Below are 269,750 nucleotides of genomic sequence, written 5' to 3'. Positions count from 1 at the left end.
CACCCCCCAGGAAGGTTTAATCCCACAGACGCGCCGTGTGTCCTTACGTACCATGGCCTTTGGAGGCCACCAGCCATTGTGAGACCTGAGCCTGAGATTTCTCACTCACCCTCCAAGGGCCAACTTCATCTCCTTTGAGCAGCCATGTCTTCAGGTTTCTTCAAGAGACAAGTTTTTAATGACTGCAGGACACTGCCCTATGGCAGCGCTATTATTGAACAGCACTCTCTCTCTCTCTCTCTCTTAGGAGTTGGAGGGACAAGGCTGAGAGAAGGGAGGTGTGAGCAACGGACAGCTTGCAGCTGAGGCTGCAGACAAGCAGGCGCTCAGCCCAGCGCCCGGCCGACGTGGTGTGGCCTCTTCAAGGCTCTGGGCCCTGCCGCTCACCTGGGGGGTGCGAGCACGGATGGAGGTGGCTTCCCGCCTGCTCCTGCCTCTGTCCCTCAGCCATGGGTCCAACAAGACCCGAAAGGGCCTGAGCAGCCGCTCGGAGGCTCCGCAGAGGCTGAGCCAGCCCCTCTGTGGCCGAGCGCGTGAGCTGTGTTCTCAGGCCCCGTCTTCCCGGGGTTGCTGGCCCAGAAGGCTTCTTAGCTGAGAGTTGTGTATTCAGGGCCTGCAGTGTGTATGTAGTGGACTCTGGGCTTAGCAAAGCTTGCTGTTGGGGGGGAGCCGGGGAGAGAGAGGGCAAGCAGGTGGGGGAAGGTGACACATGTAATACTTTCAACAATAAAGATTTTTTTTAAAATATATTTTATTGATTTTACATAGAGGAAGGGAGAGGGATAGAGAGTTAGAAACATCGATCAGCTGCCTTCTGCACACTCCCTACTGGGGATGTGCCTGCAACCAAAGTACATGCCCTTGACCGGAATCGAACCTGGGACTCTTCAGTCCGCAGGCCAGAGCTCTATCCACCTAGCCAAACCGGTTAGGGCAACAATAAAGATTTTTTAAAAAAGAAAAGCTTGCTATAGGAGAGGAGAGTTGCCTTGAGCAAGAGTTTTGGAAAATATTAACTCCATTCCCGTTTAAAATGTCAATAAGTTATTAGGTATTTAGTGAATTACAGCACATTGCTTCCTACCAAAATGGAAGCTATCCCCCCCGCTTTTTTTTCTAGTGTCTCCACTAGGACACAGCAGGACACAAGTATTAAAAATGAAATGTGGGTCTGTCCATTATTCATCGTCCTCCAAAATAACTGGAAAGGCTAAATGTGAACTCTGACCCCGTAGTTCAGTTGGTTAGAGCATTGTCTCGATGTGCCAAGGTTGTGGGTTCCATCCCCGGTCAGGGAGTCAACCAGTGAATGCCAACATATAAGTGGAACAACAAATCTAAGTTTCTCTCTCTTCCTTCTCTCTCTCAAATCAACTTTAAAATATTCTCGAAGATAGACCACATGTTAGGACACAAAACAAGTCTCTACAAGTTCAAGAAGATTGAAATCATATCAAGCATCTTCTTGGATCACAGCGGCCTGAAATTAGAAATCTACTACAGTAAAAACAAAAACGTTCAAACACACGGAGGCTAAAGATCATGTTATTGAACAACGAATGGGTTACCAATGAGATCAAGAAATAAATTTTAAAAAAACCTCCTGGGAACAAATGAAAATGAGCACACAACATCCCAAAATCTCTGAGACACAGTGAAAGCAGTTCTGAGGGTAGTTCATAGCAAGACAGGCCTTCTTCAAGAAGCAAGAAAAAATTTTAATAAACTAGCCCTACAACTTACAGAATTAGAAAGAGAACAACCAGAAAAGACCAGAGTAAGTAGGAGGACGGACATAACAAAGATCAGAGCAGAAATAAATGGCATAGAGGCTAAAAAAATAAATAAAATACAAAAGATCAATGAAACCAAGAGCTGGTTCTTTTTTTTTTTTTTTAAATATATTTTATTGATTTTTTACAGAGAGGAAGGGAGAGGGATAGAGAGTTAGAAACATCGATGAGAGAGAAACATCGATCAGCTGCCTCCTGCACATCTCCCACTGGGGATATGCCCGCAACCCAGGTACATGCCCTTGACCGGAATCGAACCTGGGACCCTTCAGTCCGCAGGCCGGCGCTCTATCCACTGAGCCAAACCGGTTTCAGCCAAGAGCTGGTTCTTTGAAGAGTTCGAGATTGATGGCCCTTTAGCCAGACTCATCAAGCAACAAAGAGAGACCTAGCTGGTTAGCCCAGTGGATAGAGCGTCAGCCTGGGGACTGAAGGGTCCTGGGTTCCACTCTGGTCAGGGCACATGCCTGGGGTTGTGGGCTCCATCCCCAGTAGGGGGCGTGCAGGAGGCAGCTGCTCCATGATTCTCTCATCATTGATGTTTCTCTCCCTCTCTGAAGTCAATTAAAATGTATTTTTTCAAAAAAATAAACAAGCTTTCCTATTTAAAAAGAGAGAGAAATAGGACCCAAATAAATAAACATTTTTTTTAAAGGCTAAGGATGAAACCATAGTAGCTTTGAACTGACGATCCTTTGCACTAACCACACTCCTCGTTCTCCAGTTGACTTGGGTCATTTTTAGGAAACGCCACCCCCAGAGTGTTTTATATCCCAGAGGGCCCACACCTGTCCCAGCTGCCGGCTCCGCTCCCCAATGGGAATGGCGACTATTTCGGGAACACGTAGGCACTTGAGAAAAAGGAACCATTCTGTTCTGGCCTGTGCCCCATCGCTGATGTATCCCCCAAAAGCACGCCACTGAGTTCATCCCCGAAGATTGCTTCTGCACCCACAGCGGGGTTAGGACTGTCCTTGTCCTGCGGGGGAGGGGGTGGTGAGGGGGGAGAGAATGTGAGGCAGGCTGCGCCCGCCTGACCTCCCGTGACCCCCACTCCACCTTCCCAAACCCCAGGCAGATCCAAACCCCAGGAAGTTTGGAAGCATCTCCCTGAGGCGGTATAAATAGAAGCGCTCCAGCCTCTGCTGATGGTGACTCCAAGGTGGACTGGCCTTGGCCAGCCTCCTTCTCTAAATATAAAGACGCGTGTGCCGCCTGCGGGGAAGGAAGCGCTGCCGCCTGTCCCACACTCGGCGCCATGCCCTTGTCCGTGTCCTCTATGGACAGGGCCTCAGGGCTTCGGCCTGTCAGAGCGCCCACCGCCCGAGTGTCCCAGGAGGAGGCTCCGTGAGCCCCCCAAGAATGAGGGGTAGGCACTCAGCTGGGCCCATCACCACCTGGGGCCCCTCACCCCGCAAGGAAGAGGCCCTCCCATACAAGTCACTTTTCCAGGCACCTCTGAGCGCGCTGCCCTGCCCGCAGCCCTGGGTGCCCGGCTTGGTGCCCCGACCTGCTGGCTGGACCCGTCCCCGGGAGCCCGCGCCTCCACCCCACCCCGCCCCACCCTCCTCAACCTCAGTGCCCGATGCCAGCTGTCTGCCCAGGGCAGCTGCCGGCGGCCCTCTCAGCGGTGGGGGCGGGGGTGGGGGCCAGCTTAGATCTCTTAGATCTGCCCCCTGAATTGGGGCACTCAGGGGTGGAGATGCAGCATGAAGATCCCCGTGGAGGGGTCGCCTCCCTTCCCTGCCTGGGATGGGGACACACCGGGTGTCACTCCTTCTCCCATCTTCTCAGCACCCCCAGCCCCGACCCCCTGGGACACGGCTCCCTGCTCCCTGTAGACGCTGGGGAGGTTTGGGGGCTGAGGAAGGAACGCAAAGGGGAGAAATGTAGGAGCCGCCGTCCGGAGGGCCCAGTGCGCAGCCCAGTGCGCGCAGAGTGGACGGGGCGGGAGGCCTTGGGCAGGACAGGTGCAGCCACAGGCAGGCGGTGACCCTCGCTCCACCCTGGCCCCTCCCGCGGGCCACTGGGCCTGGTCGGGAGGGGCCGCCGGGCCTGGGAGACACTCCATATACGGCCGGCCCGCGGGACCTGGGCGTGGGCCAGGCCGCTCCTTCTATGGGCAGCGCAGGGGACCCGGGCGGGGGCCCAGGCCGCGAACTGGCCGAGGGAGGGTCTCAGTGCCCAACACCCAAATATGGCTCGAGAAGGGGAGAGACATTCCTGCGGGCGGCGCCGGGGAGGGAGGGGAGCGCCCACGGGCTATATAAGCCCTGAGTGGGGGCGCCCTCGGCCACCGCAGCGGACAGCGCCCCGAGAAGCCTCGCTTCCCTCCGTGGCAACCAGGGCCCCAGCCGGAGAGCGACAGGTGTAGCCACCAGGTAGGGCAGGAGCAGGAAGGGGACCGAGGGACAGGCCCCACCCACTCATGGATCAGCCCCACGCCGCGCGCCCTGCGCCTCGGCCCCGGAGCCACGCGCTCCTGGTCTAAAGAGGAGACGCGAGACAATCAATCGGCCTTTGCATAATGTCTCCAAAGTCTGCAGATCCATCCCCCTGCCGGCCGCTCCGCCCGGCTTTAGCGTGCGCCCGGGCGCATGAAAAGTTTTGTCTCAACGTCCCCAAAGCAACTTCCTCCCAACCGAGCGCCAGAGCCAGGGGGCAGCCAGGCCTGGACTCCCCGGCTCGGCTCCCAGGAGGCGAAGTGCGCTCGGTGCTGAGTCTGGAACGTGCGGGGCCGTTCCTCCCGGGACCGGGCAACGCGGCCCTTCCCACCAGCTCCCTCCGCCCTCACCCGCGCCCGGCGAGTGGGTATCGGGCCTCATGCTCGCGGGGTGCGGCCCGGCCTGGAGCGGGTGGGCGCTGGCGCCCGGCTCCGGCCCCGCAGCGAAGGCACAGGGTCTCCGGGGACGCTGTGCGCCTCGGGGCTCGGGCTGGAGAGATTCCCAGTGTGGGCTCCACCTGAGTCCCTCTCCCAGGCTCAGCGCAGCCCGGGCCGGGGGAGCGCAGCCGGAGGCCGTCCCTGCCCGGTTCCCCTGGTTTGAAGCGCGCGGGGGGGGGGGGGGGGGGGGAGGGGGGGCTGGGCTTGTCCATCGGTCCCTCCGGCCGCAGGGCGCTCGGGCGGGCGGGCAGGCGGCGGGGCCTCCTGAATCCACGGGCCCTGCATCTCCGCGGCCCTTCTGTCCTCGCAGAAACCAAACACCATGTGCGACGAAGACGAGACCACCGCCCTCGTGTGCGACAACGGCTCCGGCCTGGTGAAAGCTGGCTTCGCCGGCGACGACGCGCCCAGGGCCGTGTTCCCCTCCATCGTGGGCCGCCCGCGCCACCAGGTCAGGCTGCGCCTCGTCGGAGGGGGCTGGGCCGGGGTCCCCGCGGGGGCCCAGCCGCGCGCGCGCACCGCCCGGGGGCCCAGGCGACGGGGCGCTGAGCGCTCGTGTCTCCACTCCGCAGGGCGTCATGGTGGGCATGGGGCAGAAGGACAGCTACGTGGGCGACGAGGCGCAGAGCAAGAGGGGTATCCTGACCCTCAAGTACCCCATCGAGCACGGCATCATCACCAACTGGGACGACATGGAGAAGATCTGGCACCACACCTTCTACAATGAGCTGCGCGTGGCCCCCGAGGAGCACCCCACGCTGCTCACCGAGGCGCCCCTGAACCCCAAGGCCAACCGGGAGAAGATGACCCAGATCATGTTTGAGACCTTCAACGTGCCCGCCATGTACGTGGCCATCCAGGCCGTGCTGTCCCTCTACGCCTCCGGCCGTACGACCGGTGAGTGCCCGCCCCCCGCCCCCCAGTGCGCGCCCTCCCCGCAGCCGCAGCCGGAGCGCACGGGGCCGCCGGCCTCACTCCCTCCCACGGGCCGCCCCGCTCACCCTGCCCCGCCCCCGCAGGCATCGTCCTGGACTCCGGCGACGGCGTCACCCACAACGTGCCCATCTATGAGGGTTACGCGCTCCCGCACGCCATCATGCGCCTGGACCTGGCGGGCCGCGACCTCACCGACTACCTGATGAAGATTCTCACCGAGCGTGGCTACTCCTTCGTGACCACCGGTGCGCGGCGGCCGGGCATCCTGGGCGGACGGGGCGGGCGGGCGCGCAGGGCGGGCGGCGCGCGGGTCCCGGGCTCCCGCGCTGACGGCTCCCCTCCGGCCCTGGTCCCCCGCAGCCGAGCGTGAGATCGTGCGCGACATCAAGGAGAAGCTGTGCTACGTGGCCCTGGACTTCGAGAACGAGATGGCCACGGCCGCCTCCTCCTCCTCCCTGGAGAAGAGCTACGAGCTGCCCGACGGGCAGGTGATCACCATCGGCAACGAGCGCTTCCGCTGCCCGGAGACGCTCTTCCAGCCGTCCTTCATCGGTGAGCCCCCCTCCTGGGCCCGGCCCGGCCCAATCCTGCCCGGCCCAACCCGGCCGGCCCGTCCCCGCCCGTCCCCGGGGCGCGCGCGCGGGTCCCACCACCTCCCCGCCCCCGCTCACGCTCCCCCGCGCGCCCCCCAGGCATGGAGTCGGCGGGCATCCACGAGACCACCTACAATAGCATCATGAAGTGCGACATCGACATCCGCAAGGACCTGTACGCCAACAACGTCATGTCGGGGGGCACCACCATGTACCCGGGTATCGCTGACCGCATGCAGAAGGAGATCACGGCGCTGGCCCCCAGCACCATGAAGATCAAGGTGAGCGGCCGCGGCCGCCCGCGCCCCTGCCTCCCGCCCGCGGGTCCCGGGCCGCCCCCAGACCTGACGCGCCCCTGTCTTTGCAGATCATCGCCCCGCCCGAGCGCAAGTACTCCGTGTGGATCGGCGGCTCCATCCTGGCCTCGCTGTCCACCTTCCAGCAGATGTGGATCACCAAGCAGGAGTACGACGAGGCGGGCCCGTCCATCGTGCACCGCAAATGCTTCTAGGCCCCGCGCGCCCCCGGCGCGCCCCTTCTCCTCAGGACGACACCGCTGCGCAGCGGCCACCGCGGCGGCAACTTTGTCTCCAGCCGCTGCCGTCGCGGCCGCCGCAAACCGACACAGTGTTTATACCGTGTACAGACATTAACTTATTTACCTCATTTTGTTATTTTTCAAACAAAGCCCTGTGGAAGGAAAAGCAACACTTGAAGCATTAAACACAGCCACTCTGTTATGCTGCGTCGAGTTCTTTGTCGTGTTGATGGGCCGGGGTGGGGGGCGGCTGGGGGGCGCCAAGAGGGACCCCCTTTTCTTGCGTCACGTTCCACAATTACTAAGTGCGCCCCTTACCAGACCTTAGTTAAGTCTCCCCGGGGTCACGATTTCCCCTCTGGATCCCATCCATGCTCCAAACTGGCGGGCGCGTCGGGCCCCACTGACCCGGGCGAGCGCTGCGCGCCGAGCGCCCTCCCCAACGCAGCGCGCGGCTCGCCCAGGCCCGGGCGCTGGCCGTGGTGCTGAGCCCGAGAGGCGTCCCGTCCGCAGGGCTCGCTGCTCCACGCCCCGCAGGCGTCTCCGCGTTCCCCAGACCCAAAGGGTTGTGTTTTGCGTTTAACGAACCCGTTTTCGCCTGTGAGTGCAGACGACCCCTTCCCTTCTCCATTGGAAAGCCTCTGGCTTCGTGCCCGTGATGGTGGCGCAAAGAAGCGCTCTTCGGTGCCGGGCTGGGATAGAGGGGCGCCCAGACTGGGGGTGGGGGAGCCGGGGGGGGGGGGGGGGAAGGGAAGGCCATGGGAGCGCTTCAGAAAGGATGGCGCGTGTGCTGGGAGCCCCCAGCAAGGCAGTGTCTGGAGGGAGGAGAGTAGCTCGGCCGGCGTGGCTCAGTGGTTGAGCATCAACCTATGAACCAGGAGGTCAGGGCACATGCCCGGGTTGTGGGCTCAATCCCCAGTGTGGGGCGTGCAGGAGGCAGCCGATCCATGATTCTCTCTCTTCATTGATGTTTCTCTCTCTCTCCCTCTCCCTTCCTCTCTGACATCAATAAAAATACATTTAAAATAAACTAAAATAGCTGCAGGCTTTTCCCTGGGTCTGCAAAGTACCAGGCTGCCAGGGCACCAGCTGGGAAGCAGAGGGGCCTGGAGCTTTGCAGCCGATGCCAATGTGTCACATGTCACCAGGGTCAGCTGAGCCAGGGAAAATGAAAACACGAAGGGCGAAAGGACAAGCTAAGGAGGTTAGAGTGATAAGTCCCCAGGACGGCTTCGGTGGGAGGGATGACAAGTGATTCTTTTTTGCCTTTTTTAAAAAATATATATATTTTTTTATTGAACCCGGGCATGTGCCCTTGACGGGAATTGAACCCGGGACCCTTCAGTCCGCAGGTTGACGCTCTATCCACTGAGCCACACCGGCCGGGGCTTTTTTTGCCTTTTGATATTTTAATATTTCTTACAACCTCTCCCACCAAGAAATATGTTGTGTTTTAATATTAAACATATTAAAGTAAACCATAAAAATAAGGAAACAGAAATCAAAGTTTACGTCCACTATCCCAGCAGCCGTGGTTGGTATTTCAGTGACTGGCTTGGGCTGACCATTCATTGGTGACCCTGCGGTGACCCCAGGCCTGGCTCCTGAGGCAGGTGGAGGGGCCTTGGGGTCTGGGCAGTGGGTCAGAGGTCAGCTGGCTGCATCACACGTGATCACACGTGATCCCAAGGTGGCACTGGCTGAAAGGAGCTAAACTTTCTTTATTCTTTTAAATACGTTTTTATTGATTTCAGAGAGGAAGGGGGAGAGGGAGATAGAAACATCAAGGAGAGAGGGACATCCTCAATGGGCTGCCTCCTGCACACCCCCTACTGGGGATCGAGCCTGCAACCCGGGCATGTGCCCTGACGGGGAACTGAATTGTGACCTCCTGGTTCACAGGTTGATGCTTAGCCACTGAGCCGCACCGGCCGGGCTGGTCTTGGTTCTTCTTGAGTCATTTTCACTCCACTAGGGCCCTGCTAATTGGCACAGCTGCCAGTCATCAACTAACCGGCTGCCTTCTTCTCACTGCGCATGCTCTGGGCCCGGCCTGTGCTGGCAGGTGAAACGGGGAGCCCGGAACGTGGGGGTCCCCGCCCCCCCGCAGGCTGACCACGCTGTGGGGCAGACAGTTAATCAAGTGACAGCGCCTCGCAGTGTGAGTCTGTGCACTGGGCAGGTGCTGGGAGCCAGGGGCGCCTGGGGGCCAGGTCCGAGCAAGGGCAGGCGGGGGAACCCTGAAGGGAAGGGTCGGCAGGGTTAACAGGTGGAGGAGGAGCAGCTCCTGCGAGTTCAGGGGGGGCCAAGCCCTGAGGGAGGGGGTGCGGCGGAGGATGCAGAGAGAGGCACTGAGCAGACCCTTCATGGCTGAGCATCGATATTTTCTTCCTCTCTTGTTTGTTTTCTTTCTTTCTTCTTCTTTGTTGTTGTTGACTCTATTACAGATGTCTCCTATTCCCTCTCCTTCGCCCCCCTCCACCCTGCCCCGTGCTCCCCGCCCAGGCCTTCACATTAGTGTCTGTGTCCGTGGGCTGGGCGCCTGTGCATATATATTCTTTGGTGGGTCTCTTTCCCTCTGAGGTCTTTCCGTCTGTTTCCTTTATCTTTATTCCAAGAGCAATGGAGAGAGAGAGAGAAACAGAGAGAGAGAGAGAGAGAGTCATTGTGTGGGCAGGGGGGAGAACTCTGTGGCAGCTCTGGGTTCTCTGACTCACATCAGATACTCACTGCGCTGTGGGGCAGGCGGAGCTTGTGAGCAGGTGGGTGTGGGAGCTGCCGGGGGGATGGAGCAGCCTGGCCCTGAGGTGGGGTACAGCCTGGGCCCTGAGATGGGGTGCAGCCTGGGCCATAGATGGGGTGCAGCCTGGGCCCTGAGATGGGATGCAGCCAGGCCCTGAGATGGGGTACAGCCTGGGCCATAGATGGGGTGCAGCCTGGGTCCTGAGATGGGATGCAGCCTGGGCCATAGATGGGGTGCAGCCTGGGCCATAGATGGGGTGCAGCCTGGGCCCTGAGATGGGATGCAGCCAGGCCCTGAGATGGGGTACAGCCTGGGCCATAGATGGGGTGCAGCCTGGGCCCTGAGATGGGGTGCAGCCTGGGCCATAGATGGGGTGCAGCCTGGGCCATAGATGGGGTGCAGCCTGGGCCCTGAGATGGGGTGCAGCCTGGGCCATAGATGGGGTGCAGCCTGGGCCATAGATGGGGTGCAGCCAGGCCCTGAGATGGGGTGCAGCCAGGCCCTGAGGTGGGGTGCAGCCAGGCCCTGAGGTGGGGTGCAGCCAGGCCCTGAGATGGGGTGCAGCCTGGGCCATAGATGGGGTGCAGCCTGGGCCCTGAGATGGGGTGCAGCCTGGGCCATAGATGGGGTGCAGCCAGGCCCTGAGGTGGGGTGCAGCCAGGCCCTGAGGTGGGGAGCAGCCAGGCCCTGAGGTGGGGTGCAGCCTGGGCCCTGAGGTGGGGTGCAGCCTGGGCCATAGATGGGGTGCAGCCAGGCCCTGAGGTGGGGTGCAGCCGGGCCCTGAGGTGGGGTGCAGCCAGGCCCTGAGGTGGGGTGCAGCCGGGCCCTGAGGTGGGGAGCAGCCGGGCCCTGAGGTGGGGTGCAGCCGGGCCCTGAGGTGGGTGCAGCCGGGCCCTCCTCTCAGTGGGCTGCAGGCGGGGGGCGGACGGGGCCCCTGGGAGCTGGGGTGTTCGCTGCGGGAGGCCCGCCGGCGGGCAGGAGGGCTGGTGCTGTTTGCTTTCCCTCCCACCCCAGGCCGCGCCGCGGGGGCTCTTAATCGTCAGGGGGCTTGGGGGACCCCCCACACAGCGCGGCTCCACCCTCTCTACCCCTCTGCTCTGTGCACTGGGAAGGGGGGAGGGGAGGAGGGGGCAGAGGAGGGGCGTCTAGGAGGGAAAAGGCAGTGGGAGACGGGAGGAGAGAGAGGGGAGGGGGGAGAAGCAGGAGGGGGAGGGGAGGCCGCAGCTGTCTGCCAGCCCTGCTGCCTGCCACCGCCTGCCACCCGGTGAGCCCGGTGCCAGCTCCCCGCCCGCCTCTATTTTTATCCCAGCGCCTGCTCAGATCTGCCTGGCATGGTAAGCGCCCCTGTGGCAGAGAATCCGATGGCAGAGCGGGCGGGCAGAGGGAGTCATGCAGCGGCCTAACTAGGAATTATAAAGCCAGGAGCGCCGTCTTTTTAATAACCAGGAGGCTAAGCTGCCGCGGGGGTGTGTGGAGCTGCCAGGCCCCGCAGTAAGGACTGGGGAGCGAGCGGGAGTCACCAGATCAGCAGCCTGGGCTTGGCACCCCATGGGGGGCCGGGGGGCGGGGTGGCAGCCGCAGGAGGGGCTCAGGGAAGCTGTGCTAATGGGCACTTATGTGTGACCCCAGGGCAGAGAGCAGGGGTTGGGGGGCCCACTGGTGCTGAGTGGAGGGAACAATAGATGATCAGAAATCAATGGAAGCCAGGCAGGTGTGGCTCAGTGGTTGAGTGTCCACCTATGAACAGGAGGTCACAGTTCGATTCCCGGTCAGGGCACAGGCCCGGGTTGCAGGCTCCATCCCCAGCAGGGGGCGTGCAGGAGGCAGCCGATCCCTGATTCTCTCTCATCATCGATGTGTCTCTCTCTCTCTCCCTCTCCCTTCTTCCCTGAAATCAATAAAAATATTTTTTTTTTTAAAAGAAAGACATGTAAGGGCCAGGCCACCACCCCAGGAGCGGTGTTCCCTCGGGCACGCCGTTTGTGTCTTTGTGCCTCAGTTTCCCCTCTGTGAGGGTGGAGGTGCCCGGCCCTGCAGCGTTGGGGGATTGGGACAAGTGTCTCCGTGAACGCTGTGGGGGGAAGGCTGCACCCCCAATGCCTCCCTCACCCCACTCTGCAGTTAGGGCTGCTCTCTCCTTGGCCTGTGTAGGGAACACCGTGCACAGCCTTTCCGAGGTCACAAGGTCACAGGCAGGGCCAGGAGGGGTGCTGCCAGGTGCCTTTGCACCCCCCAGGGCTCAGCACCACCTGGAGGGAGCTGACGCCTTGAATAATCTCCATGGTGATGGTCCCCCTTGTGTGTGTGTGTGTGTGTGTGTGTGTGTGTATGTGTTTTAAGTATTTTTTATTATTATTATTGATTTCTGAGAGGAAGGGAAAGGGAGAGAGAGATCGATCAGCTGCCTCCTGCACGCCCCACACCAGGGCCTGAGCCCGCAACCTGGGCACGTGCCCTAGACTGGGAATCGAACCCGGGACCCTTCAGTCTGCAGGTCCACGCTCTGTCCACGGAGCCGACCCAGCCAGGGCCAACCTGGCGTGGGGAGCATCTGGGTAGGAGCCTGCGGTCTGGGCTCTGGCTCCGGAGAGAACTTGTTTGCATCACATTAAAGGCGGATGCGGAGGGTGTCCATCCAGGTGCCTTAGAGGGACTGGGCGAGGAACTGGTGCTCGCTCTCGCTGGGGATCTGGGGTGCTTTCTGAGGGGTGCACAGCCAGAGCCATTGTGTCCCCTGGGTCCCTAGGATGGTGCCCCCCCGCCCCCCTGTGCTGCTCTCTCCCCGCTCCTGGGCCGGCTGGACAGGAGAATGAGCAGCTCTGGTCTTTCCTGGGAAGAATCCCCATGTGCAGAGCAAGATCGGGGTGACCAGGCCCGGGGGGTGGGGGGTGGGGGGGAGGGCTGCCTGTGCCCGAGGTGGGGGCCCGGTGGCTGAGCTGCTGAGCCCGGCACAGCCCGAGTGCCCGAGCTGCACCCACAGGAGCAGGCGCCCGCCCTGGCCCTGGCTCGGGTTCAGCTTTCCTGGGGACTCCCAGGACAGACAGCTGTCCACTCCCTCACGCGCTCGGCCTGACCCTAGAAGGAAGCAGAGGGACACTGACAAGTGGCCTGATGTCCCCCCGTTCTGCTTGGACAAGCGAGCCCAGCTCTAGACTCCAACTTAAAGCCGGGAGCTGCTGGGGTGGGGGCGGGGGGGGGACGGGGAGGGGGCTGCGGGAGGGAGGACAGGGCCCCCAGACTCAGTGTGCATGCCACGCCGCCCCCTCTGAGCACAGTGCTGGGAGTCCAAGGCCCCACTCCCCCAGACATCGCCTCTCAGCCCCTCAGGCGCCCGCTCCCACACATGGGGGCTCGCCCCTCACTGTGCGCCTCCATTTATCCCATGAGGTGTCCTGAGCTGTTTGTCTTTCCTGAGCAGAGCCTGTGTGTGCCCGTCTGTCCTTGGCCCCAGGGGCAATGTGCCAGCCCCAGGGGCACGGGCAGCCTGACCCTGAACTGCTGGGACATGCTCTCAGGCCCCAACTGCCTGCGGTGGGTCCCTGAGAGCCGTGGCCAAGCCCCCCGGTCATGTGGCTCCCCGAGCCAGCTCCTTCCTTCCCTGGGGGGCCCGGTGACGGGCTGCTGGCCGAGCAGCCAGTGTCACGACCTGGGCTGAGGGGCTGGCCCCGGGGTGGGCTGGGAGCAGTCAGCTCCTGAGGAAAGCCGGAAGGATTCCCATTTTACAGATTTGGAAAACGAGGCTGAGAGTTGATGAGAGAATCCCAAGCTAAAGTTGCATCTTGAAGCCCATGGTGTTTGGCCAGCGTGGCTCAGTGGTGAGCGTCGACCTAGGAACCAGGAGGTCACGGTTCGATTCCCAGTCAAGGGCAGAGGCCCAGGTTTCGGGCTCCATCCCCAGTGTGGGGCATGCAGGAGGCAGCCGACCCATGATTCTCTCTCCTCGTTGATGTTTCTATCTCTCCTTCCCTCTCTCTTCCTCTCTCAAATCAATAAAGATATATTAAAAAAAAAACATTAAAAAAACATGAACCCCTGCCTCCGGCCTGTTACTCTCTCCGGAGTGGTGGATGCTCAGAAGGAATGTGGGGTGCTGGGCACAAGCTGGAGGGAGGCATTTTCTTCCTGGAGCACCCCCCCCCCCAAGTCAGAGTCAGCATGGACGACAGAGGCCGCACCGCCCCCCCCCCCCCCCCGCCCCACCTTCCTTAACGGGGTTTCTGACTTCTCTCTCTTCCAGCGGCCTCCGCCTTCTCAGGGCTGGTTGTCCATTTCCTGGGCTCATTCTCATGTAACCGAGAGCTTGGGAGGGGCCGCCCCGCGCTGGCCCTGGAGCCGGAGCCAGGGAAGATGTGGGGACGGGGCCAGGGCAGCCGTTCTGGGCTGGGCTCGCGGCGACAGCTGGGCCACATGCCTGCCATTCCCCCCAGCACGCTCATCCTCTCGTTATAGGGCGCCTGGCACGCCCGGCGGGGGGCTCTGGCCTGGGGGGCCCTGGCCTGGGGTGGACGCCCTGCCGCTTTAGGGCAAGGCCATGGGGACAGGCGGCCGGTGTCAGCTTTCGGCTCCTTGCATGGCCAGGGCTCGCAGCCCGCCTTCTGATTTGTGCGTATTCTTAGGTCCCAGGGACGCTGCCCGGCAGCCATGGGCGAGCCTCAGAGGGGGGGGTCGGTCCAGGTCCAGTCTGTGCAGGGAACTTGTCCCTGAACCTGAACTTGGAGCGGGGGGGGGGGGGCATCGGAAAGCAGGCCCACGGCTCCTCCAGGCACAAGGACAAAGGCACCTCTGGTGCATTTGGTGCCTTCTCTCGCCGCCCCTGAGCTCCCACCTGGGCCCCTCGTGCACCCCCGCCCAGTGGCTCCTTTCTTCTCTATAAATGAACCTCATTCAGCCTGGCCGGCGGGGTTCAGGGCTTGAGGGTCGACCTAGGAACCAGGAGGTCACGGGTTCAATTCCTGGTCAGGGCACAGGCCGGGGTTGCGTGCTCCATCCCCAGTGTGGGGCGTGCAGGAGGCAGCCGACCCATGATTCTCTCTCATCATGGATGTTTCTCTCTCTCTCTCTTCCTCTCTGAAATCAACACAAATATATTTTAGACAAATTACCCCAGCGCATGGCTGACAGGGCCTGCCTTGCTCTCTCTCCCTGGGAACATATGGGCATGTTTACTGGGGCAGTTACTGGACCAGGAGAGCTAATTTTGGAAACTGGAGCCACTGCTCCCTGGAGGCCTGCCTGGGGCCAGGTGGGCTCTGTGCAGCTGAGCCGGTGGGAGTCGTGCACCCGGCCCAATGGCGGTTGACAGGTTGACAGTGACTGGGGGGGAGGTGATGGAGTGACAGGCAGGCATCTGGGGCAGCTGGAGAGGTGAGCCCCCTGCTCTCTGCGGGCAGCCAGGGAGCGAGCCTGCCCCCTGCCTCCCGGAGGACTCGGGGCCAAGGCCAGGCCTGCTGAGCAGGTCTGGTGTGATTTTATTATTCTTACTTATTTTCATTATTATTATTATCATCATTTTACGAGGCAAAGAACTTGGTGAACCTTAGCTTATTCAGCTACATGAGCTGCAAAGAATGAATTGTGTCTGTGCAAAATCTAAAAAGAGCTCGGGCCCTTGCTGGTTTGGCTCAGTGGATCGAGCGTTGGCTTGTGGACTGAAGGGTCCTGTGTTCGATTCCGGACAAGGGCACCCCCCCCCCCAAAAAAAGAGCTGGGCCGGTGTGGTTCAGTGGTTGAACGTCAGCCTATGAAGCAGGAGGTCAGGGTTCGATTCCTGGTCAGGGCACATGCCTGGGTTTCGGACTCAATCCCCAGTAGGGGGCGTGCAGGAGGCAGCCGATCCATGATTCTCTCTCATCATAGTTGTTTCTATCCCTCTCTCTCCAGTCCTCTCTGAAATCAATAAAAATAAAATTTAAAATGTTTGGGGTGTAGACAGGAGTGAAAATGGGTTAAAGCCGGAGTAACAGGTGGAGAGGAAGGGAGAGCCGCCGGTGGACGTGGGTGCTTCTGGGAAACGCGTCCAGCGCAGGTGCGCGGTGCGGCCAGGTGGTCCCCGGACAGGGGGCAGCTCGGACCCTCAGGGGCGCCGGGGCAGCGCCTAATCGGGGGGTACAGCGACCTGGGCCTGGTCCCCAGGGCGGCCCACCCGCCGGCGCCCTCGCGCGCCGCGCTCTGCGCTGCAGCAGCCGCCCCCACGGAGCCGGGCGGGGAGCGCGCGGGGGAGGCGCCTGCTCCGGGGACGGGGACGGAGGCGGCGTCTCCAACGGCGGGGCTGCCGCGGCAACCGGGCCGCCATCGGCGACATCCTGCGCGGGAGGAGCGCGCGGACAGCGGGCCGCTCCGGTTGCTGCGCCACCGCGGAGGACGGGCCGGCGCGGCTGGCGGAGGTAAGCCCGCCCCGGAGGGCGCTCAGGGGCCGCGGGACCCCCCCTCCCCCCGCTCCCGGGAACCCCCCTCCCGGCCCCGCGCTCGCGTCCACGGCTCCTCGGCCTCCTCCTCCCCCACCCTCCCCGCTCCCGCCGCCCTCGGGCCCCGCCCCGCCCTCAGTCCTGGCTCCCACGCTGCCCAGTCGCCTTCCCGGGTGACCCCCCTCCCGCAGCCCGGGCCGCTCCGCCCTCTCCCCACCGAGGCTCCCAGGACCTGGGGGCGGGGGAGACGCCTCGCCAGCAGGTGCCCCCAGGACCCCGCCCCCCCGAAGCTGGCCGCCCACTCCCGCGCCGCGCCCCGCCTCTCCTCTCCCCCCGCCCCGCCTCTCCTGTACCCCGCGCCCCTCCGCGCCTCCCCCGCCCCGCATCCCCGCGCCCCTGTCTGCTCCGCGCCCTAGCCCCGCCCCTCCTTAGCCCGCGCCCCGCCCCTAGCCCCGCCCCACCCAGCCCCGCCCCTAGTCCAGCCTCCAGTCACGCCCCTATCCCCGCCCTACCACGCCCCCAGGCCTAGCCCCGCCCCTCTTTGCACCGCGCCCCCTCCCGCCCCGAGCCCCGCCCCTAGTCCCGCCTCCCGCGCCCCACCCCGTCGGCCCGTCTGCCCGTCCGGGCGGGGCTCGGATTTAAATGTCGCGGCGGGCCCGGCGGCCGGAGCGGCAGGACGCGCCTCTGTGTCGTGTCCCGGCTTTCGCAGGCGGCGGCGGCGGCGGGTTCGGCGGGCCCCGAGGCGGGCGGGCGGCGGCGCCATGTCCCCGGGCCGCGGCGTGAAGAGCGAGTACATGAAGCGCTACCGGGACCCGCGCTGGGCCGAGTACGCGCCCTGCTACCGGGAGCTGCTGCACTACCGCCGCGGCCGCCGGCTGCTGGAGCAGGCGCACGCGCCCTGGCTCTGGGACGCCTGGCGCCCCGCGGGCTCCTCGGACGACTCGGGGTCCTCGGCGTCGTCGGGCGCCGGGAGCCCCGCGCCCCGGTGCGCCTCGGCCTCGCCGCCGCCGCCCGCGGAGGGGCCGGCCCAGCGGGCGCGCGGGTCCCAGGAGGAGCCGGCCGCGAAGGCCGCGGAAGCCGGGGACGCGGAGGCCGGGGACGCGGAGGCCGGGGACGCGGAGGACACGTCTGTGCCAGGTACCGGGGGGGGCGGAGGGGGGGTGGGATGGTGCTCAGAGGATGGAGGTGCCCCCTCGGCCCGTTGCTCGCGGCGTGAGGGGCAGGGGGAGGGAGGGACCGAGGGAAACACCGATGGGGGGGTCTCCTGCATGCGCCCCGACCAGGGCCCGGGCCCGGGGAGGATCCTGCACCCGAGGTACCTGCCCTGGACCGGATTCGAACCCGGGACCCTAATGGTCCACAGGCCGACGCTCTACCCACTGAGCCACACCGGCCGGGGCTGCTTTATCCCCTTAACGAACGGGGCGTCCGCCCCCCTAGACAATATAAGGCAGATGTCAACCCGCCTCCGTCCCCCCTCCGCTCCCTTCCCCCCCTTACTTCCCTAATCGGGGCTCCAGCCAGCAGCGAGGGCCAGGGGCCCTTAGGGAGCCCGCGAACCCCCACCCGTGTATTCCTAAGCCCCCATTTTTTTAAAAACGAGAAGAGCCCAGCTTTGGTCGGAGGCTCAAAGGCGACTCCAGGAGGCTGAGACCCACCGGGCCCTTGAGAATGGAGCTGCTGTGTTGGGGAGTGAACCCCGGGACCTGGGCCCAGGAGGAGTTTGCATTTGTTTACGCAGAGTGTGACGTCACGCGGGCGGGGGGGGCGGGGCGAGGGCCTGGCGGGCGCGGGGTCCCCTCCGCTTCCCTCGCTCACAGCAGTAGCTGGGACATGGCCCCTGGGGGGCAGCTGCGCCTCTGCTGTCTCAGCCCTGGCCCTTCCTCTTCTTTCCTGCCCAGAGGCTGCAGAGTTGGGGACTCAGCCCAGGAGGCGGGATTTGGGGGGGCGGGGGCCGGGGGATGCTCGCCGGTGGTAAGGGCCAGGTTGAACCCCTGGGATACAGTAGCCAGCGGTGCCTCCTGCCGCCCTCTAAGGTGGTGCCTGGGTTTAAAGAGGCTCGTCTAGCGAGAAAAAGAACTGCAGTTGACAGAGCGCAGCACCCTTCCGGCCACTGGCCTCAGAATATGTATTTTTCTCCTTCAAGGTGCAAAACAGTCAGGTAGCACCATCATTTTAAAAAATAGGTTTTTATTGATTTCAGACCAGAAGGGAGAGGGAGAGAGAGAGAGAGAGAAACATCAATGATGAGAATCATCGATCAGCTGCCTCCTGCACACCCCACACTGGGGATGGGGCCTGCAACCCGGGGCCTGTGCCCTTGACCGGGAATCCAACCCTGACCTCCTGGTTCATAGGTCGATGCTCAACCACTGAGTTATGTCAGCTGGGCAGTGGGCGGTTTTATATACTAGAATGATGAGCACTCTTGGGTTTCTGTAAAACATAAACATGTAATTCTTGTTTTCACTCAAGCCACATATACACACAGAATCATATAGTTCTACTAGAGGCCCGGTGTGGGGTCCACCGGCCCTGTCAGATGTGGGCCCATTCGGGGTGGGGCTGGGGGGAGGGAACTCAGGAGGTTGGCTGCCAGCCGCCCCTGATCAGGGTGCGGGCGCTGATGGGGCCGCATCAGCTGGTTGGCCTCAGCAAGTGTGCATCCTAGTGGCTGGTGGTTCTGCCCGTTCAGTTGCTGGGCTTTTATATATATAGATATATAGATACGCCTTATTACAAAGACAGAGCCGCTCCCGCCACACACATACCAACTGCCTGTTCCTTCCGGACCACTCCTGACTCCTCTGGATTTTCCTTTGGTGTTGATTTCTGTGACTTCAAGTAGCGTTGCTTTCACTGACACAGCCTGAGTTTATTTATTTATTTGTGTGTGTGTGTGTGTGTGTGTGTGTCCTGAGTTCTTTAAGTTTTTAACATTATTTATTGGCTCTCTTCTTACCTCTGTCCTAACCCATACACACGGCCCGTTGCTACACCCTCTACATACAGGCATCATGGCGTTTATTCGCTTCATGATGAGTATCTACACTTTTGTGCCTGTGCAAGTGTGGCTCAGAGCTGCCCTACATTGCCCTGGCTGGTGTGGCTCAGTGAATAGAGCGTCGGCCTGTGGACCAAAGAGTCCCAGGTTCGATTCTAGTCAACGGCACGTACCCTGGTGGCAGGCCCCTCCCCGGCCCGGGCCCTGGTCGGGGCGCGTGCAGGAGGCAACCCATCGATGTTTCTCTCAGTCTTTCCCTCTCTCTTTTACTCTCTCTAAAAACCAATGGAAAAATATCCTCGGGTGAGGATTAAAAAAAAAAAAAGCTGCCCTACATTGTTTGCCATGATCCCTCTTGTTTCTTTCACAATCCAGCCAGCGCGTCAGGTTCACTATCGCTCAGGCCATCGCCGGCCGTCCCTCCCAGGGCCTCTGACCCACTTCCATCTGGCCCGGTGGCTGCTCTTGGCGGCGGCTGCCGGGTGGTGCCTGGGGAGGGCCCGTGGCCACCGCCCCGGGACTCCTGGCCTTCTGGCCGGGTGGGAGCCACGTTGTGTGGCTTCCCCGGCATCTTCTTTCCTGGCTGAGCCCCTCCTGGTAGCTCCCTGAGAAAGGCGGTGTGAGAGGTTAGTGTTCCGAGACCTTGCATGTGGAAGGATGGCCCTCTTCTGCCCTCACAGTTCAGCAAGGTGGTGGCCGGGCAGGGAACTCTGGGTTGGAAGGAGTTGTCTCAGTATCTGGAGGCATCTCCGGGCGGGGGTGGAACTTGTGATGTTGCCGGCACAGTTTCGGCTCAGTCTGATCCTTGTTCTGTTGTAGACAGCACCTCCCCAGCTTGGGAAACTTTTGGCGTCTTCTCTCTTCTAGTGGAACTAGTGTTTTGTAATTCTGGGGAGGTTTCTTGCGTTGTTCTCTCTCTCTCTCTCTCTCTCTCTCTCTCTCTCTCTCTCTATTTCTGAATTACTTAGTTGGATGTTCACTTTGGTAGAGTCAAGGTCATTGTCGATAGGCATGACAGGTGATCTATCAAGGCCCCTGAGTTGGACTGCCCATGCAGGGCTCACTGTACTTTAGAGGGAACACGGAGCCCGGCTGGTGTGGTTCAGTGGGTTGAGCGTCCACCTGTGAACCAGGAGGTCAGGGTTCGATTCCCGGTGAGGGCACATGCCCGGGTTGTGGGCTCTATCCCGTGTGGGGCGTGTGCAGGAGGCAGCTGATCCATGATTCTCTCTCATCGTGGATGTTTCTATCTCTCTCTCCCTTCCTCTCTGAAATCAATTAAAAAAATATATAAATATTATAAAAGGGAATGTGGACAGAAGCAAGTGAAAGTGGTAAGGAAGAAGAGTATGTCTTTAAAAGGCAAAGAGATTTGGGAAGAGCAATCCAGCAAATCCTCACCAGCACCCAATTCTGGAGCCTCCAGAGCAGGGGGTACCCTTCAGACCAGGGGTCCTCAAACTTTTTAAACAGGGGGCCAGTTCACTGTCCCTCAGACCGCTGGAGGGCCGGACTATAGTTTAAAAAAAAACTATGAACTAATTCCTATGCACACTGCACATATCTTATTTTGAAGTAAAAAAACAAAACGGGAACAAATACAGTATTTGTATTTGCATGAGGACCCCTGCTTCAGACCCACGACTGGGAGGCGTGGTCTGGATGCAGAGGAGCCTTTATTTGGAGGGAAGTGTAGGCTGCCAGGGAACGAAGGCTCACAAAGGGTTTACACAAAACAGGACAACACAGCCTTTACCCAAAACAGGGGGTTTATAAACAGCGATGACGGCAGAACCACGAAAGGCCATGAGGGGAGATGGTCGTGCTTTGGAGTGTTCACCGGGGGGCGGGCAGGCCGTCCCACCGGTCCCGGCTCTGCCGACAGCATGGGGGACGGACGTGTGGCCTGTGGTCACGGGGGCATTTCTGATGCAAGTGGAGGGCCAGCCCCTTAACACACGGCTCCCACGTCTGTAGCTCTTCACCCTGGGGCAGTGGGGCTGTGCACCAGGTGGGTAACCATGGAAACCACAGCCTATTGTGATGGGCCTGTCGGGTTGAGGTCACCAGCTACCTCTTCCTGGGAGCGTGTAGAGCCACACGCAGCCTTGTCCAGAGCGTGGAACATCTGGAGTGATGGGAGCCGGGAGCTCGAGTTGAGTGACTTAAAAACGAACCCCTGCAGCTGCTGGGTGACCCTCACAAATCCGGGTTCTCCCGGGAGCCGGGCATCGAGGCCGGGGATTTGTCTTGGGAGTTTGGAGAAAGCCCTTCGGCTGAAGAGATCCTTGACTTAAAAAAATTGAAATTGATTTCAGAGAGGAAGGGAGAGAGGGTGTGAGAGAGAGAGAAATATCAATGAAGAGAGCATCATGGATCGGCTGCCTCCTGCACGCCCCCTGCTGGGGATGGAGCCCGCAACAGGGGCACATACCCTAACTGGGAATCAAACCGTGACCTCCTGGTTCACAGGTCAACGCTCATCCTCTGAGCCATGCCACCCCGGGAAGAGATGTCTTACTTTTAATATTTCGTCTCAGAATCTGAGTGACAGTAGCTGCCTTTGAATAGGCTTGGCTCAGCCTTGCTTCGTTCGTTGTTGATTTAAAAATGGGGTCGGCCCTGGTCGGTGTGGCTCAGCTGGTTGGGCATCGTCTCAGGCACGGCAAGGTTGCCGGTTCGATTCCCGGTCAGGGCACGTGCCAGGGTGGCTGGCTCGGTCCCCAGTCGGGGGCGTGCAGGAGGCAGCCAATGGATGGTTCACTCTCATCAATGTTTCTCTCTTCTCCCTCTCTCTCTCTCAAAATCAATAAACTATTCTTTAAAAGAAAAACAAAGTAAAATAAGGTAAAAATGGGGCCGCTGGTTTGAAAGGAGTCACACTTGCTTGTTTGTGCATTTCTGCTTTAAGCGGAACATGCGAATGGAGGGATCGGTGAACACGCTCCTGACTCAGTGAAGCATAATGTATCCTGAAGCCCAACTAGTTAAAGCGGCGGTTCTCAACCTTACTAAGGCCGCGACCCTCTAATACAGTTCCTCATGCTGTGGTGACCCCCAATTTCATTGTGACAAATGGAACATCATTAAAGCATAGCGATTCATCGCAAAAACAATATGTCATTATAGATGTGTTTTCTGATGGTCTTAGGCGACCCCTGTGAAAGGGTCGTTCGACCCCTAAAGGGGTCGCGACGCACAGGTTGAGAACCGCTGAGTTAAAGGAACTGTTCGCAACCCTGATTTTAAAGCGTCTTCCTCTTGTGTTGTCTTCTCGTAGAAAAAGCGTCGCCAGGAAAAGGCGTGAAGGAGAAGCCTGAAGAGGAGATCGGAGCGGCAGGGACGGGCACGGGCCGCCTGCCCGGCGGCACCAAACCGCGCCAGCACCCCAGCGCCTTGTTCGCCAGAGGAAGCAGGAAAGCGCTCCGAAGTCCTCAGAGATCGTCAAGTAAAACGAGAGAAAACAAGCATCCCTTTGCCCTGTACGGGTGGGGGGAGCGCCGGACGGACACAGGGAGCCAAAGAACACACAACGTCTGTGCTTCCGCGCCCGTGCACGAGGTGCGTGCGTGTGTGTTCTCTCTCTCTCTCTCTCTCTCTCTCTCTCTCTCTCTCTCTCTCTCTCGACTTCCCCTTGGAGGGAGGGGGAGGGGGAAGGGAAGGCACAGATGTGCTCCTTGGAGCGACAGTGCGCTGGGTCCTCCATCCTAAGTGTTTTACTATTTATTTTTATTTTTTAAATATATCTTTATTGATGTCAGAGAGGAAGGGAGAGGGAGAGAGAGATGGAAACATCCATGATGAGAGAGAATCACTGATCGGCTGCCTCCTGCACGCCCCACACCGGGGATCGAGCCCAAAACCCGGGCGTGTGTCCTGATCGGGAATCCAACCGTGACCTTCTGGTTCATAGGTCAACGCTCAACCACTGAGCCACACTGGCCGGGCCATCCTAATAGGCCGGGGGTGCCTACAAGGGTTTACAGCAGGAGCCTGGGACAAGTGGGTGGAGTCCAGGGGGTGTGGAGAGGGGCACACAGGGCTGGCGGCTGCCCGTCGGATTGGCCGCGGGCGCCTGGGGAGGTCGCCAGGCCCTTCGGCTGTGCTGCCTGGTGTCCCCTCGGCTCCTTTGTCACTGGTTTGTCCTTGAGGTTGCTCTTTGCTCCTGGGAATGGATGCGAATGGTGGGTGGTGTTTCCGCTGCTCAGACACGGGGTGCCTCTTGCTCCCCCACCTGAGGCCTTGCTCCTGTTCCATGTCCTGAGAGCGTGTCAGAGGGGAGGGCCCGCGCGTGCAGAGCCACAAAGCAGTGACCCAGGTTCACATTATGACTGCAGCCTGAAGCAAGGAATGAGTGGAAGGGAGCAGAAGGAGCCCTGGCCGGTGTGGCTCAGTGGATAGAGCATCGGCCTGCGGACTGAAGGGTCCCGGGTTCGGTTCCAGTCAAGGGCACAGGCCCGGGTTGTGGGCTCGATCCCCAGTAGGAGGCGTGCAGGAGGCAGCCGATCCATGATTCTCTCTCATCATTGATATTTCTCTCCCTCCCTCTCCTTTTGAAATAAATAAAAAAATATATTAAAAAAAAAGAAGCAGAAGGAGAAAGCGCAGAAGGTTTGAATTCTGATTAAATGCCCTAATCACACTTTTACCGAACAGCCTTCTAAACCCTGGCAGATGGCGTGAGCTAGAGGGATATTTGAGACAACGGAGCTGGGGTTTAACAAAGACCGGCCGGTCCCTGGGGTGAGGTTTAACCAGGTTTATCTGTGGCATCAAATGTCCGAGGTGGCAAAATCCCCGGAGGATTTTTTTTTTCTTTTTTACTGTTTTGCTGTAAAACATTTCAAGTCCTTTAATGGAATATGTGCCCATGCTGAATGCTAAGCGGATCCAGTAATTTTCCAGAGCCCATTTCTAGAGACTCATGCCAGTGGGCGGCTCACCATTTATGTGTGGAGGTCAGTCCAGTGGACATTTTCAGGTGCGTGGACACGTCACGGAGGCCAGGGGGACTGACTTCTGTGCTGAGACTGGGGCGGGGGGGGGGTGCCTCTGCCCGCTTCTGGCGACCTCATTGTAAATATTATTTAAAAAAAAATATGTTGTTGATTTTTAGAGAGGAAGGGAGAGGGATAGATAAAAATATCGATGAGAGAGAAACATAGATTGGCTGCCTCCTGCACGCCCCCCAGTGGGGATCGAGCCTATAGCCCAGGCATGTGCCCTGACTGGGAACCGAATTGGGGACCTCTTGGTTGGTGGGTCCAATGATGCTCAACCACTGAGCCACACCGGCAGAGCACAAATCAGTTCCAAAGCCACTTAAGTTATCCTTGCAAATATTAAATATTTAAAATTTAAATATTAAACATTCAGATATCCTTGCAAATCCGTTCAAAAAGCCGCTGACGTTATTTCTCCTTTTCCTTTATGAACTCTCCTTAGATTCACGAGTCGGCGCTACGGGCCAAGAACAGAAGGCAGGTGGAAAAGAGGCGGCTGGTGGCTCAGAGGCAGCGGGCGCACTCGGTGGACGTGGAGAAGAGCAGGAGGGCCAAGCCGGCCGCCTCGGAGAGCCCGTGGGTCACGGAGTACATGCGATGCTACTCGGCCCGCGCGTGAGCGGGGAGGCCGCCGTCACCGCCTCCCTGAGAAGCACCAATAAAAGAGAACAAACTATCCAAACCGCCAACATCAGAAGGACCAGGATGTGGGTGTGAGAAACCAGCCCCTGGTGCCAGGTTCCTTAGGGGGTTCCCTAAAGATGCTGCCCTCTGGGGGCGCCCCGGGCCCCGGCCTGGGCAGCAGGCGACCGCGAAGCCATCGACGTTTGCTTCTTGACGAAGATAACGCCTTCCGTCTTTGCTCTCCCTGTGCGGGCTTCGTCTCAAAGCATCTTAACCTTTTCAGACATCGACACCCAATGCCTTTAAAATGGCTAGAGATGCTTCAGACTCGGTATTTTTTCCCGGGAGTTCGTCCCGGCCTGAACAGCTTTTCCGGATTCCACGGTAGATCCTCCCGTCGTCAGCATCAGACTCACGGTCCAGGCGCGCCGCTGCGTGAGCCAGTGTCACGTCCCCGGGAGTCTCGGCAGGAACGTGGATCCGCGTGTCACGCAGCGGGAACCTGCGTCGTGTTTCGGTTCAGCACCTCAGGCGGCTGTGATCGCGATGAGTTTCCTGGGCTCGGGGAGCGTCCTCTGTCCTCAAGCCACCGCGTGGGCACCTGTCATTTCGCAGGTCAGATGCGTGCCAGGGTGCGGAGCGGACGCTGGCGTGTCCTGGGAGTCAGACCGTCGTGTCGATTTGCTTTTTTATTGTGAGATTTTCCTAGAGGCGGACCCCTCTCTCCCGTGACCGTGGGCGTGGCATTCAGGATGGCCTGGAATCCCAGGGAGTAAACGGAGCCGGTCTTGCTTGCTAGTGGGGGGTGAGGGGCCGTCAGGTGCCCTTTGGGATGCCCGCCACCCCGAACTCCTAGACTTTTCCCTCCACGGACCTCACCGATGGCGAAGCGTGACCATGGCACATTCAGGCTCCGGTTGGAATCCATTCCTAGCCAGCAGGCCTCATGCAGAACGGTGTGTGGGTGCCCGTGGGAGGCTGTGCGGGAATGAAGGGCTCCGTCTCTCAGTCCACTTGCTTTTGGGGAAGAAAGAGTGGTTTTAGGAAACCCTGGTTCCCACCCGGCGGAGGGTCTACGGGAAGGATGGGTGCTGAATCCCGTGGGCGAGGGGAGACGGGTGCCTGGCCAGCCGGGCGCCGGGAGGGTGTGGAGGCGAAGCTGGTGTTGGGTGCGAGGTGGAGCGTTTCCCTGGTACTTCTCTCCTCTGGGCCTTTATAGGATGATGCTCGCTCGTTAGAACACACGTGTGTCTTATTCCACAAAAAACTTCACATGATGTCGACTGACAACGGTGTTAAGCTTTGGAAACTCCTACGGAAGGGCCAGGAGCTTTTATTTATTTTTTTAAAAAGACTTTGAAGCTGGTGTGGGGCGTTTTGAGGGGAGTCACCGGGCGGAGCGCGCTCCTGCTCGGTGAGGGGTGAATTGAACAGGAGGAGGCTCGCTGGGGTCCGGCGCGGCCCTGCGAGGGGTGCTGGTCGCTCTTGCTGTGGCCGCTAAAGCCCTGAGACCCTGCAAGGACTGGGAAGGGAATCAGTGTGGTCGGTGCAGTGTCGCTGATGGTCAAGCCACCCCCTGCTGTCCGGGTTCGGGGTTAGCCATTCCGCCCAAGTGCTTACGTTGCAACTGACAATCTTAGGGAAGAGATCCCTCCCACCCCCCCCCAACTCCCCACCCGCACCCCGACAGACTGCCTTAGAAACCCAGCTTCCCGTCCGGCCAGTGTGGCTCAGTGGGTGAGCATCGACCTATGAACCAGAAGGTCACAGTTTGATTCCCAGTTGCAGGCTCCATCCCCTGTGTGGGGCGTGCAGGAGGCAGCCGATCCATGGTTCTCTCTCATCATGGATGTCTGTCTCTCTCTCTCCCTCTCCCTTCCTCTCTGAAATTAATAAAAACTTTTATTTTTTTTAAGAGACCCAGCTTCTTCCAGGCTTTCAATAAGCCACACCCCTTCCTTTAGGAAACACTCGTATTTAATGTGCTTACTCCTGACAGCCCAGGGGTCGATCTGGGAAAACCCAGAGGGCGATACTGGCCATTTCCCGCCTTCTCCTCACCCCAGGATATTTTCCCACTGATTTTTAGGGAGAGTGGAAGGGACAGGGAAGGACAGAGAGAAACATCGATGTGAGAGAGACATCAATTGGTTGCTTCCTGCACATGCCCTGACCAGGGCCCTGGCCGGAGAGGAGCCTGCAACCGAGGTACATGCCCTTGACCGGAATTAAACCCCCGTACCCTTCAGTCCACAGGCCGACGCTCTATCCACTGAGACAAACCAGCTAGGGCTCCCCCCCCCCCTTTTTTAAATAAAGGACAAATGACCAAGATTTTTAAAGTAATTTTAATGTGCATGAACAATGAGTAGATTCACACAAATGAATTGTGAGACCCCCTCCTGTGTCCAAGTCATTAAGGTTTCAAATTAACTTTTGAGCCTATGAAATGTTTTAAGTTGTAACGATTTGATGGTCTAGAAACGAATATGTAATCACGTTCTTTAAGTCTTGGGCGGACTTGCAAAACAAGCAGGTAGTGAAAAATCCCCTTTCATGGTGCAAAGTTTGAAACTGCTCGAGAATCCAGGGATATTTAAACGATGGAATAAAATCATTGCTACATAGACTTTCAAAATGTTGGCTTTAAGCTCGGAATTAAAACAATTTGCCAAGTTTCTGTGTTACTGTTATTAAGAGAAGTCAAAGGCTTCACAAGACCTAGGTGAATGAGAAGTAAAATGGAATTCATTCTTTTTATTTGTTTTAAAAAACCTGAAAGACGACTCAGTACCTCTGGGTATGTGGGTGCCACCCTCCCCGTAAAATTCCTAAGCACATAGAAACATTTTTAAAAGTTTATAAAGGAATTCTCTTAATGGCTCATCTTATAGTGGGCGCTTATTTATGCCACTTTATATGTAACTAGAAGCCCAGCGCGCGAAATCACGCAGCCCCGCCCACCCGGCCAGTCTTTGGTCGTTACAGCGTTATGGTGTTTCGGCCTCAGGCCTTTTATTAATATTAGATAGCTTTGTTACTTTTATGCTGGGGAAACTCAGGTAACTCAGTCCCCTGGGAGAATGGTGGCTGTTTGGGTTATTGGAAACCATAACATCCAAAACAGAATACTGGCCCGGCCAGTGTGGCTCAATGGTTGAGCGTTGACCTGTGAACCAGGAGGTCACTGTTCCATTCCCGGTTGCAGGCTCGATCCCCAGTAGGGGGTGTGCAGGAGGCAGCCGATCCATGATTCTCTCTCATCATGGATGTTTCTCTCTCTCTCCCTCTCCCTTCCTCTCTGAAATCAATAAAAATAATATATTAAAACAAAACCACAAAACCAGAATACTGCACAATTTGTAGGTTTAAAAAAAAAACCAAACAACCTCTAGGGTATTTCTCTCCTTTAAATTGATAATGCTCTCCTGGGCAGAGATTTTATATGTGGAGGGTTACAGTGCCTGATCCTTAAAACATTCCGAAGTATTACTGGTGAAGAGGGAGCGAGGTGAAGGCTTTGTTAGAAATAAAGACTTTTCTTGTTGACGGCTTTGGTCAAAAAATGGTTGAGTGGATCATTTTACACGTCACTGGACTCGATTTAAAATGGTGCTACGGTTGCTAAAGCCTGGTTCTGCGTTGGTTGGGGACCAAACCGCTAACGCCTGACGCAGAAGGCCCCTGGGATTGTGTTGCGATCGTTCGATATTTTAAAAGTGGTCCCGGGAAGTGTGAGCCGGCCACTTCAGGAAGTTAGCATGAGAAGTGGGTGTTTGTGCAATCGGAGGAAGTGGGGGTTCTTGGGGGTCAGGGTGTGTGTGCTTCATAGCGAATTCTGTGCCAGGAGCTGCGTGGAGGTTTCCGGCCCAATCTGTCCCCGCCAGCCCGCTAGTATGAGGTGGGAACACCCGGATGAAGGTGTTCGTTCAGGCAGGACACCTGAAGGAAGACAGTAGAAGCTTCTTTTTGGAGTAAAAGAATAATAATAATTAGCAAAACTCCCCGTGTGGTAAGTTCAGTGTGAGCACTGCGTTCAGTACCATTCCGCGGGAACAGCGCCCGGGCGCTTCCGGTCTCACCGCTCAGGCCCTGGGCGTGGGGGCTGCCTTTTCTAAGATCCATGTATTGCTTTTTGCTTCTATTTAATATCGCAGTGACTTGGAAAAAAATGTGAATAAAGTGAGTGACTGTGACCCGCTGGGAATTCTGCTTTGTGGGGACGGGTTCTGGTGAGCACGTCCGCGGCTGAACACGTGCGGTCACATCGACTCCTCGATGGGTGTGTCATCAGAGAAAGGTTTAGCAAGATGCGTTCGATACTTTCTACGGGTGTTGAGTCGAACAATCCGTGGCTCAGTGGTTGAGCGTTGATCTATGAACCAGGAGGTCACGGTTCGATTCCCGGACATGTTGCGGGCTCGATCCCTCCTGTGGGGCGTGCAGGAGGCAGCCAATCCATGATTCTCTCTCATCATGGATATTTCTATCTCTCTCCCTCTCCCTTCCTCTCTGAAACCAATAAACATATTTTAAAAAGTATTAATAATTAAAAAAATCTTCTTAAAAAATGGCTTGGTATCTCCCAGCCTGAATTCAGTGCAGAAGTGGGCACAGAGGTGCCGGGTTGTGGCGAAGTCTGATTGAGGGACAGAAAGGAGCTGTGAACACTCAGCGAGAGGAGGGGGGGCGCCCCTTTCTCTCTCCTTTTCCTCTGTGTTTCGTGCGGGAGCCCCCAGCTCACCCCGCGGCTGCCAAGGGGAGCCTGCAGGAGCCCAGGTCCGAGGCAGGAACTTCCTTCACTGAAGAGGGTGAGGCTGAGACATGTGATTTTTTATTCTCTGAAGGCCATGGCTCAGTGACAAAAGTGGGCATTTGGGGGCTGAAGGCCCAGTAACGGGGAGTCTCAAGGAACCAGCAGGTAGTGCAGAGAGGGAAGAGCTCAGGAAAGTAACTCCACCAAGTTTATCTGTGGACCCAGGTTCGCCCCTGCCCCGCTCACCTGCTCACACCTTTCACCCGTGGAGCTGGTCCTGATTAGCATAGCAAACCCAGGAGGCCTGAGCTGGCCTCTGGGCTGACCCCCTGGGGGACACCTGGGACTGATCTCCACAGCACTGGGCTCTGAAAGCTGAACTGACATGGGAACCGACACCCACAGAACCTGCGGCCCAAACCTGATGGCGGAAACCGCCGAGCAAGCGGAGTGAATGGGAGACATCCCAGCCCCCCAGGACCATCGCAAACGGTTGAAAACCAAAGGGCATGTGAACGCAACTAGAGAAAAGGAAAGATTACCTACAGTGAAAGGACGTTTCAAATGACAGTGAGTTTGTTCATCTAAGGAGGCCAGGAGGACATGGCACATGCAAAGTGCTGAAAGCAAGTAACTGTCAACTCAGAATTCTATACCCAGTGAAACGTCCCTCAGGAACCCGACCAGGTAAAGGAAACGTGGAGAACTGACGGCCAGATGAGCTGCTTTAAAGGAATAGGTGAGGGTGTTCTTTTAAAGAGTTTTTATTTTATTGGTTTCAGAGAGGAAGGGAGAGGGAGAGATGGAAACATCAATGATGAGAATCATTGATTGGCTGGGGATCAAGCTGGCAACCCTGGCAGGTGCCCTGACCGGGAATCGAACCCTGACCGCCTGGTTCATTGGTCAACACTCAACCACTGAGCCACGCCGGCCGGGGAAGGATGCAATTTAGACAAAAGAGAGAGAATACCAGGAGGAAGTCTGGAACGCTGGGAATGAAGAAAGAGCAACAGACACAGTGTTTGGTGGCTTGCTCTCCATTCCTGCAACAGCCCGTTCCAACACACCTGTGTATGCTAATGCGGTGCTGATGCGTGGATACACCTGAGGATGGGGCTGGCTGCCTGGGAGCCCGGCCTGTGATTGGAGGATGGGCTTTCCTCCTGCCCTCCCACTTCCGGGGCGGGAACAGGGGCTGGAGGTTGGTGTTGGGCACGGAGCTGGGTGGTGGACGCAGAGGTTGGGGAGCGGGGTGCCCTGGAGAGGGGCGCGGAGGCTCTGTGCTCGCCCACACCTTGCCCTGCGCATCTCCTCGCCGGACGATTCCTGAGCTCCTGCCTCTTAGAATAAACCATCAATCCGGTAAGCGACCCGTTTTCCTGATTTCCCGGAGGCATGGGCTGTATTAATTGTCTTTTAAAATCTAGAGAAAACACGGAACAAACATAAACGACGTTCCCACTCTCCCTATGCCCTCCCCCACCCGCCTGGAGATTCCAAACTGGTGATTCTTAAGCCAGACTGGGGTCCGGGGGTGGGGGTGGGGGCAGGCTGCACCTGGCCAGGTCTTGAACCTGGCTCGGAGGGCGCTGTGAATATTACCGTATTTCAAGTGCTGAGCTTTTGGGGTAGAAGGGTATAAAAACCCTGGAATTTCACTAAAAAGACTGACCCTTTCCTCCTGGCCGGGTGCCTCCGTGGGTGGGGGTGTTGTACCTTAGGCCAGAAGGTTGCGGGTTCGTCTCAGGTGGGGGCATGTACGGAAGGCAACTGGTCGATGTTTCTCTCGCATTGCTCTCCCACCTTCTCTCTCTCTCTCCTTTCCTCTCTCTAAAATCGATAAGAAAATCCTTGAATGAGGAGTAAATAAATAAAATAGCCGAATTTGCATATATTAAAAAAGACTCAGGTTTTCGAAGGAATAACATGTTAACAAGCCTGTTAAGCCAGCAGTGAAAGCAGCTGAAGCTCGTCAGGCCTTTTCCGCGGACCTGGGCCCTGGCTAAGTAGGCCAGGCTGCTGCTCCCCACGCCTTCCGAGGGCACCCCCCGCCCCACTTTCCTGATGTCCCAGGGGTTCCCGTGCGGCTGCCCCATAACCACGGTGCTCCAAGCCCGTGCAGCTGCTGCTTACAGAATAAATGGCTTCCTTTTTAAAAATATATGTTTATTGATTTCAGAGAGGGAGAGAGAGACACATCCATGATGAGAGAGAACCATGGATCGGCTGCCTCCTGCACGCCCCGCACTGGGGATGGAGCCTGCAACCTGGGCCTGTGTCCTGACTGGGAATCGAACCGTGACCTCCTGGTTCATAGATTGATGCTCAACCACTGATCCACACTGCTCTAGCTCAGTGGTTCTCAACCTTCTGGCCCTTTAAATACAGTTCCTCATGTTGTGACCCAACCATAAAATTATTTTCGTTGCTACTTCATAACTGTCATGTTGCTACTGTTATGAATCGTCATGAAAATATCTGATCTGCAGGATGGTCTTAGGCGACCCCTGTGAAAGGGTCGTTCGACCGCCAAAGGGGTCACAACCCACAGGTTGAGAACCGCTGGGAGCTGCACCCAAGGAGGGGGTGTGGGAACGCGGATTATGGCCAGGTGGGCAGCACAGGGAACTACCTGGACGCTTGTGGTTGGCCCCTGAGGTGTGTGCCTGTGGGGCAGACTAAGCCCTCAACCTGTGGGGTCCAATACTGCCCCCAGGTGGACAGCGTGGGAACTGAACCATTGCAGGAGGGGCCCCTGGTGTCGGGAGCCAGGATCGGCTGGCGGAGCCAGGGAGCCCTGCACGGGCCAATCCCCTCAGCTCCCCTCCCTCCCCTGAATGCTTTCCCTGAGAACCACCGGGGGGCTGGAATCCAGCAACTTTTATTGGTCAAAGGCTGTGGAAGGCGTCTGCGGTACCTGTGGTTTCGCTAACAGACTCGCTTACAAACCAGCCTCCCACTTCTCTTTAAAAACTCCTGCTGGTGAACGGACGAGGCCAGAGGCACTGGCCGGACCGCTTCCAGGGAGGCCAGCCCGGGAGCCCCGTCCGAGAATCGGCTTCCTGCTCCATCTTTCCAGAGGAAAATCCTCAGGCTTTTTAAACGCCAAAGGGAAAGAGCTAAGACGGATGTGTAGGGATGTTTTATGGCAGGTGCCTCCCAGGGCGGTACTGCCGCTTGCTATCAAACAAAGCCAGACCGCAAAGCAGCCGCAGCCGCGGCGTGAGGTGGGCTCAGCGGGAACTAGAGGCCAGTGGAAGAGCACATCCGAGCGAAGATGCCTTTCCCTTTCCAGCTTCAGCGGGAAAGAACGGTTCTATTTGTGTTTTTCATTGACGTTTTAAAATATTAGGACAAGTCCTTGCAATACCACATACATCGTCAGCCTCACGTGAGTTAGCGCGTGTGGACCTGATGACTAAGGCGTGAAGTGTTCAGCAACACCGTGCGGAGCCTCAGTGGCATCCCTTTAATGTCAACGCCACGGAGCGGCTTCCTTAGAAGGAACACGGGGCAGAAACAGGCTTGGAAAGCGGCAGTGAGGCCCGAGCCCCGAATCCCCGCAGCACAGCAGCCAAGAGCGGTTTCCGGCGGGACCAGGGGCCCGCTGTCCCTCACCCTCGCTGAGCAGCAGCAGCTGCCGGGTTTGGTGGGGCCCGGGGCCTGGGGGGCCACAGCCCAGAACAGCAGGGACTGGGCCTCCCTCCTGAGTGGACCCGGATGGAGATGCTTTAAAACCAACAGAGTGCGGGACAGTCAGGTTCGGAGGAAAACTCCACTTGGGCTTTATTTCGAACGTGAGTAACTACTGGCAGCGCTCCCGGCGAGGCCCCGTGGACTGCGGCAAACGGAATGAACCGCACTGCCTTGGCCACCGCCGCCGAGTGGAGCAGGTCACGAACATCACCCACGTGCGACACAGCCAGCGCGAGGGGCCAGGCGCACTCACACCTGCAGGCTTTCGTTCATATGATTACAAAAAATAAAATATTGGACCGCCGTTAGTGTAACATTCTATTATATCATACATGAGATACCATGCTGCAGGGACACGGGGGCTCGAGTATATACAGTACACAGCCAGGATTAACCCCAGGGGAAGGGAACATGGGACAGGACAGTTTACATACATGTACACATCATGGCATTGTCCATGGAATTCGAGTTACCACATGGGTTGCTGTGCACATTTACAGGCTTACACACACCCAATCACTTTTTTTTCCTGCACAAAGATCTACTTCTGCATAAAGTAGAAAAGGATGGTGGTAAAAAAACTTCTTCTTCAGCTCCAACAATTGCTTCCCAAATACCACTGTTCGAACACCTACAAAATATGAAGAACGATTTAGAAACGTGAGTAACTGTCAATGTACAGACAAGCAGTTTAAAACCCCAAAGGGAGTAGTGAGAATACTTCCAGCTTTTATTTCAATGGCTGCCTATTAGATAATGTTGACTATCTGTAAAAAGTCCACTGTGATAAATGGGGAAAAAGTTAAAATCTTGCTGGCTAGTGTGGCTCAGTGCTTGAGCATCGACTTATGAACCAGGAGGTCAAGTTCAATTCCCGGTCAGGACACATGCCCGGGTTGTGGGCTCTATCCCCAGTGGGGGGCGTGCGGGAGGCAGCCGATCAGTGATTCTCTCTCACCATGGATGTTTCTCACTATCCCCCCCCACCCCCTTCTTTTCTCTCTGAAATCCATAAAACATATTTTACAAAGTTAAAGTCTCCACTTGCGAATTTGACAAATGAGCCTCCTCTTTTAGCAACAGGCACATTCATTTAGACTTCAATTCACCCCAGAAAGCCGCCTCGCCGACCTGGTGGCAGAAGACTGATACTCCCAGCAACTCCCGCCCCTCCTTCGCTCCTGAGCGAGCGCCTCAGGATGGCCCAGCCTGTGGGATGCCGACAGCTGGCACCAGGGATAAACCCCGCGGAGAGGGTATGTGGTTCTTTTGTGCACTGTTGGGTTTCATTCGCTAATATTTTTTTGAGGATTTGTGCATCTGTGTTCGAGATATTGGTCTGTCGTTTTCTTGTAATGTCTTTGGTTTAGGAATGAGGGCAATGCTGGCCGCATAGAACGAGTTAAGGAGCATTTCCTCTGCATGTGCCCTAAGAAAGAGACTGCAGAAAATCCGTGTAATTTCTCCCTTAAATGTTCTGCAGAATTCACCAGTTACCCCATCTGGGCCGATGCTTTCTGTTTTGGAAGGTTTTAATCATTGGCTCAATTTTTTTAAATAGATATACTAGTAGGCCTATTCTAACGGTCTGTTTCTTCTTGTGTGAGTTTTGACAAATTGAGTCTTTCAAGGAATTGGTCTATTTCATCTAGGTCTGTGGTCGGCAAACCGCAGCTCGCGAGCCACATGCGGCTCTTTGGCCCCTTCAGTGTGGCTCTTCCACAAAATACCAGGTGTGGGCGCACATACAGTGCAATTGAAACTTCGTGGCCCATGCGCAGAAGTCGGTGTTTTGTGGAAGAGCCACACTGAAGGGGCCAAAGAGCCGCATGTGGCTCGCGAGCCGTGGTTTGCTGAGCCGCAGTTTGCCGACCACCTTTTAGGTCATCAAATTTGTGGATGTAGAGCTGTTCAGAGTTTTCCTTTTAATGTCCATAGGATCTGCTTAGTGATGTTTTTTTCCCCTTTTGATATTTGCAATTTGCAATCTTTTTTTCTTAGCTTGGTTAGAAGCTTACTGATTTTATTAATCTTTTAGCTTTGGTTTTGTTGATTTTTCTCTACTGATTTTAGTTTTAATTTCATCAATTTCTGTTCTAATTCTTATTTCTTCTGCCAGCTTTGGATTTAATTTGCTCTTTTTTCCTCCTTTTCTCTGTGTGTACACATAGGGACTGTATTTAGGTTTTCTTTTCTAATATATGCATTCAATGCTATATATTTCCCTCTAAGCACTGCTTTTGCTGCATCCCCCCAATTTTAATGTTATGTTTTTTAAAAAATATATTTTATTGATTTTTCACAGAGAGGAAGGGAGAGGGATAGAGAGCCAGAAACATCCATGAGAGAGAAACATCGATCAGCTGCCTCCTGCACACTCCCCACTGGGGATGTGCCCACAACCGAGGCACATGCCCCCGACCGGAATCAAACCTGGGACCCTTGCGTCCGCAGGCCGATGCTCTATCCACTGAGCCAAACCGGCTAGGGCTATGTTATGTTTTGATTTTCATTTGGGTTAAAAAAATTTTTTGCTTAAAATATTTTAAAAATTCTCGAGATTTCTTTTTTAACACAAGTTATTCAGAAGTATATTAATTTCCATGTATTTTGGATTTCCCAGTTATCCTTCTGTTTATTCCCTGTGGTCTGAGAACAGACACTGTAGGGTTTGTTTTCTTTTAAATATGTTAATGTGAGTTTTATAGCCCAGAATGTAGTCTATTTGGTGAATGTCCCATGTGAGTCTGAGAAGAGAGAGTATTCCATTCCTGAGAATACCTAACACTTAACGATGTGCCCGCCTCTCCTTTCCAGATGTAGCTGCAAAGGCCTGTAATAGTCCCTGCGTGAGGCGCGTGTGGAAGGCCAGGCAGTGAACAGTGTGTGTGTGTGTGTCGGGGGAGGGACCAGCAGGGACCCTGACGGGGGCACCTACCTCTGCCCTCCAGCTGCGTCTAGCAGCCGCACTCCTGAGCGCCCGGGCCCTGCGAGCGGCGCGGCGAGCGCAGCTGCCTCAAGGCCGCGTCTCCGTACTGGATGCCTGAGCCCATCCTTTCTGGGTCCAGCTCACCTGAGGAACAAGCGAGTCTTTTAAAAAAGGTTTTTGTTTCTGTGACCCCCAAATACATTCAGGAACAAATATCCATCATGCACACACACCCCCGTTTCTCCTAGGAAAATATAGATACACGCAAGTTTATTTGCACAGGCACAGAGGTCTGAAAGGCACAGAGAACTGGTAATAATGGCTGACTTCAGATGGGATGGGCGGGCAGCCGTGGAGGGGCTTGTCACTGTACCCTTTCTTGGTACTTGTTGACTTAGGAATTCATGATGCACACAAAGGTAAGTAATGTAAAATTAAACTACAAAGACATCCCTTTTCACCCACCAGGCTGGTAAAATGACACGGCAGGGCTCAGTGGAAGGAGCCTCTCATTCCTGGCCCGTGGTGGGGAGGGAGGGCCGGCTGCTGCAGCCCCGACAGGAGGTGGCGGCCTTGACCTCCATTCCAGAAGCTGGGGGTCCCTGACCAGCAAGGCCCCCCGGGAACTGATCCTACACGGACATTCACACGCGTGAAGTGACTGACGAAAGGTTATTCACGCGTTACCTGTGGCAGCGACCCACATGCCCACGGAGCCCGGCGCGGTGAAGGTTACCTGATTCGATTTTGTTAAGGATTTTCCTTGCGCACTGAACGAAGGCCTCTTCCACATTCTCCCCCGTCAGGGCGCTCGTTTCCAAAAACATCAGTTCTAAAAGGGACAGGAGACAAAACGCACAGCCGCGTTTAGGAGACGATCAGAACTGCCCAATTCCTAAGAGCCTGTTTAGTATTGCCCTCGAGTAGCAGGTGGACTGTCATTTATTACTTAAAACCATGTAGCTCTGTAAATATAAAACCAGTAAGCGTCAATATCTATTTTTAAACGTTAGAAGCGGCCCACCCTTTTCTGAGAAGCCCTGGCATCTGGTACCAGCACCTCCATCTGCGGGCGAGAAGGAGCGAGCCAATGCGAGGTGAGGGCCCAGGCTGGCTGCGCAGACAGACACGTCACAATGAGCTTCACGTCACCCCAGATATAACGTGCAAGTGTTTACGTTGGGGGGCTACGCTGCAGCTTGTCATTCTGACCATGAGGAGGGCTTCCGTGAGTTTCCACTTCTGTACAGAGCAGCCCCAGCCCAGCAGGCAGCGGCCCGAACTCCTGCAGCACCTCAGCCTCTGGGGCCACAGTTCCCCACGTGGGAAAGGAGGTGCCTTTAGATGACACCTAAACCCCCCGAGCCTCCACGTCTGAGCCTCTGTATTCCTAACCAGCTTCTTTATGAGCTCATGGTGGCTCATGTTCGTGTTCTCTCTCTCTCTCTCTCTCATCTATCTATCTATCTATCTATCTATCTATCTATCTATCTGTCTGTCTGTCTGTCTGTCTGTCTGTCTGTCTGTCTGTCTATCTACCTATCTATCTATTTATCTTTTTAAAATCCTCACATGAGTATGTTTTTTCCAGGGAGAGAGAGAAACATGGATGTGATCTGATACACCATCTTCATGTCAAACTACATCAAAAACATGACATCATCTGACTAGAGCCTTTAAGAATTTTGTTATCCATTTTACTTTAAACCAAAACCTGTAACATGTAAAGATCCTAGCCTGAAAGTCATCACGGAACATTAACACCTTTGCTTTTATCATCACAGTAACTGTATGGGCAGATGACATACTGTGAAAATAGGCCAAATGTCTCAATCTGCAGTCAACAACTGGAAGGTCTGCTTTTCCTAAATATAGTTCAACCTTAAAACCCCAGGAGCCATTTTATGCTGAAAGCAATGCTATGAGACCCCCACGCCTGCCATCAGAGCAGCAGCCATAGGTCAAAGGTCACTTGCCATTTTCTTGAGCGAATCTGGAGGCTTCTAAGAAAGTCACTTCCCGGTCCGCGTCCAGGTCCTTCTTGTTCCCGCAGAGGATGATGACGATGTTCTGGCTGGCGAGCATTCTGGCATCTGTTAACCAATTAGTAAGCGCATTGTAGGTTTCTCGGCTGCGTAACATAAGATTGTGAGAATAATACATGTATTTTATACAACCGGCAACTCTTCCCGCTCGTTCACACACTCACACTGCACCAGCCACGCCAGGGGCATGCCAGCACCTCTAGGCAACCAGACAGCCCGACGCCCGTGCACACCACACCCACAGGGTTCGCTCTGCTGTCTCCGGGGAAATGGCCTCGGCTGCTTTCTGTTGCCCCGTGAAGGTGCAAAAGGAGAAAGTCCCTGCGTCCATCCTTCATTCTGCAAATACTGACTGAACTCCTGGGACACGGAGCTCCCTCGCTGCCAGGTCACAGCGGGGCTTTGCTGAATGGTGGCCACTGACTCTGTACAGGGACGCCTCTCCTGGCACCCGTGATGGCCTCAGCCTTCACGCTTTGGCCGCCAGCTGCGCCTGTCGCCACTGGTGCGTGGGGTGGGTCAGGCCGGAGCCGCGCACCTCTGTCAGAGCGCCTCATTCCCACACACAGGCAGGCATGTGCCCTCAGAGCAGCGCCCTCTAGTGGGCAAGTTCCTCCCCAGAAAGACCCAGCGGGGAGCGTGGTGCCGGGGCTGCCTCAGCCCCATTGGGTTTCTGCAGGAGGCGAGTTCCAGCACCTGCACCACGTGGCTCCTGAGCACTTGACATGGGGCGAGTGAGACCTAGGAGCCGACCTGTGAATGTCCTTTCATTGTGACATGGGTGACAGGGACACACAGGACGGTGCAGGCTGGGACCCCTATGCTGTGCCGGGGCTTTGCAGTAACTCACTGAGCTGCCCGGTAACCCCACCAGGACCACACCATCACCATCACCCACGTGACAGACAGGGAAGCGGGAGAACCTCGCCTGAGGAGCCACACGGGGCCAGAACGGGACCAGCTGCCAGGCGATGGGAGCCACAGCCTGTGCCCTCAACCTCGGTCAATGTCAAGTGTTGCTAATAGCCCTGGCCGGTCTGGCTCAGTAGATAGAGCGTCAGCCTGCCTACTGAAGGGTCCCAGGTTCAATTCCGGTCAAGACCTGGGGTTGTGGGCTTGATCCCCAGTAGGGGGCATGCAGGAGGCAGTGATCAATGATTCTCTCATCATGGATGTTTCTCTCTCCCTTCCTCTCTGAAATCAATAAAAATATGAAAAAAAGTATTGTGAACAATTTACCCAGGTGAGGCTGCCCTTGGAGAACCTTCAGGGACGTGTCAAAGCATCGTCTGACCTGACGCACATGCTCCTTTACGGGTGCCGTCCTGGCAGGGCTGCTCCGAGGCCCCAAGGGAAAGGGCGAGGGCTCCCCGACTCCCACCCCACAGCCGCGGGGCACCCCTGGGCGCAGGTGCGCCTGGACCGGGTGGGGCTGCGTTACCTGGTGATGTCGTAGACGAGCAGGGCCCCGGCGGCGCCTCTGTAGTAGCTCCTGGTCACGGACCTGAAAGAGGCACGCGCTCACTTTGACCACCGAGAGCCGGGCCACTGGGCACCATGTCCCTGCTCAGAAGCACCCGCTGGGCCTGGCAAACAGCCAGGTGCCGCCTTAAGACACGATTCAGAATCTAAACATATGAGCAGCTGTTCTTGTCTCATCAGGTCACAAGGACGACGGGGGTGGGGACACCGGCTGGGACCAGTCGTGCTCTAAGAGGGGCACTGCCTCCAGACAGACTTCCATGGACCCTTTAGGTAGTGGACGCTGTGCCCGGCCGGCGTGGCTCAGTGGCTGAGCATCAACCTAGGAACCGAGAGGTCACGGTTCGGTTCCCGGTCAGGGCACAGGCCCGGGTTGCGGGCTCCATCCCCAGTGCGGGGTGTGCAGGAAGCAGCCCAGAAACTGACTTTCTACTTGTTTCTTAAAGCTTCTGAGGGGAAGTCCCTAACATCTGAGCACAGGGCTGGGGGGCCGCACAGGTTAGGAGAACATAGTCATTGACCATTTCTAATGCAATCTTCAAATAGTTTCATCACGTTAGAGAGAGCTACCTGAATCGCTCCTGGCCGGCTGTATCCCATATCTGCAACTTCACGTATTTACCACCAACATTTATTATCTTTGAACCAAATTCCACTCCTATGGTATGATTGGAGTCATCTTTGACTGGAAAAGAAAAAGAACAAGACATTTCATTCTAGAACATCAGGAGCAGGCTTACAGATGTAAACAAGCGACACGGAGGTCAAGGGTTAACCAATGGAGAATGCCATTCACGCAGCCATTCATTTCAAGGGTCGGCTGGTAAGCGCGCACTGTTTGAAACACCACGCACAGTCCCTGTTCTCAGAGACAACACAGCACTTTCTCAAACCCCTACGACAAACCAGACACTCACAGCCTAAGCGCGAGCCGAATGCGGGCCGGGCGCCCGGTCCCTGCTGAGCTCACACCGGAGCTGCACTACATCCCCGGGGCCGCCTTCAAGGACCCACTGCCCAGGGCAGACCTGCGACTCGGCCAATAATGAGGGAGGGAGGGTTTCAGCTATCTGACTGGTAAACATTCTAAAGAAATAAGAGGCAATAAAAAGCCCCCAAAAGAAACTTGATGGAGACCAAAGATTAAGGGGGAAAAAAGATAAGAGTAAACAAAACAAATCAAAAAGCAACCCCCAAAACAGAACTCTCTGCACAGTGTAGCTGTGAGCTCCCAGGAGCGTGTGCCGTGCGGCAGTGTTTGGGATGGACTGTAGGCGCAGCCCACACCATGGGCCTGGATGGCAGGGAGCAGGCAGACAAGCAGTTTGCGAACCCCAACCGCAACGAGCTGCTGGCAGAACGTGTGGTGCTGAAGGAAGGCTAAACGCGCCCCTGGCTACCAGGCCACCGACCAGCTTCTATTCACACTGCAAGACAAAGGTCACTGCACAGAAGCCCGGGCCCAGGTGACAGCTGAGCTTGGTCTCCTGCAGGCGGGGGTCAAGGTCAACACGGACTCCCTTCCGGCCTCCCGCCCAGGCGGTGCAGAGCTAGCGTGGACCTCCGCTAGAAGCACGCTACCAGCACACCTCGGAGTCAGAGCCTTTAAGGGGTGCTGACTGAAGGCCAGGGGCGTCCTGCTTCACCGTGGCCACAGGAGGAAGGCAGTGGAAGCTGACCATCATTCCCACGGACCCTGCTGACAGCCATCGTCAGGAGGTAGGGGGCGACCATCGGGAGGGAGAGAGGCGGGCAGGCTGGCACCTGCCCCAAGGTCCTCTGGGTATTTGTTCTGAGACGTACGATGCTGTCTCAGCAACTGGTAAGGAAACACGGACCAAGCGCCCAGTGCACATCAGTCACCTGGTCCGTGCCTCACCCCCGGGCCACGCCACTCAACAGAGGTCCCGCCCCACTCTCGGTGGATGGCAACGAAGGAGCAGAAGCCATTTCCAGAGTTTCATCCGTCCTCAAAGTTCCTGGCCAAGACACCCATGCTGTCTCTTTCCCTCCATTTTACCCCTCACCCGAGGGATCTCGTGCAAGGTGGGCAAAGGCAGGGTGACAGCTGTTCGTATGTAAATAATACATTAATAAGCGATAATGCAAGAATAAAACTGCTTCCCACATTCACAACTGTAAATGAATAAAACTGAAATGCTAACATGATAAAAATTCAGTCATATTATAGAAAGCTCAATAACAAACTTTTAACATTCTTTTCAAGTATTTTAAACTATGACTGCTTTCCTGAACATACATTCAGAAGTTGGGCTCTGGACTAGCGGAGCAGGAGATGCTCCTGGAAGACATGTGTGCAAGGTGAGGCTCAAAGTCACTTACATTTTTTTTCAATAAACTGATGAAGCAGGCACGACTTGCCAGTTCCTGCATTTCCGATAACCAGGAATTTAAACAAGAAATCTGAAAAACAAAGACCGTGAAAAATAACCTTAAAACAGGTGCTATAAATTTAAAAATATAAATATATTTTTTATTGATTTCAGAGAGGAAGGGAGAGGGAGAGAGAGAGAAACATCCATGATGAGAGAGAATCATGGATCGGCTGCCTCCTGCACGCCCCACACTGGGGATCGAGCCTGCATGTGCCCTGACCGGGAATCGAACTGTGACCTTCTGGATCACAGGTCAGTGCTCAGTGACTGAGCCACGTCAGCCGGGCCAGACACTGTTCTTTGTTTCTTCTTTAAACAGAGGCATGCATTTGACTGGGGGTGTTATTTTCCATAACATGGAAATAAAGGGCTTCCAGATGGGAATGCGTTAGCCTGACGCAGCATCGGCGGCCTGCACTGCCGGGGTGACCCATTTTGCCTTTCCTGTTGGCAAAAAACCCGAGTTCTGCTCAGCCTGGGGCTGCAGCGCCAACCCCGCTCCCACCCCACTGTGACCCCGACCCGCCTAGCCCTGCTCTCTATGCCCGCCTCCCTCCCTCCCTGACACCCCACTCCCTTTGCAGAACCAAACCCAGCCCTCTAGCTGCCTCCTCCTCTCCCCGGTGGAGCCCAAACAGTCTATTTCTCTGTGATGCTTAGCTATGACTTGTTTCTTCAGACCATATCATCACTCAAAGATGAAGTCTATTCCACCCCAAATGATTTTCAAGTGATGATAGGCAACTCAAATTATAGAATAGTGCCATTAGAACTGTTAGCATTTAAAGATACCAACAGTTTTATGCTTCTCGTTGCATTTTAAAAGCAGGCCACCCCATGCTCATAGCAGCAGCATTCACAGTAGCCACAAGAAGGCAGCAACGCAAGGAGCCATCGAGGGATAAATAAACAAAATATGGTCTGTGCACACAAGGTAATATGACTCAGCCTGACAAAGGAAGACATTCTGCACATGCACATGGATGAATCTGGAGCAGGACGTCATGCTAAGTGGGGTAAGCCAGTCCACTTGCATGAGGGACCTAGAGGTCATCGCACTCCTAGGGACAGAAGGCAGGAGGGGCTGCCAGGGGAGGTGGGGAGTCAGTGTGCAATGGTAGGAGGATCCGATTGGAAAGGTGAGAACATTCTGGAGGCAGTCACTGCAGGCGACCTCTCCCTCCCAGAGCAGAGCAGACTGCAAGCATCCAGCAGGCGTGTGAGCTGCAGGCAGGAGACAGCAGGAACCGGGCGGGGCGGGGCGGGGCGGGTGTGTGCAACAGCGGACCGGACCCGTGGGTCTTCAAGGAAAGGCAGGCTCAGCTGGTTCACGAGATGACCTTTGACCCCTGCCTTCCCAGCTGCTCCCACAAGCTTTTGCTTTTAAGGTTTCAAAGGTCAGACGTGAACGGCGGGTGGCCTTGGCTGCAGGGACCATGGCCTCAGCGGGGCAGCTTCCCTGGTGTCTGGCGCAGGGAGCCAGCCGGTGTGATACCAGCCACTGAGGCAAGAAACACTAAAGGTCCTGAGGGGGAATCCGTGCGGCAAAATGACGACACGTTTAGAGAGAGGACGCTTGAATACCCATGAGCCAACACGGCGGGGACTCGGGGAGGCAGTTCTTATCAGGGCCGACTCTGAACAGAGAAGCTAAGATAAAGGTGCAGCGTCCTGCCCGGCCGGTGTGGCTCAGGGGTTGAACATCAACCTGGGAACCAAGAGGTCCCAGTTCGATTCCTGGTCAGGGCACAGGCCCAGGTGGTGGGCTCGATCCCCAGTGCGGGGCGTGCGGGAGGCAGCTGGTCCATGATGCTCTCTCACCACTGATGTTTCTCTCTCCCTTCTCTGAATAAAAAAAGAAAGGTTGCTGTGTCCAAGTGACCCTCAGCTCCCCCCTCCCCCTGTGAAACCAACCTCCCGGGAGGCAGCGGGGAGAGCAGCAGCCGAAGAACAAGGAAGACGCTGCAGACCGAGGACTGACCACTCTCACTAGTACGAGAAGCGGGGCTGTGGTGGGAAGGAGAGCAGGGAGTTCTGGGAGGGCGCGGGGTGCAGGCGGACACAGGGGCTGCCGGTGGGAAGGGAAGGAGGCTGCTGATGGGAGCTGACACCTGAGGGGAGGCCAGGGTAGAGGCAGGGCCAGCCTCAGGCAGGGAGAGACCTTTCTTCCGAGAAGAGGAAAAGGGGAAGGATAGCGGGGGGCAGGGCAGGTCCCTGGTTGAGAGGGAGTGTCTTCAGTCGGGCACCTTTCCCTCCCCGTCACCCACGGAAAGGCGGGTCAAGGGCTTGCAGAGTTAGTGAAGGTTAGAGCTGCTGATGGAGCAGGTCGGGGAGGAGGTGGGGGGACAGCATGACGAGGAGCCAGGTGACCCTGCCGAATAAGGGGTGACCGGGTCACCAGTGAACGCAGTGAGGGGTTAGCAGAGCACAGGACGTAAGATGACCTGGACTTCACATGACATGTTTGGTGCCCGGGCTGGGGGGATGGAGCAGCAGCCTCGGTGACATGTTGGCCTAGGAGGGAAGGAAGGTGTGGGCAGCAGGAGAGCAGGTGACCGAGGAGGCAGGTAGAATAAGAGGGAAAGGGAGGGGCAAAGACTGCAGAGTTAGTGGAGCGTACTGTTTATGTTTGATCATATAGAGTCCATTAGTCAGAGGCTGGTAAGTAAGCCTGGCTTTAGAACTAGGGGTGCTCATTTAACAAATGTTTACTTCACTGTCAAATGCCAGGCATTGGAATGTTTGCTGGCCATGGATTCGATCACCTGATACACCTGTCAGCACAGGAACGTGTCAGCCCCGGGGCCCCAGGCCATGTCTGGGCTCAGCACAGTCCCCACAGGGGCGCCCAAAGTCCGTCTTTTCCATCTGTCACCTCCATGGCTGACCACCGCCGTCTGATCATCACGTTCTCTCTCCAGGTACCAGCTCCGGAAGCCCGGCCTGTGCAGCTCTCTGCCCGGGCCGTGAACTGACCAGGTGCACCATTTCCTGAAAGGACGCCGTGTGCCCTCTAAGGCGGACATGCTGTCTGCGAGCAAGGCCTTCCTTCCAGTCGCATTGACGTGGTGACGATGGGAAAGGCTGTGACTCCCACCACAGGAAAGGGATCTCCTAAGTCTTCAAGTTTCCTATGCACCTGGCCTCTGGACCCTATTCTGCACCTGAGAGGGAAGTCCATCACCCCTCACACGGAATCCCACAGGGCTGCTGGGTTCCCTGAAGCTGTTTGGGAAACACACACACACACACACACACACACACACACACACACACACACACACAGTAAGATGGACAGAAAGCCGCCTCAGCAACCCCCCCGCCGGCTCTCAGAGAGCGGATGATCTGGTCTTCAAGGAAAGATGGGCTTTGTCACAATCGGAGTTGCCTGCGCTGAAGGGCAGACCCGCACACTCCCGGCCGCCGCGCGGAGAGGGGCCTGCAGCTGGGGAGGGTCCTGCACTTGCCAGCCTGAACGATGGACGGAGAACAGGCCTAACACTGAGGACACTGCAGGTCATGCTGTTTCTAATTGTAACAAAGAAGAGAGATGCCTTGTTTGTAAGTCCCAGTGTCTTTCCTGCGTGATTAAAAATTCATTGGCAAACGATAAACTTCCCTCTAAAGTATATTCTCATTCATAATTCATTAGCATTTTATGACTATTGCTTTTTAAGACTTCCTAAGTGCCCAAAGCACAGCGTAGGAGAGAAGAAGGAAAAGACAAGCTCCCAAGTCCTGTCACCGAGAGGTCACCGCTGTGAGTGTCGGGCTGCACCTGGCGTGTCCTCAGGAGTCATGCCCAGCACGCCCCGGGATGGGTCTGTACTGGCCGAATCTCTCTCCACTTTGCTTGGCAGCCTTGAGGGGAATTACAAGGAAGAAAGCGTGTGGCCACGGTGCTGACGTGACTGGCCTGTTGTGCTAGAGCCACCATCCCTTAAGCCCGGGTGACTTCACCCAGCCTTTCAACAGCAGCCTGCATGTTCCTTTGCTTTAGTCCACACGCACGGCTCCAGAGAAACAACAGTCCAGTCTTCTTCAGACAGCAGGGCACAGCCCACGCCAGGCCGGGCGGGCAGAGAGCGCAGTGAGCATGGGCCTTGCACAGATGCCTGTGCTGGCTGACTCTACGGAAAGGGCCCTGCCCGGCCGGCGTGGCTCTGGGGCTGAGCCCAACCTATGATTCCGGATCAGGGCACATGCCGGGGCTGTGGGCTTGATCCCCAGTTGGGGTGTGCAGGAGGCAGCGACTGATGTTTCTCTCTCACCGATGTTTCTATCTCTCTCCCTCTCCTTTCCTTTCTGAAATCAATAAAAACATATTAAAAAGAAAAAAAAGAAAGGGGCCCAAAGGTTGAGACTGTTGGTGATATGATCAATTACGGAAGAGATAGAACGCTTATCATAGTGAGAAGTAAAGTTCACATTATGCCGACATGAAATTGTCTTTCAAGGAGCTCAAGTCAAAGGCTCTTGGAAATACCATTAACTTATCCTGACTTTTCTGTGAAGCTGTGGCTTAAGTCCCCAGGGCCCTAAATAATGTCACCAAGTCCCCTTCTAATCACCCCCACCCCCACCCCCACCCTCACCCTCACCCAGGGGCTGTCTCGCCTCCTGGCGCACAGGAGTCGGAGGCTGTGGGCCAGGCGCAGAGCAGGGGCCGTGCCGTGAGCTAAGTTGCTGCGATGAACTTTGGGACGCTGGGTTTTCTTGCTTCATAATCCACTAAACCAGCCTCAACTGAACCTGCCCTGGATGCCTGTAGGGTAAACAGTAACTTGAACTACGTGAAGAGGTCAGTTTAAAAGACGGAGAAAGAAACGAGACTCAGGAGACCAGGATACGGGAGGATCAGTGGTGCTGGCACTGTGGGAGGCGCACAGGGAGGTGGGCTCTGGGTGGGCAGGCGGGGCTGCAGAGGCCTGGAGGGGCGGGAGGGGCAGCAGGCAGGGGCAGAGGCAGGTGAGGGAGAGGCATGTGCAATGATGCTTGAGGGCCTGGCTGGATGACTGGGCAGGTGACAGGCCCACCCACCAGGAGAGAAAGAGAAAAAGGTTGTCACTTCGTCTCTTAGGTGAATGAGCACATGGGAGACAGATGGTGGCTTAGAGGAGACAGGTATTGCCTCACAGCTCTAGGGGCTGGAGCCCAAGTCAAGGTGCTGGCCGGCCATGCCCCCTCCTGAGTCCCAGGGAAAGATCCTTCCTCACCCACGAGCTTCTAGTGGCTGCCAGCCACCGGGGCGACCCCCGGCTTCGAGATACCTCACTCCAGTCTCAGGCTCTGAATTCACATCACATTCACCATGCAAGTGCCTGGGACCAAATGCCTCTGGTTTATAAGGACACCAGTCACTGAGTTAGGGCCACAACCCAACGGGACCTCGTCTCAACCTGTCAAGTCCCTATTTCCAAGCAAGGTCCAGTCACAGGACCTGGGGTCAGGATCTGAGCATGTCTTTTGGGGAACATAGTTCAACCAGCAAAAGCCTCTAAACCAGCGGTTCTCAACCTGTGGGTCGCGACCCCTTTGGGGGTCGAACGACCCTTTCACAGGGGTCATCTAAGACCATCGGAAAACACATACATAATTACATATTGTTTTTGTGATTCATCACTACGCTTTAATGATGTTCAATTTGTAACAATGAAAATACATCCTGCATATCAGATATTGACATGACGATTCATAACAGTGGCAACATGACAGTTATGAAGTAGGAACGAAAATAATTTTATGGTTGGGGGTCCCCACAACATGAGGAGCTGTATGAAAGGGTCGCAGCATTAGGAAGGTTGAGAACCGCTGCTCTAAACACACACACACATACACACACATTCCCGATAATTCTCACATGGTAAATACTATACTGCTTTCAAAACAAAGCACAAAATAAAAACATTAAGGGTATATTGTAATAATAATTAGCATAGAACCAACAATTTGTGTTGTTTCATAAAGAATTTTCACTGTAGAAAAACTCCAATGTATAGAGATTTGTCTTAGATTTTTCCTATCAAATTGCCTCAGCCCTTAAAATATTTTTTTTCGTAGCATTTTCTGAACTTATACTTTAAAATAATATTTTTAACTGATTTTAGAGAGAGAAGAAGGGAGAGGGAGAGGGAAACATTGATGTGAGAGAGAATCATGGATCGGCTGCCCCCTGCACGCCCCCTAATGGGGACTGAGCCCACAACCCAGGCACGTGCCCTGACTGGTAATCGAACCAGCAACCTTTAGGTGCCGGTGAGGAGGCCCAACCAACTAAGCCACACCTGCCAGGGCTGCACTACTCATACTTTTTAGTTCCTTTCTGAACATCATGGCTTGGTCCTACCTCTTTGATTTGTTAGTCTATCTCACAACTCTTGGTATCAGAAACAACTTTATTTATTTATTTTTAAATATATTTTTATTGATTTCAGAGAGGAAGGGAGAGAGAGAAACATCAATGATGAGAGATAATTATTGATTGGCTGCCTCCTGAATACCCCCTGCTGGGGATCGAGCCTGAAACCCAGGCATGTGCCCTGACCGGGAATCGAACCTGGGACCCTGCAGTCTGCAGGCCCACGCACTGAGCCACACCAGCCAGGGCCAGAAAGGACTTTAAAGTCAATCTGCGACCCCCCGAGGCTCAGCTGGTGGGAGCTCCTCGGCAGGTGGAACCCACACTAACCGGCCTTTAAGGGCTTTAAGAATGCGGTGAGTCAAACAACATTTGGGAAACATTGTCAGTTTAGGACATTCAGACAGAAGGTTTCAATCTGAAACCTATGCCGTTAAGATTGCCAATCTATCACACTATTATGTAAAGTATATGTTTTCCATGTGGTTAGTGGCTTCAAAGCACCAAAATGTTGAACACCACTCAGCCGATGGAAGGTGAAATACTGCCTTAACGAGGGAAAAAGCAGGGATATGGCTGATTAACAGTACACTGTAGCGGTGGCTCTTTATTTTTCATTTTATCCCGGTGCGGTGCACAGAGCCCTCTTTCCAGAAGAGAGAAAGTGAGCCTAGGGCAGAAAGGAGTGGAAAGGTTAGGCAAATATTGTTTTTACCAGCTACTGAAGAGACGAGTTCCGGCCCTGTTTTCCTTTGGGGGAAGAATGCCGTGCACACAAGGTCAATAGGGAGGTGACGGCGTTAGGACTCGGTTCGGGGTGGTTTTTAACTTCAGGCTGACACTGCCAACTGCCACATGCTCTTTCTGAAACGACCTTTCTAGTGGCTTCCTCTATTACAGGAAAAGGCTAAATTCCGTTGGTAACAAGTAAAAGCCTATTCGGGAGGTACCACAAAATAAGAATCCTAATGATCAAAGCCTTGTGATCAGAACTTCACCACTTACTGTGTGGCTCGAAAGTTCAAGGAACCATGAAGGCAAGTAGGGATGCGTCAGGCACGCTATACTGTATCACGGTTCCGGCTCAGGAGGCAACAGAAACAGAAGGGCCCCATTTCCTGCGCTCCTCCCACCGCTCTGGCTCACTCTCCACCCCCACCCGGGGTCCACGCCTCCTCCTGAGCCTCCTCCAGGCTCAAGAAAGAAGGGGCCGTGGGGTCAGGGACACTTGAAAACAAAGAAAAGCAAGAGAGTATGTAACCCCAAACTGCTAGAGAGACGGGTCTGCTTCAGAAGGGACTGGGATGCCCTAGCACAGCGGTTCTCAACCTGGGGGTCACGACCACTTTGGGGGTCGAACGACCCTTTTACAGGGATCGCCCAAGGCCATCGGAAAACACATATATAATTATATATTGTTTTGTGATTAATCACTATGCTTTAATTATGTTCAATTTTTTTAATGTATTTTATTGATTTTTTACAGAGAGGAAGGGAGAGGGATAGAGAGCCAGAAACATCCATGAGAGAGAAACAATGATCAGCTGCCTCCTGCACACCTCCTACTGGGGATGTGCCCGCAACCAAGGTACGGTGCCCTTGACCGGAATCGAACCTGGGACCCTTCAGTCCGCAGGCCGACGCTCTATCCACTGAGCCACACTGGCTAGGGCTATGTTCAATTTGTAACAATGAAAATAATACATCCTGCATATCAGATATTTACATGACCATTCATAACAGTAGCAACATCACAGTGATGAAGTAGCCACGAAAATAATTTTATGGTTGGGGGTCCCCACAACATGAGGAGCTGTATGAAAGGGTCGCGGCATGAGGAAGGTTGAGAACCACTGCCCTAGTCTAGGAGAACCAGGGACCACGTGGGTGCAATGTTCTAAGCCTTTGCACCTGTGACAGCACGGGGTCCTTAGGAGGCCGGCAACTTCCCCAGGATCCCCCAAGCCTTCTAGGGAGCAGACCCCTGCCCCCCAGGGTCACCAGGATGCGCCCATCACAGGAGCAAATGCACTGTGACCTTTTGGGGTCCCCTCTGCCTTACCCTTGCCCTTCTCCCCAGGGCTGTGGGGCCTCAACCACGCTCCCCTTGGGGGACCTCCTCTCTCAGGGCCTGGGCATATGCAGTTCTGCTGTGCTGGCCGGGGCGCCTCTCCCGGGGTGGGGGGCCCCCAGGCTGGGTTAGGATTCTGTGTTGGGGTTCAGCATCTTTGTAAGGCACATTCACAGACCACATTCCTTCCCAAGTCCTGCCAGGGCTTGAGCCGTTCATTAGAGTCATAATTGATTAACACTGTGTCCCCCCTATACCTCCCCCGCCCCCCACTAAACAGGGGGCGCCACCAGCCTGAGTGTGCCCTCCAGCATGCGGGCTCCCGGGGTCCCTTGCACACGCGCCCTTGCACACACACACTCCCGGGGAAGGAGCGGCCGGGCCTGCGGGACCCTCGTGGGGCGCACCAACTCCGAAGCCACACTCGCCAAGTCTCCGCCCGGGCTGGTGACCCCGCCTCGACCCGCGGAGAACGCCGGGGGCCACCGAGCGGCGCGTGCCTCCCACGCGGGACCGAACAGAACCGGGGACACCCAGCATATGGGCCTGGGGGGGAGGGGGCGCTCATTTATTCGCAGTTATTTGTGGGGGTGGGTGCTCCCCGGGGAAGCAAAGGTCACACACACACACACACACACGCTCAGGACTGTGCCTCTAGGGGCTTCTGGTCTTAAAAAGACGCGTTTACAAATGGTGATCATGCAACCAGGAAGGGGGGGGGGGGAGAGAGAGAGAGAGAGAGAGAGAGAGAGAGAGAGAGAGGGGCAGGCAGGCGGTCTCCGAGGAGGCGCTGGGTCCGACTACCTACAACTCCTCGCATTCAGGTGCGAAGAAAAGCATCGCCAACCGGGAGGGATGGGGGGTGGGGGGTCAGACGGGGCCGCCGAGACGCCCGGACACGCAGGCGTCGCCCCAAGTCCTCCCATCCCTCCCCGGGGACAATGCCGCGCAGGAACGGAGGCTCGGCTGCGCCCCCCAACCCTGGGCCAGGAGCCGGGACCCCGAGGAAACGCGGAGAAGAGGAGGAAACTTGGGACGCAGACCGCGCCCGCCCTCGGGCCCGCGCCCCCCGCCCGCCTACCGTAGGTCTCGGACATGGCCGTCTGCGACATCTTGGGAGCGGCGCCGCCTCTCGCGGGTCACGGCTGCAGCGCCGGCCGGGCGGCGGGAGGGGAGGGCCGGGGTCGTCCGCCGCGTCGCGGTGGCGAACGGCGTGGGGCGGGGACCGAAGAGGGAGGGGCCCGCGGTCCCCAAGGCAACCGCCCGCCACCCCGCGGCTGCGGCCCAGCGGGACTGCCGGCTCCGCGCAGGCGCACTCCGCTCCGCGCCGGCGGGACGGGCCCAGGCGGAGGAGGGGGAGGGGCGGAAGGGAACGTGAGGCCCCGCCCACCCGCGGTCGCGCAGGCGCACTCCGCCCCGCGCTGGCGAGACGGGCCGGGGAAGAGGAGGGGGAGGGGCCGCAGGAGAGCGCGAGGCCCCGCCCACCCGCGGTCGCGCAGGCGCACTCCGCCCAGCCTTGTCGAGACGGGCCCGGAAAGAGGAGGGAGGGGGAGGAGCCGCAGGAGAGCGCGAGGCCTCGCCCCGCCCGAGGTTGCGCATGCGCACGCAGTCCGGGCAGCGGGCTGAATTCAGAGTGGGCGGGACGGCCCCGCGGGTGGTGGGGGTTGGGGCGGGAGGCGGGGGGGGGGCAGTGGGGTCCAGCTTTTGGCCAGAGGAGCCCCAGTGGCCGCCCGGAGGAGGCAGACAGTCCTTCCGCCACCGGGACCCGCCTCGATGAAGAGGTCGTCGCCGCCTTTTGGTTGTTGTATGTTTGCATTTTAACGGGATCCCTCTCGCAGCCGTTGGGAAACCTGGATGCGGGGTTTTTATTGCCTGAGCATCCGGCTGCCCGCATCGTCGTGGCGTGCGGCTCTCGGCCTGGAGGAGACAGTCCTCCGGCTGTCACGAGCCGCCCGGGACCCTGGTTAACGTGTCACCAGGAAGCCAGGCCTGGGCTGCAAGCTGGCGAGGCCTCCGCTCTGCACCTGCCGGCGCCCTCGGGTCGGGCTGCGCTGGATCTGGGCCAAACTCGACCGGAGCTGAAGGCGTCCCTGTGCACCAGGGTCCCCGCAGCCTGCGGACTGGGCCCCCCTGTGCGTCCCACGGTGGACGACCTGGCTCAGCGGCAGGAGGCACCCTGGCCCTCGGCTGGGGTCCGAGAGGAACTCAGAACCCCCTTGGGCTGGAAATGGAGAAATCAGCACCCACCGCGAAGGGCGTTTTGGTTGGGAGTGTGCGTCCTCGGAGCATGATCGGCGTCACGTCATAGCTCCTAAGACCCAACCGCGTTCAAAAGACACAGTAGGAGCCTAAAAATAGGCCTTGGCCGAGCTCCCGGGTGACGTGGACCGTGGGGGCAATGCCAGGAAGTACACCCCCACCCCCACCCCCACCCCAAGTCCATTCGGTTCCATCAGATCTTATCTGAGGCTGTCTCTCCCATTTTGTTTTTATTTCGGATCCTCATAGCAAATAAATACCCTGGCTCCCAAATCGCAGAGAAGGCCCCACGCTGGGATGGTGTGAGAGCTGTCATTGTCTGCAATTATTGCCCATATATTCCCGGTTCAGCGGCTCAGGGACGTTATTGCTTTCTCATTTGGCTTTCTGCACCTTGGGTTTGGCGTACACTCCGGAGCCAAGCAGGCCGATCCCGATTAAAAGCTATTTCAGAAGGAAAGAGACAGGGACCCCATTCTTTAGACCTAAGTTTTCTTCCTACCAGAAACTTCGGTGCATAAGAAAGGCCTCCCTGGGTTACAGCGGTCGCTCGCTGGGGCGATGGACCGAAACCGGACCCGGAGAGCTCTGAAACCTGGACAGGGCGATGGAAAGAAAAATTAACTGCTCTTTCAAAGCGGAGAGCGGTTTTCTATCCCGTGGAAAACAAAGACTTCATAGGCTTTTGGGAGTGACTATTCGTCTTGGAAAAGCCACCCAAAGAAATGATTCAGTTTGCAAATATAAAAGCCAAATATGTCAACCAGAAAAGGAAATTCATATTCTCTCTCTCTCTCTCTCTCTCTCTCTCTCTCTCTCTCTCTCTCTCCAGCTCGATCCTCTCCTTCCTGGGCCCCGAGGACTCTCCTACCTCTCAGCTCAGAGCGAGCTGCCGCCTCCTCTCTCTAACCCACAACGCAGTCCCTGCCTCTCTAAATACCATCGGAAGCCGGTGCGTGGAAATCCCTCTCTTGTCCAGGCTTCTATATACAGGTGCTTATCTCCTCCACCAGGAAGCCGGCTAGGCTTCTTCATACGAATACGAGAAAAACCCAACATCCACACCTCCCAACAGCTGCCAGAGGGATCCCATTACCATGTAAATATACAACAAGAAAAAGAACATTTCTCTTGTCAAGCAGCCCGTGTTGGAGGTGTGTGTGTGTCACGGAAGTCCCATCATGCTACTCTCTGCTCACAATGCCTCACCTCACTTATAAGATCCTCCATGGTCTGCCTCCCTCTGACTTCTCCCTCTCCCACTACTCCCCCCTTTACTCTCTTGGCCCTAGTCATACAGGTTTTCTTTCTTTTTTCTTTTAAAAAAAAAATATATATATATATATTTCAGAGAGAGGAAGGGACAGGGAGGGAGAGAGATAGAAACATCCATGATGAGAGAGAATCATGGATCGGCTGCCTCCTGCACACCCGCTACTGGGGATGGAGCCCACGACCCGGGCATGTGCCCCGACCAGGAATCAAACCCTGCCCTCCTGGTTCCATAGGTTGACGCTCAACCCCTGAGCCATGCCGGCCGGGCTCAGCTTAATTTTTGATGTGTGATCTCAGTTACATCTTGGATCCAGTGGGAGCGCCAGGCCCCTCTAATTTAGCTCTCCGGCTTCCCAACACGGTGTCCTCTTGCAGGGACTCTGAGGGGCCCCCTCTCGTCCCCAAGAATCTATGGGCACAGGTGGACTCCCACCCCTTGGCTACGTGTGTGGGAAAATGAGTTTTAAAGCTGCTGGGACCTCTCTGAATGGAAAATCAGAAAATCCTAGAATCCCTCTGGGCTAGTCTTTCTGATCCTCATTAAAGAAAGAAAGCGAAGGAACAGATTCATGGGGGGATTGAATAAAACCACGGGGACGTTTGTTATTCTCCGGTCCAGGGGTGCCCCCTGGTGGGCACTTGGATGTACTCTCCAGGCCTCTAGTTTCCAAGGCGGCGCTTTGCAGCAAAACAAGAGGGACCTGCGACAATAGGCCCAACCCCACGATTTCTGAAAGTGCTGAGGCTTAATCTGTGTCCCCTGCCCCCCCCCCCCAAAATATAGGGTGAAATCCTAACCCCTGGTGCCTGTGAATGTGACTTATTTGAAAATGAGGTCTTGCCTGGACGGTGTGGCTCAGTGGTTGAGCATCGACCGATGAACCAGAAGGTCAGGGTTCGATTCCTGGTCAGGGCACAGGCCCGGGTTGCGGGCTCCATCCCCAGTGTGGGGCGTGCAGGAGGCAGCCGATCCATGATTCTCTCTCATCGTGGATGTTTCTCTCTCTCTCCTCCTCTCCCTTCCTCTCTCTAAAATCAATAAAAATAATAAAGAAACAAAGAGATTGATAAGGGTGGCTTTCTTTTTCTAGAAGAGCCTAGGTAAACTCGGAGACGACTGCTGATCCCAAACACGATGACGGGCATACAGTGGGAGCATAACCCGCGCTCCCCGGCTGCCTGATCATTGCACGGCCGGTCTCTGCGGGGGCAGCTCCGACCTCAGAGGCGAGGCCACCGCTGTCCCCCTCTTCCTTGTCGCTCTGCTTCTGAAAGCCTCTCTCCGCTTCCCAGCTGGCCTGGTTTTCATTTCCGGCTCAGCGTCTGCTTCAAGCGCTTGGCTTTTTTGTGCTCTTGACTATAGATAGTCACCATGTGGAGAGGGAGCCACTGTGGGGCCCTCGGCAAGAGCAGGCCTTCTGGGCCAGCGGTGAGTTTTATTTCCTCTTTCCTGCAGGAGTCCAGAGACTTCAAAGGTTTGCTCCAACCCTAGCCGGTTTGGCTCAGTGGATAGAGCGTCGGCCTGCGGACTGAAGGGTCCCAGGTTCGATTCCCGTCGAGGGCATGTACCTTGGTTGTGGGCACATCCCCAGTAGGAGGTGTGCAGGAGGCAGCTGATCGATGTTTCTAACTTTCTATCCCTCTCCCTTCCTCTCTGTAAAAAATCAATAAAATATATTAAAAAAATATTTTCCCAATCAATTCTTTTTTTAAAAAAATATTTGTATTGATTTCAGAGAGGAAGGGAGAGGGAGAGGGAGAGAGAGAAACATTAAGGATGAGAGAGAATCACAGATCGGCTGCCTCCTGCACACCCCACACTGGGGATGGAGCCTGCAACCCGGGCCTGTGCCCTGACTGGGAATCGAACCGTGACCTCCTGGTTCCTAGGTTGACACTCAACCCCTGAGCCATGCCGGCCGGGCCAGGGCTGCAGGCTTTACTCTGAGCTGCAGAACCTGGGAGCCCTCGATCCAGCGGTGGGAGGCGGCTGGGCTTGGAGGGATCTGACTTTGACGCCGGTGGCGATGACGACGTCTTTAGTGAAATCGATGCCGACACGTTGGACAGACACAATGGAGCCCTCTGATCAGGGGACAAGAATGGCTTGTTCCTTACTCCTGCCCTCTGTGCTTTGTAAACAGAATGTCCCTGGCACAGCCGCGCTCCGTGTGCTGCCAGGAGCTTAGCTCTTCCCTTGCGTAACCCCGGGGCCTCCGCCAGGAGGTCAGCTGGGCTGCCCTCACCTGGAGGCAGGTGAGCAGGCGAAGGCCCCGCCCACATCCCCAGGATGTTTTCAGTTTTAAGGTTTTTAAAAGGGATCCGTGCAGCCCGGCCCCCCGGCGCGGCTCAGTGGTTGAGCGTTGACCTAGGAACCAGGAGGGCAGGGTTCGATTCCTGGTCAGGGCACATGCCTGGGTTGCGGGCTCCATCCCCAGTGTGGGGTGTGCAGGAGGCAGCCCATCTGTGATTGTGTCTCATCATTGATGTTTCTATCTCCCTCTCCCTTCCTCTATGAAATCAATAAAAATCTAAATAAAAGAAAGAAGTCTCGAGAGGGAACTTACCCTAGTGAACCCTCTCAGTGACCCCCTTGTTTCTCGGGGCTCTCAGCTCCGGGGGGCGGGCGGGGGGACGGAGGGGAGGGGCAGAAAGGCTACTTCTGGGAGGAGGGGTGGCCAGGCACCTACCACCTTCCTTAACTGCCCCTCGTACGAATGCTTCTTTGTTTGTTCATTCGTTGTTGCTTCTTTCTTTAAATCTTCATTTGAGGATATTTTTCCATTGATTTTCAGAGAGGGAAAGGAGGAAGGGAAGAAAGAGAAAAAGAAAGAGAAACATCGATTGGTTGCCTCCCATCTGTGCCCAGACCGGGGCTGGGGATGGAACCTGCAACCCAGGTGTGTGCCTTTGACGGGGACTCGAACCCACCACCCTTCAGTCCGCAGACCGACGCTCTCTCCACGGAGCCACACCGGCCGAGGGCTGTGTGTGTGGCTTTTATTTTTGTTTTTGTCGTTAGTCAGGGATCAGATGTCTCTTGTCTCCGCACGTTGACTTCAGGCTGCGGGAATTCCTCCTGGAAGGGCATTTGCATGTTGGGGACAAGGCTCTCAGGGTTCCGGAATGACAGGCTCGTGTCTCCGGAATGACAGGCTCCGGGGGCAGGACCCGGGCGGCGTGGCTGCCCTTTGATTCTCCGGGAAGCATCCTTGTCCCGGGCCATGCTGGCAGCCCGTGGTGGAACCTGCTCTCGGAGGGGCCGGCAGGGGGCGCCGGGGGGCTGTTTCCAATGCCCCAGGCCGGGGTTTGAGGCTGACACAGGCGTCTGGAATTCCCAGGACAGGACATACCCAGGGAAGATGGAAACCCGCCTTGGCCTGGAGCTCACGGTGGCCTTGGGCAAAGGGGAGGTTAGGAGACAGAAGGCGGGGCGTCAGGGCTGCTGGGGGCCTTGCAGCCAGACCAGCCTGTGCGGACGGACGGACGCTGTTTACCTCCCTTAGGCGCGGTTTCTTTCTGTGTAAAAATCGCCCTCATGGGGAGGGAGTCGAGGGTCGGAAGAGCCAGTGTGCGGCTAAGGGAGATCTCAGCCATGAAGGCATCGAGGGTGCCAGGTGTCACTGCTCAGTGGGCACAGGGGCACCCCGCCCGTCCGTGTGGATCTTGTCTCTCTCCTTGCCCACCCACCCCCGTTCCCCACCCCTCGGCTCGGCATTCCCTCCCTGCCCGTCACCGCCTGTGTCCGGGGCCTGGCACCGAGGCTGCAGACAAACACAGTCTCCCGGCCTGATGCCCTCGGGCCAGGGGGCTAGAGAGGATGAGCCACCACAAGGTTAAAAAGGGGCCATACAAACCCTTTCCTACGTCCCTTGAACGTCTACTTATTTATTTATTATAATTAAAACATATATGTTTTTATTGATTTCAGAGAGGAAGGAAGAGGGGGAGAGGTAATCATGGATCGGCTGCCTCCTGCACGCCCCACACTGGGGATGGAGCCCGCAACCCGGGCCTGTGCCCTGACTGGGAATCGAATCCTGACCTCCTGGTTCCTAGGCTGATGCTTAACCACTGAGCCACACCGGCCGGGCCACAGGAGTTGCTTCCATTACAAACTGGGGTCTCCTGGTGGGAGAGTTAAGGGCCCCGTGGGTAGAGTGACGGACGTGTCCTGGCCTTCCTCGGCCATTGCTCACAGCCGCTAATGAACGGGGAGCCAGGCCGAGCCACGCTCCCCCGGAGCTCAGGGCGGGGAGGGGGCTCCTTGGTCCCGGCCGGCAGGCTGCAGCAGGCCTTGCTGGGAGCAGCTCCGGACCTTTGCCTGTAATTGGCCGCCTTTGCACTCAGCCGCTTCCTCCGCCGGCAGCAGAACTCATAAAAGCCGGGCTCCCTGCCATACCTTTAAAAGTTCAAAGGGACCCGTATCCGGGGACCTAGGGCAGTGGTTCTCAACCTTCTGGCCCTTTCAGTACAGCTCCTCATGTGGTGACCCAGCCATAACATTATTTTCGTGGCTACTTCATCACTGTCATGTTGCTACTGTGATGAATCGTCATGGAAATATCTGATAGGCAGGGTGGTCTTAGGCGACCCCTGTGAAAGGGTTGTTCGACCGCCAAAGGGGTCGCGACCCACAGGTTGAGAACCGCTGGTCTAGGGGGAATGTGTGTGTGGGGTGGATCGGGCGGCCCAGGCACCTGGGTCTGAGGGCAGGGGGACCTCTGGGCGCCCCCCTCCCCCTGCTCTGAGCTGCTTGTCTCTGTCGTGGGAGGGAGGCCCCGCCCCTGCAGGCCCAGGTCCGCTCTGTTTCATGGGATCGGGCTGTGTGTGCCTTTTGACTCAGCACTGCTTCTTGGGGCAGGAACCCTCGTGGCTGGGGACAGATGTCAAGCCCATCGAGAGCGAGTGGATGACACAGGCCCTGGGCACGCCGCCTCCATCACGCACCTGCTCTCGGGGCCCGGTGCAAGGTGGGCTTGTCCGAGCCCCAGGCACAGGCGCGGTCGGGTGGCGAGCAGGGCTGGCGGGCTCTCAGGCTCAGCTCCTGGGCATGGACCAACCTGGCTCCTCCCAGCATCCAAACTGGTGATGTCTGTGCATCAACATCGTAGATGCCGAGTTTCCACCGGAGGATGAGACAGCCCTGAGCTCCCTTCCCCAGTCGGCGACCCTGGCAAGGTGTTCAAGAAATGTTTTCTGAGCCCGGCCGGTGGGGCTCAGTGGCTGAGCGTCGACCTAGGAACCAGGAGGTCACGGTTCGATTCCCGGCCAGGACACATGCCCAGGTTGCAGGCCTGATCCCCAGTGTGGGGCGTGCAAGAGTCAGCCGATCAGTGATTCCCTCTCATCATGGATGTTCCTCTCTCCCTCCCCCTCTCCCTACCTCTCTGAAATCAATAAAAATATATACGTTAAAAAACACACACACACAACACCAATCAGAATAGAACCTGCTACTCCCTCCAAGTCCTCGGACCCTCCCATCCTTATGGGCTCACTCCAAGGCCAGGAGAAGCATTTTTCAGGAGCAAATCCAGATGCCTCCGTCCCGAAGTAGAAAGATGAGAAAAGCAGCCACCGTGGCCGGAGTGGGAGGGAAAAGAAAAAAGAGGGAGAGGGGAGCAGGTGGGGTGGGGGCGGCTGCAGCGTGTTTTTCTGGTAGGTGTGGGCGGAGACCGGAGCGTCTGAGGCTGCAGGCTGAGCTGGCAAAGTTTCTCCCTGGATCAGGAGTGGAGTTTGGGAGGCTGTGCCTGATGCATGAGCAGGAAATTGGCCGGCTCCCTTCTGGGAGTCCCCCTGGCAGGAATGTGCCTGGTTTAAAGCGAGTTAAGTTGTGCCTGGGCTGGTGTGGCTCAGTGGTTGAGCGTCGACCTATGAACCGGGAGGTCACAGTCCCATTCCCCGTCGTCAGGGCACAGGCCCGGGTTGCGGGCTCCATCCCCAGTGTGGGGCGTGCAGGAGGCAGCCCATCCATGATTCCCTCTCATCATGGATGCTTTTCTCTCTCTCGCTCCCTCTCCCTTCCTCGCTCTGAAATCAGTAAAAACGTATTAAAAATTGATAAATAAATAAAGCGGGCCTGGGCATTGGCCTGCTGTCCTTTCTCTAGGATAGATGGCGTGGGTCTGCCTGCCTACCCACCCCCTGGCACGGCGAATCCGGGCAGCCCCGACCCTGCCAGGGTCCCACGTGGCCCAGGCCTGGGATGGGGAAGGCATTTGGCTCCAGCGGGGTGCCAGGCGGTGCGGTGTGGGCTCAGTCTGAGGGGACACGGGGAGCATCTCTGAGAAGCGGGGCCAGGCGGGGTCCCTCTCCTGCCCCCTGTGCCAAGTGATGGACTCCTTTCCGCACCCCTCGACCTCCGGGCGAGCTGACTTCTGTGTGTCATTTCCTCCCCGCTCTGGAGAGCAGATGTTCAGCTGGGTATCTGGGTGGAGGCGAAAGGTAAGTGGTTGCTGGACGGGTGGTTCTGGAAACTAGAGGCTCCCCTTTAGCTATGAGTGTTGGGACTGGGGCTCCCCCGGCTTTTCCCCACACAACCGCTGATGAGAGCCTGGGGCTGTTGTGACAGAGGGCGAAGGCGGTGGCTTCTCGCTGGGGCGGGAGAGGGCAACTCGGCTCCTCCGCACACTGTGTATCAGGGAGTCGAGGACTCTTCGTCCGAGACCCGATAGGGCCGCCTCCCTCCTCCGCCAGCAGGTCGGCCGCTGTGTTCTTCTAAAAGGCCGTGCAGTCATTTGCCCCTGGACCCCTGGACGGGCTCCTGGAGGATGTATTTCCCAGGGAAGGACCCCCAAGCTGAGGCCCAGAGACCAGACGGCTGACGTCCACTGCTTGGACGCGAGTCTTTCTGGGTCCCGGTGGCCACCGTGGCCTGTCCTTGTGCAGGGGGCTTCCCGTGACATCCAGTGGGAGTTGGGGGGCGGGGGGCAATGGATTTGCTGCCCTGAAGGCTTCTGCCCCCACGTCCCTCTCCGGTTCCCTCGAGGGGGCCGAGGGGCAAGGCGGGTTGGCTGGGGTTCCCGAATTAGCAAAGGGAAGAGACAGGAGGAAGGAGCCAGCGGAGAGTGAGCGAGCAGGCCAGGGAGGGGAGAAGGGGGAGTGCGTGTGTGTGCACGTGTGTGCGTGTGTGCGTGTGTGTGCACACCCGAGGGACGGCAAGCGAGTGTGAGAGCACACGCTATCCCAGAACCCATGCAGCCGGGTCTGGGGTGGAGGAGACTGCAGGGGGGGTGGGGGGAGGGAAGACAGCTTGGAGCGGGGTAGGGGGGCGGAGAGGGGGCAGGAAGACGGCTGTGTGCTGCTGATCTGGGATTGGAGTGGATGCCCAGCCGTCCGTCTCAGGACAAGGACCGCAGCCCCAGGCTCCACATCTGAACAGCAGGGATGACAGCACTTCAGGGCTGCCGTTAGGGTTCAAGAGCTCCGAGCGAGGGCAGGGCCCAGCGTGGTGCTTGCTGAGCTAATGCCAGTCCGGGTGGGTCGTTGCTTCCCGCCCAGGGTGAGCGTGGGAGGTGGGTCTCAGGGTCAGGATTCTGTCCTCGGAGACGACGGAGCTGCTGCAAGACATCGACCCATGTGAGCCCCGGACACAAAGGGAGCGACTGAGCAGGAACAGGCCCAGCACAGCCGGTTCCCGGAGCCCGGGCAGCAGCAGCAGCTGGGGGGGGGGGGTCCGCGGGGTCTCCCTCCCCTTCAAATCCTGCGACGCAGACGCACACAGGCTGTTACCGGGGCCACTGGACTAAGAGAAACCAGAGCTGGGGCCCTGGGGAGCAGCTGGGGGCTGGAGGGAGGGGTTACGTAAACACGGCTGAATAACTGGGTTTGTGTGCTGATTAGATAAGAGCGCGGAGGGATGAATAACAATAAAGCTTCCAGGGGAGGCCTGGCCTCATTTGAAAGTCCGAGGAGGCAGGACGGCCTGGCACGGGGTCGGGGTCGAGGGTGGATTTCCCCAGGGCCTGTGGCTGCTGAGATAATGCCTGCTGACAGGGGATCAGAGGTGGGGGGACCTCCGTCTGGTGCCCCTCCAGGGAGCACCAAGCCCACCCAACAGATGGAGGCCCTGCCCCTGGGAGTTTCAAATCCCAGGTGAACGCATTTTGTGGCCCAGCTGGTTGAACGCTGACCCAGGAGCCCATGTGCGGGAGGCAGCCGATGGGACGATGTTTCTCTCTCACCGATGGGTGTTTCTCCACGGATGGGTCGGCTGGCACCAGGGCAGGGGTCCTCTCTCCACGCAGCTGGCCCTGACATCAGTCCTGGGGTCACTGGTGTGATTTGCTGCGTCTCTGGGCCTGGAGCTGAAATACAACCGAGGCCTACATGGGATCTTAGAGCAGCGGTTCTCAACCTTCCTCGCGCCGCGACCCTTTCATACAGCTCCTCATGTTGTGGGGACCCCCAACCATAACATTATTTTCCTGGCGACTTCATCACTGTCATGTTGCTACTGTGATGAATCGTCATGTCCATATCTGATAGGCAGGATGTATTTTCATGGTTACAAGTTGGACATCATGAAAGCATAGGGATTCATCCCCAAAACAATATGCAATTATAGATGTGTTTTCCGATGGTCTTAGGCCACCCCTGTGAAAGTTTCGTTTGACCCCCAAAGGGGGCGCGACCCACAGGTGGAAAACTGCTGTCTTAGCAGAAGGAAAGGTCAGGGGCTCCAAACCGCATGACGGCGATGTGCCAGGAGAAGAAAGGTCATGGAGGTGGGGGGCGGCGGTAGGGGGATCGGGTCAAGATCCCTCCCTACCATCTTCCATTGCTAGGCACCTGGAACTTTCCACGTGAGTTTCCTTCTGCACCTGGCCCATCGCCCCTGCCCTGCTCCTGTCTGTCCAGCTGCCGGCCACAGAACGTTCTCTGCCTGGCGGCTCGTCATGGTCCGCTTGCACCGCTCTGGTCAGCCTCGCTCGCAGCAGGCCCCCGACTTCGCTTTGCTGGACTTGATCTGTATCGTTCCCGTGCCTCTCTCCTATGTTAACTTTATCTTCCCTGCGCCGGTGTGGACTGAAAAGCAGCCTCCACTAGGTATGTCAGCACCAAAAGGATTTAGTTAGGCCCCAGCCGGTTTGGCTCAGTGGCTAGAGCGTCGGCCTGCGGACCGAAGGGTTCCTGGTTCGATCCCGGGCCCTGGTTGGGGCAAGTGCAGGAGGCGGCCGCTCGATGTGTCTCTCTCACATCGATGCTTCTCTCCTTCTCTCTGCCTCTCTCCCTTCCTTCCACTCTCTCTAAAAATCCATGGGGAAAATGTCCTCGGGTGAGGATTATAAAAAGACAAAAAGGACTTACTAATATTCAGGAGGAAGAAAAGGCTGCACCCCCATGCGTGCGGACCTGGCAAGCCACGTGCCCTGTTCCCGGGCGCCAGGACAGAGAGGCATCTAACCCAGGGGAGAGGAGGGGAGGGGAGGGGGGGATGTGAGAACAGAGAGCCTCATTGTGGCACGGAGTTCCTGACGCAGCGCTCTCACTCACTCTCGGATTTTGGATTGCGTAGGAGACTTTTGTAATCCTAAGCTCCTCCCGTCGGCCCGCCACACTGCTGAACCACTGATTGTGTTTTTCTTTTTTAAATATGTTTTTATTGATGTCAGAGAGGAAGGGAGAGAGACAGAGAGAGAGAGAAACATCCATGATGAGAGAGAATCATGGATCGTCTGCCTCCCGCACACCCCCTACTGGGGATGGAGCCCGCAACCCGGGCATGTGCCCTTGACCGGAATCGAACCTGGGATCCTTCAGTGTGTAGGCTGACGCTATCCACCGAGCCAAACCAGCGAGGGCCCGGTTAGTATTGATCAAGGCCCAGGAAGGTTCAGGAACCTCTCAAGTGTCCACCCTGAGTCAGAGGCAGAGCCGGGATGCAGGACGCCGGGCAGGAGGCGTGCAGGACGGAGAGGGGGACCGGCCATGTGTGTTAGGGCCGCTCCTGTAGGCTCTGCTGGTTCCTGACCTTCGATGACCCCCGAGAAGCTCTGAGACCCACCAGGGACTGCTCTCCGAACTGCAGGGCCTCATGTTCAACCAAAGACAGGCACCTGTCTGTACAGACAACATGTAACTGGAGCTGCTGACGCCAGGCACCCATCATGGGCTCTGGGCACTGGGAGGGGCGGGAGGTACTGGGAGAGGTGGGGAGAATGCAATGTGTGCAATAAACACAACCTCAGAGGCAGAGCCCTGCCCCCCTCAGGGGCCCGGGAAAGGCTGGGGGAGAGGTCACTGCTCTGAGGAGGGGCCATACTCAATGGACAGTGAACATGTAAGAATGATACTCATGAAATCGTCAGCTTGTAATATTCCCCAGCCCCACTGACCCCAGCCACAGGCCCTGATGTCCTGGGACCACAGTGACCACAGGGACCACAGGGACCACAGTGACTCCAGCCACAGCCTCCGCCCTCTGATTAGCAGGTGGCCCTGTCCGGTGGCGCTGCAGCAGCCCCAGGTGTCATCTGCTTATGGAGACTCTGCCTCACACACGGTCTCAGGGCCACGGGCTCCCTACCAGTCTTCTGTCTCGATTCCTTGACCGGAATCCAACCCGGGACCTTTCGGTCTGCAGGCTGAGGCTCTAGCCACTGAGCCACACCGTCTAGTGCTTCTTTTATTTAAAAATAAATGTATTTTGTATCGATTTCAGAGAGGAAGGGAGAGAGAGAGAGAGGGATAGAAACATCCATGATGAGAGAGAATCATGGACCGGCTGCCTCCTGCACGCCCCACATTGGGGATGGAGCCCACAACCCGGGCCTGTGGCCCGACCGGGAATCGAACCGTGACCTCCTGGTTCGTAGGTCGACCCTCAACCCCTGAGCCAGGCTGGCCGGGAGGTACTGCATTTCACTTCTGGCGCTAACCACCTGGAGTTGGAGCAGAACCCATATGTTAAAGGGCACAGTCCCCGACCAGACTGCTCCCCCTTCGGATCGACCAGCTACACATCGGGGAGGGTCCTGGGATCATTTCAGGTTTGATCAGTCACTGAAGTGACTCACAGAACGCAGCCAAGTGCTACACTTGTGATGGCCCGTTTGTGATAACGGGTACAAATCAGACCCAGCCAAACGGAGGGGTAGGTGCACGGGGTGAGGTCTGGGGGGATGGGGGGGGGGGTCCCAGGCGCAGAGCTTCTGTGTTCCCTGCCCACGGGATCCAGGCCTATCACCTGCCCGGCACATCCATGCTCACCAGCCGGGAAGCCGGCCCAGCGTCAGGGTCCAGAGTTGGTGCTGGTTCTCCCGACAGAGGCAGGACCATCCATCCCATCCCCGGCCAGTGACTGGACTCAGTGACCGGGCCCCGCCCCACCCTGGAGATCGGGAGGTTGGGCTGAGGTAGGTCAGCGGCTCAAAGCTCCAGCCCTCGTGTCAATCCTGCGACTGGTCTTTCCAGTAGGACCAGCCCGACCTGAAACCATCCAGGGCTCCCCGCACCCCCCCCCCCCCAGTCGCCCCAGGAGTCACCTGATTAACATAAACTCAGGTCTGATCCAAGGACTTTGGAAAACAGGAGGGGCACTCCTCTTACTTGGGAAATTCCAAGGATGTATAGACTCCCAGGAACCAGGGCAAAAGGCAGTCAGATTCTTTGATATGATACTGGCGCTTAGCAGGAGCCCCGGCCGGGCAGCTCCGTTGGTGAGAGAACCGTCCAGACAGGCCCAGGTTGCAGGTTCGATCCCTGGTCAGGGCACATGTAAGAAACAATGAGTCCAGCTGAGGTGGCTCAGGGGTTGAGCGTCGACCTCTGAACCAGGAGGTCACGGTTTGATTCCCGGTCAGGGCACAGGCCCGGGTCGTGGGCTCCATCCCCAGGGTGGGGCGTGCAGGAGGCAGCCGACCCATGATTCTCTCTCATCATGGATGTTTCTATCTCTCTCTCCCCCTCCCTTCCTCTCTGAAATCAATAAACATACATTAAAAAAAAAAAAAAGAAAGAAAAACATTGAGCCCACAAGCAGGGCCTGTGCCCTGACCAGGCATTGAACGGTGACCTCCTGGTTCACAGGTCGATGCTCAGCCCCTGAGCCACACCAGCCGGGCAGCAGGTGGCCTCCTTACCTGGAAGCCCTGTGTTAACCGGGGACTCTGACCGCTGGTTGCGTAACTGCGATCAATGCGCTATTGTTGTCCTGCCTGGGTTTTTCCGTGAGGGCCAGGCTCGGTGCGCCTTGCTGGCCAGGGGATCACGTTGACATGTTTGCTGGGTTTGATCTCTGTGGGGGGGCACGGACCGACGCTGTGCTCAGGCCAGGGCCCCCTGGCCAATGGATCTAATGAGCCGGGAGTGTTTGAGCTGGCACTGTGGGCAGGGGCTGCCTCGGGCGCGGGCACCTGCTGCGGCCCAGCCCGCTCCACCCTGGAGACCATCACGTTTTGTACTGAAACAGCGAGAAGGGGTTTGGACAGCCTGGAGCCAGGGTGGAGGCGGGGAGGCCCGGAGCCAGGTGTCGCCAAAGCATTTCCGCTTCTGCCACGAGCCTGGGCACGCCCCGACGGGTGCGAAAGGTTTACCTATTGTTCAAAGACAGCGGTGGGCGAGGGTGAGAGAGTGCGGGTGGACGTGGGAGTGTGTGGAGTCATGCACGCCAAGCCGCCTTCGAAGAGAATGGGAGACGCAGTTTTTCTGTTTGCATGGGAGCCTCCATGCAAGCACTTCCAACTCCCTGATTCCCTGCCTTTCCCCAACCCCAGCGGGTTCCCTCTTTGCCAGCTCCCTGCCTGGGCTTTTCTGAGTTAGAATCAGGGCAAGGGCGGGGGGGAGACAGAGGGAGGGGCATGGAGGCAGGTGGGGGTGGGGGGATGGCTGGAAAATGCGGCACAAGAATGAGAGATCTAGGCCAGCCGGCCCGGCTCAGTGGTTGAGTGTTGACCTCTGAACCAGGAGGTCACGGTTCGATTCCCGGTCAGGGCACATGCCCGGGGGGTGGGAGGGTGGGGGGGTGGGCCCAATCCCCAGTAGGGGGCATGTATGAGACATTTGCTCTCATCATGGATGTTTCTCTCCCTCTCCCTTCCTCTCTGAAGTCAATACAAATATATTTTAAACAATGCCACCACCATGCGGGACTTTGTCACCTGTCCGACCTGTTTCGTTCGAATAGAGCCTGGGTTTATGTTCCTTTTCCTATACGTGCTCTTCAAGTAAAAATTTTTTTCCCTTGCCCTAACCGGTTTGACTCAGTGGATAGAGCGTCAGCCTGCGGACTCAAGGGTCCCAGGTTCGATTCCGGTCAAGGGCATGTACCTTGGTTGCAGGCACATCCCCAGTGGGGAGTGTGCAGGAGGCAGCTGACTGATGTTTCTCTCTCATCGATGTTTCTGGCTCTCTCTATCCCTCTCCCTTCCTCTCTGTAAAAAATCAATAAAATATATTTAAAAAAAAATTTTTCCCCCCCATTTCCCGCTAACTTCCTGCCCCCACCTCCTTCTCCCTCCTGCACATCTCTGAGCCCAGGGACCCTTATGCCCACCACGCTGCCTGTCTGCTCCGCGCACATCTGGTTTACGAACCAAACCGGCATCGTCAGCCCCTCCCGGGCTCGCCCGAAATACCACCTGCTGAAGTCACGGATCTAAAAAAAAACCAAAAACACCCCGGAAAGTAACGTTTCAGGCTCCTTCCAGAAGTCTTCTGTCTCGAGTCGCAGCACATGGAAGCAAAGAGCAGATGGAACCCACTTCTGCAGCCTCAGACACGCCACATGCTCTCCGCGCGTTGGATTTTTTATAGCCGCACGACTCTCCATCCAGCCGGCCTGTTCTCCACCCCCGAGCTCCTAGTTCTTTTCTCACGAAACAACCCCCAGAAACATGAAAAGTTGGGCTTTCAGGGTGTCCGTGAACGTAGGGGGGACAAGCTGGTGGAAGTCCCCCCACATGGGGATGGGGAGCCCAGCGGGGCTCGAGTGTTGCTCTGTACACCAAAGGGTTGGGGGTTCAATGCCTGGTCAGGGCACATACCTAGGTTGTGGGTTCGATCCCAAGTCGGGGAGCAGATGGAGGTAACTAATCAATGTCTCTCTTTTTCTCTCTCTCTCTCTCTCCCTCGCTCTCTAAAAGCAATAAACATATTTCCAGGCGAGGATCAAAAAAATAATTACAGTCCTGTTTACAATTCTATCGCATAAGACAACAAATTTTGCAGGTCAGCCTTTTTGCACTTTCACTATAACATGACCCATCATTTCTCACTCGCTCACCATCCTCAGTAATGTCTTCACGGAAATGGACAGGAAGCTGGCCCGGAATATGTTATCTCGGGGGAGCAGAATTGCAAACAGGACTGCAATTAATTATTAACGAACCAACCGTGTAACCGCCACCGAGGTTTAACATTAGCCAGACTATCAAGCGACCCTCCCGGCTGTGTGTTCACGTGGAGATGGTTCAAGGATTCGACGCTCGGCCCTGACCTCCTGCTCCTGCTTAGGGCTGTTATTGCATGGAAACGCCAGCTTTTTTTTTTTTTTCCTTCTCTTCCTTCCTTCTTTCCTTCCTTCCTTCCTTCCTTCCTTCCTTCCTTCCTTCCTTCCTTCCTTCCTTCCTTCCTTTTTTTCCCTCCCTTTCTCCCTCCCTCCCTCCTTTCTTCCTTTCCTTCTTTCTTTTAAATATATATATATTTTTTATTGATTTCAGAGAGGAAGGGAGAGGGAGAGAGAGAGAGAGACATCAATGATGAGAGAGAATCACGGATTGGGTGCCTCCTGCACGCCCCACACTGGGGATCCAGCCCGCAACCCGGGCATGTGCCCCGACCGGGAATCGAACCCTGACCTTTCGGATCATGGGATGACGCTCAGCCACTGTGGGCTCTACTCCAGTTTTAACCGTCTCCCTGCCCCAGGCTCTCCGCCCTCAGCCCTGCAGCACAAACACCTTCTCCACATGACTCTTCTGCTCCAGAATCTCCAGCGAGTCCTGCAGGGCCAGGGTTTTAGGTGCTAAACACCCTCTGCGCACATGTCAAGACGACCCATGGGTTGCAAACTGACTAGGAAATACTAGCATTGGCTTTCCTGCTTCTCCACTGTGACTGTTACAATGAAGTCCGGCTGGTGTGGTTCAGGGGTTGAGCGTCGACCTATGAACCAGGAGGTCACGGTTCGATTCCCGGTCAGGGCACATGCCCGGGTTGCGGGCTGGATCCCCAGTGGGGGGCGTGCAAGAGGCAGCCAATTGATGTCTCTCTCTCCCTCTTCCTTACTCTTGCTCTAAATTCAATAAAAACATTTTAAAAAGATGAAGCTCTAGCTGGTTTGGCTCAGTGGATAGAGCATTGGCCTGCGGACTGAAGGGTCCCAGGTTTGATTCCCGGCTGAGGGCACAGGCTCGGGTTGTGGGCTCCATCCCCAGTAGGGGGTGTGCAGGAGGCAGCCAGTCAATGATTCTCTCTCATCATTGATGTTTCTATCTTTCTCTCTCCCACTTCCTTCCTCTCTGAAATCAATAAAAACATATATATAAAAAATTCTGCACTTAAAACAAAAGATTAAAAAAACCACACACACACAAAAAAAACACAGAGTAGAGCCAGGAGGTGGGCGGACCCAGAGCTGGGATCTGGGAGGCTGCCTGGATCCTCGGGGCCCTGGGTGGCCTGGGACTTTTGAGGCAGAGTGAGGGCGAGGGGCGGCCAGCTCAGTCCTCCCCGGCACCTCGTCATCCGCGTGGCGATGAGTCAGGAGGAACTCTACCCCAGACACATGGATTACATTTCCCCTCTGATCCCTGTGGGGCGTGTGTGTGTGTGTGTGTGTGTGTGTGTGTGTGTGCGCGCGCAATTCAGAGCCAACATGAACAGCAGCCTGAGCTTCGCCAAGAAGACACACTCCCGGCCACCATGGTGCGCGGAGCAGGGAGGGGATGTCGGAGGGTGATGGTCCCTGTGAGGGGGACCAGGGCCTGTGGCGATGGCCTCTGGAAGGACCCGCGAGAAGGTGGAGGATCATTTGCACGCCCCCCCCCATTTGCACGCCCCCTCCCCCCATTTGCACGCCCCCTCCCCCCATTTGCACACCCCCCGCCCCCCATTTGCACGCCCCCCTCCCCCCCCCCCGCCCATTTGCACGCTCCCCCGCCTCTGTCTCTGAGACTCATTTCCCAAGCCCGTCTTCTTCTCAGTGGGAGGCTACGCTTTCTCCGATCAGAACTCATGAGCTGTGCAAGGCCCTCACTGGCTGCTGCTCCCTGGTGTGGGTTTTGCAAAGTTTGCAGGAAACGGAGGAGAACAGACAGCCAAGCAAGGCACAGCCCCATCTCCCCACCGCCTGGGCCTCCCTCTCCCGCTCCAAGCTGGGTTTGCAGGGTGGGGAGGAAAACCCTTTAGAAATCTTCAGCACGTGACTTTTTCTTTTTCTGAAATACGTTTTTATTGATTTCAGAGAGGAAGGGAGAGGGGAGAGAGAAAGAGAAACATCAATGATGAGAGAGAAGCATGGATCGGCTGCCTCCTGCATGCTCCCTACTGGGGATCGAGCTAGCAACCCGGGCATGTGCCCTTGACTGGAATCAAACCCGGACCCAATATATTTTTATTGATTTCAGAGAGGAAGGGAGAGGGAGAGAGAGAAACATCAATGATGAGAGAGAATCACTGACCGGCTGCCGCCTGCACGCCCCACCCTGGGGATCAAGCCCATAACCCAGGCCTGTGCCCCGACTGGGAATCGAACCGTGACCTCCTGGCTCATCGGTTGGCGCTCAACACCGCTGAGCCACACACACGTGGCTTTTTTTTAGTTGTCAGGCGAGGGGGGACATTTAGAAACCTGAGTTCGGGCCCGATCCCACCTCTGGATCTATTAACGACCGGTGCCCTGCGATTTTATTTCCTTAAGATTGCTCCCTCATGACACTGTTGAGAAGAAGAAAGCTGATATTGGTGAACGGTAATCATTACTAAGGTAGTCAACTGACTGAAGGCTTCCCACAGATGAAGCTGGCGCCAAGCACTTCACGTGGAGTAACCCGTTCCGTCCTCGCGGCTGGTTTCACAGGTGGGGAAACTGAGGCTCAGGTGAAATCACTGGCCCCAAACCATTGATGTGGGTTGGCCGGTGAACCCCCAAATCGATGTCAAAACCCCTCAGAGGGAGGGTGGCCCCGCGGACAGCTTGAATTCGGACGCCCGCTCCCCACACCTGAGAACACATGTCTGTTGCTTTCAGCCACGCGGTCTGCAGTCATTCGTTACAGCAGCCACAGGAACCTCATACCGTCAGAAAGCTCTAAGTCAGTGGTTCTCAACCTTCCAGCCCTTTAATACAGTTCCTCATGTTGTGACCCAACTATAAAATTATTTTCGCAGCTACTTCATTATTGTCATGTTGCTACTGTGATGAATCATAATGTAAATAGCTGATATGCAGGATGGTCTTAGGCGACCCCTGTGAAAGGGTCCTTCGACCGTCAAAGGAGTCGCAACCCACAGGTTGAGAACCGCTGCTCTAAGCGCTGAAGCGAAGGCAAAGTGAAAGCTGGCCCTGGCCGGCGTGACTCGGTGGGTGACAGCATCGCCCAGTGCACCGACGGCGGGTGCTCATCCAACCTCATGTCCCACGGGCCCCAGATGTGCGGGTGCGGCCGGTGGAGAGAGTACTCACGGAGGAGACGCGGGCCTCACCTGGGGACCGTGCAGGGAGCTCCGCTCCCAGGTGCGAAGCAGGAGGGCTGTACTGACTAGACCTGCCTCCCTGAGCTGCCTGAGGATTTGTGAAAACGACAATGAATGAACTCTCAGGGCTGGGGGTGAGCCGGTGAGCGGTGAGCGGAGAATAAACAGCCCTTTGTACGTTGCCTATTCTTCCTGGGTCACCCAATGGGAGACATGGAGGCCTCGGCCACAGCAGCCGGCAGGGAAGGCCGCGACATGCAAATAGCGGCGATAAAGTGAAATGAGCCTGGAGGGGAACCCGATGAAACCCCGAGGATGGGGGGCCCCTGGCTCTTACAGCCGAGTCTGTGACGGTGTGGGGAGGGGCGTGGGGGGAGGGGACCGAACCAGCAGCCGTGGCTCAGAGCGAACACGTGGATTTTCCCTGGGGAGGCTCCATCCCCCTGCCCCCCAAAGAAGGAAGCTGTGAGTAATGAAGCTTTCCCGGAGAAGAATAGCGGCCACATTTGCACGTTAAACAGATCGATGGGGCTTCTCCTCCGCTCAGCTCCCCCGGGGGAGGGGGGAGGGCTGTCAGAGGCAGCTGGCCATCTGCGGGTCTCCGGCCCACAGCCCCAGAGACCGCCTTGCGCCTTGCACACCGTAGGTGCTCAATAAAGATTTGTATCAAATCGCATGTCCAAGCTGGTCTCGGGCCCTGGCTGGTGGGCTCAGTGGTTAGAGCGCCAGCCGGCACACCCAAGAGTTGCCTGTTCAATCCTGGGCCCTGGTCGGGGTGTGTGTGCGCGGGAGGCAACCCATCGATGTGTCTCTCTCGCACCGATGTTTCTCTCTCTCTGTGTCTCTCCCCGTCCCTTCCACTCTCTCTAAAAATCAAGAAGACATATTTACAACAACAAACAGCCGCACAGTCTAGGCCAGCGGTTCTCAACCTTCTGGCCCTCTAGATACAGTTCCTCATGTGGGGACCCCCAACCATAACATTATTTTTGTGGCGACTTCATCACTGTCATGTGGCTACTGTGATGAATCGTCATGTCAATATCTGATCTGCAGGATGGTCTCAGGCGACCCCTGTGAAAGGGTCGTTCGACCGCCAGAGGGGTCGCGACCCACAGGTTGAGAACCGCTGCTCTAGGCAGTGCCCCGTGGACCTGTAGCCTGGTGTGGAGCTGGCTTCTCCAGCCGCCCAGACGTCCTGAGGTCTCGAATGACAGAGGACTGCGGCTGTGAAGACTCGTGGGGCCCAGGCAGCCAGAACCTTCCAGCCCCCCACTTCGGAGGGAAAAGGCCCAGGTGCCCAGCAGAGGGCTTTTCATTGGGTCCATGCCTTGTTCCCCCAAGAGCCAGTCCTGGGCTCCCCGCCTGTCCCAGCACCTACCTGGCTCCTGGCTCCCAGCACCTTGACCTTTGCAATACCTGCCGGGGGCGGACGGCGCCCGATCCCTCTCTCGGGGACGCTGGAACCACGTGCACCTGCCGGCAGGGCAGGGCCTGCTGGGAGTCCCCAGGTGCTTACTCTCAACGTGCAATTCCTCTCGAGGCTCAGAGGGCGCCTGGCTGAGCTGGGACAGGTGGCCTCTTCCTTCACGCCTCCCTCCGTCCCCTCGTACAGCCGTGTGTCCGGTACACCCTTTGCTGCCCTTTCTCCGTCTGTCCCCTCGTACAGCCATGTGTCCAGTACACCCTTTGCTGCCCTTTCTCCGTCCATAGCCGCCCTACTGATCAGGTTTCTTTGTTTAGTGTTTTTGAAGAGCCCTGTTATTTTTTAAAAAATATACATTTTTATTGATTTTAGAGAGAAAGGGAGAGAGAGAGAGAGAAACATCAATGATGAGAGAGAATCATGGACCGGCTGCCTCCTGCACGCCCCACATTGGGGATGGAGCCCACAACCCGGGCAGGTGCCCTGACCGGGAATCGAACCTGGGACCCGTCAGTTCGCAGGCCGACGCTCTATCCACTGAGCCACACCGGCCAGGGCAGAAATGGATTTTTAATATATGATCCAGATGCGTGGGCCTGAGAAGAAGGGCCTTGCGTGTGATGTCAGGCTCTGCTGTCCATGTCCTGAAATTCCTAGTGAATCTTGGACAAGGGGGCCCCATAACTTAATTTACCACATTTGCAAATTGTGTAACAGGTCCTGTGAAGACATAGGACTTCCTCTGTGGGCTCCAACTTGCAGTATAACTTTGGCTGAACTTAACACTCTGTTTCCTCATCTCTTCTCTCCGCAAGGGCAGCGGCCGCATATTTATTTATTGCTAAATTTCCACCTCCTGGCGTGGTGCCCAGTCCATCTAGATGCTCAATAAATACTTGGGAAATGGCCCTCGCTGGTCTGGCTCAGTGGCTAGAGCGCTGTGCTGAAGGGTCCCAGGTTCGAGTCTGGTCAAGGGCACATGCCGGGGTTGCTGGCTTGATCCCCAGTAGGGGGCGTGCAGGAGGCAGCTGATCCATGATTCTTTCTCTCTTTCTCTCCCTCTCCCTTCCTCCCTGAAATCAATAAAAATATATTTTAAAAAAAATCCTTGTGAAGTGAATGAAATAATGTCAACTAAAACCCGTCGCTGGAGATCTGAGAAAGAAGCCTGAATCCCAGAAATCCACTTTCCTAAGGGTTAACAAGACAAACCCCTTGAGCGCTCATTATGAAATCAAGACGACAACAACGTCACTTACCGTCTACTTCTCTGATCGCCACGCTGGCGATTTCCTAAATATTGGACGAGGACGAAAGGAAACAGCCGCCCGTGGATAAATCCGGGACGGACGCCAGACATTTCATCGGCTCTTATGAACGCTCTCCCTTTTCCTGGGCCTTCGTGGGAAAAGTCCTCTCAGGGGCTAAAGGACAAGCTGGGGCCCTAGCTGGTTGGCTCAGCGGATAGAGCGTCGGCCTGTGGACTGGAGGGTTCCCGGTTTGATTCCTGTCAAGGGCACATGCCCGGGTTTCGGGCTTGATCCCCAGTAGGGGGCGTGCAGGAGGCAGCTGATCCATGATTCTCTCTCATCATTGATGTTTCTGTCTCTCTCTCCCTCTTCCTTCCTCTCTAAAATATATATATATATTTTTTTTTTATTTTTTTTTTAAAGAATGAGCTGGGCATTGCTTTTCAGGCCCAAGGCCTTGTTCAAACGCCATCGGAGGAAAGTCCCGTTGGGAAGAGCCGCCCGCCTGCAGCTTTTTCTTCCTCTTTCATGCCTTTTTCTCACTCAAGACGCAGGCGAGAACGCAAGGCTGGGCCTGGGAAGCAGGAGGGTTCTTGTGAGGGTCTCTCTGGGCAGACGGGCGGGTCTGGACCAGATAGAAGCTCACCATCAGCTCCTGCACATCTGGGAGGCGTCGGCCAAGGGCTGGCTTGGACCCTGCCTCAAACCTCTTTTTTTTAGATTCAAGAGACTCTTTTTTTTTTTTTTTTTTTTAAATATGTTTTTATTGATGTCAGAGAGGAAGGGAGAGGGAGGGAGAGAGAGAAACATCAGTGATGAGAGAGCATCATGGACCGGCTGCCTCCGGCATACCCCACACTGGGGATCGAGCCAGCACCCCGGGCATGTGCCCTTGACCTGGAATCAAACGTGACCTCCTGGTTCCTAGGTCCACGCTCAACCACGGAGCCCCGCCGGCCGGGCACGTTGCCGCCTCTTTCCCTGGCTGTCCCCCTGTTTTCCCAACCCTTTCTCCTCGCGCACGTCCTCCCCGCGTTCCAAACTCTCCCTGCGCAGCAGAGAGAGAGCAAAAGGGAGTGGAGCCGCGGGAATGAACTTGGACCTGGAGAGAGGCAGCCTCGAGCAGCAGCGAAGGCGGCTGTGAGCTGAGGGCCAGGCCCCCGTGCTGTCGGAGTTCATGGCGGCCTGGTGGGATTTTTACCTTTTCTCTTTTTCTTTCTTTTAACGCACATCAGACTCTAACCTCCCTGTCCATTTCTGGAAACCCTTCCCCTTTGCTCCTTTCCCCCACGGCCCCACTTGCATCTTGGCCCTGCCGTTAGGCAGGCGTGGACCCCAGCAGCTCTCTGATAAAAGCGTCCTGGTTCAAGTGCACATTTCTTTTGTTTCCAGATTTCATGCTTCTTTCTTTCCGGGTAAGGCCCCCGTCCAAAGTCCGCACTGCAGATAGCACATCCGCGCTGCTCTCCCAGCCCCGTGAGCTCATGCACCGTGTTTGTCTTGGCTGGGTCGCTGGGCCCACAGGCCTCAGGGCAGGCCTCCGGGTCGGGGGACAGTCCTGAGCCCCCGGGGCAGGCGCGTCCACCAGCTCCCCCCGGGGAAGATCGGCCCTCCGTCCTGGCTGACCCCTCTGGGCCCTGCTTTGTGCCTCTGTGGTCCTTAAAAAAAATTATAAAAAAAATTAATATATGTATATTATTGATTTCAGAGAGGAAGGGAGAGGGAGAGAGAGAGAGAAACATCAATGGTGAGAGAGAATCATGGATCGGCTGCCTCCTGCACACCCGCTACTGGGGATCGAGCCCACAGCCCAGGCCTGTGCCCTGATTGGGAATTGAACCCTGAACTCCTGGTTCATAGGTCAACGCTCAACCGCTGAGCCACGCCAGCCAGGCAGCAACTTGTTGCTAGGTAAGAGCTCACTTGTCTGTGTGCCAAAACCTTCTGTAGAACTTTCTGGAAGAACCCGACACTAAGATAGAGGTCTGGGAATTCGAGGCGGCGTTCTCAGCCCTGTCAGAGCACGGGGACCACGCCACCCGCAGCTGATCGGGGCCTTGCTTTTCCGACGTGTGCAGTGACTGGCTGGCCTGGTACCACTGTTTCCACACAAGCCCTGACCACACCCTGATGCTTGGGGGGGGATGAAGGGGGGTGGATGAAGCAGCTCTGCCCCCCCTTCCTGGCCCTGCAAGAGAATCTGCCTCTCTCAGGGCCACCGCATGCTCACATTTGAAAGAAAATTTTGGCCTGGCCGGCGTGGCTCAGCGGTTGAGCATCTACCTAGGAACCAGAAGGTCAGGGTTCGATTCCCACTCAGGGCACAGGCCCGGGTTGTGGGCTCGATCCCCAGTGTGGGGCGTGCAGGAGGCAGCCGATCCATGAGTCTCTCTCCTCATGGATGTTTCTCTCTCTCTCCCTGTCTCCCTTCCTCTCTGAAATAAAATTAAAAAAAAACACACCCAAAACACATTCATAAAGAACGAAGAAAGGAAAAGTAGAAAAAAACCCTTAAGACCAGGAGTCAGGTAAGATGAGCCCCAGCTGGAACTTTCTGGAACTACACTCCGCCCCAGGTCATCCTGTGCACAAGCTCCTCCCGGGAGCGAGACGGACTCGAAGGGTCAGCGGCACCAGGTCCTGGCTCGGCACCGAGCCCCTGAACCCCACAATCGTCAAGGGGGCCTGTGGACGTGCCGCCAAGCGCCATATGGCTGATGGCTCCTAATCAGATGAGCTCACGCTGGGTGCGTGTGTCTGCACTGCCCCCGAATTGATTGAAGGCCTCGGTTCCCCAGAAACGGCACGGTGGGCGCAGTCATTGAATTCAGCTGTCACCGACCCTGAGCCAGATGCAGCGTGGGACGGGGCGCGCTTCTCGGCGGCCGCTCTGAGGACGGGGTGAGGCCGGGCGTGGGTCAGCCTGCGCTCCTCAGCGGGGGCAGCCAGATGGCCGGTGGCAGCTGCTGGCAGGGCTCTAAGTCCTCAGCCCATTGCTTTCAGCCCTCCCTGCCCGGCTCCCCACCTAAGAGCCGGTGGGGGTGGAGGAGGCAAGCCAGGGAGGGGAGGAGGGGCTGCCATGGCCCAGCTCCTGGGAGCTGCCTGCTTGGGGACCTGGGACCCCATGGCTGCACTCGCCATGTTCCCTGTGAGCCAGGGCTGCCTCCATCACCCTGAAGCCGGAGACTAGGGCTGCTGCCCAGATGGCAGCCACAAGCCACGCGTGGTTGCTGACCACTTTACTATTCGTTTTAATTTTTTTAAAATTTATTTCAGAGAGGGAGAGAGAGATAGAAACCTCCATGATGAGAGAGAATCATGGATCAGCTGCCTCCTGCACGCCCTACACTGGGGATCGTGCCCACAACCCGGGCAGGTGCCCTTGACCAGGAATTGAATCTGGGACCCTTCAGTCCACGGGTTGACGCTCAACCACTGAGCCACACTAGCCGCCTGGGCAAAGCTAAGCTTGTTTTCATGCCAACGTCGGGGCTGTGGGCTAGGAACCAGCGCCTCTTGCGTGGATGGACGACTCACACCGGCCACCCCCTGCCCAGCCCCGGGAGCCTCTGGCCCTCCCTGGACGAGCCGGCCCGTATTTGCAATGACTTCTCTGACCCCGGCACTTCCTCCCCACAGAGAGGGGCTCTGCAGGCAGGGCCGCTGTTTGGATAAGCGGGTGAGTCACAGTGCGGTCAGGCGCCTCTCTGATGTGCAGAGAGCAGGCACTGTGGGCTCAGGCTGTACCCCCTGCCTTGGGGGTCGGGGGGGGGGGACCCCGCACAGCCTCAGGCCGCCTGTCTGCAGGGAGAGGGCGTCTCAGGGGCGGGCGATGACGCGTGGTGTGTTCCCATGCCTGGTCTCTCCGGCCGGGAGGGCCAGGGAGAGAATAATGATTAACTTTGCTTTCCTTTCCCGGGTTGCTTTGGCAAAGAGGCCCGGCATCTCCCTTTTGTTCTGCTTGAGGAAGTCCTATCAGAAGGGAAGATTTCATCAGGACGGATAAGCCCTGTGTCCCGGGGATCCGGGCCTCCCCCGGGCCGGCCGCCGCCTCCCCGCGCACCAGTCCCCACGGCTCCAGGCGCGCCTGGCACGGGGTCCCGGCAGCCTACAACACAGGCTTTGTTTGGGGGAGCCCGGGGAGGCTGCTGGCTACAGAGAAGTTCCTCCGTGGACCAGGCCTGTCCGTGACATCTGGCATCTTTCCCAGGAACCCCCCCTCCCTCCCTCCCCCCTCCCCTCCCTCCCTCCCTCCCTCCCCCAACAGAATTTTGAATGAATTAATGGAATTATAGTCCCTTGAATTCGCCTGACAATTCTCCTCTCCCAGGCTCAGATCACATTGGCCACTCCGTGTGTCTAGATGGCTCCACGGTTTTTACTAATATCCCCGGCGGAGATCCACTTGGGTGTTTCCCCCGAAAAGGGGGGGCTCCCGCAGGACCCGCCGTCCTCGCATCCGCATTTACTGAGTCTTTACCCTGCGCCCTGCGCTGCCCTGGCATTTTATATTCAGTTTTAAAATATTATTATTATTATTATTATTATTATTATTATTATGACGTTAATCCTCCCCCGAGGATATTTTTCCATTGACTTTTAGAGAGAGTGGAAGAGAGAGAGAGAGAGAGAGACACCAGTGTGAGAGAGACACATAAGATTAGTTGCCTCCTGCCTTTGCCCTGACCAGGGCCAGGGCTAGGGAGGAGCCTGGTATGGGCCCTTGACCGGAATCGAACCCGGGACCCTTTGGTCCACAAACTGGCTAGGGCCCGACTGTATGTTCGCAACCACACGCGGTCAAGACCAGCTGATGGCAGCATCTGCAGATGACACACCGACATGGACGAGGTCTCACCAGGGTGTGTCTCTTGCTTCTCCGCTGGCCCGGTGCTGGCTTTGTGGCGAGGTGGTCCCAGGCATAGAGCTGGCCTGTGGACACACCATGCCTTTTCACCCTAATCTGTTCCATAAGCTAAAATAGGTCATACCAGCGACTCCACCCTGACTCAAATATTGTGATTGTCACGGTGCCCGGAATCGGAAAGAGCCGGAATTTAAATCTTTCAATACGACGCCCACTCCTTTACCCTCCCTGCGACTTTCCCGGGCGTGGCTCCGTGGTTGAGCCATGACCTATGAACCAGGAGGTCCTGGTTCGATTCCCCGTCAGGGCACATGCCCAGTAGAGGGATTACTGGAGGCAGTTAATCAATAATTTATCATTGATGTTTCTATCTCTCCCTCTCCCTTCCTCTATGAAATCAATAATAAAAAATACATATAAAAGTATTGGTTCAATAAACTAAACTAAGACAGAATCCTGCATGCCCAGGCTGCCGTTCCCATCAGCGCCCCAAGCTTCCACCCCCAAGATCCCGCTTTTGTCCTGAGGTGCCCGCGGGATTCTCACAGGTCTTCCTGGCCATCGCCGAGCGAGCCGGGCCGGCGCAGACTTGGCCGTGGTGCCGGCACAGACGGGCTCCCGATCCCGGACACGGTATTCTCTTACACCCCCTGAACCGGCGGCCGGAACTGGGTCAGGCCTGTGAATGGCCCTCAGTCTCGCACAGAGCGGAGTGTGTGTGAAAGTTCAGGCTGGGCCGGTGGGAACCCCGCACCCCCGCCTACCCCAGCCCCCCTCTCCCGGCTCCGCAGCCTCTGTGGTCATCGCTGGGTCATCACAGAGAGCAGGCGGCTTACGCAGGGGGGTCATCCCGGTGACAGCCTGAGGTCACCGCCAAGTGGCTTTCAGAGCCTCTGTTTCCTCTTCCAGGTTTTCCGAAGTTACCGAACAAGGCGCCTGATTCAGAGCCACTGAGAACATTCTAGCCTTTTTCTGTTTTTTTTTTTCCCTGTTGTCCCCACAATTCAGGAGGCTGCAGGTGGGAGTCTCGGCTTGTTATTCTCGGCTTGTTATTCCTTTGGCTCAGGACGTAACTAGAATACATTTTTCTCCCTTTTTAAAAAAATATCTTTTTATTGATTTCGTTGAGGAAGGGAGAGAGAGAAACATCCATGATGAGAGAGAATCATGGATCGGCCGCCTCCTGCAGGCCCCACACTGGGGATCGAGCCCGCAACCCGGGCCTGTGGCCTGACCGGGAATGGAATCATGACCTCCGGGTTCATAGGTCGACGCTCACCCCCTGAGCCACACGGGCCGGGCAAATCTTCTTAATTTTACTTAAATCACTTGGGATTCTGAACTTCATACAGGGTCTGGATGCTGGTGAATACCGGGGGGACAGGAAAGAGGCCCCGGGTTAGGACCCAAAGTGCGTGTGTTCAACTCCCAGTTCGACAGGAAGTGTTCCCAGAGAGGCTGCTGGTGTCTTGACTTTAGTTTGCTCACCTGGAAAATGAAACTAGTAGGAAGTGCGTACTTCACAAAGGTGTGAGGGTTCAAAAATTAAAAAAAAAAAAAGTGAGGATTCAGCAAGATAATTGAAAGTCAACGACTTTTGTAAACTGCGAATGTTAGGCAGATACAAAAAATAGTCATTGTTTATAGGTAGTGGATAGCGGGAGTACAGACAGGATTGCGGTTCGATTCCCGGTCAGGGCACCTGCCGGGGTTGTGGGCTCGATCCCCAGTGTGGGGCGTGCAGGAGGCAGCCGATCCATGATTCTCTCTCATCATGGACGTTTCTATCTCTCTCTCCCTCTCCTTTCCTCGTTGAAATCAATAAAAATATATTGAATAAGAAAATAAAATGCAAGGGTTGAGGTCCCCCCACTGCAGCATTTGTGTGAAGAAAGCCTGCCTGGGTTGCATCGATGGTAGGAACCCCAGAGAGAGATCTGTGAGCCCGTGAGCCTCCTTGCTTTTTTATGCCCGCTGGTGTGTTTGGCTCCAGGCAGATCCTCTCCTTCCCTTCCCGGCTTCTTTCTCCTTTTCCTTTTCCGTCCCCCTTTCTTTTCTGGGTATTTGTGTCTCCCCAGCTACACGTTATCTAAATCCCACTTAAGATAAACAGGAAGAGGGACTTAGGAGTCAGAGTGGAAACGTCCTTGAAACTTTCAACTCCAAGTATGAAGACAAAAGGGCTTTGGGTAGGAAATGAAAGAAAGAAAAAAAAAGGTGCAGAGAGATTTCTAAGAACTGCATGTTGCGTAATATTTGCAAATATATCACCTAAGTGTGTCAACCGCCAGAAGCGCCTTTGTGGAGAGCTAGGGAGATATTCCTACCCCAAGGCATAAAGGACAGGTTGGGAAGGTCTCACATGTTCCATTTTTCACGTAAGATTAAAATTTGGGCCCGGCCGGCCTGGCTCAGTGGTTGAGCGTCGACCTATGAACCAGGAGGTCACGGTTGGATCCCGGCCAAGGGCACCTGCCCTGGTTGCGGGCTCCATCCCCAGTAGGGGGCGTGCAGGAGGCAGCCAATGGATGGCATTTCTCTCTCATCAATGTTTCTCTCTCTCTATCCCATTCCCGTCCGTCTTACTCTCAAAAAATTAATAAAAACATTAAAAAAGAAAAGAAAAGAATCCAGAACAGCCCAGGCATCCAGCTGTCGAGCTACAGAGCTTTCTCTTTTGTCTTGAAAGTGCATCCCTCGGGGAACCAGAAACAGCTGTGATCAGTCTGGGGGAATAACCAGGGGTGATTGCCCTCCAGGCCTTTCTTATCTCTCTGGGCCACACCGGGAGGATGCTCGTAACCTCAGGGCTGCCCGGGCCTCGCTTTTCTCCGGGGACACGCGGGAAGAAAAGAAATACGTCCGGTGAACGGACCGAGCTTTCTCCGCACGCTCATAAGCTACTGTTCCAGGGCCTGCCAACCCCGATGGGAACATATTATTTGTGCCAATGCCTGAGATTTCCCTAAAAGCTCCGCCAGGGTCCCTGGGGTGGCGTCAGCAAGCCCAGCGCCCGCCCGGGGAGCCGGGCACCAGGGGCAGCTGCTGACAGGCAGGTTGGGAGGCCTTCGTGGAGGGCTCGTCCATCAGCTGACAAGTGGCTGGCTGATGTGTGGGGTTCCTCCCCTGCCTGGCTGTTTGTCACCCTTAACAGCGGCCACAGCCACAGGGACCCCCCTCCGGGAGGGCCTGGGGCCCTGGGGCCACGGGAAGTCAATGAATATCGGGTGACTGACAGCCTACGCTGCCTGTCTTGTTTATTCCAGAGGGAGCCCCCCTCCCCCTTCCCGCTGAAAGCATGGGACAGACGGAATGGTCTGTTGGGGGAGGGGCACTCTCTCCATTTGGCCTTCTCGTCCCAGGTCCCAGTCCCAGCTGTGGCTTCACAGAATTTGCAGGACAGAATAAGTGGCCTCCAGCAGGCCCGCTCCCCCCCCCCCCACCCCCGCCCCTGGGGAACCAGGCCCTGGCGCTCTCCTCCTGTCCTCCCTCCCTCCCTCCCTCCCTCCCCCACCGAGGCAAGAGGGAGAGAGGAACCCCCACGTGGGTGTGGGGTTATGGCCTCCAGTTTCACACCGGCCTGGAGGGGCCCAGCTAATGGTTCCGAGACAGCAGATGAGCTTCTGAGGATGAGACGCTGCTGAGTTCCGGAGGCCGTGGGGCGGGACCGCACAGGGAGGGGGCGGGGCTGCGGGCCCAGTGCAGACACACCTGCCCCCTGGTCATGCAGCCTTTGCCTCCATTCAGGTGTATTTTTGTATAAAAAATGTGAAAGTCACAGCCCGGCCTGCGTGGCTCAGGGGTTGAGCATCGACCCATGAACCAGGAGGTCACGGTTCGATTCCCGGTCAAGGGTACAGGCCTGGAGTTGTGGGCTCCATCCTCAGTGTGGGGTGTGCAGGAGGCAGCCAGTCCATGATTCTCTCTCATCATTAATATTTCTCTCTCTCTCTCTCTCTCTCTCTCTCTCTCTCTCTCTCTCCTTCTCCCTTCCTCTCTGAAGTCAATAAAATATATATATATTTTTAAAAAGATATAAATTGAGTGATTACAGGGGAAACTGGGGTTCCTTCCTCCCACAACCAACCAGAGGGAACCCGGGGACCGTCACAGAGCTCTGGGGATCCCCAGAGTCTGACAACCTCTGGTGTAGAGTGAGCCCCTCAATACAACAAAGGAGAAAAGCCAGGTCTGCCGGTCATAGAAGCAGCTAGTGATGAGATGCGACCTGCATCCTCCCTCCCACCCCCCCCCCCGGCCCCCCCTCCCCAACCACTATCGCTCATCTCACTGCACAGAGTCAGACACCGGCTCCCACCCCATCCCCCCAAAGCACAGGGCAACACCCCCGTCCAAGCGGACTGCTGTTTCCCCCCCAGCCCACGGCCGGCAGCAGCCTTGAACTTGGCGTGTTGTGCGGATGGATCGAGCCCGCCCCTGTCTTTTCCTTTGATGTCTTTTTAAGTAAATATATATTTTTACTGATGTCAGAGAGGGAGAGAGAGATAGAAGCATCCATGATGAGAGAGAATCATGGATCGGCTGCCTCCTGCACGCCCCACACTGGGGATGGAGCCTGCAACCCGGGCATGTGCCCTGAGCGGGAATCGAACCGTGACCTCCTGGTTTCTAGGTCGACGCTCAACCACTGAGCCACGCCAGCCGGCTCACTTTCTACTTGTCCTCGTTCCAGCTCCTGTCCCAGGAGAGGATCCCCGTCCGGGTAAAGATGCCACGGAAAAGCCACGGAAGGAATCGCCCGGGGGAGGCGACTGCGCTGGGGAGGGAGCAGGGCGAGCTGGTCTTGAGCGGAGGCCAGAGCGTTAAGTCAGCCTCATGTTCGCGCGTCAGTTCTTGGAACATGAGCCGCGCAGCCAGGACCCGAGCCGGCTCCTGAGGCTGTGCTCACCGATAAGGGGAGTCTCAGCCACGGAGCCCGGGAAGGCGAGCAGGCCCGCCGCCCGCACATCTGGTTCCCATCACCGCATCTCGGAGTCATCGCCACCACCCCTCTCCCGCGGGGCTGCTCTCCATGGAGCAGAGGCAGATGTGCGCTCTCGGGGCCGCGCTGGGGGCCTGCAGCAGGGACTCCGAAGGTTTCAATCACTTACTCCTTCATTTATCCACACGGACCTACTGTGTGCCAGGCGCTATGCTTATAAAACAGTCAAGGCCCCCAAAATCATGGCAGCCACTTTTTTTTTTTTTTTAAATTCGGGTTACGAGCCAGCTTTATTTTTTATTTTTTATTTTTTTAAATATATTCTATTGATTTTTTACAGAGAGGAAGGGAGAGGGATAGAGAGTCAGAAACATCAATGAGAGAGAAACATCGATCGGCTGCCTCCTGCACACCCCCCACTGGAGATGTGCCCGCAACCAAGGTACATGCCCTTGACTGGAATCGAACCTGGGACCCTTCAGTCCGCAGGCCGACGCTCTATCCACTGAGCCAAACCAGTCAGGGCGGCAGCCACTTTTTAAAAAATATTATTTTTATTGATTTCAGAGAGAAAGGGAGAGGGAGAGAGAGAGAAACCTTAATGATGAGAGAGAATCATGGATCAGCTACCTCCTGCACGCCCCACCCTGGGGATTGAGCCCACAACCAGGGCATGTGCCCTTGACCGGAATTGAACCTAGGGCCCTTCAATCCACAGGCTGATGCTCTATCCACTGAGCCAAACCAGCTAGGGCGGCAGTCACTTAAAAAAAATTATTTTTATGATTTCAGAGAAGAAGGAAGAGGGAGAGAGGGAGATAGAAACATCCATGATGAGAGAGAATCATGGATGGGCTGCCTCCTGCACGCCCCACACTGGGGATGGAGCCCGCAACCCGGGCCTGTGCCCTGCCCAGGAATCGAACCGTGTGACCTCTTGGTTCATAGGTCGATGCTCAACCACTGAGCCACGCCGGCCAGGCTTTCAACACAATCTTATAATCATCGCTCAGGGCGGTTTTCTTTTCAATGAAATCGGAGAAGAAGCGAGGTATAAAATGCCTGCCTTTTATCTGCATCTGTGCTGTGACCTTGACCAGGGTCTTGCTTTCTTCAGGGAATGCGTCCTCATTCAGGGACCGAGGCGCCGGGAACTTGGTCCTGGGCCGGCCTTGGCCGCAGTTCTGGGAACGCTGCCTCCCTTTCCTCTTCGCAGTAACACGCAGCGCGATTCCCCCCCTCCCTCCCGGCTCTGGAGTTCCTTGAAGGCATGACGTAGGCTGTGTTCAGCGAGCGGGAAGTCCTGTGTCCCGCGTGGCCCTGGTCCCAGAAGGGCCTGCCCCCCTCGTCGGGCCCGTGCAGGCCGGGGCTCTGGTTTCCGTCAGCGGCAATTGTGGGCTTCCTGCCACGTGGCCCGTAAACCCAGTGTCAGCAGCCAAATGTGGAAAGGGGGGCAGCCAGCCTGCGGGAGGCCGGATGGACAAGCCCACCACCGCGGCTTCCTCCGGGTCCGCAGGCTGCGGCACGGGAGCCCCTGGCCCGTCTCCACCCCCACCCCCAGGCCAGGTCCACCCCGTGTCCCCACCTCCTGTGCCGCCTCCATGTGTGTAGGAGGCTGGGCCCCGGGGGGGGGGTCATGTGTAAAGGACGCCAGCCGGTGCCCCACCCCCAGCCCTCACTTCAAAGCCGGGGCTCCCAGAGCCAGCGCCCCCTGAGGATGTCCTACCAGCAGCCCCGGGTCTGAGCCCACGAGAACTGTTCACGCAGAGGCCGCCCCGCATCCTACAACTCCAAAAGGGAGCCTGTGCAAGGGCAATAGCTGATGAAAAACACGCAGGAGACAGAACGCACGAACAGCTTTGCTAACTCTGCAAATGCCGTGGGAAGACCGCAGTGTGGCCCGGCCAGCGTGGCTCCGTGGTTGAGCTTCGACCTAGGAACCAGGAGGTCACGGTTCGATTCCCGGTCAGGGCACAGGCCCGGGATATAGGCTCCATCCCCAGTGTGGGGCGTGCAGGAGGCAGCCAATCCATGATTCTCTCTCCTTATGTATGTTTCTCTCTCTCTCTCCCTCTCCCTTCCCCTCTGAAATCAATAAAAACGTATCTGTAAAAAAAATCTTCTCACTGACACCTTTCTTCACGGAAGGGACGCAAGGCCTCTGTGTCCTCAGTCAGAGAACTTGGTCGCAGTTCTGGGAACGTTGCCTCCCTTTCCTCTTCGGGGTAACACGCAGCGCGATTCCTACCCTCCCTCCTGGCTCTGGAGTTCCTTGAATGCATGCCGTAGGCTCTGTTCACCGAGCGGGAAGTCCTGTGTCCCGCGTGGCTGTGGCCCCTCCCTCCCTCCCTCCTCTGTCCTTCCCTCAGATGCCTTCTGCTCAGTGATATGAGCTGGCGAGGGTGGTGGGGTTTCTCTGCCATCTTTCCTCCTTCGAAGGGAAGAGGGACTCACTTCTGGAGGGTGTTTTATTATCTCAGTGAATTCTACCAGCGACGCCGGAGGCAGCCCACTGGTCCATAGGCTGATGCTCCGCCACGGAGCCCCGCCGGCCGGGCAACATCCCCGGGAACTTTAAACAAGAGGGTTTATTGGGTGGGATTCAGCACAAAGAGGTAAGAAAGGCAACGCGTCGTCATCAGCCACCGAGCCTGCAGGAGCCCCCAGGATCATGAACTCGGAGCCACGCTGAGCTGGTCTCACGTGGAGACAATGAAAACAAAAGAAACAACCTCAGACTGAGCTGGGGGTCAGGGGTCACCGGGAGGCCTCATGTTACAGTATTAATATTTTCCAAGGACAGAGGAAAACACGCCAGGGAAGAGAGGCATTGAAGGAGGGCTCTTTCGGCTCAGATCCTCACGGTCATGTCCACCCAGCTCCCCAGGCCACTGGAGGGGGAGGGGGCACTGAGAGGGGGAGGAGCGGACCAAGGCTTTGGGTCATGCTCAAGGGCAGGGCTGGGAACACAGGTCCAGGAACAATATTAAGAATCAGATCTTCATACTGGCTCCACTGGCTTCTTCTTCGGGTCTTATCTAAACTCAGTTTCCCGAGGAGTGGCCTGGGGCGGGGACCCAACCTGCCGGAGAGCTGTGGTGTCTAGGATCAGAGACAGAGCCTCCAACCCGGGCCTGTGTCCTGACTGGGAATCGAACCCTGACCTCCTGGTTCATAGGTGGACGCTCAACCACTGAGCCACGCCGGCCGGGCCAAGACGCCATGTAGATGGCCTCTCCATAAAACCTGGTCTGGAGACTGCCACCAGGGTGGGCGCAAAGGGTAGATGCAGAAAATGAGGTTATTTGGGGAGTTCGGGGCAAGCTGGGAGGCCGAGCCATCAGTTCTTCCCGCGGGTCACAAGTTTAGAAGTCCTCTGGATCTCGCAGGATTTGTGAAATGAGGCAATTGCCCAAACCCAGTGCGTAGATCCCCAGGGTTTAGCATCACACGAAAAAAAAAGGTCAATTCAAGCTGCCCGTCCATGTGGACACTGTCCAGGAACTCGAGGGCTGACATCCACCCACTGGAGGAATTCTCTTTCCCTGGAGCTGGAGGGGCGAGGTCAAGGTCAGATGGGGGGCAGGATGGCAGAGGCCCGCCTACTCCTTAAAGGGCATTCCCGTAGCCCCTGGGTCTCCACGCAGGGCTCCCCGGGGCGTAGAATAAAACAATAGAGCCCTAATCGGTTTGGCTCAGTGGATAGAGTGTCGGCCTGCGGACTGAAGGGTCCCGGGTTCGATTCCGGTCAAGGGCATGCACCTGGGTTGCGGGCACATCCCCAGTGGGGGGTGTGCAGGAGGCAGCTGATCGATGTTTCTCTCTCACATCGATGTTTCTAACTCTCTATCCCTCTCCCTTCCTCTCTGTAAAAAATCAATAAAATATATTTTTTAAAAAAGCTATAGAGAAAAAAAAGAGTCCCAATTAAATTAAAATTAAATGAAGAGAAAGAACAACCTCTTATTTTCAAATTCCGTTCAGAAAATTTTCCTGAGACTTTTCAGGCCTCCTCCCACTTGTCGGCTAAGAGGCCCAGAGACCAGAACACATGGGAACAGGCGCCCACGAGCGCGTGGACAGAATCAGCCGCGGCGAATTACGCTGACCCCCCTCGTTTCTTTTTATGTGCCCCCCTGCTGGGGATTTCACAGCAGACACTTACAAGGCAGGCCTGGCCTCTGAGAGCCGTTATTCCCCATTCACATGCTGATGCTGAAAACGGGTGGGAGATGCCGGGGAGGGAGAGCTATGGGCTTCCGAGGCGAGACACCACCGCCAGGGAGTCCGCCTCACCACGGGCTCACCATGGCCTCACCACGGCCTCACCACGGGCTCACCACGGCCTCACCACGGCCTCACCACGGCCTCACCACGGCCGGCCAGCTGTGTGGCCACGAAGTCCCATGACCTCTTGAAGCTTCGGTCTCCTGATTGTAAAACGCGACCCCATGACGTCCCCCTGGCCAAGTGGCTGCGAAGGTTCAAGTCGACGGGGAAAGCACCCAGAACATGAGCAGGTGATCAAAGGTAGCTTTTTTTTTTTTTAATAAAAAATATATTTGTATTGATTTCAGAGAGGAAGGGAGAGGGAGGGATACAATACAATACCAGCCAGGTTTACTGATAACAGGGTGCGGCTGTCCAGGGCTGTCCCGTGGTGTGTGAGGAGGGGACCCCGGGCCATGCTGATCTGGGTCACGTCCTCTCCTTCCTCTACAGCTCCTCCATGCAGGTGGACGGAGCAAACAGCGCAGGGAAGTGCTCCCCTGGATTTCTCGTTTTTTCCCCCTTTTCTTTGGCTTTAAACTGTTGCGTGGCAGCCTCAGGGGCGTCCCACCCAGAACGAGGAGCCCAAGGTCTCGCCAAGGCCCCCCCCCCCCCCCCCGCCCCCAGCAGATGGGTTCCTTCCTCGCGGAGCTCGGCTCGCTCACGGCTCACGCCCTCCGCCTCTCGCATCAGAAACCTCGGAGCAGGACAAACCCACATCCACATTCTTTCTAGGTGAGGTTGCAAGTTCCGACGGATGAAAACAGTTTGTAACACATGTGCTAGGATAGTTTGGAAACAGGGCTGACCTGGAAGGCACGCAGGGAGGGTGAGGTTTGCAAGGCGGGTCTCCGCTGAGAGAGGAGACTTGCTTCAGTCGCCCTCGGAGATCCCTGGGCTCGATCCTCGAGAGATGTGCTTTTTTTCTTTCTTCTCCCAGGAGGAGACGTCACTGAAGGGAGGGGAATCGGGGAAATCTCCCTTCCCGGCTCCTACTCCCATCCTGTGGGCCCCCAGGGCCTAGCCCCGGTGTGACCTGCAGCCCCCACTCTCCTCCTCCCCCTGAATCCTGTGTGTACTTCCTTTGGTACTTAGTCATGTAAGGTTTTATGTGGCATCTACTCATCTTCCACAGAAGAGTGTGAGCTATTAGAGGACTAACAGATTTTTTTAAAAAATACGTTCTTATTGATTTTAGAGAGAGAGAGAGAGAGAGAGAGAGAGAGAGACAGAAACAATGATGAGAGAGAATCATGCATCGGCTGCCTCCTGCATGCCCCCTACTGGGGATCTAGCCTGCGCCCTGGGCATGTGCCCTGACTGGGAATCGAACCGTGACCTCCTGGTTCATAGGTTGACGCTCAACCACGGAGCCACGCTGGCCGGGCTGTATGCCTTGTCATTCAAAAAAGCATGTCATGCTTCTCATGACATGCATGAGAGAGCAGGGGACATACCTAATAGTCCTTCCCCCCCTCCCCCCCACCCCGCTCCAGCCATGCGATGCAGCAGGATACCTGGGATACCTGAACTTTTAACCTTCAAAACACCGTGAACTGACAGTTAATTACCATTATTTCGCAGAGGGGAGAAATGCGACTTCTGGGCCCACGGTGTTTTGCGCGATGACCTTGTGATTCACCCTGGTGACCCTTCCATCCATCCTGAGCTTCTGCAGGGTTTACACTAAGCAGCCAGTATGTGTTGGTGTAAATATCAGAGGCTTGTCCTGACGGCCGCCCTGGGTGTTCCCCAAGGAAAAGCTACAGGCAACCTCGTCCTTAGCCCAATCCTCACACAAAACTCACAAGCTCTGTCTTGTGCACATGGTTTGAATTTGCCATTAAGATACACCAATTTGCCCGGCCAGCATGGCTCAGGGGTTGGGCGTCGGCCTATGAACCAGGAGGTCATGGTTCGATTCTTGGGTCGGGGCACAGGCCCGGGTTGTCGGCTCGATCCCCAGTAGGGGGTGTGTAGGAGGCAGCCGATCCATGATTCTCTCTCATCGTTGATGCTTCTATCTCTCTCTTCCTCTTCCTTCCTCTCTGACAGCAATAAAAAAAATAGCCTATATAATAAAAGGGTAATATGCAAATTGACCCTAACGGCAGAACGACCAGAACGACCGCTCGACCAGTCAGTACGAGGTGCACTGACTGCCTCTCGGTCCCTTTCCCTGGCTGTCAGGCTCCCATCGCCAGATGGCGAATGGGGAACGGGGGTTGGGTGGTGGTGGTGGGGGGCGCTGGTTGCCAGGAGCTGGGGAAGATGGCCCTGATCGCAGGCCAGGCCTAGGGACCATACGTGTGTACGAATTTCATGCGCTGAGCCTCTAGTATATATATATATATATATATATATATATATATATATATATATATATATATATATATATAAAAGCTAAATTAATATCATCCAAGTAAAACAAACCTTAGGAGCCACCAGGCCATAGGGGAGGTGGTGGGACAGTGGTCGCTGAAACTAATCATCCGGCCATGGATGGTAACAGGTCACTGTATAGACGCTGGTCCAATGAGAGAAGAGAGGACTCTTGGCCTCAGCCAATCAACTGGGGGGGGGGCTCTGTGGGAGGAGCCACAGAATGTGACAGCTGCCCATGTCCCTCAGCTGAGGGACTTCAGGGGGCATGGATTCTCTAGGATTTCATGAGTCACCCTCATGCCTCTGACGGTGTTTTCCTGAGCGGGAAGTCGGGGGGGGGGGGGGGAGGGGGCGGTGGGAAGAAAAGCACCAAACCAGCAGTCGCTTCCTGCCACGACCCAGTCTTCTTCCCACGTGGGAGCCTCGCTGTGCCTGTCCCTCCTCTGCAAGGTGTGGAGACCAACAGTGTCCCCCACATGGACTTTTGCTTTTTAAAATTTGTTTATTTTGTTTAAAATATATTTTTATTGGTTTCAGAGAGGAAGGGAGGGGGAGAGGGAGATAGAAACATCAGCGATGAGAGAGAATCATTGATTGGCAGCCTCCTGCACGCCCCACCCTGGGATCGAACCGTGGCCTCCTGGTTCGTAGGTTGACACTCAACCACTGGACCACGCCGGCCGGGCAAGGGGGTGGTTCTGATGTAAAGGAAAGATATCAAGACAGATGTGAGAACACAAGAAATTTACAGCGAGATTAAAAAAAAAAATTTGTAGAGATTTGTTATTGCAATCACATTTTTTGAAGATGCCAAGACTGTTAACTTTTATTTTTGATTTTTTAAGAAATGGTGGTGAAATACACATGACATAAAGTTTACCATACCCGAGAAATCATTGCCAAGTCCAATATTATGAGCCTTCCCCCTCTGTTTATTCTACGAGTTTATAGTTTTAACTCTTCCACTTAGATTTTTGGCCCATTTTGAGTTAATTTTTGTATATGGTATATGTTAGGGTCCTACTTCATGCTTTTGTTTGTAGATATCCAGTTGTCCCAGCACCCTTCTTTCCCTTAGTATATCTATATATCTATATATATAAAAGCCTAAACGACCATCTGACTGTTTGACCATCCAACCAGTAGCTATGACACACACTGACCACCAGGGGGCAGATGCTCAATGCAGGAGCTGCAGAGCTTTGGTGACTTGGCAGCTGTGGTTCTCGGGTGACGCAGCCAGAACCAGAGAGGAGGGAGCCCGATTCTGGGGTGCGTCACCCGAGAACCACCCTCTCGCAATCCAGGACCCCTCGGGGGGTGTTGGAGAGCCGGTTTCAGCCTGATCCCCACAGGCCAGGCCGAGGGACCCCACCGGTGCACAAATCCGTGCACCAGGCCTTTAGTATTTTTATAATTCTTTATTGTTGAAAGTATTACATATGCCCCCTTTTTCCCCCATTGGCCCCCAACAGCCGGCCCCCGCCCCCCGCAATCACAGTCTTCCTCTTCACGTCTGACCGGTCGAAGGAGCAGTAACTGGGTTACCAGAACAGAGAGGCCTTCCGAGGGGAATGGCCGCCCTGTCCATAGCTCTGCCCCGCCCTCTCGGGTCCTCCCAGTTCCCCGGGCTTGGAAAGTAGGCCAACCTCACTGACCGGCTGCTCCAAAGTGACCCAAGCAAAGCCCCAAAGCCTCTCCCTCCCGGCAGGGAACAGCAGGAGCGCAGAATTCCTCAGCTCCTCGCCCGCCTTTCTCAGCGGATGGGGCGGAACTGACCTTAACTGGCAGATGTGAGAACTGAACCGGGACCTCTTGGTTCCTGGGCCGGTGCTCAGCCACGGAGCCTCCCTGGCCAGGCTGTGAGGTCCTTCATTCCAGGTCAGATTCGGGAGGTGTGAGAAGGGACCAGGACCGCCCGTGGGTGGGTGTTGCCCAAACGCCTGGCATTGTGTCATGTGGGGTGGCCAGAAGGGCAGGGAGCCATGAACCTCACGGGATTTATAGCTGGGGTCAGGGAGAGGACATGGCTATTGCTACCACCTCTAGCAGCAAAGAGAGGGCTCTCCTGCAGGCCTTTCCCATCTCGGCGCTCACAGCAGGGTCCTGGAAGTCTCGGGGCTCCCCCACCGCCTGCTGGGGTGCCTCTTAGAAAGGGGACGCTCCCCCCGGCCCCCGTGTGTGCCTGGGAGGTGGAACCAGCGTCTGGTGTCCTGTTCCTTGTTAATCACTTGAAAGGAGAAGTCTTTGGGCTTTTTTTTCTTCCAGCTTAAGCAAGGTTAACCACATTTTGATGTTCCCCAACCAGAGAGAAGTGCATGTCTGAGGTTTTCCATGTTTGCGGATGTTTTATTTGGAGAGGTCGGGGCCTGCGAGGAGTACTGTTTGGAACGTCTCCCTCAGCCAGGAGGCAGGAGGCCTGGTAGCGGCAAAACCCGCCTGCAATTTCTACAATTGTGGTAAAATACATAGAACACAACGTTTACCATTTTTGTTTTTTTAAAAAATATTTTTATTGATTTCAGAGAGGAAGGGAGAGGGAGGGATAGAAACATCAATGATGAGAGAGAATCGTGGATCAGCTACCTCCTGCACGCCCCACACTGGGGATCGAGCCCACAACCAAGGCATGTGCCCTGACCGGCAATCGAACCCTGACCTCCTGGTTCACAGGCCGATGCTCAACCACTGAGCCGCACCAGCCGGGCTGTGGTTGGATTTGTAAATTTTGCTTAATTTTTCCTGAAGTCGCCCTGGTCCTAGGTGTCCTCCAGGCCTTGGCCTGGAACGCCAGCGCCTTCTGCCGTGTTTGTCCTTCACACACGTGTGCACGTCGGCCTGGCAGGGCCACACGTGTGCCGCTCGCAATCAGACGTGTGGATCCATCAGGCCACCCCGTTTAGAGAGAAGCTGGGTGCGGAGCAGCAAACCAGCGGATCATCCATGTGCATTTTCAATGTCCTTTCCGCCCCGTTACCACCATCCTGGTACCCAGAGCCGCTCCCGGGACAATGGGAAACAGAGGCCCCTGCCCCTGGGCCCTGCCAGGGGCCTCCCAGCACTTGGGCTCTGAGGGAGACGGGGCAGAGCAGCTGGAGGGACAAGCTGGGTCTGGGGAGGGGAGATCTCTGGGAGAGACTGAGTCATGAGCCACGGTGCCCTCGCCAGCACCAGGGAGAGGGTGGGGAGGGTTAGCCCCTAACGCCCCACTCGGACCACCGTGGGAGGTGGTTTCCCATGACCACGGCCCGTCCGGAGCCCGCCCCGTCCTCTATGTCTGCCTTTCCCATTCCCTGGGCGGGGGCGGGGGCAGGGGGGGTGTTTGGTTTGGCACCGGTTTGAGCTGAACTCATCCACTTCGCGCAGCGTTGGGGCTGCCCTGTATGGAAAACAGACAGATTTTTGCCTCCGAATGGCTATCTTTCCCTTTTATTCTCCAGGAAAACACACATGAGCCAAGAGCCCGTGGCTCGGGTCCAGATAAAACAGCCTGACGCGGTGGCCACGGCCGCAGACTCACGGGAATCGGGCCTAAATGACCGAGTGTAAACAGTGGCCTGGTGCCAACCGGGCGGACTTCTAGCAAACAGCCTCCCGCGACATGTGGGAGCGGAGGCTGGGAAGAGCCCCGCGTGGGCGCCTGGCCACGCGCGCTGGGCGGCCAGCTCCCTGCCACCATTCTCAGGGGGCGGGGTTTCTGTGTCGTCGTTTTTTCTAATTAAAAAAAAAATTTTTTTTTTTTGGTTTTGTTTTGTTAATCCTCACCCGCGGATATTTTTCCCCCTTGATTTTTAGAAAGAGTGGAAGGGAAGGAGAGAGACAGAGACACATCGACGTGAGAGAGACACATCCATTGGTTGCCTCCTGCACGCGCCCCACACACCGGGGATCCCGCCTGCAACCCAGGCACGTGCCCTTGACCGGAATCGAACCTGGGGCCCTTTTGTCCACGGGGTGATGCCATAGCCACTGAGCCACACCGGCGAGGGCTCTGTGTTTTTGTTTGTTTGTTTTTATAAGCAATCCTTTCTTGCTGGCTTTCCTCATGGCCTCCCTGTGGTTGCGAGTCAGCTGGGAGGCCCAGGCCCCCTCCACCAGGCCGGGCTGAGGCCTTGTTGCAAAGGGGTTCCCAATCCCTCACCAGCGGGTCGGCACCGACGAGAGAGGACACACGGGCGTCCCCAGGGGGCTGCCTGGCTTCCACACGCTTCCCAGCGAGATCCGGCTGATGTCCCCCGTCTGAGGTCAAAGGCAGATGACAGCCAGGCCCCTGGCTACACAGCGAGGCTCCTCGCCGCCCATCGGCCCTCGCCGGGTGGGGATCGGGAGATGCGGCTTCTGTCTTTGTGCTGTCACTGGCCGTGCGCCTCCCGGCCTGGGTCCCGCTGCGGGACTTTCCCACCGGCTCCTGCTGCCGGAGTGACATCTCCCTGGGAGAAGCGGCCGGAAAGGAGAAGGAGGAGGCGGCGGCATCAGAGCGGGCCTGTAGAGGCAGCTGGGCGACCGTCCGGCTGGCCCGCGAGGCCTCGTCACCACGACCCAGGTGCTCATGGCGGGCCCGATGGTGCGTCTCTCTTGGGTTCTCACGAGGGCACCTGTGTCCTGAGAATAACATTCTCCGTCCACGGGTCAGGCGGCCGGGGTGAGACTTGGGCTCCTTTCAAGAAAAAGAGTCTGGCCCTGGCCGGTTTGGCTCCGTGGAAACAGCTTGGCCTGAGGAATGAAGGGTCTTGGGTTCGATTCCCGGTCAAGGGCACAGGCCCAGGGTGTGGGCTCGATCCCCAGTAGGGAACGTGCAGGAGGCAGCCGATCCATGATTCTCTCTCTCATCATGGATGTTTCTCTCTCTCCCTCTTCCTTCCTCTCTGAAATCAATAAAAATATATTAAAATTTAAAAAAAGAGTCTGAAGGCCATGGTGTTGGGAGGCCCCTCTCCAGGGCAGAGGAGCTGCTGACCAGAGAGCCTCCCCCGCAGGAGAGAGGGTCCCCTGGCCAAACTGCCTCAGCGCTGACTCACCCCTCCTCCCCGCCTCCTCCCCTCTCCTCCCGGCCGAGCTGAGCTCTAGAACTGAGCTGCCCTCGGCTTCCGCACTCTGTGTGCGATGAGAAATGTATGACAGGTGTGTTCTTCGAGATCCCGGATGAAAGGAACGCGAGAAACAAAACAAGCCATAAGAATAAAAACAAAACCAGTGATGTGTTTGCCTTTCTCCAGCTTGATACCACTGCGAGTTGCTTCCCCGTTTCTAAACTCCTACAAATCAAAACAGAAAAAAAAAAAAAAAAGAAACATCAATGATGAGAAAGAATCATGGTCGCGGTTGGATTCCTGATCAGAACACATGCCCGGGTTTCGGGTTTGATCCCCAGTGTGGGGCGTGCAAGAGGCTTAAATCTTTTTTTAAAAAATATATTTTTCTTGACTCCAGAGAGGAAGGGAGAGAGGGAGAGAGAGAGAGAGAGAAACATCCATGACGAGAGAGCATCAGGGATCGGCTGCCCCCTGCACGCCCCACACTGGAGATGGAGCCCGCAACCCAGGCATGTGCCCTGACCGGGAATCGAACCGTGACCTCCTGATTCATAGGTCGACGCTCAACCACTGAGCCATGCCGGCTGGACTCTAAATAACTTTTTAAATAAATTTAAAAAAATGAGGCACAGTGAGACGCATCTGGTGGGCGGGATGGGGGGGTGTCCCTCAGCCTGTCAGGGCCCCACCGCTGGGCCTGGTGCAGCAGGAGGGAGCTGCCCAGGCCTCCAGGACACGGCATGGACCCGCAGCGCAAGGCTTCTCAGCCACCTAGGGCTGGGCCTGGTGTGACCTGCAGGAGCCGCTGAGCCTGGAAGGATGCCACCTGCTGAGTGAGGCTCCCCCAGGAGGGAAAGGGGGTCTGAGTGTCCCCTGGGCTTCTGCGCTCGCTCGGAGGGCCCGCATCCACTTTGGGACCCTGCGATCTGTGTGCCCACAGCCGCACCAGGGAGGCCGAGACGACGCGGTCCGGGGCGGGCTGGGACCTGAGCCAACGCTACATAAATACACACATGCATGGCTGGAGCGGAATTTCTATTGTCCACACACCCACGCTCCCAGCAGGTGAGAGGTCCAGCAGGGCTCCGGGGGGATGGCCCCTTGGCTGCAGGACTTGCTCAGGCCTCACCCCTGAGGGCCGGACGGCTACTCACCACCCTCCAGCCGCCCAGCAGCTCTCGGCTTCCTCTCACCTGCTCTCTCCCGCCTCCACTTCCTCCCCGCCCCCCATTAACCCACTGCGGTCAAGGTCACACCCCATCGCTTACTGGAAATTCTTGAGCAGTGACAGATGACCTCTTCATGGCCAGATGCAATTTTTTAATTGACGTTATTGGGGCGAGCTTGGTTAATACAATCAGACAGGTGTCAGGTGTGCCGTTCTGTAACACATCGTCTGTATATTGTAGGGTGTGTTCCCCACCCCAGGCCAGATGCATTGCTATTTTTTTTGTTAATCCTCACCCGAGGGCATTTTCCCGTTGATGTTTAGAGAGAGTGGAAGGGAGGGGGCGAGACAAAGACAGAGAAACCTCGATGTGAGAGAGACACATCCGTTGGTTGTCTCCCACACATGCCCGCCCTCACCAGGGCTAGGGATTGAGCCTGCAACTGAGGTACGTGCCCTTGACCGGAATCGACCCCAAGACCCTTCGGTCCACAGGCCGACGCTCTATCCACTGAGCAACACTGGCCAAGGGCAGGTGCCATTTGTAATGCTCACTCTCGAAAGCTCCTTAACGTCCCCATTAAATTCTCTCCTCCGCCCTCTTTGCTGGCGATTACGCTCAATGCAGCGTAAGTTCTTTATAAGATCCTTCACCCTCTGCTCCTTTTCGCCTCTTTTCTGTCTCCTTGGCAATCGCATCCACGCCAGACGCTTCTCCCCTCTCAGGTGTGGGCCTCCCGGGCCTGGATTTCCCTCCCAAGTCAGAGTCTGCATTTTGGCCCGGCCGGTGTGGCTCAGTGGTTGAGCATCGACCGATGAACCAGGAGGTCAGGGTTCGATTCCCGGTCAGGGCACAGGCCCGGGCTGCGGGCTCCATCCCCAGCGTGGGGCGTGCAGGAGGCAGCTGATCCATGAGTCTCTCTCATCATTGATGTGTCTATCTCTCTCTCCCTCTCCCTTCCTCTCTGACATCAATAAAAATATATTTTAAAAAATAAAAAGAAAGAAAGAGTTGCCCAAACCCGCGGAGAAGTTTTATAAAAGAGTTTATTTGAGTGGAACAGAGGATACGCCGGGATCGCAACAGACTGCGGAGAACGCTTCCAGGAACTGGCCGCGTGCGGCTCACTTCATGCCTGTGGGGTGAGGGAGGGAGCACACGGCGGGTTCCGGGAAGGTGGGGGGATAGCCACTGGCTCCTTCCACGGCGCATCTTGTCCTCCCGGCTCTTCTGCGTGGTACGGTCGCCAGTGGAGGTGGGGTCCTTGTAGTGTCTCGAGAAGAGCCTCTTCGGGGACCCACAAAGGGGAGGAGGTCAGGTGGGTAAGATTTATTCGGGTGCAGACAGGAGGCTGCCCCCAGGTTCCCCCGGTCTCATCTCCGTCCGGCTCAGAAAGAAGTCCTAGCTCGCTTTCATCAGGCCCAGAAACAGGGCCAGGGGCCAGGCATTTGGGACCAGCGGTTCAGTCCATGCGTCCGCCCGGATCCAGCTGGCTCAGTCTGCTCGTGGTCTGCATGGACCCCAGGGGAGAGAGAGAGAGAGAGAGAGAAAGAGAGAGAGACAGACAGACAGACAGACAGACTCATTGCTAAGTGCATTATATTATCACAGACAGGCGTCTCTTTTTAAAAAATATTTTTTATTGATTTTTTACAGAGAGGAAGGGAGAGGGATAGAGAGTCAGAAACAGCGATCAGCTGCCTCCTGCACATCTCCTACCAGGGATGTGCCCGTAACCCAGGTACATGCCCTTGACCGGAATCGAACCCGGGACCCTTCAGTCCGCAGGCCGACGCTCTATCCGCTGAGCCACACCGGCCAGGGCCACAGGTGCCTCTTTAAACGAACCGAGCAACTTCCCACGCTTCCTGGGCTCGCGCCGGGTCCAGCCCTGACCAATCCATTTCCTGCATCTCCCGGGGCCCTGCGTCCCCTGTCTGACCACGGCACACAATATCCCACACCACGTGCGTGTAGCCCTGTCGGCATCCTCAGGCGGCCACGGGGACAGATTCCGCCATCTGTGAGAGCCCGCGTCGCCAGGCAGGTGCTCATGGAGCCGGCTGGGCCACACACGGTTTTATAGCCGTTTTCCCCCAAATGCCTGGGGTCAGCCTCTGGGGAATGTGTTCCCTGAGACCGGGCCCCTGGGGAGGGGAGAGGGGAGGGGGGCAGGGGCCCAGCGCACCCGGCCAGGGGCCAGCAGGCCTGGTCCCAGCTCTTATCAGGAGCAACTGGTACCTCTCTCCCCAAGTAAACAGCCAGGGAGAGGGAGGGAAACAGCCAGGGAGAGGGAGGGAAACAGCCAGGGAGAGGGAGGGATGTTCGAGAGGCCACCTACAGAGTGTTGCTGGGCTCCCGTGGGCAGCGTGACCTGCCGGATTGCAGCGCAGGGCGAATATAAACACCCGTGATGTTCGCAGGGAGCGGCCGGGTCCCAGATGGGTCCACAGGGCTCCCCAGGGAGGGGAGGAGGGGTCGCCCTCCTGTGCGGCTTCTTGGGTCTCCTCCTGTCCTTGTTTTTTTGTTTTTTTCCTTTTTCTTCTTTTTCTTGGTGAAATACTGGACCCAGAACAGTTTGAGTTAGAGACGGCGTATGTGCCCCAGAGGGAAGGGTGGCTCTCACCACAGAGCGGGGTCTCCTTTCTTTTATTTTTTTTCTTTTTAAAATATATTTTTATTGATCTCAGAGAGGAAGGGAGAGGGAGAGAGAGATAGAAACACCAATGATGAGAGAATCATGGATCGGCTGCCTCCTGCACGCTTCACCCTGGGGATGGAGCCCCCAACCCCGGGCCTGTGCCCTGACCGGGAATCGAACCGTGACCTCCTGGTTCATAGGTTGACCTCAACCACTGAGCCACGCAGGCCAGGCTGGGTCCCCTTTCTTTGTCTATAAAGGACAGGGTGCTGCGAGGCTGGCCCCCAGGGCCGCGGGGGGCGGGGGGCGGGTGGCTGTCAGTGAGAAGACCCAGAGCCTCAGGCCCAGGGCTGCCCTGAAATTGGGGGGCAGGCAGCAGGGGGAAGGGGGTGGGGCTGTGGGCACCAGAGCTCACCTCAGTGGCACTAAGGGTTCAGGTCACATTGGCGGTCCCAAGGGAAGACGACTCCTTGGGAAGTATTTTCAGCGGGAATTTGTGTTCATTGTCATCCATGCATTCCCTCCGGGTCCCTGGTGTGGTCTCCAAGAGCAGGAGGACTGGGTGCTGGGGGGCTGGGGTGGGAGGTGGGTGCTGGAAGGATGGGGGATAGAGGATGGGGGTGGAGGAGTAGGGAGTGAGGGATGGGGGGATGGGAGATGGGGTGAAGGGAGGGGAGGTGGGGGCTGGAAGGATGGGGGTAGGGGATGGGTGTGGAGGAGTAGGGGGTGAGGGATGGGGAGATGGGAGATGGGGTGGAGGGAGGGGAGGTGGGGGCTGGAAGGATGGGGGATAGAGGATGGGCGTGGAGGGGTAGGAGGTGAGGGATGGGAGATGGGGTGAAGGGAGGGGAGGTGGGTGCTGGAAGGATGGGGGTAGGGGATGGGGGTGGAGGAGTAGGGGGTGAGGGATGGGGAGATGGGAGATGGGGTGGAGGGAGGGGAGGTGGGTGCTGGAAGGATGGGGGTAGGGGATGGGGGTGGAGGAGTAGGGGGTGAGGGATGGGGAGATGGGAGATGGGGTGGAGGGAGGGGAGGTGGGTGCTGGAAGGATGGGGGTAGGGGATGGGGGTGGAGGAGTAGGGGGTGAGGGATGGGAGATGGGAGATGGGGTGGAGGGAGGGGAGGTGGGTGCTGGAAGGATGGGGGTAGGGGATGGGGGTGGAGGAGTAGGGGGTGAGGGATGGGGAGATGGGAGATGGGGTGGAGGGAGGGGAGGTGGGTGCTGGAAGGATGGGGGTAGGGGATGGGGGTGGAGGAGTAGGAGGTGAGGGATGGGAGATGGGAGATGGGGTGGAGGGAGGGGAGGTGGGTGCTGGAAGGATGGGGGTAGGGGATGGGGGGAGATGGGCGGTGGGGGGTGGGGTGGATGCAGCCACTGAGCAGACTGGGCTGCAGGCAAGGCCCTCAGCTTTGGGGCGATGGTGTCCTAAGTTTGAAGTGTGCGGTGAGGAGCTTTCAAGTTGGCGCTTTCTCCTCTGGGGTGTGTGCTTTCTTCACGCCCATCGGAATCTATGAGCGATGCCCGGGCATTCGGGGCTTAAGCCCACCTGCTCCCTTCGATGCCGAGACAGCCCCGGAGGGCAAGTCAAGGTCGGTGGCTCTGGGGCCCACGCAGGCCACAGCAGCACGCTCATTATCGCCTCCCTTCCCCCAGCACCCGCCCTGCTGCCTGGGGGTCTGCACCGAGGCTGGGGAGCCCCAGGTGTTGTGCTGGGACAGCTGCCCACCTAGGCTGGGGAGCCCCAGGTGTTGTGCTGGGACAGCTGCCTCCCAGGACGGGCGCTTCAGGGCCGCAGGGAGGCCGGGAGGGCCAGGACTCCAGCAGCGGCAGGCGCGGGCCCAGGGAGCGCGGAAGGGCAGGGCGAAGTCCAAGTGCCTGGCGCTCTGGGCCCTGCGGGGCGGCTCAGACTCTGCGACACTCCACCTCCTCAGCCAGCACCGGCCCCGACTGATGTATTGATCCAGAACCAGGGCGAGAGCACAGCCAGCTGACTGCCCTGCCTTATCCATCCAGACCGGCAGCCAGGGCCGCCGGGCTCAAACGGCGTGATTAGGCGTTTGTGGTTGTTCTTATTGTTTATGACCGATCCACCGATCACAGTGGTTCTCAACCTTCTGGCCCTTTCGATACAGCTCCTCACGTGGTGACCCAACCATACAATTATTTCCGTGGCGACTTCGTCACTGTCATGTGGCTCCTGTGATGAATCGTCATGTAAATATCTGATCTGCAGGATGGTCTTAGGCGACCCCTGTGAAAGGGCCGTTCGACGGCCAAAGGGGTCGCGACCCACAGGTTGAGAACCGCTGGTCTATCAGCTCTCAGAAGGCCCTGGGGAGAGAGCCTCACTGCCGGGAGGACCCGCTCTCCGGGATGCGAGTGATCACGGAGGAATGCGGCGTGAACATCGCGCAGGAAGTGCTCGATGGCAGGCACGCCCCGGAGCCGCAGAGCAGAGCGCGGGAACACGGTGTGCAGAATTCATCAGATTAGAGGGTTCGGCGGGGCCAGCAGCCAGGGCACACCTGTTTCTCTCTACGTCAACAAGTCCTCTCTGCACGGTATATTTTTCCTCTTCTAGATTCTCTCCAAGGAAGAAGAGTGTGGAGAAGTACCGTCCAGTGGGGCCACGGAAGATGTGATAGGGGGAGGGATGTTGGGAGCACCGCACGCACACAGGCCAGAGGGGTGCTGGCAGCTGGGGTCTGCCTGTCTCGCTGCCCCCACCCAAAGCCTGGCCCTGCACACGGCCCTCCCTCCCCACCCATCTGCCTCAGGGGGACCCGGCCAGTCCTGTCTCACCCGCTCCAGGCAGTGAGCTCTGTGTTGTGTTAAAGCAGCGGTTCTCAACCTGTGGGTTGCGACCCCTTTGGCGGTCGAACGACCCTTTCACAGGGGTTGCCTAAGACCATCCTGCAGATCAGATATTTACATGACGATTCATCACAGTAGCAACATGACAGTGATGAAGTAGCAACGGAAATAATTGTATGGTTGGGTCACCACATGAGGAACTGTACTGAAAGGGCCAGAAGGTTGAGAACCGCTGTGTTAAAGAGACAGAAGGAAGGGGGTCCCTGATCCTTGGTGGGACACGGCTCCTCTCTGGCCCAGTGGCCACTGAAGTTGTGACAGCGGGAAACTGTGACCCACCCTGCTATTCTTTTGATGTTGTTTCTGTCAGTGCTGATGCTGACTGATATGGAGCCTGTAGATCAACAGCATATTCGTATAAGAACCCTAGGAATTAACCTCGGAAGAGGCAGACTCCACCCGCCCAGCGTGGCTCAGTGGTTGAGCGTTGACCTATGAACCGGGAGGTCAGGATTCAATTCCCGGTCAGGGCACGTGCCCCAGTGGTGGGGTTGGTCCCCAGTGTGGGGTGTGCAGGAGGCAGCCGGTCCATGATTCTCTCTCATCATGGATGTTTCTCTCTCTCTCCCTCTCCCTTCCTCTCTGAAATCAATAAAAATATATTAAGCCCTAGCTGGTTTGGCTCAGTGGATAGAGCAGACTGGGGGGCGGGGGGGTCCCAGGTTCGATTCCGGTTGGGGGCACAGGCCCGGGTTGTGGTCTCAATCCCCAGTGTGGGGCGTGCAGGCAGCAGCTGATCCATGATTCCCTCTCATCACTGATGTTTCAATCTCTCTCTCCCTCTCCCTTCCTCTCTGAAATCAATAATAAATATATATATGATACAGACTCCCATCTTCAGTTATCCCTTTTCTGAGAGATTTGTTGACCTTCAAATGTAAAACCAGATGATGAAGACCAGGATGACATATACTAGACCCGTGGTCGGCAAACTGCGGCTCGCGAGCCACATGCGGCTCTGTGGCCCCTTGAGTGTGGTTCTTCCTAAGCCTTAGGGGGACCCTAATTAAGTGAATAACAATGTGCCTACCTGTATAGTTTAAGTCTAAAAAATGTGGCTCTCAAAAGGAATTCCAATCGCTGTACTGTTGATATTTGGCTCTGTGGACTAATGAGCGTGCCGACCACTGGCCTGGGAGACTCACAAGTGTAAGCCGTGCTGAGCTACTGGCTCTCATTAAACCCTCACTGGGTTTTCATCATGTCCATCTTGTCCACCCAGCCAGGCCCCCTGCTCGGGAACAGCCTTTATTGTCCCTGGCGCCCGCGGCTTTCTCTCCTCGGGCACCTGTGGTGAAGGCGGCCACTCTAACGAATGGACCGTGAAGGGGCAAGGGGGGGCGGGGGGTGGTGAACACACACAGGGCACCCCTCGCTGCTCCTGGGGCATCAGGATTGGCCTCATTAACTGCCCCAGAACCGAATGAAACGGCAGGGCTCCCTGCTTAAAAGGCAGGAGAAAATGCCAGGAAGGTTCCTAAGATATGGTCGTCCCCCCTTCCTCTCTTTATTCGAGGTTCCTGTGGTTTCCGTTACCCGCGATCCACCTCCGCCGGAAAATATTAGATGAAAAAATATCCAGAAAGAAACAATTCATCAGGTTTACGTTGCACGTCGTTCTGAGTAGCGTGGGGTGTGGGGTGAAGTCTCGCTCCGCCCCACTCACCTGGGACGTGAGTCACCCCTTTGTTCAGCATCTCAACCTTGTGTGGAAAGGACAGGAAGCTATCTGGAGAGAGAAAGACCACACTCCCATGCCTTTCATTACACTCTATTCTGTTGTTTCATTTTATTAGTCCTCGTCGTCGTTAACCTCTGATTGGTGTGGCTGGGTAGGATGAAGTAGAGAGCTTTTTGTTTTTCTTACTATATTTTTATTGATTTCAAAGAGAGGAAGGGAGAGGGAGAGAGAGAAACATCCATGACGAGAGAGAATCATGGACCGGCTGCCTCCTGCACGCCCCCCCGACTGGGGATCGAGCCTGCAATCCCAGGCTTGTACCCTTGACATTTAAAAAATATATAATGGGGAAATTGAAATACTCCACCGCCGCCCTGACACGTACTCAGAAGGAGAGATTTCTTGCCTGAAAAATGTAATTGAGCCCGGTCTGCATGGCTCAGGGGTTGAGCGTTGACCTATGAACCAGGAGGTCAGGGTTCGATTCCCGGTCAGGGCACATGTCCGGGTTGTGGGCTCGATCCCCAGTGTGGGGCGTGCAGGAGGCAGCCAATCCATGATTCTCTCATCACTGATGTTTCTCTCTCTCTCTCTCTCTCTCTCTCTCTCTCTCTCTCTCTCTCTCTCCCCCTTCCTCTCTGACATCAATACAAACATATTTAAAAAACAAAACAAAAAAAATGTAACTGAGTCCCTGCTAGCAGGGACCTGGTCATTTTGAGGCTCTGGCCTGCCTGGTGTTTGTGTAGCTGAGGGTCACTCCCGTCTGAAATGTAGGACTCCTCTAGGGCTGGTTTCTCATACCGGGGAGGAGGCGCAATTTGAACAGGGGGTGGGGAGGGAGGGAAATGGGAGGGGGGGCTACAGTGTCAAGCCCAGCTCCTGTGTGAGCTGGGAACAAAAGCTTGGAAATTCTGGGGCAATTAGGGAAAAGGGTCCCTCTTTCTCACAGGCCTTATCTCCACAGGGACCCAGTGCTATCTCTCCAGCTTTGTAGCAGGGCAGCCTCACACCCCAGGAAACCCACAGGCCTGAAAGTGTGTCCCCCTCCACCTCTCCCCCACCCCCAGTGTGAGGACCTGGGCGATTTCTTCACACCCTGAGCCGTTTCCCAGGCTGCTGATAAATGGGGAGCCATGTAGGCCGTCCTCCGTGGCCCGGGGTGAGGATGCAATGAAATAGCAACACGCTTTCTATGTTGAGCACCGCTATTCATAGGCGGCGATATTCATAGGGCCCGGCCCGCTGATCTTCACCTGTCGTCTGTTCGTCTGCAGTGTGTGTGGGTTCAGTGTTTGTCTTCCCCCGAGCCGAACTGGTTAGGGCCCACCTTTTATTTTATTTATTTTATATATATGACTGATTTCAGAGGGGAAGGGAGAGGGAGAGAGATAGGAACATCCACGATGAGAGAGGATCATGGATCGGCTGCCTCCTGCACTGCCCCACACTGGGGATCCAGCCCGCCACCAGGGCATGTGCCCTGACCGGGAATCGAACCCTGGCCTCCTGGTTCCTAGGTCGATGCTCAACCCCGGAGCTCCCCCACCACCATTTATGAAGCGCCAGATGCTGTACAGAAAAAACATTGCTGCTCTTCCCACAACTCCTGGAGGCAAATATCATCACACCCATTTTCAGAGAAGAAAACGGAGGCTTAGACCATGGGAGAGTCTTGCCCAGGTTTCCGCGTTCATTTGACAAGTGGCGCCTCCGGGACGGCTCAGGTCCAAGGGGCCACCACACCTGCCGGCTGAGCTGGGGGGACCCTGGGTCTCTGGCACCTGCCTCCCTCCCTCTGCTGCTCACAGCCGCTTTGCGGATGACTCAGCTGCCTAGCTGATCCTAAGTCACTGTTCTGCCAATAACCAGCAGAGAGCAGGGGTCAGGGCGGGAGGCCAGCCTCCTCCCCCAGCCTCCTCCCCCAGCCTCCTCCCCAGCCTCCTCCCTGAGCCCCAGGGCACAGCTGGGAGCTTCCCAGTCAGACCAGAAAAGTGGGCCAGTCCTCTCTGCTCCCCCCTCCTCCTCTCCTGCGGGACAGTGGTGTCCCCTTTCCCTGTGTGTCCTCAGCCCGCCCTTAGGGCAGGCGGTGTCCTGACCCCAGGCCTACAGCACAGCCCTGTGTGCAGGCGGGGGCGGGGGGGGGGGGAGAGGGGGCGGGGGCTGGCGAGTGAGGACTTGCCCAGGAAGATAGTGTGAGGGCCTAACCCTCTTGTTAAGGGAAGATCTGGGGCGGGGAGAATAGACCAGAAGTATGTGCATTTTTATATATAAGAAATATTGTTATTGATCTCAGAGAGGAAGGGAGAGAGAGAGAGAGAGAGAGACATCAATGATGAGAGAGAATCATGGATCAGCTGCCTCCTGCACGCCCCGCACTGGGGATGGAGCCTGCAACCCGGGCATGTGCCCTGACCGGGATTGAACCGTGACCTCCTGGTTCATAGGTCGATGCTCAACCACTGAGCCACACCACCTGGGCATCCTTTAAACCAGCGGTTCTCAACCTTCCTAATGCCAAGACCCTTTAATACAGTTCCTCATGTTGTGGTGACCCCCAATTTCATGGTGACAAATGGAACATCATTAAAGCATAGTGATTCATCACAAACACCACATGTCATTATAGATGTGTTTTCCGATGGTCTTAGGCGACCCCTGTGAAAGAGTCGTTCGACCCCCAGGTTGAGAACCGCTGCTTTAAACTCTTGAATGAAAGCAACTGGGTTTCTTCCCGCCCGGGATTTTAGAACACGGAGCCCACAGGACACACGAAACCACAGGGACTGTGAGTGACTGCAGAGGGTGACCCGACCCGGCCCTCCCTCTCTCCCTCCGCCGGACGGTGCGGACGCTCAGGGACGCGTCCCCGGGCACCGGTCACAGAGGCCAGCGGCCTGAGTCACCACCGGCCTCTGAGGTCATTCTGGCTCCAAGTCAAAGCAAACAGAGGCCCGATTCACAGACGCAGGTCCGGAGGGAAGGGGAGAGAAACAGCAGCCGCTGAGCCGGGCCGGGCCCTGTCCCCACCCCTCCCGTCGCCTCTGGCCGCCGTCCAGGCCCAGCGCGCTGGTGGCGGGAGGCCTTTAAAGGACTCGGTGAGTTGCGATCTCAGGCTCAGCCGTTTGAGCTGGGACATCCTGTGCACGCCGGGCCCGGGGCCCCCACTTCCAGCCCCGAGCGGAACCCGCTTTCCCGTGTGCAGCTCTCCCCCGTCTGATGACCCTCCTCTCTGCTCATCCCCTGAGCACAGCTCCCAACAGAATTACAGCCCAAAGCAGCCCGGCCGGCGTGGCTCAGTGGTTGAGCCTCGACCTATGAACCAGGAGGCCGGGGTTCGAGTCCCGGTCAGGGCACTTAGAGAGCGATCTCTTGGGTGTTAAGCATCAGGTACCTGGACCAGTCTCGACCGCTCTTCCTCTCTCCCTCTCTCCTGTCGGCACGGCCTACACGACAGACCGAATAAATGCCCGAAACTTTGTTCTAAGCAGGTGGGAGCTTCGCCCTGCTGCTGTGTGGTCCCAGGACACCTCCCCCCTCCCCCTCCCGTTAAAAACCAATAAAAACAGAAACAGCCCCCGCCCCCACGGCCAAATCAAACACCATCTGTCTTCGCTGGTCCAGGCCCTCATCTGCCGCAGCCAAGGGCGGGCTGTCAGCCCCTGGAGCTCCTGGCTGCTGGGAACGGGAACAGGCCGACACGTGGCCGCTCCCTCCCGCCCCGTAAACGCCCCGAAACCCGAGGACTGAATGCAGGTCTTATTCCAGGGGTGCTCTTGCCCAGCCCTGGCCTGCACTCTGGTTCATGCAAATGGGCTTACGTCGCCCTGTGTGTCAGAAACCCTCAGAGGCGGCGAGAAGATGTGGGAGAAATAAAGGCCTGCATTCCCCACCTCCAGGAGTCTTCCTTCTAAGGAAAAGAAGGCCACATAAACATGAAAAGATAACAGGTCGTGCCCGGCTGGTGTGGCTCAGGGGTTGAGCGTCGACCTAGGAACCAGGAGTTCGAGGTTCGGTTCCCGGTCAGGGCACAGGCCTGGGTTGCAGGCTCCAGCCCCAGTGTGGGGCGTGCAGGAGGCAGCAGATCCACGATTCTCATCATTGATGTTTCTCTCTCTCTCCCTCTCCTTTCCTCTCTGAAATCAATAAAAATATGTTTAAAATATATTTTAAAAATAAATAAAAAGCAAAGGAAACAAAGGCAGTAGTAGCTGCTGGCGGGCCGAAGCGCCAGCTCTCGGGGCTGGAGCCCGGCATTGAGCATTCAGACTAACCACGTGGCCCGTAGTCCATGGCATTTGTGAAATAGCCCGGACTCTTCTCCCCAAAGCCCTCCCCGCTGGCTTCCGATCGCTTTCCATGGCACAGGAATGCCTCTCCCCTGGCGTACACGGGTGCCCAGGCCAGGGCCGCCAGCACAGGCGCCTGCCAGTGGAGTGGGCCCTCCGGTGGCCAGGCAGCTTCTCTCACTTTCTCCCACCCTCACCGGCCTCGGGGTCAAGGCCACTGCCTCTCGCCCGCCCTGGGCCGCCGTGTTCTGAGACAGGCCGGCCGAGAAGCAACATGCTTACAACCGTCCCCTCCCCGGCTCCCCGAGCTGGCGCAACGCAAGAAAATACAGCAATGTTTGAACAGGCGATCCAGCCGACGGGGGTCCTGGGACTTTTCTATTCGGGCGCCAGGACTAATCCTGGCTAAGGGAGCACAGGGTGGAACAATGTTTAGCCAGGGAGACTGCTGAGAGCTGCTCGTGTGTGGTCCTCGCGTGCTGGAAGGGATTGAAGGACCGGATGATGATGATGATGATTCTCAGGCTCTTTGCCGGCCTGGGCTGAGGTGGGAATGTTTACCTTCCGCGGAACGATCCCCGAGGCCTTCCAAGAGCAACCCCATTACTGCGTCCCCAGCGCCAGGAGGCGGGCGGCGCGTTGGTGGGGCCCGCTCGGGCGCTGGCTTTGGAACAGGCTCACCGAGGTTCCCCAAATAACACATTATTTTTATTCGGAGAGCTGTGGGCTTGGCGACTTCTTCTCCATCATCTGCCAAGATTCCGAACCTCCTCCCTGAACCTGAGAGCGAGGCAGGCGGGGAGGGGCCGGGAGGGGCCGTGGCCTGCCGCTCACCCGGCCACGGTTCCTGCGGATGGAGGAGGAGGTCAACTCCACGCTGAGCTCTCGGGCTGCCACGGAGGAGCCACCGAACAGACCAGGACGGTGTCCTGGAGTCACACTGGTCGAGCAGCGTCTGGCCACAGTGGCCCCGAACCCGGAGCTGGCCGGTCGGAGGCTATGCTGATATCAGGCAAAGCAGGCCACAGAGCAAACGAGATGAGCGGAGACAGAGAGGGACGTGACAGAACGAGGAAAAGGCCGACCCACCAGGAAGACGCTGTGATTCGAAGTGTGAACGCACTAACAGTGGTTCTCAACCTTCCTCATGCCGCGACCCTTTCATACGGTTCCTCATGTTGTGGTGACCCCCAACCATAAAATTGTTTTCGTTGCTACTTCATCACTGTCATTTTGTGTCCTGACCGGGAATCGAACCCAGGATCCTTCAGTCTGCAGGCTGATGCTCTATCCACTGAGCCAAACCGACTAGGGCTCCACGTACGTATTTTTAGAAAGAGATTTATTTCAAGGCAATCGGCTCTCTCGACTGCGAGGCCTGGTATTGAAGCATCGGAGATTAGAACAGTGACCAAAAGGATGTAACATCCTTGCATAGGGCCATCAAACATCCCCGCTACCCAAGTGGAAAGAAAGCTTCAGACTCGGATGGAACACTGCCTCTAAGAACCCTCACCCCCCCACCCTCACCCCAGAGGGGGCTGCCGGGGACAGAGTCCCTCCCCTTGCAGGGCAGGGCCGGGTCTGGGTTTTGTGACCAGCTCCTATCTGGCCTGCGATCAGATGTTTACAGCTCCAGTCGTGAGCAGTGACACTCCCCAGCAGGCTCCTGCCGGAAACGGGCTGTTAAGTTCCAGGCAGCGCGGGTCAATGGGAGGGAGCCTTGCTCAATGCCTTTGTTTAAAGATGAGAGAGAACGAGTAAGTGATGTCCTTCATCCAGAAAGATCCCAGAACACGGGTGCAAAGGGCCTGCAGAGCCGTCCCGGCCGAGCACGGAGGCAAGCCCGCCCCGCTATGTCCACTCTGGGGTGGACTTTGGGATCTGAACCAACTGTGGCCTGAAACGCCCATCTCTGTCATGTCCGTGGGCCAGCACATTTAAAGAAATAGGAGACCTAAGATGAGGAAACTCGACAAAAGTAACAGCAGTTTTAAAAGGTGTGCTCAGTGGTTAGAGTGCTGGCCCATGGACCAAGGAGTCCCGCGTTTGATTCTGGCCCAGGGCACGTGCCCAGGTTGTGGGCTCGATCCCCAATCGGGCCGCATCCGGGAGGGAGGCGATCCATGGATGTGTCTCTCTCACATCGATGTCTCTCTCTCTTTCTCTCTCTCTTCCTCTCCCTTCCACGCTCTCTAAAAATCAATGGGAAAAAAATACACTCAGGTGAGGATTAACAAAGAATAAAAAAACAACGAAAAACGTTCACTGGCAACAAAATGCTCACTTAGCATTTTTTAATATATTTTATTGATTTTTTACAGAGAGGAAGGGAGAGGGATAGAGAGTTAGAAACCGATGAGAGAGAAACATTGATCAGCTGCCTCCTGCACACCCCCCACTGGGGATGTGCCCGCAACCAAGGTGCATGCCCTTGACCGGAATCGAACCTGGGACCCTTGAGTCTGCAGGCCGACGCTCTATCCACTGAGCCAAACCGGTCAGGGCAGCAAAAGTATTTTTAAGTGACCTCACCCCAGAGAGTAACGAGGTAACAGAATGGTACTGACTGAACGAGGACGAAGCTGAGGATTGGATGGACTAGAATATTCGAGGCCCTAACCTGGTCTCAGGCTGCAACCAACACAGACGCACCGTACCTCCCCTCCCCCGTCTTTAGTCCCCTGGCTTACGGTCCCATAGCTCCAGCATTGATCACCTGGGTTGTCATGACTAAGTCATCGGATCATTATGGTCATCACTGGCCATCCTTGGCTGGCTGTATTTCAATTCCTGAGCTATTGTCCGTCTGTCTCCCCAACACGTGGATTCTTGGAGGGTGAACACCATTTCCTTTCTTTTCCTTTTTTTTATTGATTTCAGAGAGGAAGGGAGCGGGAGAAGGAGAGAGAGAAAGAGAGAGAGAGAGAGAGAGAGAGAGAGAGAGAGAGAGAGAGAGAGAGAGAAACATCACATGATGAGAGAGAATCATGGATCGGCTGCCTCCTGCACGCCCCATGCCCCACACTGGGGATGGAGCCCCACAACCCGGGCACGTGCCCTGACTGGGAATCGAACCTCGACCTCCTGGTTCATAGGCCGATGCCTAACCACTGAGCCACGCCGGCCGGGCAGCCACCTCAGTGCTTTTGCTCTGTCCCTGTGACCTCTGGCCTGAAGACGTCCCAAGGGAACTCAGAATCTACAGCCTCTCCCCACATCCCTCGCTCCCCACATGGCCCCCAACGTTCAGATCTGCCCTAAACCATCGACGGGCTCCCGTTGCCGCCAAAATAAACCCTGAGCTCCTACGTAGGACACCCTTTCCCACCTGCACATTCTAGCTCACCTTTCAGAACTCGGCTTCAATGCCACGTCCGTGTGGGATCCTTCCCGGGGTGTCTTCCGGCCAGTCCCCCTTGCTCACTTACCCCAGTGTTCGGCGAGACCCCTTCCCACATCCACACTCCCCGCTAAGCACACCAGTGGGCGCCCCGGGAAGTGGCGGTGGATTTGTAAGTCGAGGGAACAGTGCACAGGAAGGGAGGAGACAGCTCTGTGGGGAGAGGGGGGAGTGGAGGGGGGGATATGAGGGGACAGGCAGGGGTACAGACATGCGAGCTGACCTTCATGCACCTCCCTCCCCTTAGGGGGGGAAAGGAATGGGAGGAAATGCAATGCTTTCCTCTCCTCCACCCCCACCCTTCTCTACGGGCCAGGATGGGGCGAGCTACCTCACCTCTTAGGAATTAGATCTTCCAAGGGGCCCTGAACTTGGGAGCATTTCTGAGTTCTTGTCCGCAGTGACTCATCCGGGCTCCGGGACGGTCGAAAGTCCGCCGTGCCGAACGCTCATTCGTTGACCTTTTGAGCTCTGAAATGAATGGCAATACATCATCATTCCTACGGAGGGGATCCCCCCAACGTCTCTGTAGCTACACACACAGGCACAAACCCCCAAGGAATTCTGGGAGCGGGGGGGGGGGTGGGATCAGAGCTCTCCTTGTCTCTGGGAGGAGTGTCTTCTTTCTTGGAAGCACAGGCTGGGTTCAGGGTTACTAATCGTCCTCTCGTTTTCCTCTTCCGGAGACATCGAATCTTTTTATTTATTTTTATTTTTTAATTGATTGATTTTAGAGAGAGAAAGGAGGGAAGAGAAAGAGAGAGAGAGAGAGAAACATGGACTTAGCGTATCAGGATGATGCTCTAACCAACTGAGCTACCCAGCCAGGGCCACAGTCATTGGATCTTTTTTTTTCCTTCATCTTTATTGTTGAAAGTGTTACATATGTCCCCTTTCCCCCCCATTGGCCCCCTCCAGCCCGCCCTGCCCCCTGTCCCAGGCCTTCAGCACCCCCTTGTCTGTGCCCGTGGGCCATGCATACCTGCACGCAAGGTCTCTGGTTGATGACCTCCCACCCACCCGCCCTCCCCGCCCTCCCTCAGAGGTTCCCACTCGGTTCCCTGCCTCCACGTCTCTGCATCCACTCCGTCCATCCGTTTATTTTGTTCCTTAGATTCCACATGTGAGCGAGATCCTGGGATACGCGTCTTTCTCTGACGGACGGGCCTTGGGTCTTTAGGCAATTGTTGGCTGAGCTGTGCCCACGCCTAGAACACGACCCACGCCGCCATCCGTCACACGCAGCCAGTAGACACACACAGCCAGGTCCCCCCGAGCAGAGGGAGTGAGCAGCAGGAGGGCCGAGGGAGGATAACGCCATCAAACATGCTGAACCCCCCTCCTTCCCGTCTCTACCGCTTGAATCGCAGCCCAGACGCACACCTGCCACTACAGGGCGGTTCTCACGGGGGTTCTCGCTCTATGTCACCCCGTCTGCTTGGGCGCTTTCGTCCCCCCGCATCGGCAGGGCCCCGGGGCGCGGCTCACAGCTCACCCGGCCGGGCCGTGTCCCTGGCAGGGCCGTGTCCCTGGAGAGCTGACATTCTTAAAGAGAAAAGGAGCCCATCTGATGGGGTTGCTTTCCGCCCGAGAGAAGGCAGACTTCGGAAACACAAGGAGCCTTTGTCCTTTGTGGTTGGACTTGAACTTGGTGATTATTTTGGCTTCATTCTCCGGGGGCCCCCAGAGGAGCTGGCTTTTGCACAGGTCCCTCTGGTCCAGTGGTTCTCAACCTTCTGGCCCTTCAAATACACTTCCTCGTGCTGTGACCCAACCATACAATTATTCTCGTGGCTCCTTCATCGCTGTCATGTGGCTCCTGTGATGAGTCGTCATGGAAATAGCTGATCTGCAGGATGGTCTGAGGCGACCCCTGTGAAAGGGGTCGCGACCCACAGGTTGAGAACCGCCGATCTGGTCAATGTTGACAGCCTCCCCCTGCCCCCTCCACAACCCCCACTTTGAAAATACGGCCTCTGATCGTAGCCCAGTTCCACCTGGCTGCTGACCACGGCGTTTCCCAATGAAGGAGACGCTTGGGAGCCCCACCGAAGGCAGGGCCCTGGCCACGCGAAGGGGACACAGGGCCCCGGATGGGGGTCTGGCATCCGGCAACCCCTTCTTCCGCCCTGGCCCCTCTTCCCAGGACTCCAGACACCAGCGCGGTCTCCGTGCCATTCGTTGAGTATCTGCTGTGTCTTGGCCCCTCCGCTCGCGCTCGACACACCCATGCAACCGTGTCAACAGGCGCGCTTCTTTCTGGCCATTTCCTATTCACCCAACTCGCCTGGTCCCATGTCCCTGGGGCTCCTACTGTGTGTCTAGCTCAGTGATGGCGAACCTATGACACGCGTGTCAGAGGTGACAGGCGAACTCATTTTTTTGGTCGATTTTTCTGTGTTAAATGGCATTTAAATATATAAAATAAATATAAAAAATATAAGTCTTTGTTTTACTATGGTTGCAAATACTAAAAAAATTTCTTTATGTGACACGGCACCAGAGTGAAGTTAGGGTTTTTCAAAATGCTGGCACGCCGAGCTCAAAAGGTTCGCCATCACTGGGCTAGCTCCTGAAAGTGAGCCACCCCGTGGGGACCACACACACACTCCTGCACCCGTCTGCCCCCTGCATCTCCACCCACAGGGGTGGGAGGAGGTGTTTTGAACGAATCACGTCCCTTAATCTGGTAAGTGATTTTCCCAGAGTTCACTCGGGGTAGAATGTCCCCCAGTGAGGACCACAGAACCAGGCACCAGGCTTTCCTTGTGTGTGTGTTTGGGGGGGGCGGGATGCAGATTCCCGGGCCACGCCCCAGGCTTCCTGAGTCTAGACTCCTTGGAAGGGGAACCAAGGAATCTGCATTTCACGACCTCGCTGGGGTGCCCAACGCCACCCAAGTTTGAGGACATGCAGGGCTCCCCACTCCAGGGAAAACCACGGCTCAGGAGGCCTGCAACGTCATGGAGTGAAAAGCATACGGAACCGAAACTGACAATTCTCCCCACATTCCCACAGCGAGACTCTCGGGGGCCTTCTGTGCCCTGGGACCCCGATCGGCACGGTCCCCGGCTTCCTCATAGCAGCTGGTGCCGGCACGGGTAGGCGTTTTTATTGTATTTATTTATTTTTAGAAATATGTTTTTATTGATTTGAGAGAGAGAGGAAGTGAAAGGGATAGTGAGATAGACACATGGACAAGAGAGGAACATCGACTGGCTGCCTCCTGCTGGGGATGGAGCCTGCCACCTGGGCATGTGCCCTGAGCTGGAATCAGCTGGGGAGAGAATGCATTTAGATACAGGTTCTTTTTAAAAAATATATATATTTTATTGATTTTTTACAGAGAGGAAGGGAGAGAGAGAGTTAGAAACATCGATGAGAGAGAAACATCAATCAGCTGCCTCCTGCACATCTCTTACTGGGGATGTGCCCGCAACCCAGGTACATGCCCTTGACCGGAATCGAACCTGGGACCTTTCAGTCCGCAAGCTGACGCTCTATCCACTGAGCCAAACTGGTTTCGGCTAGATACAGATTATTTTTAAGAATATATATTTTATTGATTTTTTACAGAGAGGAAGGGAGAGGGATAGAGAGTGAGAAACATCGATCAGCTGCCTCCTGCACACTCCCTACTGGGGATGTGCCTGCAACCAAGGTACATGCTCTTGACTGGAATCGAACCTGGGACCCTTCAGTCCGCAGGCCAGAGCTCTGCCTACTGAACGAACCCGGTTAGGGTTAGATACAGGTTCAGATGGACCTGCTTCAGGAGACGAGTGGGCCGGACCCTTCTCAACTCCGGAGCAAGCGCAGGGACCCAAGTGCACCTCTGGGGGCGGGCCCAGGCCCAGCCCCCCACATGCGTCCTCCGTGGGCTGTTGTCAGGAAACTCAATGAAATCATTTATGTGACTAACCATGCTCATTTTTTCTTTCTCGTTTTTGGTTATCCCCTACCCCCTTTATTTAAATAGAAAGAGTATGCACCCTAACTAGGGCCCGAACCCACAGCCTGGCTAGGTGCCCTGACTGGGGATCGAACGGTGACCTTTCGGTTCACAGGACGACGCTCAACCGACGGAGCCACGCCGGCCGGGACAGGTTACTTCCTTTCTCAAACTTCTTGTAGTGCATCCTGTTGGCAGAAGCCTACACCACATGCAGGGACCTACCTCACTGCAAGTGCACAGGCTCACGTGACCACCTCCCGGGACCAGAAGCAGAACAGTACCCGGGCCCTAGCTGTCAGCCTTCATGCCACCTCCGCCCCCCCCCCGCCCCACCCTCCATGGACGACCACTCTCTAGTCCCGCAGACTCGCTTTGCCGATTGTTTTTTCTGTAAGGCAATAAATGAGATGACATAGCTTCTGGGTTTGGGTTCTTTTGCTCAACACTGTATTTGTAAGACCCACCCGTCCTGTGTGGATAGCTGCCAGCTGGAGGGGTCCCGAGTTCGATTCCGGTCAAGGGCACATGCCCGGGTGGCGGGCTCGATCCCCAGTCGTGTGGGGCGTGCAGGAGGCAGCTGATCCGTGATTCTCTCTCATCATGGATGTTTCTATCTCTCTGTCCCTCTCCCTTCCTCTCTGAGATCAATAAAAAATATATATTTGAACACACACACACACACACACACACACACACACCGAGGACCGCATAGAGGCTATAAAAATCTCTGCAAAGGAGCAATATGGTTGTGACCTAAACAGTAATTCATAAAAATCACAGTTTTTTTTTGGGGGGGGGTGGGAAGAGGAGGTAGCAGACTAAACGTAGGTCCACAGCCCGGGGAAGAAGACGCAGGACAATCCTCGCTCTCCCCATCATCCCCCCAACCCCCCGCCCCCCGCCAGGCACTGGTCACGCTATGACCCAATCAGTGCCTTCTCCCCTTTTACCATATTCGACGTAGAAGCGCATGCATCCCCATGACCAAGAACCCACTCAACGACTTCCTCTCGAGACAGAAATCCCGACCAGCGGCCGCGTTTGGGGGACCGAGAACGTAGTGACAGTGATGGGAGAGCGACCCCGGGCAGCCCGTCGCTGTCTCCCAGGGCGCAGCGAGGACACGCGTGTGCACGCGGCTGGCCGCCCCGCAGGCCCTGATGTAGCCCAGCAGATGCAACGAGGCCGTTTGCAAACGCGAACTTGGCACCCAGCCCGGGCCGCTGATTCATCGAAGGCACAAGTGCGTCCGCGAGCCACTCAGAGGCGCGGGTTTCCTTGAGAGGAGAGTAGAGGTGAGGACGAAAGGGCTTCATGGAAACCAGCTGTGAGAGCAGGAGGACAGCCACGCGGCGCTCGCGGCTCTCAAGAACAGATCGTAGTGTTTGGATTTAGATAAATGCCTGTTAGAGTTACAACTGACAAGTTCTCTCTCTCTCTCTCTCTCTCTCTCTCTCTCTCTCTCTCTCTTTCTCTCTGTCTCTCTCTCTCTTAAATATATTTGTATTGATTTCAGAGAGGAAGGGAGAGAGAAACATCCATGATGAGAGAGAATCATGGATCGGCTGCCTCCTGCACGCCCCACCCTGGGGATCGAGCCCACAACCCGGGCCTGTGCCCCGACCGGGAATCGAACCGAGACCTCCTGGTTCCTAGGTCGACGCTCAACCGCTGAGCCACACAGGCCGGGCTTTCCATAGTCTGACCATGAGCCTATATTCACTTGGTGATTTAGAAAATACGAAAAGGAGCCGTTGCTAACGGTCGTGTCCACGCCCGGCTTCTTGTCCGATGACTCACCCTCTCCGCCCCGCTCCCCAGCAGTCACACGCAGGGCGATAGCTTTCCAACGTCTGTTACGCATCTGATCATTCGGTCGGCAGAATCTGTGCCCCACGTGGGGCGTCGGGGGGTCAAGGTCCCCCAGTTCCTAAGCGCCCGGGGGACTGACATGTCTTTGTCAGTTGACGGTATCGCGATCCTGTTTAAACGGTGGCGAGGTTAATTGTTAAGAAGTTAATTGTTATTGCCACAATCCGAGATAACTCTGTCTCCCCGGGGGAGACGAATGAGCTTGGGAAGTTTCAGGGAGGGCACATCCGAGAGGGAACACGATTATCTCCATTGGGCCCTCTGTGAGCGGCAGAGTACGTTCTCGAAGGGCAAGGGCTCCAGGCACTGAGATTCCTACAGAGGTTGCATAATACAACCAACGAGTCGCATGGCAAACGCTCACTCCCATCCACTCCACCGTTTTCTCTGTTTTGTGCTATGGGAATCTCCCCCTCCCCTTTCTTTTCTTTTCTTTCTTTTTTTGTTTGGCTAATTCCCACCTGAGGGTATATCTTTCCATTGATTTATAGACAGACTGGAAGGGAGAGGAAGAGGCAGAGAGAAACAGGGATCTGAGAGAGACACATCGATTGGTTGCCTCCTGCACACACCCGGGCAGGGACGGGGAACCTGCAGCTGAGGTTTGTGCTAGGGCTCTTTTACCGTTTTATGTTTTGTTTTGTTTTTAAATATATTTTATTGATTTTTTTTTTTTTTTTTTTTTTTTTTACAGAGAGGAAGGGAGAAGGATAGAGAGTTAGAAACATTGATGAGAGAGAAACATCGATCAGCTGCCTCCTGCACACCCCCCACTGGGGATGTGCCCGCAACCAAGGTCCATGCCCTTGACCGGAATCGAACCTGGGACCTTTCAGTCCGCAGGCCGACGCTCTATCCACCGAGCCAAACCAGTTAGGGCTCTTTAACCGGTTTGAATGAATGAAAAGACCACTCACTGAACTGCTCCCGTGGGAGAAGGTAGGAGATTGTCCGTCTCCCTGGAGACACTCACATGGACCCGGGACGGGCCTGCCACGCGCGCGCTGCACGTGTCTCCTTCCGTGTCTGTGCAGAAACGTCCTGTCCTGGGCGTGGGTGAGAACCACTCATTTATGGCCTTGCTGTTGATTTTGCTGAGGGCGACAACGCCTCGGTCTGTGGAGATCAAAGCTGGAAAGAAGTGGGAGGATCTTGAGATGGCAGAGAAAAGGCACAATGGAGGTTTTCACAACGTCAGGTCCTCGGGAGGTGGAAGAAGTGAAAAGTCCAAAGAAATGGAACTCGTCCTCTAACTGGTGAGAGGTCAGTGGCAAAGGCAGGACCAGATCCCGGGAAGCCTGGAGTTCATCCTGGGGTTCCTCCCCCCCCACCCCCCGCGCTGTGGGCCACACGGCACCCCCAAGGGCATTGCCCGAGAGCAATTGTTCTCCTTGAGGTCCCACATGTGGGCATATGACGAGGCGCATGTGCAAGAGAAAGGCAAGCTTCTGTCTCCACGGTGACGATAGGGCAAGGCAAGAAGGACAGGAACAGACGGTCAAAATCAGAGTCTCATTGCGGGCACAGCCACCCATGAAAATGCCTGTAGGGCGGAAGCAGGCCTACGACCACCCTGTTCTGTAAGCCAATTCCATGGCTTTGGGAACCGGGCCCTTACCAGGTGGTTAAAACTAGTTCCAGTTTTTCGGAGCACAGACGCCTGATAATCACGCTGACGATGGAGATGGTTTTCCTAGAAGGTGTTTAAAAGGGTTTTATTTTTATTTTTTAAAATATATTTTATTGATTTTTTTACAGAGAGGAAGGGAGAGGGATAGAGAGTCAGAAACATCGATGAGAGAGAAACATCGATCAGCCGCCTCCTGCACATTCCCTACTGGGGATGTGCCCGCAACCAAGGTGCATGCCCTTGACCGGAATCGAACCCGGGACTCTTGAGTCCACAGGCCGAGGCTCTATCCACTGGGCCAAACCGGCCAGGGCTAAAGGGTTTTATATACTCTGTGCTCTAAATCACTGCATTCGCCCAAAGATAGCAGAACTCCGCCCCTGTTGCTGGAATGGGGAGCAGATGGGAACAGTGGAAGCATCCACACTCTACGACGTTATCTATCTGTTTGCGCGTGCTCGGCGAGCTGCCAATTTTCACTCGTTTTCATGTGCTTTCTCCCCAGAGAAGTAAGATTCCACGGAGCGCTGAGGCGACCTATGGTGTCAACCATTGTCAGAGTCATAATACAGGTGACGAGTACACCTTTCACCACTAGACGTCCTGGCTTCTCCGTGGACAAGATAACACAGAAGATCCACCTCTGTTTATCCTCGACGGGTGTGAATCATGGGCCGCACCAGCCCCTGCAGCCTGAGCCTTCCTTTCCCCAATTCATCCCCCCGGGGGGTCCCAGGGGTCAGGTCCTTGTGCAACCCCCTCCCCCACCCACCCACACTGGCTCTGGGCGAGGCTTTGGGACTTGCTTTGACCCATGGACATTCACAAGCCTGGTGCCACCTTGAAGAATGGGGTATTTCACACACATGTGGTTTGCTCACTGCCTGAAAGTGAGGACCAGCTGAGCCAGGGGCTGTGGTCTCTGCACCCACCCTGCTCCTGGTGGTCACCCTGGACACCCCCACCGCCCCACCCATCACGCAGCACAGCCCTTGGCTGAGATTGCCCTGAAAGACTGCGGATTGAACCGGCTGGTTGCACAGATTTTAAAGCAGGTTTTGAAAGAGGTTCATGTTTTGTTTTCAGATGGTCCCAGATATGTGTGCTCAGATACCCCTCAGATCGTGTCTAGCGTACAATCCAAAGGAAATCCGATTGTCCTAGAAAGTGTTAACAGAAAGAGGAAGCCACACATCCTTTGATCTGCTTTTGTGCCCATGCTTTCTCCCATTCCCTGTTCACAAGTCTGAATCAGCAGCAAATACAGCCATACATGCATACATACGTGTGTGTGTGCACGCACACACGCACATGTGCATTTTGGCTGACTCAAGGAGTAAAAGGACATCTTGTGTCCCACAATCATTGGCTCACACCCTGCCGATGGGACAACTTAAGCATGGAAGTTTAAGGACAATTCGGACAGCCCGGCTGGTGTGGCTCAGTGGATTGAGCGTCATCCTATGGACCAAGAGGTCCCGGGTTCGATTCCCAGTCAAGGGCACATGCCCGGGTTGTGAGCTCCATCCCCAGTGTCGGGTGTGCAGGAGGCAGCCAATCGATGATTCTCTCTCATCATTGATGTTCCTATCTCTCACCCCCTTCCTCTCTGAAATCAATTAAAAAAAATAACATATTTTAAAAAAGGCATTCTTAGTGTAGGGCTATGCAAGACCAGGCCCAGGTCTCTATTTCAGTGACAACAACTAACTTTCAGGTGTAAAATAATGGTCGAAGCCTGGAAAACGCCACTAACCCATTTCCCCTGTTTGGTCTGCACAGCGCTGTAGCGTTAGTGGGACGGCTGCATTGGGTGTTTTTAAACCTCAATAGGAGCAGAGTAGGCAGCGGACTCTCATTTTTGTCTTCTGGATTTTGCTCTTTGAAAAAAGTATAAATACTACGGGTTTCAAAGCGAAGAGCGGTCCTCACCAGAGCCAGTCTGTGCGTACAATACACGGTGCCTGGAGTAGCCCTCGATCGGGGGACCCCCACTCCCACCCCCACTTCCTTCCGTACGCTACCATGCGGCAACATTTCACGCTCGACCCCCAGGTCTGAGGCGTCTTTTTAATATTAGATAGAAATCAACGCAAAGGGCTAGAGCTCTACATTTCCAAAGGCATGAAAAAATGCTTAAGTTACTCCCGAAGTCCGCTGCAGGCGAGTCTTGTCCCTAAGCTCAGCCGAGCGAGAGGAAAATGAAAGGCAGGAGGGGTACACGGAGGGGAAAGGCCTCCGAGGGCGGGCGCACGGCTCCTGATGCCGGCGGCCCGCGGTCCGAGGAGCCCTTGCCGTTGACCGAGCTTCTGATCTCGATTTCGTCTCCAGTCCTCCCCAGGGTCCCGCCAGCATCATACGAAGCAGCAGTACTTCTTCCACCAGGACTTGGAGAGGGTCCTCATTTTGTCCGGAGTCCTGCTCTTGGGTTTCTTTGGCTGCTGCTGCGTGTCCGAGTACTGGATGCCGGCCACGATGGCCGCGTCGAAGACCTCTTTGAGGTTCTTCTGCGTCAAGGCCGAGCACTCGATGTAGGAGGCGGCCTTGATCTCCTCGGCGCACAGCTTGGCCGCCTCCGCGGGCACCGGCTTCTCCTTGCACTTGTCCAGCTCGATGAGGACCTTGACGTCTTCCCGGAGGTCCGACTGCGTGCCCACGAGGATGATGGGGGCTTTGGGGCAGTGGCGCCGGATCTCGGGCACCCACTTCTCGGTGACATTCTGGAAGGAAGTGGGGCTGACCACGCTGAAGCACAGCAGGAAGATGTCCGCGTTGGTGTAGCACAGGGGCCGCAGCCTGTCGAACTCGTCCTGCAACCGAAGCACCCAGAGTTATTTTTGTTAAAATATATTTTTACTGGTTTCAGAGAGAGGAAAGGAGAGGGAGAGAGAGATTGAAACGTCAGTGATGAGAGAGAATAATTGCTCTGCTGCCTCCTGCACGTCCCCTGCTGGGGATCGAGCCCGCAACCCGGGCATGTGCCCTTGACCAGAATCGAACCCAGGACCCTTCAGTCCACAGACCGACGCTCTATCCATTGAGTCAAACCGGATAGGGCCACCCAGAGTTATTTTTTAAGTCCATCTCATCCACAGAAAGACCACCTTTACATTTAAAACAAATATATATATATATATATATATATATATATATATATATATATATATATATTTATAGAAATACTAGAGGCCTGGTGCACAAATTCGTGCACATGTGGGGTCCTCCTGGGCCGTCCCAATTGGGGCCAATCAGGATGGGCTGGCCAGGGAGAGGGGACGTGGGAGATTGGCTGGCCGGCCCCACCCCCAATCGGGGTTGGGGGGCATCAGGGGTGAGGTTAGCCAGGGGGAGGGGCCACAGGCGGTTGGCCAGCTGTCCCCACCGCCTGGTTGAACTCCTGGTCAGTATAACTCCTGCCCAAGGGGACAATTTGCATGTTAGCCTTTTATTATATAGGATCATCTCCGAGTCAGGGTGTTTCTATATCTCACCCCCCACAACCCCCTGCAGCACTGTATTCGGCTGCTCGAAAGCGTTCACTCGACACTCTCGTAGGAAGATACTGACATCCTCTTGTTCCTGTTTGACATTTCTGTCTGTGGCTGCTAAGCATCCTCAGGTGTCACGTGACAGATGATTTCCCGGGCCGGGAAAGGCTCCGTGTCACCCAGGTTTTTGTGACGAAGTGCCAAGCTCTGATTATTTACACACGACCATTCACATGCACATGACTCTGCATCCATCTTCCCAGGAATAAAGGAAACCCGGTGTGTTTCACGTGAACGCCCTTTCTTCGTCTGCGCTATTTCCATCGCCGGGCGACAACCGTCTAACGATATTAAAGTCGACCGGCTCACATGATCAGGGGTGACGGGGGCATCCCAGAACGTCCCTGGCCCCTGGCCAGTCTTCTGTAAGCAAAAGTCAGGAAGAAGAATGACTTGGGTTTCTTCGTGCCAACTTCGAGCTGAAAGAATCAACACAGAAACTCCGCCAGGTATAGACCACGGCCCGGCTCTGAAGTTCAACTGGTGAAACGTTCCCTCTGTTCTCCGATGCCCCGAAGCATAAAACCGAGAGCCGCTGTGAGGTCAGCTCCCTGGGGCGCCTGCACTGGCTCTTGGAAGGCACTCACCCCCGGCCGTGCCCTGGCATCTGGGGTTGCGTTACCAGTAAAAAGAGAGGCAAGCTCAGGGGCCGGGGCCCGCGACGGGGCGGGCGTTGGAAACCTGGCTCCCCAGACTTCTGGAGGTCCTGGCGGAGGGATTTGGGGAGCTGGGCAGAAATGAAACCCTCCTGCTCATCGCCCGACCAGAAACCCTAGATACTTGCTGAAATGAATGCAACGCACATGTGTGCGGCGAGGCCGAGGGGGATGGATGTACCCGTCTTGAGGTCTGTGGGGAGGATCTGGTTCAGGGGCCGAGCCGGCCGGGCAGGGAGCTGGGCAGTAGGTCTGTCCAGCTGCAATCTGATTATTTACTTATTTTTTTGGTATAAAGGTTTTTTCCACGCGCCTCCTGGGTCAGAAGGCTGGAGGCTTTTCAGCTCCTCTTGGCAGGGCTACAGCGGACCCGTCTTCTCGCAGCGGCGCCCGCTTTCTCAGATGCCAAAGGCACATCTGTCTCCCAAAGTCCTCGGTGACGGATCAGCTTTCACTCGAGTGAGACTGTGAGTCCGGTGTTTAAACCTCCTTCTGTGCTCACCTGGTCTCGCCGACAAGAAAACCCGCGGGCACGAGAAGCGATTTCTTGGCGATTTCTCCCGCCCGGAGAGCTGGATTCTTGCTGTGAGCTTCCGTAGGAAACCTGCTCTGGGGCCCCGGGTTATGGCTTCCTGTGCTCACTCTGCTGGAGCTAGGAATGGAGACGGCTGCGTCACTGTGCGTCCACCAGGCAATCCTGGGTACTGCCTGGAGGAGGGGCGTTCCACCGGCTGAGTCAACACTAAGTGAATATGGCAGGAGTGAGAACAAGTCCTTTAAAAGGTAGCTGATCAGCTCCGGAGTAGGTGGGGAGAAAGGGCCATCGCTTTGGCCAGCTTTGCCAATCGTCCAAACCAATACTAACTGATACCTGGGGAGCGGGAAACAGTGAACTCCATCTTCCCAGCTGTGTACATTTCCCAGTGATTTTTTAAAAATATATATTTTTATTGACTTTTTACAGAGAGGAAGGGAGAGGGATAGAGAGTTAGAAACATCGATGAGAGAGAAACATCCATCAGCTGCCTCTTGCACGCCCCGTACTGGGGATCGAGCCTGCAACCAAGGTACATGCCCTGCACCAGAATCGAACCCGGGACCCTTCAGTCCACGGCCCAACACTCTATCCACTGAGCCAAACCGGTCAGGGCATATTTCCCAGTTTTTACAGTTGGCTTTCTACAAATCTTCAGATAAGTAACCTCATCTAGGACATAACCTAACTAGTACATCAGGTAAGAAACACTAGTATAACCATCTCTACGAAAACACGGCTGGGTGACCAGACGAATACATTCCTAATACCCCCAAAGCTTTGCAACTTAGCACCCAGCCCCTTTATTCTCCAAACATAAATGTCTTTCGTGAAAATATTTCTCAAATGATTCACATGTTTCTCTGACTTTTACTTATTTTCTTTTAAAATATATAATTGTTATTGATTTCAGAGAGGATGGGAGAGGGAGAGAGAAATAGACACATCCACGGTGAGAGAGAATCATGGATCGGCTGCCTCCTGCACGCCCCTGACTGGGGATCGGGTAAGCAACCCGGGCATGTGCCCTGACTAGGAATCGAACCACGACCTCCTGGTGCATCGGCCGACCGCTGAGCCACGCCAGCCGGGCACAACTTCTGCTTAAAAGCAAATGGTCACGTGGCAACACTTCGGAAAGCAAGGGAAGCGAGCCCTTTTCCCTGCCTGCAAAGGAGCCCCCGGGCTTTCGCTAAAGCTAGCAAGTGCTGGCCACGGAGTCCTTATCGGAACCCACATGCTTATTAACCGTCCTTCCGGCAAACTCAGAAGACGGCACGCTGGGTTCTAAAGAGAACAGAGCCCGGCCTGCGGGCTGAGTGGTTGAGCGTCGAACTATGAACCGAGAGGTCACGGTTCGTTTCCGGCCAAGGGCACAGGCCCAGGTTGCGGGCTCCATCCCCAGTGTGGGGCGTGCAGGAGGCAGCCGATCCATGATTCTCTCTCCTCATGGATGTTTCTATCTCTCTCAATTCTCCCTTCCTCTCTGACACCCATAAGCATGTATTTAAAAGAAAATAAAGAGGACAGAAACTTCGGTGGCTTGAGAGCCATGCCAAGGGGGGGGGGGGCTGAGTGATGATGACACCCTGGAGCTCTTGGCAATGTCCACACCCCCGTATCCTCCCCATCATCCTCCCTCGTGACAAGAATAAATGTTCACGATTCGAAAGACTGGGTTCCGGCCCAGCCCTTCCCCCGCAGCTCCCGCCACCGCATCTCTGCCCCCAAGGACGGCAGTGGCCCTGGGGAGTCGAGCCCCAGCTGAGGGAGGGGTACAAGGACACGGACGGACATAGACCCCATCTCCTCTTCAGGACAAGCCCTCAACATCTGGCTCGTTGCCCTTTAACACACTGATTCTAAGATACGACCAGCTTACGTTGAGAAAGGATTGCAAAGCATTTTTTCCCCCCCATAAAAACCAGAAAGTAAAACAGGATCAGAAACTCCTGTGAGGTCAGAGCTGTTCTTGAGCCTGCTGTCCCCCGTCCTGCCCACCCACAGCCGGCCGCACCCTGTTTTACGGGCGCAGAGATTTCCCGCACGCCCGCCTCCCTCGGAGAGGGGCCCACGGCAGGGGTGGGGCGGCGGCCTGCGGGTGCAGAGTTACCCAATGGTGGAGGGAGGCCGCTGGGAGGCCCTCAGAGAGCCGTTTCCTGCCCCAGCACGCAATCAGGATGTGATACTGACCTGTCCCGCCGTGTCACAGAGCTGCAGTCTCACGGGCCGCCCATCCACGGACACCACAGCTGAAAAACAGGACCAAAAGGATTAGCGGGGGTTGTCTCTTAACCTCGTGCCCAAGAATCATCGTTTTGGCCTGCCCCACCATCCTCACTCGGACCCTGCAGCTCCTATGCCAAGTCCCCCAACCAATTAAAGGCTTGCTTAAAATGAGGAGGCCCACAAGGCATCTTCTAGATCTATAAAAGGCTAATATGCCAAGTGTCCCCTCGGGAGTTCGACCGGGAGAACGGGGGGAGTTGATCCCTCGCTATGATGTGCGCTGACCACCAAGGGGCGGTGCGGTACATGGTGGGCAACCAGTGGCAGCAGAGCACGGGTGGTAAGGGAAGGAGAAGGGGTGGGGAAGTGGGGAGGCGGGGAACCTGATCAGCCCTGATCTCCAGCTAGTCCTAGGGACCCTACCCATGCACGAATTTCGGGCATCAGGCCTCTAGTTTAAAATATATATATTTGCATTGATTTCAGAGAGGAAGGATGAGAGGGAGAGAGAGATAAAAACATCCATGATGAGAGACAGTCATTGACTGGCTGCCTCCTGCACGCCCCCTACTGGGGATCCAGCCTGCAAACCTGGTATATGCCCCGACTGGGAATCGAACCCTGAACTCCTCCTGGTTCATACGTTGATGCCCAACCACTGAGCCACACCGGCTGGGCCACAAGGCATTTTTGTAAACCACCCTCCAGGGATGACAATTCCACCCACTGCCACCGACGAGGCACCCCCCCAGCCTTCGGTGGCACCCCAGAAGGGCCTGCTTCCCAAGATTTATTTTCTGGCCACACTCGTTTCAAAAGACCTAGAAACAACACGGGAGGGTAAGGGGAAACCAACCTTGCAGCTTCCCAAAGCCTCCCAAAGCGCTGTTTTCCCGTGGGAAATGGCCCGAAACGCCTGGAGTTTTATCATGAAACTGTAGCTGGCTTTGAGAACGTGTGCGAACACTGGCTGCCCACACGGCCCCGTTTATCAGGGAGGGCTCGGCTGATCTGTCCGTGCCAGCTCCAAGGGCGGGTTCAGGAGAGAAAGGGGAGAGAGAGTGTGCCCCCCTGGCCGCAGAGTGGGGTCCCTGGGGAGCTGAGCACTCAGTTCTGCCTCAACGTAACTTTCTCCATCGTTCACGAACCCGGATTTTCGTCCATGGGACCAACACAGAAGGGGAAGGAAACAATGCCATTTAGGTGGGCAGGTGGGAAAGCCAGGGGCCTAGCACTGTGTATGCAGGGCACGTCTGGGGCGGAGGAAATATTTTTTTTAAAGACATTTTAAAAATATATTTTCTTGATTTTTTACAGAGAGGAAGGGAGAGGGATAGTCAGAAACATCGATGAGAGAGAAACATGGATCAGCTGCTTCCTGTACACCCCCCCCCCCATGTGCCTGCAACCAAGATACATGCCCTTGACCGGAATCGAACCTGGGACCCTTCAGTCCGCAGGCCGACGCTCTATCCACTGAGCCACACCGGTTAGGGCAATCATGACTTTTTAAGAAGCGGAGAAGCATTTCACACACACACACACACACACACACACACACACACACACAACAAAAAGAGGAGAGAGAGTGCGCATTTCACACTAGTTTCCGTGGACTTCCACTTTGCCCTAAATTGCAAAAAGACCTGAAAAATGCAGGTGAAGGAGCCCTTTATCTCTGCGTCCACCAAACCCAATCGCACAGCACCCCGTTCCCACGAGGTTCAGTAGCTCACAGAGACGGGGGAAAAAGATGATACTGAGAATCGCAAACAGGCAGTGGTGGGGGCGGTGGGAGTGGGGGAGGCCGGGCCGGGCCGGGGCCTCAGAAGAAAGAAATCCTGTTTATCCTCCGGCTTAACCCCGACCTCAGCCTCCGCCAGGCCCGCCAGGACTCCTTCCACTAAACCAACTCCTTTTCCGCCCCCATCGCGGCCCTTTGAAGCGGGGATGCCCCCCCTCCTCCCACCCCGCCCGCCCCGAGGTCAGGGCGGACACCGAGGCCACAGGTAATGGCACCTGCGCGCCCCCTTCCCGGGACCTGACGCCACGCACCTTCTCGGCGCAGCGAACGGACCGGGCCACCTGCGCTCGACCTGTTGGACACCCGCTCAGCGTCTCCCTGTAACTCCCAGGCTCGCCCCCACCCCTCCGTTCCCATCCCCGCCGCGGGCCAGGGTTTGGGCTTCCCCGTCCTCTCCCCGCTCGCGGGCCCCCCGGGCGCGGGGACTGTCTGTCCCGCACTCCGCCCTGCGTCCGATCCCTGGCCGCAGCCGGGCCCGGGTCCCCGCGATCCCCGCCCCGATCCCCGCCCCGACCTCCCTCCTCCGGGCACCGGGTCGGTCAGCACCGCGCCCGCGGACGGCGCCCCCGCGCGCGCCCCCGGCCCCCTGCGCCCCCTCCAGCCGGCTCACCCGAGAAGTTGTCGAAGGCGGTGGGGATGTACTCGGTGGGGTACCCGTTGGTCGTGTAGCTCACCACCAGGCTGGTCTTGCCCACCGCGCCGTCGCCGACCAGCACGCACTTGATGCCGCGGCCCTCCGCGCCCCCCGCGCGCCCCCGGCCCCCCGGCGCCGCCGGCCCGCGCCCCCCGCGCCCCCCGCGCTCCCGGCGCGGAGGTACCGGCGGCGCCTCGCAGCGGCCGGGGAAGGCGGGGTCCCCCTGCTGCGGGGGCATCGGTCCGCGCTCGCGGAGGTGCCGGGGTGGGCGAGCAGGGCCGGGCGCCACCGCCCCTCCGTCCTCCGGGAGCCGCCGGCGGGGAGCCGCTGTCACCGGCCGCCGCGGGCGCGTCCCCGGCCCCGAGAGCCGCGGCTCCAGGCCGCGCGGCGCGCAGACAAAGGGAGCCCGGGGTTGGGGGGGGGGGGGTCCGGCTCTGCGCTCCCGGGACGCCGCCGGCTCTGCCCGCGCGATCGGAGGACTGCGGGCCGCGCCGTGGGGCCGGGCGCGCTGTCTCCTCCCGGCTTTCCGGCGACGCCACGCGCGGGGGGCGGGCGCGGAGGAGGAGGAGGCGGGTCCGGCCGGCGGCGGGGCCCGGCGCCGAGACCACAGCGCCCCCCGCCGGCGCTGCGGGACGCTGCACCCGCTCCGGAGGCGGGGCCAGGCCGGGCGGGCGGGGGACTTGGACGCCGGTTCCGCGGACTCCGAGCCCCGCGCCGGGAACGCCCCTCCGCGGGAGCCACGCCCGGGGTGCGGCGCCGGCTGGAGCCGCGCTGTCCGCGAGCAGGTTCCTCCCGACGCCGCGAGGGACACCGCCCGCCCCCCCATCCCCCTATTCCCCCCATCGACCCGCCTCTCTGCGCCCACGTGGGCGAGAAGCCAGCGTCCCCTCCTGCTCCCGGCGCCCCCGTGCACCCCACCTCCCATCTCATCGGACCCTGCGCTGGGGGCCCCTCGCCGGCCACAGCACTCCACCCACGGGGGGCAATGAAGGGTCCTTGGGAACATGTGATCCAAAGGGGGCTGAACTAACAGGATATAGGTAGGTAGATGATAGATAAATTGATAGATAGATAGATAGATAGATAGATAGATAGATATAGATGATATAGATATAGATATAGATGTATTGATTTCAGAGAGGAAGGGAGGGGGAGATAGAGATAGAAACATCAATGATGAGAGAGAATCATGGATCGGCTGCCCCTGCACCATCGAGCCCGCAACCCCGGCTCCTGCCCTGACTCCTGGGTCATAGGTCGCTGCTCAACCACTGAGCCACCCGGCTGGGTGGCACCTTTTTTTTTTTTTAAAGTACATCGCACGTATGTGTGTTTTTAAAAAAATATCGTATGATTATTTTCTTCTTCTAAAATAATGTGCTCTTTCTTTTTCCCATGTGGGAGCAAAAGGATGAAGGTCATTGCTTAACGCTCATCTATCTGACTTTCTCTTTCGCAGGCGGTGAAACAGCACCTTTCTTTATAGCCCCAATCCCTTCACTTCCTCCACTGTAATCTGGTGACAATATTATCTGGGGAAAAAAGCCATTCTTTTCTTTGACAACTTCCTGTCCACTTTCTCTTCCACGCAGCCAACGGTCCATTCAGAAAGCAGAGAACTTCCATTAAAAAAGCAAGTATTTAAAAAAAGAAAAAGGAAAAGAAAGCAGAGAGGTGGGGGTCATGGGTCACACAACAACAAAGAAAAAGTGAAAAAGAAAACAGGGAAGCGTGGGTTGGGGGGTTGCGGTGTGTGAGACCAGGCACAGACTATCAACACAAGCACGGACGCTACAACTAATCCTGAAAAGGACAGGAGCTCATCAATGTTGGACACAATTGCAAGCACGCTGCGCGGACCAATTCCTCTAATTCACACCCCTTGTGCCCATTCTACGGGTGGACGGTGAGAAAATCGATCCCACACGCTGGTAAGTGGTAGTGCCATGTTCCAAACCTAACTAGTCCAGCTCCAGAACCTACCCTCTTTTTTTAGAAAAAAAAATATTTCTATTGATTTTTAGAGAGAAAAGAAGGGAAAAGGAGAGAGAGAAACATCGATGAGAGAGAAAGTGATCGATTGGCTGCCTTCTGCACGGCCCTCACTGGGGATCGAGCCTGCAACCTGGGCATATGCCCTGACCTGGAATCGAACTGGTGACCTCCTGGTTCCTGGGTAGATGCTCAACTGTTGAGCCTCACCAGCCGGGCAAATCTACCCTCTTTTTAAAAAATATACATTTATATTTTTTCCTTCATGTCAGAAAGGAAGGGAGAGGGAGAGAGAGAAACATCAATGATGAGAGAGGATTATGGATCAGCTGCCTCCCGTACCCCCCCGCCCCCTTACTGGAGACCGAGCCCCAATACCCAGGGTGCCCCCTGACCAGGAATCCAACCTGGGACCCTTCAGTCCTCAGGCTGACGTTCTCTCTCCACTGAGCCAAACCGGCTATGGCCAGAATCTTCCCTCTTAAAGCCCTGAAAGCAACAAGCCCTTGTGATGAACTCAGACCTGGAGGTGTGGCCGTGGTCTGAACGCAGAGGCAGGTTTACCAGAAGGCTGCATGCTTGAATCTCGAATCCCTCGCCTGCAGAGAACCCCTCTTCCCCCGCCAAGTCCCTGGGGCCCTAGCCATGTGGACATATGGTTATGATTTGTAAATATAATAAAACAATATAGTTTAATCACCGCCAGTTAGGTTCATTGCTCCTTTCCTCGCCGACGTCCCCTCCTATCCAGTGGCTTTGAAGTGACGGTGTGGTGTTTATTTTAGGGATCAGCCAAGGGAAATGAAGTTTCGGGGGTTGGGGGGGTGGGGGGGTTCAGTTCCTTAGGATTTGACGGATACAGAGCCAGGACTAGAGTGAGGTAAGGGAGACGCCGTGGGAACAAAACGTAGGGGAGCCCATTTTGCCCTGGCCTGACCCTGAGAGTGAGCACCCCTTGAGTTCTGAGTCTCGGGTACCTGGTTTGCCTCTTTCCAGCCCTGCCCCTGATGGGATATAAGGATGTAGTTTTCCGTTCCCACATGGAGTTACGTTCTAGTCCAGGGGTGGGCAAACTTTTTGACTCGAGGGCCACAATGGGTTCTTAAACTGGACCGGAGGGCCGGAACAAAAGCATGGATGGAGTGTTTGTGTGAACTAATATAAATTCAAAGTAAACATCATTACATAAAAGGGTACGGTCTTTTTTTTTTTTTTTTTTTTATAGTTTTATTCATTTCAAACGGCCCGCGGGCTGTAGTTTGCCCACGGCTGCTCTAGCCACTCATCCAGGTTCGGGCCTGGGTACCAGTGACCCACCTCCTGCCCTCTGTGGGGTCACGCTGGTGTCCACCTGAGCTGCCCCATGTCCCCAGCACAGGAGGGTGCCAGTGGCCAAGGGGTGAGAGTGTCTGACATGGACGGAGCCACCAGCTAGTCTGTGGCGACGCTTTCCGTCATAGAACACATGCTGTTGTTAAGGGAGCGTTTGGCAGACTCGACTGCACCGGGTTGGCCCCAGAGGGCTCACCCATCAGGAGTATCTGCAGCCTAAGCCATCCACCATCAACGCACCGAACATCTGTGCAGGAGAGCGCAGGCAATGGAGTTGATGTGCGCTGGTGACACAAGACCGCAGCAGTGTTCATGCGAAGTTCATGTCTATTCTTCTCCTGGAAAACATTACAAAATTACAACATTGAAGATGTGTTCCGCCTGGCCGGCCGGCGTGGCTCAGTGATTGAGCATCAACCTAGGAACTAGGAGGTCACAGTTCAATTCCCGGTCAGGGCACAGGCCGGGGTTGCAGGCTCCATCCCCAGTAGGGGGCGTGCGGGAGGCAGCTGATCCGTGATTCTCTCTCATTGTGGATGCTCTCCCTCCCTTCCTCTCTGAAACAATACAAATATATATATTTTAAAAAATCATAAAATAAAAACAGATGTTGTGCAAGGAGGGCTGAGCTCCCCGGCCTGCACCTCCCTGCCCTGCCCCCAGGCTTGGTTCATTTTCCTCTTTCAAACCCCCTGTTCTGGGTCTCCCCAGCTGTTGCGACTCTGCCGCCCGCCCTCCTGGAGGAGAAAGGCCATTCCCAGCCCCGCTCTGCCCCCAGCTGTCCTGCCGCCTCTGATGGAAGGAAGAGCCTCCCTCTCAGACCTTTAGCAGCCTCAGATGTGCTTCCAACTCCCCCTCCCCGGACACACTTCACAGACCCCCAGGCCCCTCGCTCTCCAGCTGCCCCAATCCTCCCCGAGGATAAGAGCTCTTCAGAAGCCCGTCTGAGCCGCTGCAAAACCGTGACCTCCTCTCATCTTCTCAGCCGCCCTGAAGATCAGCGCTGATCACGTAATCCTTCCCCAACAATGGTCAGCGCCATGGCCAGAAATTCTGACATGAAAGGACTGTCTCACGCCCTTCCCCAAACTGTGGCCGTATCTCTTTTCTAGATCTTTCCCAGCGAGGGCAAGGGAGCACCCACAACTCCTACGATGGGCAGAGAAAGGGGTGGCCCTCTCCCTTGAGTTGTCCAAATCCATGGCTGGGTTTGCAAGGGCAGCGGGACCCACGGAATGAACCCGGGCACCTCCAAGTGCCTGAGAGACCTGCCCAAGTCCACCTTTGATGTTTTTTTAAAAATATATTTTATTGGTTTTTTACAGAGAGGAAGGAAGAGGGATAGAGAATTAGAAACATCAATGAAAGAGAAACCCCAATCAGCTGCCTCCTGCACACCCCCTACCGGGGATGTGCCCACAATCAAGGTACATGCCCTTGACCGGAATCGAACCTGGGACCCTTCAGTCCGCAGGCCGATGCTCTATCCACTGAGCCACACCGGTTAGGGCCCAAGTCCACCTCTCAGCAGGAGTAGCAGAAGCTTCAGTGAAGCAAACCTTTTCTCTGTCTTGTCCATCCTAGAACAACGCATGAGAAGATGAGCGTTACTCCTGCACGTTGAAATCGTGACATGAGTTTGATGTTGGAAGGGAAGGAGTTCAGTTAGCTATGTTATTATTATCTTAAAATATTTTTTTATTGATGTCAGAGAGGAAGGAAGAGGGAGAGATAGGAACATCCATGATGAGAGAGAATCAGGGATCGGCTGCCTCCTGCACACCCCACACTGGGGACGGAGCCCGCCACCTGGGCCTGTGCCCCGACCGGGAATCGAACCGTGACCTCCTGGTTCATAAGTCGACGCTCAACCACTGAGCCACGCCGGCCGGGCAGAAAGGCAGTTTTCTGTCCTCTCCCAAACATTCTAATCTGAACTGTCAGCCTCTGTGTAACTACTTTGCTTTTCTTCCCCTCCCTGCTCTCCCAAAGTTCCCTAAGGCTCTGGGCCCCTGGTTGTCCCAACCCTTTCTTCGCCCAGGTGGTAAGGCAGTTCCCCCCTTTAATGCATTGTAGCTTCTTCTGCATCACCTTTCCTGGTAGCTGGCCCAGGGGTCCTCGTGATCTCACCTCCTGGTTGTCACACCCTGTGTGGGCCCCTCCCACCCAGAGTAGACCTGACTCATATCGCCCATAAGATAGTGCAGAAATAATGGCGCGTGCCTCCCAGCTCTCTGACAAAGCCAGTTTCCATGGGAACAATGACGCGCACCTGTGGGGAGACCCACGTGGCAAAGTGCTGAGGCCCCGTGTTGGAGGCCAGCCTTCAGAAGACGGCAGCCTGGCCAACACGTGACGACAATCTCCTCCCAGAACCGCCCCGCTCACCTGCTTCCTCCTTCCTGCCCGTGTCACCTGGGAGGTCACAGGTGTTGTGTGAAGCCGCTGTGTTCTGGGTCGATTCGTTGGGTGGCAGGCAGGCAATCGGTAGCTGCTCATCCCCCCAAGTGCCAGAACCCTAACGGTGGGTTCCACCTGTCCTCGATCCCCCTCACATCGTCTCCTCGAGTCTAGAAGCACATTCCTGGCTCTTCCTGGTTCAAAACTCTCTTTCCGCTCAGCCCGCCCACCTGAAACCCATGATGGACATGTGCTTCCTGTAGAGGGTGTCATCTCTTCCCCTCGCTTCCTCAGATTCTCACCGGGAGTTCTAATGTCAGTGCCCCCCACGGAAAGGGGCTCCCAGAATCCTACACTTTTAATACTGATTTCTCATTACTGTAGTAACCAGTCACAAACCCAAAACTAAGCTGAGATCCACATCCAAGGGTGGAAAAAAAAATGTATCCTCGAAACACGAATGAAACACGGATCAACAGAGAGCCAGCGTGGCGAAATGAAGATGAGACCAGTAGGTTTGAGAACAAAAGGAAAGACCGGGGATAAAAAATAAAGGAACAATTCTAGGAGCGAAATGCTTGACTTCTGGTCAAGATGGTGGAGCGGGTGACCTCTGTGCTCACCTCCTCCTGCAATCTCACCAAGATTACAACGAAATTCTAGAACGGCCATCACCGAGGACCACCTGCACACCAGGTGACCAGAAGTCCTATCAACAACGAAGGATCTAAAGAGGAAGCCACGCAGAGACTGGTAGGAGGGACAGAAAGACCCGGTCTGAGGGGATCTGTGTGTTCTACTTTCAAAGATTCCTCCCAATGGTTTCGCAAAAGGGGTTGTACCAACGTGTAGCCCGACCAGGAGTGTCTTCAGAAAAAGACGAGAAGCCACAGACGCTGGAGATGAGGAAGAGGAATTGCATCCTGATACGTCACCTTAGAATATTCCGGAAGAATGTAGACCTGGACTGGAAGTGGCGATTCTTTTTGCCTTGTGAGTCAGTTGTTGTATCAGCGTTTCCCCAAGACCCACCCTAAAGGACAGACCCGAGGAGGTAAGAGCCCCTGTTCTCTCCAGTTTTTCGTTGTTGTTGCTTAGTTTCCCCGTCTGTGAAATGGGATGGTAGTAATAGTCCTGATGTCCCGAGGTTGTTGTAAGATTAAAGGGATTTGCCCTGACCGGTTTGGCTCAGTGGATAGAGCGCCCGCCTGCGGACTGAAGGGTCCCAGGTTCGATTCCGGTCAAGGGCATGTACCTTGGTTGCGGGCACATCCCCAGTATAGGGTGTGCAGGAGGCAGCTGATCGATGTTTCTCTTTCATTGGTGTTTCTAACTCTCTATCCCTCTCCCTTCCTCTCTGTAAAAAATCAATAAAATATATTTTTAAAAAAGATTAAAGGGATTAAAACATGTGTAGTGTTTAGACCACGCCTGGCACTTAGAAAGCACTTTATCGTCATTTACTTTCATAGAAATACAGGCCCGGAGGGAGGCAAATGGCCTAGGCTTACCAGCTGTGAGACCTTCACAATGTCACCGAACTCTTCGGAGCCTCAGCTTTCTTGTTTGTAAAAGCAAGATTATAAAAAAGTACCCACCTTCCCGTGTTTTCATGAAGATTAAACAAACGAATACGTTGCTTATTAAATCTTGGCAAATGAACACATTTGCCTTCTGAATGGGGGGGGGGGTGGTTCCTGTGGTTTTGTTCCGTGGGGCAATGCTGCCCTCTGCTGGACAATCATGCATGTTTGTGTTTTTTTTTGTTTTTAATTGACTATTGTTCCCAAAGTTCTCATCTTATCAAGCAAAAAGCTAGTCCTTTCCAACAAGTCTATGTTCTCTGACCACATTTCTTTGGCTGCTGTGGTCAAAGGTGGTTTAGGTAAATCACCGTCTGCGAACGGCTTTCCTCCCCTGGCGAACAAGGGAGCCGCTTGGCGACTGACTTTGGTCGCAGCCCTGATTCCAAGTTTTCTTTTTATGCAGGAGAGCGGCTGTGTCGAGGTTTTCCTGTTTGCTTTCCCGACTCTTCCTGGCCGCGGCTCTCCTGGGAGCCGAGAGCAGTGTGAGGAGCGCCCAGTCTGGCCATGCACCTGTCACTGTAGCGGCCCAGAGATAAGGGACATGCGAAGGGGCCGTTATAACGGGGTCCGTGTGATTTGCTTATAAAGCTTTATTCATGAACGTTGGGACTTGAATTTCATGTAATTTTCACATGTTACCAAATATTCTTTTTAAAAAATATATATACTTTATTGATTTTTTTTACAGAGAGGGATAGAGAGTTAGAAACATCGATGAGAGAGAAACATCGATCAGCTGCCTCCTGCACACCCCCTGCTGGGGATGTGCCCACAACCAAGGTACATGCCCTTGACCGGAATCGAACCTGGGACCCTTCAGTCCGCAGGCTGATGCTCTACCCACTGAACCAAACCAGCTAGGGCTCCCCCCTCCTTCGCTTCTGATTTTAGTCATTTTTGTGTTCTCTAGCTTGGCCACAAGGGGGAGCCCACAGCATTCAAAGCACATTCCCTGAGAGGGACTTCAAAAATAGATAAACTTTAAAAAAATTGATTTCAGACAGGAAAGGAGAGGGGGAGAGAGATAGAAACATCAGTGATGAGAGAGGATCATGGATTGGCTGCCTCCTGCACGCCCCACACTGGGAATCGAGCCCGCAACCTGGGCATGTGGCCTGACTGGGAATTGAACTCTGACCTCCTGGTTCCTAGGTCGACGCTCACCACTGAGCCACCGCAGCTAGGCCTGAGGGGGGCTTCCTGAGACAGAAACACCTCCTCCGGTGGCTGCCAGAAGCGCCACACGCATTGCTTCAGAGCGAAGCCAAGGGCACTTGCTCTGATGCCCCGTGTTCCTGCCATGGGCACCTCCCTCTGCTGGGCAGTGGTGCTATTTCCTGGCCAGGAAGGCTGGGCACCTCCTGGTCCCGGAAATCCTGGGACCTGCAGAGCCTTGTCCTCCATCCACTCCAGGGGGTAAAGTTTCCACGTAGCGTTGTTTGATGTCCACGTCAGAAATGTCAGTGAGCCCGGCCAGTGTGGCTCAGTAGTTGAGCATCGACCTATGAACCAGGTCACGGTTCGATTCCCGGTCGGGGAACATGCCCGGGTTGCAGGCTCCATCTCCAGTGTGGGGCGTGCAGGAGGCAGCTGATCCATGGTTCCCTCTCATCATGGATGTGTCTTTCTCTCCCTCTCCCTTCCTCTCTGAAATCAATACAGATACATCTTAAAAAAGAGAAAGAAACGTCAGCAAAAAAGAGTCGTGAGAAAACGTGCACAAACACACGCTCACTAACACATCAACATCTGCGTCTCTTTGGCCGGTGTTGTCACCATAACGTTCCCGTCTTCCGTCTTCTCCTCTAGGGTGCGTCCCGAAAGAAGCCAGGAGAAGGGGACATCTGCAGCTCCATCACGGTGCCCTGGGCTCTTTGAAGCTTTTGAAAAGTCCCGATTCCCTGGCCTTGCCTCCCAGGAAGAACCGGCCAGACCAGCAGGCTTCTCAGAGTGCAGAAAGCAGGCAAGTTCTCAGGGTGGGCACACAGTGGTCCCAGGGGCAGGGTTCTGGGCCCCTGAGAGGAGGCGGGAAACATGGGCGTATCTGGATGAGGCTCCTGACCTGGGGCGAGGGCATGGTTGGAGAACCTTGGCCTTGTGCTTGGGAGCCGGGGAGAACTTGCAGATCACATCAGGAAGCAGTGTCAGGACAGAAGTCAGGAACAGGGAAAGTTTCCACCTCGTTTGAATAAACAAACACCATTTCAGGACAGAGCAGACTTCGAAGACATGCCATCTTGGTCTCCAGGTCTTTGGGACTCAAGGCATTGGGGCCGGTAGAGACCCCACCCACAGTCCACTCTCCCCCTCAGGATAAACTCATCACCTAGCTCGTATTGTTTAAAATACATTTCTATTGATTTTTTTTTTTAGAGAGAGAGGAAGGGGGAGGGAGAGAGATAGAAACATGGATGATAGCCCTAGCCAGTTTGGCTCAGTGGATAGAGCGTCAGCCTGGGACCTGAAAGGTCCCGGGTTCGATTCTGGTCAAGGGCACATGCCCGGGTTGCGGGCTCGATCCCCAGTGGGGGACTTGCAGGAGGCAGCCGATCCATGACTCTCTCTCATCATGGATGTTTCTATCTCTTTCTCCCTTTCCCTTCTTCTCTGAAATCAATAAAAATATATTTAAAAAAGAAAGAAACATGGATAATAGCAAAACATCGATCGGCTGCCCTGCACGCCCCCTACTGGGAATCGAGCCAGAAACCCGGGCATGTGTCCTGCCCAGGAATCGAACCAGAGACCTTGACCTCCGGTTGACGCTCAACCACGGAGCCAGGCCTGGCCGGGACCTCCATTCCTATCTGCGCCCTTTTCCGGGCAGCCCCCCCTCCCCGCCCCCCCTGCTCCATAGAGACCTGACTCAGTTGGCATCTGGCTGCATTTCTGACCCTCCAGCCTCCTACTCTCGGCTGGAACTCCGCTCTGCCCAGGCCCAGCTGCTCACTGCGGGCTTTGTCCCCCGCGCCCACTCCGAGCTCCAGCCCTTGTTTTTTATTGACTTCCCTGCTCAGAGCTGCCTCCCACTGACATTCACAAACCTCGGAAGGGCCTTCTCGTCTGCAGGCGTCCCTGCCATGAGGGCTTCGGGGGACACTGTCGGTGGCTCCGGACCCACTTGTAGCAACTCACTTTTTTTCCCCTAAGAATGGAGTGAAAGATTTCATTGGGAGCCTGCATTTTTGTCTTGATGCTTTAAGAAACGAATCAGAGAAAGGGCAGCATTACATATTAAATGAACATGCATCACGTTGATTTTTTAAAAAATGTTTTTGGTTTTTTTTTTTTTTTTTAGAGAGAGAGGAAGGGGGAGGGAGAAACACCAATGAGAGAGAGAGAGAGAGAGAGAGAGAGAGAGAGAGAGAGAGAGAGAGAGAGATTGATCGGCTGCCTCCTGCACGCCCCCTGCTTGGGATTAAGCCCGAAACCCGGGCATGTGCCCTGACTGGGAATCGAACTATTGACCCCTGGGGCCATGGGACAATGCTCAATGCAATGAGCCACACCGGCCAGGCATAACATTGATTAGAATTCAATGGGAAGCATACTTGAAAACATATACACAGGGTGGCAGGGAGCTGGATGATGCAGATCAACATTAAGAGCATCGTCTGCAATGTGCACGGACAAACTCATGTCTGTCAGGGAAGACGTGTCAGCATGCTGTTGGCCGTGTCTTTGCTGAACGTAATAGAGCTTTGTGAACTGTGACCTGTACGCTGGTGACAAACTGTCATCTATTGTCTCGCCTTCAAAGGACGTGAAGAAAATCAGCAAGCTTCCCTCTCTCCTCCCCTCTCGGCCTTCCCCCCTCCTTGCCTGCCTCTCTCCTTCTCTTCTTTTGTCTCTGGAACTTGTAGAATGTATCACAGAAGAAAACAGGAAGGAAGCACATAGCTCCCCGTCAAAGATGTCCTGTTAAAGACAGAGCAAATGTCGAGATTCATAGGGTCCCTACTCAGAGCAGCAGGCGATGCTACCAGCCTCACACAGATTGTGCTGAGTGAGGAGCCGGGATCGGAGAAGAGAAGAGAGGGCAGCCTTGAAAAGAGGGGACACAAAGGCCTGTCAGGCGCACCCCCCCAATCTCCCCCCCCCCCAGCCGGGATTGCTCGGAGATGGGGCCTCCCCTGCAAGGCCGTGAAGTGGATTTCTCCAAAAGCTCTCCCCAGAAGGGCCACCTGAGGCCTGGTGGCCACCCACCCTTACGTTCTGTATTTTAAAGAAAAACAGTTATGTAAAGGCTAGTCATTCATTATTGCTACTTATGCTTTAACCTCAAAGACTTGCAGGGCCAACTTTTTCTTTTGATAAAAATGGTTAAAGCGGGGGGGGGGGGGTGAGGTTTAAAAGGTTGGTGCACAATCTGAAAAGAAACATTGGTTTGCTGCACTGAAACGGCTCTTGTGGGCTTACTTAAAAAAAAATACTCGCATGTTGGATGGTTATTCTGTTCTTTCAGAGTGGTTATCAGTGACATGCTAACGTCCCTCCTTGGACCATGATTGCATAACGTGACTTTAATCTTGCGTTAACTTAGTGTTTAGAGCAGCGCTGGTGAACCTCTGACACGCATGTCAGAGGTGACACGCGAACTCATTGTTTTGGGGGTTGATTTTTCTTTGTTAAATGGCATTTAAATACATAAAATAAATATCAAAAATATAAGCCTTTGTTTTACTCTGGTTGCAAAGATCAAAGAATTTCTATATGTGACACGGCACCAGAGTGAAGTTAGGGTTTTTCAAAATGCTGACACACCGAGCTCAAAAGGTTCGCCATCACTGGTTTCGAGTTTTTAAAAATACCAGCGATGGATGTTTAAAAATGCTTTTTACTATACAGGTAACTGAATTTCCTAAGCAATTAAAATACAGGCAAGATTGGCAAGGAGGGAAAATTGGACATGGATATCGAAGCCAGGACGCTCACAAACTCAGTCACAGGGACCCGCTGCAAACCTTAACCACGAACGCAGGGCCAGAGCTTGTGTTGAGGGGCTGCCTGGGAAAGTGGTGATTTACGGCACCCTTTTCTCAGGCCCCAACAATAGCGGCGTGTTTAATATGGATGAGCCCGACCTCCTGGGACCTATGGTATCTGCAACCCTTTAAGACACAAATCCCGTTTTATTTATATGGTAAACACACAGAATTTTGCAGCTTAGCATATCCAGCAACCCTAATCGCTCAGTATTTTCTGCTTTCCCCCACCTCGCCATTATGTGCCCCCCCCCCAAAAAAAAGAAAGTTAAAATGAACTTTTGAAATGACGGCTACTGTTCTCCCCTGGAGATGCAAGGTCTGCAGGAGACATGCCCCGTGGCCCTTCCTACCATCGCTCAGGTACTAACAGTATTAAAGAAGCTCAATCATTACATAACCGAACAGTCCAGGAACTAAGAGGTCGCCGGTTCGATTCCTGGTCAGGGCACAGGCCCAGGTTGCAAGCTCCATCCCCAGGGTGGGGTGTGCAGAAGGCAGGTGATGACCCTGTCCCATCGGTCTCTCTCTCTCTCTCTCTCTCTCTCTCTCTCTCTCTCTCTCTCTCTCTCTCCCTTCCTCTCTCTCTAGAAACCAACTAAACAGGTCTTACAAGAAGAGAACTATCCATTCATTCAACAAATATTGGTGGGGACGTGTCCAAGCGGATGTGGCTCAGCGCCTCGACCCTGCAGTTCGGCTCCAGCTTCTCGCGGCGGAAACTTTCCCTTTTTGCCCGACTTTCCCGGAGGCGGCAGGTCCCGGAGCCTCTCCGCTCTGCGCGCATCCCGCCGCCGCCGAGCTCCGGGCGGGGACCGGGCCCGCGATCGCGCCGCGGAGATGCCGGCCGCGGGGATGGAGGAGCCGCTTTTGCGCGCCCGGCGGGGGGCGGGGGGCGGGGTGGGGTGGGGGGAGCCGGGCCGGGCGCACCCCGCGCGGCCATTGGCTGGCGCCGCGCTGCACCGAGCACGTTCGCGCTCGCGGGGCCCGGGCTGCAGGCGCCGCGCATTGTGCCGAGCGGCGGCCGAGGCGCGCGGGGCCGGCGGCGGCCTCTCCTCCCAGCGGCTCGCCCGGCTGCCTGCCCGGCCCCGGAGACTCGCCCCCGCCGGGCCGGGGGGCCCAGGGCGGCCGCGATGGCCTGAGCGCCCGGGGCGGCGCCGCGGCGGGGGTGCGCGATGGGGAACCAGGATGCGAAGCTCAAGCGCAGCGCCGGGGATGCCGCGCACGAAGGCGGCGGCGGCGGCGCGGAGGAGGCTGCGGGGCCCAGGGACGCGGAGGCCGCCAAGAAGGGCAGCGGCGGCAAGAAGGCCGCGGGCAGGCACGGCAGGGGCGGCGGCGGCGAGCCCGGCAAGAGGAAGAGCAAGTCGGACTCCCGGGGCTCCGTGTTCTCCAACCTCAGGATCCGGAAGACCCTGTCCAAGGGGAAGGGCGCGGGCGGCTCCCGCGAGGATGTGCTGGACGCCCAGGCCCCGCCGGGCGCGGAGCTGGACAGCGCTCCCTCCCTCGCCACCAAGACGCCCGATCTCAGCCTCTCGGCGGACGACACGGGCCTGTCGGACACCGAGGGCGCCGACCCCTTCGAGGCGACCCGTGCCAGGGGCCCCGAGCGGGCGGGGGCCGGGGCCAGGGCCCGGGAGGCGGCGGGGGAGGCGGACGCGGCGGCCGGCGCGCACGATGGACAAAGGACCAGCTCGGGCTCGGACACGGACATCTACAGCTTCCACTCGGCCGCGGAGCAGGAGGACCTGCTGTCCGACATCCAGCAGGCCATCCGCCTGCAGCAGCTCCAGGGCGCGCAGGGCTCGGCCGGCCCCCCGGCCGCCTCCCCGGAGCCCGGGGCCTTCCTGGGGCTGGACCGGTTCCTGCTGGGCCCGGGCGGCGGGGCTGGCGGGGTCCCGGGCGGCCCCGATGCGGAGCCGGCGCCGTGTGCGCTCTCGGACCTGCCCGCGCGCGCGCCCCCCGCGCCCCCCGCGCCCCCCGCGCCCCCCAGCGGCCGCCGGGACTCGGAGGCGCCCGGCCTGCGGGTGGGAGCTCCGGCCTCGGACTCGCCCGCGCCCACCGCCTTCCCGTTTCCCGAGGCCGCAGCCCCCGCGCCCGGGGCCGGGGACACGGACGAGGAAGGCGAGGAGGATGCGTTCGAGGACGCCTCCCGCGGCTCCCCGGGCGAGGCGTGGGGCCCGGCGGCGGGAGAGGCCCCGCGGGGGCCGGGGGCAGGGCTGGGGGAGGGGGCGCCCGGGCCCGGCGCCCCCGCGGCCGTCCCCCCGCCCGGCAGCCCGGCGCCCGGGCCGCGCTCCTGCAAGCCCTACCCGCCCGTCACCCCCTCCTACGTGCGGACCACCACGCGGCAGCTCAGCTCGCCCAGCCACTCGCCGTCCGAGTCGCCCAGCCAGAGCCCCCGGGCCCCGAGGCGGCGGGAGGCCTCCCCGAGCCGCGGGCCCCGAGCCGCCGGCGCCCCCGCCGCCGCCCCGGCCGGGACGCATCGCACCGACAGCGGCCTCTCCGGCGGCCTGAGCCACTCCGCCGACGGGACGGAGGAGCCGGACGCCCGCGCGCCCCCATCCCGGGCGGGGGGCCCGGCGCACCTGCTGGAGCGCGCGGCGGCGGCGTCCGGGGCGCAGGCGGCCACCGACGGCTTCCAGAACGTGTTCACGGGTGAGCTCGCCGCGCCGCCGGGCGCTCGGGTCTCAATGCGCCTGCCAGTCACGGCCCCCGGACGCCCACCCCATCTGGCTCCGCAGAGCCGGGACCTGGTAGCGAGTCCCCTTTGCGTCCAGCTTAGTGGGGTCCCTCTTGCCTTACAACGTTTGGAGGGAACAGCTCAGTCCTGTCGGTCCTAAGGCAGCTCGAGAAAGGGCTGCTCTGTCCATTCTCTCCAAAAATACCTGCTGTTTTCCGTGTCCCGGGTCAGCCAGGCAGATAAACGCTTTTTTTTTTCTTTTTCTTCATCGTTAGTTGAGCCATCATTCTCTTTCCTTTCTCACCCCCATCCACAGCATTAACAGGAGCAAAATTGCTCCTGGTCCTGTGAGAAGTGTCAGCGCGGAGAAACGAACCATTTACTTTGGTGGGAGCTAGCCAGCGGTGGTCGCTGGGCTCACGTAGCTATGTGTACAGTATCTGTATGTAATAGTAGCTTCTTTTTTTAAAAAAAACTATGTTCTTTTCTTATATATATATTTTTTATTGATTTCAGAGAGGAAGGGAGAGAGAGAGATATAGAAACATCAATGATGAAAGAGAATCATTGATTGGCTGCCTCCCGCATGCCGGGAATCGAACCTGGGACCCTTCAGTCCGCAGGCCGAAGCTCTGCCACTGAGCCAAACTGGCTAGGGCAGTACCTTCTACCTTGGGGCAAGCTGGGTAAGCTACTTAAGTGAAGCCAGGCGGTCACTCCTGTTTTCTAATGCGATCAAAAGAACACACGGTGCTAGAAAATGAACAAATAATGAAGTAGAATATTAGGGGTCATTTTCATTTCCTGAATACTATGCTTTCATGTGCATCAAAACAGGTGTAGATTAGAGGTATTGAAGGTGGGAAGGTCAAAACCACACAGGTGTCCAACTGTGTGGGTCCCTCTCCTCTGGTTGTTGTAGACTCCGGCAGGTTCCAGAGAGCCCAGCTAAAGGACTAGTTTACCTGGTAAATGCCAAGTGGTCTAAGGAGTTTATCCTTACAGGCGTAGAGCTGCGAAGGCCTTACCTAAGAGTCCACTGGTAGAATGTCCATTTATTTCACGCTTACTAACTCCTACTTCTACTTATTAAGTGACATGTTGAGTGTAAGGATTTAAGGAGTAGGGGGAAAAAAAGAAAAGTTATGCTCGTCCTGGTTGGTTTGGGATAAATACTGGAATGGTTAAAATTTTCAAATGCAATTGGGAAAGCTTAGCGTCGTGTTATGTTCCTTAATAAATAGGTTATAAAAGATGACTTAGATGGCATTTCTCAGTGGGCATGGCTACTTATTTGTAGGCTACATGCTGTTAATGTTATGGTTATTACTGCTGTTCATCAACCGCATTTTTATTTCTATGTATGGGCTGTCTTTTATTTTTACAACTGGAGGCCCAGTGCATGAAATTTGTGCACGGGTAGGGTCCCTCGTGACTGCCTGCTGCCAGCTGGGGCCTCCCTTCCCTGGCGGGGGCCTACCTTCATGCCGCGCCGCCCCCTGGTGGTCAGCGCACGTCATAGCAAGCGATCGAACTCCCAGTTGGTCAAACTCCTGAGGGGACACTTTGCATATTAGGCTTTTATATATATAGATTATGGATTTCTATACTTAAGAGCAGCCTCTCTCTCTCTCTCTCTCTCTCTCTCTCTCTCTCTCTCTCTTTCTTTCTCTCTCTCTCTCTCTCTCTCTCTCTCTCTTCTTCTTCTTCTCTTGCTTTTCCTCCCTTCCCTTTATTGTATAGGTTAAATTAAAATGAATGTTTATAGTCTAATCCCCATTAATTCAATTATAAATGAAAACCCCCCCATGCCTCCCAAGTCTCTTTTGAAGGAAGACTATTGGCAAGCCCTTGAGTTGATTTTTGTGAATTTAATGTTGACGAGAAATCATGTATTTCCTCTTTAGGTACCATTCATTTTATATATATTTTTCAAAAAGTGAAGATGTCACCGAGATTGACTATCACTCATTAATATTTAAAAATATATATATATATATTGCTCTTGCTAGTAGCAGTAGATTTTGGAAATATGTTCATTTCATTCATTTAAAAAAATATATCTGAATGTGTACACACACACACACACACACACACACACACACACACACACACGGCAGCCACAGTTGCTAGGCAGTACTGCTAGATGGTAGGAGATACAAAGATCAGCATACATGTCACGGTTCTACCTTTCCCAGCTCGCTGACCGAGCACTTAGGGATGGATATACAGTGCCACACCCTAGGGGCACCCAGGATGCTGTGACTTATCTCCGTGGCAGGGGCTAAGGGAAGGGACTTCATAGAAGGGTTGGTGAGAGTCCTGGAGATCATAGGACACTAAATAGGTTGAAGTTTTGTTTTCCTTAAGGACAAAAAAAAAGTATACTCTTAGAACTTGCATTTTAATTTTTTAAGTATTTGCCAATTGGCCGTTTGGAACTTTTTTTTTTTAAAGGAATCCAGTTCAGGAAGTACCTGGGGTTCGTTGACTCTCTAGACAGAATTTTTACTGTGAGAGTGCAGAGTTGACCTCCCTCCCTCCCTCCCTCCCTCCCTCCCTTCCTTCCTTCCTTCCTCTGACACTCTATCCACTGAGCCCAACCAGCTAGGGTGAGTTAGTTTTTTAATTTAATTCTTTGTTGTTTAAAGTATTACATAGAGTCTCCTTTTCCCACCATTGACTTCTCCCCAGTCGCTCCCACCTCCTAGCACCTGCCCTCACCCCTCTACTGTCTGTGTCCATTGGGTATGTTCATATGCATGCATACAAGTCCTTTGGTTGATCTCTTACCCCCCTCCTCTCCCCCCCCCCCCACCTTCCCTCTTAGGATGGAAGATCTGTTCGGTGCTTCTATGACTCTGGCTCTATTTTCGTTCATCAACGTATGTTGTTCATTATATTCCACAAATGAGTGAGATCATGTGATATTTATCTTTGTCCGACTGGCTTATTGCTTAGCATAATGCTCTCCAGGTCCCTCCATGCTGTTGCAGATGGTAAGAGTTCCTTCCTTTTTACAGCAGCGTAGTATTCCATTGTGTAGATGTACCACAGTTCTTTAATCCACTCATCTGCTGATGGGCACTTAGGCTGTTTCCAAATCTTAGCTATGGTGAATTGTGCTGCTGTGAACATAGGGGTGCACATATCCTTTCTGATTGGTGTTTCCGGTTTCTTGGGATATATTCCTAGAAGTGGGATCACTGGGTCAAATGGGAGTTCCGTTTTTAATTTTTTGAGGAAACTTCATACTGTTCTCCACAGTGGCTGCACCAGTCTGCATTCCCACCAGCAGTGCACGAGGGTTCCCTTTTCTCCACATCCTCTCCAGCACTTGTTGTTTGTTGATTTGTTGATGATAGCCATTCTGACAGGTGTGAGATGGTACCTCATTGTCTTTTTGATTTGCATTTCTCGGATGGTCAGTGACTTTGCGCATGTTTTCATATGTCTCTTGGCCTTCTGTATGTCCTCTTTCGAAAAGTGTCTATTTAGGTCCTTTGCCTATTTTTTGATTGGATAGTTATTTTATTTTTTATATATTTTTATTGATTTCAGAGAGGAAGGGAAAGGAAGAGAGAGATAGAAACATCAATGATGAGAGAGAATCATTGATCGGCTGCCTCCTGCACAGCCCCTACTGGGAACGGAGCCCGCAACCTGGGCATGTGCCCTTGACCTGAATCAAACCCGGGACCCTTGAGTCCTCTATCTACTGAGCCAAACTGGCCAGGGCTGGATAGTTATTTTTTTTAAATTATATTTTTATTGATTTCAGAGAGGAAGGGAAAGATAGAAACATCAATCATGAGAGAGAATCATGGATTGGCTGCCTCCTGCACGCACCCTCCTAAGGATCAAGTCCACAACCCGGGCATGTGCCCTGACTGGGAATCAAACTGTGACCTCCTGGTTCATAGGTTGACACTCAACCACTGAGCCATGCTGGTCGTGGGCCAGAGTTCGTTATTTTAATGTGGACATCAACTACGTTGTATGTGATGACTGGAGGAGATACTTGGTCAGTGACCAGTACCTACTTGTATAGCAGCTTCCATATATTTATCTCATGTATTGTCTTTCCAAAAAAAGAAGAAAAAAAAAACCACAAGAAAAGAATCGGTAGGTTTTTCCTAATGCTGTAACTGGTGGGGACATGGGGGAAAGAGAAGATAGAACTTTCTCAAGGTCACAGTGTGATTCACTCGCAAGCTGAGCCAGAAATAGAAGTGGCTGTACTGATTCATGTCTGAGTGCCCCTGCGCATTGCTTAGGCCGACATTGTAAGACAGCATCCAGAAGAAAACATTTAAAAAATAGGATGGAACCGAAGGCCGTCGCGTTGGAGATTTTTCTCGTTTCTGTTTTTAATGAGGTGCGTTTTTGCAATTGCTGGCCTTGCTCGGGCTGGATAAACGTGATGGCTGCTCAGAGTGAAGCACAGCCTCTCCAGGTTCTCACGGGAAGGGCTCTTGTTGTGTGGAGTGAATCCGGGTTGACCCAGGCCCCTCATGTCCGTTTCCTTGTCACCTGGGCACCCCACCTGGCTCTTCGCCAAACCCTCAGGATTTTAGGGGAGTCTTGGAAATTCCCGGAGGCCCGGGGAGCACCAGCAGTGTCCCCAGGGAAATTGTTGGTTGGCCTTGATTTTGTCCGCCTTTCAACCAATTAACTGCCGGCTGCCTTTGAAGCAGGTGATCATTCTATCTATACGTTTCCATAAACATGTTTTATTTTTAACCCGGAGAATGGGAGTTGCTAGCACTGCAGGAAGGAACAGATGTTTTTTTTTTTTTTTTTTTTTGCTTTTCACCGACTTTCAAATGTAGAGAGAAAATGAGAAAATTCCAGGGTAAGAGATCTCCGCGGTGCATTTGTGTTTGTTCTGAAGATGTGAAGACGTTTAGCAAGGATGGAGACCAGCACCCCTAAAGAACGGAGGATGTCTTCGGCCTTTGCATTGAACTATTTCAGTGTTCAGGAGAAAAAATTGCTTTTGAACTCTGAGAGGTTCCTTTGCACATTAAGTCTAACAGGAAGCTGGTAATAGAATTTTGCGGTTAATTAAAGTTTAGACTTGGAAGATGTTAAATTTGTAATGCAAAAATCACTTTTTAAGAAATATATATTTTTATTGACTTCAGAGAGGAAAGAAGAGGGAGAGAGAGAGAGAGAAACATCCATGATGAGAGAGAATCATGGATCGGCTGCTTCCTGCACGCCCCACACTGGGGATCGAGCCCGCCACCCGGGCCTGTGCCCTGACCGGGAATTGAACCCTGACCTCCTGGCTCATAGGTCGATGCTCAACCACTGAGCCACACCGGCCAGGCTCAAAGGTTTCAATTTCAGACGATCCTTTGTGGTTGCTGTAGGTCTCTGAGTTTTCAAGGCCACCACGCAGGCTCTCCCTGGGCTGGTCAGGTTAGCCTGTGGCGCCTTTGGGCCCACAAGCTGTTTATTCTCATTATTTTCCAATGAGCAAAGGGAGGCTCAGGCGAGGGAAGCGACTGGCCTCCGGGCTTGAAGCTAGTCAATGGCCCGCAGAGGAAATGTACTTCGAAAACCACATCTGCTGCTAATGTGTAGAAAATAAAGCCGGGGCATAAGGCTTGGGCTTCAGAATTGGGACTGTGTGATCCTCAGTTTGGCTCTTCCAGAGGTGATCTGATTTTTATGTCAGCAGGGCTCTCTCGGAGAGCTTGTTAATTATTCAGCGCTGAATTTTTTAAGGCCACAAGCCATCTTATTTCCAGCAGTGGCTTCTGACAGACTGCAGATGTCCACGTAAGGTCCAATAAATGAATGAAGGTCAGCAATCATCCTGATATATATAAGGCATCCGTCTTACTATCCTATTCCAATATAATAAAAGGCTAATATGCAAATCAAGCAAATGGCGGAAGGACCTAGGACACCCACTCAATGCAAGAGCCGCCCCCTGGTGGTCAGTGCGCTCCCACAGGGGGAGCACTGCTCAGCCAGAAGCTGGGCTCACAGCTGGTGAGCGTAGCGGCGGTGGCGGGAGCCTCTCCCACCTCCACAGCAGCGCTAAGGATGTCCGTGGGGAGTGGGCCTAAGCTGGCAGTTGGACATCCCCTGAGGGCTCCCGGACTGGGAGAGTGCACAGGCAGGGCTGAGGGAGCCCCCCCTCCCAGTGCATGAATTTTGTGCACCGGGCCTCTAGTAAGGAATATAAAAGGAATGCTGTCCTTTGCCCTAGATCTTGCTTCCTGGCTTCCCTATATCTGAATAGAATTTAACAACATAAGCTGGGGCTGTCCTGAAATCATTTCGGTTTGGTCTGAAACATCCCTTCTCATGGTTTTTTTAAGACTGTGGTTTGGATTGATGTCAGGCACCTCAGTAGCTTCACTGATGGGCTTTAGTTACTGCTTTTTGAGCCAAGGACTGGCCTAGTTTGAAGTGCGTGTAGGCATTTGGATCTAAGCCACGTGTATCTGAAATTGAACAGGGGCTGTTGGAGTTGTCTTTCCTTCTGATTTTATTAAAAAGGTGCTGAGCACATACAGATGGGTGAGGGTAGCACTAGTTAGAATATAATGATCACCCTGGCTGATTTGGCTCCGTGGATAGAGCATCGGCCTGTGGACTGACGGTCCTGGGTTCGATTGCAGTCAAGGGCACATGCCTGGGTTGTGGGCTCGATCCCCAGTAAGGGGCGTGGAGGAGGCAGGCGATCAATGATTCTCTCTCATCATGGATGTTTCTCTCTCCCTCTCCATTCCTCTCTGAAATCAATAAAAATATACTTTTTAAAAAAGAATATAACTATCTTTCTAAATTCGCATCCTAGGTTTGCTATTTAGTTAGGTGACTCTCACGTAATTTCTTCTCAATGTATGAAGGTGTAGGAATCATTTCAAATCAATAGTGTTAATGATTCATAATAGTGTCAAGATTGAATGAAATTGTGTATATAAAGCCTTTACCACTTGGCCTGGCTCATAGATACTAATTGCTTTCCTGTCCTGGTTTATTGCTTTAAGATGGTTATCAACAAATTATCAAAACAAAATAAAACAACTCTAAAATGATATACACATACGTGCCCACTTACAATCAGATGGCCGTTGGAAGTTGACATTTTTAGTCACTAGTTTTTTGCAAATCATTTTATACATCGTGTTTTCTGTGCTTGTAAGGGTGCTTGCCACTTTATCAGAAACGTTGGTTTCCTTTCCTGTTGGAACAAGAGTAGCATCTGCTGGGGTGTGGCTGTGTGGGTAGGGGTACGCCGATGGGCGGGGCAGGCGGCTGACACCCTCAGTGTTGATGTATAGTATCTGCACAGTATCTGGCACCAATGCCTGACTCTGCAGCCTTAACCTCCCACCGTTTCCTTCGTAAACTTCCTGCTTTAGACAAGTCGCTCTGCTTACTGTTCTATGAACGTGCATTTTAGTTTTCTGACTCTGTGTGTCTGTCTGCCTGGTGGTTCTTACCCTCTTAGAACAGCCAGTTCATCTCTGTTGATTTAAATTCCCGCTTTTTTGAGCCGTTAAATACCCGCTTCTCCATTTGTATGTTTTGCAGCTAGCCCTGACAGTCATCTCCATGGCTCTGCGCTCACTGTCTGTCTATGTTGTATTTTATGTCCCTCTTGGATTTAGGGGTTCTTTTGGTCTCTTTCTTACCTCCTTTAGCTTTTCCTTCCTGCTTGCCTGGTTCTATTCATTCACCATCCACTCTTCTTTTCTTTTTAAAATATACATGTGTTTTTATCCTCACCCCAGGATATGTTTTTTTTTAATATAAATATATACACACACGTATATATGCATACACATATATATGTATATATACGTGTGTGTGTGTGTATACTAGAGGCCCGTTGCATGGGATTCACACACTGGTGGGGGGGCGTGGCCTGCAGGAATCTGCCACTGTGGGAGCACTACTCATCCCAGTCAGCCACGTGGCTGTGGACCCGCCCTCTGAGCCGCTGCTCCCACTGTGGGAGTGCACTGACCACTAAGGGGTAGCTCCTGCATTGAGCGTCTGCCCCCTGGTGGTCAGTATGCCTCATAGTGACTGGTCACCTGGTTGTCCTGGTTGTTCCGCTGCTGGGCTTTTATTATATAGGATATATTGATTTTAGAGAGAGGAAGGGACAGGGAGAGAGAGAGAGATAGAAACATTAATGGTGAGGGAGAATCATAGCTCGGCTGCCTCCTGCACGCTCCCTACTGGGGATCGGGCCCACAACCCGGACACGTGCCCTGACCGGGAATCAAACCCCAAACCTTTTGGCGCACAGGATGCTGCTGCAACCTACTGAGCCACCTGGCCAGGGCATCATCCATTCTTCTATCAGCCAAATCCCCAAATATCTCTTCTGTGCCTGCTGTGTGCCAGTCACTCTGATAGGCACTGGACCTACTGTGCTCTCACTGGTAGGCAGCCAGTACTCCACATCTCGTGTACAAGCGCATCCCACCCTCATTGTCCTCATGCTATGCTATGCTATTCCTTATTAAAGTCAGGGAGCCTGTTTTCTTCATGATTATGTCCTCTGGTGGATCTAGGACATTCTCTGGCAAATGATAGACTCCTAAGGGCTTTGTTACATCTTGTCTTTGCTGCTCCCCGCCCCCCCCCAATTCCACTAAGGACGTTTAATTAAGATAGCGAGTTCTAAATAGACGGCATTTTAAGAGTGTTCCTTCTTGAGCCTTGGTCATTGTCACTGGATTGTTAGCTGCCACAGCGCGCGGACCACGTGGTCTGTTTCTTTTATATCTTAATACGGAATGTTGGTCAGAAGCTGTTCCCAGACTTACTGGCCACTCAGAAGGGGAGGCCCCTGGAATGACAATGAGGGGAGCAGAGTATGCATCCGGGTTTGGCAGATCCCAGACCCTCTCCAGTCCTCAGTTAGCCTCTGACATTGTGATGGTAAATCCTTGCCCGGCTTCACAAAGCTGAGAGTAGATGTGGAAATGGCTGTCCTTTTTTTTTTTTTTTTTTTTTTATAATGTATTTTTATTGATTGCAGAGAGGAAGGGAGAGGCAGAGAGTTAGAAACATCCATGATGAGAGAGAATCATGGATCGGCTGCCTCCTGCATGCCCCACACTGGGGATCGAGGCCGCAACCCGGGCCTGTGCCCTTGACCGGGAATCAAACCGTGACTTCCTGGTTCATAGATCAACGCTCAACCACTGAGCCACGCCGGCCAGGTATGGCTTTCCTTTTGTAGTTCTGTCCAAAGAAAAGGTTTTCTAGTTTTCTGAGTATCGCTGCTCACCCGCCCAACAGAACCCCAGTGCAGGGACTGATGACTGTACCTCTTCCTTGTGCAGAGGGTCAGCGCGTTTGTTGTGATGGTAAACAGTCCCCTTACCGTGTTCTCCTGGCTGTTGTTTCCGTGTGTATCCGGCCCTGTGGTTTTTGCTGAGCAAAGCAAAGGAGTATTTGTAGAGAGTGTCTGAAGGCAAAGCCGACTCTACACGATAAAGGTAATGCTCTTCCTTAACGAGGGTATGTAAGTGTATGTGGGGGAGGGGATTGGCGCAGAAATAACAGAAGAATATTCATGATTAGTAAGTTCCCTGACTCTCCTTGGATGAATCTTATTATTTACATGAATTTAATACACTTAGTAAAAACAATGAAGGCTTTTCCTTAAAAATACACTCACACACACACACTAGAGGTTAGGAATTATAGGATGCAGAGCCTCAAATACTGTATTACCTTCTATAATAAAAAAGCATAATATGCTAATTAGACTGGATGTCCTCCCAGACGTCCTTCCGATGACCTTCCGGACAAAGCTAGGGCTGCCCCAGCCCCTGGTTGCCTGCTGATGGCCAGAGGAAAGCCTGGGTTACAGGTGCCAGAGAGAAGCCGGTGCCAGCAGCTGGGGGAAGGAAGGCCTACTCTTGCATGAATTTCACGCACCAGGCCTCTCGTATTGATATAATTGAAATCCATTGAATATAGAAAATAACTTGGTGGCTAAAGATATTTTAATCAGTGTTGGCCTTGCTTATTTTACTTTTTTAAAAAATGTTTTTAAAATCATACTTTTTTCTAATGGTTTTAGATGGTGGATACGTTTTTCTGATTTTATTGTTTACTTATGATTTCCTCCCTTCAAGTTGAACCAAACTTTTATGATGTCATTTACAAGTACCGAGCCTTTGAGCTATACCTTGACAAAAATGATAAAAATAGGTGACATCTATGGGGCACTGTGTTAAACCCATGTCAACCCATAATTGTTGGTGCCAATTCACTGCCAACAGGAATCTTCAATTCGGGGTTCAGTGAAGGAGTCTTGACTCAGTGCAAACAGCTCCACTGTGATGCATCAAGGCTCTGAGGTGGCATTGGGTACAGTGGCACTGGGGCCAGGCAAACCAGTTTTCAGTGTTTGGAGGAAAGGGAACACGCACTCCCTGAGCCAGAGGGCACCTGACTTATATAGACAGAACGCTCCGCCCCTGGCCCATGATTGGTCCATTCTCATGCAAATGAGGACTCCAAATCCTCACAGTTTGATTGGTCCAAAAGGCATTGTCCTGATTGGTCAGAATAAAGCCACTCTAATTGATTGGTGATGCTGCTGCTAGGGATCTAGCTGGGCGGCTCTGATTGGATGGGGAAAGCCTCGGTCCTATTGGTTGAAATACAGTTCCAGGAGCTCCTTTATAAGGGCTGGCTCAGATGGCAGGGACGCAGTCAAGGCAGGGAGTTCAGTGCTGGCTTCTCTCTGGAGTGGCTTGTGTGGGAGGCCCCTGTTTAGAAATGCCTGCTGGGCTCTGCTTTTTAATATCGAGCCCAGTTAGCCACCCGGAGCCCTTCTCATTAGGTATCTTTTTCCCTCAGGGTTCACATGATAGGATTATTTCACTTAATTCTCATCACACTCCTAAAAGGTAATGAGTATTCCACTTATAGAAGAGAACACTGAGGCCCGGGAGAGGGTGACTAACTTGTCTATGGCCATAGCTATGCGGATATAAGAATTTCCAAATCTGGAGAGACTTTTATAAAAGTTTATTTGAGCCAAACATGAGATGCCTGGAAGCAAGATCTCAACAGACTGAGAAAACACTTCTTATAATAGCATTCCAGAGCTGCTGCTTCTTCTTCTTCCTTTTTTTTTTTTTTTTTTGTATTTAGATTTGAGGGAATGTAAAGATTATATGAAGGTAGGAAAAAGCAAGACAGGGATTGTATTACAGGATCGCTTCGGCCCCCTTAAGCTGATATCTTTTTTAGGTAAATCTCTCCATTTCTGTAGGTACTTGCATGTCAAAGGGCCATAGGAATTGCACTCTGGCTGTTGTGGGGTTGGTCAGACATGGAGGTGTTATGAGTGGGGTGCCCTCTGTGTCCCCACCTGGTACTGGTAGAAGCGGAGTTCTTGAGGTGCCGTGGGGAAAGGAATTTCCTGAGCCTCCTATGGAAGGATGAGGTATCGTGGAAAGCTTTTATTTTGGTGGAATTAAACCTTTGGGTTTCCAAGGTCCTGTGACCTCCATCTTGCCATGGAAAAAGTCCAGCCTTGTCGTCAGCGGGGCTAGAATCCAAGCCACGTGGCTACGGAGGTGCACAGGTGAGTGTGGGTCGTGCAGCAAGCGAGAAGCAGGAGGGCAGGGGCCAACAAGCAAGAGAGGAAGAGTCCCTTGGCTCAGGGTTATAACCAGGAGCTCAGCCAATGAGCCCTTCAGGATTTCATGTGCTCGCAATGGCTCCACCCCGCTCGGCAATTATTTCTGCGCCCAGGTTAGGCTGACAGACAAGTACCTTCTCCACGTCACCCCAACTTCACCCTGCATGCACCCATCTCCCTTCCCACAGTGATTTGCAGGGAATGGACTCGTCGTTCCCTGGGGAGCGTGAAACCGCGGGTTCCTGGTGAAGCTCCCCAAATGACCATGCTTACCATGTCTGGCCTCCCCTTCGCTCTCCTCCTCTTTTAATATTAGCTAGCTAATTATGATCGTAGCAGAGGCACGATCACCTGCTAATTGTGATCTTCCTTTTGAGCCGCTGAACTTAAGAGCAGCCCCGTCAGAACAGCTCACACACACTGTCAGGGACTGCCACCCCAAGCAGGTACGTTCCTGGATTCCGAGAGAAGACTCCCCCAGGTTTATCCAATGAGAAGCCGGGAGCCAGTGGAACGCAAGGGGCCCCTGTGGGTACCTAGCAGGGAGTCTGGGGCTGCCGTGGGCCAGCCTGGGCTTCTTTCGAATCCTGCCGACTACGCCAAGTAAATGTCCATGTGAGACTGTCCAAAGTGCGAGAGATTTTTATAAAGATTTATTTGGGTCAAACAGAGGCTACTTCTGGAGGCAAGATCTCGACACACCAAGGTGGAATGCTTCCAGGAAATGACTCTTTGCAGCTTCTTTGGTGCATTTGGAATGAGGGAAGGTGCGAGAGAGTGAGGCAGGGATGGGATTACAGGACCTTTATGGTTACGTGCTCTCTTGAGGGTGGTCACACTTGAGCAGCAGGGGTTGGAAAGCGTGGTCACTCATTAATTAGAAGGAGAGGGAGGCCTGCAAGGGAGCATCTCAAAAGTGTGCTAACCTAGATGCACACACACAGTGGACAAGGCTTGCTGAAGGCCAAGATAATAAGCCTTTTCCTGAAGACGTTATATGTCTGGGGTGTGACTGCCTTTGACGACCTGCCCAGTTGAGAATCCACGATCACATCGCCCTGTGAGGTTACTCTTCCTCGAACTCCTTTTTTGTCCACACATTCCATGAGGAGGAGACAGACCATAGAGCAGTGGTTCTCAACCTTCCTCGTGCCGCGACCCTTTCATCCAGTTCCTCATGTGGTGGTGATCCCCAATTTCATTGTTTCAAGTTGAACATCATTAAAGCATAGCGATTCATCACAAAAACAATATGTCATTATAGATGTGTTTCCCGATGGTCTTAGGCGACCCCTGTGAAAGGGTCGTTCGACCCCCAAAGGGGTCGCGACCCACAGGTTGAGAACCGCTGGACTAGACACAGGCATTCAAGGGCTGAGCTCTCTGAAGAAGGAAGGGGCATGATGGGAAAAGAGCAGTTGGGAGGCCCTGGAGGAGGGATTCAAAGGTATTTACTTAGCATGGCACTGAGGTCCCAGGGGGTTATGTTTCCCGTTCTTCCACATCTATAATAACAAAAGCGTAATATGCTAATTAGACTGGATGTCCTTCAGGATGACCTTCAGACGAAGCTGGGGCTGCCAAGGCCTACTCTTGCACGAATTTCGTGCATCGGGCCTCTAGTTGCTCCATAATCCCTTTTGAAAAATTCTGGCTTGAAACATATTTACTCATGTGCTCTCACACACGCACACACATGCACGTACACGGAAAGAGTCCATCTCCCTTATTTTTGGTTATGCACAATACCTGAGTCATAGAAAAGCACTAATTAGCTCTAGGGACGTGTCAAATGGGTCTACTGTAATGATAACTGGTCACTTGAGAATTAAGGGCTGAGGTTTCCTAGGTGTTTGGTTCCAATTAGGTTTAGGCAAGCTGAAGTTCTATAGGGAAAAAAGATCCTTTATTTCCCCCTCAAAAAACATCCTGGGAGACCAAAGAATGTTCTTTAGTGACTTAAGGGAATGGAGAAAACAGCGGCCTCTTGCCCTGCTTGGTCATGCCACAGATCCAAGGGAGATTTAAAATTAGTCTTGTTTCACACACAAAAATAGGAAGAGGCATGAAAATTGCATTACTGGGGTCTTGACAGAGCTATTTATTATACATCTGAGATTTAGTTGTAACTAAACTATAGACCTGGGCCTGGTTTTGCATAGCCCTAAGCTAAGAATGCCTTTAAAAAAATATTTTTAGCCCTAGCTGGTTTGGCTCAGTGGATAGAGCTTCGGCCTACGGACTGAAGGGTCCCAGGTTCGGTTCTGGTCAAGGGCGTGTATCTTGGTTTCGGGCACATCCCCAGTAGGGAGTGTGCAGGAGGCAGCTGATCAATGTTTCTCTCTCATTGATGTTTCTAATTCTCTATCCCTCTCCCTTCTTCTCGGTAAAAGATCGATAAAAATATATTTTAAAAAATATATTTTTATTGATTTCAGAGAGGAAGGGAGAGGACGGTAGAAACATCATTGATGAGAGAGAATCATTGATCAGATGCCTCCTGCATGCCCAGCATTGGGGATCGAGCCCACAACCCAGGCATGTGCCATGACCGGGATTCGAACCGTGACCTCCTGGTTCATAGGTTGATGCTCAATCACTGAGCCACGCCGGCCGGGCTAAGAATACTGTTACATGTTCAAAATTGCTAAAAACAAAACAGAATATGTAACAGAGATTTTAAGATGTTTACGTGGCCTTCAAAGCCTATGTTACTTACCATCTGGCCTTTTACAGAAAGTTTGCATGCAGAGCCCGGTAGAGGTTGGTCTTTCCTTGCCAGTTCTGACCGCGATGTGAATGAGTCTTTGTCACAGGATCACATGGCGTTCATTCAGAAATCCTGAAAGTCTTTACTGAGGCTTCTCATGTGCAGGAGGCCAGGTGTGCAGGATGCTCGCTGGCTGTCAGAGGGCTTAGGTTTTAGTCAGGGGGGTAAACATTAAACAAATTGCACGGATAATTAATTAAAATAATGAAGGAGTTCTGAAGGCTATTTTGGTTTTAATAAGTGGTTTTAATCTAAATTTGAAGAATCACTTCCCTGCCTAGCCGGTGCGACTCAGTGGTTAAGCGTCGACCTAGGAACCAGGAGGTCATGGTTTGATTCCCCGTCAGGGCACATGCCCGGGTTGCGGGCTCGATCCCCAGTGGGGAATGTGCAGGAGGCAGCCGATCCATGATTCTCTCTCATCATTGATGTTTCTATCTCTCTCTCCTTCTCCCTTCCTCTCTGAAATCAATAAAAAAAAATAGCTTGAGCTATAATTCATAATAATAAAGTTCACCCTTTAAAAAAAAAAAGGCCGGCCTTCTTGAGATGGGAGAAGATGCGTGGCCCCCCGCGAGGCCCATCCTCTCTGGGGGCAGGAGGCAGGTGGGGGGCCGGGAGGGAGAACCAGATCTGCCCTCTCCCACGTGGTCACCGGGCCTCAGACTGTGTTCTGCGAGTCTGGGAGGCTGCTCTCTGCCACGTCCGTCGCTTTGGCAACGGTGTTGCTCCCTGGCTGTGTTTACCGTCGTCCCCTGTCCCCGGGGAGGGCTCCGAGGCAGGTGACCTGTCAGGGCTCCCTCTCACCGCCCTGTGTCCTCGCAGGGCGGACGCTGTTGGAGAAGCTGTTCAGCCAGCAGGAGAACGGGCCCCCCGAAGAGGCAGAGAAGTTCTGCTCCCGCATCATCGCCATGGGCCTCCTCCTGCCTTTCAGCGACTGCTTCCGGGAGCCGTGTCACCAGAACGCCCCGTCGAGCTCAGCTCCGTTTGATGTGAGTAGACGCCCGTCCGTCCCTCCCGTCCGGGGGGCAGGTGGCCGTCCGGGGGGCAGCTGGGATGTGGGCCTGCCCATCACCCGGTCACGATAACCTCCAGGCGGTGCCGCCTTCCTCCCCAGCCTCTCACCAGCTCAGTGTGTCTGTGTCCATGCTTTCTTTTTCTCACTAGGGTTTCCTTTTTAAATTAAATTATATTTAATTTTTAAAATATATTTCTATTGATTCCAGAGAGGAAAGGAGAGAGAGAGAGAGAGAGAGAAACATCAGTGATGAGAGGGAATCATGGATCGGCTGCCTCCTGCACGCCCCCTACTGGGGATCGAGCCCGCAACCGGGGCACATGCCCTGACTGTGAATCGAACCCGGGACCCTTCAGTCCGCAGGCCGATGCTCTATCCGCTGAGCCAAACCAGCTAGGGCAGGGTATCCTTTTTAAAAAAATGTTATTTTCCAATGACAGTTAGCATTCAGGATGATTTTGTATTAGTTTCACATAGTGGTTAGGCAGTCATCCGCCTTTACAAGGGTTCCCCCTGGCACTGCCAGTGCCCACCTGGCCCCATGCAGTTATTGCAATGTTGTTGCCTGTACTAATTCCCTGTGCTGTTCTTTATTTTCATCCCTGGGACTATTCTGTTACTACCAATTTGTACTTTTTTTTTCTTCCAGTTTGTACTTAAAAATTATTATTATTTGTAATCCTCACCCGAAGATATGTTTTTATTGGTTTTAGAGAGAGAGGAAGGGAGAGGGAGAGAGAGAAACATCCATGGGTTGCCTCCCGCATGTGCCCCACCCGGAGATCAAACCCACACCCTGAGAATATGCCCTGACCCGGAATCGGATTCATCCATGACCCTTGGGTGCATGGGATGATGCTCCAACCCCCTGAGCCACACTGGCCAGGACCCGATTGGTACTTCTTTTTTTGTTGTTAATCCTCACCGAGGATATTTTTAGAGAGAGTGGAAGACACACACACACACACACACACACACACACACACACACACATCATTTGGCTCACACGTGCCTGGACCGGTCTGGGAATTGAGCCCTTGACTCTTGGGTGCATAGGCTAACACTCTACCACAGAGCCACACCCACCGGGGCCCACTCTGCTTCTCAATCCCCTCACCTTATACACCCAGCCGCCCCAAGTCTCCCCTCCTCTGGCAACTATCAGTGTGTTTCTATTTGGTTTGCTCATTTATTTTGCTCTTGAGGTGCCACATAGATGCGAAATCATCCGCCATTTGCTTGTCTCTCGCCGACTTATTTCACTTAGCGCCATAGCTGCCAGGTCCATCCCTGCTGTCGCAAAGGTGAGATTTTTAGAGTCTTCTTAAATACCTTGGCCAAGCCTCCTTTCCTTAGCAGAGGGCCACTCTTGACCGGTAGCTAGCCTGCTTTCGTCAGTATCTCTGGCATTGCTGGTCACGGACATCCCTGCAGGAGCAGCTCCGTGGGGCCAGGGTCTCGTTCCCAGTGGCCACAGGTCTCCGTGGGCCCTCGGAGGCCATTTCACTGCGCTCGTTACTCTTCTGTGTACAAACTATTGACGTGACGCGGCGTTGCCTGCTTCCTACCCCAGCTGCCAGTCGCCAGGAGTTAATACTGTGGAACAGTAATCCACAAGGCCTATTCGTAATTCATGGATTGGATTAGCATTTTCCAGCCAGCGTGTCGCTAATCTGTCTTAGGGGTGTGGTACATGTACTGCATTGGTTGTGATGAGTCCATGGTACATGGATTTATCCTAAGAACAGTCAGGGTCCGGTTAGCTCTGAGCAGAGTTGTTCGTGAGGCAGAGTGCTCATCCAGGCGGGTTAGCCCCATTGCTTCCACCCCTACCCCCTACTCTTACCGACTTCTTCACTGTATGTGCTTTACATATATGTATGTATTTATATTTAAATATATGTATGGTGCAATGGCCGCACCAGTCAGGTTTATTTATCTTTACACGATTCTTCGTTAAAAGGGGGCATTTTTAGTCCAATTTTATTTTTAGTGATAAAATAGATTTATTTCATAAAGAATATAATAAGTGGATACGTATCAAGATGTTGCAACTTGCCCGGACAGCGTGGCTCAGTGGTTGAGCATCAGCCAATGAACCAGGAGGTCAGGGTTTGATTCCCGATCGGGGCACATTGCTGGGGTTGTGGGCTCGATCCCCAGTGGGGGGCGTGCAGGAGGCAGCTGATCCATGGTTCTCTCTCATCATTGATGCTGTCTCTCTCTCCCTCTCCCTCTGAAATCTCTGCTGTTCGGTCTAATTAGCATATTAGCTCTTTATTGTATAGGATATTTTAAAAACTCTTATTTCTTTGGACTCCAGCACATTTTTATTTCTACAATACGTAGTCATTTGTCCCAGTTTTCCACTCAGGGAATGGTTGTGTGACTGGGTCCTGAAGTAATCGGTAGCCAAGTTTTCATATATAGGCGTGTAAACTTGTGTGTTTTGAGATTATTTTATTTCCCAATCTGCCATGTGACCTAGTAAATTTCTAAAATGTGCTACCTTTGGCATATTTTACTTTAGAAGACAAAGCAGGCGATTTCCTACCCACTGTTCTGAATTCAAGAGGATTGTTGCGAAAGTAGTGGGGTTCTGATGGTTATCTTCCCACCATAGAGTGTTCTGAGCTTAGAAGAAATGCTGCCAGTACTTTTGTGGATTTTAGACTCATTCCCAACCACAAAGTGAATGGACGTTTAGAAAAACTGGTTTTTAAAAAACACATTTTCTTTAAGGCAGTCACACAGTTTTAAGGCCATGGCGTAACATTCTTCTTCGTGATATGTTTTGGCTTTCAGAACTTGGCAAACAGCGTGGGGTGACTCAGAACTCACTTTCAGTCCATAGGACGGACTTTTATTAAAACCGGTGCCTCAGCCCAACTTTCCTCGCCATGATTTTTCTTACCCGTCTCCTGAATATGCGTTGAATATTAATTAGTCTGTTGATGTGACTTGAATTTCCTGTGACCTTCCTTGTCTCTTCGCAAGAGCCAGGAGAAGAGTAGAATTGTGAGTCCCTGCAAAGTGGAGGTACCTTGGACCAAGAAAACATCATCCAGCCAGGAGCTTAGGGGTTCTGTCTTTCTCCCAATTTTTATAGCACTATGAAAACCTGAATGATTTATTCCCTTTAAAAAATATTTTTATTGATTTCAGAGAGGAAGGGAGAGGGAGAGGGGGAGAGAGAGAGAGAGAGAGAGAGAGAGAGAGAGAGAGAGAGAGAGAGAGAGAAACATCAATGATGAGAGATAATCATAGATCGGCTGCCTCCTGCACGCCCCACACTGGGGATGGAGCCCGCAACCCGGGCATGTGCCCTGAGCAGGAATTGAACTGTGATCTCCTGGTTCCTAGGTCGACCCTCAACCACTGAGCCCCACCAGCCACTGGAGGATTTAAGTGGGAGAGTGCAGTGTGATCAGATCCATGATTCAGAGAGAGCATTTGGGGTGCGTGGAGTATGGACTGGGGGTGCTCTATGGGGATGGCTCTGAGGAAGACATGCAGGAAGGGAAGTGGGAATAGGGGATGGAAAAGTGGGATTCTAATGATTCCCGGGTTAGTGATTGGCAAACTCCAGCGGACACTGGGCTCACCTGGAGGACTTGTTAACACCCACATCACTGGCCCCGCCCCCGAGTTTCCGGTTCTGCGGGTCTCAGGTGAAGTTGGTGCTGCTGGACCAGGACCACACTCGGAGGAGCACCGCTTTGGGAGATGGGAGTGAGCCGGCTCCGGGGCTTGATGGATGCATATGAAGGTGAGGGACAGGGCAGACGCAAGCACAGGCCCAGGTTTCCGGCTGGCGTGATGGGGTAGAGGGTATGCTACCTACTGTGTACAAAGAGGAGGAGCAGGTTGAGAGGACGGTTCAACGTAGGTCTTGCTGGATCTGAGCATCGGAAAGACGTGCGGAAGGGATTGGTCATTTGCATCCAGGGGCTGGGGGAGAGATGGAGGACTTTAGCGTGCAGATGACACCTGAGGCCATTGGGCGCCAGTAGAGTGAGGAGCAAGAAGCGCCCGACCTGCAGATGGACATTTAGGGGAAAGTGAATGGAGTGTGTGTGTGTGTGTGTGCGGCTTGAAGGAGACAGATCAAGAGTGGTTAAAGAGGTAGAACCGAAGAAAAGATGAAAACAGTGATATGTCAAGTGTTGTCAAGAGGTCAAGGAAGATAAAGACCGAAAAGTAGTCATTGAATTTACCCGAAGTTATTGTGAATAACCTTGTAGAGAGGGAGTTGAGTGGGCGCCGTGGGCGCTGCCTGAATGGGAGGGCGAGGGTGTTGGTGAGGAGATGTAACGTTCTGTCCTAAGCGCTTTCCAGATATTAATTCATCTGCTCGCCGTGACATCAGTACAGGTGGTTTTGTGTCCGGAGAAAGAAACAGAGGGTGGGTTCTTGTGTGGAATGGAAGCTCATTTCTGCTTCTGTTTTCTTTGTCTCTGTTTTGTTAAAGCACGCGGAGGTGCGGATGGGAGGGATTCAGTCAGAAGGAGATGTTGAAAGTTGGGGAGAGAATCCAGACTGTTCTGCCCCGAGAAAGCGGGAAGGGATGGATGCTGGCCCAGGTGGGGGTTGGCCTGGGACAGGAGCAGGGACACCTGGGTGAACACAGACGTGGGAGGGAGGGTCCAGAGGGATGGGGGCGGGCTCCTTCAGGTGCATGCTGGGAAGGTGAGGCAGTGCTGCTGGCGGCGTCCTCCTCGGTGAACCAGGAGGTGCCACCTTCTGCACTGGGTGAGTGAGGGGTACGGGAGGCCGGGTGTTTAAGAAGTAGAGGATGTTCCATTTGGGCACCACAAGAACGGGACTGAGAGCTGAGTGGAATGACGGAGGGACGCTGCGGAGGGCAGCGACGTGGAAGGTCATGGCTCTGTCCCAGCACTAGGGATGGCGAAGGTAAAACTTTGCACGGATCGGATCTCAGGTTGGCGTTTTTGCCCAGGTGGATACATCTGTTTAAAAAAAATATATATATATATTTTATTTATTAATTTTAGAAAGGAAGGGAGAGAGAGAGAGAGAGAGATAGAAACATCAATGATGAGAATCATTGATCGGTTGGCTCCTGCACACCCCACACTGGGGATGGAGCCCACAACCCAGGCATGTGCCCTGACCGGGAATTGAACCGTGACCTCCTGGTTCCTAGGTCGATGCTCAACCACTAAGCCAGGCCGGCTGGCCAGGTGGGTGCGTCGTGATGGTTAGTGAGGGTGAGAGTTGAGGATGTTGGTTTGGGAGTGGAGGAAAGGGCTGGCTACAAGTTAGAAGACCAGACCAGAGGGCGTGGGTGGTGGAAAGCAGGGGAGGGAGGACTTGCAAGTCCGGAGGAGGAGAAGGTTGAGAGAGGATGCCGACATGTATTTTCCTTGACAGGTAAAGTGGGTTTTGGTGATGACGTGGTGGAGAGTGTAGCCAGGTGAGTGGACTGCTGCCTGACGTAAGGTGAAGGTCAGATCGCTTTCTGATGTGAAAGCTGAGCCCAGGAGAGGGCAACCTGCCCCTCATATGGTTCTGTGAGCCCTGGCCCACGTGGCCCAGTTGGTCTTCCTATGAACGGAGAGGTTGCTGGTTGAATTCCTGGTCAGAGCAAACGCCCGGGTTGCAGGCTTGATCCCCAGAAGCAGGCAGGTAGGAGGCAGCCGATGGAGGTTTCTCCGTCTCCCTCTTCCTTCCTCTCTCTCTCAAAATAAAAATAAATAAATAAAAATATTTAACTATATTTTTATTGATTTCAGAGAGGAAGGGAGAGGGAGAGAAAGAGAGAAACATCAATGATGAGAGAATCATGGATCAGCTGCCTCCTGCACGCCCCACACTGGGGATCGATCGGCGCAACCCGGGCCTGTGGCCCTGACCGGAATCGAACCTGGGACCCTTCAGTCCAAAGGCTGGCGCTCTATCCACTGAGCCAAACCAGCTGGGGCCTTAAAGAAAATGATTTTAAAAATAGTTTTGTAAGCAGCAGGCATGGGATTCCAACCCAGGAAGGCTGACTCCAGAGCTTGCGTCTTTTCTTCCATCTCTCACTGAATCCTGTTGATGCAAAGGCGCATCCAGACACATCCAGACACATCCAGACCCTGCCATCACTTCGTGGTGAGCCACCTTCATCCAAAGTCGGGGCCCATGCGGTGGCCCCCTTAGCAGCCTGGGGGTTCCATTCTCACCCTCTCCCTGTCCTTCCCCGCGAAAAGGGTGGTCATTAGGATATTAGGATAGCACCCCAGCTTCACGCACGGCCCAGGAGGCCCTCCGCTGGCCACCTCCTGGCTTCGTCTGTGGCTTCGTCTCATGTTTCTCTCTCCCCCCTGATTTTGCTACCAGGGGAGCTTCCCAGAATTCTTACTAATTCTTGGTCTCCAGTGTCAGAGTCGGATGGACTGGGTGTGAGGTTGGACCCTGGATGCAGGGATGTTTGATCAGCGAGGTTTGGGGCAGCCTGGCTCTAGAGAACGTGTTCTGTGGGTGTTAGTTGTGGCTTAGATGTGGGAGCTGTCCGTGGCCTTTTTCTTGAACTCCAAGGAAGTCCTGTCTTTGAATTCTCAAGAGTTTGTAGCTCCACTGCTGTGCTAGAACTAAGCCTAATGATGGAATGTTTTCCCTCGGCTGCTCATTAAGCCTTTGGTTCACTTTTTGTGTGTAATTGAGAAGCTGCTATGGGAGAGAGAGAGAGAGAGAGAGAGTAGAGAGAAGAGAGAGAGAGATTTGGTCCAGGTAGTTAACAGAATCTACAGTGGGACTAATGTTACCTTCCTTTAATTTCTTACAGGAACTCTCTCTGTTGAACTCTTTCATTGTTCTTGTTTGAAAAAAACTTTGAGAAATAGAAAAGGCAGATATTCAGACCTGGAAATATAACCGAATGAAACTTATCCTAAAAAAATATTAAATTTAATCCTATATGATGTTGTAACACCAGGTAAAAATCGCCAGGGATTTTTCTTCCTTTTGCTTCTTCCTTTATATATTTATAAGCATGTTCTTTTGAAATATACTTTTGAAGTACAGGGGGTTGTGGAACATTGGTGTTAGAGAAAATGAAGACAGAATAAAATCAAAGTTTCCAATAACCCTATAGAAAAATTAAAGTTTTTTCAATAACCTTGTCTATTGGGTATGCATTATAGATTAAGGAGTTACTATGAATGCACATGTGGATATAGACAAAATTATTTCTGTAGATTCATTTTTACAGATGTTTTGACATCTACTCTTGCCATATACGCCAAGTATTTCTGAATTTATTTGTAAGCCGTTTACTTATTTAATTGTACATCAGGTGTTGTGCATACACTAAGAATGTTACATTATTCCATTTCTTTATCCTGTTGATTCTAAGCATTTCTTCTACAGTAAGTTATTCAATTGCAGGTTGACTTTTATTCTCACATTTTTTTCCCAAGGAGCATATTGGGTTGACATTTCCCTCTTCGCACGCCTCTCAGCTCAGCATATCCGCAAATATAGCAACTGAGGTGCTGAATTTCAGTCAGAAATAGAACTCAGCCTCTTTTTTGTCATTTCTCCTCATTCATGCCCAGGGATCGAAGGATGAAATGTTTCGCTCTGCCCTCTGCTGGTGACTTCAACGGATGGCAAGGGAGTTCACAAAAGACGTAGTGCTCCATTCCAAGTTTACAGAGCGGCCGCAAGATAGTTTAAAATTTCAGCCTCGCCAAATTCATTGTAATAGTTTTTATCTTTAGCGAATTAATTATTAATTTTAATTGTTGTATTGGATATGTTGGGGTGACATTGGTCAACACAATCACGTCTCGGGGGTGCAGTTCCATACTACATCGTCTGCACACGGCGCTGTGCGTCCACCACCCCAAATCACGTTTCCCTCTGTTACCACTTGTCCTCCCTTTACCCTCTCCCACCTCCACCCCCTTCCTCTGGCAATCACCACTCTGTTATCTGTCTATGAGTGGTTTTTTTTAAAAAGCTTTTTAAAAAATATATAATATATTTTATTGATTTTTTACAGAGAGGAAGGGAGAGGGATAGAGAGTTAGAAACATCGATGAGACAGAAACATCGATCAGCTGCCTCCTGCACACTCCCTACTGGGGATGTGCCCACAGCCAAGGTACATGCCCTTGACCGGAATCGAACCTGGGACCCTTGAGTCCGCAGGGCGATGCTCTATCCACTGAGCAAACCGGTTAGAGCATGTTTTTTTTTTTTTTTTTCTTAATCCCTTTACCTTTCTCACCCAGCCCCCCTCCCCTCTGGGAGCTGTTAGTCTGTTCTCTGTATCTACGAGTCTGTTTCTGTTTTGTTAGTTGAGTCTGCCCGTTAGATTCCACATATAAGTGAAATCATATGGTACTCGTCTTTCTCCGCCTGGCTTGTTTCACTTAGCGTAATACTTTCCAGGTCCATCGGTGATGTCGGAAAGGGTAAAAGGTTCTTCTGTTTATCACCCCAGGCATGTGCCCTCACCAGGAATCGGTGAACCAAGACCTCCTGGTTCACAGGTTGACGCTCAACCACTGAGCCACACCGGTCGGGCAGGTTCATTCATTTTTTTATGGTTTTCCTCCCACACACGTCCCAACCTGGACCCAAGATAAGTGGGGTTTCCTGGCCTTTTGTGTCCGTGCAAGGAGGCTGTTCTGGCCTGTGATGCCCACAGTCAGCCTGTCCTAGGCTGGCGCCTCAAGTACTAAACAGGTTTTAAAGGGACATCATCTTCCCATGGATTAGGGATGCGTGTCCAGGGAGTCCTCCTGCCTGGATTCTCTGATTTTATCATTCCCTGCAGGCCACGTGGCATCTCCACGTTCAAGGAAACCGTAGATTTTTCTGTAAAAAAAAAAAGAGATGGAGCCTGGCCGGTTTGGCTCAGTGGATAGAGCGTCGGCCTGCGGATTGAAGGGTCCCGGGTTTAATTCCGGTCAAGGGCATGTACCTGGGTTGCGGGCACATCCCCAGTAGGGAGTGTACAGGGGGCAGCTGATCAATGTTTCTCTCTCATCGATGTTTCTAACTCTCTATCCCTCTCCCTTCCTCTCTGTAAAAAATCAATAAAATATATTTTTAAAGAAAAGAGATGGAGGCAAGCATTGTTAAGAAAATGAAATGAGTGTGTGAAGGAAGGTGTGTGATGAATCTACATTGGACTGGATAAAATGCTCTTTTCATGTCTTATACAGATGCAGATATTTACAGGGTGGGCGAAAGTAGGTCTACAGTTGTAACACAAATAAACGATACAATAATCTATAACAGTAAAAGGGTAATATGCTAATTAGACCGGACGGCCGACCAGCGGAACGACCCTCCAGACAACCTTCCCCATGAAGCTGGGGCCGCGAGGGCTGAGCCCCTTGCATGAATTTCGTGCAACGGGCCTCTAGTGAATAAATAATAATCCAAGCATAAACTCTGTGTTTTATCTATGCACAACCGTAAACCTACGAATGCCCACCCCTGCATACGTGCTTCCCACATGCACACTTAGGTTAGGAATGATGTTGTAACATCAGCCACATGGATGTCACTTCTTCAGTGGTTGAACGAATAGCTTTCACATGTTCATTTTCATTTTTTAAATCTAGCAAGATCAGCTTTACACCTGGGCTGCCGTTAGCCAGCCCCCCACACACTCCCTGGACTACACGGAAGGGCGGTTTCCCAGGCGAGCCCCGTCTGCGTGGTCACCCCCCGACGCCCCCGATGAAGCGCCCGGGGCCCAGGACGCCGAGCCAGGTAGGCCTGGAATGTTCTGAAGGCGCGTTGTGCGGACTTCAGCGAAGTGAGCCAGCTAAGAAGTGAGTGGCTCAGCAGGTATTTTCTGGCCCAAAATAGACACCAGCACTTGAGAAAAGTCACTACGATTGACGTGTCAAGAGGGCGTAGGCCTAACTAACCCAGTTTTAAAAGGAACGATGGTGTGAGTGTCGGTCAGAATACATGTGTCTTATCCACGGAAAAGCGGTCCTGTACTCAGAATACAAAAGTATAATCAGAAGATAAGCTGGGTGTTTTGGCTACCGATGGTTACAGATAGATTTTACTTAGTTTTATTTTCTGATCGAAGAAAGGGGAAAATTGGATCTATAGTAGATTGATTGCTTTCTTCCTTTCCAACCCAGAAACGCAGCCTGCTGTTTTGGAAACTCTGAAAAATTGCTCAGATGCTGTTCATCAGGTAAGATCTTTTTTTTTTTTTAATTAAATATATTTTTTTATTGATCTCAGAGAGGAAGGGAGAGGGAGAGATAGAAACAATCAACGATGAGAGAGCATCATCGATCGGCTGCCTCCTGCACGCCCCACCCTGGGGATGGAGCCCACAACCCGGGCCTGTGCCCTGACCGGGAATCGAACCGTGACCTCCTGGTTCCTAGGTTGAAGCTCCACCACTGAGCCACACCAGCTGCGCTAAAAATTTATTTATACATTCTCCCAACTATGCTTTTGAAAATAACTTAGCGCTAGCAATTACTGAGGAATGAAGAAGTGAGATGAGTGTCTTCTCTCGAGTGTGGTCTAGTAGAAAATAAGAAGACAGACTGGGTTCTAGGCGTAGCTCTAGCCCTACTTAGTGTGTACACATACCTGGGCTACTTGGGACACAGTGTTGTTCTCTGTGAAGTTATAGACTTTGGTGATTTTTGAGGATTTCCCAAGCGTAGAACGATTTCCCTTTTGAAAAGAAGCAGCCCTGCCTCATACATGGTAGTTGTGCGCCCCCTGGAGGAGAAATGAGGATATAACCCGGGTCAGGAACTTCGATTTATAATTCACTGTGCTTTCAAAAAACGTCATTAGGTTGGTCATTATCCTCAGAGTAAAGACATTCTTAAAAGAGCGTCGTCAAACGGGGTTTCCCAGCGTGTTTTCGTCAGAGCGGAGACCTACATGAGGCTGGGCCCTTGGAGACGTGTGGTGACTCAGCCGATGGCCATTTAATTGATCTTCTAGTGATTAGCCAATAGTGACTAAGGCGAAGCAAGATAAAAAGAGGTAAAGAAATACAGTTAGGAAATAAGTGAGGAAAATAGTGCCTTCAAAAATATTCTCTCATTGTCTTTCCAGCTCAAACAATTTTTCTGGAGGCCCAACTAAATTGTGATTTGAGATTCTATATTGGATTTTTCCCCAAATTCTTATTCCCGAGGCATAGCTTCCTGAGTTCTTTGTTGGATATGATAACGCTGATGAAAACTCGGACAAAAAGTCGTCTGTCTTATCGATTGCGATAAAGCACGTGCGACAGCGCTGTCTGTATCACGATCCCAGCTGTCGTAATGTAACCTATATATCCACGCGCATAAAATGGTAGTGGTTTTCTGTTTTCCTCGCGCTGTCCACCATGGTAAAATATACTGTCCTAAGCAGAACACTCGGTGAGCTGAGTGAGTTCAACACATCGGGCGTTACGGCTCAGAAACCCAAGGGTGAAAACGATTGATTTAAATGTCACACCTACTCTTCCTGTGGTCGCTGAAGGGGCTAGGGAGCTGGAAAACGTAATTAACTAATGGAGAGGAAAACATTTGTGGGCCATTGAGGATATTTTTCCCATGGATTTTTAGAGAAAGTGGAAGGAAGGGAGGGGGAGGGACAAGGAGAGAGAGAGAGAGAGAGAGAGAGAGAGAGAGAGAGAGGTGAAAAAAACACATTGATCGGTTGCCTCCCTGGGATCGAACCTGCAACCCAGGTACCTGCCCTTCACTGGTCATCCAACCCATGACCCTTCAGTGTGGGGGCGGATGCTCTAACCACTGAGCCTGCCGGCAAGGGCGCAACAACAACAAAAAACCAGTCACCCAACACCATGCCATTTATAAGGATCAGGCGTCAAGGCAGGTTTGAGAGGCATAGAGACCGCTGAGCTGCCCTGGACGTCTTCACTTTGTTGAATTTTTTCAGAGAGGAAGGGAGAGAGATAGTCAGAAACATCGATGAGAGAGAAACATCGATCAGCCGCCTCCTGCACATCCCCCACTGGGGATGTGCCCGCAACCCAGGTACATGCCCTTGACCGGAATCGAACCCAGGACCTTTCAGTCCGCAGGCCGACGCTCTATCCACTGAGCCAAACCGGTTTCGGTCTTCACTTTGACTCTTAACGTCGGTGGGCCCACTCGTGTCCATGTTACTCACCTTAGCGCTTCACTCCTCTTTTTTTTTTTTTTTTTTTTTTAAAAAGTCCTTTTCTTTTTCCTGTCACTCTCCTTGCCCTTCCCTCCTCGGTCACTAGATGGCAGGTCTGCATCTCTGTAACTGACCCCTGGGGGAGCGGGGAGGGAAGGGGAGGGGAAGGGAGGGGATGGGAGGGGAAGGGAGGGGATGGGAGGGGAAGGGAGGGGAGGGGAGGGGAAGGGAGGGGAGGGGAGGGGAAGGGAGGGGAGGGGCGGTGTTCAGCGCTGGGCTTCGGGAAGGAAGGCGTTTTCTGGTCCCTCCCGGGGGCCTGCGCACCTCTGCGCGGTGATGCTGGGGATGCAGGACCTGCCGGGTCGGGCCGAGCCCAGAGCATCTCTGCGTTCCTGTCCCGCTGTGCACGCAGGCACCTGTGCTCGCCCTCCGAGCTCCCCGGGAGTTATGGGATGAGTTGTGACTTGTGCGCTCTCCCTGGAGTTAATAATGCAGAGAGAGCTCCATATCCCTAGAAAAACCACGACTCACGAAGCCTTTTCTTAGCTATGGGGGTGGGGGTGTAAGGGGGAGTATGGGGGGGGGCTGGGGGGGAGCCGGTGGTGTTGCCAGGGAGTCTGATGCTTAAAGCAAATGCAGCTGCTAGCCCTGCCTCCCCGGGCTTCGCTGTGGCCCCTGGAACGAGGAAGCTGGGAAGCGAAACTGCATTCTCAGGACCTCAGTTTACCCATTGGTTTATTTTTTATTGATTTCAGAGAGGAAGGGAGAGGGAGAGAGAGAGAGACAGAAACATCAGTGATGAGAGAGAATCATGGATCGGCTGCCTCCCGAACGCCCCCTACTGGGGGATCAAGCCCACAACCCAGGCATGTGCCCTTGACCAGAATCGAACTCGGAACCTTTGAGTCCATAGGCCGGCACTCTATCCACTGAGAAACACCAGCCAGGGCTGTATACTGATTGTTTTAATATCAAGTAACATGCTCTGAAAATCAGTCTAAAGAATGATTTTATAAAACTGAAATAGGACTGCCTTTCAAGTCAGTTTTTTATTCTTTGGCTCCAGGGTGCAGACTCGATCCCCAGTGCGGGGTGTGCAGGAGGCAGCTGACCCATGATTCTCTCTCCTCATGGATGTTTCTGTCTCTCTCTCTCCCTCTCCCTTCCTCTCTGAAATAAATAAAAAATATTTTAAAAAAGATGTGCTATGATTGCTAGTCATGCGTCCTAGAATGCCAGTCATGTAGCCTTAGAATTTACCAGAACTTGACAATCTGAATATAACTTTCATATAATTAACGAGAAAAATTAATTACACATCTCACTAGCATTTACAAAGTAAATGGCCGCAGTGTTAACTTACCAGTAAGTGGCTTTGATATTCTAGTCTCTGAAAGGACCTTGCTGACATAAAATAATAAAGTTTCAAAGACAAACAAGTTAAGTTTTTGGCAAAAGCTTTCTTTGAGTGTATCTTGGCTTCCTTTTTGACAGTTTTAGCCTTAACGTTATGCTAATGTTTTCCTTTTTTTTCTAGGAATCAGATAATCTTGTATTTAGAGAAATATTTGGGGTGAACATTTTATTTTTTCATGGCAACTTGCATTCTGTGACATGCGAATGTGTAAACAATTTGTGAGAACTAGCCATCACCACCCACGTATAAGATTATACGGGAATGGAGGAATGTTGGCCGACCGATTGCACATAGTGTCCAGCCAGCACAGATGGCAGCCTCTACCACTTAGAATGGTTTAGACGTTTGAAATAATACTTTTAAGTACAAATCGTATTGAAATTGGCAACCTGTAAAGTATATTACATTCTGTGTTGACGCTCCATAATAGATGCCTGTTTCCTGCATTTGTAAGGATGTACCCATTAGATCCATTCTGTCCAAAATTACGAAGACACTTTTTTTTTCCCTCTTAGAAATGCATTCATTTTAATTTTTAATCGTGAGAGACATTAGCCTTGGGGAGACGCACACAGTTCCTGGAAACGCCGTGAGAGTCTTTCCGAAAAGTGTAGAAGAGAGAGCAGCAGTCCATTTCTCTCGTGTGGAATGCTCTGAGGAGCTGATGGGCCTCTTGTCGAGTTGTTCCCTGAAGGGATGGGAGATTAAGTACCAGGCCCAGGACACCAGGGCGCAGGCTCCCAAACCCAGGTCTTTCCATGGACAGCAGAGCGCCTGGCAGACGCTTCGAGATGAAATCTGGGCTTGTCTGTGGGTGGGCCCTGAGAGGAGGGGAGGATGTTTGCTGAAATGGCCAGAGAACAGACAGCATTTTTCTCCCATCCTATTGACCATGGAAGTTTTTTTTTTTTTTTTAATAAACCTCTGGAAAAAATTCTATATAACCCGTGTAGAAATCAGCTCTTCCTGCTGACAAGCAAGGCTCTCTAGAGAGTTCTACAGACAGCGTCCTGGCGGCGGTGACTTGGTGCTGATAGCCCCGGATAAGGAAGGCCAGATAAGATTCTTTGAAGGCTCTTAGCTGCCTTCAGAAGCAGAAGCCCTGTGTCCAGCTGGCTGCTCTGGAAGAATGGACGGCCAGCCCTCCTTGATAGGCGAGGCCTGTGGCCGGCAAACTGCGGCTCGCGAGCCACAGGCGGCTCTTTGGCCCCTTGGGTGTGGCTCTTCCTACGCCTTAGGAGGACCCTAATTCAGTGAATTACAGTGTACCTACCTACAGAGTCTAAGTTTAGAAAATTTGGCTCTCAAAAGAAATTTCAGTCGTTGTCCTGTTGGTATTTGGCTCTGTGGACGAATGAGTGGGCCGACCGCTGGGCTAGGCAGGCAGTTCGGATTTGACATGAGCTTCATTGCTCTTTCCCTGGGATGGACAAGGAGGATGGTCACCTTGATTGCGGGCTGGGGTTTTGCAGGTAAAGATAGAGCCGTGGAGAGGAATAAAGATTTTAGCACATGGAGTTTTGTTCTCTCTGCAGTCAGGACTATGTAACAAGCAGCTTGTCTCACCCCCTACTAGCTCTCCATGTTTTCTGTCTCTAATAATTATCTCTAGAAAAACAGTTCTCTCTCTGAAACCTTCAGAATGGTCAAGAGGAAACTGATGACGTTCTCAAATACTACAAAAGTTGACCATCTTTTTATAAAAGATGTCCTATATCATGGCATTAGCTGCCTCCCTGATGTTCCCTGGCTGGGTCGCTATTTTTCACTAATGTCTATACAAATATATAAAGTATTTCAATACATCGCTTGGGAAAGCACGCCATATATTCTCTAAGTTGTCCCTGCTCAAAGAAATAACCACAACAAACAATTATTTAAGAAGTAAACTAGGTTTCTTTTTAATTTCTTTCAACAACAAGGGTTACTTGAACCATTTAGACATGAGGGTGGCCCATACATTGCCTTAGGCAAAACGTGAAAATCAGCGTCAACGTGACATCCAGGGCCTGAAACGTGTGCATAAGGTGTATGCTCGTGCCCATAGGGATATCTACAATATTTAAATCCATTTTTTGCTTAATGCCGTCCGTTTTTTTGGAGTATTCCTTACTTTCTATTTAACTATGTCTTTGTTGCCCTCAGGAAGTTGCAGACATTGGATCTGAGGGACAGGCCACTGTGATTCAGCAGCTGGAGCAGACCATTGAGGACCTGAGGACCAAAATAGCTGAACTGGAGAAGCAGTGCCCTGTCATGGACGCGGAGGTGGCCGGCGGCCGTCTTGGGGTTCGGAACGGAGAGGCACCCTCGGACGATGTCTGTCTTGCAGCTCTCAGGTTAGGAGAAGAGCCTGGCCGGCACCAGAGGATTTTCCAGGCCAAGTCCATCCAGACGTCCCCGACCGAGGAGGGCGGGCCACCCGCGCGGCCTCCTGCCACGACACTGCCAGAGGGCCCCTCACCGTCCGGACCTCAGACAAAATTCTGCTCAGAGATTTCCCTGCTGGTGTCTCCGCGGCAGATAGTGCAGCTGGACGCCCATCAGCCGGGGCAGCCTCCACCGCCTCCACCCCTGCCCTGGGCTGAGGGGCCAGGCCAGGCCCGGCCACAGTCTTCCCAGCCTTCCCTTCAGACTGAGTTGGACACCAGCCATGAGCCGTCTGTGGCATCGCCCTCGGGACACAGCCTCAGCATCCCGCCCCCACCACCTCTGCCTTGCACAGCGTCTTCCGGCTCCACCTTCGGTGTGGGCACGGGGGCTCCCTCCCCTCCCCCACCCAGTACACCTCCTTCTATGCCTAGTACGCAAATGCTGCCGCCCCCTCCCCCACCTTTGCCTGGTGAAGAAATACCTCCTCCCCCTCCTCTTCCTGGAGTGGGAATACCCCCTCCCCCTCCTCTTCCTGGGGTGGGAATACCCCCTCCCCCACCTCTTCCTGGGGTGGGAATACCCCCTCCCCCACCTCTTCCTGGGGTGGGAATACCCCCTCCCCCACCTCTTCCTGGGGTGGGAATACCCCCTCCCCCACCTCTTCCTGGGGTGGGAATACCCCCTCCCCCTCCTCTTCCTGGGGTGGGAATACCTCCTCCCCCTCCTCTTCCTGGGGTGGGAATACCCCCTCCCCCACCTCTCCCTGGGGTGGGAATACCCCCTCCCCCACCTCTCCCTGGGGTGGGAATACCCCCTCCCCCACCTCTTCCTGGGGTGGGAATACCTCCTCCCCCACCTCTTCCTGGGGTGGGAATACCCCCTCCCCCACCTCTCCCTGGGGTGGGAATACCCCCTCCCCCACCTCTCCCTGGGGTGGGAATACCCCCTCCCCCTCCTCTTCCTGGGGTGGGAATACCTCCTCCCCCTCCTCTTCCTGGGGTGGGAATACCTCCTCCCCCTCCTCTTCCTGGGGTGGGAATACCTCCTCCTCCTCCTCTTCCTGGACTTGGGGTTCCCCCACCTCCCCCTTTGCCAGGTGTGAGTATCCCACCTGCTCCAGCTCCCCCTCCCGGTCCTGGAACTGGCATCCCCGCAGCCCCACCGCCACCTGCGCTGCTCCCTGGCCCCGGGCCCCCACAAGCCGGGGGCAGCACTTTACCAGCACCACACGCGTGCGGGTTTCTCCCCCCGCCGCTGCCCACCGGCTGGTTTGGATTGGGGATGAGCCAGGACAGAGGGAGCAGGAAGCAGCCCGTAGAGCCCTGCCGGCCCATGAAGCCTCTGTACTGGACCAGAATCCAGCTGCACAGTAGAAGGTAGCGTGCGCGGGGCTCCGCCCGGAGTGGGGGCACCCCTCCCCCGCCTCTTCTTCATCCCCCCTTTTCCATTCGGAGGATCCCTTATTTTCTATTTAACCCTGTCGCCGTTGCCCTCAGGAAGTTCCAGAGAGGTACTTGCCTTAGTCACTCAGGAAAATGACAATCTAGTGCCCTTTTCAGTACTGTTCTCAAATTTGTCTGTAGATTTTTTAAGCCAATATTTAGTGAAGCAATCTGCTATTTAAAATTCTACTTTCTCAGAGGTATCAGAAAGGATAGAACGAATGGCATGTATGTATCAATGTATACGGTGTACAGATACCTGTCTGTCTAGGTATTGGCTGATCTTTTAAAGATGGAGGGGTATAGATTTACTTAGCCTGCCTGCTCTGTTGCCTCACTCGGACACCCGCCTTATCCGTGTGAATCAAACCCTTACACGCACGGACTCGCGAGGGTGCTGTTGGCGTGTGTTTGGAGGGGCGGGCTTGTTGTAAGGTTGCATTTTGTCTATGGCTGTCTTTTTCCACACAAATGTGCTACACAAAAATGCACGTACTCACCCCCTGGGTGTGAGGCCACTCAGCTTTGAGAATTTTATGGCCCTTTCATAGAAGATGGGTGGCACAGCGTGAAGTCTTGAAGTCATAGTTGGGAATCTGTAATAATAAAAACGTAATATGCTAATTAGACCGGACAGCTGAACGACCTTCCAGACAACCTTCCGGACGAAGCCGGGCTGCGAGGGCCGAGCCCCTTGCACGAATTTCATGCATCGGGCCTGAAATAAAAGAGAAATAAAAGCCCTCTCAGTGCGGGCAATAAAGGCAGGAAATGTCTGGTTATAAAAGAACACCTGCCCCCAGGTATGTGGGTGGCGTGTTACTCATCCATGCACAGTCCATGGACTGTGTCCCCTGGTCCCTGGGACACACGGCTGTGGCATCTGCCAGTCCGAGAAAATATATGCACTTTGCAGGATCCCTTGAATTTGGCTGGTGTGATGTGGGATGGATTCAGAAGTAGGATATTCATCAGGCTCGTTCTCATTTTTTTTTAATGTTTTTACTGATTTGAGAGAGAGGAAGGGAGAGAGAGAGAAACATTGATGTGAGAAACATTGATCGGTTGCCTCCTGCATGCCCCCTACTGGGAATGGAGCCCGCAACCCAGGCATGTGCCCTGACCAGGAATCGAACCAGCGACCTTTGGGTGCATGGGGTGATTGATGCTCAACCAACTGCACCACACGGGCCAGGGCTGTTTTCATTTCTTACATTAATATTTTTTCTCTTTGCTGAATCATACATAGTACTGAAGGGGGAGAATGTATATATTTTGACTACTTCTAACTTGGTCACTAATTCTCTATGTAGTTGCCGTTTACCTGTATATGTGGATGCATCTATTTTAAACTATGCCCCAAACTAATTTTATCCAGATAGAGGAAGTGTTTTTTTCTTTTTCTTTTTAAAAACGAGTCTACCCTTTTCAGATGGTATTCCATGAATCTGTAGCTACTGTGATGTCAGCTAACAGCGGCATGATGGGAAGTGGTAGGGAGATGAGGATGCTGCCTGGATCATGACGTGATTTCTTCTCTCGCCTGGGGAATAAGAGTCAAGTTGTGGTTGCGAGATACCAGACATTTCCTGCCTTTATTGCCCGCACTGAGAGGGCTTTTATTTCTCTTACTAGAGGCCCGGTGCATGAAATTCGCGCACTGGGGGAGGGGGCTCTCTCAGCCCGGCCTGCACCATCTTACAGTCCGGGAGCCCTTGGGGGATGTCCAGGACCCCTTGCTCCTTACCACCCGCCTGGGTGGGAATACCCCCTCCCTCACCTCTTCCTGGGATGGGAATACCCCCTCCCCCAGCTGCTCCTTGCTTGGCTCGCTGCTCCCTTGCACTGCTGCGGAGGTGGGAGAGGCTCCCGCCACTGCCGCTGCGCTCCCCAGGCGTGAGCCCGTCTTCTGGCTGAGTGGCACTCCCCCTGTGGAAGCTCACTGACCACCGGGGGCAGCTCCTGTGTTGAGCGTCTGCCCCCTGGTGGTCAGTCCGCATCTTAACGACTGGTCGTTCTGCCATAAGGGTCGCTTAGGCTTTTATTATATAGATGTTTGTATACACCAACTTGATCACGGAGACTTCCTGGACGTTATGATTTCCAAGCAGAGGTTTCATTCTGCGTCGATGCTATTTTAACTTTCTCATCAGCGGTCTTAAAGAAAAAGAGTATTCTCTCCCCTTCCCCCTTCCTTCCCCCGGTGCTGCCTTCCTTCCCGGCTTCCTCTCCTCCTTTTCTTTTCATCCCTCGGCCCTTCTTTTCCTCCCTTCGCCCTCCGTGTGGCCTCTCACCAGCGCGTGCCACAGCGCAGGTTGCCCGTGGACGGTGCGCCTGTATGAAACGCCAGCTCATGGCTCCTTCAGTTGATGTTTTGCTTAACTTTAGAGACTCTGGTGCTTCGCTGATCTGGGAAAAAATCGAAGAGCCGTCCATAGATTGCCACGAGTTCGAGGAGCTGTTTTCCAAAACCGCAGTAAAGGAGAGGAAGAAGCCGATTTCTGACACCATCTCGAAGACCAAGGCCAAGCAAGTGAGTACTTGGGCGTGTTTTCTCCCCGTGGCCAGCGTTTCGGGCCTCATTGTGACCTCTCATTAAAGGAGTTGCTTGGAGAGTTCATTCGTTACCTTATTCTGATCCTCTGTAATCATCAAAACCTTATTCACGCAAAAGAGAAAGGAAGGATTTTTGCTCATTCGTGGAATCTAAATTCTATTTGGAGCAGAGGACGGGGACGTGTGTTCTCAACTCGCCTTCCCTCTGAGGTTCCGCACTCTGTTCCCTGCCTCCGTGTCTCTGATCCACTCCGTTCATCAGTTTATTTCGTTAATTAGATTCCACAGCTGAGTGAGAGCACGTGGTACTGGTCTTTCTCTGACTGGCTTATGTCACTTAGCATGTATGATCTGGAAACAGCCCAAGTGCCCATCGGTAGATGAGTGGATAAAAAATCTATGGTACATTTATGCCATGGAATACTATGCAGAAATAAAAAAAAAAGAGAGAGAGAGAGAAGACTCTCTTACCCTTTAAGACAACGTGGAGGGACCTGGAGAGTATCATGCTAAGTATTATTTTTATATATATTTAAAAATAAAACGCTCCCCCCACCCCATTCTCCAAAGCGTTTCTAGGTGCTTCTTGAATCATTTATTCTCATTGCTCAGTTTTCTTCCTGGCGACATGTTCCATATATTTTGTCCCCCCCCCTCCCCCCCAGGAAATATTGTTCCCTGTGTTCTGTATTTACCATGAGTGTCCTAACCCTTATGTTCCTGAGTCTCTTTCCTCTGCTTGTTCTCTTACCTAATGTGAAATCATAGGCCACACTATGGACTTAACAGCCTGCTTTAGACATTTTTTTCATACACTTACAAACTTTTTTTTTTTTAGCCAGACCACTGAGCTTCTAATGTTTCTAGAGGAACAAGTACCGCGCTCTTAACTGTGCTGAACATTTTAAAATATATATATATTTTTTATTGATTTTTCTACAGAGAGGAAGGGAGAGGGATAGGGAGTTAGAAACATCGATGAGAGAGAAACATCGATCAGCTGCCTCCTGCACACTCCCCACTGGGGATGTGCCCGCAACCAAGGTACATGCCCTTGACTGGAATCGAACCCGAGACCCTTGAGTCCACAGGCCGACGCTCTAGCCACTGAGCCAAACCGGTCAGGGCTGTGCTGAACAGTTTGCATTGTTCCATCACCTGCACTCGTTTCTGTGTTCCATGCTGAGACTCAATGAGCATTTCAGTCTTGCAGCCGGCATTGCATGCAGAATTATAGAATGGGTGTTCAACACATGACTCATTCCAAAATAGCAATTAATTTCTGGTTTGTTTTGGGTTGGCGCTCTTTTTTCTTCATCCAGCTTAATAAGTCATGTTTGCCATTCTCCGGCATGCTAGTATGCTTTCACAGATTTCACTGCCTGTTTTAATCGCCATGCTGCTCCCCGCGCGTAACAGTCTCCTATAGGTTTTTCTTTTCACGGGGCCACCCAGGACTTCATGGAACATGTTATTGTCATCACTGTGTGGTCTTGCTGCTCTGCTCCTATATTTATTTTATCTTTTCCGCGTTTACTTCCACCAACATTGTATTTTTAAACTGTGATCGTTGTCAGTTTCTAGTGGTTTAGGTATTGCCCACGCTTTTTTTTTTTTTTTAAAATATATTTTTTATTGATTTTTTACAGAGAGGAAGGGAGAGAGATAGAGAGCTAGAAACATCCATCAGCTGCCTCCCGCAGATCTCCCACTGGGGATGTGCCCGCAACCCAGGTACATGCCCCTGACCGGAATCGAACCTGGGACCCTTCAGTCCACAAGCCGACGCTCTATCCACTGAGCCAAACCGGTCTCGGCTGCCCATGCTTCTTTTATTCACCCAACTTCCACGGACACTTAAGAAATGCGAGTTATTAGAAAACTATTGCGTAGGGGCCCAGCATCTTTTTAAGTGTTCTCCTCAAAGCACGCGGATCCATCTCTCTTGCTAAGAGTATTTTATTGAATTTTTTTTTTAAATAACACAGAAGTCATTTGAAGGGATGAATGTAGGGTCTTTCTATGAAGACACTTGCTAAGGTTCACAGGAAAGCTGACAGTTGTTTCTTATTCTAGAAAGCTCTATGTAGTCGTCTTGGACGAGGTCTCAGGATCCCTTATTACTTAGGGGTGAGACCATACTATTCCACCCCTCCTCTTCCTGTATTTTCACACAAGGAGGTGCAGGGGGCGGATCCGAAATATTGGGCATTGATCTGTTCCCAGGCCTGACAACCCAAGTGGGCCATTCCCGTGATGTGATCAGAAGTGGGTTTCTGACAACTATCGGGATACCTACCTGTGACGATCTGTGTCTTTCATGGTCTCTTTAAAGCAGCGGTTCTCCACCTGTGGGTCACAACCCCTTTGGCGGTCGAACAACCCTTTCACAGGGGTCGCCTCAGACCATCCTGCATATCAGATATTTAGATGATGGTTCATAACAGTAGCAACATGACAGTGATGAAGTAGCCACGAAAATAACTTTATGGTTGGGGGTCACAACATGAGGAACTGTATTTAAAGGGCCAGAAGGTTGAGAACCACTGCTTTAAAGCCTGGGGTGAGTCACCTTTTGGGGGGCTGAAGAGATGTGGGCAGGGATAGAATTGCTACCGTGCCTGAATTCATCCCCACCCCCCGCCCTGGGTCCTTTAATTAATAAGGCATCTTTAACGCATTGATAGCTGTGATCACCGGTTCATTACTTTTCATTCATTCTAGCCAGACTAGCCTTTAACCCATAGTGTCGGCTGGTTTTTCTAGGTGGGGGGTGGGGGGGAGGAAAAAAAGGCGGATGACAACCATCCCCCCACCCTCGCCATGCTTCCTCCCTTCTTGCCAGTGACCCCTGGAAAGGGGAGGGAAAGGGGAGAGGGCCAAATTGTCCTCACTGGGCCGCCCTTCTGTGGGGGAAGATAGCCAGTGTGTAGCGAACTTCCAGGAAAGGGGACCCCGTGGAGAAGAAAGGGGGTGAGTCCTTAGAAGGGGTAGTGAGTGCCTTGCATGTACGGACGCCAAGTGTGTCTCTTTCAGCCCCAGTCCAGCCTGAGTGTGCACGTGTGTTTCTCTTCTCCCCTAGAGACATACGTTACGCTTGTCATAATTGTGCTGCTGGAGAGTAATCGTATGCCTTCTGCTTTCGATGTGGAAAAACCTTCTGTTGTTACCAAAAGGATATGTGTGTATCCATCTCCCCGTAGATGAGTTCCCGTTAGAAATGGTGATGAGTCAGATGAGTATAATGCCTGTATTTCCGTGGCCCTCCTGAGGGAACTGGCGTATTCTCTTCTCCACGGGCTAGCTTCCTGGCCCCATTCCCCAGCCGTGTTTGTCAAAGCAATCGTACCGACTCCAATCAGCCTCTGTTCTGCCTCTACCTCAGTTACTAGCTTTTTGGCTTCCAGTTCAAAAACTGGAAAGGGAGGAAAAGAGGAAGCCTGAGATATTGCAATAAATCAAGAATGGTTCCTGACTGTCCCAGGATTACCTCCCCACCGCCCCCTAAACAAAGCCTGGATGTCATTGTTACGTGACTAAATAGAGGGACTTCTAGGCCGTATCTATCTGAGAGGAAGTTACAGCGTATTTTTAAAATCGCCATGATACCCCTGAACTTTCCTTTTAAAAGCATCTTTTCGCCCTCGCTGGTTTGGCTCAGTGGATAGAGCGTCAGCCTGTGGACTGAGGGTCCTGGGGTTTATTCCAGTCAAGGGCACATGTCTGGGTTTCCGGGCTCCATTCCCGGTGGGGGAGGGGGTGTGCAGGTGGCAGCTGATCGATGTTTCTCTCTCATCGATGTTTCTAACTCTCTATCATACTCTCTCTTCCTCTCTGTAAAAAAATCAATAAAATATATATTTAAAAAAATTGCATGTGTAAGAATGCTTACAGTAGCACTGGTGGTAATACTTCTAAACTAAAAAACATTCCAAATATTCATCATGATTAAGATGGAAGAATAAATTGTGTTATAATGACACAGGGGAATAGTATACAGCAATGAAAAATAACCATCTACCATTTTAATCAGCCATATTGGTGGATTTCCTAGACAAAGCCCAATATCAACAGTATGTGTCCACTTATCTGATGTTCAAGATCAGACAGCAGGACACTGTGTCAGTAGAAATCAGAATGGGACTTGGGGGGCAAGTATTGATAGGAGAGAGGTATGAATGGAGCCTTCAGGGATGCGAGTCATGTTTTCTTTAAGGATCCGAGTGATGATTACAAGCGTAGATACATACGGAAAAATTACACTATTTACTTGCGTTTTCTTCACTTTATTATAGTGGTAATTAAATATTTGTTGTAAACAATAACCGCTTTAGAAAAACTATTATTGAAAAGCAACTTGATACTTTGGGACCATAGGGTTGGAAGATATCTTCCAGGAGATGAGTAATGAATGATTTGACTGTTGTTGGAGGAGAATGTGCCAGAACGTACACATTTAGCACAGTGTCTGTCCCTTTAAATGGAATTGTTGAAGGAAGGAAAACGCTGGGCCTACAACCCTTGAAAATGGTGCCGCCGCAAAGAACTCCATTCGTCTTTAAAGACTTAAAAAAAAAATCACATATTGAAGCTTTTATTCCCTAAAAAATGAGCATCATAAATTAGATCACTGACAAGTCAATGTTTATTTCTCTTTTACTTCCAAACTCTAGGAGGTCTTTGGGGAATGCACCAGTTGCTTAGCCAATATGTCATTTCCAGAAATAGATCGGAGACTGGCAGGAAAGCTGGAACTGTGTTCCTCCGATGGGTAGGATCCAATGCAATTTTCACCCTCGTCGCGCTTCACAGTGCGAAAAGCACCGTGCTGTTCAGTGGCTAGCGCCGGGGACCAGGCCTGTGTCTATAGAAGAGCCAGAGAAGTCACATCGTGCGAATGGCTAAGGGGCAGGAAGAGAAGCAGATGGCTGCATAGGGCACAAAGGGGATGACCGTCCACTGAACAACCCAACGGATGCTAGGTGGTCCCTCATTCCCTGAATATTTCATTTTTTCCTTATAACACTGGCTTTTCAAAATCAAAATCAATCACTGGTATTTCGTTGTGCTGTAACTACAAAGGAAGGGAACTGTTTTGGGGTTTTGTTTATTTTTCTTATTTTCCCCCGAAACGCGTAACAAGTAGGGCAGGCTGTTTAGACAGGGATTTCAGTCTCAGGTTGGCTTTGCAGCCAGCAACTTGAAAATTAAAAGTGTTCTCTCTGTGGTTTATCTGCCTGGAACTGTGTCTGGTCGCACGGAATATTGAGGAATAGGTGGGGAATGAGGCCCAGTGTGTGAAAGTCCTTGGCCAAAGTGGGCTCTTCATACTGAAGGTTAGGGGTGGAGCAGGGCTGTGGCTCAGACTGTGAACTCCATGAGTCTGTGACCTTGAACAGGGCAATTTAGCTAAAAAATGTGGACAGTAAAAGACACTCCGGCATTAATTTTTTGGAAGCGATTACAAAAATCCATACGCTGTAGCCCTTTATTCTTATGTGCCAAGTAATGTTTTAGCAAAACATATTTGTCATTAAATACCAAGAATGCATGTGAAAATGGTCTCAGTAAGAGTCTTATTCACTTGGGGTTGCCAGTGACCTTATCATTTCATCTGTATCATATTTTTTAGTTGTGATAGTTGACATCAGTCATCAAAATATGCTGATGTCCCTATTCTGTAGACACCTTTGATATCTAAATAATATCATGAAACACAGATGTTTTACATTTTAATACTTCTAATCTTAGCCTGTGAATTCCCAGCTAAGAGTGCTACGTCACGTTAACGGTGGAGATAGTGCAAATATCTATAAAACCAGATTTTTAGCAGGAATTCCGAAGAGAAGAATCCAACCCAGTGAACGGGCAGGCCGTTGGGCGGATGACACATAGTTTTTTGATTGGCAAGATGTTTGAAGTGATGAAGGGCCAAATTATATCTTGCATGTATGTCTTCTACATGACAAAACATGGCAAAATGCTGTGTCTAATGAATATAAAAGAGAAGGTTGTGTATTGTTTTGAATTCCAGGAATTTCCACATCTCTGTATGTTTTCACTGTGCTCACAGAGTGGAAAGAGATGGGTAGTTGTGATAGTCCGTTTTAATTAGAAAAACATTTTATTTTAAGAGCTTAGTGGTATTTATGTTCAACTTTTTATTCCATGTTACTGTAATATTTTTAAAAAAATACGAAATTTGGAAGTGCAACCTATTAGAATAATATTTTTAGGAAGATATAACCTAATGTCATTTTTTTCTTCCTCAGTTTACTTATGATCATGTTATACTTTTTATCGGTTTTGTTTTGTTTTGTCAGGATCATCCTAACTGCCTCAGTGTAAGCTAAGAAAGGAGAAGTTGATACCAGTAAGGAATTGCATTTCTAATTCTTTTACACTTGCCCCTTTAAATGAAAATGAGAGGCCTGGTGCACGGATTCGTGCACTGGTGGGACATCTCGGCCTGGCCTCTGCTCTCTCGCAATCCGGGACCCCTCGGGGGATGTCAGACAGCTAGTTTCAGTCCCATCCCCTCAGGCCAGGCCGAGGGACCCCACTGGTGCACACATCCATGCACTAGGCCTCTGGTATGCGTATAAGATCTTTGGTTAATCTCTTCCCACTCTCCCCCTTTCCCTCTGAGATTTATCAGCCTGCTCCATGTTTCCATGCCTGGGTGTTGAGCACCTGCCTCCTGGTGGTCAAGTGCGTGTCATAGCTACTGGTCGAACGGTCGGACGGTCACTTAGGCTTTTATATATATATAGATATTAAAAAGCCCAATATTATTTTGTGTTTCTCTGTCAGTGGATTCTTCTGGTGTATTGGGTGCTCTGTTATGTCAAGGATGCTGCACCATGTGTATGTGTGTGTAAGGGGAGTGGGGCCTAGAGCAGGGGAACAGGTGAGCTTTGGAGTCAGGCAGAGGTGAGTGGAAATCCCAGCCCAGCCCATGTTGTCACGGCTTTCCTCCATTTCCCATTCTCAGCCTTGCTTCCTTCTCTGTCAACGGATGCACGCTAGTTAATATTTTGACAGATGTGATTTGAGTACATTACATACACCAAGCTAAGAGGCTGTTTCATTACTCTCTTCAACTTGAATTTATTTGGAACAAGACTGTGGCTTGGCTTTGCTTTTTAAATATATTTTTATTGATTTCAGAGAGGAAGGGAGAGGGAGATAGAACATCAGTGATGAGAGAGGTCCATTGATTGGCTGCCTCCTGCACACCCCTCGCTGAGGAATATTCTACAGATAGGGGAATTGAGAGCCATTAAAGAACTCGTCTAAAGTTACCTAGCTGCTCATTTAGGCAAAGACATGGGCTGAAATACAGATTTCTTACCTCCACACAGGTCAAACCATTGACTTCTAGCTTCTTAATCTGTGGGGGATGTCAGCTATCTCCCCAATCAGCAAACTACCTGTTTTGTGTCCCAGATTGTGCTGAGGCTGCCCAAGTAGACAGGCTTGTCTGGTGCCAACCAGATAGTCTGGAGATATCCCTCCTGGGTATGGTCAGTGTCAATGTCTTCTCTGGTCTGCAGGGCCCTGGAATGCGGTTGGATGCCTGTGAGGCCGGCCACCCTGCCCTGAGGCTTAGTGCTAATTGCAAGAGGAGAAGGTGGTAGAGTAAATAAGGCTGCAGGCCTCTTTCCTTGTGTGGGTTGACTTCAAAACCCACCCAAACCCTGATAACCTCTTGCTCTGCAAAATCTCATACAGGCATTCTTGACTTTGGACTGTAGACTCGTTCGGATTTAAGATGTTTGCTGTTTGCACGAACTGGTATCAGGCAGTACCAAGAAAGCTCTTGGTTCCTGATTCTCATTGGATCAAAAAAAAAAAATCTAGAGATCACCCCATCTTTCCAAAGGAAAACTATTTGAACCCAAATCAAAGTTGTGGGATGACCCACAGGATGTGTGTCGCAAGAGATCTTAGAGAACCAGCACTTGGTATGTTTGCTACACGATGGGGAGTAATCATTGTGTGGGTTGTTCTCTCTTCATTCTAGATTTTGCCAAACTTTATTTGGTTTACTCCTTATCACTTTCTTTCATTGCTTGTCTTCCTCTTGTTGGAATAAGCTCAGGTGCTTTTATAGCCTGATCCATAATAATAATAAAAGCATAATATGCTAATTAGACCGGACAGCTGGACGACCTTCCGGACGAAGCCAGGGCTGAGAGGGCCGAGCCCCTTGCACGAATTCCGTGCGTCAGGCCTCTAGTAAAATATAACTGCTAGTCATTGGATCACTAACACCAGCACCTTGCATTTGCAAGATGTTTTATACTTTAAAAAATTTTTCTCATTACATATTCTGTTGTCTCAAGTTATGGGAATGTCACATATGGACTATTAAGTATATTCTACAGAGAGGGGGATTGAGGTCTATTAGTTAAAGAACTTGTCCAAAGCTACCTAGCTGCTCATTTAGGCAAAGACACGGGCTGAACTACAGCTCTCTTACCTCCACACAGGTCAAACCATTGGCAGCTCCGAGTCTGGGAGTTCTACCCTGTCTGCCTCCCCTTCCATTCTTAACCCTCCTGTTTAGTTTGGGCTTCTTATTTCATATTTGCTCGTGCTCCCCTGTTACGTTCTCAGTAGAGTGTTCTTGGCTGCTCTTTGCATCTGTTGTTCCTCGATTGTGCTGTATTCCACTGGATATCCTGCCCTGTGCTCGAATATCTGTGTGCGAAACAGCAATTTCTACATCCCCTCCTTCTGCTTTGGAATTCACCGGTCCCCAATCTCCATAGCTGACTCTTCTTATCTTACCCTACTCCTTGGACCTGGCCATGTACCCTTTAATCTAAGATTCAGTTTCCAGCAGTGATGTGTGTGTGCCAAGCCCTTTTGGAGGAGAGCAGTGTGCGCTTCATGACTGGGCGGGGATTAGGAAACAAAACCCTTAGTGTGGTTCTGCATTTAGACCAGGAGAAGGTGCCTCAGTGTCTTTCTTTAGTGCCTGATTCTACCAGATCGTAAGAAACTGCAAGAACCTTCCAAGTTTTTGGTGTATTGGGTGTCGTAGGTATGATTTTATTTTCTTCCAGAGCCTAGTGTGGCACCTGTTCAAAGCAGATGCGTGATTGGCCGTGTAGGATGCCAGGGGAGATAATGAGAAATTGTTTGCAACCACTGGAAAAGGACTTTGAACCGATAATGGTCTTAATTTCTTAGGAAGTTACGTGAGAGGAAGGAAAAAGAATTAATTATCTTGTAGGATTAAACTCAGTAATGAAAAGTTGACAGGTATTTCGTTCTTGAGCAAACATTTAAAAATGCTTTCCTAAGTGTCTTTTATAGCTATTACTAGAGGCCCAGTGCACGGATTCGTGCACCAGTGGGCTCCCTCGGCCTGGCCTGCGCCCTCTTGCATCCAGGACCCCTTGGGGGATGTCGGACTGTCAGTTTCGGCCCCATCCCTGCAGGCCAGGCTGAGGGACCCCACCGGTGCATGAATCCCTGCTCTGGGCTCTAGTATGCATATAAGATCTTTGGTTAATCTCTTCCTGCCCTCCTCACTCCCACCTTCCCTCTGAGATTCATCAGTCTGTTCCATGTTTCCATGCCTGTGTGTTGAGCATCTGCCTCCTAGTGGTCAGTGTGCATCATAGCTACTGGTCGAGTGGTTGAGTGGTTGCTTAGGCTTTTATATATATAGATTATTGAAATGAAGACACTATTCGCTAGGTCTATTTCTAAGAGTGTCAAGTGCATTATCCTGAATATCCACTACAGACTTTGAAGTAGATGCTGTCATTTATTTTTTAAAAAGAGAAAACTGAGGCTTTAGGGTGTTGGAGTAGCTTTTCCAGAAGCCCCCATCCAGGCCTAGGAATCAGAACCTGCATTAAGAAAAGATCCCAGATGACTGAAGTGCCTAGTAAAGTTGGAGAAACACTGCTTTATTTTACAGAGTTCTTGTTCATAATCCCTACACAGCCCTGCCTCTCAGGGGAGTCTATGATAAACGCTTTGTTAAGAGGACTAGCTGACTCTGATGTGAATTCAGGTCATTGAAAATAGACTTTTTTCTTGGTTATCTGTCCTAATTTTGTAGATTTCAAATTCATTATTTCTGCATTTTCCGTTTTTTTTCAGCTGAGGGTTCTGAGATCATCTTGGGTTTTTTAATTTATTTAATCTTTGTCGTTGAAAGCATTACATCGGTCCTCCTTTTTCCCCATTAACCTCTTCCAGCCCGCTCCTGTCTGCCCCCCGCTCAGGCCCTCACCACCCCATTGTCTGTGTCCATGAGTTATGCATATGTGCATACAAGTTCATTGGTTGATCTCTTCCCACCCACCCTCCCCTGCCTTCCCTCTGAGGTTCAACAGTCTGTTCATGCTTCTATGACTCTGCATCTATGAAGGACCACTTTTTAAATCTCAGGCTGCAAATGATCAAATGTGATTTTACAGAGACCCCGCTGATTTCCTAAACTATTACAAATCTTACTTGTTGACTTACCCAGCTCTTAAGACTGGTAACGCGCCTGCCATTCAGGGCAATGGGAACACTCGGGAAGGGGTGGTGTGTGGAAATGGTGGATTTTGAAGTTTTATAATGTACAACCCCAGAGCTCTTTTCAAACCCTTCTTGAATACTTTATATAATGACTTGATTTGTTCCTCGTTTAGGATTAAATAACATGTTATTAAGCATACCGTTGGCGTTCAAATGGACATTTCCCCCTTTTCTTTCTTGAGCAGGTTGTCAAGTTATTAAGCAACAAAAGATCGCAAGCGGTTGGGATATTAATGTCTAGCCTTCACTTGGATATGAAAGACATACAACATGGTAAGTCTGAACATAAACATTCAGCTTTTGAATATTACTGTGTGGGCTGAGGACCATGCTGTTTGGTGGTAAAATGATTTCAGACTTAGAGGTGCCGTGTATATTGAGGTTGGTATGTTTCCCCTAAGTGCTCCCAAACTTCCTCTCATGCTTGTTGCTGGAACATTTACTATTCATGTGACTTCTGTCTCAATGATTCCCATGAGACATGTCTAGTCCGCATTAATATACATTTATTTATTTATTTATTTATTTATTTATTTTTAATATATCTTTATTGATTTCAGAGAGGAAGGCAGAGGGAGAGAGAGAGAGAAACATCAGTGATGAGAGAGAATCATGGATCAGCTGCCTCCTGCACGCCCCCCAGTGGGAATCGAGCCTGCAACCCCGGCATATGCCCCAATCGGGAATGGAAACTCGACCTCCGGGTTCATAGGTCAACGCTCAACCACTGAGCCACGCCGGCTGGGCAATAAATATTTAAATTTTAATTCCTTAGAAGTACTAGCCTCACTGTCCTCTTTAACGAATGAGATTATATCTGAGGTGTTGCTTCTAGTTGCCATCATCAAAGAGTGAGTGACTGATAAGCAGTGGTGAGAGGTGGGAACAGTGGGCGTGTCTCAGCCATTGAAAATACCTGGAGAAGACGGTCCACAGAGGAGAAAAGTAGGTTGAGACTCGAGTCTCAGGTATTGGATGAAGTAACCTACAGAAGAGGAGGTAAACCTAGGATTTTCCGATAGATCCATTTCAACCACTGTAAGAATTGCAAGGAAGCTTTAAAATATATATATACATACATATATATATTATTGTTTTCAGAGAGGAAGGGAGAGATGGAAACATCCACCAGGAGAGAGACTCATTCATTGGCTGCCTACCAGGAAGCTGGTTGGATTGTTGTTGTTTTAGGACTGTTCTGATGATTAGAGATGATGCCCAGGAGCCTGGATTGCCATAGTAAGGGATAAAATGAAAACTCAAAACTGATCATTTATCTCTGAGTCTTAAAAACACTGGAAGGGTGATGGGGCGTGTGCTTCCGGTCCTCCTGTTCCCAGACCATGAGATGCTCAAAGAATCACCGAAGCAGATTACGATGGATAACATTTTAGGATGGAGAACTGGTCTCTCTCCTTTCAGTTATGTGGGACGTATGGGTCCACCACTGGGCTCTCCTACGCATCGACAGATTGAATTATCTTTTCTAATAGCCATCAAAGATAGTTTCAAAGGATTCTTGCCTACTTATGTTATTGTTCGTGGGCAAGACACATGGAAACAGTAATATCAGGACTGCTTGTTATTTCTTTTATGTTGTTGTTTTAATTTATGTCTTTAACCAGGCTTCTACGACATTATTTACATTTGGAATCAGGGTGATTTTTAGCATTTTTCTAAGTGACTTTAGTGCCAATATTTTAATAATTGAATTCTACCCTCCAGTGCACAGGTATTCCTATGCCTTATCCTCCGATCACATCGGTGCCGAGAGATATTGGCCAAAGGTGAATAGAGGAATTAAATTTATATTCAGAACGTCCCTTAAGCTGCCCAGAGCCTTAGACTAGATTTAAAGCAGATTGAATTGTTCAATGGAATGCCAGTTTACCTATTAAAGAAATGTGGTTTCCAGTACAACACAGACCTTATAAATCACGGAAACGTTGAACCGGCTTCCTAGCCTGCCCCTCTGTGAATGCGGATTGTCTTTGTTTGGCTGAAACGATTGTGTGGAATAATTCATAAATAGCACCAGCTTGGCATGCCTCGTCAATTGATGAGTAACTCTTAATCACGATTTCAGTTTTATTAAACTGTTTTGATGGCGAGGAGACTTCCTCGAGCCGGAGCGTTGGGGGTAGCCGTCACAGAGCAGGACGCCAAGTCTGGCGCCAAGAAGTACTTGGCGTTTCAAAAGCTGGCAGATGGAGCCCAGTTAAGTCATAGAAGGAAATCTGAAAATAATGACACGGTCTTTTCCTTCAGTCAAATATTCAAGCCGGGCTGAGTTAATAATGAGAACCTTATGAACAAAAGGAGCCCGCCTCCCATCTGTGTCTGTGGTAAAGCCAGCGAGAGTTCATTGAAAAATTTGCTTAGCTTAACATGCAACGCTAACAATAACATAACATGGATGTCAGTAGTTTAAGGGTCACACTGAATTATGCATAAACTTTATCCCATTAGGACGTAAAGTGATTGCTTGAGTCACTTTGAAATCCTGCACACGGTTTTCTAAAAAAAAAAAAAAATTTTAAAAAAATGGTTGCCTTAAAAGCTTGAAGAAGCAAGCAGTGTGCATTCAAGGGATAACGCCTTGTTCTGCCTCAGTGTGTTGTCTGGAACTGTGGTTGACCTGCGTGAATCACCTGCGGCCTCCAGAATAGACTAAACTTGACTCCTCTCAGGATATGCGCCCGGAGAGAAGTAGCCACAGAATGTAACCAGGCCTCCGACGTCATCTTACAGAAGAGCAAACCAAGACCTTTTTTTGGTGGTCGGGTGTCTTTGTCAAGGTCACGCAGCTCTCCGGTGGAACAGACCGGATGTGCACCTGGCCCCTTAACCAACCCGTCCTGTTCTTTGCACTCAGAGGAGCCACTTCCCCAAGGTTGTGCTTTCGCTATAGCAACGGTGTCTCTGAAACAGTGGTTCTCAACCTTCCTCACGCCGCGACCCTTTAGTACAGTTCCTCATGTGGTGGGGACCCCCAACCATAAAATTATTCTCGTGGCTACTTCATCACTGTCATGTTGCTACTGTGATGAATCATCATATAAATATCTGATAGGCAGGATGTATTTTCATTGTGACAGATTGAACATCATTAAAGCCTAGTGATGAATCACAAAAACAATATGTAGTTATCTATGTGTTTTCCGATGGTCTTAGGCGACCCCTGTGAAAGGGTCGTTCGACCCCCAAAGGGGCCGCGACCCACAGGTTGAGAACCGCTGGTCTAAAACAAGGCAAATGGAGTACTGTTCAGAGGAGTTAGTCTCTCTCTTTCTCTTCCTCCCCGTTAAAACTCTAGAAAAGCTTAGAGTCGAATTGACTTTATGATGCTTGTGTGTGGAAGTGCCCTGTTAAAGTCACTAGCATGAACGGCGTGGTTATATGAGCAAATCTTAGAAGTTGAGCCTGGCTACAGCTTGGACTACGCTTTATCCACAAGGAGAGCGATTTGTGTTGGAAACTTGCAAGGCCAAGGTCTCCCAGCCCTGTGGTCTCTTCATCACTGTCTCTGCGCGGTGGGTGTCGGCCTCATTCCATGGTCATCCCTGTTGGCTCTGAGTGGCACGTGACGGGTGCGGTGAGGAGGAGATTGGCTTTGTTGGTGAAATGAATCCTGGGGACAGACATGAGTAGAATCTAAGTACAGACATAGACAGGTGCTCGTATGTATGGCGTTGACGTTATTTTCCTGATCATGAAAACCAGTTTCTAGCTATGAGTGTAAAGAAGAAGAATACTTCTTTAAAAATTAACCTATAAATACCCTTTCTGAACTATAGGAGCATTGGGGGTTGCTATGGCAACTCTTTCCCCAGGTATTGATGTTTCTCTCTCCCTCTCCCTCTCCCTTTCTCTCTGAAATCAATAAAAACGTATTTTTTAAAATGACCTCAGAGAAACCCTAATGTTTGCAACTCCCCGCCCTGGATTTAACTGCCCCTTCATTCCTCTGGACAATGAGACATTAAACTAATCTTTGCATGCATGTATACATCACAAGGGAAAAAAGAGAGCCCTTCGCTAACTGAACACACAGCCAAGTCTGACTTACACGCATCAAACAGCGCATTGCATTTTTTTTTGCACATATTAGCCACATGTTGAGTTAAGCAAACCACAGAATTATTCCAAGGGGATCATGCTGATTATCACGGCTGCTTGTTAGCTTTGTCAGATTTTGAAGTGTTTTGGAAAAATAGTCCCGAGGCATGGGCTGGGAGTCAGTCATTTCTGTCATACGACGAAAGGATTAATCGTCTTAGCCATACGTTGTAAGTTCACCACAACGTGTTCTTTATTTCTTGATGCATTTTTCACTTCCAGGGACTGCACTGCTTGGCCCCTTCCCCTGCTTCAGCATGATCGCCGATATGGAAATGCTGAGGCAGGGGTTCTCAACCTTCCTCATGCCGCCACCCTTTAATACAGTTCCTCATGTTGTGGGGACCCCCAACCATAAAATTATTTTCGTGGCTACTTCATCACTGTAATGTTGCTACTGTGATGAATCGTCATGTAAATATCTGATAGGCAGGATGTATTTTCATTGTTACAAATGGAACATCATGAAAGCATAGTGATGAATCACAAAAACAATATGTAATTATAGATGTGTTTTCCGATGGTCTTGGGCGACCCCTGTGAAAGGGTCGTTCGACCCCCAAAGGGGTCGCGACCCACAGGTTGAGAACCGCTGTGCTAAGGTATAATATGCTAAGGAAGCTACTTAACTGCTTGTTTAGTTGAAGTACTTTCAAAAGAGAATTAAAAAAAACACACAACCATAATTATAATCATCGTGTTTGTAAAGTCAGGCTTTCTGTGTTGGCTTTCCTTCCAAGTCAGACATGTTTGTATAGAATGACTCCCCCCAAAAAGTAGGATTATTATCTGGATGCGAGTCACTTTGGCATCAGACATGTGCAGATTCTGTACCGATGCAGCCATAGACATGCTGGCATGAGCAGTGACATTGAACACGGCTGCCCTTCTAGAATATGTGTTAGGAAACAGTGGCCGATGGGACCCCCCGAGCCAGGGCCCTACTTCCAGGGAGACTCGCTGAGCTGTTTTACAAGAGCGTCAATGTTTACCTAAGCAAGAAGGTGAAGTCTCCTTTGCCCAATAAAGGACATTGCTCAGGACTGGTTTATGGAAAACACGCAGCAGACAGCGGACATTTTATACAAAGTACAGTGCGTTGTTTGAAACTCTTTGCCCATCTATACACTCCGCGTAACATAAACACTCCCTGGGAATATGCCAGCCTTTCTCTCTGCCCCCTTTGTTCCACACCCTAGATTTTGTCACCTGCCAAAGTCAAGTAACCCTTATCTAAACAGTGGAGATAAGCCCCGAGTTGTACCCGCGTGGTCAAATCAACAAAGCTCTCCCAAACCAGAAATGAAATACAATATCGCTAGATTAAACAGTCTACAATGGCAATCATGTTTGCATTTAAAGATTTTATTCCTCAAGGATCCCAGTCTTGGGCTCCATCCCCCACCCGCCCGCCTAGACAAGGAGGCGACGTACAGACTCAAACAAAATGCATTTGTTCTCTCACAGTTGAACTCGTACAGCTCTTATAAACAAGGCCCATAGGTGTACGAAGCCTACTGACTTAATCAGTAACGGATGCCCCTACCCTTGTATAAGCAAGTATGCTTGAGATCTACCAGTGGCGGGCTGGGATGAGATTAATTTTGTTTCCACCGTGAAAGCCTTTCTTTATATAAATCCTGGTATTTGAGGGCAGTGGGCGATGGAAATCCTGCAGAGGAGATGGAGGAGTTTTACTGCTTTTGGTTGTGGTGGTTCTGATGATTGGTCTCTGTGTCGGAGGCTTTGTGCAGAAGGCTTGATCCTTGGCCGTCCTGGCCCAGAAGTGGGAGAGGCAGAAGCTGATGAGAAACCAGGAGTCCCCGCCTCCACTCCATCGAGCTCTTTGACTTTGGGTTCAGTGGAGTATTATCTGCGTTCATTACTTGTTGGGCAGCCACCAAAGTCTTTATCTTTTGTTCTTGCCTCCTGGGTGACTCGATTTCCCAGCTTCTGGCCTAGGGTAGTAGTGGTCTGTCTGGCTGTGTGCTGGGCCCCAGGTTGGGAAAGAGGGCTGGCTAGAGGTGGGCGTTCTCTGGTCAACACACAGTCCGCAGGGGATCCCCATTTTTTTAATATATATTTTTGTTGACTTCAGAGAAGAAGGGAGAGGGAGAGGGAGAGGGAGAGGGAGAGAGAGAGAGAAACATCAATGAATGAGAGAGAATCATGGATCGGCTGCCCCCTGCACGCCCCACACTGGGGATCGAGCCCGCAACCCGGGCATGTGCCCCGATTAGGACTTGAACCGTGACCTCCTGGTTCATAGGTCGACTCTCAACCACTGAGCCACACCGGCCGGGCGGTCCCCATGTTTTCAGTGCAGTGCTCTGGCCAACAACGGGGCTTGATGTTTCTTTGTCCAGAGACTTTGTTTTAATTTCTCAAGAAAACAAACCAGACGGAGCTGGGGAGGGCATTTTGGGAACGGAGAGGTAACTGACTGCTGGCACCCCCACCGCACCCCCCGCCAGCACTGCCGGTCCTTGCCTTCCGGGTTGGTTCTGGGTGTTCCCACCGACAGCTGCGGATTCGTCATTTCAGGGCAGCGGAACCAGGTCCAACTAGCTGTCCTGCTTTGTGGCTGTCATCACCTCTTTTCTCTTTCAGTCCTTATGACTTCCGTTCTGCAAAAAAAAATCTCTTCACTGTAGAGCTCTGGTGGAACTTGAGGAAAGAGCAGGACGGGATGCATGCATGTGGTCGGGCATCTTCACCGAAGATGCTTCCCATCAAAATGCACACATCGCACTTCAAAGCAGATGCAGCCACTTGAAAGGCAGGGGATGCTACCAGGATGTGGCCCATCTGTGGGTCACTCTGCTTCGAGGATGGGGTCCCACCTGCCGATTCCCTTCCCTGTGTCTCCCGCTTGCACCGACTCTACTTTGCATCCACTTGTAATTATTTGTTGATGTCTTTCTTCCTCACCTATTGTGACCTTCTCTAGATAGGAGGGCATAAGCTCCATACCCAGAAGGTGTATTATATTCTATTTAGGAAGGAGAGAAATATTGTCAGAGAAATTGAATAGCAATTCATGGCTGTTTGTTCCAAGGACGTCCCCCCAAAAGGTGCAATAGTCATGAACTTGACCCATATCCTTTCCACGACTTGAACGTATCCTGACAGGCTGCTTTCAGTTCCTTAAAGAGAACTCTCAGAGGACGTTTATTCCCCGCGGCCGGGATGTGATGACAAGCCTGGAAGTGCAGGGAATGAGAGAGGCTTCTGATCTCTGCTCCTTCGGATGAGTTTCTGCTCAAACAAAGGCCTTCGCTTCTCAGCGATTTGCAAGGCTCACTTCATCTTTGCTTCCCCGTGGCTTCTGAATCCCACGTGGTGCCTGGATGGTTTCTCTCCGCCTCTGCACTCTCCCCACCCGGCCGACGAGGATAGGGGCATGAACTGGAGCTACCGGCTCATTTGCACTCATTTGGTGTTTCAGCGTCTGCGGATGCGGTTCCCTTCCCATGGACCCCAACCAAAATGAGTAGATGAGTTCACTGTGGGTGCTGGTTTAGCTCCCACGTTGCTATTGGCACAACTGAAACGCTCCTTTTCCGGGGTCCAGCCCCAGCGGGTCCAGGGGTCCCCAAAGGTGTGGACGGAGTCGGCGAAGAAGTAATGACACGGAGACAGTGTTCAGTTGATCAGCAGCCTAGCCAGGATCTCCAGCCAAGTTCTGGTCTGGATCTCCAGAGAGGTTCTGCTTCGGATCTCCAGCGAGGTTCTGTAGCCATGTTCCCTCGCTAGGTTCTCCGGCCAGGTTCTGTCCAGGCTCTCCAGTCAGGTTCAGTGTCCAGGTTCCAGTCAGGTTCTCCTGCCAATCTCTGTAGTCAGGTTCAGTCCAGGATCCCTTGCCATGTTCTCCCGCTAGGCTCTGTCTCTAGGCTCTGAGGCCAGTCCCTGTCCAGGATCCTCCGGCATGCTCTCTCCAGCGAAGTTCTTCTGTCTCCAGGCTCCCTGTAGGTTCTGTCTTCTGAATTCTGTCTCATGAGTTCTGTGTTCTGAGTTCTGTCTTCCGAGTTCTGAGTCTTTCTGTCTTGTTACAACTGTATTTATACCAGTTGATTCAATCCCATCAATCTCTATTACAAAGGTTAGGGCGTTTCTTATCTCCATTCCAGGGAGAAAAGATTATGTAGTTTAAGCATGATTGTTCGTAGTTAAAGGGATTAATTACCCGCCTGGCACTTAGTTGAGGGGTTTTATTCCCTCCCTAACTTCAGGGGAAAATCCCTACCTGGGGATTCAACCTTTCTCGGAGAGGTGACCTTGGTTAAAACACAGCGCCAAGAAGGTGAGCAAACATATTAAGAACCGTATGCCATATATGCCAGGTCCCTTGAAACAGCAAGCATGGACCGGCTCCCGGCACTCCTTGTTCCTTTTGCCAAGAACGTTTTCAACGTAGGGTGTCTAAAATCTCTCAAACAAGATACTGATTTGGAGAGAGATTAGTAAGATTTTTAAAATATATTTTATTGACTGCAGAGAGGAAGGGAGAGGGTGTGAGAGATAGAAACATCAATGATGAGCGCGAATCATGGATTGGCTGCCTCCTGCACGCCCCACAGGTGGTGGAGACGGTTAGATATCAGGGCCCACTGTGTACCACGGCCCTCCAGTGCTGGTTGCCAGGTGATGATGTGACATTACATATTATTGTCTTGTGTTTTATGGTTTGAACCGTGAAGGTAGCTAGAGTGAAAGTATGGCATGCACATACCTTCCAGGGTGGCATGCACACAGTAAGCATGCAGAAAATATGGGTTGTTATTATTATTATTATTATTATTATTATGGCCCCTTCAACTTTCATATATGAAAAATATCTTACTGCCCAGCCGGCGTGGCTCAGTAGTTGAGTGTTAACCTATGAACCAGGAGGTCACGGTTCGATCCCCGGTCAGGGCACATGCCCGGGTTGCGGGCTCGATCCCCAGTGGGGGTAGAGGGGTGTACAGGAGGCAGTCTTTCAGTTATTCTCTCTCATCATTGATGTTTCTATCTCTCTCTTAATCTCTGAAATCAATAAAAATATATATTTTAAAAAGAAACACATCCTGTATTTCTGGTGATGAAGAAGGTGGCTGTGGAGAACACTAGCAGCAGAGACCAGGTGTCAGGGAATGGGATATAGATGTAGGACTGTCACCTGCTCCTGTACCTGGGTGTACAATGTCATGTGACCAGCACACAACTGTTTCTTACATTGTGTCTATCATCCCTGGTTGATAGTACATTTTATGTACTGCAATATTTTTAAATCAAAAGAAAATAGATTTTTTTTTTTGGTTTGGGTATTTTATTTTGAGACAGTTTTAATATCAGGTAGAATTGACTATTTGGGTGTTAAAATTGGCGATTTCACTCGTCATTTTGTAACAACATGGTTTAGTGAAAAGCGTATTGGATTTAAGAGAGTGGGTACGAATGGATTCATGAAGAAAAGTGCTATTGCCCTGGCCAGTGTGGCTCAGTTGGTTTGGTGTCATCCTGTGAACCAAAAGGTAGCTGGTTTGATTCCCTGTCAGGGCACATGCCCAGGTCGTGGGCTTGATCCCCAGTAGGGGGTGTGCAGGAGGCAGCCTGTCGAAGTTCCTCTCTCTTCTCTCTCTAAAAATCAATAAAAAAATCTTTTTTTTTAAAGAGCTATTTATGGTTGCAAGTTTTGATTGTGGAAAGCAAATGTTTAATTCTGAACCTAATTTGAATCTAGCACCTTCTCAGCTCTGTCTCTATTCCCTAAACCAATCTGTTCACAAATAATAGACATTTTAAAATTAATTCCGTAAATTATTCCAAGGCTTCTTAAATGATCCCTTTTGTTATAAAATGGCTTATTCTCCCCACATGATGAGCAGATGCTGCAGACAGGAATTATCCTCAGAGAAGCTCAGCATCTTGATCGAAGACACACAGCACGTTGATCGAAGAGCCAGGAAGAGTACTTCTTTTTCCTTACCACATCCTCGGCATTTTAAAAAGTTTTAGGCCAAAACATAAAATCGCTGTCCCTTTAATCTTGGAGTGATCATTAACACACGGTCATTGACGGAGTCGTTTAGAGAGCGCAGAAATCTCCCCATGTTTCAATCCTGGAAAGTTAGCATGCCTTACACATAAATGAATGATCTTTTCATGTGTAAGAGTTTTCTCTCCACACCTCCTCCGTCCTTGCACCCTTCCACATAAAACAGAGCAGATGCTTCTTGGTCCAATGGAAATAACATTTATTGATCTATAACTATGGGAAAGTAATTAAAGCCGCTTTACAGACCTGCTGGGGAATGGATGGGTGGGAATGTGATGAATCCCAGGCAACGATGGGTGTTCCTGAATGTCTTACAGCCGAGACTGGGAAATACGTGTGAAATACTTGGCCTCTAATCAGAGGTATAATCACATTAGCATGTGCTTGAATGTTAGAGAATAAAATGATATGAATTAAAGATTCATTACTGAATTTTGAATTTATTTATGCTCTGCAATCTAAAGCTAATGCTTAATAGTTTAAATATGAAGTAAAAAAAAAAGAGCGCCAACCCTTAATAGATGCAGTTGGAATTGTCCCCTTGGTATGTGAGGGCACTAAAATAGGAATAGAAAAAAAGAAAGAAACTTGTTTAACTTTGGGTTAGAATAGATAATAAGACTTATTAGAGACAGAAGAGTTGATTGAACTTGTACGAAAACTTGAAGAGGGAAGTCATATTAACCAACCACATGCCAGATCCTTTTACTGGTTACTGCGTTTGGTCCCCACACAACCCAAAATATTGCCAATATTTTCTATGACTTCCTTCTCCCCTTGTCCCCATAAAGAAATGAAAGCTCGTCAAGGGAAGTAACTGGAAGTAACGTAGCAGCAAAGAACAATTGGAACTTAAGCGCAGTTAAGTTTGATTCCATGGTCTACGTTGCTTCCACATCAAAAAACTATTCCATGAAAGTCATTTCCCTTTTGAGGGAATAGAGGGAAGATCACCTTCATACAATCTCAAATTCTCCTCCCAAAGAAAGTTGAAATCTAGGAAAGCTGACATTGCTGAGTACTGGTTTCTTGAATCCTTTACTAACTGAAAAATTTTACCCACATGCATATCCTATATAATAAAAGCCTAATATGCTAAGTGTCCGGTCGTCCATTCAACCAATCAAAGTGTAATATGCTAATGATATGCTAAGGCTGCTCAACCGCTTGCTATGACGTGCACTGACCACCAGGGGGCAGATGCTCAATGCAGGAGCTGCCCCCTGGTGGTCAGTGTGCTCCCATCGTGGGAGCTCCACTCAGCCAGAAGCCTGGCTTATGGCTGGCGAGAAGGGCGGCGGTGGTGGGAGCCTCTCCCGCCTCCATGGCAGCGCTAAGGATGTCCGACTGCCGGCTTAGGGCCTAAGCCGTCAGTCGGACATCCCCCGAGGGCTCCCGGACTGCGAGAGGGCACAGGCCAGGCTGAGGGACCCCCACCCCTATGAGTGCATGCATTTCATGCACTGGGCCTCTAGTATTTATATAAAACCCTTCCCGTGGCCATAGCTAGAAATCTGATGAATAGAAACAAAAGGAACTTGTTTAACTTTGGGTTAGATAATAAGGCTTATTACACTTGGATTGGTTGAACGGACGACCGGACACTTAGCATATTAGGCTTTTATTATATAGGATATGCATGTGGGTAAAATTTTTCAGTTAGTAAAGGATTCAAGAAAACCGGTACGCAATAAGGCTCATTTCTAACTACTCTGTATGTTGAACTTTTACAAAACCTTGAAGAGGGAAGTAATCCTTGATGAAGGTGGTCTCCACTCATAACCAGGTTGCAGCTTTGCCAGGCAACTGCGAGAGCTCCTGTTCCAAATTGTTGTAACTCCAGTAATTGGTAACCAGCCCAGTGAGCTGGGGTGGCCACTGAGTCTTAAGAACCACTTTGACATTCGTTGAGGACGTGAGTGAATGCGTTCTCTTATTATTGCCTTGATTTTAGAATTTTATCAGTTGGAACTGTACCACCTGCCTAATCACAGATTCTAAGAGAGGGAGTCCTAGAAGACGCCACTAAAAAATGAGTAACGTGAGTTTCAGCCTGAATCCTGATTTCCAAAATGGTAAAATGTGGTTTTGATATTGAGGAAATAGAGCCCGTCAATACCCTCAACCCTTCTCAAATGGCATATTTTACCCTTACTTCTGGAACTATCTGGAACTCTCTCATTGAATCCCTTCATCTGCCAATATGTAATCTTCCTGAATTTCAGCTACTTAAGCATGATTCTATGGTTTTGTCAAAAACAGTTGATTCCCGTGGAATCGTGTTAGCATCTCTCAAGTGTAAAGCCAGTTACGGGAAAATTTTATGGAGCTGCTTTCTATTGAGATTTTCTGTGAATGATTAAAAAAATGAGGTTTGCCTGGCTGGTGTGGCTCAGTGGTTGAGTGTTGACCTATGAACCAGGAAGTCACGGTTCAGTTCCCAGTCAGGGCACATGCCCAGGTTGCGGGCTTGATAACCAGTGTGAGGCATGCAGGAGGCAGCCAATCAGTGATTCTTTCTCATCATTGATGTTTCTCTCTCTCACTCCCTCTCCCTTCCTCTCTGAATTCAATAAAAACATATTTTTAAAAACGAGGTTTCATGGGTTAGAAACTTGTGGACTTGCTTAGGGCCATATACCTAGGGTTAGGACGATATATCAGTGGTCAGGACCATATGGCCTTTATTAAGATATTCTTCAGTACCTGATACTGCATGAGTTTAAAAGATGAGAAACCTCCGTACAATCACAAGTAAGGCTTTGTATGGGGAAAACCTGTAGGACTAATATTATGTTTTAGGATGATGGATGAAGTCAGAAGACAGTTGTATCTTTGATGAGTTTTGACTTGAGTATGAATGATTTCATTGTGTTTCTTTTACTGGTTCCGAAGATGAAATGGTACACGAAGTTGAGTACTAGCATTTCTTTCATAGTTTTCCCCACCAATCTTTTGCTAAGTCACCAGAGGAATGTAGAAATACCTCATTATTAGCTAATGAATTTTGAAGACCAACCTTTGGCTTCACCATAAGGTTTTTTTTGTTGTTGTTTTTGTTTTTGTTTTTAAGGGATGGACTCTGTACACCTCCAAAGGGGAGTCACTTCATACATGAACTTGCTATCTTTATTTGGGTTTTCTGCATTTTGATATGTTATTTATAGCCACATTACTTCCATGAAAATCATTTGTTAATCCCTTTTATTTAATTTTTGAAATGTCGTCAAAGGTAGTTGGGGCAGTGTTTTTACTGATTTGAAACACAGCTTGTCCTATAAAGTTGTCCTATGTAGTCTAAGGTCTGAAAAGATTGGTCTGAGAGTCTTAAATTCTTAGATTGATATTTGGGGCTTAATATTTTTGGAAATGGAGATAGTGGAATAGTATTAGGATGGGAGTATCATATTCTATTTGCTATGATATTTGTTGGTGAATCATGGGCCCTATTCCCAGCTTCGAGCAGAAAAGCTAAATTATCTTGGTTAGAATTCCCATCCATCATATGCTACAGTTTCCTACTTGCCTTTCTTAATTCCTTCTTGGGATGTTGCCAGAATCAACAAGAAACTGTCCCTTGAGCTTTAAGCTTTGAGAGAAAAGACATTGTAAAATGCCTCCGTTATCAAGACAAATGCAACTAGTTTGTGATTATCCACTTTGTGATTTTCCTTCCAGAAATATTTAATTCTACAAGAGCTACGCTGGTTACTTGGCACAAATTGGATCAGGACCTCATTTCTAACTACTCTGTATGTGGGTCATACAGAATGCTTTGAACGAACCAGTGTCCAAACCGAGTTATACAACACCGATTCCGAAACGCAATACAACTCTCAGGCCACAAAATGCATTTAAGAACATACTCCCACTTTTTGATGATCCATTCCACTTCTCCCTCGGATAAACATGGGTAGTTTGTATATTAAGTGTGGATTTTTAAAAAAATTTTATTGATTAAGGTATTACAAATGTGCCTTTATCCCCCCATTGTCCCCTCATCCCCCCCAAAGAGTGGATTTTTAAGGATGCACCTGTGCTCATCTCAATACCATAGTCAAAGAATTGTTCTTTTATTAGAGCGATTAAAAAAAAGTATCACAGGAAATGCACCTGTCGTTTCTACATAATCAAGCCCACCAGTTGAGGGATTGGAGTCAACTGTTTCCTGTGTCGGCAGATAGAGCATTGACCAATGTAAAACGGGGATGTGACAGTGACAGGAGTGATCCGTCTGATTTTCTGCTGTGAAGCAAGTTTTTCAAACTCAGGCAGTTAGTCCTGGAAAGACACTCACTGCTTAGCTTTGACTTTGGACTGGGCCCTATCCATGAGGGTTTGTCTTTGTGGAGCAAGTGAGAGCTCAAACTTGTACACCCGCCCTCCCCCATTGAAATCCCTTGAGCTTGGTCTTTGCAGTGGGGCAAATGAATGCATTGCAGTGAGCGCCTTACCCTCACTGACTGCTGGGCCATGAACACTATTCTGGTCACCACTCCTCAAGATGGCCAGACCTCACAGCCCTAGCCAGTTTGGCTCAGTGGATAGAGCATCGGCCCGTGGACTGAAGGGTTGTGGGTCTGACTCTGGTCAAGGGCACATACTTCGGTTGTAGGCTGGATCCCCAGCCCCAGTCGGGGCGTGTGCCAGAGGCAGCCAATCCATGTGTCTCTCTCACATTGATGTTTCTCTCTCTCTCTCTCTCTCCGTCTCTCCTCCTCTCTTCCACTCTCTCTAAAAATCAATGGAAAAGAATCCTCAGGTGAGGATTAACAATAACAGCAACAAAAAAAACACACACTAATAAATAAACAATTAATGAAAGAAGAAGAAAAAGTGGCCAGACATCTTTTCACAGGTGGCTGATGGCATTTATATTCTTTCTTTTTTTCTTTCTTTTTTCTTTTTTTTACAGCTGTTGTGAACTTGGACAATTCTGTGGTTGACCTGGAGACCCTTCAAGCGCTTTATGAGAATGTGAGTAATAGAAGGAATTGGAAGTGTGAGTATATAATACGTACACACTACTTGTCACTGTACGCAGCTAGGCTTGTTGCTTTAAGAAGGAAATCTGCTCTAGCCGGTTTGGCTCAGTGGATAGAGAGTTGGCCTGCGGACTGATGGGTCCCGGGTTCGATTCCCGGTCAGGGCACATGCCCAGGTTGCAGGCTCCATCCCTAGTAGGGGACATGCAGGAGGCAGCCCATCAATGATTCTCTCATCATTGATGTTTCTATCTCTCTCTCCCTCTGCCTTCCTCTCTGAAAACAATAAAAATATATTAAGAAGGAAATCTGATCTGGGTGCATTGTATGTATGTAAGTAAGTATAGGTTTGGCAAAATGCTTTCTAGAAACGCACGGAACAAGTGAGTGAGAAGCCAGTCTCTCTGGTAAGGGCCAGAAAAGTTGGGGTGCAAGATTTCCAGGCCAACTCCTTCACTTCCCCGGGCGGAAGCTGGGAGCTGGAATTTGCTGTGGGCTCATGGTGTGTCGAGCCGGGAGGGGGAGCTGTGGTAAGTGCCTGTAGTCTTGTTGCAACTGTTGCTCTGTTCTCGGCAGCCCCCAGGGGACCAGTGAATGTTGGTTCCCATCAGCTCTCAGAGACAAGCAAGTTAACAGCTAGATCCTTGGGTGTAGGAGCCAGAAAAATCGTAGTAGCTAGATGTGCAGTTTAAACTCTTCACTCCTCAGGGAGAAGCTGGATGTGGGGAGAAGCTGTATGTGAGGGAGAAGCTGTATGAGGGAGAAGCTGGGTGTGAGGGAGAAGTTGTATGTGAGGGAGAAGCTGGGTGTGAGGGAGAAGCTGTATGTGAGGGAGAAGCTGGGTGTGAGGGAGAAGCTGGCGATAAAGGGACCCCTCCCAGTCTCATGGCCTGTGCCTGTGGTGGAGATTATGACAAGGATCTGCCTCAGCTTTTCCTACAAGTTTCTTTTCTTTTTTTAAAAATATATATTTTTATTGATTTCAGAGAGGAAGGGAGAGGGAGAGAGAGATAGAAACATCAATGATGAGAAAGAATCATGGATCGCCTGCCTCCCGCATGCCCTCTACTGGGGATCGAGCCCGCAACCTGGGCATGTGTCCTTGACTGGAATCAAACCTGGGACCCTTCAGTCTGCAGGCCGGTGCTCTATCCACTGAGCCAAACCGGCTAGGGCTTGTCACTCTTTCTGATGTGCGTCTTGCTCATGTGACGGCATCTGCAGAAGGGAAAAGTGGCCTGTGCACACTTGGACTTGGCTTGGGTTCTCCTGGGAAATGTTTCAAAGTTTACTGTGTTGTCATAACTGTAATCATTCTGTTCAGGTCTGAGAGGTATCTGAGGGGAATCTTAATTTCGCCTTTATTGTTTACTAATGGCATTGCAGGGAACATTTACATTTTGTCTAGAAAAATTTTATCTAGAAAAAAATAAACGGGATTGTAGTGTTTAAACTCAGTTTGTTGTTATTAAATATATGAGGACTAATCTTATTTAGCATTCCACTGCTTATCCTGGAGGGCAAAATAACATAACTAACCTGAAACCTTTCCCATAAATACACGCTTTTTTTTTTTTTTTTTTGCCAGATGCTTGCATGCATGTCATTGGGCTGTTTGAAAGCAGTCGCATTTGATCTCTGGGTAACAGATGGAAGTATTTGCTACACAAACCTTATTTAGAATATCAACTTTTCCCCCCTCCCCTAATTGCATATGTTTGGCAGCGGCCTTTCTCTTCTAGATGTGAGTGAATGTGGGGCAGCCTCCAGATGTAAACACACCCTAATTTCAAAAAGCGCAATCCCGAGCTCCCGGTTCCTGTTTCCTGAGGAGTTAAAACCCGGAGAAACGACACAGTTACTAAATACACTTCATCCTTCTGAGCTTTCAGAACCAAAAGTCTTTCCGGTTCTCGCAAGGTTATTGACTGGTATTGAGTTCACATAGTAAAGGCTCTTTATAAGCAGTTTATAACATGTCCAGTTGATTCGACATATCTTTTGCTTCTGATTTTTAATATACTTGTACTAGAGGCCCGGTGCACGAAATTCGTGCACGAGCAGGCCTGCCTTCCCTCGGCTGCTGGCACCGGCTTCCCTCTGGCACCTGGGACCTGGGCTTCCCTCCAGTCACTGGTTTCCCCTGGAAGGTTGTCTGGAAGGATGTTCAGAGGGACATCTGGTCTAATTAGCGTATTGTACCTTTATTGTTATAGATTATATATGGCAGGTGGCTCAGGCAGGCAGTTCTGGTCTCCCAGCTCAGCTTTGGTGAGGCAGCTCTCTGCTGCTCTGGGGTTATAGCTCAGGCTGGGGAAATGCAATCTTACAAGGAAGCTGCGTGTGCCCTCCATGGAAACAGAGGTGAGGCTGGCTTAATTAGAGAAGAGGTCCTGTCCCAGTCCCTGATTGGTCAGTTTTCATGACAACGAGGGCTCCATAGTCTCACAGTTTGATTGGTCCAGAAGCAAGGTCCTTAGCGTTCAGAATGGAGTCACTCTGATTGGTCAGTGAAGGTGCAAAGGAGGATTCAGTTGCACAACTCTGATTGGACAGGGAAGGACAGTTGAAATAAGATCCTAGGAACTCTCTTAGAAGGGTTGGTTGACTCAGATGGCAGAAGCACAGTACGGCTTTTCCCTGAAGCACAGAGCGCGGGAGAGACCCCTGGTTAGCCATGACTCTGAGACTCTGTTGGTGAATGTGAACCCAGATAGCCACCAGGAGGCCTTCGTAACAGGCACGTTCATTCTCAGCGTCCACAGATGGGAAGGGAAGATGCCTATGCCAAATTTCACACTTCCCCGAGAAATTCTGGTCCGACTACTGACCTAGGAAAGACCACGGGCCTGTCTTTACCATGTATTGACCTGAAACTAAGAGAGACCCAAGATTTCTAGTATTTGGAAAGAGAGGAGGGGAGCAGCGAAAAGATCTAGTGCTGTGTTCACATTCTTTATAAAGTAGATGGAGACTAAATTCTTCGCAGATAAAAATGATTTGGGGAATGACTTTTGCGTTTAGCTCCAGCTTTGATCCCTGCTGCTATTTTTGTCCTTGGATATTAGCTCTAAATGCAAACCTTGTTGGATAATGGAAACACTTGTTTGCTACTCCTTTTAACGACGCTGCTTTTGGTCCCGAAGGAGGTCTCCCCTCAGAAGAACCTGAATTGCACACCTTTGCGTGTGGTGTTGAGAGATCATCACCCTGTCTGTCTCTACCAGCCATTGTTTTTATATTAACTGTATTCTTCCGTGTTGTGCCTCTGGCTTCTTTGAGCACATTCGCACACTTTTTAGCTCGGTGGAGTACAGAGAGTATTTCTTGGCCATTTGCTCTTTAATAACTATTCAGCTCTCGTGGGAGGACTGTCTATCCTGACACGTGTGTACTAAACATTTCCCAGTAATTTTCCATGATGGCAGGCGAGCAGCAGAGAAATAGTGCAGTTGGCTAGTAACCACGGTAAATTATTCCATCCCCACGCCATAAATGTTCGAGATACCTCCTGTAAATCCCTTTTTTTTCCTGCTGATGCTCTGGGAATGTACCTACGGCTAGGAATATTATAGCTCATGTAGAATACTTTCAGGGTTGGCTTGTGTATGGTCATATAAGGTAGAGATTTCCAACGGTAGTAAATGTTGATTGTTTTATAAGTACAAGCCAAGAGCCTTGGTTTTTACTAAAGCTTGGGTCATGACTTGAAATTATGCACGAACAGTAATAACATTGGATGCTTTTGGCATATTAGCTTGAGAGGATAATTACCTTTCCTCCTGGAGGCCCATGATTGCGACAACTAAAATTTAATGTGCAATAAAGTTATTAAAGAAATAAATAGCCAAGTCTTTTTTAAGGATATAAAACGCCTATCAACCTTATTTAGGAGGTTGAATGATTCCAGATGGCATCTCATGAGTGTTTGGTTCTGAATTTCTTTTTGTTTACTTGCATGTTTGCCAATATATGGTTAAGTGCTCAAGGTTTTAGGTCCCTGAAGAGCAGCTGTTCAGCCCTTAGACATACAACGTTACATTGCTGTGCGTGTGCCGCTGCCATTTTGCGAATTCCCCTCAGTCCTGGGCATTTAAAGATATTTTCCAGTTATTCATTGTACCTGGAGAAGAAAGATCTGTGCGGTTGTAGAATGTGAATCTATGGATCATAAAAAGTGTATCTCTTGAAAAGCTAGTTTTCAATATTAGAGGAAGTATGAGTCAACAAATAGTATGCAGACCAGCCAGAAACTCTTTAATGTGTAATGTTCAAAAGGATAATTTAAATTGTCCTTTAAATAATGCAGAAGCATTTCCCCTTAAAGTTGCTAAGAGATTCCCATTCCAACACAATAAAAGCTATTTCATTCATAACATACCTGACATACAGATTCCCTGTTCCCCTCTCCCCAAGTCACATGGTGGATGTCAAGTATGCAACCAAATAATTGCAGGCAAATGTCATTAGTGCTGGGATAGAATTGTGTGGAAAGAGCAGGGGAGTTGCTGAAGAGCCAACATTATTTGACCTTGCGGGAACTAGCATAATCTTCATAGTTGGGCAATGTTTGGGGCTATTCTTACAGAGTAAACGGTAGGTAACATGTTTGAGAGAAGAGTTGAAAACACATTCCCAGAAGATGGAGCAGTTGGATCAAAGGCACAGATGTGAAAAACTAGAATGTATTTTGGGTGAGAAAGTCTGTTTCCGGAAAGTAGTACATAGGGGAATTGGAGTTGGAGTTAGACATGGGTAGATCAGATTATTTTTTTTTTGTTATGGGGTGGTATGAGTTCCTTATGTATTTTGAATATCAACTCCTATTTGGATATATTCTTTGTGAATATACAGGGCTGGGAAAAAGTAGGTTTACAGTTGTTCATATGGAAAATAATACAATAATTAATAAATAATACAAGAAATAAACTCTGTTTCGTGTACTCATAACTATAGACCTGCTTTTGCCCACCCACTATTCTCCCATTCACTTGGTTGTATTTTTGTTTCGTTGGTTGTATTTTCCTTTGCTGTACAGAAGCATTTTAGTTTGATGATGTTCCACTTGTTTATTTTCGCTTTTGTTTTCCTTGCTTCAAAGAGAAATATCCAAAAAGATATTACTAAGACAAGACTACAAATAAAACACCTCCAAAATCTCCATAAAGAAGAATAGACTTGTGATTCTCCAAGTCTACAAAGTCTTGTGCCTTCTGTTAAAAATGCAGACCCTCACTTATAAAGAAGCAAACTACGCTGATAAAATTTTAGCTTGATATTATCAAAGGTTGGGAAAGAAAAGAAGCATGAGGCCTTTTATTGTATCCAAAAGAAAACTCAGAAGTATCAAAACCTTTTATTTTCGCTCCATGACTTAATAATTCAGTTGTATTTTTCTTTCCCCTAAGGAAAAATATCCATAAACAATGATTGAAATGGGTAAATAAATACATTTTTCCCCTGTAACAATCTTAGAACAACCGTAGGATCAAATTGAATTTCCTTGATTCCTTAATGAGAAATACCACTTTAACATGAAAGTCTTGCCTTCTGGAGGGGATTATAAACAGCTCAGAGAGCAAGAGAAGAAGAACGTATTGTTTTAAAACATGCTTGAATAAATAAGTGTTTTGCAGATCACTGATAGTCAATAACACTATTTGGAAGATTTGGAGATGATCTGGTTTCCATTAAACATATTTACACTTTCGGATGCCTCATGAATGATGTCAAGCTTTCCTACAAAGGGATGCTAAGAAATATGAAAATACTAGAGGCCCGGTGCACGAAATCCGTGCACAGGCAGGGTCCCTAGGCCTGGCCTGCGATCAGGGCTGATCTATGAGCCGACCAGTGGGGCGATCGAGGTATTCCCACTGGCACCCGCCTTGGCTGGCCTGGGGCCTGTGGGCTGGGGGCAGCTCCTGCATTGAGCGTCTGCCCCCTGGTGGTCAGTGCCGTCATAGTGACCAATCGTTCTGCCGGTCACTCCGCTGTTCTGTCTATTTGCATATTAGGCTTGTATTATATAGGATCTAGTTTTGCTGTACTAAGATCATCCTTATCTAAGGGACTCAGTTGACCCGATCTTGCCTTTTGATTTGCAGAGAGCACAGTCGGATGAACTGGAAAAAATTGAAAAGCACGGCCGGTCCTCCAAAGACAAGGAAAGTGCCAAGTCCCTGGACAAGCCCGAACAGTAAGCATCTCTTAGGACCGTGCAGCGGGCATCCAGGCCTGGGCGGGCTCACTCCCTTTGGAAAATGCAGGATCTTCTGTTCATCGTTGTTATGTGTGATACGAGCTTGGACATCTCTGTTTCTCTGAGTTACATCTTTTCCTCTGTACGTGGCTTTCTTCCCTTAGGTTCCTGTATGAGCTGTCACTAATCCCCAACTTTTCCGAGCGGGTCTTTTGCATCCTGTTCCAGTCCACGTTTTCGGAAAGCATTTGCTCGATCCGTCGCAAACTTGAATTGCTGCAGAAGTTGTGTGAGGTGCGTTGTGGTGTGTGGAGAGCGGGCGCTGGGATTCTGATGATTAGTTGTGTTCAGGCACGTTCACATTTCAGAAGAGTTTGATTTCTGAACTAAGAACAAAGTTGAAGGCTAGCCGGCCCACGGAAGAGAACATGTTATGTCTGAGCTTTGAGAACAAAAGCTAAAGTGCACATAGGACCACAATGCTTGAATGTGGCCAGTGCTGATCTTTTCTTTCCTTCCTTCCTTCCTTCCTTCCTTCCTTCCTTCCTTCCTTCCTTCCTTCCTTCCTTCCTTCCTTCCTTCCTTCCTTCCTTCCTTCTAATGTTTTTATTGATTTCAGAGAGGGAGGGAGAGGGAAAGAGAGACAGAAACATCAATCATGAGAGAGACTCATGGATCGGCTGCCTCCTGCACCGCCCCCTACTGGGGATCAAGCCCACAACTCAGGCATGTGCCTCTGACTGGAATTGAATCTGGGACCCCTTCAGTCCACAGGCCGATGCTCTATCCACTGAGCCAAACCGGCTAGGGCCAGAATCACTACTTTTCATGGCCCTCAAATACATCGAGCTCCCTATTAAATGTTATTTGAAGGCATTTTATGTACTTTCTGTCGTATTTGGAAGGGTCCCTCAATAACACGTATTGATTCCAACCAAAGGATTTAGGATCAGCTGTACGACTCAACAGAAGGTCAATCGTCTTCTGAAAACAAAGAATACTTTTTGGCAGAAATTAGCAATATGAACATTTGAAACAGTTTGTCACAAACCGAAAGTACCAATTGTTGTGGTTGAAAAGTAGTAATAAGTTATTAAAGGCACATTTTCAGAGGATGGGACATGCAAAATCAGGTTAAATGATGAGTTTTGGAAGATGTGAGCATGGATTTTTCAGGCATAAACCTAAATTTGGACATTAATCCTTGGAACTATGTTTCAGTTTCCCGCCACTACGCCATACGTTTGTGTGGCCGCTGAGGTGGGTACCATTTGGCTGGCAGCAAGGACATTATTTTGTAGTAGCTGTCACCGTGTTGCCGTATTTGTTTCACAGAAATGGCCTAGGTTTCTTCCTCTTGGAGACACTCCTCTTCAAATATGGTAACGGCCAATAATAAAGTTTGGATGTCACCCCACATGACCAGTGTCAGATGAATATCTGCCACTGACTTAAGAAAATTCAAGCAAAACTTAGTATCAGAGAGAAATGGCTCTTCATTCTGCTTACAGACTTTGAAAAATGGCCCCGGGGTTATGCAGGTGCTGGGTTTGGTCCTGGCCTTCGGCAACTACATGAATGGCGGGAACAAGACTCGGGGACAGGCCGATGGGTTTGGGTTAGACATTCTTCCGAAGCTGAAAGACGTCAAAAGCAGTGTAAGTATTTTGTGTGAATGAATGTAGGCAAATTGAGGATCGGAGTGTGTGTGTGTGTGTGTGTGTGTGTGTGTTACAATATATTTTTATTGATTTCAGAGAGGAAGGGAGAGGGAGAGAGAGAGAAACATCCATGATGAGAGAGAATCATTGATTGGCTGCCTCCTGCACACCCCACACTAGGATCGAGCCCACAACCTGGGCATGTGCCCTGACCCCCGTGACCTCCAGCTTCATAGGTTGACCAAGCCATGCCCATTGAGCTGGTTAGTAGTTAGACTACAAGCCAGTTGTATAAATGTTTCTTTAAGTTCCAAGGTTAAACGTTTCTTTATGGTTCCGAAGTAAAGAAAAGTAATGGCCGTCACATATTTGTGGTTTAGTGAATGACAATGTTTCCTGTAGTTTTGAGTGCTGTGCCTTATGAATAAGCAGACAATATTTTAAAGTAATTATTTTTTCACTCTACCGTGTCTGCTAATATTTATCTTTGTGGACTCTGAGGATTAATTAATTTCCATAAATTAGAGCGTATATCTATTACCTTCTTCTTTCCTTCCATTTTAAGCAAAACGAAGATGAGGGAAAGTAGTTTGTATAGAAAATGCAAAAAAAAAAATTTAAAAATTAGTTCCTCCCCATGTTCCAGAAAGGAGGTGAAAGGCTGTTTTTTGAAGACTATTGGATATGAAACACTTTTACATTTTTTACTGTAGATCTGTATACAGTGCATCATTTACAGCTGAGTGGATATGAGTTCCTCAATCTCATTGGCTGCCGTAAAAATTTGTAATATGTGTTTGCATTTTTAAAGCTCCCGATTACTTGAAATAATGCTTAATTTTTTTATGTTCCTAATCTATATAGTATTAGCTAGACCATCAAACTTACTCCTGGTCCAAATGTGTAGAAATGCTAGCAATATTCATCATCTCAGTGAAGATAGTAGTTATCCCCCTTAATAAAATCCATAAAAATTAATGAACTAATTTTCTGACGGAGGAAAGTAAGAATAGGAAAGTATTTATAGTTGAGACCCCACCCTTAAACAGCTGTGCTTGGCGTTTGGAGCTTAGATGTGAGCGCTGGGGAAAAGAAGATCTTCAATGCGTTCAACTCCTTAGTTCTAGTCACTCAAATAACTTGAAATGGAGAATTTCATACTTCATTCTAAACGTTCTCCCCTACATATGCTGGGATTTCTTTTATTTAACACTATATTTAACCATTTATATCTATCTATCTATCTATCTATCTATCTATCTATCTATCTATCTATTACTTACTTTGGTCTTTCTGCCTAGGACAACAGCAGAAGCCTTTTGTCATATATCGTTTCCTATTATCTTCGAAATTTTGATGAGGTAAGACAGTTTTTTGCATATAGGTGTTTTTTTTTGAGGGGAGGGGTTAGTCTTTCTTGTAAAGGACTTGGCATTATTTGTTTTTGTGGTTTTGCCACCCCTGCTGTCGTATGATTGTTATCGATCTCCGTGCTGATTGGTTAAAAATGATGTGTTTCTTGCTAATGAATTAGGACGCCGGGAAAGAGCAGTGTGTTTTTCCGCTACCCGAGCCCCAGGACCTGTTTCAGGCTGCCCAGATGAAGTTTGAGGACTTTCAAAAAGATCTCAGAAAACTTAAGAAGGACCTCAAAGGTAACGGAGCGTCTTAAAGAAACTCATGTTTGTGAGTCATGCTTTTTTTTTTTTTTTTTAATAAGAGAAGCTAGACGTTTTGATGTTCTTGAACAAAAAGTCTTTTGGAGCCTCGTAGAGCTGAAAATTGTTTAGTATGGCTAAAGGAAAAATTTTTTTTTTTTTACCAATCATCTTATTGTGTTGTTGTTTAAAAAGCTGGTTATTTGAATAGTCATCTCTTCCATCAGGAGCAAATTTGTCTTGTGTTTACAGCCAAGAACATTTGTGTGTTTTATCTTGTCACTGTTGAAAGATGACCAGGCCCTCCCAACCACTCACTTGCCCAAGACTTTGTAGCTTGTGAACTTTCTTGGGGACAAAACATCTTCTTTCACATATGTGGTCAAACAGCACACGTGTGTATGTCTTGTTAGTTTGCGAAGCCTTATATCATTTTGAAGTCTGAAATTCATCAGATTTCTACCTTAAGAGTAATATTTACACAAAAGTAAACAGTGTACCCTTTTAAAAATTACGTTGTGGTTAAAATCTCTTTTATTCCCTGGTCATGAGGTTTCTTATTGTTATGGAGCTGCAGACACCTCCGTTAGCTAAGCCTCTATCTCACTCTATCGGGCACAGATAGGGAGTGAGTAAATGTACGTGAATTTTCTTTTCTTTTTTTAAAAAATATATATTTTATTGATTTTTCACAGAGAGGAAGGGAGAGGGACAGAGAGTTAGAAACATCAATGAGAGAGAAACATCGATCAGCTGCCTCCTGCACACTCCCCACTGGGTATGTGCCCGCAACCAAGGTACATGCCCTTGGCCGGAATTGAACTGGGACCCTTGAGTCTGCAGGCCGACGTTCTATCCACTGATCCAAACTGGCTAGGGCAGTGAATTTTCATTGGATGTGTAACTACAGGGAAAAAAGAGGCGTGGTTACCCCTGTCCAAAAACCACTCCGATGATGTGATTTTTTAAAGAGATTCTACCCAGTTTGGTAATGCTTATCCAAACTGATTTAAAATGAAATGTATGGGGTCATATATATTCTGGTCGCCGATGCTTTTATGTGGATTAAAATCCACACAATAACATTGCATAATTGGCTTGCAGTTTCTAAACACTCAGCACCCCTTATTATGAGCCTGACGCAGATTGGGCATTTGTGGGTGCATTGGGTACCCTCAAATATGGGTGTTCATTTACTGAACCCAAGAATGACAAGTTTGTTTAAAATAAATAAATAAAATTATGTTATGTTTGTATAACCCTATGTTATTATGTATTTAAGTATGACTTTTAAAAACAATAAGAGACAAACCATATATAGTATTTATCTTCCTTCAAAATTATGCCAGGTATATCGGTTTACAGGTTTGCTTATTAATATCTCCCTCTCTCAGTGCCAGGGGCATTTCTGGGGGATCAGAAAAATACTTTATACTTACATTAACAATCAGTCTTGCAAAGTAGGACTTCATAGTTTACAGGGGAGTGGAGAAACGAGAGGAATGGCCATCGTACTTCTAGGGAACGTACGTTTGCTTATGATGGGAATGATACCTCACTTATTTTTCATATCTGCATGCTTTCTTCCTGTAGTTATTAAATATACAGGTAGCCATGAAAATTGCAAGTTCTCACAAGAGTTAGAGCTAGACAGGGAGAACTCACAGACACCAGATATGGGTTTGAAGAGGACCAGTAACCACTGCCATTATCCTACTTCCTCTTGCCCATCTGTCTTCTCCAGCGATGGGGTGGCTCCAGTTGAAACATTGAAGGAGCATCTTAGCAAGTTTTGAGCACCTCAGAGGGTTAAGAAGGTAATGATTTTCACTCAAAGGGTTTACTCCTTATCTGTAACTAGAGGCCCGGTGCACAAAATTCGTGCAAGGGGCTTGGCCCTTGCAGCCCCGCCCCTGACCCCCCCACCCCATCCCACTGGTCAGTCTGGAAGGTCGTCCCACATCCAGTCTAATTAGCATATTAGCTCTTTATTATATAGGATAAGGCCAACTTCTCAGAAAGGTGTATTTCCTCCTTGAGAACCTAGAGCATTTGACCATGATAGTGTTTTCTCAAGTTCGGGCCTAGTGTGTGAACATGGGGGGCCCTAGAAAGGGAGGGCTTTCACGACCAAATAAATCTGAGGATTCACCGTGTTCGCTGGAAGAAGGGTTAGCAGCAGTTCTCGGGCTTATTTGCCCACAGAGCACCTTTTTTTATTTTTATTTTTTCACAGAATAGCTGGTAGGTCCTCTGGTCGGTGGAATGAATACATTTTAAGAAACACAGGCCTCGCCCAAACAGAGTGGCTCAGTGGATTGAGTGTCGACCTAGGAACCAGGAGGTCGGGGTTTGATTCCCGGTCAGGGCACATGCCCGGGTTGTGGGCTCAATCCCCAGTGCGGGGCGTGCAGGAGGCAGCCGATCCATGATTCTCTCTCATCATTGATGTTTTTCTCTCTCTCCCTCTTCCTCTTCTCTGTAGGAAGGAAGGAAGGAAGGAAGGAAGGAAGGAAGGAAGGAAGGAAGGAAGGAAGAAAAGAAAGAGAAGGAGAGAACGGAGGGAGGGAGAGAGCAGCGCAGGCCTGGCTCTGTGTTAGTGACAGAAGCAGGGCATTTCCGCTGAGGAGCTTGCAGGGAAGGTGGGGAAATGAAGCTACATTTCATGAAATAATGCAATCATGTCTTCTGTGCTTGTACAGTGAGAACGGCTTGAGCCATTTACAAGGCTGTCAAACACTGAGGTCTCCTTTAAACACTGACAGAATTCATAATTGAATCATATATATATATATATATATATATATATATATATATATATATATATGTATTTTGTTTGTTTGTTTGTTTGTCTTTTTTTGCTTTTCCAAAATTTGAGGTTTTGTATAGAAAAAAAAGAGAAAGACGTTTTACAACAACGAAGGGAATCTTCTGAGCTCAACCTGAATGAAATTTAATTTCCGGGAAGGACTCAGCATGCGTGCACCATTTCATATCAACGAGGCATAAAATAAGAACCCCTCATTGTCCCTCTTTGGAACGAGATGGGTATAAATAGATGTGATTTGTGCATTCATCTGACTAAATGGGAGTCAGATGGGAGATTATTGGGTTATGTTATTTGGATATAATTAGTTTAAAATAATGCCTTTTTTGATAAATGGAGCCTATTAAAACTTATTCCTTCTAAGTGGTTAAATTAGGTGATTCATTTAAAGAAGATTCAAAGATCCTGTCCACCTTTTGCCTGAAGCGAGTTGTTTTAAGAAGGAGTTTAAAAATGCAGTAATATTTGTAAAGAATGTATCCTGATCGTGTCCATCTAATAAATATCCAATAAATACCGTCTGTTCATAATAAGGAAAAAATAGAATAAATGGTGTGAAGGAAAGAGGTAAGAAATAGGATAGAATAAATAGTGTGAGGTAAAGAGGTAAGAAATAGGATAAACAGTGTGAGGATAAAGAGGTAAGAAAAGTCATTAAGACACTCACTTTCTGGCTACATCACTTCCTCTCAGGTTTCTTAGAGAGTTGACTTTTATTTTCACGGAAAGACTGAGAGAGAATGCTGAGGGCTGAGACATTTGAACAAGACAGCTGACTCTCCTGTTAGCATTTAGAAGAGCAGAACATCCCCTCTGTCTGCTTTCTGTACTTGCTCCCCAGATTCCCACCGCCCTGGGGTGCTCCCATGGCCTTCTGAGCTCGGGGACCTGTGGTTGCTTAAGCAACCTGACCTGCTTTGATCTCTTCTGGTTGTCAGCAGCTTTCCTGGACGTGGCTGAGCCAAGTGGCGATTTCTGTTCCAGGGCCTGTCTTGGGTAGAAAGCGTAGCACTTGCCACAGGACTCCAGTCAACTCAGCACTTACAGAGCACCGAGAACTGAAGTTCCCCGAAGTGGGGGAGAAATTCTTTCCTGTTCCCTCCTTCCCTCCCCTCCCCTTCAGTCCCCGGACTTGAAAATGTTTAAAATGAATGGACTCTATCCTCACATTGAAGTAATGCCGGTGTAGAGGTCTGAGCTATATCGGAAAAACAAGTCTTTAAACTTGTTCGTATTGATTTATATGTGTGTACGCCAATTATATTTACAATGGCAAATTTCTGATATTTTTTTGTTTGAGGAAAGGAAGCGTGACGTTATAAATTCAGTTCAAAGGCGATCAGTAGCTTCTTTTAAAATCACGTTCTGTTATGATTTTAAAATGGATGTCAGTTCAACATGGGAACATTAGCCAACATTGAAAAACATAGGACAGAAAAATATATTTATCTGTAATCCTACAGTGAATGATAAATAACCTTAGTATTTTGGTATATTTTTATCTGGGGTCTAACCCTCCATGTCTCCTGACTTCTCTTTCAAATTTTACCCCCCTCCCTACCCCTTTTGCTATGATCATCATGCATTCCTCAACATTGCCTTTCAATTCATTAATTCTCTCTTTGACGCTATCCAATCCAGTATTTATATTGCCAGTGCAACTATTTTAAAATCACGATAATTATTTTTTGTTTCCAAGATTTCTAGTATGGTGTTTTTTTTTGTTTTTTTTTTACCATACCTATTTTTACCATTAAATTAATTTTTGTTCTTATTCTGCATAGTATTTCCCTTGACCTTTTTTATATTTGTAAAGCTATTTTAATATCCTTTTTGGATTTTCATAATTTTTGTTTCATCTGAGATGCATTCATCCTTTATTTGTTAATACCTATAAGCTGTCTTTCTACTCCTTAATATTCTTTGTGGTATTAGAATGTCGATTTAAAACAGTTGTTAGACAATTACAGCCTGTGGGCTCAATGAGGCCTGTTCTTATAAATGAAGTTTAGTTGGAACAGGACCATCCACGCCCGATCATTTATGTTCTGTCTGTGATCGCTTTTGTGCTACAACGGCAGAGTTGAGGAGTTGTGACAGGAACTTATCTATCCATCCGTCTTGTGTTCTCTGTTTTTCTCCCGACCCCCCAAATCCTGCACTTCCGTGATTTTTCCATTGCTTTGTCTTGGCCTGCCTTTGGCCAGACCAGACCTTCTCCTGGCAGCTTGGGGATCCTTCCCTGTGGGCACGTCGGGTTTACTGCAGAGCCAGTCTCCACAGGAGTGAGTGACTTGGCTCCGATCTGGCCTGGATTGCTGTCTGTCTGCGCTTGCTGCCCCAGGCGCACAGCTGTGTAGGGGCTGGAGCTGTTTCCCTGCTCCTTCCATGGCTCCCGGAGCCTCGTCCTCTCTCTGGGTTTCTAGTAGGGACACTGGTTCCATTCTCTCCCACCGCTGGTCTCCACATCAGCCAAGATCTTTACCCCCCTCCCCCCCCCCCCCCACGCGCCCTTCAGCCACTCCTGGCTTGGGCTCTGCTTCTTAACTTGGGCTTCTCTACTATTTCTGGTTCAAGGAGTTATTCATTTTTTTTTTAAGCATAATGTGTCTGTTTGGTTTTCTTTTTTGATGTCCTCCTGCATTGCTCTGGGTTTTCCAAAGAAGGAAGTTTAGCCTGTTAATGAATTCATCATTCCAGTTGACTGGATATCACTCTTCTGTTATACATTTTTCTCAGTGAAAATTTTAATAGCATTTCCCTGGGCTCTTACTATAATTTAAAAACCATTTAAGATGGTTTCATAGAAATCTGTCTTATGACGGTGCCATAATTTAATGAGGGATTTGATTCTTGCAAGAAATTATCTCTTTCCAGTTTTGCCTACTCTTCAGAAATATTATGTTGAACGTCCTTATTCATAACCTTTTTACTATATTTTCTATTTTTTTTCTTTAACATAGATTCTTATAATTCTAATTACTAGATTAGAGGCAATGAACTTTTTTTTTCAGATTCTTGATACTCATTATCAAAATTCTTTCTAGGTGGGCAGCCTAAGAATTTAATGGGAAGATTATCTCATAATAATAAAATTTATGAAATTTAGATCAGTAAGGAATCAGAGGTATTAGAGTCTAATACTTAACTATCATTCAACAAATGTTTATTAAATCACTGAAAAAAACACATAGATTCTTCCCTCATAGCTCATAGACAGATAAGAGCACCAATGGTTATGTGCATACATAAACCACTGTATGGTCTAGCAGGTATTTTTTAGTTCTGTAAATAAGATACTACAGAAACGCAGAGGAGGTAAGGATTAAATGTACTTGGAAAATGATACCTCAGTTGGACTTTGAAAGATCAGTGACGTTCCGTCCAGGGGAGAGAAGAATAGAATTTCAAGCACAGGAAAGGACATGAGCGAAGTCACCAGTGTTGCGACTAGTTGGGCTTTGATTGTCTATTGACCCATGAGGTCAGGGGTTTCTCAGGCTTAAACCTGAGGGATACACAATATTCAGATGTGAAATTTGGCTCATTGCAGCAGAATTTGTAACGAAGGTCAGAACTGAGCATGCGTATGGTCTGAAGAAAACCCCTTTGCTGGTAATTTTGATATGTCTTTTGATATGCCCCACCCACTCACAGTGAGTCCCATAGTCTGTTTTCTATTAAATTCTCTACTAAAAATCTCAGGGAATCTTTGACATAAAAGTGCTACAACTTAAGAATTCCTATTCTAAGATATATTTTAATTAGAAAATAATTAAGAACCAAAATCTTTTAAATGGTAGTGCACGTGAGCGTGGCTTATGAAAGAGTGGAAGGGGTGCTAATAGAATAGTTCATGTTGAGCTCTAGTCTTTCTTTTATTATGTTTTTTAAAAAGATATTTTTATTGCTTTCAGAGAGGAGGGGAGAGGGAGAGAGAGAAACATCCATGATGAGAGAGAATCATTGATCGGCTGCCTCCTGCACGCTCCCTACTGGGGATAAAGACTGCAACCTGGGCATGTGCCCTGACCGGGAATCGAACCGTGACCTCCCGATTCATAGGTGGACACTCAACCACTGAGCCACACCGGCCGGGCAGAATTGGCATTTATTGAGCACCTTTTATTGTCAAGACATTTTGCTTGAAGCTTGGAGGGAAAAGATGAATGATCCATGGGCTCCTGTACTTAAAGAACATATTGTATCATGTAGTTCAGAAGCCAAACATACAAACAGATAATTACACTAGAACATAGTAAGCCCGTTGCTACCTAATTGGTTAGAAATCGCCATTAGGATGGAGTCCTGACGTGTGAAGACTTTACAGGTGAAAACATGTATGGAAGGAAACGTTAGCAGGTGAATCTTCCATCCCATGGCATGAGATGAGCGCGCCCTTGGCATTGCGGGCGATCCCACGTGACGCAAATACAGGCTGTGTGCAGGGGAGTAGAAAGCGACAAATCCACAGGGATACGTACCCACCAGGTCACAAAAGCCAACGTAGCCACGCTGGGCAGGAAGACTCTAAATGGATGAGAGGGATGTGCGTATTTGGAACACAGGGGGGGGGGTGTCTGTAGGAGAATGAAGGGGGCCACAGAAGCATTTCAGGAAGGAGAAAAGTCTATTACTCCTGCATTCTTGGCATATCCCTCATATGAGAGGAGGGAACGCACACCCACTATACAAGTTTATACGCTTTATAAGGACATTATATTTTATTCTAAACGCGCTATCCAGCCACTGAAGGATTATACTTCGGGACCTGGAGTGATAATGATTTATGTCTTGAGAATATTGCTCTGGCAAGCATAGAATTTGGGAGACTTAGGAAGGAACTTCCATAAAAGATAATAGTGACTTTGACCCAGGAGGGAGCGGGACAAAGGAGATGGAAAGAACTAAACATGTGTTTCTGATTTTTAGGGGCGGTGAGGGTGGTATAAAGTAATTATTTAAATTTTTCTGTGTACTAGGTAATATAGAAGTATTTCCTAAAGAATTGTCTCACTCCGGAATTTCCATGGAGTCAGCTCTGTGTAGGTTACTGTAATGTTTTTCTGCTTGCAATGTTTATATTCCTTTACATCAGCTTTGAAAAAAGTGTTCGCATTTGTGATATTTTCCCCAAAGCTAATAAGTTTCACCTATCTTTCTTTCTTCTCATCTCTCCTCCCCTCCCTCCATAATAATACACACGCGTACTGGGTTGCCATGGACATTTCTCAGGATTCTTAGACTTTTCATGCTGTAAATCTCTTGAATCGTCATTAAACTCGGTAGTAATTTTGCCCTGTAGAAGGGAGAGTTAATGAGAAGAAAACGAAGTTGTCAATCACTTAATTTTTAAGAGCTGGTGCCATTTATTCATTTTAGGAAAAAAATAGTGAAGTCGTATTCCCTCATTTTCACTAATCACTTACTTTTCGTACCCTACTGCCTTGAAAAAAAACCCCAGAAAACAATGAATTAAAGGTGATTAGTTCTCTGACATTTGAGCTAAGATGCCTTTTATTTCTTCTTCTTGTCTGATCGCTGTGGCTAGGACTTCCAGTACTATGTTGAATAAGATGGTGAAAGCGGACATCCCTGTCTTGTTCCTGTTCTTAAGGGGACCGCTTTTAGTTTTTGCCCAGGGAGGATGATGTTGGCTGTAGGTTTGTCGTATATGGCCTTTATTATGTTGAGGTATGATCCCTCTGTTCCCACTTTACTGAGAGTTTTTATCCAAAAAGGGTGCTGGATTTTGTCGAATGCTTTTCCTGCATCTATTGATATGATCACATGTTTGTTTGTTTTTTAAAAATCTTTCAATTTGTTTATGTGATGCAACATGTGTATTGATTTGCAGATATTGTGCCAGCTTCACACCCCTGGAATAAACCAGAGAGTAACCCAAAGATTTTCCAAGAAATAAAAAATCCATAGGAAAAAAAAGTGTAGTGCTTTACACTGGAGTGTAATGTTCTGTTGCACGAGGTATACAAGATTTGTTTAGAGAAAATAAAACCATTGGTGACTCCATGGCACCCACCATTCAGCATAGATCCTGACTGTGGCATAGAGAACACCTCCCCTAGAGCCAGGGCTGCAGATTGGTTCTGGGGGTCGTTCCTGCAGACCAAGTGTGGAGGGAGATCAGTCTCCCTGCTCTTCCAACTGCTCTGTAGACATCTCACGGACTGCCTTGCTCTTCTCTCAGTAGCTACGTGGTTTCTGTTTTGTTTTGTTTTGTTTTTAAAATATATTTCATTGATTTTTTTTACAGAGAGGAAGGGAGAGGGACAGAGAGTTAGGAACATCAATCAGCTGCCTCCTGCACACTCCCCACTGGGGATGTGCCCGCACCCAAGGCACATGCCCTCGACCGGAATCGAACCTGGGACCCTTCAGTCCGCAGGCCGACGCTCTATCTGCTGAGCCAAACCGGTCAGGGCATGGTTTCTGTTTCTTAAAAGCCACTCCAGAGTCATGTCCAACGCACGCTGACATGAGAAACCATTGGGTCTTGTAAAGAAGATTTCTGATCTAATCAACCTCCTTGGTTCTTTGCGTCTGTGACGTGGCTTCCGTCACACTTGACGAGGCAGGTTTATGGAGGCCGGTAAAACCTTCTGGAAGGTCACAGAAAAGCAGCGACTCGAAACTGGGCAACATTGATTGATTGACGGAGCGTGGAGACGTAGCCGTTACAGCGGGAATATTCCAGTTTCCTAAAAACACACACCCCGCCCCCAGAACCTCTGATCAGGGCTCATTTCCGAGAGTGGTGTGTGACGCCCTTATTTTAATCGGATGGGGATAAGATGATGTTGGCTGTGCCCCCGACCTGCCCGTCTGGGGATTGGAACCCCTTTTCCAGTGGAAACACCGGAGAGGCTTTTGTTCGTCCTCTCCCCTGGCTGGATTTGTCTTTGTCTTTGAGAGCCTCACTCATGCTTTCCACGGTTCGCCCTTTTACACAATATAAAACCTTTTTGGATCAGGAAGGCCTTTAAATTAAACAAAAGCCTACATGGTTGGAATTACTCAGTTGTGCCAACTGCCTTTAACAGATTTTAAGAAAAATATTTGGATTTGACTGTAATGCAATTTTCCAGGAACTCTGTCTCATGTTATGTTTTTAATAATGTGACTAAATGACCCTTTAAGTTGGTGAGAGCACAGTGGTTGGTATTTTTTTTAAAAAAAATTCACAGTCACCAGTTTTGAAGATGATAATAGCCAGGATGATGTTATGCACCAAAATACACTGTAGTTAGGCGAAGAATGGTCTCCAATCTTATAAATTTCCTTATGCGACGTATTGATATACTAGTATATCATTGAATATATAAGTATGTCTATAAGAAGTGTGCATATACAAGTCTATACAGACTCTAGAGCTTGACATTTTGTTTCTCTAGTTATCCAACAGGTTTTTCCTTCTGAATATAATGAATAAGGCAACAGCCACCCACAAATAATTGTTTAGATTTTATATCATAGTGAAGAGCTTTAGTCATTTGGGTTGGGATTGGGGGCACTTGGTTTAAGATTTACATGCTGTTACCTGTGACCCACCGCTGGAGGCTTAATGTCCAGATTAAGGAAAGTCGTGGTCGTTGGCATAGTTGAAAGTACTTATTTTCACACAAGGTTTTAGTGCTTCCTCTGAATTTCAAACACTGGGCACATAGAGGTGGCTTCAGGGAATGCAAATTATAATCAGAGATAGGTACATGTCAACAATAAATGCAATAAGATAACATCATTAGTAGCTATCATTTTTTGAAAACTTCTTACCCATCAGCTCAGTGCTTAGTGCTCAAGTGCCCAGCCTTCATCAGCCCGATTTCTAGTTGAGGAAGTTGGGGCTCAGATACTCTAAGGACTAGCTCAAGACCACGTAGCTACTAGTGGAACCAGACCTGAATGCAGATCCATTTTATTTGAATCTCTCCTTTTATATCTTTCACACATGCTCTATAGAAGAGGGACATACAAAGTTCAGGGGTTGGGGGATTGGTGATAGGTGAACCTTGCTGAGATAGTTGTGTATGGATGGACAAATCAAAGTTCAACCATTGATCATAGGGGATAAGAGTATGTGAGGGGGATGACTAGCATGTACAAGGCCTGGGGACTTTCCAATAGAGAGGCCATTTCCAGATTAATGAGGGGTTCGTATTGACAGGAGAATCCAATTCCCTTTTCTATTCATTCCACAGATAATTGTTGAATGCCTGTTGCCTGCCAGCGAACGTTTTAAGTCCTAGCAGAAAGAGTGGAGGAGTGAGTAAATAAAGAATGATAGGAGTGGAGGGGCCTCATCTGTCCTCTGCGAGACTGGAATTCTGTGACTCACTGCAGATCTGGACTATCTGTGGTGATTCTATCAGAACTATTTGAAAAGCAAACTCCAGGCATGTCATTCCACAGGGAGACCGTGTAGAGAGACAGAGGGGTTTCTGCTCAGGGTAGAGTTGAGGATTCTAATCATGACAGCAGCTCAATGAGGAAAAAGATGCCTGGAGAGATAGGAATGGGCGTCACTCAAAACTCCGAGATCAGTGACAAGCATCTTCTATGGCTTCTGGAAGGAGGACAGGAAGTGAGATGAGGTTGCCAGTAAATGACCTGAGAGTTTTTTTCTGGATCTAAAACTCCCCTTGGTTCCCCTTGTGTGTGAGGAAATCTAAGTAGAGGGGGGAAAGATAGAAGCAATAGGAAAGAGAGCGTTTGCTTGCGTTTATATTAAGAGTACAGTTTATAGGAGCCAAAATGTAATTGAAACTATAATTTCCCCTCATTTTAAAAATATGTTACCCCTTCTTATCGGCTGTATCTTGTGTTGTTTAAACGTTGCTGAGTAAAAATGCAGACCTGCAGACGTGGTCCAATTGAGAAGACTTGGTCATGGTTAGACTGTGGCCCATCTCTGCTTTCCTAACCAATGACCTCCCCCTCTAAGGCACCAGGCCCATTAGATGACCTTGTGCAGGCTGCTGGTGGGAGGGTGTTCTTACGGCTGCGTAGACCTCCAGGCAAGCCACAGCATCGAGGACAAGGGGACAGGCATTACTTCCATTTTCTAATAAAAAGTGTGAAATTGAACAATCGTCACTAACAGTCAAAATATTAATCTTTCTTGACTCAGGTTTCTAAGGTCTGAAAATCAGACCAGGTGAGAAATTGGATTTTTCCTCTCCCTCGCATCCTTCCCCCACTCCTCCCGCCCCCGTGCTGGCCTAATCTACTAGATACTAGGCTACTAGTATTGTACTTTTCTCATTGTGAGGGAAAAAGAATTAATGAAAAACCATCTATAATAATAAAAGCGTAATATGCTAATTAGACCGGATAGCCAAACAACCTTCCAGACGACCTTCTGGACGAAGTCAGGGCTGCGAGGGCTGAGCCCCTTGCACGAATTCTGTGCATCGAGCCTCTAGTATAGGACAAGGCAAGCTCCCTGTGGCAGGGATTTTTTTCAGGCCAGTTCTCTTCTGTTTGTGGCAGTAATCATAGTGCCTAGAGAGGGACCTTGAACACAGTAGGTAGTCAGTCCATATCTGTGTCTTAGAGCAGCGGTCGCCAACCGGTGGTCCGTGGACCACTGGTGGTCCATGAGGTCCAAAAGGTTGGCGACCGCTGTCTTAGAGGAATAGATTGGGTAGAATTAGAAGCTACTCAAAGGCCTTTGGGTCTATTTCTTCATGTGATTTTGCCAGAAAGAATTCACCAAAACAATTAGAAGGGCTGATAACCTGCCTTATTTCCTTTCACTGATGCACCATTTCCCCTCTTCTATAGGAATGTATATACGTTTAGAAAACTCATCCATTTAGGATACGATTAAGTATATCTGATTATCCATCTGTAGACATGAAAGGGCACAGAATTTCCGACTACACGGGGTTGTCCTAAGTGATCCATCCTAAAGGAAGCTGACGGCTAGCCCCTCCTCACCATCTCGCTGCCATGTTTCTGACAAGTAGCCCCCTGCTTTCAGAAATGTGAACTTGGGAATAAGCCTGTATTAGGAGTTAGTGGATAATAACGACAGTGATGATGATAGGAAACAGCCCATGCCGGGCACACTATTGGGACACTTTCCATCTCTTCACTGATTCGATCCTCATAACAACACTGAGAAGCAGGCCTGGGCCCTACCTTCCCCTGATGCGACGGAGGCTCAGAGTTATGTATCTTGCCCAGGTGACACTCTGTGGAAATGACCGAACTGGACTCACAGACTCTTTTTAAAAAATGTATATTTTTATTGATTTCAGAGAGGAAGCAAGAGGGAGAGAGAGAGATAGAAACATCAGTGATGAGAGAGAGTCATGGATCGGCTGCCTCCTGCACAGCCCACACTGGGGATCAAGCCGGCAACCCGGGCATGTGCCCTTGACCAGGAATGAAACCGTGACCTCCTGGTTCATAGGTCAACCACTGAGCCACACCGGCTGGGCTGGAGTCACCAACTCTTACGTATGTCTTTTCACAATCCCCTCACGAAGCCTTACTTACAGACTTGTCAGCATTTGGTGTTTCCAACGTACGTGTAGGACATATGTCCGTTCTGGTGGTTGACAGGACAGTCTGGCTTTATGAGGTCTTGAGGTGGTTTGGACGCTCCATCGAAGGCGCCCTAAGCAGCGTGTCTCTCTGATTGCAGCCTGCGAGGTGGAGGCGGGGAAAGTGTACCAGGTGTCCCCCGAGGAGCACGTCCAGCCCTTCAAGGAGAACATGGAGCGGTTCATCATCCAAGGTACACGCCGGGTGGGGGGGGGGTTGCGGGGGGCTTGCGTGTCCTCCCTCGTCAGCAGAGGGCAAGGAGGCGTGAGACAAACACGCACTGGTTTCAAAGGGATCGACAGCCCAGAGAAACACACTGTGTTTGACCCTGAGTCATTCAGTGGCGAGAGACTCGCATTTGCTCAGCCTGCTGCTTTGTGAATCATGTTCATTATTATCATTGTTCTTTCACGATGAGGAATACAATAGCTATTGGTGAAATAGCTTCTATCTTGAAAGACTTTAAAATTGTTATACACTTTTTAAATGGATTTCAGAGAGGAAGGGAGAGGGAGAGAGAAACATCAGTGATGAGAGAGAATCATGGATCGGCTGCCTCCTGCACGCCCCCTACTGGGGATGGAGCCCACAACCCGGGCATGTGCCCTTGACTAGGAATTGAACTGTGACCTCCTGGTCGATGCTCAGCCACTGAGCCACGCTGGCCGGGCTGGTACTTTTTTTATAGAAAATTAGATGTCCTTCTACGTTTTCGCTAGGGTTATGACCTCACTTCATCCTGGCATTTATTTGGTTTGTCAAAATATTGCATCCAAAAGCCAAGTATATTGATGTTTTTCAGATCTTCAAAACATTTGATGCAGTTTTTAAAATAAAGCATGTACAAATTTCTCTGGATATTTAACACCCCCCCCCCTTTTTTTTTTCAAAGAGCTTACTTAAAAAACCCAATATTATCTCACTGGCTTTTCCTATATTCTTTTGAGTTAAGCAGGGATGAGAAATTTCAGAAGATGTTAAAGAAACAATTTGTTTAAAGAGGGAAAAAATGTGTTAAAAGTCTCGCTGTTTGAAGTCACCGAAACTTACAATTATTTCCATGCGTTCGCCACTCAAAACCTTTCATCCTTGGAACGTTCCGTCTCTTCTGGAGATCAGATTGGCGACATGTCATGCTCGGGGACAGTTGTCGCTGTTCAGGAATTCTCGTAGAGGCCGACATGGTGTGAGGCTGGGGCTGCGTACCGCTTCATCCTCTCTTCGGCCTGGTTTTTATACGTTAAGTGTCATTAATGATGATTTACAATGAATGAGGCATGCTGGAATTTGATTAAACATTAAGAACAGCTTTTTTTTTTTTTTAGATAGGAAAAGACCATGTAGTCATTTAATAAAATCATGATGACCGAAAGAGAACATGAAACACGAAACAGAATATGAAAGGGATTCATAAATCAGAGTGGCTGTCATTTCCAGATTTTCGGGTCCTCATGACTCGGAGTGGAAAATCTACCCACTGATTCCCAAATAGTCCTTTGACTGGAATCATAGTCCTGTAGTTACATATTAGAGGACCCTGTACGCTCGCTCCACTCATAACGGTGAATAAAAATGAGTCTTGCTTTTTCCATTCAGTGTGGTTTTAGCATCAAGAACATGTCATTTGAGAAAACTATGTAGGTAAGAGTATGGAATTTTGTTGTTGTTTGTGGGAAGAAAGGAGCCCTAATGCTATGATTCATTTTTTTAAAAAAGAAGTCAAACCATTTGCTGGGTTTCACATCTACAATGTTGGCGAGTGTCACCCATATAGTTGTTCACATTATTTATGGTTTATTATCTAATCTTTGCCATCTGTATTTTGGAGACCTGGCACTGAAATCTGTATAACTGTATCTTAGTCATCTTTTGCATGAATAGCAAAGTTACATTTTTAAAAAGATATATTTTATTAATTTTTTACAGAGAGGAAGGGAGAGGGATAGAGAGTTAGAAATATCGATGAGAGAGAAATATCGATCAGCTGCCTCCTGCACACCCCCTACTGGGGATGTGCTTGCGACCAAGGTACATGCCCTTGACCGGAATCGAACCTGGGACCCTTCAGTCCGCAGGCCGACGCTCTATCCACTGAGCCACACTGGTCAGGGCACAAAGTTACATTTTGAAACCCAGATGGAATCTCTCGATGGAGGATTGGGCCTCATACAATAATGTGATTACTGAGTGGGTGTGGTCACCTGGGAATTCTGGGGGAGAATGACATCATCAGGATGGACAGAGACACCCCCATAGGTGTTAGCATTTCGAGAAGAGAGGTCAGAGGAAAACCAAGAGAGGCTGTTGTAACGGAAGCTAGAGCTCGGAAGAGTTTGAGAGAGGAGGAGGGAGTCATTAGAGTGGGACCTGTTCGAGGATGGGACATTTTTGGGGGCAGGGGGTTGGCATGGGCAAACATCAATTTCCTGAGCTTTCACCATTTAAGGAAAGTGAGGAAGGTCAAGGGTACCGCTCTGCAACATTTGGGGAAATCCTTGTGCGACAACTACAACTGATGCCTAAGTGTTCCATTTAAGTGTTTAATCCGAGCCCCTATACCTTAGCTCTCTCCAGTTTACGCCGACGTACGCGATTTTATGTTTGCACATGTGTCACTCTTACGCCCAAGTTTGTCTCTCCTGCCCCCTTCCTCTCTCTCTACAAGTCAATTAAACACCTTAAAAAAATACATCTGTTATAAAATTCAGGTATATAATGGGATGTAAGTCTTTCTTAGTATCACTTTCCTCCGTTTTAACCACGTTTATATTTCATTTCTATCTTTCCAGAGATAATCTATGCATAGAAGCCGATTAATATGTACATGTAAATTTGTATCTATGTATATTTTGCTAGTGAATACTCCTCTACGTGTTGATTTCCCCCTTTTTCATTTTTTTCCCCTTTTTCATTTTTATTAGGAAGTATTTTATATTTATTTACATTTTCTATTTTTTATATATATCCTATATCTTATAAAATGTAAAAGAATATATATGAAATTGTTGTATATGTATACAACATACAATTTTGTATGTTTGATATTCATTTTATGTACGACACAAAAGTAAATATATTTTATTATTCCTTGTACTCTCATTGTTTGCTGTAACTATATTCTATCAAGTTGCCACGAACATTGAATTAGTGAATACTGGTCCATTGCTCCTCCTTACAAACACAGGGTTAGGTTTCTTCAAGCCTCTGGCCATGTTTTGGTCTCGTTTTCATCATTTGATCAACATACTGCCTTATGTGTGCTCATGTGTGAAGATATGTACTTATGAAATAATATGCCCTTGTTTAGTACATATCGTTGATTCACTGACATTGAACTCACCGCCGGCAGTGCCGTCACTCACACCTGCATGGAGCGCATCTAACACGTGGATTTCCTCCGTGGCGCCCGCCCGGCCTTCTTGTTCTCGTGTCCACTGGACAGCACTGCCGCCACTCGAGCAGTGGGAATGACAAAAAAAGCACAGAGATGCTGAAAAGTGTGTCCCAAGAGACTGTGAAAATGATTTACAGTTTGGGAGCTGACAGAAGGAGCTAGCCACAGAGCCTCGCCTTGCTCAGCGGCAGCTGGCCAAGTGTTGGTCCGGCGACTCAGATTTTCCACCGCACAGGCCCGTGGTGACCACAAAAGCTCTAGAAGGATGGATTTTGGAATTAAAATGAATTTTAGTGAGTGGACACGTTAAAAAATGTGGAATCCATGGGTAATGAGGATCAAATGTCCACTTGAAAGGCATACATGTTATAGATAACAGAAAGGTCATATATGTATGCATATATTTAACCTAAATGAGATCTAAAGAATTATAATGAAGTGAATAGTCACGTAGACCCCACTCGAGGAGCAGACCTTGGTCAGTATGTCCAACTCTTTTATGTATCCTTCCCAATCTTGTGCCTGCATTCTGTCAGACATGGCCACTAATGTGAATGTTGAATGTATCATTTGATACTTAAAAAAAAAATTATTTCACCCATTCATCCTTTGACAACCATCAGCTTGTCCTCTAGATCTGTGGATCTGCTTCTGTTTTGTTTATTCATTTGTTTTGTTTTGTTTTCGATTCTACATATAAGGGAAGACATATGGTATTTGTCTTTGACTTATTTCACTTAGCACAATATACTACAGGTCCATCATGTTGTTACAAATGGCAAGATTTCATTCGTTTTTACTGCTGAGTAATATTCCAATGTATATGTCTATATTCATATATATGTGTATATATATATATATGGCATTCTGACATATGTATTCATATCATTTTTATCCATTTACCCATGGATGGATACCTAGGTTGTTTCCATATCTTGGCTGTTGTAAATAATGCTGCCTTGAACATTGGGGTGCCTAAATCTTTCCAAATTAGTGTTTTTGCTTTCTTCCAGTAAGTACCCGAACTGAAATTTCTGGGTTGTATGGCAGCTCTATTTTTAATTTTTTGAGGAACCTCCATACTGTTTCCCATCGTGGCTGCCCCAATTTACAATCCCACCAATGGCGTAGGAGGGCTCCCTTTTCTTCACATCTTCACCAGCACTTGGTATTTGTTGATTTTTTGATGATAGTCATTCTGACAGGTGAAAGGTAACTTCTTGTTGTGGTTTTGATTTGCACTTCTCTGATGATTAGTGATGTTGAGCATCTTTTCGTATGTTTTTGAACATCTGTACGTCCTCTGGAGAAATGTTTTTTAGGTCCTCTGCCCATTTTCTTTTCCTCACTCGAGGCAAAGAAAACACCATGCTTTTTATTGATTTTAGAGAAAGGGAGGGAGGGAGGAAGGGAAGGAGAGAGAGAGAGAGAGAGAGAGAGAGAGAGAGAGAGAGATTGTTGAGAGAGAAACATTGATCGATCAATTGCCTCCTATACACACCCTGACTGGGAATCGAACCTGAAACCTTTTGGTGTACAGGATGATGCTCCTACCAACTGAGCCACACCGGCTAGGACTCTGTCCATTTGGTGGAAAATTGTATGAGTTCCTTAGATATTTTGGATATTAACCCCTTGTCAGATATATTATTTGTGAATATCATTTTCCTTCAGTGGTTTGTCTTTTTGTTTTGTTGATGGTTTCTTTTCTTGTCTTTGTCTGATTTTGGTATCGGGATGATATTGGCTTCATAGAATTAGTTCAGAAGCAATTCTTCCTCTTGGATTTTTTGGAAATCATTTAAGAACTATACTAGTAGATATTGATTCTTCTTTAAATGTTTGGTCGCATTCACTTGTCAAACTGTCTGGTTTTATTTGGAGTTTTTTTAAATTACTGTTTCAGTTTCTGTGTTAGTAATTTCTGTTTCTTTCTGGTTCAGTTTTGGAATGTTGTTGAGTTTGTTGGCATATAACTGTTCATCGCATTCTTTAATGATTCTTTGTATTTCTTTGGTGTCAGTTGTAACGTCTCTTCTTTCATTTATGATTTTATTTATTTGGACTCTCTTTTCTTCTTGATGAGTTTGGCTAAAGGTTTGTCAATTTTGTTTATCTTTTCAAAGGACCAGCTCTTAGGTTCATTGATCTTTTTAAAATTTCTATTTTATTTCTTTTCTCTCTGATCTTCATACTTTCTCTTTATAGGTTTGCCAAAAATATAAATTGTAAACATTTTATTAGTCTTGCAAGTTTATGAACTTTGTATAAGTGGAATTGTAACTGTACTCTTCTGTGACTTGCTTTTATCTCCATTGAACATTGTTCTTGATAGTCTTTCATGTTTGTGCACATGCCTGTATTTGGTTAATATTGATTTCATTGTAGGTATATACTACACCACAATTTATTTCTCCTGTTTTTCCTATTTTAGCTAAAAGGAAAAATGCTTTAGTCCTGGGGTACACGCATATTCTCTTGTTTAGTGCTAACCTCGGAGAACAAAGATTTGCTGGTTTATGAATCTTTTGCCTCTAAGGTAAAGCCAAATTACTTAATGGTGATTAATTCCAATCTACACTTATACCAATAGAATTTCAGTGTGTCAGATCCTTGTAAGCATTTGGTTCTTAGATTGGCTATATCTGTTATTTAAAATGGTATTCCATTGTGGGTTTCACACGCATTTTTCTGATTATTGATTAGAACTGGTGGGTTTTCATATGTCTAAAGTCTGTTCTATGGACCACCTGTTGAGTCTTTTGACTGTTTTCTGTTGCTTTGCCTTTTACTTACTGAATAATTAGGAGTTCTTTAGTTAAATTGTTACAAACACTTCTCTCTCTGTGGACCTTGTCTTTTCATCTTTTTTACAGTGGCAATTCATAAGCAAAAGTTCTGTATTTCCAAACAGCAAATTTTATCAGACTTTTTCTTGATGGTATTAATGTTTGCCTTATTGAGTAAATCTTTTCCTGCTGTGTGTTTATAAAGACAGTTACCCTATCTTTTCCTGTAAAAATGTCTCGGTTTTTGCTTTTGCACTTAATTCTTCAATCTGCCTGATTTTTATGTATGTACATATTTGATGCCTATGTACAGTCTGCAAAAACAACTTTTTTCAAGCAGATAATATTGTTTTAGTTGTTTAGTACCGTGTGTTGTTAAAGAATTCACAATATACCAAAGGTGTATGAATTCACAATATACCTACATGTTTACCTCTAACCTTACTTATTGATGCCATACGCCATTCTTTGCCAATGTTTTCGTGGTCACTCGTTTTTTATAACCGGTACCATCTTCTTTGCTCACCATTCCTGTACTGGTATGTTATGCCTTCCTTCTGAGGTGGTTTTTCTTCTTTCTGAAGTTCACTCTTCAGAAGTTCCCTAGTGTGAATCTGTGGGTTGAAAACCCTCTCTTTTTTCCCCTTGTCTGTGTGGAGATCTCCATCAGTCCTGTTTTGGGGAGAAACGTTTGCTGATGATAAAACTCTGGGTTGCTATCCCATTCCTTCCCGCATTCGGGATGCCGTGGACTCTTAACCTCCCTTCACTGCCTGGGCAGCTCCGCTCCGGTTCCATTTTCGTTTCTAAACTAAATTTATTTGCAGGCTGTTTCTGGTTTTTTTTTGTTTTTTTTTTTCCCCCTTCTATTTCTATTTCTATTATTTGTTTGGGCTCAACATCCGAGGGCACTGCCAACCGAGAACTGTTTTTAAAATGAGTTAGGGTCCCCCTCATTGTGGATGGAGGCCCAGGGCAGTGTGATGGCCCACGCAGGGCCACGCGGAGAAGGACACATGTGTCAGTGTCTCTTCTCGTGGGGGTGGCTTTCTGTTTTCTCTACCCCGAGGGCGTGTCTCTTCCGGGCGCTGTGGAGGACTCCAGGCCTGTTCCCATCTTCCTGCGTGGCCTGTCCTAGGACAGTCTTGGGTGGCGGGGTGGAAGGGTGCCCCCCAGGCAGCGCTAACACCTTTGAAGTCTTGCTCCTGGTTGTTTTGACTGGTTCAGAGGATTTTCTTTCTTTTCCAGCCAGCTCAGCCATGCGTTAAATTTTATTTTAATCCAATACCTTCATGCACTCGGTTGTAAAACTTTTTGATGTCGAGTTCCTAGTATGGTTGAAAATAGAGGCCTTCCTTGGGTATTATTCTTTTTTTTCCCCAATTAAAATAGCTTCAAGATCATTTTGTATCAGTACATTCTTCTTAATGGTTTCGTAGTATTCCATTGGAGAAAAGCAGGAAAATGAACTTGTTTGTTTCTTTGCTCATAAATCTTCTTTCCTACAGCATTGCTTTGAAGACAAAAAAGTTAAGAGAATAAATGCGTACATCTCCCGTAGTACACACTTGTACAATACATACATCCCTTAACGTTGAGCTTCAGGATCAAAAGCAATATCGTCCTTGTTCTTGATGCCTCTTCTTCAAAAATGTATCTTTATTGTTGAAAGTATTGCAGGCGCCCCTTTTCCCCCTCACGGACCCCTTCTAGCCCTCACTCACCCCTGCCCCAGGCCTACACCAATCTATTGTCTGCGCCCATGGGTTTTGCATATTAAGTCCTTCGGTTAATCTCTTCCCACCCACCCACCCGTGCCCTCCCGCTGAGATTCAGAAGTCTGTTCCATGCTTCTCTGCCTCTGGATCTCCTCTGTTCACCAGCCGCTCCATGACTCCCTCTCATCATTGAACCTTCCAGGAATCAGCCTTTATTTCTTTGATGACTTTTTGTTCCCGTCTATTTATCTATTTTAAGGCTAGGGCAGACGATTACCTTTCAGGCCCAATTCTACAGGAGACCTTTGGCATGGACAATCCAGTGCCCCTGAAGGGGCAACTGGTTAACAGTAGTGTTTTCATGATCCTGTTTCAGCACTTAGGGCCACGTAGGAGGTCTTCTCCAACAGCAGTCATTCGCCCCCTCCCCCAAACCTCGGCCCCCACACATACTTTCTGTTGGTTGCTGTCCTACTAAGTTACTATACTGACGCAGCGATGAGCGTCTGCAGTCGCTTGTCTGGCTCCGGCCTCTTCTGCAATGTTAAATATTTCTGCTGAACTTGGCCCAAAGGACTGTGAGTAAGCAGAGGCCCCCACGGACAGGCGCCCTTGCATGAGGGAGGACCACATATTCCCAGGTAATTGGAGACAGAGTTGATTTTGACTAATATCAGATGGAAGGCAAGTCAAGAACCCTTTCATCTGCTTGTCAGAGCTCTCAATCTTTTTATTTAAAGTGTTAACTAGTTTTGTTTATAATTATCTATGAGTGTGCATTTCGGTTGCTTTTAAGTGCAGCCAGTATGGGTTATTTTTTTAGACAAAGGCAACGCCTTTCTTCTGAGTCATTAAAAGTTGTCATTCGATTGCAGATTTATGGCTTCGGCTTTTGAGGGTTTTGACGCACGGCTTCTTTGGACAGTGAACTTGAAATCAAGTGAATTTTAAGTCCTTTATGCATGTCCAGGCAGGGAATGAATGTCTGAATTTCTTTTGCCATCTTTCTTCCTTCTTTCCTTCCTTCCTTTCTTTCCTTTTCTAAATCTATTTTTATTGATTTCAGAGAGGAAGGGAGAGGGAGAGAGAGAGAAACATCAATGATGACAGAGAATCATCGATCGGCTGCCTCCTGCATTCCCCCTACTAGGGATCGAGCCCACAACCCGGGCATGTGCCCTGACTGGGAGTTGAACCATGACCTCCTGGTTCATAGGTTGACAATCACTGAGCTACGTGGGGCTTGGTTTTCCCTTGAACCAACTGTATGTGCTTCTAGAATTGCTCCTGGAAAAAGCATTTGAATACAAGGCAGCCCAGATCAGAGCCTATAAGACAATCTGTTTGTGTTGGAGAGTCTTTTCAAAGTAAAATGATGGAACATTTATTCTGTTGTTCAGAATGGCTAATGACTTCCCCATAAGTGCATGTAAACGGTCTAAAGCACAAAAAGGGAAGAGGTGGGGGGTGGGGAACCCCTCAGCTGCCAGCTCAACCGGCCCCTTTTAAATTCTTAGAATCCTGGCCGAGAGTGGCCGCAGGACACTGGACTGCGGCTCTGCAGATACTGAGCAGACTTCGAGCAAACACAGTCTTGAGGTTGTAAAACATTAACCAGCCCAAGCTGGACTGTTGTGTGTAAGGCAGCGATAGAGACGCTTTGACAATTCCCGAGTGACATGGGTTGGATCTTGTGCGCAGCTCCCATTCTTTGTAATTAACTTGCTCTGCTCCACTTTGGCTTCTAGTTTCTCCAAATGGCCAGGAGTGTGACCCAGAGGGCATGCTTACAAACCAGGGAACTTGTATGCGTATGTGCGTAACCCAGGGACACAGACAGTGGGGTGGGGAAGGCCTGGGGTGGGGGTGGGGGTGGGCTAGAGGAGGTCAGTGGGGGGAGGAAGGGAGGGGCATATGTAATACTTTCGACAATAAAGATTTAAAAAAAGAGACCATGTCTGCTTTCACTAGTCCAGGCTATTATTATTATTATTATTATTATTATTATTATTATTACTTTTAAACTTTTTGTTCTATAGCTCAACTGATTTTCAAAATGTGTCACAAACCATTAGTGAAGCATGAAATTAATGTAGGGGGTCACAATTAACATTTTAAAATCGAATGGAATAGACTACAAATAGTACAGGAAATAGTATTTCTAACACTTTTGTGTCAAAAATCTTTATGTGTATGTGTGTGTGTATATAGAAGCACTAGGTAAATTCCTAGAATGCTACTGATCAAAAAGGCGAAAGTCACTGCTGTACTTAACTTTATGCGATGGAGTTCGATGTTATTTTAAACTAGAGCCCAGTGCATGAAATTTGTGCACGGGTAGGGTTCCTAGGCCTGGCTGGCGATCAGGTTCGATCTGTGGGGCGACCAGCGGGGCAATCGGGGGCCCCCTGCTGGCACCCTCCTTGGCTGGCCTGAGGCCTGAGGGCTGGGGGCAGCTCCTGTGTTTAGCATCTGTCCCCTGGTGGTCAGTGCATGTCATAGCGACTGGTTGTTCCACGGGTCATTTCACTGTTTGGTCGATTTGCATATTAGGCTTTTATTATAGAGGATAATTTGAAAATAGTGATGTAATCTCTTTTCCAAATTTGACCCTTGGGTTTATGTCTGGCTATCATTCTCTCTTTTTAAATAAAAATAGTAGCAAATAAATGGGTCCATAATCACCTCCCCACTTTCAATGAATGGGCAATGTTCGTATCTTATCTTGTTCCTTTGTAGAAATGATCTCAGTACCTGTCCATCTGTGTGGAGAACACTTAGGGAGAAGGTCACATACCCTTTCTCTTTAGTTTTTTGAGTTGGTTTTTGTACCTTTGCTCGAAATAATTATTTTCAACTAATTATTGGTATTCAATATTCGACAAACACAATAGACATGCATATGAAGCTAGCTAGTGTTTTGCTTTCTCAGATTCATGTGATAGATTTAAGGAAATTACTTAGAATCTAAAAATTTTAATTGGTTATATAATATATTTTATCTGTATCAATCTAATAGTATTAATTTAATGAAAATTCAGTATAATCTATTCAGTTATATCTGTTCATAGATTTAAAACAAACTTCTGATGAACATATTTGCATTAATAATAATGAATTATAATATATTTTATATTATTTGGGTCATACTTGCTTGAGTGAGTGTAACTGTTTGTCATTTATCTTTTTCTTTTTTTGTATTTTCAGCTAAAATTGACCAAGAGGCAGAGGAGAATTCACTAACAGAGACTCATAAATGGTGAGAAATTAAGTACTTTTCTGTAATATTTCTTTTCAGAATATGCTTATAAAATCCTTAGTATGTTTTATCTCAAAGAACCAGTCAGTAGCTCCATTTTTATTTTCAAGCCGAGGAGGGAAAGAAGGTGTTGTAACAGTGCACTTTAATCTCACATTGAATTCTGGAATTTTATATTTGTGAGTCTGGATGATGTATAATCCTGTTACGTACCAAGTTATTGTGAATAGAGTAGCCCCTTCACTTTTGAAGACGGTTTGGAAATACAAGAGAAAGGAAGGTAGCAGGAATCTGTTCCAAGAAAAAAGGGCGAAGTGTTTGGTGATAGGAAACCATTGCATTTCCACATTCAAAAGTGGAGGCCAGTTAGAAAGTCTAGGGTTTCACGTGTGTACCCCCCAACTTCCAGAAGGGAGATTGGCAATCATGGGGAGCATAGAGAAGGATCTCAGAAATCTCCCTGCTCTGCCTCAATTTTCTCCTCTTCTTTTTTCTCCCTGTATTAGTTGGGGTTCACCAAAAAAACAGAACCAATAAAATGTATATGTGTATGTATGTACGTGTGTGTGTGTGTGTGTGTGTGTGTGTGTGTGTGTGTGTGTGTTGTGTATGCACACGGGGGGCGGGTGGCAGGGAGAGAGATGCTAAGGAATTGGCTCATGGTAAGTTGGAGATTATGGCAGGAGTTGATGTTATAATCTTGAGTCTGAAAGCATTCTCGAGACAATCCCTTCGTACTGTGGAACCTTTTTTCTTAAGGCCGTCAATTGATTGGATGAGACTCACCAACATTATGAAGAGTGATCTGCTTTTCCCAAACCCTACCGATACCCATGCTCATCACATGTAAAAAACACCTTCACAACAGCATCTACCCTGGTGTTTGACCCCACCCTGGTTACCATCGCCACCCAAGTTAACACATGAAATTAACCCATCACTCTCTCTGAAGAAATCTGATTTCTTCAGGTTAAAGAGGTTCTTTGCCATTACTGATTTGGCCAGATCCTGTAGGTAGGATATCACATATTTTGTAGGGGTTGAGTTGATATAAAATATTGTGCTCAGCAAATTGGTAAAAGAATTTGACCAGTTTCTTTTTTTTTTTTAAAAAAAAAAAAGATGTTTTTATTGATTTCAGAGAAAGGAAGGGCGAGGAAGAGATGGATAGATGAGAGAGATGATGAGAGAATCATTGATTGGCTGCCTCCTTTAAAAGCCTTGGCTGTTACTACATCACAGCAGAAGCCAAAAGAAATGGCATCAACGTACCAATTCTGTGGTAATTGCTTCGCTAACTTAATCTACATCCTAGTACCAATCTTACTTTAATTTTTGAAGTGAATGCATTCATTCGTTCTCTATTTAATTTTAATACCGGCAGAGGCAATTTCAAACAACCCGTAGTAAAAGGCGAGAAAGAGTGGTGGAAGAAAGCACATTGGTAAAAGAATTTTAAGTCGCAGATTTTTAAAAATACATGCTATTCCTGTGTGTGATATTGCTTGAGTGGTATTTAGCCCCAGCCAGGATTGCGTAACCGATGAGTTGAAATGGAAACTTTCTCTCTCGTGCAAAATAAAGACACAAGGAAGGAGAGAAACAACGGAATGTCGGTTCCAGTGCTTCCACAGGGTATGTCACTGTTCATTTGTCACGGGAGGGAAAGTCTCTAATCCACCCTGAAGGATGCACACGTAGTTCATCATGGGCAGTGGCTTTTAGAGTGTTCGTCTGTAACGTGTTTATCCCAGGAATGGCCTTCTGGAACATGGATAAGATGAAAAGTGAAATGTTTAGTTCAGAACAGGCATATTTTCCAGGATCGTTCCGAGGAACTGTCCGGAGATGAACAGCGAGACTCCAGGTCTGTGTTTATCGGGCCGGTGCTGGCAGGCCCGGCAGGCTCCAGCCTGGTATTAACACCGAGGGGACGTGCCATGTCTTCGCAGAACCCCCAAACAATGACGTCATTCCCTTCCCAACGTTGATAAAGTCAAACAGAGCTGAAGCTTGTTATTCCCCCGTTGGGATTTCTTCGTTGATGCCTTCGAGTCCTTCCCCCGAAGACGCAGGAGGGAGGTTTCCCAGGGTCAAAGGTGAAGGCTGTAGTTCACCCCTTTCCCTTCCGGGCCACGTGGTCAGCGTTCGGGGCAGCACTTCTTCGTACAAAGGGGTCTTCTTCTGTAGCTGCATTGTTTAAAGTTTGATAAAACTCATTGACTTTCATCCGGCAGGTGTGGCTCAGTGGTTAAGGGCGGACCCATGAACGAGGAGGTCACAGTTCGATTCCCGGTCAGGGCACATGCCGGGGTTGTGGGCTTGATCCCCAGTGTGGGGCGTGCAGGAGGCAGCCGATCAGTGATTCTCTCTCATCATTGATGTTTCTCTCTCTCTCTCTCCCTTCCTCTCTGAAACCAATAAAAATGCATTTAAAAAGAAAATAGGAAAAGAATGTCAAGGGTTACCTGATGGCTTAGCTCACCTAACAGTGCTATCTCCTTGAAGGCATTGTTGTATGTTCAGAAGTCATAGGAGATGGTCTCCGTAGCTATGGACCAAAAATGGAGCACCCTTACTTTATGTTTCAAACTGCATCTGTGTCCTCAGAAATGTTAGGGTTCCAAAGGGTCTAATCAGCTTGCAAATACTTGTACAGAGGTTCTCGCCGTGAGCTCCGCGTCACTCTTAGAAGAAAGGTATTCCACTCAGGGTGGCAGTGCTATGCAGTTTGCAGCATGCCAGGAATATCTTGCAAATAGTGCTGGGCTAGCGGAGCTGACATTTATCCAAGCACCGAAAGTACATTTTTCAAATGCCAGATGCTGTCTTTTTCCAGCCCCTGATCTCGGCATTGACCTCACGGTGCAGTGCAGGTTTCCATGGCCATCGATGTGGTTCGAATGAGTCATGCTACACGCCTGCCGGAGAGAGAGCTCTGTGATATTTCTAATCACTATTGTCACAAAAATGAAGAGTTGCTCTTCTGCGCTTATTGTATCGATATCTAAGATGTGGAATAGGAAGGCTTTGGGGACTTAGCCTACCGGTTCTCACAATATTCTTGTGGGGACTGGGTGGGGTAATTAATTCGTAGTGTCCGTTATGCAGATGAAAAAATGGAGAGAAGTTTGCTTCTGTTAAATCACTTCCCCAGTATCAGGGAGCGAGGTAGCACAGAGCCAAGAATGGAATTCAAGCCACCTTACAAATGGAACACTGCGTGTCTATTGTGCAACTGTAGGATTCAATTAGGAAACTTGAAAGCCAAAATGAATGAAATACTGGTATTTGTCAGAATGGCTTGCTGCTATTTAAGTCTGTGGAATAATAATTTATAACTCATTTCTTATCATGTTTCTGCCACTCAATTACCCTGTCAGGAGAAAACTAGCAATATATGTTAAAATACTTTGTAAATTATATGCTAAAATGTAAATACAATTGTATACATAAGATATATTTCCCAGGTCAGGTGGGGCCTTTAGTATCAAAATTATTCCCAATAGTTTCTTTTTTTAAAAAAACAAAAAACATTTTTATTGAATTCAGAGAGGAAGGGAAAGGGAGAGAGAGATAGAACCATCAATGATGAAAGAAAATCATTGATTGGCTGCCTCTTGCACGCCCCCTCCTGGGGATCGAGCTCACAATCTGGGCATGTGCCCTTGACAGGAATTGAACACAGGACCCTTCAGTCCACAGGCCAACGCTGTATCCACTGAGCCCAACCAGCCAGGGCTCCAGCCATTTCTTTAAAGCGAGGTGCTTCATGGTCAATGTTGCATAAGTCTGCTGTGCTGCACCAACCCCAATGCTGTTTACAGGGTGCTGATGGCATTTCTAACCCCGTACATTTGTAATTTTCAGTAGCCATATGAGACAGACATACAGACCACCAGTTCCTTCCAAATAGAACAGACTTCCCACCGGTTTTAAATGTCTGTACCCCTCTTGGTGGGCTCCACTCTTATTCGCAAGGCCCTCCTGCCTTGATCGATCCAAGATGATAGACGGTTCTGAGCGTAAAAATACTGTTCCGTTACTTTCGTCTGGTTTCTCACTGGCGTCATTAAAAGGAACAACAACACATACGCTTGATATTAATATCAGCTCTTTTTGGTTAGTGCATGTCTCCCTCCCTCTCCTCCTTGGATCTGGGACCTGCCGCCAGGTCTACCAGCTGGCCCCTGTATTTTCCCAATGAATCCAGTTTTGACCCCTGCTTCCTGGAGAATTGGAAATAACACCAGTAGGGCCGTAGGGAACCTGAGGAAATCCCTTGTTCCAGCACCATTTGTGGAAAGGATTGTCCTTCCTCCATTGAGTTGCTTTTGCTCCTTGGTCAAAAACCCAGTCAACTATGTTTGTGAGTCTACTTCCGGGCACGGTTCTGTTGCGTGGATTTCCGTGTCTACTCTTCCACCATTGCCATGCTGTCCTGATTACTGTAGCTTTAGAGTAAGTCTTGAAATTGGGTAAGGTGAGGTCTTCAACTTTGGTTTTTTCCTTCAGTGCTGGGATGGCCCTGTCTCTTGCCTCTACAATCAATTTTCTTCACCTTAAAAAACAAAACACTGTTTGGGGGTTTGCTGGTTTCTCTAATTTTCTGTTTTCAACTTCATTGATATCTGCTTTGATTTCTATTATTTCTTCTCTTCTGCTTGCTTTAGGTTGGAACCGCGTGTTTTGCTTCATTTTCTCTAAGCTGGAATCTTATGCTGTGGATCTTTCTCTTTTTTTTCTAATGTAAACACTTTCTGCTCTAAGTTTTCATCTACGCTCTGCTTTATCTGTATCCTGTAATGTTGACAGCTCGCATTTTCGTTTCAGAAACTTTCTCATTTCCCTCGAGAGCTTCTCTTTGACCCATGAATGCTTCAGAAATGAGCTGGAGGTGTTCCTGTTCGTCTTCCTGTTATTGATTTCCAGTTTAATCCCATCGTGGTCAGAGAGCATACGTGGTCTGACTTCATTTCCTTTCTCTCTTTCCCTTCCCTCCACATAATTATGAGATAACACAGGATTTTCACATAAATTAAAACTGATGTCAGTGTGTCAGCTTCTTCGGGGACAGCAGACCGGCCCGAGTGGGTTAACCACCCTCACCCTTTCCTCCCTGCTCATCTATGCGCTTTATCTCGCCTCACTGAAGAAAGTTTGCAGTAGCTCCTGCCAAGAGAATTCCCTGACTTTCGTGGAATCGATGTTAATTTCTTAGCTTTGACGAATGTACTGTGACTGTGAGATGTTAATGTGAGGAGAAGCCGAGTGAAGGCTATATGGGAATTCTCTATCTTACATATTCAGCATTTCTATAAATCAAAAATTAATACAAAGTGAAGCTCTGAAGGTGATGAACCCGAGATCCCATAATTGGGAGTTTGATGAAGGATAAATGGAAATAATATATTGAGTTCCATTTGCAAGGATTTAACCTAAAGGAGTAAAAAAATAAAATAAAATAAAAAGCTCTGTTAATGATTTCTTATTTTCAAGTTAAAATAAGCAGCACAGTAGTGGGTCCATTATTTAAGGGCATAAGGATGAAAATTGGTAAAAATTAGAGGTTTCGGTCAGGGATCCCCAGAAGACAATAGTGGGAGGGTGGCCCTCGAAGCCAGTTTCAAAATGAGTGAGGACACAGAAGCATTGAGTCATAGACCATCTATACATAAATAATGGTGTCTTTCAATGAGTCTGCGTGGCTGAGGGAAATGTTTCTGAATGAAGAAATCTGAGTATGCTTTAAGGATCAGGAGAATAAGCCAATAGTAAGAGAGTTTAGACCAGCGGTTCTCAACCTGTGGGTCGCGACCCCTTTGGGGATCGAACGACCCTTTCACAGGGGTCGCCTAAGACCATCAGAAAACACATATATAATTACGTATTGTGTTTGTGATTCATCACTATGCTTTCATTATGTTCCATTTGTAACAATGAAATTGGGGGTCGCCACAACATGAGGAACTGTATGAAAGGGTCGCGGCATTAGGAAGGTTGAGAACCACTGGTTTAGATGTTGGAAATGAGAGGCAATGGACTTGATACTTTCCTAAATAGAAAGTAGCTGTGGGCGGGATAAAGAATAACTAAGGATTGATTTAAGGTGATGGATGTTCTTTTTCCCCCTTGGAGGTCAAGGTGCCGTGATGGAGTTATAGAGAGTGAATACATTTTTAGAGTGGTGAGAAATGATGTCAATGAGTAACATGAGATTTTTATGAAAGGTAGAACTCAGGGCATGAAAAGAATAGAGGTCAACGACAGGAGATGGGAGGGAAATAATGGCCTTAGCATTGTTGACCGTGGTGGCTGTCTGGTTCCTAGTTTTAGGGATCAGCGTGAGTCTCAATTTGCATGGTCTCCTCAGGGCCAATTTGTGCCTGGAAACGTGTCACTTGGATTTTTAAGCTTCTCGCCCATGTTTTATCGGAGCCGATAGTTGATCTTATGTCGAATTCCTTTTTTTTTTCCCTCTAAGAGCAGTTGGCTGTTTTGAGATCACAATGACCCTAAAAGGAGACAGTCCACAGTGTTTCATTTTAAGAGAAAAGAAATACCAGCTTGTCCTCTTACCAACCTGGATTCCCCTGATGTCCTGTTGCTTGGGGCAAAATGGTTGGCACGAGCGTATTCTTGGTGCTTTTTAGAAACCAGGGAAGAGCCCTCAGAGGCCTTTTAATAATGAGCGAAATGGATTTATTCTTCCTTTTGGGGCAATAAAATATATTATGTTTCCTGTAAGTTCCGATGGGGGCGCTGGAGGAAGGAGGAAGAAGTGAAGATGTTGATTTAGGATCCCCCAAAATTGCAGCTATTTGTGGAAGGCTTTCCCTGAAAATAGAGCTTTCTCTGGAGATGTTAGTTTGTTCTGGAGAATAATATTACAAAACACAACATTGCACAATAAAAATGGCACAGGCAAGGGAAGATTGATGATGATGACCCAGGGCAGTTCATTGAAACTGTTATGCTCTCTTGGCTTCTTGTTTCATCGTGAGATGCTTTATGTCCTCGGTTCGGACTATATGAGCTAAATTAACTCACACGTGTGTAATTCTTACTGGGTGTCTAAACTCTCATGTAAGTCCTAGCTGGTTTGGCTCAGTGGATAGACCGTCAGCCTGCAGACTGAAGGGTCCCAGATTTGAATCTGGTCAAGGGCACATGTCTGGGTTGCGGCCTGGATTGCGGGCTCAGTACCCAGTCGGGGGTGTGCAGGAGGCAGCTGATCAGTGATTCTCTCTCATCATTGAAGTTTCTCTCTCTCTCTCCCTCTCCCTTCCTCTCTGAAATCAATAAAAAAATATTTTTTTAAAACCCTCTCATTTAGTACCTGATTTTTTAGTTGTTAAACTCCAAAAGGACCGTGACATTGAGAAGAAAGGAAGGATGATCGCAGAGCAAACAGGAAGGCACCCAGGCCCACTTAGACTGACTGGTGCAGGACTGACCTGCAGCAAGGCCCCTGGGATCATGGAGTCTGTATAAGAACCAGCCTCATCAGACCCTTTCCTTGCACCCACCAGTCCAAATATAGCAATATCTCAAAATAGCCTGCATGGCCCTTGGCAGCTGAGCCAGGGAGGGAGACTTGAGTCCCAAGGCTTGTTGCCATTAGCATTAGAGAGAAATGACAGAGTGGCCTGAACCAGAGCTGGGAGATGCAACAGAACCTCCAACAACTCACATCTGAGCGGTGGTGTTCGCTTTGCTGATAACTGCGGCTGTGCTGGCGGTGGGAGGAAGGGGGCGTAGAATTCAATGGATTCACCTCTTTCCGCAGACCTCTTCGCTTCGCTGTTGACTGTGATATGTCTGTTAAGTAGGTGCCAGGAAGCTGTGTGTGTGTGTGTGTGTGTGTGTGTGTGTGTGTGTGTGTTCATGTGTATGCAATACACGTCATGGAGTATGAAGCAGTCAGGGGACGTTGAGTCAAGAATAAAGGATGTAGCCCTTTGTTACCGTCCGCCTCTTCTATGATGCCAGGGTAAAATGAGATGTTTTTCTTTCTCCATAAGCGAAGTGAGAGGAATTCTCTTGGCTGGAGTCACTGTAAACTCTCTTTGGAGCCAAGTGAGATAACGGAGTAGATGAGTAGGGAGGAGAGGGTAAGGGTGATTAACCCACGCTGGTGCTGGCCTGCTGGCCCCGAGGAGACTGGCATGTTGGCATCAGTTTTAATTTTTATAGAGGTTCTGTGCTGTCTCATAATTAAGCGGGGATATGGGAAAAGGAGAAAGGACTCCCCCTCTTTAATTTCTCTGTGTGAAGAAAGAGTGCCCGGTCCTTTCACACTCTGTGAACTCACCGTGAAGGCTCAAGGGGAAGCTTTCACGCCCCCTTCACTGGTGAGCAGTAGTAAGAACCATCACTGACGAGTCTGATGTGCCTGGCAACGCCACGAACCACGTTACACACTTATCCCCTTTAAGCCTCACAATCATCTGATCAGTAGGAAGCCTTGTCCTCATTTTAGAAATGAGGAGATGAAGCTTACTGAAGCGAATGAAGTCCGCGTAGGCCCGCTGTGGGCAGTACCAGAACTCAATCTTGGCCCGTCCGGTGTAAAGCTCTTGTCTTGAAACCTCAGGCTGCTAAGAGGCCTAACAGATTTCTTCCACGACAGTGTTCCTAAAAACCAAACGTTTTGTCCCCAGAAGTGTCCAGTGTAGTTGTTCAGTAGAAATCATTCTTTAAGCAAATATTTATCCCACAATTCCTCTGTGCCAGACACTGTTTGGGTGCTGGGACTGCAGCAGACAACATAAAAGATAAAAGCACCTCATCGAGGATTAATTATAGCAGAGGAAGGCCAACGGTAAACAAGTAGACCAGATGGCCAGAATTTCTGGTGGCAGGGAGTACTGTGGAGAAAAGTCAAGCAGGAATATTCGGGGAATCTATGTTGCGATTTCACTCTGGCTCTTCCTAGAAGATCTTGCTGAGGAAGTGATGTGTGAGCAGAGATCTGAAGGGGTGGCAGGCAGCCAGGTGGATGCCTGAGTGAAGAGTATTCCACGCAGATGAAGGACCAAGTATAGAATGCGAATGTCAGACCCTGTAAGGCCAGATTGAGGGGAGCAAGACGCCGGTGGGTGAAGATGGTAAGGTATTATTACTCCACTTGGAGTGGAAAGTCTCTTTGACGTCAGTCAATAAAAAGTAAAGTAATAATACAGATGCTTCTGGAGATTAGACCTTCTTTAGGTTACTCACCTCAGATTGCTTTAGTGGGTACATTCTTTTTTTCTGAAACCAGGATCATTTCTGGAGCAACCTGCCACACATCCATATATGTCTTCTCTTGTGTTGTTTCATAACTTGTAGTAAAAAACAATATCCAATGCTTTCAGGTTGTTGAAGTATACATATTTGAACATTGTCGTGGAAGAGTTTACATTCTTTTTTAAAAAATATATTTTTTTTTTATTGATTTCAGAGAGGGAGGGAGGGAGGAGAGAGAAATATCAGTGATGAGAGAGAATCATTGATCAGCTGCCTCCTTCATGCCTCCCTCCCCCCACTGGGGGTCCCGCCCACAACCCAGGTGCCCTGACCAGGGATTCAACCATGACCTCCTGGTTCATAGGTCAGTGCTCAGCCACTGAGCCACACCAGCCGGGAGAGTTTACCATTCTTGAAGTCGATGCTTGAGAGCAGAGTGGTTATTCTTATGGTGATTCAGTTCTCAGAGCAGCAGTCAGTGCCTAAAAGCCTGTAAACTGAGGCATAGCATGGCGAATTGCTTCGTTCAGTGCCTTGACTCTTGTGCGAGTATTTGTTAATCTAATAGAAATGCTCTTCAAGGAAGTAATTGAATAGCATTTGCATTTTTCTGTGTGTTCCTTTTAAATTAAATTCATTGGGTGACATGGATTAATAAGATTATATGGGTTTCAAGAGTACATTTCTATGATATGTCATCTATATATTGCATTGTGTGCCTACCACCTAGAGCCAAATCTTCTTCTCTCACCATATAATTGGCCCCGTTTACCCTTTAGTACCCCACCCCACCCCACCCCCTTCTCTTTGGTAACCACCATGCTGTTGTCTGTATCTGTGAATTTTTGTTTGTATTTCATGTTCATTTGTTGCTTTCAGTTGTATACCCTATATATGAGTGAAATCATATGGTTCTTAACTTTTTCTGTCTGACTTATTTGGCTTAGCGGGATATTCTCAGGGTTGAATTTTTTTCTGTCTGACTTATTTGGCTTAGCGGGATATTCTCAGGGTTGAATTTTTCTCTATCTTCGCCCTGCCATTTGTGGTGCCTGGCAAACCTGCTCATGAACTAAATGGAACTAAATGAAAGTAGGAGTGCCCTCATCTGCCATTCCTGCAGAGTAGGTGCCCGCAGAATGGCGGGCTGAAATTCAAGGTTCTCTCTAGTGCTTGACCAAGGCTACATCCTGTTCACAGATGGGAAGTAATTGATAGTAATAACAGGCAATACAATATTTTAAAAATATTTCATTTGCAGAGAACATGCTTCTCCATACAGATCATCACTTGTGGCAAGAAAATGCTATTTTAGGATAATTACTGGGACCTCTCTTGGCTGTAATAAAAACCAAGTTTTGAGTCATTCTTTATGTGTACAGTTCCCAAACAAAGGCTGCCTTAAAAACAGATGAGGAGCTTAAGAGACTAGGATTCTCATTTTGTTGTATGTCCGCTTTTCAAATAAGGAAATAAAAAAATCAAAACTTATTTTCATTATCTGCAGAACATAACTTGTGGTCACAAACAATATCCAATGGAGTTCTTTTGAGCAATAGTCTAGCCTTTTAAAAATATTTTTAGAATGCCATTTTAAAAGATGCTTATAGCCATTACTTTTTTGTGCTAACCTTATGTGTGTGTGTGCATTTGTAATTTAACAAATTCTTTATTATGAGAAATTTAAAACGTGTGCAAAGGCACACAGAATGTGCAAAGATCCACCGTGTACACCTCATCCAACTTCAACAGTTATCCATTGGCTTCATCTATACTTCTACCCAGTGCCCCTTCCCATATGTCAAATAACCCTTTTGAAACTCCTCTAGGATTCATGTGGTTGTTCTGTGAAGAGCCACTGAGTGGCCCCTTCTGAAGACAGTTAGTCTGTTGTCCCTCACGGATGGGTCCCACTCACTGATGGGAGAGTTTGTCAGCATCTCCTGGGACTCTTGCTTTTCCCGCCTCCCCCAACAATACAGGGAGCCAAATAGCATAGAAGCCAAATAGTATATAATACATATATTAGTTTGGGGACAAAAATGACTGATACTTCATTTGTTTAGATGCAGGGGTGGGGAATGTCCGGCCCACAGGCCATGTAAGGCCCGCAAAATCACTTGGGCTGGCCCTGGCAAACATTTGATTTACTAATTAAATGTTTGACCAAATATAGCAGGTTGCTCATTTTGTATGGCCCTTGAATGATGTTATAAACCTCCAATGGCCCTTGGCAAAATAGAGGTTCCCCACCCCTGGCAGAGGGTAGAAAGAAAGTGTACCCCACCACTCCCAAAACGTCTCAACTAGACCACAGGCTCACTTCTGAAATAGGTTGGACACATCGTGATTCATTTGGACAATAGAATTGGACCAGGGAGAGTTCTCAGTGTATGGAAGGTTCTTGTCAGTTGCTCCCGTCTGCGTCCAAAACTCTAACATGGACCCGTAAGAGAACTCCTGTTGGGGCCTGGAGAGCTTGTGTCCTCTTGGTCATAATGACTGCGCATGAATGAAATCAGCCTTTGGACAGGAAAAGAACAGCCCGTATTGGAAAGTAATCATAGCGCTTATGCTCTGTGTGTGTATCTGCCTTGACAGGTTTTTAGAGACCACAGCCTATTTCTTCATGAAACCAAAACTTGGAGAGAAGGAGGTGTCCCCGAATGTCTTTTTCAGTATCTGGCATGAATTCAGCTCTGACTTTAAAGACTTTTGGAAGAAGGAGAACAAACTTATTCTACAAGAGAGGTAGGTGTTGTGTGTGTGTGTGTGTGTGTGTGTGTGTGTGTGTGTGTTTCTTGGGCACGATGGCATTTTCAAACTGGTGTTTTATTAGGTGTGACACCGCTAGGATTGGCAACGTTCATAGCCTGAATGAAAAATTAAATGGCCCTCCACCCGGGCCAGCAAGTCTAAGAGGTGCGGAGATTTGGCAAAACGTAGAGTTTGAGTCAAAGTGTCAGCATAGTGGCTGGGACACTACGGAGGATGATTAGGGTGGTGGTTTGCCAGGACACCTGTCTGGTAAAACAACTTCTGTGGCGAGGAAACAACACTAAAGCAGACTGTGTAGGAGTTGAGCAACCCTGCTGAGATGACCAACTCACTGAGGTCGAGAGACCGATAGTAAAGACTAAAGGTAAGAAGAGTTGGTTTTGTTTTATTTGTGCTCGATTCATGGGATAATGTCAAAATTTCACTCTTTGTTAAAAAATTTCTTCCAGATGTCACCAAGAAACACATGATCAGTGTTTTGTATTGATTTGTATACATAAATAGATTTGTATTGATTTCAGAGAGGAAAGGAGAGGGAGAGAGAGAGAAACATCAATGATGAGAGAGAATCATGGATGGGTTGCCTCCTGCACGCCCCCTAGTAGGGATCGAACCATGACCTCCTGGTTGATAGGTTGACACTCAACCACTGAGCCACACCGGCTGGGCCATGATCATTATTTTTTTTAAAGCTTTCAAGATTCTTATAGAGTTATATCACATTTCCTAAGGCAGAGCTTTTCAGGAATGAAGGGAAACTTCTCCTCTTAAGCATTCAACTAAAGTCTCTGTCACTACGATTATGCAATTCCATGGAGGCATGCTAAACATTAATTCAAGAAAGAAATCTAGTTCTCCCAGGACAACATCCCAAAATAGCTGGACCTGGTAGGAGAATGAAAAGGGAACATAATCTATACCATAAACCAAACACTAATATCAAAACCACGTAGTATACTTTCCAACATCCTTGCATGGACAGTGACTTCGCTTTGCATCTTTAGAAAACTTACATTCTAAGGATGCATTTAATAGATCAATTGTGACATTGCTACGGGTTATGTTTAAAGCGATGTCTAACTTAATCTGCTGGTTTATTCGACATTGAGACAGGTAGTCTTTGATGAGCCTGGAGAAAGCAGAACTGCTCCTCTACTTAATTGCACAAACATATGGCAATCAAGTCTGGTTTCAGCCTGACTGAAATCGGTAATTAGGGGGAAAGAGTTTGAATGCTGGGCCTTCAAAGGTGAGGCATTAAATTGGAGAGCATCTCTTGTCATGTTAACATTTCCGTTTCCAAATTTGTCATCAAGGGAGCTGTCTATTTAGATTGAAGCCCGTTGTTGTCAGTGTAGAAGAAAATGACCGCTTTCAAAGCAATCAGCGATACATCTGAAGAATGGGGAGAAAGGAAGAAGGGTTATGATCATGTGACGATGTATTTGTTGGTCACCGAAGTGAAGGATTGCCGGAGGCACTGCTCTGCTTCGAGGCTCCACTCCCAGACGGCATCCCTGCTCCCACTAGTGAGAGTGAAGCTTTAGAGAAATGGAAAATGTTTTTTCCACGCTTAAAAATTTGGGCCCTGGACAGTGTTGCTCAGTGGGTAGAGCATCCACCTGTGGACTGAAGGGTCCCAGGTTTGATTCTGGTCAAGAGCACATGCCCAGGTTGTGGGCTCGATCCCCCGTCCGGAGCGTGCAGGAGGCAGCCGATCCATGATTCTCTCTCATCATGGATGTCTCCTCCTCTCTCTCCCTCTTCCTTCCTCTCTGAAATCAATAAAAACATGTATTTTAAAAAAGAAATATTTCTTCTTGAAAACAAAAATTGGGATCCCAGGTAATGGCGAACATTTGACTGAGACATGTTGGTAGTCATTGTATTTGACAAAGAACAATTAGCTCACTTGGTTTTGCCCCCTGAAGTCTGGTTAAGATTTAAAAGCGAATGTGATAAGGCATCAAACTCAATTTTAAAAGGAATCAACTTGTGAGAGCATGTGCTGAGTATGTATGTGTAGTGGAGGGTGGGGGTGTGTAGAGGCAGCCAAGAATGGACCACCATCAGGGAAAATTAGTATCTCGTAGCTTGGGTTCTTTGGTTTATGTGGAAAACTACTGCTTACAATTTGTTTCTCCTTAAAAGGATCTTTAGCCCGGCCGGTGTGGCTAAGCGATTGAGCATTGACCTATGAACCAGGAGGTCATGGTTCAATTCCAGGTCAGGTCACATGCCCAGGTTGTGGACTTGATTCTTAGTGTGGGGTGTGCAGGAGGCAGCCAATCAAAGATTCTCTCTCATTATTGATGCTTCTATCTCTCTATCCCTCTCCTTTTCTCTCTGAAATCAATAAAAATCCATTATAAAATAAATAAAATAAAATGACCTTTAAGTTATTATCATTGTCGTCATCATCATTTAAATATTATGTACATAATATCTCTCATATGTCTACTATAAAATCACTTCCAATTCTAATGCTCTTAGAGTTTTATGAGCTATGATTTTGCAGTTTTTTTAAAAAAAAGTAAAAAGACATTGCAGAGCCAAAAAAGAAAATCCCATTATGCCTAATATAATTCCCTAAAATGATGTAAGACATTGTTTTGCAATTAGGGCTTTCTAGTTATAGCTCTAACATTATTAATATGTAGATACACCAGAGGTCTGTCTGCTCTTTCTTTTTGAATGTTATCTTCTATGAAGACTCTGGGCATTTTTATGTTATTTAACTTCATTCCATTTTGATTTATTTTGCTTTGGTTTCCTGAGTCAGAGACTGTCGCGAAACCCTTAGGCTCCCTGATACCCTGAGTGTCTTTCTGAATTTGAAAGCTTTATTTCATCAACGTCACCTGTCCTTTCATCTTGCCGAGTCATGTTGAACAGTCTCTAAATAATCCATCACATCAGCCTTGTCTCTGTCTTGTCCCGCGTGGGCCTGGCTGTCTTCCACTTCCCATTGATCACCCAGTGTGCCCCTTCCTGTAGGGATCGAAGTTGGGCTGGCACCTGCGTGTCACACTCTATATCCAGATCAGAGAAAGAGCGCCTGGCCAACATGTCTCCACAGCTCATTGATCTCTCAGAGTCCTTCCTCGAATGATTGAAAACTTGATGCTGAGCTATAGAAAGTCCTGTCCGGATGGCGGTGTCGCACAGAGGGAGGGTCATGCTGAAAGGCGCCACTTCTGAGTTGGCAAGAGGGCTTTGTGGTCCTCCTGTCATAGCAGGAGCCATGCCTCCCATCCAGTCGTATGGAATTAACCAACCCCGGGCATGTGAGAACCTCAGGCTCAGAGGGGAATGGAGGTGAGCTGCTGCCGGTGCACACTCAGGAAGTAGGCTTGCCCTGTCCCTTGGAGAATTAGGCAGATCCAAGTTTCCTGGCTTTTAAAAAGGAAATCCCTACTAATTTTGAGAATCATGTCCTCGATGAGGACAGAAGTTTGGCTGTGCCGGTGGAGACTGTAACTGTTTTTGCTTTGAGCACAATCAACCCAGGGTCATGAACTCACTACCGTCCCGTCATGGGCGTCATGGTGTTCTTCTGCCCCTGGAGTGGTTCCGGAGAGGAGCTGGGAGATGAGCTGATTGGAAGTGGGCCCTGGAGGCAAGGGCAGCCTTCAGCCTGAGAGAGGGCTGCCTGCTTCCTCCCTGAGGGGGCCCTGGTCCCCTGAGTTCATCAACCCAGAGATGACCTTGGTCTCCACCACATTAGGAGTACTGGGGCAGCAGAAGGAAGTCGGCTTGATTCTAGAGTTCATCCTAAGCTTGTGTAGCAGTAACTTGTAGCAGAACCCAATAATGAGACCGGATATAAGGGCGATGTTTTTTTAAATAAACAAAATGGTCTATAATATGACTAATATAGTCAGATTAATGAATTAGTATTTTATATTTAAGCCCTACTAATATTTTCTTTTTTTTTAAAATAATATGGACATCTAAGGTGGATTTACCATCACTTTGGAAAATGATAAAACCTAAACTTAGGTTAAGTTTGATAGACATTTTGCTCTTTCTCAAAATGATATATTGAATTCTCATATGATATAAGCCTTGTGATAGTGTGGTTTACAATGAGGAACTACACATTTGGTCTTCAATCTCATTCCTGCGTGGAGCTCCTAAAACCCTTGGAATTTCCTAAGTGGAAAGAGCAATAGAGGTGTCTTTGCTTGACTCAATGAGATGACTTCAGAATGCCTCTAGGTATCTAAGGATGGCCAGTAGAACCAACCCTGTGATGAGAGGATTGGACTTCCAGTTCCATTGCGTTGACTTGGTGGGCGCAAAAGGGGAGGGGGGATGCTGAACTAATTACCAGTGACCCATGATGTAGTCACTCATGCCCATGTAAAGAAGTCCCCGTAAAACCCCAAAAACTGGGATTCAGGGAGCTTCCAGATTGGAGGGCACATGGGGATTCGGGGAGAGTAGTGCACGCAGAGAGCATGGACTCTCCATACCCCTTCCCACCTACCTTGCCCTGTGCATGTCTTCCATCAGGCATTCCTAAGCAATATCCTTTTATAATAAACCAGTGATCTAGGAAGTAAAGTGTTAGAGTTCTGTGAGCCATTCTGGCAAAGCAATCGCACTGAAGGAGGGTGTTATTAGAACCTCTTATTTCTAGCTGGTTGACCAGAAGCACAGGTGGCAACCTGGACTGCACTTGGCATCTGAAGTGGAGGGGGGGGCAGTCTTGGGGGACGGAGTCCTTAACCTGTGGGGTCTGACGCTAGCTCCTGGGGGATGGTGTCAGAGTTGGGTTAATGGCTTGGTGGTGTGGGGAAAAACACACTTGGGAATTGGTGTCAGAATCGAAGACATGCATTTAGAATTTAAAATAGCTAGAAGTAGACGTTTGTATGTGAGAATCTCATCTTTAAAATATTGTACTTATCATCATAAATTTACATAAGCCACATTTTACAAAAAAAAAAAAATAAAGCACATCAGAAATAAAAGCATATTTACAGTAGATCCTAATTTTATGATGGAATTATTTTTAAAAATTAACCTCTTTGGTTCAAATTCCTATGGCCTGGGGGTGAACATTTTTGGAAAGTTTGGTGAAATTCCATTTGGCCGCTTTAAAGTGTTCTAAGGCTGTGGGGGAGGTAAATGAGATGAGAAATGGTTGGAAAAAGTATGCATCAGTTAAGAGAAGTTAAGATGCTCCCAGATAACTCGGAAGCTTTCACTGTAAAAGTCCGTCTAGACGTGGGTGTTAATGTGTGCTGAGAGTCCTGTGTTGTTTTAGAGCTGAAGCACTCTTAATTCTGCAGAGCTTGTACATGGGTTGACTTCCTACAGCCTCTGATTTTTCTAATGTTTTTATGTTATAAAGGCAAAATAAACGAACTAGAGCATAGAGAACAATAGCAAGAACTAGAGGCTAGAGAGTATGGATGACAAGTTAGAGAAAAAGGTGGAAAAGCATTTTTTTAATATCATAGATGGATGGACGGATGGATTGATGATGGGTGAATGGAGAGATATTCCCAATCACATGTAATCGTTCAGGAAAACAGACATATAGAGGTAAGTGCAAGTGATGGGATTATGAAGAAAGCTTATTATTAATAAAGGAAAAGAAAGGGACTCGCAGCCACTTGACCACTGACTGTGATCTATTGCTGTGTCCCAAACACTCGGAAGAGAATCAGGGACCATGCACACCCTCTTAGCTTCTGAGAGGTGAGCACACGACCATCAGAAAGCTGTGGATCAGAGTGAAAAGCGAAAGAAAGTCCTGATTTCCATCAAGTATATGTCTTGCTATTCATGAGCCGTTATTGAAAACAAGTTCCCTAACGATGCTGATCAAAGAAAACCTAACACGTAAGTGTTCACATCCAAATTCCTAATTGTTAGTGGCCACTTCCTACTTTCTACCTGAGGAGTTTCATGAATTCTCTAGCCTGAGAGTTCAGTGGAGCTCGCAAACTTGGGGACAGTTATTACAGTCGATACAGTTTTATTTAGAATTTTATGGTCCAGAGCCATAACCACTTGTCTATAGTTCGGTGGTCCTAAACCCTCTGAAACCAAATGTTTTTCAGAATTTTGTGGCGACCTGCACTCACAGGAGGCCGTCTATAGTCTCTACTGATCCACTTAGTGTAGTGCTCATGTTTCCTACGTAATTAGTAATGTGTTTGATTACTCCACGCTGGGCCACTCCCGTTTGTGGTCTTATATAACCCACAGAATTAGAAAAGTTCTGATTTCTGGAATCCATCTGGCCCAGAAGTTTGGGGTAAAGGCTTATAGAATGAATGGATATCTGGCTGACCGGACCCTATACTCACTGTCCCTAATTCTACTCTCTCTAGAACCACACAAGTAAAACCAATCCTTGTCCATGTCATGGATCTTCAGACACTTCCAGTATCATCAAGGCCATACCCTTCACCTTTCTTGCTCTGGGAGAAATTTTCAAGGCTGGACTGTTTAAAAACCAGTTGTCCCCAATCTATGGTAGATGTTTCTAAGGGATGGATGTGTTGAGACAGATCCTGGGGCACCCGAGGGGAATGGAAAATCAAGAATGCTTTCATGTAACCTTTCCTTTTTATGTACAACCATTCCTTCCCAGGCCCCTTCCACTCTCTTTTAACCCTGAATACCACACCTGCATTTCCCACTGTGAACTTAGGAGTTCTCCATGTGCTTTCCTGAGGTCATTCAACAAGTATTTATTACGCAGCTACTATATAGCAGGCACGGGGATTGTGAACAAAACCAAACCCCTGCCCTCTACAACTTACAGTAGACTATCAATAAATTATCAATTAATCAATAAGTTACCAACAAATATACATGGGGTGCTGATATGGGCAAATAAAGTAGGGCAAAGGGAAGAGAGTTGAAGGGGGTTGAGGGTGTTGTACATAAGGTAGCCAGGCAGCATATCTCTGAGAAGTGGGTACAGCAGGGATTTAAAGGAAGTGAGGGGGTAAACCAATGGGTATCTATCTAATGATGGAATATTCCAGACAAGGAGCAGCAAGTGCAAAGCCGGAGGAAGGAGTGTTTGGGCGGAGGTCAGAGTGGTTGGAACAGAGTGAGCAAGAGGAGAGAGGACGAGAGAGGAGGAGTGTCGAGAGGGGATGTTGGGGCCAGACTGGGTAGCCTGGTGGGCCAGGTGAAGAAAGGGCTGCAGGCAGGAGGGACGAGAGAGAGAACCGATTGAAACGCTGCTCACGCCCCTCTGGGGAAGATGGGGATGAACGTTGACCTTTGCGTTGGGGAACGTGGAGGAATTGGTGACATCCGCAAGAGTCGTCTCTCTCAAGTGGTGAGAGACAAACGCTGGATTGGATTGGATGGGAGTAGAGGATGTGGGGATGGTGATGACAGGCAACTTTTTTCTTTTTAAGTAAAATTTTTATTGATTTCAGAGAGGAAGGGAGAGGGAGAGAGGGATAGAAACATCCATGATGAGAATCATTAATCCACTGCCTCTTGCACGCCCCCTACTGGGGATTAAGCTGGCAGCCCGGGCATGTGCCCTTGACCAGAACTGAACCCGGGACCCTTCCGTCTGCAGGCCGACGCTCCATCCACTGAGCCAAACCAGCCAGGGTTATAGGCAACTTTGTTGAGGAGTTCATACTTAGGACAGGGTCACAGAGAAAAGCTCTGGCCGGAGGGAAAGTGGGTTCCGGAATTTTTTTGATGGTGGGATAAACAGCATGTCTTTGGCCAGTGAGGCATCATCCAGCGGACGAAACATTGTGACCCTTGTTCTCCCTTAATGCCTGTGTTTCCTTGATCCCATTTCTGCCTCGTATCTCCCACATCTCACTCCTTCATTAAGCCGTTCTTCCTCTTGCATAATTCTGCGCCATTATGATACAAGTAGCTTTGTTGTACCCTTTTATGAGTCTTACAAGGAGGAAATGTGATAAACTCTCTCCAAACTAGAATTCCCCACCAAAGAAAGTCTTTTATGAAAACAGGATTTAAGCTACTCGTACATATTGTCCTGGCTGGAGAAGTAGCCAAGCCTACACCACGTGTAAGGACCAGGAAAACTTAATTTGATCTCTCACTGAGTCTAATCAAAAACTCTCTGAGCCATTTGCAAATTAAAAATCACTGAGATGCAGGAAATACCTTAACACAGGGGCCGAGAGTGAAGGTACAGTTTAGGAAAGGTAAATAGAAAAGGATGTCTGCATGAAAAATGTCCGTTGTAGTAACCAACCCCACTTTCTCGTAATAAAAGATGATGTTTGTTGTCAAATGGGATTTGGTCATAGCTTTGGCCATCACGTATGACAGTTTGTGTGACAGGGGAGTGTCATTTCACTGTTTTGTGGAGGAAATCTAAAAATCCTCAGTATATACAGAAAGAACATGGTCATTCTTACAGGACTTGAAAAAAAAGACAATTCAGTTGACCTACTTTTGTGAATTCCATGTAAATCCACATCTAATAGAGAATAAAAATTGTCCCTATGACGTGATCCAGGAGGAAAAAACAAGCCTTTATTTTTTTCTAAATCAGAGATTTCAAATTAGCGATGAAAAATGTGATCAGAAGCTTAAAATTTCTAATATGTGTAGGAACATCTATTCAAATGACTATTAAATGATTATCATCTAAGCCAGCGGTTCTCAACCTGTGGGTCGCGAGCAATGAAAATACATCCTGCAGATCAGATATTTCCATGACGATTCATAACAGTAGCAAAATGACAGTGATGAAGTAGCAACGACAATAATTTTATGGTTGGGGGTCACCACAACATGAGGAACTGTATTAAAGGGTTGCGGCATTAGGAAGGTTGAGAACCAATTTTTTAAGCATTTTAAAAAGTCCTAACTGGAACGTTCTAGATTTGTCCACATTTCCGGATACCATGTTAAGTTCCTGTGGGAGATCATGGACGAAGGCTACTCCTGGTTTGACAGAATATAATTCAGACCCCTTATTTACACAATGGGATGTGAACTCTGCTGTTTACTCATCTGATCCCAGAAGCGAATTGATTTCCCTCCTTCACCAGCACGGAGTTGTTGGTATTCCCAGCACTTGTCTGAGGGGAGCCCCTTGCCCACTGCTGTTCAGTTGAGACCATTGCAATCTATAATAATTAAAGCGTAATATGGTAATTAGACCGGACAGCCGAACGACCTTCCAGACGAAGCCAGGGCTACGAGGGCCAAGTTCCTTGCACGAATTTTGTGCACCGGGCCTCTAGTTTGAGATAATTGAGGAAATATGCTGACTGTCCTAGAGTTTTTAGAAATGTCCTCAGAAATGTCTTCACTAAGTTCAAGTTTAAAAATTAATCTGTTTTTATATGGAGGATTTTTTTTTTTTTCTAGAAGACCACTGGAGAAATTTCTGTCTTCTGGATTGTTAGATTTGTACTAACGGTAGTTCACATTTCTTATTTTGAAAAAGAATTCCTCCTAGAAGTTAGAAGCAAGAGAATGTGGTGGTAGTTGTGTTTTCTCTGGACAGCCTTACGTGCTTTCCTTTTTCAAAGATGAATTCTAAAGCCCATTGTGTTTCCATTACTACTTTTCCTTGAAAAGAGTTCAAAATGTGTCCAGTTATAGTGCTGTTCCCCAGCATTTGATAAATCATGTGGCCAGTTTTCCTAAATAGTTTCTTTTCAAAAATTATTTTAAACTGCCATCATTTATATGTTCAGAGTTTTACAAGATTTAGTCTTAGCCCAGCCAGAGTGGCTCAGTAGTTGAGTGTCAACCTATGAACCAGGAGGTCACGGTTTGATTCCTGGTCGGGGCACATGCCCGGGTTGCAGGCTGGATCCCCTGTAGGGGGCGTGCAGGAGGCAGCCGATCCATGTGTCTCTCTCACATCCATGGTTCTCTCTCTGTGTCTCTCCCCTTCCTTTCCACTCTCTTTAAAAATCAATGGGGAAAAAAATATCTGCGGGTGAAGATTAACAGAAACAAAAAATAATTCAATAGAATTAGAGATATTGGGGCAGATTTTAAAATCATTAAAGAATAACGAATAACAGAATTTGTTGACTATTTGCATATGCATGAGGGGGTGGTGAAGAGGGAGAAGAATTGCTCAGAGCGTGACTGGTTATGTGCTTAGAGGTGAGAGAGAGGAGAATACTGTCAACCAGGATTTGGAGCGTGGGCCTGGGGAGGCCAGAGCTGGAGGTGCGGGTCTGAAGTCTCCAGCGTAGAAAGGGTAGTTGGAATTGTGAAGTGGAGATTTCCGATGAAATCACGGTCAAGATCAGAGTCCAGATTAGAGCCCTGGGAGGAAAAATAACATTAGAGGGGAAGTTTCATAATTAAGAAAAGAGATTAAGAAAGCATCTCCAGGAAGATAGCTGGAAAACTCAGTTCTCTGAAAAGAAAAGAATTAAAAGACTGGTTAGCTCAGCCGGCCTGGCTCCGTGGTTGAGCGTCGACCTATGAACCAGGAGGTCACGGTTCGATTCCCCATCAGGGCACAGGCCCGGGTTGCGGGCTCGATCCCCAGTGGGGGGCGTGCAGGAGGCAGCCGGTCCATGCGCTCCCCTTGCTTACGTGTGTCTCTCTCCTGTTAGACCTTGAGTTTAATTGTCCTTATAAAACCGAGCCCATCCCAGCGCCTGACCTGCAGTTGCTCCTCTATAAATGATTGTCAAATAAATGGATGAGCTCAATGGTCTTGGGAGGGTTCGTTGACGCACATTCTTTGTCGTGAGGCATGGCCGGATTGGTTTTTGTGTAAAATTAAATATGTGCGTATTAGACGCGGCTTCCTGTGATCCTTCCAAAAAATGTGTTTTGAGAACAAGATAAATAAGACAGAGAGAAAATGAAGAGGCTTTGGTGAGCTACATGCTTGTGACGGCCATTTTTAGAAATGCCCCCAACTGCTATAAAGTCCTCCAAGCAAATTTAAGAGGGCATATGCTGGATTTTGGCTACGAAAGAAGTTTCCTTAATTCCCTGTCCAAATACTTCATTTTGAATTTACCGATCGTGGCTTTAGAGGAGGATGGGGATTCTGCAATCCTCGGCTTGTTCTAAAGAACATATTTTTGTCTTCAAATGTTTGGAGAAAGGATTAAAGGCCGTTTATGGCCTGGGTGGAAAGTCCGAAAAGTGTTAACAACGGAGCGTGTCATCATTTTCTGGAATTGCGAACACTATCAACCCCACAGGCATTTTATGTCCTGAAGGAGTTACTTTCATTGGTCACACCTTCAGGTAAAGTCTGGCATCAGCCTGTGACTCCTGTATTGATTTGTTCCATTCAGCTGTATAAGACCAGAGGTTCACCCCGCTCCCTTGGAAATGAATTCTCTCATTAGTCTTCTGCCACAGGACTGGAGAAATATATTTATAATTCATTTCTTTGACAAAATAGCCTTCCAGACGTACACACAGAGTCTTTTATTAAAATGCCATGGCCTTTTTACTTTCTTCAGAAATACTTCGATTTTTTTCATTCCCTCAGTAAACCATAATAACAAAATACCATTAATCTGATAGGTCATTTTCCTTCCTCTGGTACCCCTTTATATTAATAGGATTATATTAATAGGATTCTAGTTTGTAGGTGTCCTACGGTGCCTTTGAAGAAAACCTGCGTAGCTGTTTATAGTATTTTAAGTTTTTAGAAAGAAATTTAAAATAATTTTCTTTTTAATCTTTGCAACAGCTCTGTGTAGTAATAATAGTAATGCTGTGATATATCATTGATCCCTTCTGCTGTTTGAGGGAATACAAGGTCAACGGCATCAGAATATCAAGACATTGCCCAATGTCCCTAGCAAAGCCAGAACTTAATCTCCAAATAACATCCTCTTTTAACTCTACCTCTGGCAAATGCATTACTGTTTTCCTTGGCGTGTGCGTTTAAAAAGACATCCTCGTGGTATGAAAATGTCATTATTGCTCACTCTCCATTTTCTGTTTTCAATTAAATGATCGGTTCCCATGCCTGATGAAATTCCACTTTTTAAAAACCACCCAGGTATTCAGTGCCATGGACTTTCATGCATGTGTCTGAATGTGATGTGGAAAGTGACTCTGAAGTCATTTTAAGGAAGCTTTTGAGTTTTTATGTGATGCTGTTAGTTTAGTTATTGTAGTGCTTCTGGGTTTATGGTATAGTGTCTGTCCTATTCATGTAAGAGAGCCAATCTGAGTATGCTCACCTGAAAAATGAGGACTTTTTCTTTGCTGTCTTGTATATATATCATTTTTATATACTTTCTTGTATAAAAGGCTCTTTTAATAGAGGATGAAATGTGTACATAAAAATATTCATCTTTTTGTATATGATTCCATTCTGCATCCTTATGTTTTTATTTTTAAAATCTTTATTGTTGAAAGTATTACATAGGTCCTCCTCTCCCCTTCCCCCTATAAACCTCTTCCAGCCCGCTCCCATCCTCTCCACCCCCAGGCCCTCACCACCCCATTGTCTGTGTCCATGAGCTATGCATATGTGCAGACAAGTTCATTGGTTGATCTCTTCCCACCCACCCTGCCCTGCCTTCCCTCTGAGGTTCAACAGTCTGTTCATGCCATTCTCCGTTTTTAAATCAAATGTCAGATGACATTTCTGTGTATTTTTTTTCTCCAATAATTCAAATCCTTAATGAGTTGATGCTTGCTCACCAACTGTAAGGTGAATTGCTGTGATCTGTGTAGGTCTTTGTTCCAATTCACAAATTCCCGTGTCTTCTCCCCACCCAGAGTAAAAGAAGCTGAAGAGGTGTGTAGGCAGAAAAAGGGAAAATCACTTTATAAGATAAAGCCAAGACACGACTCCGGGATTGTAAGTACCTCACTTTTCTATTCTTTAACCTGTGATTTTTTCTTTGGCGTTTAAACACCGTGTTGACAATATATACAAACATGGAGTATTTTAATGATTTTCCTCTCAAGTTTGAATAAATAATGAGCTTCTAATTTAAAGAACTCCCTTTTCCTGAGGCTTTGATTAGGCCCAAGATGCTAAGAAGCATCTCAGGGTTCAGCATCCAAGCTTAGGAAGTAAGATAAATCTACTGAGTGCCTCTATGTGGATATGGGTGTATACAGCGGGAATGGCAGGGGAGGGGGGGGGGGTTGGGTTGATCTTTCACTCTCTTCATTACACATGACCACAGCCCAGGGCTGCATTTGAACCCAGAGTGGCTGTTGGAATTGCATTAGTGCCATTGGGATCTGAAACATAACGGGGAAAGCCAAGTGCGGAGCGGTTCTTTGCTAAGACCAGAGGGCTCGCACCTGGTTTGTCCCCATAAATGTCTCTACACGGTTGGCTGCTTCGCAGCTGTCGGTCAGGAAACCGAGTTGAACAAGCTGTTCTAAGTTTCCTCTTTGCCCGCTTCTTTCTTCAAAATGAGATGCCAAGTTTTGCATCCTGGGAGGGGAGGGCTTAGTGCAGATGATGAGTTTTCCCTCGTGACCTCGTGGCCACGGTCAATGTTTTGCCGAATGTTGCAAGGGATTAGCACTTGGTGCCACAGACTAAGTAAATGATGCTCTTTTAGATGAAAAGTCGGGTTAGGTTTTAAAATGGGAAGATGTTCAACTGGATTGGTCTAACATAGTCTAAATGGAAAAGATATTAAAACAACCCAAGTTTTTATAGGACTCAATAGCCCTCTTTAGAAAAAGTTACGAGTTGTGACTTCAGTGCCAGGCTGTTTTCCCTTCACAAGTCCTGGACCAGATGGCTTCACAGGTGAATTTTCAGAGAAGAATTAACACCTATCCTTCTCAAACTCTTCCAAAAAAATTCAAGCGAAGGAACGGCTTCCAAGCTCATTTTACAAGGCCAGCGTTATCCTAATTCCAAGCCCAGATGCAGACACTGCAATGAAAGAATTATAGGCCAATATATCCCTGATGAACACAGATGCAAAAATCTTCAACAATATGCTAGCAAATACACTCAAAAGATCATACACCATGATCGAGTGGGCTTTATCTCTGGGATGAAAGGTTGGTAAAATAGGTACAAATCAATTAATGTGATATACCACGTAAACAACAAGAAGGGGGGAAATCATATCAAAAGATGCAGAAAAAGCATTTGACAAAATCCAGCATCCATTTATGATAAAAGCTCTCTGTAAAGTGGGAACGTACCTCGACATAATAAAGGCCATATATGACAAACCCACAGTTAACATACTCAATGGGGAAAAGCTAAAGATGTTTTTCTTAAGATCAAGAACAAGACAGGGTTGTCCACTTTCACAGCTTTTATTCACTATAGTATTGGCAGTCCTAGCCACAGCAATCAGAGAAGAAAAAGAAATAAAAGGCACCCAATTTGGAAAGAAGTAAAATTGTCACTATTTGCAGATGACCTGATACTACATATAAATAGTCCTAAAGATTCCACCAAAAACTTACTAGAATGAAAAATGAATTCAGTAATGTAGCAGGATATAATATTAATAAGTCAGTTGCATTTTTATACATCAATCATGAATGATCAGAAAGGGAAATTAAGAAAGCAGTCCCATTTTCAATTGCATCAAAAAGAAAAATGCCTAGGAATAAATTTAACCGAGGAGACAAAAGACCAATACTCAGAAAATTATAAATCATCGAAGAAATTGAAAAACATACATATAAATGGAAACATATACAAGAATACACTAAAAATGGATTAAATACTTAAATGTAAGACTTGAAACCCTAAAAACTCTAGAAAAAAATAGATAGGCAATAAAATATCTGATGTTTCTCGTAGCAATATATATATTTTTTTATATATCTCCTTGGAGAAGGGAAACAAAAGAAAAAATAAACAAATGGGACTACATCAAGCTACGAAGTTTTTGCACAGCAAAGAAACCATCAACAAAATGAAAAGGCAACCTACTGAATGGAAGAGAATATTCACCATTGATACATCTGACAAGGGGTTAATATACAAAATTTATAAAGAACTCATACAACTCAACACCAACAAAACAAACAATCCAATTTAAAAAATGGGCAGAGGACCTGAATAAACATTATTCCAAAAAGGACATACAGATGGCCAACAGACATATGGAAAGATGCTCAGTATCAAGAATCATCAGAGTAATGCAAATCAAAACCACAATGAGGTACCACCTTACACCTGTCAGGATGGCTATCATCAACAAATCATTAAACACAAAGGACTGGAGAAAAGGCAACCCTCTGGCATTGTTGACGGGGATTACAAATTGGTGCAGCCATGTTGGAAAACAGTATGGAGATTCCTCAAAAATTAAAAATAGAACTGCCTCAAGACTCAGCAATTCCAGTTCTGCGTATCTAGCCAACGAAATCCCAAACACTAAAAGAGATATACACCCCTAAGTGCATTACAGCATTACTTACAGTAGCCAAGATATAGAAACAACCCAATTTCACACCAATAGATGAGTGAATTAAAAAAAAAAAATCTGTGGTACACATATACAATGGACTATTACTTGACCATAGAAAAGAATGAAATCTTACTATTTGTGACAACATGGATGGGCCTAGAGGATATTGTGCTAAGTGAAATAAGTCAGACAGAGATAGACAAATACCATATGATTTCACTTCTATGTAGAATCTAAAGAACAAAATAAATGAATAAACAAAACAGGAACAGACTCATAGTTACAGAGAACAAATTGAAGGCTGCCAGATGGGAGGAGGTGTGTGTGTGGGGGGGGGGGGGTCGGAGCAGGATGAAAAGGGGGAAGGGATTAAGAATTACAAATTGTTAGATACAAAATTTTCCCAGGGTGTAAAGTACAGAATAGGGAATGTAGTCAATAATACTTAATAAGTATGTATGGTACTCGAAATATCAGGGGTATCCCTTTGTAAATTATATGATTGTCTGAACACTGCTGTGTGCCCACAACTAATATAAAATAATACTGAATGCCAACTATCATTGAAAAATAAATGTAAAAATGACAGGACAGCAAGACAATGAGTCTTGAACGATTAGCTAAGCACAATCATTAATTAGCTAGCTACCTAAATAAATAAATAAGCAAATGCAAAAAATTAGAAAAATAAAAGCTATTTTCCATTCAGTTTCTCTGTATCAGAATCATTTTTCACTAGTGACAGGTAGTATATGATAGTTTACTTTCTTTTCTGTCATTTTGATTAAAGTCCAAATTTACAGTGCATTGGATGAGAAGGAATAATTATTTAGTAGTTAACCCCAACATGCTGTGATATAGCCAGTTTAATTTTCCTAATTAGTGTATGTGTGCATAAAACCGAGAATGAGAAAGTTGGGTTGGCGCTCTTTCCCATCAATTAGAAACTAAACTTTAAAATCTTGGTTTCCACTCAAAATTATTGAGTGGTCTGTCTTGGTGAAAATTCTAAAAGATGAAACATATTCTAGTTATATATTTTTTTCCCTGTATGGGCTGGTTGACCTTTAACCTTTCCCAGGGAATTTGGTCCAAACGAAAAGGTCTTGTTTGGGCTCCTCTAAACTCCATACATTTGTAAACTTCTTGTTTCTAACGATCACTCTTACCTGGTGCGTTTCTTTTCAGAAAGCAAAGATCAGCATGAAAACCTGAACAAAGGAAAACAGGATGGTCACCCTCTAGCCACTTACACAACATTCCACCGACCCGAAGGCCGGAAGGGAACGGCGTCATTCCGATCATTTTCTTCTTGACCCCTTGCCTCGTCTCCGTGTTCTCTAGACAGCTGACTGATGGTTGAGTTTCACTGTACGTTCCTTTGAACATGCAAAAGCAGCAGACCCGTGGAGAATGGGACACCTTCCCTTTTTGTAAAAGCTTATGGTGTTACACGGATAGACCGAGACAGCATGTTAGAGGAGGCAGTATCTGCATTAATTCTGAACATGCTACACATTAACCTAAAATTTGCTTTTCTGAGGATATTCCTTCTACAATAAGACTCCTTTCTACGGACAACCAGTGCTCCACATGACCGCGTGCGGGTGTATGGTTGAAATGTCATTTCTGGTGAGTTGTATCAGTTCACATCCACGTCTGTATTTTCTATCCTAAGAGTTAAGGACCGTTGATCGATCAATCATGAAGGCTTTCCCAACTCCTTGAGTTGCTCTCCATAAATATATATTTGTGAAAGAAGATGATCATATTTTTGCTGGTAAGAAAATGAAAAAAAAAATAGAGCAGAAGGAAACCCCTTTCTTATAAATCATTTCATTTAGTCAGAAATCAGTGTTTTGTCTATCGAGGGCTTTTATCAGACCGTCTTTGGAAACCCTACGTAAAGCGAATCTGTAGCAGAAAGAAAGAAAATGAAAGGTGTGCCTCTCTATCACTTTGCCATGGCCTTTCACAAAGAAAATAGGACGCCATATTTTGGAGGAATTTAAATAAGTGATGCTCATAAAAGTATCAGACGCGACTAATTGTTGGATTGGCATCTGCCTAGAACTTGCTAATTCAACACACCTGTTGGAGTATTTTAACATCGCTGGGACCATCTGTGTATGTTATGGCAGGTGATTCAAAGCTGAAAAATGAGTATGCAATTATTCATCATTTGAAGGAGCCCAGGAAAGAATTTTACTTTATGTTGGAGGGAAAAGAATAAATCTATGACTCTTCTGAGAGTGCTTCGAGTCAGCTTATGATGCGTTGTGATGGTTTTGTCTGACATGAGTAGGTGTGGCTTGTAAAATATTATTTCAATGATATTTGTTGGGGGTTATGGCTGTAGATAAAGAGGAGAATTTATGGCTATTGCAAACCCACTGTGGAAAGCAACTTAAAAAGAGAGCGTTCTGACTCGCAACTAAGTTTGTATTTATGTAAAGTATGGTCTCCCACCTTAGTTTGTCGTTTGAGTGCAGAGAAACCGTAGTGGGGTTTTTTGGTTGTAGTTTTGCAGTCTTCCTGTCTCCTTCCCTCCTTCCAATGTGTATATTAATACTCTTCAATGAAAATATAGGGCATTTAACAAAGATCGCTATGTGCAATACTGTATTTAGTGTTTCTATTTCAATTTTTTAGGATGTTAATTTATATGAAAATAAAATGAGTAATCAAAGGTTCGGTGTCCATTGTGTGCATGTTGCCCAAGGATATTGCAAAAGAAAGCCATCGCAAATAAAACTGGGAGGGAAAGAGGTTAGACTATCTCTGAGGGAAGATTCCTAAACGTTCTTATTTACAACGGTTAATAGTTAAGTATTTGATGAATGCTTCTTTTCCAAGATAAAATAATTGTTGTGCTACATCAAAACATATTTTGAAAAAGGTTGAAGTTTTCCTAATGTAATTGGAAGAAAAAAGTATTTTCCACTTATGAACAACAACATATTAATGTTTGAGAAATCTTTTAGAAGTCAGACGCAGGAATTTATTGGGTACAGAAGAAGTGGTGAAGGGCTGTCTATATAATATAAAAGGCTAATATGCAAAGTGTCCCTTGGGAGTTCGACTGGGAGACCTGGAGTTCAGTCACTCGCTATGACAGGTGCTGACCACCAGGGGCAGCGTGAAACGAAGGAAGGCCCCAGCCGGCAGCCGGAAGGCCCCCATTGGACCTGATTGCTGGCCATGCCTAGGGACCCTACCTGGGCACTTGACCAGAATCAAACCTGGGACCCTTCGGTCCCCAGGCCCACGCTCTACCCATTGAGCCACACCAGCTAGGGCAGCAAAGAGGGAATTTGAACAAAAATTCAACGAAAGGCCAGACAAGTCAGGGAAAACAAAACAAAACAAAGTCTCATAAAAATGAAGTTACTGTGGATGGGAGGCAGGAGGACTTTAGGAGGAGGAGGAGTTGTTGCTAACAAGCTCTGGGAAGCCGGTGCGACCATTCTTTGTATGACACCAGCTTGTCATTAACATTTCCACTTCCCAGCCCATTAGTGAGCTCGGGCTTTCGAAGGCTGTACTTTGGGGTTTGTTTCCCATGGAATACATCTCCAATTATATAATCAGCAGCAAGAGGAAGAGGTTTCGTGTTCTAAAACGGTGTGATAAAAGGAGCGCGTAGCCCGTCTCCTCTCTGAAACCATCCCAAAGCCACGGAGAATCGAAATGCAAACGCCAGCGCTGATTAAAATGAGCGGCGTCAACCGCTCCAGCCACACAGTGTGAGAGGTCCTCCCCGTGTGTGGGTC

General features: G+C 50.7%; 5 protein-coding genes and 1 long non-coding RNA gene across 8 annotated transcripts; 4 read left to right on the top strand and 2 right to left on the bottom strand.

Annotated features, from left to right (window-relative positions):
• The first annotated feature begins 4,017 nt into the window (after positions 1-4,017).
• ACTA1 (actin alpha 1, skeletal muscle) lies at positions 4,018-6,943 on the top strand. The gene is made up of 7 exons (XM_059677854.1): positions 4,018-4,174; positions 4,985-5,125; positions 5,247-5,571; positions 5,694-5,855; positions 5,971-6,162; positions 6,303-6,484; positions 6,571-6,943. The coding sequence occupies exons 2-7, from the start codon at positions 4,997-4,999 to the stop codon at positions 6,712-6,714; spliced, it is 1,134 nt and encodes a 377-aa protein (XP_059533837.1). The 5' UTR covers positions 4,018-4,174; positions 4,985-4,996; the 3' UTR covers positions 6,715-6,943.
• A 9,552-nt stretch (positions 6,944-16,495) lies between these two features.
• CCSAP (centriole, cilia and spindle associated protein) lies at positions 16,496-29,025 on the top strand. Of its 2 annotated transcripts, none has more exons than XM_059677421.1 (3): positions 16,496-17,025; positions 22,179-22,453; positions 24,338-29,025. In XM_059677421.1, exons 1-3 carry the CDS (start codon positions 16,650-16,652, stop codon positions 24,512-24,514), a joined length of 828 nt encoding a protein of 275 aa, XP_059533404.1. In that variant the 5' UTR covers positions 16,496-16,649; the 3' UTR covers positions 24,515-29,025. The 2 variants fall into 2 exon arrangements, with proteins under 2 accessions (XP_059533404.1, XP_059533402.1); XM_059677419.1 differs by having other exon boundaries at positions 16,497-17,025; positions 22,173-22,453.
• Positions 29,026-33,279: 4,254 nt separating this feature from the next.
• RAB4A (RAB4A, member RAS oncogene family) lies at positions 33,280-51,589 on the bottom strand. 2 transcript variants are annotated; one of them, XM_059677422.1, is made up of 8 exons: positions 51,337-51,584; positions 41,774-41,854; positions 40,001-40,115; positions 39,390-39,452; positions 37,880-38,034; positions 36,640-36,735; positions 35,913-36,047; positions 33,280-33,605 (listed from the first exon to the last, which is right to left on the bottom strand). In XM_059677422.1, the coding sequence occupies exons 1-7, from the start codon at positions 51,365-51,367 to the stop codon at positions 35,932-35,934; spliced, it is 657 nt and encodes a 218-aa protein (XP_059533405.1). In that variant the 5' UTR covers positions 51,368-51,584; the 3' UTR covers positions 33,280-33,605; positions 35,913-35,931. The 2 variants fall into 2 exon arrangements, with proteins under 2 accessions (XP_059533405.1, XP_059533406.1); XM_059677423.1 differs by lacking the exon at positions 39,390-39,452 and having other exon boundaries at positions 51,337-51,589.
• Positions 43,666-45,455, top strand: LOC132222459 (uncharacterized). The gene is made up of 2 exons (XR_009450231.1): positions 43,666-43,818; positions 44,748-45,455. It is a non-coding gene; the product is annotated as an uncharacterized LOC132222459 (long non-coding RNA).
• A 69,583-nt stretch (positions 51,590-121,172) lies between the features above and the next one.
• RHOU (ras homolog family member U) lies at positions 121,173-129,052 on the bottom strand. Its single transcript, XM_059677405.1, has 3 exons — positions 128,499-129,052; positions 126,049-126,107; positions 121,173-121,926 (listed from the first exon to the last, which is right to left on the bottom strand). Exons 1-3 carry the CDS (start codon positions 128,758-128,760, stop codon positions 121,471-121,473), a joined length of 777 nt encoding a protein of 258 aa, XP_059533388.1. The 5' UTR covers positions 128,761-129,052; the 3' UTR covers positions 121,173-121,470.
• A 12,815-nt stretch (positions 129,053-141,867) lies between these two features.
• On the top strand, positions 141,868-268,666 carry FMN2 (formin 2). The gene is made up of 18 exons (XM_059677745.1): positions 141,868-143,469; positions 158,740-158,906; positions 168,520-168,670; positions 169,057-169,112; positions 174,627-176,230; positions 178,685-178,829; positions 189,589-189,676; positions 204,478-204,539; positions 210,655-210,746; positions 210,914-211,043; positions 212,261-212,407; positions 213,712-213,771; positions 213,945-214,065; positions 227,565-227,657; positions 238,573-238,624; positions 250,457-250,606; positions 263,348-263,429; positions 267,166-268,666. The coding sequence occupies exons 1-18, from the start codon at positions 141,993-141,995 to the stop codon at positions 267,190-267,192; spliced, it is 4,704 nt and encodes a 1,567-aa protein (XP_059533728.1). The 5' UTR covers positions 141,868-141,992; the 3' UTR covers positions 267,193-268,666.
• Positions 268,667-269,750: the final 1,084 nt, after the last annotated feature.

The sequence above is a fragment of the Myotis daubentonii genome, chromosome 20 (assembly GCF_963259705.1).
Source record: "Myotis daubentonii chromosome 20, mMyoDau2.1, whole genome shotgun sequence".
NCBI lineage: Eukaryota > Metazoa > Chordata > Mammalia > Chiroptera > Vespertilionidae > Myotis > Myotis daubentonii.
The sequence above is the reverse complement of the archived record's forward strand: the minus strand, read 5'-3'. Positions and strand labels throughout refer to the sequence as shown.

Bases quoted from the DNA above. Each gene is read 5' to 3' on its own strand.
- ACTA1 (XM_059677854.1), top strand. From the start codon at position 4,997: ATGTGCGACGAAGACGAGACCACCGCCCTCGTGTGCGACAACGGCTCC. The intron at 5,856-5,970 runs GTGCGCGGCGGC...GGTCCCCCGCAG, and splicing joins CTACTCCTTCGTGACCACCG to CCGAGCGTGAGATCGTGCGC. The intron at 6,163-6,302 runs GTGAGCCCCCCT...CGCGCCCCCCAG, and splicing joins CTTCCAGCCGTCCTTCATCG to GCATGGAGTCGGCGGGCATC.
- CCSAP (XM_059677419.1), top strand. From the start codon at position 16,650: ATGTCCCCGGGCCGCGGCGTGAAGAGCGAGTACATGAAGCGCTACCGG. The intron at 17,026-22,172 runs GTACCGGGGGGG...GTCTTCTCGTAG, and splicing joins GGAGGACACGTCTGTGCCAG to AAAAAGCGTCGCCAGGAAAA. The intron at 22,454-24,337 runs GTGCGTGCGTGT...AACTCTCCTTAG, and splicing joins CTTCCGCGCCCGTGCACGAG to ATTCACGAGTCGGCGCTACG.
- RAB4A (XM_059677422.1), bottom strand. From the start codon at position 51,367: ATGTCGCAGACGGCCATGTCCGAGACCTACG. The intron at 41,855-51,336 runs GTAGGCGGGCGG...TTTGTTTTTCAG, and splicing joins GGCCATGTCCGAGACCTACG to ATTTCTTGTTTAAATTCCTG. The intron at 40,116-41,773 runs GTAAGTGACTTT...TTTCTTTTCCAG, and splicing joins TCAGTTTATTGAAAAAAAAT to TCAAAGATGACTCCAATCAT.
- RHOU (XM_059677405.1), bottom strand. From the start codon at position 128,760: ATGCCCCCGCAGCAGGGGGACCCCGCCTTCCCCGGCCGCTGCGAGGCG. The intron at 126,108-128,498 runs GTGAGCCGGCTG...CCTGTTTTTCAG, and splicing joins CGCCTTCGACAACTTCTCGG to CTGTGGTGTCCGTGGATGGG. The intron at 121,927-126,048 runs GTCAGTATCACA...CTTCGGTTGCAG, and splicing joins TCTGTGACACGGCGGGACAG to GACGAGTTCGACAGGCTGCG.
- FMN2 (XM_059677745.1), top strand. From the start codon at position 141,993: ATGGGGAACCAGGATGCGAAGCTCAAGCGCAGCGCCGGGGATGCCGCG. The intron at 143,470-158,739 runs GTGAGCTCGCCG...GTGTCCTCGCAG, and splicing joins CTTCCAGAACGTGTTCACGG to GGCGGACGCTGTTGGAGAAG. The intron at 176,231-178,684 runs GTAGCGTGCGCG...GCTTAACTTTAG, and splicing joins ATCCAGCTGCACAGTAGAAG to AGACTCTGGTGCTTCGCTGA.